Source organism: Pristiophorus japonicus, chromosome 18 (assembly GCF_044704955.1).
Source record: "Pristiophorus japonicus isolate sPriJap1 chromosome 18, sPriJap1.hap1, whole genome shotgun sequence".
Taxonomy (NCBI): Eukaryota; Metazoa; Chordata; class Chondrichthyes; family Pristiophoridae; genus Pristiophorus; species Pristiophorus japonicus.
In genome coordinates this window covers 50034499-50322856 of record NC_091994.1, presented here as the reverse complement: position 1 = coordinate 50322856, position 288358 = coordinate 50034499, and the positions used below count along the sequence as shown (strand labels likewise).

Below are 288358 nucleotides of genomic sequence, written 5' to 3'. Positions count from 1 at the left end.
AGACCAAAAGCAGGAAACTATAGACCAGTTAGCCTGACATCTGTTGTTGGGAAAATGCTGGAGTCCATTATTAAGGAAGCAGTACCAGGACATTTGGAAAATCATAATTCAATCAAACAGTCAGCATGGTTTTATGAAAGGGAAATCATGTTTGACAAATTTACTGCAGTTCTTTAAGGATGTAACGAGCAGGGTGGATAAGGGGAACCAGCGGATGTGGTGTATTTGAATTTCCAGAAGGCATTCGGTAAGGTGCCACATAAAAGGTGACTGCACAAGATAAAAGTTCACTGGGTTAGGGGTAATATATTAGCATGGATAGAGGATTGGCTAACTAACAGAAAACAGAGAGTCAGGATAAATGCGTCATTTTCCGGTTGGCAAACAGTGACTAGTAGGGTGCTGCAGGGATCAGTGCTGGGGCCTCAACTATTTACAATCTATATTAATGACTTGGATGAAGGGACCGAGTGTAATGTAGTCAAGTTTGCTGATGATACAAAGATGGGTGGGAAAGCAAATTGTGAGGAGGACATAAAAAATCTGCAAAGGGATATAGACAGGCTAAGTGAGTGGGCAAAAATTTGGCAGATGGAGTATAATGTGGGAAAATGTGAGGTTATCCACTTTTTGGCAGAAAAAATAGAAAAGCAAATTATAATTTAAATGGAGAAAAATTGCTAAGTGCTGCAGTACAAAGTTAGTATGCAGGTACAGCAAGTAATCAGGAAGGTAAATGGAATGTTGGCCTTTATTGCAAGGGGGATAGAGTATAAAAGCAGAAGTCCTGCTACAACTGTACAATGTATTTGTGAGGCCACACCTGGAGTACTGCGTATCATTTTGGTCTTCACATTTAAGGAAGGATATACTTGCATTGGAGGCTGTTCAGAGAAGGTTCATTAGATTGATTCCAGAGATGAGGGGGTTGACTTATGAAGGTAGGTTGAGTAAGTTCGGCCTATACTCATTGGAGTTCAGAAGAATGAGAGGTGTTCTTATCGAAACATATAAGATAATAAGAGGGCTCGACAAGGTTGGATGCAGAGAGGATATTTCCACTCATGGGGGAAACTAAAACTAGGGGACTGTTATGTATATAATGACTCAAAAGATTTGTTACTGTAAACTTGCTCGGGTGTAAATCTGGTCCACTTTATTCGCGCCCAAAGTGACTCCAAGATATGGTACCAGCACTTCTATACCAGGGCCCACACACACACGCGCGTACAGCCTGATAACCTCTGACAGTGGTGCCCCCTGGTGTCTGGTGCCCCCTGGTGTCTAGTGACCCCAAGCATCAATACATGACATCATCCCCCTTCAAGATCTTAGTATCAATCTCTTTACAAATTGAGATGGTCTAGGGCTTTCCGCTCACGAGTTCAGCAGGGAAGACTCTGGTAAGCGTATGAGGTCTTGTCCTGTAACTAAGCAATATGCGTGACAAACGAGTCTGCACTGAACCCTGAGTTACACGTTTCATGCTCTGCTTGACCATTAATGGGGCTGACCTCACATATTTAATACCATTGAGTTTCATGAACTCTTGAAACTCCAGACTTGTGAAGCAAGATCCGTTGTCGCTCACAACAATGTCAGGCAAACCGTGAGTAGCAAACATGACACGAAGGCTCTCAATGGTAGCTGTGGACGTACTGGATGACATAACAATACACTATCCACTTTGAATATGCATCCACCACAACAAAAAACATCTTTCCCAGGAAAGGGCCCGCAAAATTGATGTGGATCCTCGACCATGATTTAGATGGCCACGACCAAAGACTCAGCAGAGATTCCACTGGTACTTTACTTAGCTGCATGCAAGTATTGCACTGATGCACACATGATTCCAGATCAGCGTCAATTCCAGGCCACCATACATGAGGCCTAGCAATGGCTTTCATCATGACAATACCAGGATGAGTGCTATGTAGTTCACGTACAAATTTTTCTCTGCCTTTCTTGGGCATAACAACACGATTACCCCACAGTAGACAATCTGACTGAATGGACAGTTCATCTTTGCGACGGTTGTAAGGTTTGGTCTCATCCCACATCTCCATGGGTATTGCAGACCAATCACCACTGAGGCGCAACGTTTTACAACTGATAAAATAGGGTCATGGCTGGTCCAGATCCTAACTTTTTGAGCAGTGAAGGAGTACCTTCACTTTCAAAAGCATCCATTAATAACAGTAGATCTGCAGGTTGAGGCATCTCTATATCAGATGTGGGCAAAGGCAGACGACTCAGTGCACCGGCACAATTCTCAGTGCCCAGTCTGTGACAAATAACAATCATAGGCAGACAGCGTCAACGCCCACCTCTGAATGCGGGACGATGCATTGGTATTAATATCTTTGTTTTCGAAAAACAAATGAAATGAGTGACTTGTGATCTGTTTTAAGGTTAAAGCGAAGACCAAACGGGTACTGATGCATTTTCTTTTATCCCATACACACAGGCCAAAGCTTTTTCTACCATGCTGAAAACTCTTTCCGCTTTTGACAAACTTCTCGAAGCATACGCAATAGGTTGTAGTTTATCCGACTCATTTGCTTGTTGGAGTACACAGCCAACGCCATATGATGAAGCATCACAGGCCAATACAAGATGTTTACACAGATCATAGTGAACCAGCAGCTTGTTTGAACAGAGCAGATTCTTGGTTTTCTCAAAAGCTCTATCTTGAGATACACTCCAGACCCAGTTGTCACCTTTTCTGAGCAGCATGTGCAGTGGCTCTAGTAAAATGCTCAATCCGGGTAAAGAAAATTACCGAAATAGTTGAGTAGCCCAAGGACTGAACGCAGCTCCGTCACATTCTGAGGCCTGTGAGCAATTTTGATGGCCTTGGTTTTCGAATCCGTAGGCCTGATGCCATCAGCAGCAATCTTCCTCCCCAGGAATTCAACTTCAGGTGCCATGAAGCCACACTTTTGAACGTTTCAACCTGAGTCCCACTTTGTCCAGTCGATGTAGAACTTCCTCACGGTTGTTCAGATGTTCAGCAGTGTCGCGACTTGTGACAAGAATGTCATCTTGAAACATGACAGTTCTAGGGACGGACTTTAGTAGACTTTCCATATTCCTCTGCAATATGGCTGCAGCTGAACGAATTACAAAAGGACACCTCTTGTGGACAAACAGTCCTTTATGGGTGTTGATGCAGGTAAGTTTCTTCGAAGTATCGACGAGCTCCTGTGTCATATAGGCCGACGTCGGATCCAGTTTAGTGAACAACTTTCCACCAGCTAGCATGGCAAACAGGTCATCAGCTCTTGGTAACAGATACTGATCCTGTTTCGAAAATCGGTTAATCGTAACCTTGTAGTTTCCACAAATCCTGACAGTGCCATCACTCTTCAACACAAGAACGATGGGACTGGCCCACTCGTTAAACTTGACTGGTGATATGACCCCTTCACGTGACCATTTCAATTTCAACCTTCTCCCTCATCATATAGGGAACAGACCGAGCTTTATGATAGACAGGCCTTGCATCAGAATCCAGATGAATCTGCACCTTGGCTCCCGTAAGATTTCCAGTGCCCTGTTCAAACAAAGAAGGAAACTTCAACACTTGAGCACACGAAGTGTCATCCACCGATGACGACGCTTTGATATCGTTCCAATTCCACTTGATTTTCTCGAGCCAATTCCTGCCAAACAACATTGGACCATTTCCTGGGATGATCCATAACGGAAGATCATGAACCACACCATCATATGACCCCTTGACGACTGCACTGCCAATCATCGGTATGCGTTCCTTAGTGTAAGTACGCAACTTGGCATTGGCTGGACTCTGCTTAGGCTTCACAGCCTCAGTGTCCCACAGCTTGTCGAATGTCCTTTGGCTCATTATAGACTGACTCGCACCTGTGTTCAGCTCCCTCGATACTGGCACGCCATTCAGTTTCACATTAACCATTATCGGCTTGCTCTTTCCCAAGAACTAATACAGACCATACAATTCCTCCTCGGGTTGTGCATCCGGACCAGCACTAGACTGGTCATCACCAATGTGATGAGCGGCAGCATGCTTGCTCAGTTGTGGGCCCATTTTCTGAAGCTGCCCCACTTTGGAACAGCTGTTGCATTTGTACTGATGAGGCCGATGATTGCCCCCACAACGGCAACAGGGTGAAATTGGATTCGTACCATTTGGCGGACTTTGAGCAGCTACAGGTTTCACGTAAGCAGTCGAATAGGCCCTGCCATAAGCAGCTCTGCCAGACAATGACACAATCTTGTTTACAGTACTTGCCGTGGAGCTCCGACTTTTCGATATCTGCCTCAAATTATCATCAGTTGTCATGCATGCCTGGGCAGTCGTGATGGCCTTGCTCAAATCCAGCGTCTCTGCAGCCAATAACTTCTGGAGAATCACATCGTGGTTGATGCCTATCACGAAGAAATCTCGCAGCATGTCTTCCAACGCGTTCTCGAACTTACACGGCTCAGCAAGATGTTGCAGGTTGGCAATGAATCCCAACACATCCTTTGGCTTGAGATGGTCACGTACCAAAGCACGCAAATTCTTATATTCTTTGTCCGTTGGGCGTGCAGGCGAGAGCAGATTCTTCATGAGGCCATATATTCTTGAACCACAGACAGTGAGGAAAACCGCCCGGCGCCTAACTGCGTCATCGTCTCCTGCCATGTTAGCCATAAAATACTGATCCACGCGGTTGATAAAATCTGCCCAATCCTCGCCATCCACGAATCTCCAGAATTCCAATAGTGCCCATTGTGCATGCGAAGGTTCTAAGTTACCTCTACGCCAAATGTTATGTATATAATGACTCAAAAGACTTGTTACTGTAAACTCACTCGGGTGTAAACCTGGTCCACTTTATTCGCGCCCAAAGTGACTCCAAGACATGATACCAGCACTTCTATACCAGAGCCCATGCGCACACGTGCGGACAGCCCGATGACTTCTGACAGTGGCGCCCCCTGGTGTCTAGTGACCTCGAGCATCAATACATGACGGGCACATAGTCTCAGAATAAGGGGCTGTCCATTTAAAACAGAGATGAGGAGGAATTTTTTCTGAGGGTTGTAAATCTATGGAATTGTCTGCCCCAGAGAGCTGTGGAGGCTGGGTCATTGAATATATTTAAGGGGGAGATGGACAGATTTTTGAGCGATAAGGGAATAAAGGGTTATGGGGAGCGGGCAGGGAAGTGGAGCCGAGTCCATGATCAGATCAACCATGATTTTATTATATGGTGGAGCAGGCTCAAGGGGCCAAATGGCCTACACCTGCTATTTCTTATGTTCTTATGTTCTCTCTTTTTATTGCCTAGCTTAGCTTAGCTGAGCAGCAGTGAGGGGAACTATTGTGCTTTCATCCCAGATTAAATCCGCTAAATCAGTACAGATCAGCGAGTCTGGAGCCGCCTTACTCTGGCTCAGTGCTCTACTAGGCAGTGCACTTACCAACTGAACCATTCGTTCTTTCTATTGGTCATTTCTAATCGAGTCGCTGTGCTTTGTAAAACAGGTATTGAGCGCTTCTCCAATGAGGATTCAGACCTCTCCATGGCCTCACCCCTCTCTCTATCTCTATAACCTCCTCCAGTCGTACAACCCTCTTCAGCTGCCTAGGCCCTAAGTTTTGGAATTCCCTTCCTAAACCTCTCCACCCCTCTTCTCGTTTAAGACACTCTTTAAAACCTGCCTTTTTGTGTGGTCACCTGTCCTAACATTTCTTATGTGAATCTGTGTCAAATTATGTCTGATTATGCTCCTGTGAAGCACCCGGCGATATTTTAAGGTGCCATTTAAATGTGGTGGTGTTGAGGGTGGTCTTTCCAAATTAGGAGCCTATGGTAAGCTGTGTAAGTGAAAATGGCTTGTGTCGTTGACTTATTTATATCTCTACAGTGTCTTCGAGTGGTTTCTGTGATGGAAAGATTTCCGGCAGGTTCAGTTCAATGAACAGGCCGCTCCAAGGGATCCTTCGAATACAACCATGTTAGATGCCTCTTTAAAGGTTGCGTTACACCCGACCCCTGGATGAACTTGTATAATCTGGTTTCCTGATTCCAGCCCGTAATGATGCAAAAATGTAGCATTTGTTCATGAATATAAAGCTGCTGTCCCTGACTCAACCTGCCCTTGAGCTTCCGATAGCAAACATATCTTGAATATCCCTCAGGGATGTAGCGGTTCAGTAATGGATGAAACGACCAGTGGCCAAGTCCTGACCCTGAGATGGTTTTTTTTCTGAAAGGTTGGGATGTCTGGAGTTTTCTGATTTCTAAATTCTGAGTATACAAGGTTTCGAGTTGTCCACAGATACGGTTGGAGGCTTTGACAACATTGTTGCAAGTTCTTTTATTTAGGAATTGAATTTAATCTCTGGAAGGCCTTTACCAGTCAACAACTGGTACAAGTTGCATTTACAAGTAGAAAAACATCCCAACAGAGAAACTATCACAACACAAAGGTTGTACGTTATTTTTAAGGACGTAATGCCCATTGCAACACTGGAGCACCAGTTTGTGGTGTTGCTGTGCTGGGATGCAGACTTGGATTTCTCCTCCGCCCTAGAATCATACTCTTGCAACACAGGAGGCCGCCATTCGGCCCATCTTGACTCTCTGAAAGAGCTATCCAATTAGTCCCACTCCTCCTGCTCTTTCCCCATAGCTTTGCACATTTTTCCTTTTCCAGTATTTATCCAGTTCCCTTTTGAAAGTTATGATTGGATCTGCTTCCACCGCCCTTTGGGCAGTGCGTTCCAGATCATAACACTCACTGCGTAATTAAATTCTCCTAGTTACCAGATTCCTGCCACTGGAAACAGTTTCTCCTTATTTATTCCATCAAAACACCTCTTAAATCTCCCCTTAATCTTCTCTGCTCTAAGGAGAACAATCTCCACGTCTTTAGTCTCTCCATATAACTGAAGTGCTTGGTATCATTCTGGTTAATCGCTTCTGCACCCTCTAAGGCCTTTACATCCTTCCTAAATTATGGCACCCAGATGAGGCTTAACCAGTGATTTATGAAGGTTTAGCACTGCTTCCTTGCTTTTGTACTCTCTTCCTCTATAATAACGTCAAGGATCCTATGTGCTTTTTTTTTTTAAACCGCCATCTCAACTTGTCGTACCAGGCACTTCACAGATTTGTGTAGTTAGACCATCAGGTCTCTCTGTTCCTGTGCCCCCTTGTCAGCTGTGGCTCAATGATGGCACACTCTCCTCTGAGTCAGAAGGCTGTGGGTTCTAGGCCCAGTCCAGAGACTTGAGCACATAATCCAGGCTGACACTCCAGTGCAGTGCTGAGGGAGTGCTGCACTGTCGGAGGTCCTATCTTTCAGATGAGACGTTAAACCAAGGCCCCTTCGGCCTTCTCTGGTGGATGTAAAAGATCCCATGGCACCAATGTTCCCTTTAATTTTTTGTGGGCCACATGGCCCCTTTAACGGGCCAATCAAAATGCCGCGCATGCGCAGTTTTTCCATTTGTGAGCCGGCTGCGTGGGACCCTCCAGATCGCTACGCGGCTGCACAGCTTAAAGGAAACGTGACATGGCTATTTCAAAGGAGAGCAGGGAAGTTGTTTCTCCACCCCCCAAACCTGGCCAATATTTATCCCTCAACCAACATACAAACCGATTATCTGGTTATTATCTCCGATCTTGCTGTGTGCTAATTGGCTACCGTGTTTCCTACAATACAACAGTGATCACATTTCAAAAGTACTTGATTGACTGTAAAGCGCTTTGGGACGTCCTGAGATCGTAAAGGTGTTGCAGAAAATGCAAGTCCTTTCTTACCTTTGACTTTGTTACCTCTCTTGATTCTTCCTCCCAAACTGCATTGTGAATTCTCTATGTCCATGGTATTGCTGTGGGAAGTCACTGAATCAAGGGCATGCGGATGGGAGTGGGGACATGAGCTGCACTGGGAGGTTCTCGCTGCACCAGGATTGAATGTCTTCCAATGGGCAGTTCCGAGACTTTGCAAAAAATCCGGAAGCAGATCGTTTGGTGCCCTACATCATAGGCGGTCCCACGAACGAGGATAACTTGCTTCCACAATGTTCCAGTCCTGAACTCCAATTGAGGAGGTGGAAGATGCCTGTGGGTGGAGTTTTTTTAACGTGTGATGACTGTTGCTCACCAGCCACCACACGGGCTCGACAGAGCTAGGCCTTTATCCAGCGGCAAGGGTTGAACCAGGATGACTGGAGACCTGCTCTGCTGCATGGGCCTGCTGTGCCCTACCTGGACTAATGAGTAATCAAATTTATTGGGGATGGGCACCAATTCTTTGACCATACAACCTCCCTGCATTCTCTGGAGACTCTCTCACCCACTTGCATTGTGTTAGTGTCACTCCATGATACAGAAGCAGGGAAGACTCCAGCTGCTCCCAATCGATCAGCATTGGTGAACTGCGTCCCGGCATTTACACTAGATCCGGCTCCCTTGCCACAGCGGCAGAACCACAGAATCCATGAAAAACTGGGTCTGCAGAATCCTGTGGGTTGAAAGAAGCCAGATTTAGCAGTGTAAACAGTTGGAACTGATTGCCGCTCGCTGCTCTCTGGGAATCTGAAGTGAAAAGCGGCCAGTATCAAGGCAACTTGTGACTAGTTCTGCAGGAGCTCGAGGTGCTGACAAATGTCTGTAGTTTTTATCTTGGGTTTATTGGGGTTCTTGGTGGGTTAGTAGTCATTCCTTGGTAAAATTACCTAATTCACTGAGGCCAAAGATTGTACTTTTTTAAAAATCAGGATAATTACCTGCTTTTATATTTTAGTGTCAGAGCCTCCTTTACCCATAGATTGTTCGATCTATCCAAACAGTGACTTAGTTAAACCTTATTTCCATGCTAAGAAGGTTTGAGAGGTGTCTACAGACATCACAACCTCTCCACCTCCTCTTTTAAGACCTTCTTTAAAATCCACCTTCTTTAAAATCCACCTTTTTGACTGAGATTTTGGTCACCTGTCGTAAAATATTTCCTCCTTGGCCTGGCATCTGATTTTTATTTATTACTCCCCACTATGGGATTTTTTTTGCATTAAAGATGCTATATAAATGCAATTTGTTGGTGTTGCTACTGTTTTCCCCCTTGCTATTCGTCATATGTAGAGGTTACAGCATGGAAACAGGCCATTCAGCCCAACCAGCATTTACTGCCCACATGAGCAAATAGTTCAAATCGCATTTACCCATCCTGTTCCCATATCCTGCTCTCCCTTTTTCATTCATCCATCCAATCTAATCTTGAATGTTGCCATAGTTGCTGTCAACGCCACTAACCCTGAAAGTGAATTTCACAACCTCACATAACAAAATTTCTCTTGCTGCCGATTCTAAAGCTCTTGCATTCAATCTTCTATCTTATGGCCCCTAGGTCTAAACCCCTTAACTAGTAGAAAAAGTCTGCTTCGATTTACCCTGACCTATCCTTTCATAATTTTAAGCACGCCTATTATATCGCCCCTTAATCTGCGTTATTCAAATGAAAGATGATCCAATTTTTAAAGTCTGTGTCTCATTTGTATTTCCTCAGCTTTGTGAATCTGCATTGTACCCTTTCTAAACCCCCATTATTAATGGCGTGGAGCCAAATACTGCACATAACAGCCGAACTGGGGTCTTATTAAGGTTTTTATACAGGCTCATTGTTTCCTCTTGGATTTTATATTCAATACCTCTTGTGATAAACTCTAGAATGACATTAGTTTTTTTTTTAATGGCCTGATCAGCCTGAACCTTTTAATAAAAACAGAAATTGCTGGACATACTCAGCAAGTCAAACCGAGTTAGCATTTCTTGTCAGTGACCTCCATCTTTCTGCAGACATTCAAACACAATTGATCGGCCATCACTTCTTGAGTCAGGGTGTGGAGCATGCACTGGGCAATCTTTGGTTTACCTACAACCCCAGCATGATCTTTCTGAATCTTCCAGTACCTGTTTTTATTCAGCCTAATTGTGTGGAGGGACTGGAGAAGATGGGATTGTATCAGTCTTTACGGTAGAGGACACTTACAATATTCCAACAGTGGATAGTCAAGGGGCTATGGGGGGAGGAACTTAACACAATCACAATCACTAAGGAGGTAAGATAATGGGACTAAAGACAGATAAATCCCCTGGACCTGATGGCTTGCATCCTAGGGTCTTGAAGTAGCGGCAGGGATTGTGGATGCATTAGTTGTAATTGACCAAAATTCCCTGGATTCTGGGGAGGTCCCAGCAGATTGGAAAACTGCAAATGTAACGCCCCTATTTTAAAAAAGGAGGCAGACAAAAAGCAGGAAACTATAGACCAGTTAGCCTAACATCTGTGGTTGGGAAGATGTTGGAGTCCATTATTAAAGAAGCAGTAGCAGGACATTTGGAAAAGCAAAATTCGGTCAGGCAGAGTCAGCATGGATTTTTGAAGGGGAAGCCATGTATGACACATTTTCTGGAGTTTTTTTGAGGATGTAATGAACAGGGTGGATAAAGGGGAACCAGTGGATGTGGTGTATTTGGACTTCCAGAAGGCGTTTGACAAGATGCCACATAAAAAGTTACTGCACAAGATAAAAGTTCACACGGTTGGGGGTAATATATTAGCATGGATAGAGGATTGGCTAACTAACAGAGAGTCGGGATAAATGGTTAATTCTCTGGTTGGCAATCAGTAACTAGTGGGGTGCCGCAGGGATCAGTGCTGGGACCCCAACTATTTACAATCTATATTAACGACTTAGAAGAAGGGACTGAGTGTGACGTAGCTAAGTTTGCTGACAATACAAAGATGGGAGGAAAAGCAATGTGTGAGAAGGACACACACAATCTGCAAAAGGACATAGACAGGCTAAGTGAGTGGGCAGAAATTTGGCAGATGTCAGAAAGTGTGAGGTCATGCTCTTTGGCAGAAAAAAAATCAAAGAGCAAGTTATTATTTAAATGGAGAAAGATTGCAAAGTGCTGTAGTACAGCAGGACCTGGAGGTACTTGTGCATGAAACACAAGGATGCAGGTACAGCAAGTGATCAGGTAATGGTATCTTGGCCTTTATTGCAAAGGGGATGGAGTATAAAAGCAGGGAAGTCTTGCTACACCTATATAAAGTATTGGTGAGGCCACACCTGGAATACTGCGTGCAGTTTTGGTTTCCATATTTACAAAAGGATATACTTGCTGTGGAGGCAATTCAGAGAAGGTTCACAGGGTTGATTCCGGGGATGAGGGGGTTGACTTATGAGGAAAGGTTGAGTAGGTTTGGCCTCTACTCATTGGAATTCAGAAGAATGAGAGGTGATCTTATCGAAAAGTATAAGATTATGAGGGGGCTTGACAAGGTGGATGCAGAGAGGATGTTTCCATTGATGGGGGAGATTAGAACTAGAGGGAACAATCTTAGAATAAGGGGCCGTCCATTTAAAACTGAGATGAGGAGAAATTTATTTTCAGGGTTGTAAATCTGTGGCATTCGCTGCCTCAGAGAGCTGTGGAAGCTGGAACATTGAATAAATTTAAGACAGAAATAGACAGTTTCTTAAACGCTAAGGGGTTATGGGGAACGGGCAGGGAAGTGGAGATGAGTCCATGATCAGATCAGCCATGATCTTATTGAATGGTGGAGCAGGCTCGAGGGGCCGTATGGCCTACTCCTGCTCCTATTTCTTATGTTATCATCGCCGCTGCCACCGCCACCACCATGAGTCCTTAGGTGGCTGTACAGTCCAATAAGAGAACCACAGTCCCTGCCACAGGTGGGACAGATAGTTGTTGAGGGAAGGGGTGAGTGGGACAGGTTTGCCGCACGCTCTTTCCGCTGCCTGCGCTTGATTTCTGCATGCTCTCCGGCGATAGAGGTGTTCAAAATCATGAATGGTTTTGATAGAGTAAATAAGGAGAAAGTGTTTCCGGTGGCAGAAGGGCCGATAACCAGAGGTCATTGGTTTAAGATGATTGGCAAAAAATAACCAGGAGAAATTAGACTTTATTTTACGCAGCGAGTTGTAAACTGCACTGCATTGCTGAAAGGGTGGTGGAAGCAGATTCAATAGTAACTGATATAAGCAAATGGGATAGATACTTAAAAAGAAAACAAATACAGGGTTATGAGGAAAAAGCAAGGGAGTGGGACCAATTGGTCGCGCTTTGAGAGAACGGGCACTGGTGCAATGGGCCGAATGGCCGCCTGTTCTATAATGGAGAAAAAGAGCACATTTGTATCTGCTGTTTGAAATGAATCTGGTCACTTGGACACTAATTTAAAACTCATGTTTCCAGAGTTGCCGATACTACAGGGACCCAGCAGGTGTGGTATGGTGGGGAGACAACCCAGTGTACAGTGTTGTGGGGACCCAGCAAGTGCGGTGTGGTGCGGTGCGGGAGACAGCCCAGTGTGCGGTGCGGTGGGGGAGGCAGCCCAGTGTGCGGTGCGGTGCGGGAGACAGTCCAGTGTGCGGTGCGGTGGGGGAGACAGCCCAGTGTGTGGTGCGGTGGGGGAGACAGCCCAGTGTGTGGTGCGGTGGGGGAGACAGCCCAGTGTGTGGTGCGGTGGGGGAGACAGCCCAGTGTGTGGTGCGGTGGGGGAGACAGCCAAGTGTGCGGTGCGGTGCGGGAGACAGCCCAGTGTGCGGTGCGGTGGGGGAGACAGCCCAATGTGCGGTGGGGGAGACAGCCCAGTGTGCGGTGCGGTGCGGTGGGGGAGACAGCCCAGTGTGCGGTGCGGTGCGGTGGGGGAGACAGCCCAGTGTGCGGTGCGGTGGGAGAGACAGCCCAGTGTGCGGTGCGGTGGGGGAGACAGCCCAGTGTGTGGTGCATCTGCACGATTCTCACAATTGGCAGTTGTGGGAGTGGAACCTGCTCAAACACTCTCTTGTATTTGGACACCGCCCCTTTAATTCCCCTGAGGCACAGTTTTTAAATGCAAATGGATATTTGTGCTATCAATAGGGTCTGTGTTGCTGTGGTGATGTCTTGCACATTACTTTGCAGTGATCATGTACAGCAGGGTGGGTAATGTAATCGTGGCTGATGCAATGGCCTCACCTAAGCCTGGTTCAACACCCATGATTAGTTTATGAATCGGGGGGAAAAAAATCAAAACACTCATTCAAAAGAAAAAGACTTGCATTTATATAGTGTCTTTCATGACCTCAGGACATCCCAATATTCATCCCTCAACCAATGTCAGTAAAACAGATTATCTGGTCATTGATGTTTGTGCGATCTTGCTGCGTGCAAATTGGCTGCCGCTTTTTCCACATTAAAACCGTGACTTCAAAAGTACTTAATTGATTGTAAAGCACTTTGGGATGTCCTGAGGTCATGAAAGGTGTTTATACATACAAGTGCTTTCTTTCTTTGATCATGAGTGGCCTTAGCAACCTGAGGTGCTGCCAATCAAGTTCTTTATGCTGTCAGTCAAACACAGAACTGATCGGCCATCACTTGTTGAGCCAGGGTTTTGGAACATTCGCTGGGTTTCCCTTGCCCAAATTACAGGCACTGAGGCCAGATGTAGCTCCGCCTACTGCCATCCTGGCTGTGAACCCCAAGTCAACCTTTGAAGCGGGAGCCTCGGTTTCTGTGCACACTGACCTTACAAATATTTTGTGTCGAAACTTTAAATCAAGTGCCCCGGTACAGCTCCACAATTAGTTTTGTGAATCTATAAATCAAGTGCCCCCTTGTTAACTGGCGCGGGGGGGGGGGGGGGCGCGGCGGCACTAAAACCGGCAAATTAAATCAATTAAACTTTAAACTTTAACGATCAAATTAAAATTTTGTTGCCAGGGGTGGTGATGCACTCCAGTCTCTTAGGAGCCCATCTCTCACGGAAGGCCGCAAGCGTACCAGTGGACACCGCGTGCTCCATCTCCAGGGCTACCCTGGCTCGGATGTAACCGCGGAAGAGAGACAGGCAATCGGGCTGAACGACCCACCTGCTGCCTGGACCGGCTGATGGCACCCTTGGCCGTGCCCAGGAGCAGTCCTACGAGGAGGCCTTTGGACCTACCCACTCCCCTCCACACAGGGTGCAACTCTTCTTGTAGAAAACAAAATTGAACAGTTAAATCAAGTGCCCCCTGATCTGGGGGACACTCCAAACACTTTAAGACCCTTTTTTGGGTTTTTTTGTTTTTTGTGGGGTTTTTTGGGCACTAAAACCATAAATTATACAAGTGCCCCCTATAAAAGGGAAGGGGGACACTAAAACCCGGCAATAAAACAAATTAAACTTTAAAACATATAAAATCAAATTAAAATTTGCTTGCCGGGGGTACTGATGCACTCCAGTCCCTCTGGCGCCCATCTCTCGCGAAAGGCCGTGAGCGTACCGGTGGATACCGCTTGCTCCATCTCCAAGGACACCCTGGCTCGGATGTAAGCGCGGAAGAGAGGCAGGCAGTCGGGTTGAACGACCCGCCCGCTGCCTGGACCGGCTGATGGCACCCTTGGCCGTGCCCAGGAGCAGTCCTACGAGGAGGCCTTTGGACCTACCCACTCCCCTCCGCACAGGGTGCCCAAAGATCAGGGGTGTGGGACTGAAGTGTAACCAGAATTTGAGGAGCAGCCCCTTTAAATAATGGAACAGGGGCTGCAACCTCACACATTCGATAAAAGCATGGAACACGGACTCTTCCAGACCACAGAAATTGCAGGCGGCCTGGGAGCCCGTGAACTGACTTAAAAATTTGTTGCACGGAACTGCTCCGTGCACCACCCTCCAGGCCAAGTCCCCAATAAATAGTGGGAGGACTCCCGCGTAGAGCGCACTCGATCGGGGACCCCCGCCGCCTCCGGACGGTAAGATGGTGCGTCCGGACGGCAGACGAGGATGGCAAGGTTGAGAGTGAGTCTTTGGGCAACAGGTGTGGGCTTTATTGTATTTGAGTGCGTGGTCCTCCATAACTCCAGTGAACTCTTGTCACAGGAAAGCAGTAAACCTGCCCCTCTTCTGCACGTCCTGCTCATTGGACTTTGATCCGATTAGATAGAAGATCTCTGGAGTTTTTCCTGCTAACTCCAGACTATTCTGGAGTTGTTGAAAGGGCAGACTTGCTGCAGGTTGGATTTGTGAGTGGTTAAATAATTTTGCCACTGACAATTTGTCAAATTACAGAGTATTTTTTTTTCCCAACTCTTTTTTTCTAAAAATAAAAGCAAAGTAATTCTCCTACAAGTTATCATTCTCAATGTGAGTTGCTGAGGGAGGGGAGGAAGTGTTGGGCAGTCCGGTCTACGTGGATTCACCCTGTGTGCCTATCCGTCCCCATCTCTTCAAGCGGCACATGTACGTTGCCAGCTACAATGGCTTCACTGTCCAAACTTACAGTCTGCAAACCACATCTTTCTTAAAAAAAAAACACTTTCACCTTCTGCAAGAGGCATTGACTGTAAATAGCGCCTTTCATGTCTTCTGAACGTCCCAAAGCGCTTCACAACCAATGAAGTACTTTTACATGTGTCGCCACTATATTTATGTAGGCAAAAGTAGCAACCAATTTGCGCACAGCAAGGTCCCACAAACAGCAATGAGCAGATTATCTGTTTTAGTAGTGATGGTTGAGTGATAAATATTAGCCAGGCCTCCGGGAGAACTCTCCTGCTCTTCAAATAGTGCTGTGGGATCTTTCACATCCAGTTGAGCAAGAACACAGCTCATCCAAAAGATGGCACCTCCGATAGTGCAGCACTCCTTCGGTGCTGGAGTGTCAACCTAGATTATGTGCTCAAGTCTCTGGAGTGGAACCCACAGTGTTGCCAACTGATCCAAAGCTGACACAGCAGTCACTAATGTAAACGCCGGAACCCCACTCAGCCAACATTAGCACAAGTCCACTTTTCATGAGTCTCGTGATATGCTGTTAGATTAGCCCACCTCCCTGTGCTCGTTGAGTGCACAGAAGTACCTATCTCGCTGTACTTGAAGGGTCTTGAATAGGCTCACATGAGATGGGTGGTAATCCGAAATATACAAAATTTGAAAATGCTACAGCGAGGTCATTTTTGGTATTGTCCCAGGACCCAACTGGCATGGCATTATAAGGTTAAAAAGGTCGAGAATGCTATCCCTGGATTGGGTTTTCAGTTCTGGGTATTCAGCCCTTTATCACCTGCTAGAATATAAACGAGGTGAAATATTTTCTGTTGTAGATATTTTTTTATTGTTTCCAATTTATGTCCTTGCTCTCTTTTTAAAAAAAAAAGGATGGTGATGCACTTGGGTACCGCTCTAGTAGCCCTCTGGCTCTTCACCGAGTGGCTGTGACCCCGGATAGTGAGTGTCAACACTTGTATGGGGCATCAGCCACAACTGATTGAATGAATGAATTTTAATTCATCCTCGGGATGTGGGTGTCGCTGGCAACCTTCCCTTATCCATGCCAAGTTGCCCAAACAGTTTGATACAACTGATGGCTTGCTAGGCCACTTCAAAGGGCAGTTAAAAGCCAACCACTTTGGTATGGGGAAGTGCCTTGGGATGTTTTACTGCATTAAAGGTGTTGTACAAATGAAAGTTGTTGGAGTCACAGACTGAGCAAAGAGGGAAGTTTTCCTGGTTTCCTTCCCGAAAGAACATATTTGGAAATTTTACGACAATCCAATGGTCACTTTTACTGACACCAGCTTTTTATATTTTATTTCCAGATTATTATTTTTTTAACTGAATTTAAATCTCGAACTGCCATGATGGTATTTGAACTCCCTTTCTCACAGTAACATAACCACTACGCTACCATACCCTCTTCAACCAGCTCCTGGTACCTGCAGCTGACGGCACTGCTCTGAATCTTGTGTGATGATGGGAGCCTGTGAAGGCAGTTGCCCATAGTCATTGCCACTGAGCTGAGCCAAGACCTGCCCATATGATTTGGCATCTTGGGTATATCTGATCGGGTACACCGGGTAATCACCTGTTCATGAAGTGTCAGTTAAAGCACGACATACTATAATTGGAGTGCTTTAGAAGAAATAGCTAACATTATTGTTAATAATTCACATAACTTTGTCTGGCCTTTGGGTCTGGTGCCCAGATTCCTTTGGAATCGGGCCGTTTCTACACTAATCGTATGAAAGCGTGAGCTCTGGTTTATCTGCCTGTGCACATACTGACCTGATCGTCATTATACTGCTGGGGCCGCCCTCCTCACCTTCCAACGATGGCAGCTAGGTGGGTTCCCATCAGTGCCAATAATGGTGCTGGGGGCAACCACAACATTCAGAGCAATACATTCAAAGATCCAAGAGCCAACAGAGAAAATAAACCATGAAAAGAATTAATTTACTTGCTGTGCTGTATAAGTGAACTACTGCTTGCATCGGATTCCCTAGCAACCCTGAATGCCCATTTCACACAGGCATCGGTTGGAACCTGCGCCCGGTCAGGAAATGGCGTGCAGGATGCCCTCCCCCGCCTCCACTGAACCATATTCCTGTCTCTTTATTTGAGATGGCGCTTCCTTGGATGCTGGAAGAGGGGTGGGAACTTAAGTGGGCCAGGTTCTGGTTGACTCCATCTCCCATTTTCCAATCCAGTGTAAATCCAAACTGATTTGCACTGGTAAAATGGGTGATCTGGTTTGGAAAGTGTAGGCCCTGCTACCCATACAAACTCTCTTTTTCCAATAGGAGGTCACAGTTCCAAGCAGGAGCTGATATTTTTACCAACGTGCCCTTAAGGAAGGGGGGAACATTTACTGAGAATGTAGTGATGATTAATCTGTGCAAATGATCTGCATCTATTATATAGATGGGTGTGGTTCATTGTAAAAATATTATTTTAGAGGGCACTGCTCCAATGAGAGATCCCTTGGAAAGCTGGCTTTCATTTGCTTGCAGAGACACATCATGAAGTAAATCGTGTCAAAAAGCACCAAATACACGCACTCATGTGTAACATTGGAAGATTTCCACTGACAATCCGAAGCGTGTTTGTTTACACTTTCACTACAGGTGGCAAACAGTGACATTGTTTCCCACTGTGACCGAACAACACTGGGGTCCTCCCCCCTCCTCAAAACCCTGTCATGAAGTAAAGGGGCAGAAGCTCATAACTCTGCCATGCCTCTGCCCGTCGAGCCAAGCCCAGTTATTGGCACGGTTTAGTTTACTCATCGACTGAAAACAAAGTGCCAATGATGGCCACTGAGCGCCACGTCCTGCTCAGGGTGGGGGGTGGGGCGGGCACTGCCCTCGCTTTTAATCAGAAAATGAATCAGTGTGTGTTCCAATACATACATCTGTCCATAGCAGTAGAGTCTGTGCAAAAGGACTTGTATGTGTAAAAGAAAATTAAATAAATGATCCATTTTTGATTTTCGTGTTCTAGCCTGGCAGGCTCAAAGTTCATCTTGCCGATGAGAGATAGCAAGGTGTGCCCAGTAAAGTGAAGCACCGAAGGCGATTCTTTGAGCGTTGGTGCTATTATTGAGTTGTGTGGGTCCAGCCACACATTGCACTTCAGCGTGATTAGATACAGCTTTTTGTTCTTCCCTCTTCTCATTCTCCACTACCCCCCCCCCCCCCCCCCCTCCCCAACCAGCCTTTGAATTATGATGAGCGCCTGATTTGCTGGGAATTTCTGAAATTAGGGTTCCCATTAAGGAAGGAGGAAAGTTATTTCATCCAATGCCAGTATTAAAGCAGCTGTAAACCATGTCTTTGGGGAGTGTGGTTCTCTCTCCACTGTCCAGAGATGGTTTAAATCTGCTCTTATACTTCCACACATTTATTTCCGATCCATGGAAAACATGTCTTGGAGCCCGTTCCCAACTTTGATACTTTTTATTCATTGAAGTGGTCGTCGCTGGAAAGGCAAGCATTTATTGCCCATCCCTAGGATACAACGGACTTCCTAGGGCAGTTCAGAAGGCAGTTAAGCATCAAGCACGTTGGTGTGGGACTGGAGTCACGTATAGGCCAGACCGGGTAAAGACAGCAGGTTTCATTCCCTCAAGGGCATTAGTGAACCAAACCGATAGCTTCATGGTCAATTTTGCTGATACCAGCTTTTTATTCCCAGATATATATATATTTTAAAAGCCATTGCTCCCTTAATCTTGGCGATGGGCTTGCACACCCATGAGGGACTGGATTTAGGAGGCAGTTCATGGATGCCGGTCTCCTAGAATCCACACTGAAACAACGGCAGGAAGAGCAAGGTCTGAGAACATGTTGTGCATCAGTCCTCGGCTAGAGACTGTCTCATGGAGAACAGCAAAAGTAAAAGGAAATATTTATACTGTCACAGCCATTACCTAATTTTTTAAAAATCAACTTGATCTTCAATCGCCCTGTGAATAAGTGACTTCAACTTATCAAACTTTAGGGCTGTTACTGATCAGCTTGCAAATTATTTTCTGTACTTGATTCATTAAACATTAAAGCCCCTTGGGAAATAATACAAGTGCTTTCTGTATCTGATTTGGCCAGTCATCTCTCTCAATCATCCTGGTCCCTCCCAGCCTTTGAGGCCCACTCAACTCTTCCATTACCCCTTTAAGTATTGCCAGCTGAGTGTTATTTTCAAAAGTGCAACCTCCCTATTGGTGAGAAGATACTGTGCAGATTTCTACTAGTCATTTTCTTTAGGGAGTGAGGGAGGGAACGAGAGAAGAGGACCACCCGAGTTGCTGTGGCAATAGTTGATGCTGTCCCCTAAGCATCAAAAAAACGTTTCTCCACCACCATCAACCCACATGCTGTATACACCAAAGCCTCTCTGTGTTTGAGTAGAGCTATCGGACCCTCACTGCACCAAGTACAGGTACAGCGTCTGAAATCCGGAATCCTCGGGACCGAATCCATGCCAGATTTTGGGTTGTGCCGGATTTCTGACCTCACCACGGACTTCCGCTCCTCGCCAAAATGTCCAGTTTTCGGACAGTTTTGGTTTTCGGAAGTCCAGATTTGGGACGTTGCACCTGTACTGTCCAAACTTAATAACTGCATTGTAGTAATGCATGGATTCTCAAAGTGGGGACTGTGGATCCTAGAGGCTGCACATGGAAAAGCAGTAGGCTTGTAGGGTCATCGGGTTTCTATCCTGTGCTAGTGTCAGCCTGGCAAATGAGTATCACTCACTCCAGACAATCTACGCTGACACGTCAGTGCCCTACTGAGGGAGTGTGGCATTGTCACACGTGATTGTCTTTCAGCTGAGACCTTAAACCAAGATCCTGTCTGCCTGCTCAGGTGGAGGTAAAATATCTCTTCTCATGGCAGAGCAAGGGGTTCTCCTGTTTCCCTTCATCAGTCAACATCACCAAAAGCAGGTTATCTGGTTATTGATTTATTTGCTGTATGTGGGATCTTACTGTGTGCAAATTGGCTGCTGGATTTCCAGTGATTGCACTTCAAAAATAGTCTCAAATTGCAATGGGACACCCTGAAATTGTGATGAAGTGCTATATAAATGCAAGTTATTTTCCTAATAACTAGCACATTATTGCTTTGTTAATTAAAAAAAACACATTTTCTGCAAGAGCAGAACTATTTTCATTCGGGCAACTGACAGTCTTTCAGAAGTTGAGACAGGAACGTTTTGGACCGGTTGAATACCTCGGTAATGGAAAGTGCTGATGGGAAGATGTGCTTTTGAAGGTGAACCACAACTGGTGCCTTTTCACTCCTGTCAACGGGCTGTAGAGGTTGGTGAAGCGGAGACATTGAATGCGGGGTGAGGAGAATGACCTTTTCATGTTCATAACTTGGAACAGTTTGAGAATGAGATTGCAGCGTGTAGGCTTTAAAAACACAAGTATCTGATTTTAGTGACCTCACCAAACCGCCCACATGGGAATTTTTGGGTTTAGATATTTTTATAACGTAGCCAATTACAAAATAAAGTAAATTCGATGTATCTGCGATACAACCAAACCACTGGCCCACCTGCTAATAATTAATGTGACTAGGCGTCAGTATTAGATTCCAGCGTAGGTGCTACTGGCCAGTGACCAGCCTTGACATTTTCACAGTTTAATGAGGTGAGTCTTGCCATCTTCTTTCATGACGGTTGCACATATTCTGTTGCAAGTTGTGATTGCCACATCTGCACAGACACTTGCTCCCGGTTTTAATGTTTTTACTCTGAATTATGCGCCCAATTTGATGACCCTTTTTGATCTGGGACTAAGGTTTTCTTTTTCTGAAGTACAGTGCGTTAAGCTAGTGAAGATTAATGATATGTACGAGGAAGGAGAATGGTGCACCTGTGTTGTTTTTAGCTCTTGGTGTAGAATTTGTGGAGTTGCAGCATACACATTGGTTTTTACTGTAACTTTTTTGACTCCCTGACTCTCATTTGGGTCTACATCTGTTGCCTCTCAACTATTTGTAAATACATAAGCTATTTCATGAATTTTATGTACTCTTTTCCCCCCCACCCCCAGTAATCAAATAGTTGATTGATACCTGCAACGATTATGTCATGTCGGCAATCCTCCAGTGTGGGTGTAATTGACGCCTCAATGTTCAGCTATTTGTATCCACCGTGACACCTCTGTCGGGTGGGGGAATAACTGAACGAGAAGGGAATAAAACTGCTTTCCCCCGCCCCCCCCCCCCCCCGAACATTACAATTTTTGTAAGAATACATACATTGTAGTGCCTTTGACACTAATCTCTTACGATTCAGCTAATTGTCATAAGCTGTCATTTGAAGTCATCTGAATCTCAACATGAAACAACTTCTTAGGCAGTCCCTCGGAGTCTAAGCTGACTTGCTTCCGCAATAAGAGTTCTCAGGTGACTGAGTCTGATGCAGGATCTACAGTCTCTGTCACAGCTGGGGCAGACGGTGGTTGAGGGGACGTTGGTTGAAGGAGCGGTCAGTTGGAACTGCTTATGTATTTGTTCACCATGTAAATGCGTGTTAATGTTTTGGAATTCTGGCTAGTTCTGCATCTTTAGTTCAACATTCTAGGGGATTGAATGCAAGTGCTTGGCCCCCTTTCAAACATGCCTAATGTTTAATCTTTCACCTCTAATGAGGATGATTTGCTGGTTGCTGTCAGCTTCTGATCACTTTGCTAGGCAAATTGCATTCTAATGAACCATATATCTCTGGTCTCAAATCTCCAATACAGGAATACAATTAAACCGAAGCAGGAACAAACCCAGCAAATTTCATTTAGATTACAGAATTTCAATTGACTCAAGTCCCGGTTTCAAATAACTAACCACCTCCTGGCATATGTCAACAGTGTTACACTTTTACTTTGGACCAATGTCTGTGATGTGAAGTGTAGATGTGTAATTGGATATTCAGAGTATTCCCCGAGTTGTTGTATCTGACTGCCAAAGAGGAATACACTGAATAAATCTTGATACGGAGAAAAGGTTATACCCCTTATACCCCTCTGCTTTGAGTTCCAAACTGGGACAAAGGGTATTATCAAGAGTTACATTGGTCATTATCACATTGCTGTTTGTGGGAGCTTGCTGTGCGCAAATTAGCTGCCGCATTTCCCACATTACAAGAACGACTGTACTTCAAAAGTACTTCATTGGCTGTAAAGCTCTTTGGGAGGTCCTGAGGTCATGAAATATAAATGCAAGTCTGTTTTTCTTTCACAATTAAGCAAAGCTGTTAATTATGAATAGGTTTCAGAGATGCACATAAGTGCCTGACCAGTTTTTTTGGGTATTTACACTTGCAAAGAATCTCCCAGATAGAGAGTAATGGTTTCCCCCTTCGGTAGGCTGGCCAGCCCCACGTTTTCTGATCGTTATCCAGAACTCCTTTGATGGACAGACATGACCAATTAACAGACCTTTGCATATAACACTCATTCAGCAGTCCATCTAGACTGGGGTAACTCCACACATCTTTGAGATAGCATCAGCACAAGATAAGTAAGCATTTGGCAGAATTCCAGTGCATCTTTGCCAGGGTGAGCGATCTGTGCACCCCAGTAGCCCCACCCGGAGCTTGACATCCTGTCCTGCATCTGAGTAATTATGTTAGTTGGACTTCCTGTCAGATTCTCATGTCCCTATTCGAGCCAGCCTTGGGTGGGTTGAGGGCTGAAAGTAAGGAATAACTTGCATTTATATAACGCCTTTCATGACCTCGGGGCATCCGAAAGTACTTTTGAAGTGTAGTCACATATTTCCTACATTACAATAATCAGCTAATTTGAGCACAGCAAGATCCAACACACAGCAATGCCATAACAATCAGATCTGTTTCAGTACTGTTGGTTGAGGGATAAATGGCTGGGACACGAGGAGAACTCCCCTGCTCTTCAAATAGTGCCATGGGATCTTTTACATCCACCCAAGAGGGCAGATGGGGCCTCGATTTAACGCCTCCTCCGAAATGCGGAAAATGGTTTCTGGTGCTTCTGGCTGTGGGACAGCTGAAGAGGATGTTTGAACTTTATTTTTGAAAAATGTAACATTCACGGGTCTGGGGAGCTAAATCGATTTCTCCGCGATAAATTGAGCTCCCTCCGGGCTGCTTAAAATGAAAATGACCAACTCCGCGTGCCATTGCAATGCTGGAATCCAGGAAAGCACAAGAATGCCTCGTGTCCAGGGTTGCAAATACATTCTGGGAAGTGTGCGTCGGATGACTTTCTGTCGTTTCTAGGCCCATGCGTTGAGTCTCTTCAGATTTGGGCAAACAAATTCTACATTGCCCATCATTATTGGAGGGAAATCCCAGAAAGATTGGGAGAGAGCATGAAGTGGTGGAGCGACTCCTAAAGGATATTCTCCACTGAAGTTACACTTGGCAGCTGGTATGCAGCGAACAATCCTACCCATTAATGTATATTTCATGTGCAACAAGCGGTGATTAACTGAAAGTAGCCACAAACTGGCCTGTCCATAATGCTGGACAAAATCGTGTCCTGAAGCAGGGTTGGCACAATCCATCACAGCTCATTTAGGGCCTCGTGGTACTGGACTCTTCCATCTTGGGGTCAGCAGTGATTTGGTTTGAGACCTATTTTGCCCACAGAGGTGTGGTCTTCATCATAGGCAGTCCTTCGAAGTGAGGATGATTTGCTTTCACGCAGAAAAGGAATGAGTTCACAGGTGTTCCAATGAAGGACCTAATATTCCAGATCCCGAACTACATCCTGAAGGGTGGAAGATGCCTGTGCATGGATTTTTTTTAACGTGGTGACCGTTGCACACCAGCCACCACACAGGCTTGACAGAGCTAGGTCTTGGTCCAGTGGCCAGGGTTATCCAGGACGACTGGAGACCTGCTGTGCTGCAAGGACCTAGTGCGCACACATCGCAGTGTGGGCTGGTCCTTGCTGCCCCTGGCCCCAAACTCACGCCTCCCCTGGGCACCACTCACGCCTCCCCCGGGCACCGATCACATCCCTCCACAGTCTCTCGCCGCTCCTGATGTAACTGCCCACGCTCCAGTCACCGACCTGGACCTTGATGACGTCACTCTTCACTGCCGTCGCCCTCCTGCACCAGCTCGCGCTGCTCCCTGAGGTGGCATGCCTCCACGCTGCTCCTGGGGCCTGCACGCCAGAGGCCTCCACGCTGCTCCTTTTATGGCCCCGACCTGCCGCTGGTGATGTCTCGCAGCTCGGTGCCTCCATGTGGTCTTGCAGGAGTGATGTTAACAGGAGCTTGAACTCAGCCAAATAATCATGGTTGGAAGTGAATGGAAATCAGGTGGAGATTAAAAGCGTGTGCCTTGACACTTTAAAAAAAAAAAAGACTATTAAGCAGTCCCAATTCCAAGAATTGCTTCCTCTGCCGAAGGCGGGAGGAAAACTGCACCCTGCTACCACTACAGGTCATTTCAAAATGATGCACTCGCCATTTTATCAAGTCTATAAAGCAAAACATTGTACCTGTCGCTAACATCTTAAACTAATCTTTGAAACATAAACATTGCATCCCTGGTCATTGGTTCTGCCACAGATACCACAATGGCTACAGCACAGCTCTCCCTGGAGTCCAGCAATGGCTGTTTTGTTTAAACTTATCTGTTCCAGGAATTGACCTGTTCCTGCCACAGCAGCTGTTAATGGCTACGTAGTGTCGGCTGGGGATTTGTAGGATCTTGTGGAGGCATCGTTGGTGGTATCTCTCCGCAAGATCCTACAAATCTCCTGGGAAGACAGGTGCACCAACATTAGCGTCCTCGACCAGGCCAACATCCCCAGCATTGAAGCACTGACCACACTTGATCAGCTCCGCTGGGCAGGCCACATTGTTCGGATGCCTGACACGAGACTCCCAAAGCAAGCGCTCTACTTGGAACTCCTTCATGGCAAACGAGCCACAGGTGGGCAGAGGAAACGTTACAGGGACACCCTCAAAGCCTCCCTGATAAAGTGCAACATTCCCACTGACACCTGGGAGTCCCTGACCAAAGACCACCCTATGTGGAGGAAGTGCATCCGGGAGGACGCTGAGCACCTTGAGTCTCATCGCCGAAAACATGCAGAAATCAAGCGCAGGCAGCGGAAAGGGCATGCGGCAAACCAATCTCACCCTCCCTTCCCTCAACGACTATCTGCCCCATCTGTGACAGAGTCTGTGGGCTCTCGTATTGGACTGTTCAGCCATCTAAGAACTCATGTTAAGAGTGGAAACAAGTCTTCCTCAATTCCGCGGGACTGCCTATGATGATGAGTGTCGGCTGGCCATTGGAGGTTTTGGGAGGGAGCACTTTTTTCGGACTCCTGTAAGAACCCCATCTGTGGGGAAAATAATTTGCGTGGCCAAATCACACCACGCCCCTAGAAGGGTGTTCAATACCTTCATGGGCTGTGATGTGATATTTTTTCTTCTTGCATTTATATAACCCCTTCCACGATCTCAGGACGTCCCAAAGCGCTTTACAACCAATGAAGTCTTTCTAAAGTGTAGTCACTGTTGTAATGTAGGAAACGTGGCAGCTAATGGATGCAGAGCAAGGTTCCACAAACATCAATATGATGACCACCAGCTAATCTATTTTTTAATGATGTTGGTTGAGGGATACATGTTAGACAGGACATCAGGGAGACCACCCCAGCTCTTTTTTTGAAATAGTGTCGTGGGATCTTCTACATCCACTTAAGAGGGTAGATGGGGCCTTGGTTCAATTGCTCATTTGAAAAATGGCACCTTTGACAGTGTAGCACTCCCTCAGTTAATGCACTTATGCACAAGTCCCTGGAGTGGGACTTGAAGACACAACATTCCAACTCCGAGGTGAGAGTGCCCAACCTGGTCGGTGATCGGACACCCTTCCACGGGGTCAGGGTTCGCACCTACTTGGGGTTGTGGTCTCTTCTCCAGCATTCCCCGCCCGATTGGAAAACAGCCCGTCAATCAGGTTCCCTGTCTGGAAGTCAGCCTGTCAGTGATGTCACATGCACGCTGTCGAGTTAAAACTTCGCAGCGTGCGAGGAAACCAAGACTTGCTGGTTTCTCGCGCTCTATCCGGGCCTCCCCGCTCTCCACGAGTCAAAACCGTAAAATTCCGTTCCTTATGTAGATTAAACTGTTGACGAGCTTTTGATCTTCTGTCCTAATATCTCCCCATGTGGCTCTGTTTCAGATTTGGTTTGATAAAGCTCCTGTGAAGAGCCTTGGGATATTTTTCTACATTAAAGGCACTATATAAATGCAAGTTCCTGCTGTAACAATCACTAAACATCACGGCAACAGAGACACTGCCTCATCTGCATAGTGTATTTAAGCCACCTATACAATGGTGGAGTTCAGCCCACTGCGGGCACCCTGAGTATAAACAGCTGGATGTACAGCAACAACATCGTGTATCTACAAATCTACCAATGGAATAGGGCCTCCTGTCCCAGCAAAGTCAACAGGGAAAAAAAGACTGAGAGGAGACCTGATTTTGAAATCTTTAAAATTATGAAGGGGTTTGATAGTGTAGATGTAGAGAGAATGTTTCCACGTGGGTGGGGGGGGGGGGGGGTGTCCAAAACTAGGGGCCATTAATACACGATGGTCACTAATAAATCTAACAAGGAATTCAGGAGAAACGTCTTTACCCAGAGAACTCTCTACCACATGGAGTGGTTGAGGTGAATAGCAGAGACGCCTTTAAGGTGAAGTTGATCAATACATGAGGGAGAAAGGAATAGAAGGATATGTTAATGGGTTAAGATGAAGTAAGGTGGGAGGAGGCTCATATGGAGCATAAACACTGGCACAGTTGGGTCTGTTTATATGCTGTAAAATGTTATATCACATTGAGCTGTGTAAAAAAAAATCTGCTCTGTATTAAGAGATTGGTGCCCAATGCAAATAATATAAAGGGAGGGAGGTGGGGGGCGTGGGACAGTACATGGAACTTACTCTTCTGGGATGGAAACTATTTTTTTAAGGAAAATGCATTTGATTATGCAAATTTACCTCTTAGAATACACTGTGAAAGGAAGCGGCTGCGAGAACAGAGTGACCATGTTGCAAGATCAAGGAGTGGCCTGTTTGCAGTAACCGTGCCTGGGCATGTGTGATGTATGGCTCAAGATTAGTCATCATAGGCAGTCCCTTGGAATCGAGGAAGACTTGCTTCCACTCTTAAAATGAGTCCTTAGGTGACTGATCAGTCCAATACGAGAGCCACAGTCTCTGTCACAGGTGGGACAGATCGTTGAGGGAAGGGGTGGGTGGGACAGGTTTGCCGCACGCTCTTTCCGCTGCCTGCGTTTGATTTCTGCATGCTCTCGGCGATGAGACTCGAGGTGCTCAGCGCCCTCCCGGGATGCATTTCCTTCACTTGGGGCGGTCTTTGGCCAGGGATTCCCAGGTGTCAGTGGGGATGTTGCACTTTTTCAGGGAGGCTTTGAGAGTGCCCCTGTAATGTTTCCTCTGCCCACCTTTGGCTCGTTTGCTGTGAAGGAGTTCCAAGTAGAGCGCTTACTTTGGGAGTCTCGTGTCTGGCATGTGAACGATGTGGCCTGCCCAGCGGAGCTGATCAAGTGTTGTCAGCGCTTCAATGCTGGGGATGTTGGCCTGGTCGAGGATGCTAATGTTGGTGCATCTGTCCTCCCAGGGGATTTGTCGGATCTTGCAGTACCCTGGGAGGAGATGGATATATATTATGCTCATGGTCTGTACATAATCTCAGGAACTGTATCACCATGCTCCCCTGTACCTACTAGAGGCGTGTTTAAGGTTTATGGGGTACGGTAGCATAGTGGTTACGTTACTGGACTAGAAATCCAGAGGTCTGGACTAATCCTGAGACATGAGTGCAAATCCCACCACAGCAGCTGGGGAATTTAAATTCAATTAAATAAATTTGGAATAAAAAGCTAATGGTGACCATATGACTACCAGATTGTCGTAAAAACCCACTAATGTCCTTTAGGGAAGAATATTTGCCGTCCTTTCCCAGTCTGGGCCTATATGTGACTCCAGACCCACAGCAATGTGGTTGACTCTTAACTGCCCTCTGAAATGGCGTAGCAAGCTACTCAGTTGTATTCAAGAAGGCGGCTCACCACCACCTAAAGGGCAATAAATGCTGGCCGTACCGGCGAGGTCCACATCCCATCAATGAATTTTTAAAAAGGTTGCGCCCCCACCCCCAGCCAACCAGATATGAGATATCCACAGAGCGAGCACCTTTCTATAAAAGCAAATAAAAACCTCTCTACAGTAGTAGATTAGAGAGAGACTGAGCACAGACACTAACGACCATTAAAGGATACATAACATTAAAAATTTAGTGGGCCCTAATGGACATAATGAGGGGCTTTTTATATTTTATATTTCTATTACAGTAGCTAACACAACTAAATATGCTTCAGAGTATAGACTCAATACTTCTTGTATGGTTTGAAAGTCAGCAACTTTCTGCTGAAATGAAAACGGTGACTTTCCTTCAGCTGAAAAAATGCGCTTGGCATTTTAGACTTTCTTACGAGATTTTTAAAATGTAATCCTCTCAAACCCAGGCTTATTAAGGCTAATGGTAACACCCCTAGACCCCCTACCCTCTGTCCTAGTTAGGATCAGCCATTAATTGTATGACCACCTTGGTTTTCGATTTTTCAGTCCCCACCACAAACTCCGTTCCCTAGCCACTGACTCCATCCCTCTCCCCAACTTCTGTCTGAAGCTGGAACCAGACTGTTCACAACCTTGCTGTCATATTTGATCCTGAAATGAGCTTTTGACCACACATCCGCAGCATAACTAAGACCGCCTATTTCCACCTCTAACGTTGCTTGTCTCTGCCCTTGCCTCAGCTCATCCGCTGCTGAAGCCCTCATCCATGCTTTTGTTACCTCTAGACTTGACTATTCCAATGCACTTCTGGCTGGCCTCCCACATTCCATCCTACGTAAACTAGAGGTGATCCAAAACTCGGCTGCCCGTGTCTTAACTCTCTCCACGTCTCGCTCACCGATCATCCCTGTGCTCGCTGACCTACATTGGCTTCCGGCTAAGCAATGCCTCAAATTCAAAATTCTCTTCCTTATTTTTAAATCCCTCCATGGCCTCGCCCCTCCCTATCTCTGTGTAATCTCCTCCAGCCTCACAAACCCCCTCCCCTCACCCCCCCGGGCGAGATGTCTGCGCTCCTCTAATTCTGCCCTGATAATCGCTCAACCGTCGGTGGCCGTGCCTTCTGTTGCCTAGGCCCCAAGCTCTGGAACTCACTGCCTAAACCTCTCTACTTTTCCTCCTTCAAGACATTCCTTAAAACATACCTCTTTGACCAAGCTTTTGGTCACCTGCGCTAATTTCTACTTATGCGGCTTGGTGTCAAATTTTTTTTCTAGTCATACTCCTGTGAGGCGCCTTGAGACGTTTCACTATGCTAAAGGTGCTATATAAATACAAGTTGTTTTCAGGGCTCAGATTCATACTGGACAACTGGCCGTGGGCTTCTGTTGCCTGTAGTGTTTCTTATAAACAGAAAAGCACGTCAGTCTTGGCGGACAGCTAGATAGCTGTGGGATAACAAGTATTAATGCAAATAAAGAGATGACTAAAGACTGTTGTTTGGTGATCTTCGATGACTTCCATATTTTGATGACTAAAGAAAGAAATACTTGCATTTCTATAGCATCAAAGTACGGTACAGCCACTGTTGTAATGTAGGAAACATGGCAGCCAATTTGCGCACAGCAAACTCCCACAACAGCAATGTGATCAGATAAATTTTTTAGTGATGGTGGTTGATGGATGAATATTGGCCCAGGACACCAGGGAGCACTCCCTTGCTCTTCTTCGAAATAGTGTCATGGGATCTTTTACGTCCACCTGAGGGGGTTTAACATCTTATCCGAAGGATGGCACCTCTGACATCCCTTGAACTTTACTCCGAAGGTTTGAGTGCAGCAGAACCCCTTGACTCCAGATTTTATCCTCTTCATAACATCAGCCCCTCTGATTACAGAATGTCTCTTGCAGTTTAACACATTTTTGTCTCTACCTCTTCTGAACGACTCTTGTAAATATTTTAAATCAGAATGATGTCAGTTTAACGGAGCTCTGGCTGTTTAGAGCAGGATGGCCGATCAGCATTAAATTGTATCTACTCTTGGGTGTACAAGAGGTACGGTTGGACAGGGGGCAGGCTGTGAGCAGCCACTGACTGCTGTATCCTCCATGGGCCACTAAAAGAGCCATCTGACCCAGTGAGCCCTTTGCTTTTTACATCATGGACAACATCATCTGTGTATATAAACTGGGTGTGAATTATGTGACTCCGCAAATAAGCCTTCATTAAAAGAATTTACATTTATAGCAACAACTTGTCGCCTTTAACGTAGTAAAATGACCCAAAGCGCTTCACAGGAGTGTTACAAAACAAAAAAATAAATGTTGACACCAAGCCACATAAGCAGAAATTATGGCAGATGACCAAAAGCTTGGTCAAAGTGTATTGAAGGAGGAAAGAGAGAAATAGAGATTTAGGGAGGGAGTTCCAGAGCTGAAGGCACGGCCACCGATGGGTGAGCAGTTACAATGAAGGATGCTCGAGGGCAGAATTTGAGGAGTGCAGATATCTGGGGGGGGGTGGTGGTTGTGAGGAGATTACAGAGGGGCGAGGCCATGGGGGGGGATTTGTAAACAAGGATGAGAATTTTGAAAACTAGGCGCTGCTTAAACAGTAGCTAATGTAGGTCAGTGAACACAGGGGTAATGGGCGAAGGGGACTTGGTGCGAGTTAGGATACGGGCAGTCGAGTTTTGGATCACCTCCAGTTTATGTATGGTAGAATGTGGGAGGCTGGCCAGGAGTGCACTGGAGTAGTCAAGTCTAGAGGTAATAAAGACTTAGATGAGGGCTTCAGCAGCAGATGAGCTGAGGCAGGGGTGGAGACGGACAATGTTACGGAGGAGGAAATGGGCAGTTTTAATTATGCCACGGATATGTGGCCGGAAGCTCATTTCAGGGTCAAATATGACACCTAGGTTGCGAACAGTCTGGTTCAGCCTTAGACAGATGCTAGGGAGAGGGATGGAGTCGGTGGCTAGGGAACGCAGTTTGTGACCTCCGGATGTTCCAAAGCACTTTACAGCCAATGAAGTACTTTTGAAGTATAGCCACTGTTGTAAAGTAGAAAACAGGGCAATCCGTTTGTGCACAGCAGGCTGCCACAAACAGCAATGATATAAATGACCAGATCATCTGTTATAGGTGGTGGTGGTTGAGGGATAAATGTTGGTCAGAATCCCAGGAAGAGCTCCCCTGCTCTTCCTCGAATAGTTACGAGAGATCCTTTACATCCACTCGAGAGGGCAGACGGGGCCTCGGTTTAACATCTCATTCGAAAGACGGTACTTCAGAGTGCAGTACTCCCTCAGCTTATGTGCTCAAGTTTCTAGAGTGGAGCTTGAACCTTCTGACTTCGATGGGAGTGCTGCCACTGAGCCACAGCAAACACTAATACCTGTAACCTAATACAGCCCATACAGTATTTGGTCCATACAGGTTTGTTTTTTTAAGGGGTATATTGTTCAAGGAACACTTTTTTTTTTAAAGTCCCTTTTGTTACACACACAATAAATGGTCAGACTGAATACTGTATGTAATGAGCAAGTGTGACCTTAGCTCCTTTATTAAGATTTTAGAGTGCAGGTACCGTGTGTGGCCTGCTTATATACTGTGCTCCCAAGGGATGCTGGGATCCCTTGGGACTCCCAACAGGTCGGCCCTCTGGTTAGGTGTGGTGCAGGTTACAAGGGGTTAAATACAAAACAGAGCTGACTATTAAGTGCAGTTCTGTACAAGTGTCTGCTTTTTAATTGTCTATGCTGGGTGATGTCACAGGGTAAAGCCAGGCATCACTGGAAAAGAGGCCGCTTGAGAGCAAAACCTTTGGTTTTCGAAAAATGGACAGAATTGTGTGGCACGCAGAACGCCAGTAAAGATTCCAGAATTCTATGGAATAAACACTGGATTAAACTCATTCTGTTTACTGGCTGTGATTATTGGGAGTATCGGTCACTTTATACATTATAGAGAAGGCCACTGAATTTTGATTTCCCCTGAAACATTGGGTGAAAATTCATGATACATTTTTTTTATCCTGTGGAATATGATATTTGAGTCATTCGGTCCCAGTAAACCAGTGTCCTTGGTCAGCAGTTTGAGTCTGGTGCTTGCTGGGAGCACAGAAAGGCTTGACTGACTGAAGCTGGCTACCCCCAATGGACATCCCATAACCCAGGCCACTGATTTACGAAATGCCAGAATCGGATTCCCAAAGCACCAGTCAATATCCCCGAATCCCATGTAATGATGATGGAATTTGACTAGCTCAGTTGCTGTAAATGAGTGCTCCTGATCATAGCCCTGGTTCAGCATATACTAATTCACGCCATGCTCTCACAAACAGTCAGCAAGCAGGCAGGCAGCAGGATTCGAAGTGACGAGGCTGTCTGGGAGTTTTCCATTTCAAGTGACGTCTTTTTGTGTGGGACGTCACCCTAGTGAATGCTATTCAGTCCCCAGCTTTTTTGCAGATGGATAATGTTATGGCTGAACAAAAGATAGTCGTCGTCATCATAGGCGTTCCCTCGGAATCGAGGAAGACTCGGTTCCACTCTTAAAATGAGTCCTTGGGTGACTGAGCAGTCCAATACAAGAGCCACAGTCCCTGTCACAGATGGCTCAGATAGTTGTTGAGAGAAGAGGTAGGTGGGATAGATTTGCCGCACATTTTTTCCGCTGCCTGTACTTGATTTCTGCATGTTCTCGGCAATTAAACTCGAGATGCTCAGCGCCCTCCCAGATGCACTTCCTCCATTTAGGGCGTACTTTGGCCAGGGACTTCCAGGTGTCGGGAATGTTGAACTTTATCAGGGAGGCTTTGAGGGTGTACTTGTAACTTTTCCTCGAGCGACCTCTGGCTCGCTTGCCGTATATATTACAGTAAATGTGTGATGGTCTTACAAATTCTAATAATCCCAGAATTCGTATAAATGTCTCTTATTTGTTGGTTTATTTTCTCAACATTCTTCCCCTCCCCCCCCCCAATTTGCTGTTTTAATTGGTTATCCTAAATGCTCTTAATTAACTGTTGGTTCTCACACACAAACAGAACTGTAACTGAGTGTACAACTGCCCAGAAATGCTTTGAACTCTCAAATTTCATGTGTATGTGCCATTGTAATGTCATTTTGTGTGTATTGAGATGTCAGCCGTTGCATTCTTGCCTCTGAGTCAGAAGGTTGTGGGTTCAAGTTCCACTCCAGAGCCTTGAGCTTTACAGGAATGAAGTACTTATTGATTATATTTATTCCCACTCATGGCCCAGGGGGAAAAAAACTCAGTCATAATGTAGGAACCATGGCAGCTAATTTACGCACAGCAAGCTCTCACAAACAGCAATGGCATAATGACCAGACAATTAGTTTTACGTATTGGTTGAGGGATAAGTGTTAGCCAGGACAGTGTTGAGAATAATGCCATGGGATCTTTTACGTCCACCTGAGAGGACAGTCGTGTTTCACGCTCATCCGAAAGACAGCAACTCCAACAGTGCAGCACTCCTTCAGTGCTGCACGGGAGCGTCAGCCTAGAATTTTGTGCTCATGCCTCTAACATGGGACTTGAACCCACAACCTACTGACTCCGAGGTGGGAGTGCTACCCACCTAGTCATGGCTGGCACGCTAACAAAATATATATATATTTTTTTAAGTGCTCTTGATGTGGATGATCTCTGAGTGATGTCGGGGAAATGAAGCTCCCTGGAGCTTTATGATTCCAGAATAACTGAGGGTGCATCGATGTTGAAGTTGCACTCCATATTGGATTCTATATTCAGGGCATGAACATGTTATTGAAATTAGCTGATATGTATAAATCATTTAAAAAATCTGCAGCTCAATTATATTTATTAATGCCCAGGGAAAAAACATACTGCAAAGTTTCAGAATAAAATAATTTAAATCTGATTATGCTGCATAGCACAATTTCCTTTTGGTACAACTTTAGTAAACCGGAAGTTGAGAGAGGCTGAATGCCATCTATGAAAAGCTGCCCGTCTGAGTTACTTGCAGCCTGCACTGACTTCCACTTTCGCTTTTCTATAAGCAGTTGTCACTGGACTAGAGCCAGGGCCTCTGTTAGAGTCACGTAACTGGATGTCAGAAAGCCACAGGGAAGTTGTTGTGTGTGCGTTTTTTTTTAAAAGATGTGCTGTGTGTGTAAATGGCAGTTGTCTCCCGGTAAGTGTATATAATGTGAGCCGTTGCTTATGATTCAGTCTGCCTGTCTCCTGATGGAAACCAAAAAGGGCTGACATACACTGAGCATTCCCAGGTGGCAAGGAAGCGTCCAGTGGTTTTTCAGCACAGCAGCTTGTGTTCCTTAATTGCCAGCAATGCAAAAACAAGTTGGTCCCTGAAGCACCATCTCATCAGATGCAGTAACGTGTTGGAACGGAGGGACAGGAAGCTTTAACGCAGTCAAGGCCTCTGGATGACACCATACACTGCGAAAGCAGAGAGTGAGCAGTTCCTCGGTCCCTCCCTGAACCCCACACATGATGCTGGCTGTTGGCTGATTTTCAATGCGTGCAATTTCTATTTTGGGGAAATTACTGGGCAATTGCCAAAATGCACAACACTCCTGAACTTTGGGGGAGACTGATGCTCATGCTCATGTTTGGGGACGAAGAGATTATTGGTGAGTGTTGGATTAAGTGCGGACCTAAGCAAATGTGTTTATTGACCGTTTGATCAGCAGTAAACCATCGGGGTCTGGGAGCCAAGAAGAACCTTGCAATTGTATTACGATGGTTCAAGTGGAGGTGTAAACCAGTCAGTATGTGTTAAATCAGTCCTAGGTACTTGGTACTTTGATGTTTAAATGCAAACATTTTTAAAAAGAAAGTAGTATTTCCTTCTGGGCCTGCTCATTGTTAATGAGGCCTGCTTGATTTATGATGCAGGCTTAGGGTACTGCAGCTGGTTTGTGACGTTTCACCTGAATAGCAGCAGCATCCTGTGACTGATAAAGTAACAGGAGGCTTGTGCTGATGGATCATATGCAAAGTACTGTCAAATTCAGTAAATAAGTCACTCCTGTGAGCCAATTTTCTTATGTTAAGCATTTTATAATATTGGTAGAACTGCCAGGTTAAGTTACATTGTTTAATGAGAAAGGAATAGAAGGATATGCTGACTGGGTTAGATGAAGAGGGGTGGGAGGAGGTTCGTGTGGAGCATAAACATCGGCATAGACAGTTGAGCCGAATGGCCTGTTTCTGTGATGTACATACTATGGTTAGTCCTCAGCTGGAACATTGTGGCCAATTCTGAGCCCCACACTTTAGGAAGGATGTCGCGGCCTTAGCGAGGATCCGGGGGAGGTTTACTAGAATGGTATCGGGGCTGAGGGACCAGTTATGTGGGGACACTAGAGAAACTGGGATTGTTGTCCTTCGGGCAGAGAAGTTTAAGGGAAGATTTAATGGAGGTGTTTAAACTTATGAAGGGTTTTGATGGAGTAGATAAGGATAAGCTGGCGGGAGGATTGGTCACCAGAATACACAGATTTAAGGCAATTGGCAAAAGAGCTAGAGTTAGATGAAGAATTTTTAAAAATTTGGCAAGTTGTTATAATCTGGAATGTGCTGTCTGAAAGGGTGGTGGAAGCAGATTTAGTAACTTTCAAAAGGGAATTGGATAAATACTTGAAAAGAAAAAAAATACATGGCTATGGGGAAACGATAGGGAGAGTGGGATTAATGGAATGGATCTTTCAAAGAGACGGCACAGACATAATGGGCCAAATGGCCTCCTTCTGTGCTGTAAGATTCTAGGGGGCTGAAATTGGCCCGCGCTGAGTTTGGGGCAGTCACTTTGAATCAAGTGACATTTTAATGCCGGGGTGGTAATGGGGCGCGATGCATCAGCCGCGGTGCTGAACGTCACAATGTCCCACCCCTTCCTAAGAACAGAAGAACATAAGAATTAGGAACAGGAGTAGGCCATCAAGCCCCTCGAGCCTGCTCCGCCATTCAACAAGATCATGGCTGATCTGGCCGTGGACTCATCTCCACTTACCCGCCTGCTCCCCATAACCCTTAATTCCCTTATTGGTTAAAAATCTGTGACTTGAATACATTCAATGAGCTAGCCTCAACTGCTTCCTTGGGCAGAGAATTCCACAGATTCACAACCCTCTGGGAGAAGAAATTCCTTCTCAACTCGGTTTTAAATTGGCTCCCCTGTATTTTGAGGCTGTGCCCCCCTAGTTCTAGTCTCCCCGACCAGTGGAAACAACCTCTCTGCCTCAATCTTGTCTTTCCCTTTCATTATTTTAAATGTTTCTCATAAGATCACCCCTCATCCTTCTGAACTCCAACGAGTAAAGACCCAGTCTACTCAATCTATCATCATAAGGTAACCCCCTCATCTCCGGAATCAGCCAAGTGAATCGTCTCTGTACCCCCTCCAAAGCTAGTATATCCTTCCTTAAGTAAGGTGACCAAAACTGCACGCAGTACTCCAGGTGCGGCCTCACTAATACCCTATATAGTTTCGGAAGGACCTCCCTGCTTTTGTACTCCATCCCTCTTGCAATGAAGGCCAACATTCCATTCGCCTTCCTGATTACCTGTTGCATCTGCAAACTAACTTTTTGGGATTCATGCATAAGGACCCCCAGGTCCCTCTGCACCGCAGCATGTTGTAATTTCTCCCCATTCAAATAATATTCCCTTTTACTGTGTTTTTTCCCAAGGTGGATGACCTCGCACTTTCCGACATTGTATTCCATCTGCCAAACCTTAGCCCATTCGCTTAACCTACCTAAATCTCTCTGCAGCCTCTCTCTCTCCTCTACACAACCCGCTTTCCCACTAATCTTTGTGTCATCTGCAAATTTTGTTACACTACACTCTCCGCTCTTCCAGGTCATCGATGTATATTGTAAACAGTTGTGGTCCCAGCACTGATCCCTGTGGCACACCACTAACCACCGATTTCCAACCCGAAAAGGACCCATTTATCCCGACTCTCTGCTTTCTGTTAGCCAGCCAATTCTCTATCCATGCTAATACATTTCCACTGACTCCGCGTACCTTTATCTTCTGCAGTAACCTTTTGTGTGGTACCTTATCGAATGCCTTTTGAAAATCTAAATACACCACATCCATCGGTACACCTCTATCCACCATGCTAGTTATATCCTCAAAGAATTCCAGTAAATTAGTTAAACATGATTTCCCCTTCATGAATCCATGCTGCGTCTGCTTGATTGCACTATTCCTATCTAGATGTCCCGCTATTTCTTCCTTAATAGTTTCAGGCATTTTCCCCACTACAGATGTTGAACTAACCAGCCAATAGTTACCTGCCTTTTGTCTGCCCCCTTTTTTAAACAGAGGCGTTACATTAGCTGCTTTCCAATCCGCTGGTACCTCCCCAGAGTCCAGAGAATTTTGGTAGATTATAATGAATGCATCTGCTATAACTTCCGCTATTTCTTGATACCCTGGGATGCATTTCATCAGGACCAGGGGACTTGTCTACCTTGAGTCCCATTAGCCTGCCCAGCACTACCCCCCTAGTGATAGTGATTATCTCAAGGTCCTCCCTTCCCACATTCCTGTGACCAGCAATGTTTCGCATAGTTTCTGTGTCTTCCACTATGAAGACCGAAGCAAAATAATCGTTTAAGGTCTCAGCCATTTCCACATTTCCCATTATTAAATCCCCCTTCTCATCTTCTCAGGGAGCAACATTTACTTTAGTCTCTCTTTTCCATTTTATATATCTGTAAAAGCTTTTACTATCCGTTTTTATGTTTTGGGCAAGTTTACCTTCGTAATCTATCTTTCCTTTCTTTATTGATTTCTTAGTCATTCTTTGCTGTCGTTTAAAATTTTCCCACTAACCTTGGCCACCTTATACGCATTGGTTTTTAATTGGATACTCTCCTTTATTCCTTTGGTTATCCACGGCTGGTTATCCCTTCTCTTACCGCCCTTCTTTTTCACTGGAATATATTTTTGTTGAGCACTATGAAAGAGCTCCTTAAAAGTCCTCCACTGTTCCTCAATTGTGCCACCGTTTAGTCTGTGTTCCCAGTCTACTTTAGCCACTGCCCTCATCCCACTGTAGTCCCCTTTGTTTAAGCATAGTACGCTCGTTTGAGACACTACTTCCTCACCCTCAATCTGTATTACAAATTCAACCATACTGTGATCACTCATTCCAAAAGGATCTTTTACTAGGAGATCGTTTATTATTCCTGTCTCATTACACAGGACCAGATCTAAGATAGCTTGCTCCCTTGTAGGTTCTGTAACATACTGTTCAAAGAAACAATCCCGTATTCATTCTATGAATTCCTCCTCCAGGCTACCCCGTGCGATTTGATTTGACCAATCGATATGTAGGTTAAAATCCCCCATGATTACTGCCGTTCCTTTTTCACATGCCTCCATTATTCCCTTGATTATTGTCCGCCCCACCATGAAGTTATTATTTGGGGGCCTATAAACTATGCCCACCAGTGACTTTTTCCCCTTACTATCTCTAATCTCCACCCACAATGATTCAACATTTTGTTCATTAGAGCCAATATCGTCTCTCACAACTGCCCTGATATCATCCTTTATTAACTGAGCTACCCCACCTCCTTTCCCTTCTTGTCGATCTTTCCGAATCGTCAGATACCCTTGTATGTTTAATTCCCAGTCTTGGCCACTCTGCGACCACGTTTCTGTAATGGCCACCAAATCATACCCATTTGTAATGATTTGTGCCGTCAACTCATTTACTTTATTTCGAATGCTGCGTGCGTTTTGGTAGAGTGTTTTAATACTAGTTTTTAAACCATGATTTTTAGTTTTGACCCATCCTGCAGCCCCTTTACATTCAGTGGGCCTTTTTGTTTTTTGCCTTGGGTTTCTCTGCCTTCCACTTTTACTCATCTCCTTTCTGTCTTTTGCTTTTGTCTCCTTTTTGTTTCCCTCTGTCTCCCTGCATTGGTTCCCATCCCACTGCCATATTAGTTTAACTCCTCCCCAACAGCACTAGCAAACACTCCCCCTAGGACATTGGTTCCGGTCCTGCCCAGGTGCAGACCGTCCGCTTTGTACTGGTCCCACCTCCCCCAGAACTGGTTCCAATGCCCCAGGAATTTGAATCCCTCCCTGCTGCACCACTGCTCAAGCCACGTATTCATCTGAGCTATCTTGCGATTCCTACTCTGACTAGCACGTGGCACTGGTAGCAATCCTGAGATTACTCATTTTGAGGTCTTGCGTTTTAATTTAGCTCCTAACTCCTTAAATTCGTCTCGTAGGACCTCATCCCTTTTTTTTAACCTATATCGTTGGTACCAATGGGCACCACGACAACTGGCTGTTCACCCTCCCTTTTTCAGAATGTCCTCTACCCGCTCCGCGACATCCTTGACCCTTGCACCAGGGAGGCAACATACCATCCTGGAGTCTCGGTTGCGGCCGCAGAAACGCCTATCTATTCCCCTTCCAATCTAATCCCCTATCACTATCGCTCTCCCACTCTTTTTCCTGCCCTCCTGTGCAGCAGAGCCAGCCACGGTGCCATGAACTTGGCTGCTGCTGCCCTCCCCTGATGAGTCATCTCCCTCAACAGTACTCAAAACGGTGTATCTGTTTTGCAGGGGGATTGACCGCAGGGAACCCCTGCACTACCTTCCTTGCACTGCTCTTCCTGCTGGTCTTCCATTCCCTATCTGGCTGTGGACCCTTCACCTGCGGTAAGACCAACTCACTAAACGAGCTATTCACGTCATTTTCCGCATCGTGAATGCTCCAGAGTGAATCCACCCTCAGCTCCAATTCCGCAACGCGGTCTGTCAGGAGCTGGAGGCGGATACACTTCCCGCACACGTAGTCGTCAGGGACACCGGAAGTGTCCCTGAGTTCCCACATGGTACAGGAGGAGCATAATCACGTGACCGAGCTCTCCTGCCATGACTTAACCCTCAGATACACTTAAATTGGCAACAATAATGTTAAAGTTTACTTACTGATATAGAAGCGAAAAAAGAAAAAGAAAAACTACTCGCCAATCACCAACCAATCACTTACCCCCTTGGCTGTGACGTCACCTTTCTGTTTCTTTCTACTTCTTTTTTCCTTCTCCCTTTTATAGGCCTCTCGCCGACCCCGGACTCGCGCTGTTCCGAGCTCCCGCCTCCTCGACTGACTGCTCGAACTGCCTGACTCCCGCTGGCCTTTATAGGCCTCTCGCCGACCCCGGACTCGCGCTGCTCCGAGCTCCCGCCTCCTCGACTGACTGCTCGGGGAGGGCCTCTGCGAGCTCTGTGGTGTACATTGGGTCACTAGGGAGTGTGTGAGCCAGGCTACATGGCGGCGGCGCCTTTGTCGAGTTGACTGAAAAGTCGGCCGACAGAAAAAAGATGGTGGCCGCTGTGCCACCACCTGCCCTTTAAGGGCGCCCCAGCCGCCACAGCTGAAAAGCTGCTGGTGGCATCTTGCGACCCTCGGGGCAATTTTCCTCTGCGGGGCGCAGAGGGGTTGGAACGGGGCGAGAAGGGATTGGCACACACAGCAATGATGTAATCGCCATGCCAGTGCGCTAACCGCGGGGTGTGGCGCAAACCACTTTTTGCCACCGGAGCTCTGGGGGCAATTGCGGGCAGGAGGTGGGGGCGCTCTGGCTGCTGTGTCCGGGTGAAAACCCTTTAACTCCCCGTTCCTAACAGGCCTTTCTGAGAGGCATTTTCGGCCCCTCTGTCTTAATGCAACAACTTGTGCCATTACAAGGTTTATGCTGATCTGGCAACTCTCTGGTATGGGAATGACTGTTACAGTAGAGGAACTCTCACTATGAATTTTTCTGAGCATTACCTGTGTGCGATATTCACCACCTCTGTAATGGTATGAAAGTGAAGTAGAACACACACAACTCTGGTCAGTCACTGTCAGGATCAGCAAACTGACAGTTGAGCCAGCGCCCTGCAGAATGAGGAGCAAATGGCCACAGTTTCAGCACTGTCCATGTCAGGAGTCGCCTTTAATTGCACATCAGATCGTCACCATATAAACCAGGGAGGGGGCATTATTAGCCTGGAGTTCCACTTCATTTAACCTAGTTGGAGCCAGGTGTGGTTGAAGATGATGAGAGGGAAGGAGAGAGCTGGCCTTATGAAATGTCAGTGCAACCAGGCCAAATGAAATAAAAACTGAAAATGCTGGAAATACTCAGCAGGTCAGGCAGCATTTGTGGAAAGAGAGAAACAGAGTTAACGTTTCAGATCGATGACTCTTCATCAGAACAAAAGCAAATAGCCAGTTTCAGCAATGTCCATGTCACTGGGTCAGAATCCTCCCTACCTAACTAGTGTGGCAGCACCCTCACAATTCAGACTGCAGCGGCTCACCATCTTATCGATGGAGACTAGGGATGGGCTATGAATGCTGGCCTTGCTCACAGTGCCCATATCCCAAGAATGATTTTTTTTTGAAAGTCTACAAGAAACTCTGTGGCGGAGAACTTTGGGAATCATGGGTCCAAACTTTCAATCCAGTGTCTCGTGGGCATAGGCCCTACAGTACAAACTCTCTCTCATTTGGCAGTCTTTCACAGGATGGCTGACGTGACAAATGACACAACTGATGCAGTAGGAGATATCCTAAGGTTGGAACCGAGATATGATTTTGGAGAAGAGAGAGCTTTACTCTGCCTCTGACTCTGCGGAACCTTACCTGGGGAAGTGCTTGATGTTGACATTGGGTGCCTGAATTGGTGTACACAGAAAAAAAATTAAGAGAGGCTACCATAGTCTATCCGGGATAACTGGGCAGTGATCAGGAATGAGAGCTCCAGCTCCATTTTTGTTTCACCTTGTGCCCAGTGACAATAAAGCCAATTATAGCTCCTGGACTGATGTCCAAGCTGGGATCACTTAATCCAACCACAGACCAGAGTTTGAATAGGTGGGAGTTCAGTACCACCCAGGCAAAACCTTTTTACCCACGGGACAGTCATGAGCGTCACCTACCTGTTTCCTGCACAGACAGTCCCTTGGTCACCTTGAGAATCACTGGGCTCTGTTTGATAAAATGCGCACATTAGTGAAACAGGCTGAAATACATTGGACTCTGATGGAGGATGGAAACTGTTTTATTGCCCTAGACTCCTGTCCCCTAGCCTGCACATTCTGGTTACCAAGGTAATGCAGGGCAAAGTCAACAACTGCAATACTATACTATAGAAATAAAGTATGAAAACTAGAATCTGGATTGGGAAATAAATAACTAAGACTTGGGATAGCTGTAAAAATATAATTATCTTTTAGCGGGCATTGCATTTTTTTTTTTAAATCCTCTTGAAGAAGCATTGCTTCAGAGCGATCTCCCAATCTTGTTGGTCCAATGATTTTGAAAGCCGATCTCCTGTAAACTCATTGTTGTTCTTGTAATGACAGTGATTGTATTTAATTCAGAAGCTCCTCCTGGTTGTGGGAGCCACCATTTTGTGTACAATAACAACTTGAATCTTTAACGTAATAATAAGTATCGAGTTGCTTCACAGGAGACTGCAGCTGCCAGGCAGTGATAGAAGAGTTAGGAGTGATGACCAATAGCAGTCAGGAACATAGGTTTTGAGGTGACTTTGGGAACTAGCACGATGGAATAAGGCCAAGATGGCTGAAGGCTCTGCCACAACCAATGGCGAGGGACTGCTGCATGGGAGGCCAGAGGTAGAGGACAACCAGCATGGCCTGAGACCTAGAGAAGTTGCAGAGGTACCATGAGGTGAGGAAGTAGCAACCTTCGGGATATTCCATATCGTGTTGGTACTGCACTATTTGAGAATAGTATTCCAGCTACTTCCAACTTGTCAAAGGTCCACAGTACAAAACTACCTATAATTAGGCCTGCTCGCCAGTGATAACACTTTCGTCTCCAAGTTAGAAGGCTATTGGTTCAAGGTCCACTTTAGAGACTTGATCACATATCTAGGTTGACACTTCAGTGCAGTACTGAGTCTTGCACTGTTGGAGGTACTGTCCTTTGGATGAGCTGTTAAACTGAGGCCCTGTCTACCCTCCTCAGGTGGACGTAAACGATCCAACGGCACTATTCAAAGAAGAGCAGGGAAGTTCTGTGTTCCGACCAACATTTATCCCTCAAAACACCACCAAACGCAGATTATCTGGTTACTTATCTCATTGCAGTTGTGGGGATCTTACCGTAGACAAATTGGCTGCAATGTTCCCCTACATTACAACAGGGACTACACTTCAGAAGTAACTTTTTGGCTGTAAAGCACTTTGGACATCCTTACAGAAGTGCAACTTATTTCTTTACTTCGTTATCAAGTTGCCAGGCATGCAGAGAAGCCAGAAAGCTGATGGGTGTGAGCAATGAAAAGATTGATCGTTTGAGGTTAGGGTTCGGGATACATTGTTGGGACAGACAGAGGTTGGGGTTCAGGGTGCATTGCTGGGGCAGATTACTTTTACAATGTATGTAACAACAAAAGGTTACATCACGTGCCATATTTGACCTGAAGGTCTTTGCTGCTAACACAGGACGCAGGCATTCTGCAAACATCGTCCATTCCCCACTAATGATACCTATCAGTCAACTCCCATGGCATTGAAATATTGCCATTCATTTCTGAATCTGTTGTGAGCCCTTTGATGATGTGATGTGACACCGGACAAAAGGATGAATTTTACGTCTGGAGCCATTGGTATTTAGGGATTAACAAGGTGGTTGAGTTGCGATACGGATGTTCGTCCCAATTCAGCCAAGATAGACATTGCCCCATGAGGACAAAAATGAATCTCAAGAATTAGAAATGAGAAGGAAAAAAACCTTCAGGTGCTGGAAATCTGAAATAAAAGCAGAACATGTTGAAAATCCACAAGGTCTGTCAGTGTCTGAACAGGAAAAATAAAAGTTAATGCTTTGGGCCTAGATCCTCTGTCAGAACTTTGGGACATGCCCAAAACATTAACTTTTATCTTTTCACAGACCTGCTGCATATTTCCAAAATTTTATGGTTTATTGCATTCAAGTAAATTTCACTGGTGCATGTATAACTGCAGTTCTGAACGAAATTGATTTTTTTTCCCTTTTGGGGTCCAAAAGAACTGGTCTCACCCGTGGGGCAGAATGTGCCTGGAGTCGGCCATGATCTCTGACATTGCAGACAATTATTTTCCTGAGACCCGTGCTCCAGTCTCGTGCGAGTAATGGTCATTTTGCCAATATCCTGTTGAACTGTACCCCAGCGAGAGTAAGGGTACGGGGTGGGGAATTTTTTTTTTTAAACACAGAACTGCCAACTCTCTGGGTTTCATCCTGTGATTTTAATCGATCTCTTGTGTGCAGTACAGTAACGCTCAAGTTATTTGCTGGTCCCCTCGCCCCACCTGTACCCAGGCCTGTGGGGTTTTGTGCTTCTGATGTTGACGGGCCCACCCCAGTGCAGAACCTCTCTGGGTACGCTCTACAGCTAAATCTGAAGCAAAACAAACACCTCTCCTATATGTTCGGTTATGCCACTCAACTGACAATCATTTCTTTGCTTGATTTATTGAACCGATAGATAGATACAGCAGTTGACACTTCAATTGGTTAAGCTTTTGTATGTTCCACACCTGGGCATTTCTGATTGTGCAACACTGCCCTTAGGCAATCTCCAAACTTGACTCATCAGAGTATATGATGCAGCTTATATGGTCTTTGATCTTTAAAGTATAAATGGCGTTGGTGAGAAGAGTCCTGAGGTAAATTAAAGGAGTGACAGAAAGGCCTCGGCTTTTTTTTTGATAAGTCTGGTGTGTTTGCTTGACTCAGTGGGTAATTCTCCTGCCTCTATCTGCCTGAATACATGAGGGGTAGGGGAGTAGAAATGACATGGGTTGTGTGTTCAAGCCTCAGTTCATGACTTGAGGGTGTAAGCTATAACTTCAGCTCTGTGACGCATTCTGTATTGTTCATGTGTGTCATTAACTAGAGGCCAACACTGTCTGTTCTGATGATTCACAAAGACTTCAAAGATCCCACGGCACTAATCAACAAGGATCAGCAAATCCATCACTATCTGGGAGGAGGAGTGTGAAATATTAGATGAAATAAACCTAGTGAGAGAGGAGGTATTAAGGGGTTTAGCAGCTTTGAAAGTGGATAAGTCCTCAGACCCAGATGAAATGCATCCCAGGCTGTTAAGCGAAGCAAAAAAGGAAATAGCAGAGGCGCTGACCATCATTTTTCAATCCTCTCTGGGGAGCTTCAGGTGTGGTGCCGGAGGACTGCTAATGTGGTACCTTTGTTTATGAAGGTAGAAAGGGATAGACCAAGTAATTACAGGCCAGTCAGCCTAACCTCGGTGGTGGGAAAATTATTGGAAAAAATTCTGAAGGACAGGATAAATCTTCTTTTAGAAAGACACTGATCAATCAAGGACAGTCAGCACGGATTTGTTAAGGGAAGGTTGTATCTGACTAACTTGATTGAATTTTTTGAGGCGGTAAAAAGGAGGGTCGATGAGGGTAGTGTGTTTTGATGTAGTATGTGGATTTTAGCAAGGCTTTTGATGAGGTCCCACATGGCAGACTGGTCACCAAAGTTAAAACATCAATGATCCAGGGCAAAGTGGCAAGTTGGATCCAAAATTGGCTCAAAGGCAGGAAGCAAAGGGTAATGGTTGATGGGTGTTTGTGTGACTGGAAGGCTGTTCCCAGTGGGGTTCCGCAGGGCTCAGTACTAGGTCCCTTGCTTTTTGTGGTATACATCAATGATCGAGACTTGAATATAGGGGGTATGATTAAGAAATTTGCAGATGATACCAAAATCGGCAGTGAGGTTGATAATGAAGAAAGCTGTGGACTGCAGGAAGATATCAATCAACTGGTCAGGTGGGCAAAACAGTGAAAAATGGAATTCAGTCCGGAGAAGTGTGAGGTAATGCATTTGGGGAGGGCTTACAGGAAAGGGAATACACAATAAATGGTAGGATACTGAGAAATGTGGAGGAACAAACGGACCTGGGAGTGCATGTCCACAGATTCCTGAAGGTAGCAGGTCAGGTAGATAAGGTGGTTAAGAAGACATACGGAATGCTTGCCTTTATTAGCCAAGGCATAGAATACAAGAGCAGGTGGGTTATGCTTGAACTGTGGGGGAAAAAAACACTAGTTAGTCCACAGCTGGAGTACTGCGTGCAGTTTTGGTCACCACATTACAGAAAAGATGTAATTGCACTGGAGAGGGTACAAAGGAGATTTACGAGGATGTTGCCGGGAGTGGAGAATCTTTGTTGTGAGGACAGATTGGATAGGTTGGGTTTGTTTCCCTTGGAACAGAAGAGGCTGAGGGGAGACCTTATTTAGGTATATAAAATTGAGGGGTCCAGATAGAGTGGATAGAAAGGGCCTATTTCCCTTAGCAGAGGGGTCAACAACCAGGGGGCATAATTGGTAGAAGGTTTAGAGGGGATTTGAGGGGAAATTTCTTCACCGAGAGAGTTGTGGGGGTCTGGAGCTCACTGCCAGAAAGGGTGGTAGAGGCAGAAACCCTCACCGCATTTTAAAAAGTACTTGGATGTGCACTTGAAGTGCCGTAATCTGCAGGGTTACAGACCTAGAGCTGGAAAGTGGGATTAGGCTGGATAGCCTCTTGGCCTGCATGGACACGATGGGCCGAAATGGCCTCCTTTCATGCTGTAAAATTCTATGATTCTATGAATAGGGCCTCAAGACCTTTTTGCCCATGTGATCAGGTAGATGGGGCCTAGGTTTAACATTTCATCTGAAAGATGTGTGTCAGCCATTCAGCTGACCAAAATTAGAAGCGACACTCTGTACTGAAAGCAAAAATAAACTTGTTTGCAATTGTTGGGTATCCAAGAATTCCTCGGCTGAAGAAATGTTGGCTGATCTTCTCCATTTGTCGTAGCTCTGAATCATTACTTCTGAAATTCTCGGTTTAATGCCACGATATCGTGGGGAGGGCTGTGCGATGTGGAATTTACAGCTGTAATGTAACTGAACATTGTCAAAAGTACGAATTAGCTAGATTACTTCATGCATCATGGATTGCATCCAGACACCGGTTATTATAAACCTATTGCAACAAAAGAGGCTCAGTGGCCCCTCCCTCCTCACTCCCGTGTCCTTGAATTGATTGGGGAGCTTGCGTTCTAATTGGTTATTTTGCAAGGTGCTGTGGCCTCTATACCAGTGACTGCAGCTTTAAAGCTTGCTTAGGTTCAGTGCTGCAGCTAATGCGTGGCCTACAGTTCCAGCCATGTGAAATTCTAATCCCAATTGCTCAGTAACCAGCATCTGACAGTCATATTCCCAAATCATTGATAACATTGGATGACTTGGCCAGAGTTAGAAATGCTGTTTGATGTTATCTTCTTTTCAAAATGTATAAGCCCTGATTTTAACCTCAACCAGTGCGGAGCGTGGGGCGGGGGTTAGTTAAAATGGCAGCAATGTTTATTCGCTGTCTTTTCACTGACCCCCACGCCATTTTAACAGGCGTGATTTGGACAGCATGTGAGGCCCTCAGCACAAGCTGGCGAGGGTTTCATTGAGATGCCTAAATCATGGTGTGATATCATTCAGACCCTGAAGCTCTTTTTACTTTGTATCGAGTGTTCGATATCTGGTGCTAGCCTAGGCCAGAACACGGGCACCAATGAACAGGACTGGGCCGAGGTGATCAGTGGCTTTTATTTTTTAAATTTTTTTTGTGGCCAGGAGGAGCTGCCGCGACCGCTTCCTCCCTCCTCTCACCCCCCACTTCCCGGACCTGTTCCCACGGGTACCCGGAGGCAGCTCACTGGCACTCCTGCCTCCTCTCCCGACCCTGCCCACTGGCCTCCACATCATTCCTGCTGAGTCCGGGTGGGAACCAGGCCTGAGAGTTAAAATGGCCGAGGCGTGACGTGAGCGAGTTGGAGCAAGCCTGCCCCCACGCTGACCCCTCAACCCGGTTTAATATTGTGGCTATAGAATGATGTTGCTCAGGTCTTAAGCGCTTCTTTCATGTGCTTAAGCTAAAGTAATTATTATGCGTTATGTTTGCCCTTTAATTAGAGAACTTACATTTTTTCATCTCTATTCTGTACTTCAGTTCAAATAACCTAATGCTAAACTTGCCTTGCATTCCTGGGTAAATAAGAGGGAAACATTATCCTGGTTTCCCATTCCCAATTGCTATTCAAAGACCCTTGCGGAAAGAAGCGTGGACTGTGGGCAAGGACAACCCTGAGCTAGGCCATGATGCCCCACTCCCTCCCCTACTCCACGGTTAAATAGGCTGCCAAGACTCGCAGTCTGGGCTAATATACAAAGAATGGGCAAAGTGCCAGAGGGTTAGTGACACCCACGAAACTGTAGAGCAGGTCATTACTTTCAGGAGCAGCGGGAGAGAAAATTGAGGGAAAAGTTATTACTGAAGCAGGTATATTTTGGTAAATGAAGAGATGGGTGAGTGTGTGTGGTTCCCATGTTTGAGTCTGGACCTATGAAAGGACAAGCAAGCTCCTAAGCCAACCCTGAACCGCAATCACTTTGCATGCCCATGCTTTTGAATGAACCCTAATCCATGTCAGCTCTAGACCTAATCTCTCTGACATCTTCCTTCCTTCCCTCCACAACTCCAACATATGCAGAATGCAGCTGTCTATATCCTGTCCCACTCGCTCATCTCTCCCATTCCTGTTGGCTAACAATGTCTCCTTGTCCCTCAAGGTTTAAATTTAAACTCCTGACCCTGGTCTTCAGTTTTGTCTGTAGCCTTGCCCTGCCCTATCACTGCAGTCTCCTCCAGCCTTGTAGCCCCCACACGCTGGCCTTTTGTGCACCGTCCCCTCCACCCCCCTGGTCACCCCACCATTGGTGGCACAGCTTTGAGCTGCCTCGGGGGTCCTACTCCTTGAATTCCCTCCCTAAATCGCTTTGTCTCTCCACTTCTCTCTCTCTTTCTCTCTTAGAAAAACCTTTTTTTTTAAAAAAACCTTCTCTTCAACCGAACCTTCCATCACCTCTTCTCCCATGCATTTGTAAAAGAAAGAGAGACTTGCATTTATATAGCACCTTTCATGACCTTGGGACATCCCAAAGTGCTTTACAGCACTTTTGAAGTGTAGTTACTGTTAGAATGTAAGAAATGTGACAGCCAATTTGCAAATAGCAAGCTCCCAGAAACAGCAATGTAATAATGACCAAATAATCTGTTTTAGTGATGTTGGTTGAGGGATAAATATTGGCCAGAACACCGGGGAGAACTCTCTTGCTTCTCTTCAAATAGCGCCATGGGATTTTTTACTTCCACCCAAGAGGTCAGACGGGGACTCTGTTTAATATCTCATCCGAAAGACAGCACCTCCAACAGTAGCACTCCCTCAGCACTGCACTGCAGTGTTTGTGTAGATTAAATGGTCAAATCCTTGGAGTGGGACTTGACCTCAACATCATCATCATAGGCAGTCCCTCAAAATTGAGGAAGACTTGCTTCCACCCTGAGTTCTAAGGTGACTGTACAGTCCAATATGGGAATTACAGTCTCTGTCACAGATTGGACAGACAGTTGTTGAAGGAAAGGGTGGTTGGGGATTCTGGTTTGCCACATGCTCCTTCCGTTGCCTGCGCTTTGTTTTCTGCATGCTCTTGGCGATGAGACGCGAGGTGCTCAACGCCCTCCCGGATGCTCTTCCTCCACTTAGGGCAGTGTTTGGCCAGGGATTCCCAGGTGTCGATGGGAGGTTGCACTTTATCAAGGAGGCTTTGAGAGTGTTCTTGAAACATTTCCTCTGCCCACCTGGGACTCGCTTGCCGTGTAGGAGTTCCGAGTCATGCGCTTGCTTTGGAAGTCTTGTGTCGGGCATGCGGACAATGTGGCCTGGTTGAGTGTGGTCAGTATTTTGATGCTGGGGATGTTGGCCTGATCGAGAACACTGACTTTGGTGCGTCTATCCTCCCAGGGGTTTTGTAGGATCTTGCGGAGAAGTCGTTGGTGGTATTTCTCCAGCGACTTGAGGTGTCTACTGTACATGGTCCACGTCTATGAGCCATACATAAGGGTGGGTATCACTACTGCCCTGTAGACGATAAGCATGGTGCCAGATTTGAGGGCCTGATCCTCGAATTCTCTTCCTCAAGCGACCGAAGGCTGCGCTGACGCATTGGAGACAGTGTTGGACCTCGTCGTCGATGCAACCTTCTGACTCGGGCAAGAGTGCTACCCACTGAGCCACGGTTGACGTTTGAAGCATTTTTGTATTATTAAGGGTGCTATATAAATATATTAGTTGGCAATGATGCTAATAACTAGAATTTATATAATGCTTCTCATGTAAAAGAAAACATATGAATCGTTAACAAAGCAGAAAGGTGGATACCGAACCGATCAGGAAGAAAATATATGGGGCAAGTCTAAAGGTGCAGCAAAGCAAGATTTTTAGGTGATTTATTTCTTTGAAGTGGTCGAAAGCAAGATAATTTTGCAAGAGAATCCCAGAGGACAAGCGTGGAGCCTCTGACTGGATTGGGAAACGAGTATTAAGGAGGTCAGAGTGGAAGAGTGTGCAATTAGGGATGTCTGGCTGGCAAATAGTCTCAATACTGTACCAAAGATGAGAGACAAATATAATAGCCCATCGCTAGAAATAAAACTTCAAGTATTTTGATCTGGGTTTGCCGTATCGAGATGCCACTAGTGATCAGGTTACTATTGACTCTGCACTTGCAACCCAGAAGTATCATGTTGCAGTCAAGTGTGCCACAATCACTCCTGATGAGGACAGAGTAATAGATTTTAAACTGAAGAAAATGTGGAAGAGTCCAAATGGTACCATCAGAAACATCTTGGGTGGTACAGTCTTCCGTGAGCCAATTATCTGCAACAATATCCCTCGACTTGTTCCTGGTGATCTAAACCTATTACCATTGGCAGATATGCACATGGTGACCAGTACAAAGCTACAGACTTTGTGATGGACAAACCTGGAAAATTCAAGCTAGTCTTCACTCCAAAGGATGCCAGTGCTGTCAAGGAGTGGGAGATGTATGACTTTCCTGGAGGTGGTGTCGGAATGGCATGGTCTCATCAGTGTTGTACATCAATGGCTTTGCACACAGCTGCTTTCAGTATGCCCTGCAGAAGAAGTGGCCACTCTACATGAGCACAAAGAATACTATTCTAAAGGCCTATGTTGGACGTTTCAAAGACATCTTTGAGGAGGTTTTTCAGCAGAAGTACAAAGGGGACTTTGAGAAGGCTGGTATCTGGTATGAGCATCGTGTCATTGATGACATGGTTGCTCAAGTGCCGAAGTCCTCTGGTGGTTTTGTTTGGGCCTGCAAGAACTATGATGGTGACGTGCAATCTGATATTCTGGCTCCAGGATTTGGCTCTCTTGGCTTGATGACTTCTGTTTTGGTTTGTCCCGATGGAAAGACGATTGAAGCAGAGGCGGCCCATGGCACCGTCACGCGCTACTACCGAGAGCACCAGAAGGGCAATCCTACTAGCACTAACCCTATTGCCAGTACTTTTGCTTGGACTTGAGGCCTTGAACACCGTGGAAAGCTGGATGGCAATCAACAACTCATCAGGTTTGCCCAGATACTGGAAAAGATTTGTGTTGAAACGGTTGAGTGGCGTCATGACTAAGGATCTGGCTGGCTGTATCCATGGCCTCAGTCATGTCCGATTTAACGAGCACTATGTGAACACTACTGACTTCCTGGATGCCATAAAGAACAACTTGGAAAAAGCCCTAGGCAAGAAGTAGATGGTTTAAAAGATCCATGTTACCTCATTTTTAACTTAAGACTAAAGGTCACAACAAACAGAAGGAAAAAGCCAGTCATTAACGTATTTTTTTAAGTTTAAATTTATTATGGATAAGATTTCCCAGTGTTGTCTGGGAGGACATTGTACAGAAAATTTGTTGGACCCTTGTGGGTTTTGTATTGTGAAATATTTCATTTTAAAATCTAATATATTTGTCACTAGGAATGAAGTTGGCATTAATTAACAAGAAGCAATAAAAACCTTTTAAATGTGGGGGGGGAAAAAAGCGAGTAGGCCATTTAGGACTGAGATGAGGAGAAACTTCTTCACTCTGAGAGCAGAGAGTTGTTGATGCCAGTTCACTGGATATATTCAAGAGGGAGTTAGATATGGCCCTTACAGTTAAGGGGATCAAGGGGTATGGAGAGAAAGCAGGAAAGGGGTACTGAAGGAATGATCAGCCATGATCTGATTGAATGGCGGTGCAGGCTTGAAGGGCCGAGTGGCTTACTCCTGCACCTATTTTCTATGTTTCTATATTTCTATGCCAGCATCCTTCACATAATGCAAGAGTAAGCCCAGTGACTACTGAAATTGGGGTTTCTCCTGTCATCTAGTTGGAACATGTTTCATTCAAAGACCTTGCAAGGCAGATCTCAAATCATGGCCTAGCCCTTTGTCTGACACCTCCATCAGCCCTACAAGCCTCCGAGATCGCTGCATTCCACCAACTTTGGCCTCTTGTGCAACCCTGACTTCCTTCGCCCCACCATTGGTGGCCGTGTCTTCAGCCGCCTAGGCCCCAAGCTCTGGAATTTGCTGCCTTAGCCTCTCCCCCTCTCCAACTCTATCTTCTCTTTTAAGATGATGCTTAAAACCTACCTCTTTGACCAAGCTTTCGGTCATCTGCCCCAACGTTTCCTGCTTTGGTGTCAATTGCTCTCTCATTACGCTTATGTGAAGCACCTTGAGATGCTTTAGTGTGGTAAAGGTGCTATATAAATGCAATTTGTCATTGATGTAATCTAATTAGCTCAGATGTGCCCTAGTCTATTTGTTCCATTTAGTTATTAGAACTTATGCTTTCTTTTAAAACACCGTGAGGTGCAGTGAAAGTTGCCTGGCAGCCGCATCAGTACAATGCTGGACTCTTGGAGTGTGGAACTTGAAACCTAGGCATTGATTAAGATTCACACGAGATTCTATGAAGGGATCAGTCAGAAGAGCTTTAGCAGTAGCAGAGTCCCTTATCAAATCATTCCAATATGGGAACTATTTCAGATTGTGAAACGGTAATTAATGGTGTTTGGTAATGTTTACATACATATGTGTAAGACTTGCCACCAGGGCGTGCACTTGTGGGAGACCCAGAGGTCACGTGCACACCCTGGGCAAGCAGGTATAAAAGGCAGTCTACCATGCTGCTTCTTCCCTCTGGTGTTACATTAAAGAGACCAAGATCACAACAGTTTGAGCTTACGATATACAGGTTTGTGGAGTTATTCTGAACATAACAAATGGCACGAAACATGGTAGGAATGGCCAAAGTCAGGAATTCACTAGAACAAAATGCCTGCTCTGCAACTAATCAATCAACCGAATAGATCATGTGATAATTGATTTCAGCTAGATGGAACAGTGTAGGAACAGAGAGAATCATTCAGCCCACCCAATATGTTCCGTCGTTGAAGCTGCTGTTTCAGGGCCCAAACTGGACATTTTCTTCCATCTTCTCGCATGAGAACATCGGCTACATTTCCTTAATGCCAATGACCATCATATCTCTCAAATAATAAGCCTGCATATTATCTGCTGCTGAAACTTTCCCGGCCGGCCTCCCACCTTGCACTCTCCGTAAACTTGATCTCATCCAAAACTCCGCCCGTATCCTAACTCACACCAAGTCCCGTTCACCCATCACCCCTGTGCTCGCTGACTACATTGGCTCCCGGTTAGGCAATCCCTCAATTTTTAAAATTCTCATCCTTGTTTTCAAATCTCTGTGGCCTCTCCCCTCCCTATGTCTGTAACCTCTTCCAGCCCTACAACCCTCCGAGATCCTTGCGCTACTCCAATTCTGACCTCTTGCACTTTCCTGATTTTCATCGCTCCACCATTGGCGGCCATTGCCTAGGCCCTAAGTTTTGGAATTCCCTCCCGAAATCTCTGTTCTTTAAGACGCTCCTTAAAACCTACTTCTTTGACCAAGCTCTTTTGGTCAACTGTCCTATAACGTTCCAGTGAAGTGCCTTGGGACATTTTGTTACATTATAGGCGCTAGATAAAGACCAAAGGATGAACTGCTCCTCAAATGTTTGACACTAGTAGGAAAATGGCAAATAAAGTGAAGGTGTATAGCTTTCAAAGGGCTGGTGTCGGCAAGGCAAAAGAGAAGATGAGCAGGCCCATCATTGTGCAGCCTACTCATTAGGCACCACCCTCCAACTCTTGGGGGTAAAAACCAGAGGGGGTGTGGGAACCGTTGGGAAATATCTGCCCACCTCCCAAAAGCAATTAAGCGAACTCCAGGAAATTCCCCATGATGCTTCGCTAGACATACTTAACAAATCACCTGCAGTATGTCCCAATAGCATTCGGAGCATAGGACAGTCCAGGACTGGAAAAGATTGCTCATCGAAGGTGAGTGACCTGATCATCAGTATAATGATGAGAAGTCGTACCTGGCATCATCTAAATATGAAAAATATTGTTGAAGATTTGCACTTCCTGTCCACAAACCTTGCCTCCTATGGTCACTATTTTTGGTCATATTTGGAGAACATGAAAAAATGGCAGACAGGTGGTAGATAAGTGTTTAGTGGTATATTTTGGTCGGAAGAAAGAGGAAAGGCAATATAAACTAAATGATACAATTTTAAAGGGGTGCAGGAACAGACAGACCTGGGGTATATGCACACAAATCTTTCAAAGTGGAAGGACAAATTGAGAAGGTTGTCAAAAAAGCATATGGGACATTTGGCTTTATTAGTGGAAGCATAGAGTACAAAAGCAAGGGAGTTATGCTAAACCTTTAGAAAACACTGGTTAAGCCCCAGCTGGAGTAGTGTTCAATTCTGGGCACCACACTTTAGGAATGATATCCAGGTCTTGGAGAGGGTGTAGAAGGGTAGAATGGTACCAGAAATGAGGGACTTCAGTTATGGGGGGGAAGCTGAGGTGGTTCTCCTCGGGGCAGAGGTTAAGAGGAGATTTGATCGAGTTGTTCAAATTCATGAATGGTTTTGATCGTTAGAAAAAGGAGAAATAGTTTCCAGTGGCAAAAGGGTCAGTAACCCAAGGACACAGATTTAAGGTGATTGGCAAAATAACCAGAGACGACATAAGATTTTATTTTTTGCACAGCCTGAAAGGACGGTGGAAGCAAATTCAATAGTAACTCTCCAAAGCGAATTGGAAGGGAAAACAATTGCAGGGCTATGTGCAATGAGTGGGGGAGTGGGACTAGTTGTGATCTCTACCAAAGGCACGTGACCTCCTGTGCTGCATCATTCTATAATATGTACCTGTCAACACTTCTTGTAAATGGGTACATCGGCATTTCCCATTCAATGTTTCTCTGTCAACAGTCATAAAGAAAAGAAAGGCTTGCAATTATTCGCACCTTTCATGACCACCGGACATGTCAACGCGCTTTACAGCCAATGAAGTACTTTTGGAGTGTCGTCACTGTTGTAATGTGGGAAACGCGGAGCCAATTTTCGCTCAGCAAGCTCCCACAAACAGCAATGTGACAATGACCAGATAATCTGTTTGTTATGTTGGTTGAGGGATAAATATTGGCCAGGACACCGGGGTTAACTCCCCTGCTCTTCTTCGAAATAGTGCCATGGGATCTTTTACGTCCACTTGGGAGAGCAGGCGGGGCCTCGATTTAACGTCCCATCTGAAAGACGGCACCTCCAACAGTGCAGCACTCCCTCAGTACTGCACTGCAAATGTCAGCCTAGATTTACGTGCTCCAGGCCCTGGAGTGAGACTTGATCCCACAACCTTCTGTCTCCGAGGAGTGTGCATAACCACTGAGCCACAGCTGACACTCATGGTGCAGTTGTGTGCTCTGACCGTTAGGTGGCTCTGTGGAGCAAGTTTCTGATGCAACTCTGGCACTATTATGTAACGAAAAAGAATTTGTATACATCAACTCGCAGTAGAAAGTGCCACAAGTCATTTACTACCTCGCTGTGGCAGCTTTGCAACTTGGTGCAACCTGTTCAACTGAGTTTCAAAAATCTCATTTAAAAACTACTTCATACAAAAACATTGTCTGATTTGAGACCAGAGCCAACTAATTGAGATAGTTAAAGTGATACATGTTGCATGTTAAGTAGCAGCAAAGGACAGTACTTCAATTGCTGATCCATTTTAAGGTCATGCAGTAAAAGGTTTAGAGCAGAATTCCAGTTGATCAACAACCTGTAGATGAATCGACTGACTGCAACACAGGTTCTTCTGCATCAGAAAGACTATTTCAGTCAACACAGAACTCGTAAGCATCACAGTCTAACTCTGTGTAACTGAAGTTTATCATTAATTGAAAGGCATTTTTGAGGGACGGGGATGGTTGAGAAGACAACGAATGAATTGTTTCCATCCCCTGCAGAAAGACACCAGAACGAATGGTTCAGGTCAAAGATAGCTTAAAGTTTTGAATTCCTTTAATGACTTGCTTCCTTAAGGTGTGTGTGTTAATTTGTTTTGAGGTATGTGTTACCTTGGTGCTGTTAGCTGCTCTGTTAAAGGGAATTGTTCTGAAACTAGTCACTCCCCAGTATCGAGTACGGTAGCAGTTTGGGAGTCTGTTAAGGTCATTTCAAGGAGACTGGCTCAGAGGACTTAAAGGAGCACTGAAACGTGCAATGCATTGGCAGTCCGAGTTTTTCTAAATCAAGCTCCTCTCTTTGCACTCAAAATCTGGGCAAACAAACTCTGTTTAATTGAGAGAAATTCCTTTTAGATGCTTCCACGTAAGCTATTCAAACACTAGTTATTGAAAACTGTTTCAACCTGCTGCTTTAGCTGGTGTCATTTCTACAAGCTTGGGCTCTTCTAAACCCTTTTGTGAAATTTTGTGACAGCAATGAAATTCCAGGACTGCACATTGAGTTCAGCCATGGCTCAGTTGGTCACACTCCAGCCTTAGTCAGAAGGTTGTTGCGTCGTAATCTAGGCCGACACACCAGTGGAGTTCTGGGTGAGTGCTGCTCTGTCGGAGGTGCTTCCTTTTGTATGAAACGTTAAACTGAGGCCCTGTCTGCCCCTTCGGTGGACCTAAAAGATTGAAGAAGAGCAGGGGAGTTCTCCCTGGTGTCCCTGAATCAACGTCATTTTTTAAAAAAAAACACATTATCTGGTCATGATCTCAATACTTTGTGGGAGCTTGCTATGCTCAAATTGGCTGCCACCTTTCCTACTTTACAATAGTGACTGCACTTCAAAAGTACCTCATTGACTGTAAAGCGCGTTGGGAATTCCTACGGTGGTGTAAGGTGCTATGGAAATGCAAGCCCTTTTTATTACTATGTTATCTGTTGGTGTTTTTAACATTGCATGTGACCACAATTATGCCGCTAAATCCTTATTTTTTTTCCCTTCCAGACTTTTGTCCATGAAAATGGCCAATGGAGTAGATGGCCCTATAGGTATCCCATTCCCAGATCACAGCAGTGAAATTCTCAGTCATCTTAATGAGCAGAGGAACTATGGTTATCTCTGTGATGTTATCATCATAGTGGACGGTCAGGAATTTCGGACCCATCGATCTGTCCTTGCAGCCTGCAGTCAGTACTTCAAAAAGCTCTTCACATTGGGAGCCATCGTGGACCAACAGAATATTTACGAAATAGACTTTGTCACGGCAGAAGCACTCTCGGCACTGTTGGAGTTTGCGTACACAGCAACACTGACTATAAGCACTTCGAATGTAAATGAGATTTTAAATGCGGCAAGACTACTGGAGATCCAATGTGTGAGCAGCGTCTGCCATGATCTCCTTGTATCAAATGCCCTGGCCAGCAAGGAGATGGCAGATTATGTAGATCAAATTGATCAGCAAAATCTCCTTCGAGCAAAAGAATATCTAGAGTACTTCCAAAGCAGTCCGGCCAATGGACACATTGACAGCCAATGGGCAGGTCTTGAACTGAAAGACCATCCAAGAGTGCACTTTAAAAATGGAGTTAGTGAAGAGCTGGCAGAGAAGGCACAAGGGGTCTATCCAGAAATGGCGGCAAATGATCAGCCAACGCAAACCATGGACAGATCCATTCTATGGATCAAGAGGGAGGATGTCCCTGGCCCTCCGTTTTCCCCCTCACAGAATGGAGACTATAGTGACTTCCATCTCCACGAAGGAGAAGGGCTTCTGGAACCCCAAGAGCTGGCAATGCATCCAAACTTCACCCCAACCCAAGAGATAAAACCGGAGCTAAACAAAGACGACGAAGAACCCATTTCCTCCAGGGCCTTCCTCGAGCAGATTATAAACTCAGTTGACGAGACATACGACAAGAACTTGGTGAAAGAGGAGAATGATCTTGATTCATACTTGAATTTTTTCAATCCTTCCCTCGAGGGCGAAGGCTACTCTTCCTGGTCCAAAAAGGGCGAGAAGAAAGTGCGAGCAAAGGCATTCCAGAAGTGTCCAATCTGTGAGAAGGTGATTCAGGGAGCAGGAAAACTGCCTCGTCACATCAGGACTCACACGGGAGAAAAACCATATGAGTGTAACATCTGTAGTGTCCGCTTCACAAGGTAGGTCATCCTATTATTGTAAATATTAAGTATATTAACTCAGTGTTGTGTGTTCTTTCTCCATTTTCTCTCGTTTCCTCGTGACTTTTGGTAATCCAGAGCAGGAACCATGTCATATTTTCCTTCTCCCTGAACCAAACACTGAGACCAATTGCAGTACTTCACTGGCTGAGATTGTATGACTCAGCGCAGACTGAAATTGAGCCTGCACCCTGCCCACTGGCTGGATGAACTCACCGAGCTGTCGGGGAAGGGGCCAAGGCACACACTTCTCCAACACCAGCTGAGGACCTGGGAGTGTTGAAAAGCTACACAGATTGAATGAATGTATTTCAACCGCTGCCACCAGTTGGCACAAGGCTGTGTCTGCATTGGCCTCCAGTGTCTATTGGCAGAGCTCCAGTAAGATTCCGCATTACAGATTGAGACTGGGTGGCTCATGTCATCTCAATGTAAATACTATCACACCATTCTCAAATGCAGCCAAAATTAATATTTTAAACTTCCATGGCCTGTATCAATCACACTACTAGTTACCATTGGTGCAAATTCAGGATGAATTCCTCTCACAAACCAATATGGCAATATACAAAGCACAGCACTGTGAAGGAGAATCTTTGTAATGGCCATTCACTGGTTATCTGATGTGAACTTATTAATTTTTGTTATAAAGATCTGTTGCCTCCACTGACAGGACTCCACAGCAACACTGATAACAAAGTTTAACTACTAAAGCACAGATTAATACATGGTTTAAAACAAATCTACTCGGGGCAGAATGAACAGTGGAAATGATACAGGACTGTGTTGTTGGAGTGGGTATCTAGAGTAGTATGTTGGTTTGGGTGATTGTTCTTGTGTTTCTTGGTGTACTTAGTTTTAAAAAATAAAGTGTGTACGTCACACCTGAGACTAGTATGTTGAAACAATAACTCGCTGTGGTGCAGATGCTATTCCCTCGAGGTTTCAGATCTGCATCGAGGTGCAACTTGTACACTGGATTTTACAGCAGCTGTTTTAATATAAACAGGTCCACTTGATTTTCTACTGATCTCACAGGCGGGGAATGGAACGTTTTAGATCGTTGGCACTCAAATGTCTGGATTGTGACATAAACCCATTGAAATATTACTACTCTCAATTGCCTTGTGTCTTTGAGTGCTAATTAACTCGGTCTGCCTTTAAGTCATAAGTGTGTGAAGCAGGTGGGAGGGGAATAAAAGAACCATTCTCAAGAAAAGTGGGGGTTAGCAGTGATGCTGGCAAGTTTTTATTGACATCTTATTGCTTCAGTCGTTCCTTTATAGCCCAGTTGCCTCCTGTAGTATTTTGAATCATTAATATGCAGTAAAAATTTGTCACCAGCACTGAGGAAACAGGGCAGGCAAGAGAAGAAACCAAGATAATTACCACCTGCGTCTACTCTCCATCTAATGTTACTTTGATATCCGCCACCTCTGTATCACTAGATCAAAAAAAAGGATCAGGAAGGCCTTTTGGCCCATTATAACATTATAACCTAACCAGAAAGACCCTCTACTCCTCTTCAATTTCACCTCCACTGCTCTCTTCCATACATGCTCATTCCATACATGAAGCAAAGCTTCAGACATCAGCCCTAAATTTGCCTTTTACTAGTTTGAACGAATGCCCCATTGATATTCCAGATTTACCTTTTCCACACCATTTATTGTCTTGTATACCTATAAGACCAGCTTTCAGTCTCTTCCTTTAAAAGTTGAATCACTTGACACAACGGTCCAGCCTCGTGACTCTTCGCTGAACTGCCTCATGACTTGAATGCCTCCTTTGTGTCTCGCAACTAAACCAAACACAGTTTTCAGTACCAGGCACAGTAATCCACCCCGACACTCCAGGGCAGTACTGAGGGAGTGGTGTTGCATTGTCGGAGGTTCCCTCTTTTAAACCGAGGCCTTGTCTGCTTTTTTAGGTGGATATAAAAGATCCCATGGCACTATTTGAAGAGAAGCAGGATAGATGATCTGGTATCCTGGCCAAAGTTTATCTCTCAACCAACATTGTTAAAATAGATTGTCTGGTCATTTATTTTATTGCTATTTCTTCCTGAGTGCAAATTGGCTGCTACGTTTTTCTACACTACAACAACAACTTGCATTTATAAAACATTGTAAAACATCCCAAGGAGCTTCACAGGAGCATTATAAAACAAAATATTACACAGAGCCACATGTGAAATTAGGGCAGATGACCAAAAGCTTGGTTTAAAAAAAGGTAGGTTTTAAGGAGCACCTTAAAGGAGGAAAGAGAGGCGAAGAGGTTTAAGGAGGGAATTCCAGAGCTTTGGGCCTCGGCAGCTGTCCGCATGGCCACCAATGGTGGAGTAGTTATAATCAGGGAGGCCAGAATTAGAGGAGCGCAGGTAACTCTGAGGGTTGTGGGGCTGGAGGAGATTACACGGAGGGGGCGAGGCCATGGTGGATTTGAAAGTGATGATGAGCATTTTAAAATCGAGGCGTTGCCAGTTCGGAGCCAATGTAGGTCAGCGAGCACGGGTGATGGGTGAACGGGACTGGGTGCGAGTTAGGACACGGGTCAACGAGCACAGGGGTGATGGGTGAGCGAGATTTGATGCGAGTTAGTACACGGGCAGCAGAGTTTTGGATGAATTTAAATTTATGGAGGGTGGAAGATGGGAGTCCGGCCAGGAGTATGGTGGAATAGTCAAGTCAAAGGCATGGATGAGGGTTTCAGTAGCGGATGAGCTGAGGTAGCCGTAGAGGTGGAAATATGTGGTCAGAAGCTCATTTCATTTCAAAAGTCATTCATTGGCTGTCTGATGGTATAAAAGACGTTATGTAAATGCAAGTTTTTTTTTTAACTCTCGTGTTCTGGCTTGTACATTATACAGTTTGAGCATGACGACTTCTGCCTTGTACGCTACTGTTTTGGCTGTATAGTTTAGAATTCTACCTAATGTGCTGGTGGCTGCTCTACAATTGTTGAACATTGAGTCTGCCAAGACTCCAAGTCTCCTTCAATTTCATTCTAAGCTATTTCAAACCATTCATGGAATTCATATGTTCATGTTTTTTTCTCTGTGCAATACTTGACATTGAGCGATAAGGGGTTATGGGAAGTGGAGCTGAGTCCATGATCAGATCAACCATGATCTTATTAAATGGCGGAACAGGCTCAAGGGGCCAAATGGCTGACTCCTGATCCTAGTTCTTATGTTCTTGTGTTCATTTATCATTGTTCTGTACACAGTCATATTTTGTCCAACTCAATTATATTTCCTAAGCTGTCCCCCACTTTTAACTGCCCTCCAAGGTTGGTATCTTCAAATTTGATGAATTTGCATTGAGTTTCTGAGTCCAAATCATAAATTAGAATCAGTAGTTTTCCCAGTATTGGTCCTGAGGGACTACAATCAGCACTCTTTTTACTCCTCTTTCCCCCCGCCCCCCCCGCCCCGCCCCCTGCCCCCCCCCCCCCCACCACCATCACCTCCACCTCAGACACAACTGCTCTAACCAGTGGCCATTATTTTCTATCCTTCAGCCAATTTGTTAGTTCCAAGTTTTACCCCGAGTCCCTGCAGCTTTGAACTTGGCTACAGGAGCCATTAATGTGGAGCAGTGACAGTCTAAGGAGTCCATCTCGTAGGGCTTTCTACCAGTTAGGATAAATCTTCATTAATCAAGGACAGTCAGCATGGATTTGTTAAGGGAGGTCATGTCTGACTAACTTGAGGAGGGTTGATAAGGGTAGTGCGTTTGATGTAGTGTTTATGGATTTTAGCTAGGCTTTTGATAAAGTCCCATATGGCAAACTGGTCACGCAAGTAAAAGCCCATGGGATTCAGGGCAAAGTGGCAAGTTGGATCCAAAATTGGCTGAGAAGCAGGAAGCAAAGGGTAATGGTTGCTAGGTGTTTTTGTGACTGGAAGGCTGTTTCCAGTGGGGTGCTGCAGAGCTCAGTGCTAGGTCCCTTGCTTTTTGTGGTATATATCAATGATTTAGACTTGAGTATAGTGGGTATGATTAAGAAGTTTGCAGATGATACTAAAATTGGCTGTGTGGTTGATAATGAAGAAGAAAGCTGTAGACTGCAGGAAGATATCAATCAACTGGTCAGGTGGGCAGAAGAGTGGCAAATGGAATTTAATCCAGAGAAGTGTGAGGTAATGCATTTGGGGAGGGCTAACAAGGAAAGGGAATACACATTAAATGGTAGGACACTGAAGTGTAGAGAAACAAAGGGACCTTGGAGTGCATGGCCACAGATCCTTGAAGGTAGCAGGCCAGGTAGATAAGGTGGTTAAAAAGGCATAGATAAAGCCGAGGCATAGAATACAAGAATAGGCAGGTTATGCTTGAACTGTATAAAACACTAGTTCGGCCACAGCTAGAGTACTGCATGCAGTTCTCGTCACCACATTACAGGAAAGATGTGATTCCATTAGAGAGGATACAGAGGAGATTTACAAGAATGTTGCCTGGACTAGAGAATTTACCAATTCACATGGGAGAACATGAGCAACAAGGAAAGATTGGAGAGGCTGGGTTTGTTTTCCTTGGAACAGAGGAGGCTGAGGGGAGACCTCATTGAGTTGTATAAAATTGAGGGCCCTAGTGGATAAGACGGACCTATTTCCCTTAGCAGAGGGGTCAACAACCAGGGGGCATAGATTTGAAATAATTGGCCGTTTTTGAAGGTTTTGAGGGGATTTCTTCACCAAGAGGGTGGTGGGGGTCTGGAACTGACTGCCTGAAAGGGTGGTAGAGGCAGAAACCCTCACCACACTTAAAAAGTACCTGGATGTGCACTTGAAGTGCCGTAACCTGCAGGGCTACGGATCAAGAGCTGGAAAGTGGGATTAGGCTGGATAGCTCTTTGTCGGCCGGCGCGGACTCGAAGGGCCAAAATGGCCTCCTTCCATGCTGTAAATTTCCATGATTCTGTGATCCATTTGGATTGTCACTTGCTCAAAAAATAGAGGACGATGGTCAGAAGAATCTGCCCCTTCTGAATCCATGTTGACTCCTGTTAACTAACGATTATTCACATATAATCCTCAAGTTTACTCCTGGTGATCAATTCCATTATTTTCTATGATATTAAAATAAGCCATAAATCTGTTGAAGTTATTTGCTTCAACGCCAGTTATGAAAATGGGCAGCATATTGGCTTGTTTCTAGTCTGCAATGAGTCACAGTAAAGGTGCAATGAATCATAATGAGGTGTTCATCAAATCTCTTGTCACTAATACTGCCAAACAAATCTCTTTCCTTGTCTCCTTCAGTACCCTGGCATAAATACCATCTATCACTGCCGATTGTTTGCTTTGAATGTTTTTAGCTTCTTTAGGACTTCCACCTTATTTATATCAGCCAATCATTCTGTTTCGATTGTTGATGGAAGGGTATATTGCTCATGTTCTTCCATGTGAATACTCGGAGGGAATAATCACTCAGAATATCCACAACTTCAACTAATGGTTCTCACCTCTTCTCTGCCCTCTTATTTGAAAGTACTGAGCATATTTCTTACTCTTCTGTTGTGTGTCTGCAGCAATGCTTGTTTTTCCAGTTATCTCTCTGTCCTTCTAACCACCCTTTTTTGGCAAGTTCCTATGTTACCCCTGCTCCTCCTCCATTCTGCAGCCTGATTTGTAGAGGTGGTTCTTCATTCGGCTAACTATATATGCTTTAATGACAGTGCCCCAGGGACATAAACTCATTCTTATATGGAGCAACAGGTCCAACTCAAAAAAAACTATTTTTCAGATTTATTGCAGATTGCCCAGAGAACCAAATATGTGGGTTAAATCTGCTCCTGGACAACTGCAGTTTTTTAAAGGTTTTTTTTAAGTCAATGCAGTAGATATTGCCCCAGTTGGAGTTAGGGTGACCCAGCGATGCTCAACTATCAACTTCGAGACAAAAGAATTCAGTTTCAATAAGCTATTCACAATCTGGTTGATGGGGAGATTTTCGAGAGGGTTTCATCAGTCAAGGTCAGGTCATCTGGGAAAGGAAGCAAAATGGCCTATAGGGTGGATCCAATCACTCGAGCATGACCAGGTCAACACGCTGGATATCCTCCCTCTTGATGGATGCATGTTTGGGAGGGCTGATGATGAAGGGGAAAATAGGGAATGATGGAAGGAAAGAATAGAAATGACAGAAAAGGAAAATTACAAAGAAATGTGCTGTGTTTTAGATTTCAAAAAGCCACTTTTGACACTTGCTATTTTCCATGAAGTTTCTGACCTGAGGAAATCCCATTCTGAGGCATTATTACTGCTGTAGTTTCATTATGCCTGACAACAGTGGCAAGACAAGTTAACCTCTACACTTCGATCTGTGGCAGCCCTCGTGGCTCATCAAACCCATTTGGGACCTTCAAGTCCCACCCACATCACAGAAATAACTTGCATCATTCTAAATGCTTCAGGAACAGCCTCATTTCCTGGAGCTCTCACTAGGTCTTGGGTTTGATACATTCTGGGTTTTTAGGGCATTATTCGATTACAACGTTTCCATTCCACTTTGACCGTGGCTGTAACTTGCCAGAAGTTGGCTGAATTTCTTGGTGCTTGAGATTCTGTTCCAAGGTGCCTTTGTAGGCTTTGTTTTGGCCAAGGATAAGCATTTCTCCTCTTTAGCTCAGAGTACAGAAAGACCTGTTGTCTGCCATCCTTAACCAGCCCATTCCTTTGCACCTTCACCAGCATGGCCTTCACCTGGACAGGATGTCAGTGTTGGGGAAGTGGGTGATGTCCCTCATGGTTCTGTTCTGGACCCACTTCTGTTCACTGCATACATCTGGATATAGTGCGAGAAGGAGTGGTGTCCAAATTTGCGGATGATACTAAAATAGGAGGTATCCAATCCATAATTCTGAGGACCAAAGGGATATGGGAACGGGGCGGGGCAACTAGGGTGAAGACTACTGGTCATGTGGAGGATAAACTCCAACATAGACTGGTTGGGCTCAAGGGTCGGTTTCCCTGTTAGAATATTTATTAGCATGTCAGCCATGACTCAGTGTTTACCATTCTCGTCTCTGAATCAGAAGGTTGGGGTTCAAGTCCCACACCAGAGACTTGAGCACATAATCTATGCTGCGATTTTAGTGCAGTACTGAGGGAGTGCAGTACTCAGGTGCCCTCTTTCAGATGAAATGTTAAACCGAGGCCCTATCTGCCCGCTCAGGTGGGGGAAAAGAAGAATCGTGGCACTATTCAAAGAAGATATGGATTTCTCACCCGTGTCCTGATTTATCCCTCAACCACCATGATTATTAACAGATTATCTGGTTATTCTCTCATTGCTTGCTGTGCACAGTTTGGTTGCTGCGTTTCCTACATTGTACTTCAAAAGTACTTTGCCTGTCAAGTGCTTTGTGGCGTCCTGAGGTCGTGAAAGGCGCTATGGAAATGCAAGTTGTTTTCTTTCTTTTTAATTCTCTAATATCAGTGAGAACTAGATCCCAAAGAATTTCTTCCTTGGCCTGGGGCCTTCATAGTTTTCCTTCAGTACAGTACTGGTTATATACCCCTTTCGCTGCTCTTTGGTCCCACCGATGCTCCAGCCCAAGCTCCAAACGGCGACCTGGGTCCTGATGATGTCACCCACCTCAAAGCCATCGCACATTTGTGTCGGCTTGCGCAGTGGCTCCAGCTCTTTTTATAGCCCCGACTTGCAGTGGTGTTCTCTCGCAGGTCGGGGTGGCTCACGATGTCCCAGGGGCCCGGCGCTCCAGCTCAAAAAAAGAGAGAGGCCTAGCTCTGTCAAACCCGTGTGGTGGCTGATGTTCAACGGCCACCACACATTAAAAATATCCACGCACAGACATCTTCCACACCCTCGATTGGAGTTCAGGACTGGAACATCGGGTCCTTCATTGAAACATCATTGAGCACATGTGGAAACGTCATCCTCGATCGAGGGACCGCCTATGATGATGATCCTCTTTGGTGGCCTATCGAACATGGTCACAAAGAAGAAGCCAAGAAGCTGGGATCCAAGGATGCAGTCTTTCTTTTCAATGTTAAAAATAGGGAACAGTTTGGAGATTTCCCCACCACTGCAGTCCGTGTGGTGTATTCCCACAGTGCTGTTGGGTAGGGAGTTCCAGGATGATGTAGAATAGCAATATATGTCCAAGTCAGGATGACGTGTGACTTTAAGGGTAATTTGGAGATGGTGGTGTTCTCGTGCACCTGCTGCCACGGTCCTTCTAGGTGGTATAGGACGCAGCTTTGGGATGGTTGTCGAAGAAAGCGTGGTGAATTGCTGCAGTGCATCTTGTAGATGGTACACACTGCAGCCACGGTACACCGGTGGTGGAGGGAGTGAATATTTAAGGTGGTGAATGGGGTGCCAATCAAGCGGGCTGCTTTGTCCTATATAGTGTCGAGCTTCTTGAGTGGTGTTGGAGCTGCACTCATCCAGGAGAGTATTCCATCACACTCCTGACTTGTGCCTTGTAGATGGAAAGGCTTTGGGGAGTCGGAAGGTGAGACACTCGCCGCAGAATACCCAGCCTCTGACCTACACTTGTAGCCACAGTGTTTATGTGGCTGGTCCAGTTAAGGTTCTCGTCTGTAGTGACTCCTAGGATGTTGATGGTGGGAGATTTGACGATAGTAATACCATTGAATGTCATGGAGAGGTGGTTAGACTCTCTCTCTTGTTGGAGATGGTCATTGCCTGGCACTTGTGTGGCGTGAATGTTACTTGCTACTTATCAGCCAAAGCCTGGATGTTGTCCAGATTTTGCTGCATGCAGACATAGACTGCTTCATTATCTGCGGAATTGCAAATGGAACTGAACACTGTGCAATCATCAGTGAACATCTCCATTTCTGACATGATGGAGGGAAGGTCATCGATGAAGCAGCTGAGGATGGTTAGGACTAGGACACTAGGGCACTGAGTAACTCCTGCAGCGATGCTCTGGGGCTGGGATGCGTGGCATCCAACAACCACAACAATCTAGGGCTCCTTGATGCCACACTCGGTCAAATGTTGCTTTGATGTCAAGGGCAGTCACTGTCCCCTCACCTCTGGAATTCAACTCTTCTGTCCATGTTTGGACCAAGGCTGTAATGAGGTCTGGAGCCGATTGATCCTGGTGGAACCCAAACTGAGCATCGGCGAGCAGGTTATCTGCCCTTAATCGCCTTATGTGGCTCGATGTCCAATTTTGTTTTATAAGGCTCTTGTAAAGTGCCTTCGGATATTTTGGTACATTAAAGGCACTATATAAATGCAAGTTACTATTGGTGAGTAATTGCCGCTGCTGATCGCACTGTCGACAACACCTTCCTTCACATTGCTGATGATTAAGAGTAGACTGATGGGACGCTAATTAGCCAGATTGGATTTGTCCTGCTTTTTGTGAACAGAACATACCTGGGCAATTTTCCACATTGCCGGGTAGATGCCAGTGTTGTTAGCTGTACTGGAACAGTTTGGCTAGAGGCTCAGCTAGTTATGGAGGAGAGGTCTTCAGCTCTACAGCCACGTTGTTGCTGGGGCCTGTAGCCTTTGCAGTATTTTTGCTCAGCCGTTTCTTGGTATCCCGTGGAGTGAGTCGAATTGGCTGAAGACTGGCTTCTGTGATGGGGACCTTCAGAAGGAGGGTAAAATAGATCATCCACTCGGCACTTCTGGCTGAAGATAGTTGCAAACGTTTCAACCTTGTCTTTTGTACTCACGTTTATTCATAAATTATTCAGGGACAGTCAAATTTGTAAAGCAGTTTCCAAAGATTCTTCCATTGCAGCTTTTCAAGGCTTTTGTTATTTTAACAAATGTCTGTACAAGTCCATATTCTGTTCCTTGCATATCTCTTGTATTTGTCTGGCCATATATAACCATGTCACTACTAGTTCGATTGGCAGTCACGTTGAATCTGCGGTAGACTAGTCCAAGACCAAAGCTTTCAGATTGTTGAGCAATATCCTATCCAGTACCACACCGGCAATCTGATTTCTTCCTTGTTTGTTCAATAGATGCAGCCTTGAGATCTTGTACCTTGCCTTCATCTCATACTTATTTTAAGGTCTGCAGCAAACAATTTCACTAACACTGTTTCATCTTGCATGTAAATCTATCCATTCTGTCCTGGGGCCTTGCAATTGTTCACTTATTTGGAAGATGGTTGTTGGGGGTCAGTCATCTCAGCCCCAGGACATCGCTGCAGGAGTTCCTCAGGGCAGTGTCTTATGCCCAATCATTTTCAGCTGCTTCATCAGTGACCTTCCCTTCAACATTAGGTCAGAATTGGGGATGGTCGCTGATGACTGCACAGTGTTCAGTTCCATTCACAATCCCTCAGATAATGAAACAGTCCATGCCCGCATGCAGCAAGACCTGGATGACATTCAGGCTTGGGCTGATAAGTGGCAAATTACATTTGTGCCACACAAGTGCCAGACAATGACAAACTAGAGTCTAACCACCATCCCTTGACATGCAATGGCATTACCATCGCCAAATCTTCCACCTTCACCATTGACCAGAAACTTAACTGGACCAGCCACACACATACTATGGCTACAAGAGCAGGTCAGAGGCTGGCTATTCTGCGGCCAGTGCTTCCCCAAAGCCTTTTCACTGTCTACAAGGCAGCAAGCTCATCCCAGACCAATCCCTCTTCGGTGAGGGGCAGCGTCTATCCATCAGTGCACACAGCTCGCAATGGCAAATAAGGCACAAACTGCACACGCTCGTGGACAGCGGCCAGAAACCCTCCTCTGGTTAATAATCAGTAAAGCACAACTGGGAAGCCCAAGCTACCAGAACAGAATATTACACTTTTCCAAAGGAGTTTCTGCAGAAAGACCCCCGAGGGATAGGAAAATGAATGTGAAAAAATATGTACATCAGCCATTCTCAGTAACAGGGTTACAGTTCACCCTGTCCCTATCACTTGAACAATACTAGGGCTTGTCCTTGCTCCCACCCGCACTGCCCTCTAATTGCCACATTGCAGGGTGTATCCTCAATCGTGTGTTGGTAAACACCGTGTTATGTTGCCGAACTGGTCACACATTCTTAGTAAGATCCTCACTCCTACATCGTCTCCACTGTAATGTTGGTCTGCTGATGTCAAAAAACAAAATATTCTCCATCAGATTTCATTGTTCCATTTCTATCCTCTTCGTCCTGAAAGGCGAACTATTGTTGCCAACTGTCATGTTTATCACGAAATGACATCCAAATCGGCATGCAAAAACATTTTAAGCCACATCATTTTAACATTGGTGAAAATTCTGTTCTTGAAAATTTCCCCCTTTACAGTCGTGTAGAAATGCTAAACCCCCTCCAGCTCGATACACAAAATAGGGATTTTGGTAAAATTTTTCTTGTAAAATATCAACTCTTTTTCGAATAATACTTATGCCGAGGACCAATATCAGCAGTGAGTCCCAACGCAACTCCTTGATAAAAATATAGAGCCAGAAAATGCCACAGAGGAACTGAGAGTCCTAATCCCACCTGGGCTTCAGGTGGTAGTCATAAACCGGTCGGTCTTAAAAGGGCATTGCCATTGCCTCTGAGAGTGCCTTTATCGGTAGTTTTGATATCACTTCGTTGCCCCTTGCACGGAATCTCATACTGACATATTGCCCCAAAACAAACAAACACCAAACAAACACCAAACACACACACACACACACCTGAATGAGGATTGTCTCGAGCTCTGTTAAAGGGCCAGCTAAAACTTGGCAGCCCGAGTCTCGGATCAGGGATAGTCGGGCCGGGTAGCAAGAGGAAAAATACATACAAGCTATCGTGCTTACTATGCCATTGAGGTTGGAGCCTTCACCCTTGAATCATTAGCTTGAGGTGGCAGATGTCAGAAATGTTGAGAGCCTGCCCTCCGATCCCCTCCCCCACCTTGCTGCACAACTGCCCACATGTTCATACCTACACCTTTCCCAGCTCTGACTACGCCCTTGCTGCTTTCAATGTGAAACTGTTGCCTGCAAGAATCATTCTGCAAAATCCTGAATTCCATTCTTAAAAGGGCATTGTTTCCTGGAATCTCTGGTATTTTATCAACCCTGTATTAATGCCCCATTATCCTTCAATGGGACTGATTAAAAGCTTAAAAAAATAGAGATGGATAATTATCTGGTTAGGGATAGAATGAAATATGATAGTAAATGGAAACATAATCCTATGAATGCTCAGTTGAACACACAAGCTCCTGGTGCGGGGAGAGTGACACAGGGTTGTACAAGGGAGGGTTTCTTTTTTTAATGTAGAAATCTAAAGTGCTGAGGCCCACAGTCCAAAGACCACTGTAGGCCATTCAGCCCTTCGAGTCTGCACCGCTATTCAATATGATCATGGCTGATCCTCTATCTCGACACCATATTCCTGCATTTTCCTCATACCCCTTGATGCCATTTGTTTCTAGAAATCTATCTATCTCTCCCTCTTAAATATATTCAGTGACCTTGGTCTCCATAGCCTTCTGTGGTAGAGAATTCCACAGGTTCACCACCCTTTGAGTGAAAACATTTCTCCTCATCTCAGTCCTAAATTTTCTACCCCATATCCTGAGACTGTGAGCCCTTGTTCTAGACTTCCTAACCAGGGGAAACATCCTCCCCGCATCCAGTCTATTCAACCCAGTCAGAATTTTATACGTTTCAATGAGATCGCCTCTCATTCTTCTAAACTCTAGTGAATGCAGGCCTAATCGACCCAATCTCTCCTCATACGACAGTCCTGCCATCCCAGGACTGTAGAGTAGGAAAGAGGAGCAATGAGTCATGACTAGGCCAAGCAAGGCTTTGGTTTAAAACGTTTGTAGATTGGAGGATGAAGAGCAGATTTAGGGTGGTCGGATAAATGTTCTTGAGATTTGCTCAATTCCTTTGAGGGTGGGCAGAAATCTTCCCTTCTCTAACCGTGTCTTTTCTTGTGTTGTGCAGACAGGACAAGTTAAAGGTTCACATGAGGAAGCACACAGGAGAAAAGCCCTACTTGTGTATTGAGTGCGGAGCTGCGTTTGCGCACAACTACGACCTGAAGAATCACATGCGCGTCCACACAGGCCTCCGCCCTTACCAGTGTGACGCCTGCTTCAAGACCTTCGTCCGCTCGGACCACCTGCACAGGCACCTTAAAAAGGAGGGCTGCAACGGCACCCCCTCCACGAGGGGACGCAAGCCTCGGGTGAGGGACACCAGTGGCCTTGTGTCCGAGGGGTCGAATGATCCTGGTTGTGGAGAGGGCATCGGGGAGGAGGCTGCCAACCTGAGCATGGAGTTGGAGGAAAACAGCAACCAACAGCACTTTGAAGATCGATCTGAAGAAGATTGTTCCAAGATTTTGGAGAATGAAGAGCCGGAGAGGCTGAATGTAGACGAGGATATGATTGAGGATAGCAAAAGCCAATTGTGTGAAAGCTAAACCAAATCATGGTAACAGGGAGATGGGCGGGATGGGCAGGGAAAAGGGGCACAAACCTTCTATAAGTAGTTCCTCATCCTTTTTAAACAAACATGGGCAAGAAGGATTTTTTATTTTAATTCAGAAATAGCTTGGTAGTACAGTGCTAGACCTCTTGTTTTACAGTTTAGACAAAGGAAATCACTGCTAGAATCTTAAGTAGGAGTTGACCTATGCTACACTCTGCAGGCTCTGGTATCTGCTGAGTATTCATCCTTGGTACAAAGTGAGATGCTTGCTGACTCTCAGTGCAAATGATGCTAATTGATTAATATATCAGCGGCCAAGGCTAATACAGGTACTCACCCCAATATCGCCACAGGTACCCAGTATTAGCATTGGTCAACTTCTAATTTTAATCAACTAGAAAGTAACGTTAAATTATGATTTTTTTTTTGAATGCATAGTTTGGTGTAAGTAGCTTTTATTTTTTAATGTTCAATCTTATGAATATACAGTACAAACACAGGACAGGAACAGCTGTAATGAGATCGATTATAGTAAAACATGTTTCTTAGAGTTTTTAAAAGAAAATTTAGTTTTTTGTTTCCAAAGTCAGGTTCCAAGTAATTTTTATTTTTAAAAAAAACCCTTTTGCTGTTGTGCAACCGGGTTTAAAATCTCAGAATTTAGTTGTTTTTAAAAGAACGTTTACTGAATGTACAGCGTGTGTGACAATAGTGAATTTGAAAGGATTCGGGAGTGAGATGGTATGGGAAGGGCTTGCACCTTTTCAGGTTAGCAATAAATTTGGAAGGCCTAGCACTTTTATACAGAGGGTTCCATCAGTATATGGATCAGGACCCTTTGTAAAAATGTTTACAAGTGATATCCCTAATCAATCAAATATGGAGAAAGGGAAAGGGTGAGAAAACTACTAATTCTATTTTGTAACATAATAATTATATAGACCCTCTAAGCTCATTGCACTTCTAGCCGAGAGCTCAGTTTGGGCTAGGTCATACAAGGCTCTTGCCCAGTGTTGGTCAGTTTGGTCCATGTGAGGCAGGGGGCAAAGAAAATGAGATTGCTAAGTGATTTTGAAAGAAAATAATCAGGTTTTATTTAATTTTATGGCAGAAATTGTAAATTAATTTTCTAGCAATTCCCGCTTGGAAAGCCTTGAGATGTTAAGAAATCCTAGAGGCCTGATGCGTTGTTGAAGAGAAAAGCCTTCATCCCAATTAATAATGAGTATTTATCGAGCAACTGTAGCCTTTTGTTTTCAGGTAACAAAATTTGGCCACACAATATTCTTGCCTGGTATAAATCCAAGTACAATTTTATCTTTGTTAGAGTGTATCCAGGCAAGAAGATGAAGGTTATTGCCCAATATAGCCTATCTGAGGTAACTTGGCATGCATTGTGTGTGTGCTCGAGACCAACCACAGTCATAATCTTAAAACTACCTTTTTGGTTGCTGCTCTAGCTCACAGGAAAAGTAGGTCTCGAGCCTCTGAGATGAAAGTATTTCTATAATAACTCCTCCAGTTACCATCAGACATTTAACTATCAACTAGAATACCTAAAACAGCCAAACACAACCTTTAAAGACATTCACACTGATCTAATATGGTTGGAACAGGAGAGCTTTACAGTAGAGTTTTAGACATTGGTGGACATTTAGGAGGAGAGTTCTAATGACATTTTTAGAATGTATACTACACTTAAATTCTTATCATGCAACATTGGTGTGGTGCTTATAATTGGTATGGGGAGCTCCCATTCTCTCAACCATTTAATTGAATAGCCAGCTACTCTAATTGCTCATTGATTTTGATTGGTTAACCATGGCAGGCTGGCCACAACGTCCTCTGCAGTTGGTTTTGTTCCCTCCAAACTATATCGCGTCTCATGTGGAGAACTGAAGCAACACTGGGTGTATCGTTCTGGCTAACAAGTCCTAGAGTGGGTGTGTAAATAATATATATTTCACTTAAGATTTTATTTAATGGATTGACCTTTACTTTTTGATAGTGAACTTGTGGGGCAAGATGTGTGTTTCAGCACTGTGAAAAGGAGTAGGTATGGGAGCTTCGAGGGGAATGAATGTTAGACACCACTACAAGCAACATTTACCACATTCCTTATTTTTGCACTAAAAATCTTCAACATACAGGAACAGGCACTGTTAAATGCAGAATACACCTTTAGCATATGGTTGGTGAATAGTCAGCAAGGTCAAGATACCAACAGTTATATTTCATTCTAACACACACCGTAGACTCTCTAAAATGCTATCCTTGGGAGTTGTATGAAAGTGTTTTTGAACAAGGCGTGTGTTATAGAGGGGGAGGGTGTCTCCTTTTTATTTAATTTTTTCTTTTTAAATATGGTTTCTCTATTATAGAGGGAGCAGTAAAAACGATGCATACTATATGCGGGGATGTGGTATATTTGAGTGTGTTCAAATTAAGAGGCTCGTCATGTATTTGTGCAGATTTGTTAACTTCTTGTATCCCAATGATAAATGTGATAAAGTGTTGTATGAATTCTAGACTAACATTGTACTTGGAATTCTCATGAAACACAGCATTAGTTCGTCTAATTTTGAAGTTATGGGCTGGTATGGAAAACGATTGGACCATTTAATTGGACTGACTGAGCAGCTAACCCTACTCGATCAAGTTTAGAGCCATATCCTTTGCAAATGCTTGTGCCTCATGGCAATACTAAGCAATTTATTTTGGATTAGCAGGGGAGCCATATCTTTGTGGGCAATCAAATATGTATATGTATGTCTAATGTATGTATATATAATATATATTCAAAGATCATCTCTTTCTCTTCCCGCCCCTCCCCATCTCTAATTTCTAGTCCCTGTAAAGTTTTGTCTAGTCACTGGATTATTGTACACTGCTTGCCTTGTGTCCCTCCCCGCTCTGGCATCATGTTGCATTTGGTTTTGGTTTAATCAAACTCTCCTACCATAATCATCATCTTGACGCACACGAACTACCGAAGCCATGCAGTAAAAATGTAAACTGTTCAGTGTTTTTTTTTGCTTGGTCGGTGAAGGAAAGTGAACATTGGGTTTCAGATAATGTTGGATCCAAAGTAGTGAGTAACTGATGATTTCCTTCAGTTTCTCTCTAATCACAAGTTACTTGCCATGAGGAAGACCATTTGTCCCACCTTAATTCATCCATCCAGCTCTACATTTTCCCCGTTCCCCAATTGCTGCATCTAGTTTTTTCTTAAATGAATCCAGGGTGTTTGTCTCCGAGTCCATTCCATGTGATAATGGATTCCATGTGTTTGAAGAAAAGCTTCCTGATAACCGTCTTAAAGTTACCTTTCACTAATGAGAATCTGGGTCCCCTTGTCCTACTTGCACAGTTTAATTTAGTGTTCTGAAATTAGTTTGGGAAGGGGAAATACCACAAACTAGTTTTGCAGTTAACAATTTGTGAATGTTAAGTCTTTGCATAAAAAACTTTCTGGAAATAAAGCAACTGTTTAATGACCGAATCATTTAGTTGCAGAGTATATATATCTTCCTGCTCTCTTCCTCTCCCTAACTATATATTACATGATTTAAGTCATCGGTGGCCACTCTGTATAATGTATGGGGTACAGTGGACCAAGAGTAAATTGCTGACTGATATCATCTCCTTAATTCCGGGACTTGTATCTATCCCTTCCATTCAATCATTCTTGCCCACCATCATTCCATTTCACTTGCAGATATATTCCTGGAGGGTTTCTTCAAATGATGACCTGCCTTCAACTGCTCCACCCGGTCAAACAGCTTGTATTTATATAGCGCCTTTAACATAGTAAAATGTCCCAGCCCCTTCATAGGAGCATTACCAGACAAAATTTGACACCGAGCCACATAGAGATAGTGGGACAAGGCTTGGTCACAGTGTAGGTTTTAAGAAGCAGCCTAAAGGAGGAGGAGGGAGGCAATATTTTTTTACAACTAAAACAAAAGTGCTCAAAGAAAGTGAAAAATACACCCTTCTTATTAACAGTCTTTTCACCTGGGTTGCTCATAGCAGTGTCCAGTAAATGAATCTTTCATTCCTGGAGAACCCAGGACAATCCTGGAGAATTGCTGACCTTAATTCAGTGTCATTGAAGACACATTCGGACAGTGCCGATCAGAACTGGTGTCCCTTGCACTCTAATCCACAAATCTGTGACTGGGGAAGTGCGGGTAACGACCAGCCATTCGAAATATGTGGTAATAACAAATGTTTTAACATCCCAAATATGTCCCATTCAGTCAAATGTAGACAGTATTAGGTCGACATGATTTGGACTCTGGTTCTAAACAACCCACTATTTCTACTGTAACGAGAATTTTACCAAACTTAAAAGGAATTATACCACTCAATGATGCATTTTATTTTTACTGGTAAATATCATGTTTTACAGTCTGCATTAAATGTAAAATCTTTAAGTGAGAAGATTTCTTTTGTAAATCAGTACATTTGAACTATTTTTAGTCTTCAGCCCATTTACTTGCACACAGCCAAGTTGTGTCCTGGTCACAAGTCTTTGACCCAACACAGAATGTAGTGTTCGTTCCTCTCTGGTCCTTTAGCCGCTCTCCATCAGCAACGTTTAAAAATACATAGTCTTACTCCAGGGAAGTAGGCAATATTGGGGATTAGTAAACTACCCTTTCATTCCTGGAACTTGGGTACAAGTCCAGTCCAGAATGACACCTGGGATGAACTAATGTGGCCTGGTGCAAAATGAGCTGGGGCAATCTTAACTTAGTTGCTAGTCAGCAAGAATACAGCACCAAACTTTCCATAATCTAATCTAATAGGTGTTAAATTGGTGCAAAATGTCGGTCTGTGGAAAATGGCAGGGAGATGTCTTAAAAGTGTAATGTTAATGGGGCAGAATGGGGGGCGATTTCTATCTGAACTTGGGTGCTAAAAGTACTGACGTCCATGAACACAAAACAATTCCCAAAGAAAACAGCAATGTTATAATAATGAGGCCCCAAATAAACAGCCCGTGTTTCTGAGGACGTAGGATTGAAGTTTTTAAGTTCAGCTGGGATCAGTACAATCACCAACTCTAAATAAAATACAAATACCTTTTTATTTATTTCTTCTGTTCCCAAAATATTTTGAAATTTGAGGGAGGGGAAGGCAGTGTTCACAGCTGCCCATTTGATGGTGAGCAGGTGTGTAAGGGTTTGTGCTAGACATTGGCGAGATCCTTTGCTGCATTGATACTGCAGGTTTCAGTGGGGCAATGCCCTGGTTGGGTCTCCATGTCCTGCCCAGGAGAGAACTATGGTAGTTACATGAACAGGCAGAGCTCCTCACCCAGCAGCTAACATTTAAATATTTAGACAGTACGGGAAGCGGTGTTCACGCCTTTATGCAGAGTTAATTTAATAGTGTTCGGGAGGTTATGGGGACCCATATCGAGCCTTTTTAAACCTGGTTTGATGCCGTACTGTGTCAAATGGTATGTAGTGAGAGACTGCCCCCTCCAGGGAGTCACGCTGCTTCTGCCCAGAATCGGTTTAGGCCCCGACTCCAGAGTTACATTGCAACTTTAGAATTAAGCTGTAATGTAAACATGCCCCATAACTACTAAAGGCTCTGTTTTGGCATCATTTCAGCTGTGGTTCATGAGAAGATGACTAATAATCTCCTTTAGCTGTTGTAAGAAGGTGGAGGTTGTACTCACTGAAGTCCTGCGAACAGTGATTGAGAAAATCATTTCAGTTAAGGAATTTTAATTATTTTTAATGCATTCACAGCCATTACCTGGGTGGATTAATGAAATCATTTTCCTGCACACTTCTGGGCCTGCCTTTGCCCATTGAGGGATGCTAGTTTACAGAAATGTGGGGAGATAATTAAGTATCCAAAATGACTAAAATTTAATGTTTTTGTAAGTTTTAGAATGAAGGGGAGAAACTAAAATGGTGCAAGCTGTTTGCAAATATTTTAAATGAGTGTCTGCAAAACACTTGATGGAAAATGTTATAGGGGTACAATTCCTCCAGTCAGTAATTGGTGGAACAAGTTTTGTACTCACAAAGTTATCAACCAGAGGAATTTCATCCTTAAATTGAGATTGTTTTAATCACAAAATAGTAAATCATCAAATTTATTTCCTTCTGAATTCTGAACATCGACTAAATCTGTGCAGTTTTACCCAATTAATCAATGCCAGTTGAATATCGAAGTTGGCTCTTCTATATTATGTGGTCAGTAATCATACAGAAGCCCGTCAGAAATCCTACCATAGCCCAGCCTTCTACCATACCTGCACTGCATGTTGGTTCATTCAAAATCTTTTCTCCAGCCAGGGGTAATTGCTCAGATGTCCCATGACATAGGTGTTTTTGAGATCACCTTAAATGGTTTTTATACCACACATTAGGATGAATGTTTTTAAGCCACCTTGACTCTCCGTGTTTTACTGAAAAATCAGTGTGTGCAATTTGAGAAAACCAAATAATCATGGAGCATTGAAGAGGGTGCGGAAAAGAGCAACGAGACTGATCCCACGTGTAAAGGGGACAAGCTATGAGGAATGATTCGAGAAGCTTGGTCTTTACAGTCCAAAATGGCTAAGAGGGCATCTCACTGAAGTGTAGAAAATATTAAATGATACAGATCAAGTAAATCACTATTTCCTGAAATAAAGGCTAGAGAGCATTAGAAATTCGTGAAAAGTAAATTTAAGATATATCGGAAAGAAGCTCTTAACGCCGACTGACAAAAAGTTTGGAATGGCCTGGTAGGCAGCATTGTAGAGATGAAAACAGAGGATTTTCGAAGTGCAGCTGTGTTGAGAACATCAGTGTGTTAGAGAGATGGGCTGAATGGCCTCTATGCATCCCAGACTTTTCTTGTGTTTAATGTTCTCCCAGCCCCCCCTTCGTTGTAGTTTATCATCTGGGAAAATGAGGGTTGTTACTCTTATGATGCAGCAACGCAGGCTGAAATTGTATTTAGAAAACTTCCTGTTGTGTTTCATGAGGTTCCGTTCTTTATTCCAAAATGAAATGGTGCATTAGCACAGGAGCCGAGAAGTGGAGAGGCATCTCGTGTATAATTCATTGTTAAAAGCACAGAGGGAACATTCCATACTTTGTGTGCATAGACTCTTAAGCTGGGGAGGGAAAGAGAGAGAGAGAGAATATAAAAATTGCACTTTGGGCTATTGGTAAATTTTATTGTTGTAAATAAAACCACTAATTCAATCAGCGTAGTCCAAAATACTTAGTTTTTATACTGAAAAAATCCAAAGAAATTGAGTACTGTTATGCATATATTGTACACTTTGCATTTTTCTGCCCATTTTAAAAAAAATTTCTAGTTTTTTTTTTTAGTTTCATATCTTTTGAGTGCACTGTTGCACAACCTTCTGAATTTTACAACAACAAAAAATTCCAACGGGCAAGATTTTAAATATATGATAAAATACACATATACACACAAGCAAAATAGGGGGCATGTGAAGATTAAAGGATTTTACTCTACACAACTGGCAGCTTGGGAATGTTTTGGAATCATATTTATAATAATGCGCTTTGGAATACAGGCAGGGCTTTGGGAATCTGTGGGAACCTTTTCTGCCAGTTCTTGAAGTTCATAATTTTCCTTGATTCATTCTGAGGAGCGAGATTCTTAATTAAATGTAATATATTTTTGATTTTCAGTATTTTTAAATTGTAATAGTTCAGTGTGACCAATGTAATGTTATTTATCACTTAGTCATTAACGTAGCATTTGATCCTTTAAAAGGGTCTTGTTGCAGAACTTTGTGTTTGTATTATATTTTCTCCCTGCCCTTCCTTTGTGGGACTTGTCGCTCCCCCCCCCCGCCCTCCCCATAACAGGCGCAGCAGAACTGGACACACAAGTTGTGCAGAAACCCAGTGATCTGTCCACAGTGTGTCATGGTGTCCTGCAGCTCGCACTTACTAACCACCACATAGCCTGCTCAGAGCATCTCGCGGGACCATACATGAAACAGCAAAACAAACTTCAGAGCTGTTTTAGGTCTGGAAAAATGACACATGCCAAACAAAACTTTGAAGGAAATTGTGTTTCAAAACCAGGCAGGTAATTCGCAAGGTCGCCTGGTTAGTGCTGACCTGGCTCTTGTAATGGCAGCACTATGGACTTTAAAAAAATCTCTTTAAATGCTTTTCAGATATAAGACCAATACTTAGGGGAGTGTACGGTGTCTGTTCAGAGATTACAAACAGACCTGTGTGACCCTGGCAATACTGCTGACAGCTTGCTACTTTTTAATAGATTCGTGCAGGGAAGGGGCCGATTTCGGTCTTCTGAGTTACAGGAGCCTGCCAGTCCTCCTTGTTCGAGAATGCCAATGGAAACTCACCCATTCCTGTCTACTATCTAACACATACCCTAAACTCTATTAGAAAGCACCTTTTATTAGCATTTTATAAGCTCTGTGATGTCAATATTAGTGGATAAACACTGAACATGTTTGACATTCCTTTCCATTCTCATTTGCTTTAAATGGGGTAACACCTTTGCTAAGATACAGTATCATGTGAATGCATTAACGTTTGTCCCCCAAGTCACACTTTCTCTCTCTGGCCTTCCTACCTGCCACTCTACCTTTATATGTTCCTCTTATCCAATTATGCCTGTCAAATATATCACAATGAAGTTTTAATTTGAAATTAAATAACCATGCATTTTTTTTAAATCTCCAACATGTTAGTGGATTTCCAGAAACAGTACCTGACCTTTCTGTTGGGTTTCTCCAATGTCCATTGGGCCTCAAGAACTGGAAAGAAAGCCAGGTCTGGTAGATACCAAAGCCTTGTATTTGCTTGCTGTGGCTGAATGATGTAATGCCTTACTGTTATCATTGTGTAATGACATGCTGTACTGTAATGGATGATGGGTATTTTCTCAGGTTCTATCATAGGGTGGGATCCAAGGTTTGAAATTTGCTCGAGAAAATTTGACAAATGTCTCATTATCACCCTCTCCTTCCCTCGTTTCTCTTACTCCCACCCCCCACCCCACCCCAAAAAAATCCTGTATGACAGGAATTGTCTGCGACTATATTTATTTTATTAATTTGGTTATTCCAATTACCAAACCTGCATCTCGTCTTTTTTTGTGATTTTAAAAAGAAAACTCTGTCGTAGACCTTCAAGAAATATTCATTGGGTGTAAGCCCAAAAATGTAATGTGTTTTTATTTAAATACCTTGAATGTTTTTTTTAAGTTTCTCCAAAATTAGTATGGAAAATAAAAGCTGTATTCTGTATATTGTGATATGAGTATGAACCGTGTAATTACTTTATCTGTGAGCGATTGGATTTGGGATGTTACTGCAGGCCATTCTCACTGTCCCACCATAACTCGTTTCATGTTTTGCCCAGTCCCTAGAATCTCAGCAAAGGTTGCTGGGGCTGGATTGAGTTCAAAGGTGAGCATGCCATGATAAAAACTCTTTTTATACTTCTGCCTGTGCTGTAAAAGTGCTTGATATAACATGGCCAGATACTTCCTTCACACCCCCAGCCCAGGGATATCAGTACCTGAAGATTGGAAACATAGCTTCAAATCTGCTGGTTACTCTTGATCCTGCTTGCCCTCTGCTGCCAGTGTGTGTTGGCTGGGAACAAGCCAACCACCTGGCACTAAAATCTTCACACAAACTGCAGATATTAAGTCCCAGTCTAATCCCATTGGTAAGAAAGGAACTTCCTATTGTAAACCTAATCACCGCTCCGCCTCCTGTCAGCACATCGTGGTTGGGAATGTGTCACGCAGGGAATCACAGACACGAACTTGTGTCCTACCACTGTTGGCCTATTCCACTGATTTTTTTTTTTGCTGAATATTGGGGTCAAATTAGCAGTGGGATTCCTGTCTGGTTCAGGCAGCCTAATACAAATCTCCAGTTTCGTCCTGATGTAAGCCAAGAGAAATGGAGTTCAGGTGCCAGGTTGGTAACTCGGACTGAATCAGGAAGACAATGGTAGAATAACTGCGAGACCGTGTTTAACTAGGGACATCAAGGTGCAAACTGGTTTTGGGTCTGCTGGTAGGATGGTTTAACTGGGCACCAAGACAGGGCAGCAGCTGCGTGTTCATTAATGGGTTTAAACACCCTGGAGAATATTGAGGAAAAGATCAAGCAGAGCACTGACCCCAATCTGTTTGTGTAAATACAGCTTTTGAGTTGACTACAAACCATTGGATTGTTCCTGTTTTCTTTTGATCAAGTTCATTCATCTGTTGCTATCTGTTTCTTCCCCCCCCCCCCCCCCCCCCCCCTTCTCATGTTTCCTGCCCTTGTCTCCTGAAGGCTGCAGTTACACTGACCACTCTGGTACCCACTTGTGGCTATTTTTCACATTAAAGCCTAGACAGCAAGTGCTGACCAACTATTTTTCCATGAAAAGGAATCACAATCAAACCTACTCCTGTCCTTATCTGACATCCTTATTACATATATACACACACACGCACTTGTTCTTATTACATATATACCATCATCATAGGCAGTCCCTCAAATCGAGGATGACTTGCTTCCACGCCAAAAAGGGATGAGTTCACAGATGTTTCAATGAAGGACCTAATATTCCAGATCCTGAACTACATCTTGGAGGGTGGAAGATGCCTGTGTGTGGATTTTTTTAATGTGGGATGGCCGTTGCACACCAGCCACCACACGGGCTTGACAGAGCTAGGTCTTGATCCAGCGGCAAGGGTTAACCAGGACGACTGGAGACCAGCTCTGCTGCAGCTGGGCCCTGGTCACTTCCTTCTACAAACTCTTGCCGCTCCTTTGGCTCTCCTGCTGTGCCTGCCTGCAATGGTATGCTGCCGCACGCTGCTCCCTCTGATGGCCCCGGCCTGTTGATGATCTTGCAGGCCGGGATCGCGCCACCACACGCTGCTCCCACTCATGCAGCCTTTATTTATATATATATATATATATATATACACACACATACACACACACACTTGTCCCTGTTTTTTATATATATATATATATACACACACACACACACACACACACACACACACACGTCCCTGTTATATAACACACACTTGTTTGAGCACAACTCACTGGCTGTGCTTTCTTTTGCGAGCCCATGGGTGCTGAGGCCAATCTTAACTATTGCCCTGTTTGAGCCAAGTAAACATCACAAACTTGGCATTGAACTGGGCCCTTCATGGTCTGTATGTTTAAATTCCAACGTAGCTTAGGAGGTTATAAATCTACTCAATTTGACAGTAGAAAAAATAATTAAAAAATAGTTTAGATTTATTGTAGATTTTACAAAGTTTCTTGGCCATTTAAATACACTTTTACCCCTTTGCCAATTTTCCTCTCTTTTCCCCCCCCCCCCCATTTCACTAAATGCATCTAGCTGGGTAATTCACCAGGTGGTAATTCTTCACATATGCAGGTGGGGTATTTTAACACGGGCCAGTGTCGACACATGCACATTTGCCAGCAGTGGGTGTTGAGAGTGAGAGGCTGGCTAGTTTTCTCCCCACTAACCCCAAGAGTACTGATGTCAGTTGTGACCCCCTCCCCAAGCTGAGATCAGCGAATCAAGTATTGGGTGGGTGGTGCGGAGGGACTTCCCTATCTTAGCTAGTCCGAAGCCCACGAGCAACTTCTTTCTAATCCCGAGGAGTAATCTAATTCAGGTTTTGAAGGCAGTAAGAATGTAGTTTGGCGCCTTTTAATACTCTGTCACTGGCTACCAAATGTATTTTTTTTAATTTCTTCATTCCTCCCTAAAGCTTTTAATTCCCACTAAATAAAATCACTTTTACAGGGATTGAGAGCATTCAGTACTTCCCCGTTCTAATGGTTCTTGACCGTCTTACTCGGAGCTAGCAGGGTGCTGGTTTAGTGTAACGGAGGTAATTTCTGCAGACGGAATCGAAGACTAGTCGCGGTCACCGAGCAGATTTCAAACCCGTTGTTAAACGTAAAAATAAAAACATGTTTTCACTCCTCCTTCAGGGTTAGTTTTGCAAAGCAATCAAAGCTGTACGTTACTTTTTGAAGATTGTACTGTAACTTGTTAAATGAAATGTTTTTTTTTGCACTAATAGATGACTTTTGAGTTTCCCCAAGATGTGTTTGTGTGACTTATTTTTTTTTTAAATGAACTTTGTCCTCATGTGCCTCCATAGTTCACAAACTTAAATTTTCCTGATTGTGCTGACCTGATGTCGAGATAATATTCCCAGGGTAGGTTAATTTGTCTTTCCAATCATCCTCACACTATCTTCTTAGTTATATTTACAATCTAATCATAATGGATATTTGTTCACCCAGCATTTACCATGAAACCAAAGGAATCAGCAAACTTTTTGTCCATGATTTGCACGAGATTATAGATGAATACAGACTAATACAAACTATGCAGATTGAAGGGAAAAAAAGACTTTCATTTATATAGCACTTTTAATGACCACCAGACATCAAAAAGCACTTTACAGCCAATGAAGTACTTTTGGAATGCAGTCCCTGTTGTAATGTAGGAAATGCAGCAGCCAACTCGCACACAGCAAACTCCCACAAACAGCAATGTGATAATGACCAGCTAATCTGTTTTTGTTATGTTAATTGAGGGATAAATATTGGCCCAGGACACCAGGGATAACTCCCCTGCTCCTCTTCGAAATAGTGCCATGGGATCTTTTGCGTCCATCTGAGAAGGCAGACGTTTAACGTCTCACCCGAAAGACAGCACCTCAGCACTGCACTGGAGTGTCAGCCTAGATTTTTTTTTTTGTGTTCAAGTTCCTGGAGTGGGACTTGAACCCACAACCTTCTGACACAGAGGCGAGAGTGCTACCCACTGAGCCACAGCTGACACTTGTTAAGAGTAAGGAGTCCTGGTTTTGCTTGCAGGGTTGAACTGTGTTACCTCTTGCCTCTGGCAGGAAGAAGTGATGCACCCTTTAAGGGGGAAATGCTAGTGATGTGAGTGAGGAGATGAAGAGTGGGGGAGGGAGGACAATTCAACTTGTCTGAGACATGACCAGTCTAGGACTTGCAAAAGGTGGGAAGCCTGGCCAGTGGGGTATGTATATCCCTCTGATCCGCTATCAGTAAATTTTAAAGGAAATTCTAAAATCCATCCCTCTTTTCCTTTGCAGAGTGGATTGACCTGCTTTTGCCCCATAGGAAACTGTTCAGGTTCTCCAAGACTCCTCACTTCTACATGCTGCTGGGAGATCAGAGAAAAGTGGTGTCAGAAACCTATGGATACTAAATCAGACTACTGCCTCAGCAAACTTTGGTAGTCTGTCCAAAAAAAACCTCTGAGTCACATCAGTCATTCGGCTGCTGCTTTGCTGCAGCGAGTTGCCCGATTGTTCACTAATCCATCCAGTTGCTGTGTTGGCAAAATGTTTGTGCTGATTACAACAAAGAAAGCTGCACCACCTATTTAGCAGAGTGCAGAGCACCTTTACAAAAGCAAAATACTGCGGATGCTGGAATCGGAAATAAAAACAGAAAATGCTGGAAATCTCAGGTCAGGTAGTATCTGTGGAGAGAGAAACGGAGTTAATGTTTCAGGTCGACGATCCTTCGTCAGAGCACCTTTGTTGTTTGACAATATAAATTAAGAAATAATGGGGGCTTGTAAGCGAGGTACTGCAATAATTGTGGGTGACTTTAATCTTCTTATAGATTGGACAAATCAATTTAGACAAATTTGAGGACGAGTTCATAATGTATTTGGGATGGTTTCTTAAAACAAAACGTTGTGGAACCAACCAGGGAGCAGATTATTTTAGATCTGGTAATGTGCAATGAGACTGGATTAATTAATGATCTCATAGCAAAGGATCCTTTTGGAAAGAATGATCATAGCATAATAGAATTTCAAATTCAGTTTGAGCGTGAGAAAGTTAGGTCTCAAACTAGTGTCCTGAACATAAATAAAGGCATTTACAAACATATGAAGACAGAGTTAGCTAAAGTGAACTGGCAAAATAGATTAAAAGATAAGAGGGTAGATAAGCAGTGGCAGACATTTAAGGAGATATTTCATAATTCTCAACAAAGATGTATTCCATTGAGAAAGAACGACTCTACGAGAAGGATGAACCATCTGTGGCTAACTAAGGAAGTTAAGGATGGAATCAAATTGAAAGAAAAGCAATACAATGTTGCGAAGACTAGTGGTAGGCCAGAAGATTGGGGAAAATTTTAGAAACCAGCAAAGTATAACACAAAAAAAAATAGAGGGAGAAAATAGATTTTGAGCGTAAACTAGCAAGAAATATAAAAGCAGACAGAGCTACATGTATATAAAAAGGAAGAGAGTAGCTAAAGTAAATGTTCTGTTCTTATGTTCTTAAATGTTGGTCCCTTAGAGGATAAGTCTGGGGAATTAATAATGGGAAACAAGGAAATGGCAGAGACTTTGAACAAATATTTTGTATCAGTCTTCATGGTGGAAGACACTAAAAGCATCCCAATAATAGTAGAAAATCGGGGGCAAAAGGGAGGGAGGAAATTAAAACAATCACTATCACCAGAAAAAAAGTTCTAGACAAACTAATGGAACTAAAGGCTGACAACTCCCCTGGACCTGATGGTCTTCATCCTAGGGGCTTAAAAGAAGTGGCTGCAGAGATAGTGGATGCATTGGTTGTAATCTTCCAAAATTCCCTAGATTCTGGAAAGGTCCCAGCGGATTGGAAAACCGCAAATGTAATGACCCTATTCAAGAAAGGAGAGAGACAGAAAGCGGGAAACTATAGACCAGTTAACCTAACATCGGTCATTGGGACAATGCTGGGATCCATTATTAAGGAAGTAATAGCAGGATATTTAGAAAATCATAATACAATCAAGCAGAGTCAACATGATTTTATGAAAGGGAAATAGTATTCAAATTTATTAGAGTTCTTTGAAGATGTAACGAGCAGGGTGGATAAAGGGGAACCAGTAGCTGTAGTGTATTTGGATTTCCAAAAAGCATTCGATAAGGTGCCATATGTGGTTACTGCACAAGATAAGAGCTCATGGTGTTGGAGGTAATATATTAGCATGGATAGAGGATTGGCTAACTAACAGAAAACAGAGAGTCGGGATAAATGGGTCATTTTCTGGTTGGCAACTGTAACTAGTGGGGTGCCACAGGGATCAATGCTGGGGCCGCAACTATTTACAATCTATTAATGACTTGGATGAAGGGACCGAGTGTATTGTAACCAAATTTGCTGACGATGCAAAGATAGGTGGGAAGCAAATTGTGAGGAGGACACAGAGATATGGATAGGTTGAGTGGGCAAAAATTTGGCAGATGGAATATAATGTGGGAGAGAGACTACAGAATGCTGCAGTACAGAGGGATCTGGGTGTCCTCGTACATGAAACACAAAGTTAGCATGCAGGTACAACAAGCAATTAGGAAGGCAAATGGAATGTTAGCCTTTATTGCAAGGAGGAAAGAGTATAAAAGTAGCTAAGTCTTGTTACAACTGTACAGGGTATTGTTGAGGACACACCTAGAGCACTACGTACAGTTTTGGTCTTATTTTAAAAAGGGATATACTTGCATTGGAGTCGGTTCAGAGAAGGTTCGCTAGGTTGATTCCTGGGATGAAGGGGTTGTCTTATGAGGATAGGTTAGGTCTGTACTCATTGGAGTTTAGAAGAATAAGAGGTGATATTGAAACTTATAAATTTCTGAGGGGCTTGACAGAGTAGATGCAGCGAGGATGTTTCCCTCATGGGGGAATCTAGAACGAGGAGGCATAGTTTCAGAATAAGGGGTCGCTCATTTAAGACGGAGTTAAGGAAAAATTTCTTCTCTCAAGGATTGTGAATCTTTGGAATTCTCTACCCCAGAGAGCTGTGGAGGCTTAATCATTGAATATATTTAAGGCTGCGATAGGTTCTTGAACTATAGGGGAGTCATGGGTTATGGGGAGCGGGCAAGGAAATGGAGTTGAGGCCGAGATCAGATCAGCCATGATATTGAATGACTGAGCAGGCTTGAGGGGCTGTATGGACTATCCTGCTATTATGATGTTCTTATGACCACCTCTTGAGTGTGGAGTTTTAGCATGCATATATATTGCAGTATTGCATCGATGTGAAGCTGTTTTGGGTGCACAGCAACATGAGAAGTAACAGTATAACTCAGCCATCAGATCCCAAAATGATACCGAAATGTACCCAAGAGAAGCAGTGTGAGGCAGTTCACACCGGATGCAGAATACCTCCAGTTCAGTGATCAGCCGCTTTTTAAAAGTAGCTAAGAGGCCAATGGATTTGTGCCTATTTTTCTCTGCTACTGTTGAAAATTAGTGACAGAAAGCATATGTTCACAGAGCTTGGTGCCTATCAATCTGCAGCATAAATGTAAGTTCGATATATTTCAGAAAATAATATTTTGGATACAGTATATGAATAATTTTAGACTTGACATCTAAGTGAAGCATATTTGGGAGGAACAGCTGACGGTCCTATGGTTTCCAAAGCTCTCCACCACTGGGATTTTCTCACCTCACTAGGTCTATTGTAGACTTATTGATTGCTGTGATTAGTCAACAACTTCTTTATTGTTGCATCATGAGAATACCAGGGTGGTAGAAGGCAAACTAGATGGACCGTGGATTTTTAAATCTAGAACTTCCTGTGTCAGCTGCATGTGCCTCATGGATAAGTGGCGCTGGTTGCATCTGTAGCTGCAGTATAATCAAGCATCCTTGATAAAGTGTAACGTACCCACCGACACCTGGGAGTCCCTGGCCGAAGACTGCCCTAAGTGAAGGAAGTGCTTCGGGGAGGGCGCTGGGCACCTCGAGTCTCATCGCCGAAAGCATATAGAAATCGGCATGCAGGCAACGGAAGGAGCGTGCTGCAAACCTGTCCCACCCACCCTTTCCTTCAACGACTGTCTGTCCCACCTGCGACAGAGACTGTAATTCCCGTATTGGACTGTTCAGTCACCTAAGAACTCATGTTAAGAGTGGAAGCAAGTCTCCCTCGATTCCGAGGGACTGCCTATGATGATGATGATAATGGCATTCTAAACGTTCATGTGGGCATTCCCACAGATCCATCACTCTAATGAGGACAGTCAGATTAATTTTCTGACGTGGATATATTTGCTTTGGAGCTCCACATACATGTGGGGGAAGTTGAAGGAGTCCAATACTTTGGACCTGCCTAGTGTGTCTCCTACCTGCTGGCAAAGGTTTAAGCGAGAGAACTTTGCCCTCTTGGCTAGGGCTGGTGCATCTCATTTATGTAACACCTTGAAGATATAGAGGACAGCCCAGCCAGTGAATTACTGATCAATTGTAGCTATATCGGCAAGCCCAGCAAGGATCCACAAACAGCAAATTAAATGACTGACCAGTTAACCCTTGTGTTGGTTGAATGTTGGGCAGGACACAGAGCTCCCTGCTCCTTCAATAATGCTGTCGGATTGTACATCTACCTGAACAGGTGGACACAACTTTGTTTTAATAGCTCATCTGGAAGACAGCAGGATAGATGTATTTCCCAAACCTTCAAGTACAATGTTTTACCTTTACTTCAGTCAGTTTAATTGTCCAGAAGTATAAGGCTAGCTAAGGATGGACCAATGAATTTCTCAGTTGATTCACTCAGTAACTGAAACTTAGACTCTCAGCGCTGGCTGAGTTCCCATCTTAACACATCTCAAATGATCCCATATTCTTTTGAATACCAACAGTGCTCAGTCCCCCACAGCTCTACTGGTATTGGGATGACACTTGTGATTTAATGAAAAATGCCACCAAAAGATGACCGCATCATGTGAAAGAACAAAGAAAAATGTCATCTATCAGAATCCTGAAACAAAAATCTTCTCTATTGTCTGGGTATAAGTAAAAAGAGCATGAATTTATATAGCCCTTTCACAATCTAAGAACATCGCTAACCTGAGAGGACAGACTGGTTTAACATCTCATCTGGAAGCCGATATGCAGCACTTCCTCATCCTGCACTGAAGCGTCAGCATAGACTATGTACTCTGGAGTGGGGCTTTATTCCAAGATCTTCTGAGTCAGAGGCGAGTGCGCTACCACTGAGCCTTGGGATGCCATTCCTTAAGCGATGCTCCAATACACACCATGTAATGACCAAGTTTGCCTTGACTGACCTAAAGAAAATCAGAGTGTCATCTTGGTGCTCCATGAGCAGAGCCAAACGCCATTAAAGGGCTGAAGACATATTGCCTAAATTATCCTTGAATTCCCTAAAGAGAGAAACGGGCCAATCTTTTTTAAAATCCTTTTGGGGTCTTTATAAATCCAGGACAGGATGAACATTCTGCTGGCGCCGGGAAACCGTAATGGGTGGAATTCTTGGGGTAGCCTGGAAACTTCCTAGACATTCGCCCAAAACAGCCTCTAAACAAACGGGCCGCGATTTCCCCTACCACGGCAGGTCTGGTGCAGCCAGGGTCGATAGTGTGTCCCAACCTCGTTGCTCGCTCCAGCCCATTCTGTGAAATGATTTTACGCTGATTAGGCTTGTTAAGCCCACCCAGTGCGTTTGCCAGCCAATTGAAGGAAGCGGGTCTGGTGATATTTGATGTCATGTCATCAGCCGGTTTCCTTAAAGGGACCATGCGCAAATTTAATTTGACAGTTGTGCTGTCAGTGTTCTATAGCAGTGAGGTGCTGCAAACACTGCACCCAGGCACTACCATGACTCCCTCCAGATGCTTGTGGAGGGAGTTACAGCACATAGGGAGGTTCTCTTTCCTTCCAATGTGTGGAGGAGACCTCCCCAGGAGACCAAAGCAGCCTGGTTGCACATTGCACAGGAGGACACAAGCAGGGATGTGGTCAGGACAACATGGCTGCAGTGGCGCAAACCTTTCAATAATCTCAAACACAAATACAAAAGCAAAATACTGCGGATGCTGGAATCTGAAATAAAAACAAAAATGCTGGAAATCTCAGCGGGTCAGGCAACATCTGAGGAGAGAAACCGAGTTAACGTTTCAGGTCTGCAAAGGGTCACGGACCCGAAACAGTAACTCCGTTTTTCTCCATTCTGCCGAGATTTCCAGCATTTTCTTTCAATGATCTCAGTGGATCATGAAACGTTACTGTAAAGCCACACTCGACCTCATCCTGCTTTGTCACTCGCCACATCTCCATCACTCTGCCTTCCATACCCTACTGCTACACATCCTTACACCAACTTACCTTGTACCTCCACCCATCCCTCTCCATCTACATTATCACATCCCCATCACAATAGCCGCCCCTCACACACACCCTCATCCTAGTCCAATCATGCCATCTAACAACACACAAGGGTAGGCAGTTGAGTCTTTTAGCCAATGTTCATGTAAAGTTTATGTTAATGTGTTGTCAAACATTGAAATCTTTATTTTCAACACTTTGCCTTTTTGGACAGATTTGTGTGCATCTTTGGAAGTGGCTTAGTGAGTTGCAGTGAATGGCGAGCCATTCGGCCCATCGATCCTGTGCAGGGGCTCTGCAAGAGCACCTCAGCTAGTCCCACTCCACCACCCTATCCCCATAGCCCTACAAATGTTTCTCTTTCAGGTACATATCCAACTCCCTTTTGAAAGCTGTGATTGAGTCTGCCTCCACCACCCTTTCAGGCAGTGCATTCCAGATCCTAACTACTCGCTGCGTAAAAAAGTTTTTTTTTTATGCCGTCTTTGGTTCTTGCCAATCACCTTAAATCTGTGTCCTCTGGTTCTCGACCCTTCTGCCAATTGCAATCGTTTCTCTCTATCTACTCTGTCCAGATCCCTCATGATTTTGAACACCTCTATCAAATCTCCTCTCGATCTTCTCTGCTCTAAGGAGAACAACCCCAGCTCCTCCAGTCTACCCACGTAACTGATGTCCCTCATCCCTGGAATCATTCTCGGAAATCTTTTCTGCACTCTCTCTAAGGCCTTCACATCCTTCCTAAAGTGTGGTGCCCAGAATTGGACACAATACTCCAGTTGAGGCCGAATCAGTGTTTTATAAAGGCACATCATAATACCCCCAGGTCTCTGTTCATGCATCCCCTTTAGGATTATACTCTTTATATTTTCTCTCCTCATTCTTTCTACCACAATGCATCACTTCATACTTTTCTGTTAAATTTCAGCTACCACTTATAAACCCATTCCACCAGCCTGTCTATGTCCACTTGAAGTCTATCACTATTCTCCTCCCTGTTCACTCTACTTCCAAGTTTCATGTCATCTGCAAATTCTGAAATTGTGCCCTGTACACCCACATCCAAGTCATTAATATATATCAAGAAAAGCAGTGGTCCTAGTACTGACCCCTGGCAAACACCACTGTAGACCTTCCTCCAGTCCGAAAAACAACCTTTCACCACTGCTCTCTGTTTCCTGTCACTTAGTCAATTTCATATCCATATTGCCACTGTCTCTTTTATTCCATGGGTTCCAACTTTGCTGGCAAGCCTATTATGTGGCACCTTTTCGAACGCCTTTTAGAAGTCAATGTACACTACATCAACTGCATTGCCCTCATCAAAAAAACTCGATCAAGGTGGTTAAACACGATTTGTCTTTAACAAATCCATGCTGGCTTTCCTTAATAAATCCACACTCGTGCAAGTGACTGTTTGTTTATTTTGTCCCTGATTATTGGGGGCGAGATTTGTTAGCATCCCATTTGGGGCGCTAACTTTTAACTTTTTGAAAAGTTAGCGTCTAGCGAAATGGCTTGCTAAATTGTAGGAAATTTGGCGGTAAATGAGGCACTAATTGCCTCAGTGGGGTTCTGCAAGGATGCTATTACCAGAGAGTTACCCAATTTCAGCTGACTTGCTTTCAGCAATCGGCCTTCAATCCTTGCTTCCCCAGGTGTCCCTGGCACGTTTGAGGCCTTCTGCAACCGGTGGGAACCGGAGGGACTTGAGTGCTTCATGACCACCGGAAATAGCATTTTAATTTAATTTATTACAGTTCATTTAAACTTTTTTGTTAATTTACAGATTTTATTGGTTGTAACCCTTTAATAAGGGGGCACAGGGTTGACTTTTAAGCAATGGAAGAGACAGCACTTTCAACTTAGATGTGGCTGGAGCAAGTTGTGTTTCTGCTGCTTCTGCAGAGGAGAGAGTCTGAGAGAGGAAGAAAAGATCTCTACTACTACCACTGCTGCTGTTGATGTGCCTAGAAAAAGGAGAGAGGAGAGCTCAATCCTTGCCTCGAGCTCATTCTAGCTCTTAAAGGGGAGGTAATTTCAAACTGCTGCTGCTCATTTTCAGCATTGCTGCACTTGAGTCAGACCTCTCGGCAACTGATGGCTGATGCGAACCCTATTGCAAGGGAGAGGGCCACCCGCTTTAATATTGTGGTGTTGGAGACATTGGTGCGGGCAGTGGATAGAAGAGTGGAGAGGGAGTCGCTGTTCTCTGCATCTGGAAGGAGGCCATCGCCACAGGTATTCAGGGCCATGTGGCAAGAAGTGGCCGAGGAGGTGTCGGCCAGCACTGTGGTAGACAGCATCCTGACACAGTGCCGTAAGGAGTTCAACGACCTCAGTCGGGTGGTAAAGGTGAGAATAAGCTTCCACACCTCCTACATATCAGCCTCTGAACCTCTGTGCACACTGAGCAAACCAGCACGCACTCACCACTCACCCACCAAACATGTGCAGCTATTCAGACTGACATCCTCATCTCACGCCTTGCCTACATTCACAGCTATTCAACAACGGCAGGCATATCTCCCACATACATAGCTGGACTCTTACTCACACGTTCTTCTCTTGCAGGCCAAGATGGCACATAACAGAAGGGAGCAGCAGCGGGGCGGGGGGGGACATCAACTGTGTGAACTCACTGACCTTGAGGAACGAATGCTGCGGCTCATTGGCCCGCAGATGGTGGGTACCGTGACTGGCGGAGACGCGACCCCACTGGGGACAATAAGGGTATCTTTATCACCTCTCCTCTCATCCCACTTCCCTGTCAAACCAGAAGGCTTTATCACTTTCCAGCTCCTGATACTGTCTGCCTTCCTTACTCCATTCCTGCCCCCCTGCCTTCACCTTTATGTAAGTCTTGTGCCATTTATGCTTTCAGATAATCAGCCAGCAGATGTGCAGCCTGTACCTGAGCCCCCCCGGGACAGTCAGGAGGGAGAGGAGGAGTAGCCAAGCACTGTATCATTGCTTCTCTCACCCGCCGGCACCAGCTCAGATACTGGCACTACGCGTTCGTTAGAGGATAGGCTAGTAGAGGGGTCTGCACTGGGTCTAGGGGAAAGGGAATCTCAAAAGTCATTTCCCCGGAGGGTGAGTTCTGCTGCACAGAACTCGGATGAGGACCTTGATAGGGAGGCATTCACGCAAAGGGTGATGGCCATTGCCCTTGCAATGGCAGGGGTGCCCCGGTAATTGGCATCGTGGAGACATGGCTCCAGGGTGACCAAGGCTGGGAACTCAACATTCAGGGGTATTCAACATTTAGGAAGGATAGGCAGAGAGGAAAAGGAGGCGGGGTGGCGTTGCTGGTTAAAGAGGAAATTAATGCAATAGTAAGGAGGGACATTAGCCTGGATGATGTAGAATCGGTATGGGTGGAGCTGCAGAATACCAAAGGGCAGAAAACGTGAGTGGGAGTTGTGAACAGACCACCAAACAGTAGTAGTGAGGTTGGGGACAGCACCAAACAAGAAATAAGGGATGTGTACAATAAAGGTACAGCAGTTATCATGGGCGACTAATCTACATATTGATTGGGCTAACCAAACTGGTAGCAATGCGTTGGGGGAGGATTTCCTGGAGTGTATTAGGGATGGTTTTCTAGACCAATAGGTCGAGGAACCAACTAGAGAGCTGGCCACCCTAGACTGGGTGATGTGTAATGAGAAGGGACTAATTAGCAGTCGTGTTGTGCGAGGCCCCTTGGGACAGAGTGACCATAACATGGTAGAATTCTTTATTAGGATGGAGAGTGACACAGTTAATTCGGAAACTAGGGTCCTGAACTTAAGGAAAGGTAACTTCGACGGTATGAGGCGTGAATTGGCTAGAATAGACTGGCAAAGAATACTTAAAGGGTTGACAGTGGATAAGCAATGGCAGACACTTAAAGATCACATGGATGAACTTCAGCAATTGTACATCCCTATCTGGAGTAAAAATAAAACGGGGAAGGTAGCTCAACCATGGTTAACAAGGGAAATTAAGGATAGTGTTAAAGCCAAGGAAAAGGCATATAAACTGGCTAGAAAAAGCAACAAACCTGAGGACTGGGAGAAATTTAGAATTCAACAGAGGAGGACTCGGGGTTTAATTAAGAGGGGGAAAATAGAGTACGAGAGGAAGCTTGCAAGGAACATGAAAACTGACTGCAAAAGCTTCTATAAATATGTGAAGAGAAAAAGATTAGTGAAGACAAACGTAGGTCCCTTGCAGTCGGATTCAGGTGAATTTATAATGGGGAACAAAGAAATGGCAGACCAATTGAACAAATACTTCGGTTCTGTCTTCACGAAGGAAGACACAAATAACCTTTCGAATGTACTAGGGGACAGTGGGTCTAGTGAGAAAGAGGAACTGAAGGATATCCTTATTAGGTGGGAAATTGTGTTAGGGAAATTGATGGGATTGAAGGCCAATAAATCCCTGGGGCCTGATGGTCTGCATCCCAGAGTACTTAAGGAAACATAGAAAATAGGTGCAGGAATAAACCATTCAGCCCTTCGAGCCTGTACCACCATTCAATATGATCATTCACCTCAGTACCCCTTTCCTGCTTTCTCTCCATACCCCTTGATCCCTTTAGCCGTAAAGAACATAAGAATTAGGAACAGGAGTTGGCCATCCAACCCCTCGAGCCTGCTCCGCCATTCAACAAGATCATGGCTGATCTGGCCGTGGACTCAACTCCACTTACCCGCCCGCTCCCCATATCCCTTAATTCCCTTATTGGTTAAAAATCTATCTATCTGTGATTTGAATACATTCAATGAGCTAGCCTCAATTGCTTCCTTGGGCAGAGAATTACACAGATTCACAACCCTCTGGGAGAAGAAATTCCTTCTCAACTCGGTTTTAAATTGGCTCCCCCATATTTTGAGGCTGTGCCCCCTAGTTCTAGTCTCCCCGACCAGTGGAAACAACCTCTCTGCCTCTATCTTGTCTATCCCTTTCATTATTTTAAATGTTTCTATAAGATCACCCTCATCCTTCTGAACTTCAACAAGTAAAGACCCAGTCCACTCAATCTATCATCATACGGTAACTCCCTCATCTCCGGAATCAGCCTCCAGTGAATCGTCTCTGTACCCCCTCCAAAGCTAGTATATCCTTCCTTAAGTAAGGTGATCAAAACTGCACGCAGTACTCCAGGTGCGGCCTCACCAATACCCTGTACAGTTGCAGCAGGACCTCCCTGCTTTTGTACTCCATCCCTCTCGCAATGAAGGCCAACATTCCATTCGCCTTCCTGATTACCTGCTGCACCTGCAAACTAACTTTTTGGGAATCATGCACAAGGACCCCCAGGTCCCTCTGCACCGCAGCATGTTGTAATTTCTCCCCATTCAAATAATATTCCCTTTTACTGTTTTTTTTTTCCAAGGTGGATGACCTCACATTTTCCAACATTGTATTCCATCTGCCAAACCTTAGCCCATTCGCTTAACCGATCTAAATCTCTTTTAGTAGCCCTAGAAATAGTGGATGCATTGGTGATCATTTTCCAACGGTCTATCGACTCTGGATCAGTTCCTATGTACTGGAGGGTAGCTAATGTAACACCACTTTTTAAAAAAGGAGGGATAGAGAAAATGGGTAATTATAGACCAGTTAGCTTGACATCAGTAGTGGGGAAAATGTTGGAATCAATCATAAAGGATGAAATAGCAGTGCATTTGGAAAGCAGTGACAGGATCGGACCGAGTCAGCATGGATTTATGAAAGGGAAATCATGCTTTACGAATCTTCTGGAATTTTTTGAGAATGTAACTAGCAGAGTGGACAGGGAAGAACCAGTGGATGTGGTGTATTTGGACTTTCAAAAGGCTTTTGACAAGGACCCGCACAAGAGATTGGTGTGCAAAATCAAAGCGCATGGTACGAGGGGTAATGTACTGATGTGGATAGAGAACTGGTTGGCAGACAGGAAGCAGAGAGTCGGGATAAACTGGTCCTTTTCAGAATGGCAGGCAGTGACTAGTGGAGCGCCGCAGGGCTCAGTGCTGGGACCCCAGCTCTATACATTAATATACATTAACGATTCAGATGAAGCAATTGAGTGTAATATCTCCAAGTTTGCAGATGACACTAAACTGGATGGCGGTGTGAGCTGTGAGGAGGATGCTAAGAGGCTGCAGGGTGACTTGGACAGGTTAGGTGAATGGGCAAATGCATGGTAGATGCAGTATAATGTGGATAAATGTGAGGTTATCCATTTTGGGGGCAAAAACACAAAAGCAGAATATTATCTGAATGGCAGCAGATTAGGAAAAGGGGAGGTGCAACGAGACCTGGGTGTCATGGTTCATCAGTCACTGAAAGTGGGCATGTAGGTACAGCAGGCGGTGAAGAAGGCAAATGGTATGTTAGCCTTCATAGCTAGGGGATTTGAATATAGGAGCAGGGAGGTCTTACTACAGTTGTACAGAGCCTTAGTGAGGTCTCACCTGAAATAGTGTGTTCAGTTTTGGTCTCCTAATCTGAGGAAGGACATTCTTGCTATTGAGGGAGTGCAGCGAAGGTTCACCAGACTGATTCCAGGGATGGCTGGACTGTCATTTGAGGAGAGACTGGATCAACTGGGCCTTTATTCACTGGAGCTTTAGAAGGATGAGAGGGGATCTCATAGAAACGTATAAGATTCTGACGGGACTGGACAAGTTAGATGCGGGAAGAATGTTCCCGATGTTGGGGAAGTCCAGAATCAGGGGACATAGTCTTAGGATAAGGGGTAATCCATTTAGGACTGAGGGGGGAGAAACTTCTTTACTCAGAGTTGTTAACCTATGGAATTCCCTGCCGCAGAGAGTTGTTGATGCCAGTTCATTGGATATATTCAAGAGGGAGTTAGATATGGCCCTTACGGCTAAGGGGGTCAAGGGGTATGGAGGGAAAGCAGGAAAGGGGTACTGAGGGAATGATCAGCCATGATCTTATTGAATGGTGGTGCAGACTCGAAGGGCCAAATGGCCCACTCCTGCACCTATTTCCTATTTTTCTATGGTACGGACCGTGGAGGAGTCCACCTCCAGCATTGCACAGAGCTCTGCACACATCATGGAGCCCATCATTGCCAGTCTGCAGACGATGGTGGACTCCCAGAGAGACCGTGCGGATCCAGACCTCATGACACGTGTCATAGACGATGTGGCAGCTTCCATTGCAGCACAGGTGGAAGCAATGCAATGTTTTGGTGCTGTAATGTAGGCAATGGTTGGCGGCATGGAAGCTCAGACTGCTCTCATGCAGTCTCAGCTGGATGTCAAGCAACGTCTTGGCGCTGTTCTCACGTGCCTGGGTGAAAACCCATTTGCTAACCCATTTGCATAGGAGCCCAATTTCTCCCCCATTATTTCTAAAAGCTTCCCCACTAACAAGGTTAAACTAATCGGCTGGGATTATCTTTACACCCTTTTTTGAACAAAGGTGTAACATTTGCAATTTTCCAGTCCTCTGGCACCACCCCCGTTTCTAAAGAAGATTGGAAGATTATGGCCAGTACCTCCGCGATTTCTTCCTTCACTTCTCTCAGCGTCCTAGGATGCATTCCATGCGGTCCTGGTGACTTATCTACTTTCAATACAGTCTGCCTTTCTAGCACCTCTATCAATTCTTATCCCATCCAGTATCTCCACTATCTCCTCCTTTACTATGTCTATGGCAGCTCTTCTTCCTTGGTGAAGACCTCATTTAGTACCTCTGCCATACCCTCTGTCTCCATGTGTAGGTCTCCTTTTTGGTCCCTAATCGAGCCCATCCCTACTCTTGCTACTAGTTTACTATGTACATGCCGATAGAAAACTTTTGGATTACATTTTATGTTAGCATTTTTTTTTTCTGTGGAACAAAAACTCTCTGGATACTGGAATTCCACCACCCCCCCCCCCAATGCTGTTACCGGAGTGATTTTGTGGGCTGAATAGGGGAAGTGATAATTATGGGACAAGCTGTTGCTGATTGCTATGTGGACACTATATGCCTAAATGCTCACCTATCTACTGCTCTTCATTTCTCTCCCATGCCTCACAACTCGGAATCTAGATTCTATTTAAGGGCACAGATTCTCGCAGCTTTGATGGACCAGTCATTCCCCTACGTGCACAGATTCTCATTTCCCCCCACAGACAAAATATTTCACACCTCTTAATAAAAATTGATCAGGGTTAATTGCAACCTACAGAAAGTTTTGGTAACTGAGTGAGAGTACATGGTAAAATGTACGTAGTGTCAGCTGTGGCTCAGTGATAGGTAGCACTCTCGTCTCTCAGCCAGAAGTTTATGGGTTCAAGTCTCTCTCCAGAGACTGAGTAGATAATCTAGGCTGTGCTGAGGGAGTGCTGCACAGTCAGAGGTGCTGTCTTTCAGAAGAAACGACTGCCCTCTCAGGTGGATGTAAAAGATTGCATGGCACTATTTTAAAGAAGAGCAAGGGAGTTCTCCCTGCTGCCTTGGCAAATATATATCTTTCAACCAACTTCACTAAAACAGATTATCTGGTCAATATCTCATTGCTGCTTGTGGGACTTTGCTGTGCACAAATTGGCTGTTACGTTTCCTACATTACAATAGTGAATACACTTCAAAAAGTACTTAATTGGCAGTAAAGCATTTTGGGATGTCGTGAAAGGTGCTTTATAAGTGGAGAAATATATTCCATTTAAAAAAAACAAGATCAAACTAGCCAATATTGAAACTAAAGAAAAAGACATACACTAAGTACATGGAAAATAAAGGAGAGGATGACAAAAGGGAATTCAAAAAGGTTAGGAAAGAAGTCAAAAAAACTAGGAAAGCAAAGAGTGAGTCCGAGAGGCTGTGACCCGAGCGCTGAGCGGCCCCGACCTCGGTGAGGCCAGAGAGTTTGGTGAGTCCGAGAGGCCAGGAGTCCGAGGAACAGAAGAAGGAGTTCACTACTGGCAAGAAGCTCACAGCCCTCGTCCGGGCAGGTAAGTGGTTGGCTATTTGATTGGTAAGTATCTCTCCTTTTCTTTTTAATTAGCTAAGTCTAATTAGAGGGATGGCAAGGCAGCTCAGTCCTGTGGAGTGCATGTCCTGTGGCATGTGGGAAGTCCTGGACGCTTTGCACGGCCTAGACAACCATGTATGCAGGAGGTGTCTCCAGCTTCAACTACTCGAGCTCCACGTTTTGAAGCTTGAGCGGCGGCTGGAGGCAATACGGTGCATCTGCGAGGCTGAGAGCTACGTGGATAGCATGTTTCAGGAGGTGATCACCCCACAGCTTAAAAGCATGCAGGTAGAGGGAAAGTGGGTGACCACCAGACGGAGCAAGAACGCTGGGCAAGTAGTGCAGGAGTCCCCCCATGAGTCCACCTGCCCGAACGAGGGCTGAGAGCTTCTTGCCAGTAGTGACTCCTTCTTCTGTTCCTCGGACTCCTGGCCTCTCGGACTCACCAAACTCTCTGGCCTCACCGAGGTCGGGGCCGCTCAGTGCTCGGGTCACAGCCTCTCGGACTCACTCTTTGCTTTCCTAGTTTTTTTTACTTCTTTCCTAACCTTTTTGAATTCCCTTTTGTCATCCTCTCCTTTATTTTCCATGTACTTAGTGTATGTCTTTTTCTTTAGTTTCAATATTGGCTAGTTTGATCTTGTTTTTTAATGGAATATATTTCTCCACTTATAAAGCACCTTTCACGACATCCCAAAATGCCTTGCTGCCAATTAAGTACTTTAAGTCCAATATTTTCCTCTCAGCACCGGTGAGGGCAATGGTGCCTCTGGGGAGTATAGCCAGAGCCAATTCCAAGGCACCACGGGTGGCTCAGCTGCATAGGGGGAGGGGGAGGAGGAAGGGGGAAGGGGGATGAAGAATAAGAGAGCTGTAGTGGTAGGGAATTCAATAGTTAGGGGAACAGAGAGATGTTTCTGCAGCCGTAGACATGACTGCAGGATGGTATGGTGCCAAGGTCAAGGATGTCACAGAGCGGACGCAGCGCACTCTGGGGGGAGGGAGAAAAAGGGTAAACAGCTAGAGGTCATAGTCCATATCGGGACCAACAACATAGGGAGAAAGAGGGATGAGGTACTGCAAGCAGACAGGGAGCTAGGAGAAAAATTAAAGGGTATGACCTCAAAGATAGTAATCTCCAGGTTACTACCAGTGCCACGTGCTAACGAGTATAAGGATAGAGATGATGAACGTGTGGCTGGAGAGTTGGTGTAGGAAGGAGGGCTTTAAATTCCTGAGGCATTGGGACTGCTTCTGGGGGAGATGGGACCTGTACAAACCAGACGGTTTGCACCTCAACAGCGCCGGGACCAATATCCTCGAGGGGAATTTTGCCAGTGCTGTTGGGGAGAGTTTAAACTAGCTTGGCACCGGGATGGGAACCCGAGAACAAATTCAATAGGGAAGGAAGTAAAGCTGAAATTGGAAAGCAAGAATGTAGAAAGTGAATCTGTAAGACAGAGGAAACAAGAGTTAGTAAGTAGTAATCAAGGAGATCTTCCTGTGCTGAATGGTATATACTTCAATGCAAGGAGTTTGCGAACAAAGCGGATGAGCTGAGAGTACAGATAGATATTTGGGAGTATGACATTATAGCCATTACAGAAACATGGCTGAAAGAGGGGCTGGTTTGGCAGCTCAATATTCCTGGTTACAGGATTTTTAGACAGGACAGAGAGGGGGATAAAAAGGCGGGGGAGTTGCGGTATTGATTAAAGAAACTATTACAGCTGTGAGGAAGGATGATACGTTAGAGGGATCATCAAATGAGGCCATATGGGTCAAATTGAAAAATAAAAAAAGGGCAATCACACTGCTGGGTGTGTATTATAGACCTCCAAACAGTAGGAGGGAGATAGAAGAGCAAATATGTAGGCAAATTTCTGTGAAGTCAAAAAACCATAGGGCAGTAATAGTAGGGAATTTTAACTATCCTAATATTGATTGGGACAAATATAGTGTGAAGGCTATAGAGGGTGCGGAATTCTTAAAATGTATTCGAGAACATTTTTAGTCAGTATGTAACAAGCCCAACATGAGAGGGGTCGGTTTTGGATTTAGTTTTGTGGAATGAAGCTGGGCAAGTGGAAGGGGTATTAGTGGGAGAGCACTTGGGTGCCAGTGACTATAATTCAGTCAGATTCAAGTTAGTTATGGATAAGGACACGGATAGATCAGGAATAAAAGTCCCAAATTGGAGAAAAGATAACTTTGCTAAGTTGAGGAGTGATTTGGCCATAGTGGACTGGAAACAGCTATTTGGAGGTAAATCAGTGTCGGAACAGTGGGAGGCATTCAAGGAGGAGATCCAGAGGGCTCAGGCCAAATGTGCCCTTAAAGAAAAAGGGTGGGAATAACAATTTTAGAGTCCCCTGGATGTCTAGGGACTTACAGGGGAAGGTAAAGAAAAAAGGGAAGCTTATGCCATATACCGACGGCTAAGTACTGTAGAATCTTTGGAGGAATATAGAAAGTTCAGAGGAAAAATTAAAAAGGATATTAGGACTGCTGAGAGAGCATGAAAAATTCTTGGCAAGTAAAATTAAGGAAAACTCAAAGATGTTCTATAAATATATTAAGACAAGAGGAGAACTGAAGAAAGGGTGGGGCATGTTCGAGATCATGAGGGTAATCTCTGTGTGGAGGCGGAAGATGTTGGTATGGTTCTTAATGAATATTTTGCGTCTGTTTTCACAAAGGAAAGGGGCAATGCAGATACTGCTATTGAGGAGGAGTGTAAAATTCTGGATGAAATAAACATAGTGAGAGTGGAGGTATTAAGGGGTTTGGCAGCTTTGAATGTAGACAAGTTCCCAGGCCCGGATGAAATGAATCCCAGGCTGTTGAGTGAAGTGAAAGAGGAAATAGCAGAGGCCTTGATCATCATTTTCTTTGGATCCTCTTTGGATTTGGGCATTGTGCCGGAGGACTGGAGGACTGCTAATGTGGTACCCTTGTTTAAGAAGGGAGAAAGGGATATACCGAGTAATTGTAGGCCTGTCAGCCTAAACTCAGTGGTGGGACAATTATTGGAAAAAATTCTGAAGGACAGGATAAATCTACATTTAGAAAGGCACAGATTAATCAAGGACAGTTAGCATGGATTTGTTACGGGAAGATCGTGTTTGACTAACCTGATTGAATTTTTTGAGGATGTAACCAGGAAGGTGGATGAGGGTAGTGTGTACAATGTAGTGTATATGGACTTTTGCAAAGCTTTTGATAAGGTCCCACATGGTAGAAATCGATCAGTTGCTTGTAAGTGAGAAGAGATTGTGGAATGAGGGGGAAATGGACTGTGAGAAGGATTGCGTATGAGCATACCGTCATTGTCAGCAATGCTTTCAACTTACCCGCTCGCCATGGACTCTGTCTACTCCTCCAATTATGTCGAAAACTGCTTCCTCCAGCTCTGTCAAGTTCTAAAGTCTGACTTGCCTTCCACCTGTCTGTTGCTGCTCATGGCCTGCAAGAGAAAGGAATGTGTGTCAGTGAGTGTGGTGCAATGTGTTTGAGTGATGTACCCGCCATGGTTGAATATCTGGCAGTGTGTGCAAGGTGTGACATGTGGGTGTGAGTCTTGCAAACATGGTAAGCGTGAGGTGGTAAAATAAAGCTATGATTGTGAGGTATGTGTGGTGATTGATAGAGATTGTTGGTAGGCGAGTGATGAGTGTGGTGCATTGAGCAGTGTGTGAGACTTGTGGTGCAGATGGTGGAATATGGCATTTGATGATGCATTCACTCCCCTTGACCACTCATGTGAGGGCATTAAACTTTTTGCGGCACTGGATCTAGGTCCTGATCCAAAACCATATTTCTTGACCAACCAGTTGTGTATTACTGAGATGTAAACACCGTGTCAGCTGTGGCTCAGTGGGTAGCACTCTCGCCTCAGAGTCGGAAGATTGTGCGTTTCAAGTCCCATTTAAGAGAATTTAGCATAAAAATCTAGGCCAATACTCCAGTGCACTGCTGAGGGAGTGCTTCACTGTTGGAGATGCTGTCTTTCGGATGAGTAATCGAGGCCCCGTCTGCTCTCTTGCGTGGATGTAAAAAAATCCCATGGCACTATTTCAAAGAAGAGTAAGAGTGTTATCCCCGAAGTCCTAGCCAATATTTATCTCTCAATCAACACAACAAAAACAGATTAACTGGTCACTATCACATTGCTGTTTGTGGGAACTTGTGCACAAATTGGCTGCCGTGTTTCCTACATTACAACAGTGACTACACTTCAAAAGTACTTCATTGGCTGTAAAGTGTATTGGGACGTCCAGTGGTCGTGAAAGGCGCTATATAGATGCAAGTCTTTCTTTCTTTCTATGTGCTGCAGTACCACCTGGTGACTTTCACTTGGAACTGCAAGTTTGCTTTCTTTTCAAAGAATTAAGAGAACAAGGTCCAGAATCAAGCAAAACCCCAATGAGTTAAGTGCAAACCAGCAACTGCCCGCTCTGTGGCCGGAATTTTAATCTGGAGGCAGAGCGGGGGTGAGAGGGCTAGACAGTGGCGGGAAACCCGGGAAAAGGGGAGGCAGGGGCGTATCTGATCACGGAAGGTGGGTGAGGCAGGACCCTAGAATGGTAAGGAAGTCATCGCCTTACTTTAGCTGGCGGATTCCCTGAGGCCTGAGAAACCCAACCAGCCAGAGTTAAACTTGAAATGGTGGTTAAATCGGAGGCATGCCAGCATAATTATAATATTAAAATGGACAGCCTGCCTCCTGGGAGTGGGTTGGCTGCCCGCCCCCTTCCATTACTGGAAGTGGGAGTAGAAGATGGGTTGGGGGTCGGGATTCAGATTTGTAACACTCAACCTACGTGTTTTTGGGAGTGAAAATTCCCCCCAAGATGCCAGAGTCCAGATAAGCCCCAGTGAGCCAGGTGCAAACCAGTAATTCCTCATTCTATGGCCGCGATTTCACCTATCGGGTCGGGAGGCGGGCGACTTTCGTAGCGAGGTTCCGGCCCGCAGCCAGTTCCATCCCGGCCTGTTGAAGTGATTTTACCTTGATGGGGCTTATTAAACACACTCGACAAGGTTCCCGGTCAACTAAATGGAAGCGAGTCTGATGACGTTAGTTGCTCAGCCGGTTTCCTTAAAGGGACCATGTCCAAATTGATTTTGATAGTTGTGCTGCAAACACTGACGAGCACTACACAAACGTGCATGGCTGTACCCAGGCTCTCCCATGTCTCCCTCCAGATGCTTATGCCCGGGCAGCAAAGTAGTCAGGTGCTGATGCTGTGTCCTGTGTAGCAGCTGGTGATTGCAGAGAAAGTTGGTGGTGTTGGTGCTGCTGGTGTGGCTGGAGTTGGGACTGATCGTGGTGGGATTCTGAGGACCAAGGTGAGATTTTTTTCAAGGACCGATGCTGATGGAATAAATGGCAGCTGAAGTTGAGATGACAGAAGCAATCTGTCAATGGTGAGAGAGGTTGCTCCAAGGAGGTGACAGTGGATAGAAACTTTACTCCAAGCACTTCCAACCTCCATGAATCTCAAAAGTGTCTTCCAAATCTTGAAGGGTCCAGTTTCTGAGATTGGAAAGCGAACAGCTGTGCAATAGTAGCTTTTATACCACTTTTGCAGCTGTCATCTATTCAGAAAAATGTATACTCATTGAAAACCCGATCTACTTACCTGACGTAATGCCCGCGCGCCATGAACCTCTTCAAGAAAAATGTTAAGTACATGGTAAAATGCTGTTCAAGTACCTTTTAACAAGCTGCTAATGATGTCAATTGCCTCCCCTGGCTTGAGCTGTCGCGTTGCAGTCGGGAACCAGATGCGCCAGCTCTATTTAAAGGCGCCATCTTGGAAAGGAATTTTTGTCGGCCATTACATATTTCTGCTTTCCAACTGTTAGGCAGAGTGGCTGGTGGACCGAGAGCAGTGATTGTTAGCTCAAAAAATCTACTTTTTCCCCTGTATCACTCACGTGCACTTTCGACATTCAACCATTTGTCGCTTCATGGGGGCTATGCTGGCCCTCGACTGCCTGCTCCAATTTCACCGTCAGGATGCTTCACCGAAAACAAAGGCGTGCCAATTACAGATGGAAAGGCTACAACAAAGAGAGGGAGCACCACCAGGATAGGTCCATGGAGCATGCCACAGGGAGAGGGAAAGGGATAGGCACAGACAACCAAATGCAGCAGCACAGGGACAAGCACATCAACATGTTGCCAGAGGAAGAAGGATGACAACAGGAGGCCTTACTCTCCCAGAGTGTTCCTGCAGCAATTCCCCGACATGAGGAGCAGTGTGTGCGAAGGCTCCGTTTCAGCAAGGATGTGGTCACAGAGCTTTGCCATCTGCTGCAGCCAGACCTCAAGCTTCATACCAAGGTGAGGATGGCTCTCTCAGTGGCAGTCAAGGTCATCATCGCGCTCAATTTCTACGCCCATGGATCTCTCCAGGGAGCAACAGGAGACATTTTCAACATCTTAGTTTGGCGTCCATTGCTCCATGCGCGAGGTCACAGATGCTCTGTTTAGGAGGAGGGACAACATCTCTCTCCGTATGAGCAGAGAGAAGCAGCACAAGCGTGCATGTGGCTTTGCTAGGATAGTGGGCTTCGCTATGGTGCACGGTGCCATTGACTGCACCCACTTCACTGAGGGCACCGCATCACAATCCAGAGATCTTCCGTAACTACAAAGGCTACCGCTTACTGAATGTCCAATTGGTAAGCAAGCACACACGCAGAACAATGACCATGAATGCCCACTATCCTGGCAACAGCCACAATGCCTTCATCCCTGCGCCAGACCGGTGTGCCAGCTGTAAGATTTCTAAATCTCTGGCTTTGAATTGATAGCAAAACTGATTCTTTTAAAACAATTTGGAATAGTTTATTAAACACACACACACATCTATCAGCAGTCATCAGCTATCCTACAGATCGACTTCGTTACAACAGATACAATGATGTTACAATAAAAATGGCATACTTTACTTCTCTCTGGCAAAGCACACGGCCTGCTTTGTCTATAGAGGGAGGTCCTGCTTTTGCCATGTGCTAAGGAGAAGAGAGAGAACAATCTTTGGCTTGAGTTTTTATACCTCTTAAAGCCATTGTTTCTCAGGAAGCCTCAGGATTGGATCTTGGTTCCAGGGCCGTTCCTGATTGGCTTCTCCTCTTACACGTGTCTGGAGGGCCGGTGCCACTCCTTGACTAGGTTAATGGCTTTCCAATTAGCACCTTTGTTACTTTAACCTCTGTCCAGCCAGAAGATAATATACAAACAATATGCTGGAAGTCTGTGAGCTTCCATTTTGTCTCTTTCAGAACTGTCTCTTTGTATAATCTCATTTTTTAACATTTTTATATAAATATATATAAATACGGAATTAATTTTGTCATTATTAAACACTTTTATTCTTACAAACTCCCCACCTTGAGGGGGAAATATCCTTATTGACTCCTCATATCGTTTATCTCCTCAGTGCTCACATATCACAAACATTGAGGGGGTTCTGATAGCTTGGCTATTTATGTTTCTGTGAGGTGGATGACCGCAGTATAATGGGTTTTAAACTTAGAGAGAGAGAGAAAAGTGCATGGCCTTGGTCCCCACCTCGTAAGGTGTATGCCACACGTAGGGGATTTACTATAATACAATCTTCAGTGCACTGTTGCTTCTCAAAGCACATTGATGATTGATGATGTCCGTGAATCATGCTGCAGCTCCCACTTCTCCATCTTCCCTCGGCTTCGGTCGTGGCCGGTATTGTCCTGACAATCGTGAGGATCCGTAACATGGTCTGTGGGAAACAAGATCAGTGCAGTGTTTACTCTTCGGCAGTTTTTAACTGATTAATGTGAAACCACTTCTTGTACTTAATGCCCTTTTCCCCGGTAACTGAATCAAATAAACTGCGGGGTTCAATCGGTCTATAATCTTATGCAGCACCCACCACCTGGGCTCAAAGGCAGCTTCTTTTTCCCATAATTTAGAATCATTACTGAGTCTCCCACCTGGTATTCACAGAGATGTACTTTCTTCTCAAAGTACCTTTTTAATTTTTCTTTTTGACTTCCCCAATTTGGTGGCTACAAAATCAATTGATCTGATTGGTGTGATCTACCACTTGTTCCAGCCACTTGGAACTACATGGTTTTATTGTCAGGGGACTCATCCCTGTTAGTGTTAGCTGTCTTGGTGATCTCATGAGCCTTCCCGTCATGGCCTGATATGGGGAGACCCCTGTTGTTCTATGAGATGTGGACCTCATTGCCATTAAGCACATTGGCAACATGTTAGCCCATTGAGTGGGGTGGCCCGCTCACAATTTATTTAACATTCACTTGAGGGTCCTGTTCCCCATTTCGACTCCTCCGGATGACTGGGGGTGGTGAGCAATATGTAATTTGTGTTTTATTCCCAACATTTCCTGCAGCTGGGTAAAAATTTTACCAGTAAAGCGTGAACCTTGATCGTTGTCCACTTGTACTGGTACTCCCCACCTACAAAACACATGATTCAATAGTGTTTTGGCTGCTGTGATTACAGTGCTGGAGCGGCAGGGGAATGCTTCGATCCATTTAGTGAATTGATTCACCACCACTAGGGCATGCTGAAAATTGCCTTGCACCTGTGGAAGTGGCCCAATGAAGTCTATCTGGAGGTGAGTCCATGGCCCTTGAAACATAGAAACATAGAAATTAGGTGCAGGAGCAGGCCATTCGGCCCCTCGAGCCTGCACAGCCATTCAATAAGATCATGGCTGATCATTCAACCTCAGTACCCCTTTCCTGCTTTCTCTCCATACCCCTTGATCCCTTTGGCTGTCAGGGCCATATCTAACCCCCTTTTGAATATATCTAACGAACTGGCCTCAACAACTTTCTGCGGTACAGAATTCTACAGGTTAACCACTCTCTGAGTGAAGAAGTTTCTCCTCATATCAGTCCTAAATGGTTTATCCCTTATTCTTAGACTGTGACCCCTGGTTCTGGAACTCCCCAGCAACGGAAACATTCTTCCTGCCACTAACTTGTCCAATCTCATCAGAATTTTATATGTTTCTATGAGATCCCCTCGCATTCTTCTAAACTCCAGTGGATACAAGCCCAGTTGATCCAGTCTCTCCTTCATATGTCAGTCCAGCCATCCCAGGAATCAATCTGGTGAACCTTTGCTGTACTCCCTCAAAAGCGAGAACATCCTTCCTCAGATTAGGGGACCAAAACGGAATACAATATTCTAGGTGTGGCCTCACCAAGGCTCTGTACAACTGCAGTAAGACCTCCCTGCTCCTATACTCAAATCCTCTAGCTATGAAGGCCAACATGCCATTTACCACCTTCACCGTCTGCTGCACCTGCATGCCAACCTTCAATGACTGATGTACCATGGCACACAGGTCTCGTTGCACCTCCCCTTTTCCTAATCTGTCACCATTCAGATAATCTGTCTTCCTGTTTTTTTGCCACCAAAGTGGATAACCTCACATTTATCCACATTATACTGCATCTGCCATGCATTTTCCCAATCACCTACCTGTCCAAGTCATCCTGCAGTCTCTTAGCATCCTCCTCATAGCTCACACTGCCACCCAGCTTAGTGTCATCTGCAAACTTGAGGATATTACATTCAATTCCTTTGTCTAAATCATTGATGTATATTGTAAATAGCTGGGGTCTCAGCACTGAACCCTGCGGCACCCCACTGGTCACTGCCTGCCATTCTGAAAAGGACCCGTTTATTCCGACTCTCTGCTTCCTGTCTGCCAACCAGTTCTCTATCCACGTCAATACATTACCCCCAATACCATGTGCTTTAATTTTGCACACTGATCTCTTGTGTGGGACCTTGTCAAAAGCCTTTTGAAAGTCCAAATACACTACACCCACTGGTTCTCCCTTGTCCACTCTACTAGTTACATCCTCAAAAAATTCTAGAAGATTTGTCAAGCATGATTTCCCTTTCATAAATCCATGCTGACTTGGACTGATCCTGTCACTGCTTTCCAAATGCGCTGCTATTTCGTCTTTAATAATTGATTCCAACATTTTCCCCACCATCAATGTCAGGCTAACGGGTCAATAATTCCCTGTTTTCTCTCTCCCTCCTTTTTTAAAATGTGGGGTTACATCAGCTACCCTCCAGTCCATAGGAACTGATCCAGAGTCTATAGAATGTTGGAAAATGATCAACAATGCATCCACTATTCCTAGGGCCACTTCCTTAAGTACTCTGGGATGCAGACTATCAGGCCCTGGGGATTTATCAGCCTTCAATCCCATCAATTTCCCTAACAAAATTTCCTGACTAATAAGGATTTCCTTCAGTTCCTCCTTTTCGCTAGACCCTCGAACCCCTAGTATTTCCGGAAGGTTATTTGGATCTGTCTTCACTAAAGTATTTGTTTAATTGGTCTGCCATTTCTTTGTTCCCCATTATAAATTCACCTGATTCTGACTGCAAGGGACCTACATTGGTTTTCACTAATCTTTTTCTCTTCACATATCTATAGAAGCTTTTGCAGTCAGTTTTTATGTTCCTGTAGGCTTCCTCTCATACTCTATTTCCCCCCTCCTAATGAGACCTTTTGTCCTCCTCTGCTGCATTCTAAATTTCTCCCAGTCCTCAGGTTTGCTGCTTTTTCTGGCCAATTGATATGCCTCTTCATTGGATTCAACACTATCCCTAATTTCCCTTGTTAGCCACGGTTCAGCTACCTTCCCAGTTTTATTTTTACTCCAGACAGGGATGTACAATTGTTGAAGTTCATCCATGTAATCTATAAATGTCTGCCATTGCCTATCCATTGTCAACCCTTGAAGTATCATTTGCCAGTCTATCCTAGCCAATTCGCATCTCATACCACCGAAGTTACTTTTCCTTAAGTTCAGGATCCTAGTCTCTGAATTAACACTGTCACTCTCCATCTTAATAAAAAATTCTACCATATTATGGTCACTCTTCCCCAGGGGGCCATGCACAACAGATTGCTAATTAGTCCTCTCTCATGACACAACACCCAGCTCTCTAGTTGGTTCCTCGACATATTGGTCTAGAAAGCCATCCCTAATACACTCCAGGAAATCCTCCTCCACCGCATTGCTACCAGCTTGGTTAGCCCAATCTATATGTAATTAAAGTCGCCCATGATAACTGCTGTACCTTTATTGCACGTATCCCTAATTTCTTGTTTGATGCCATCCCCAACCTCACTACTACTGTTTGGTGGTCTGTACACAACTCCCACTAGCATTTTCTGCAGTTTGGTATTCCGCTGCTCTACCCATACAGATTCCACATCATCCATGCGAATGTCCTTTCTTACTATTGCGATAATTTCCTCTTTAACCAGCAACACTACCCCATCTCCTTTTCCTTTCTGTCTATCCTTCCTGAATGTTGAATATTCCTGGATGTTGAGTTCCCAGCCTTGGTCACCCTGGAGCCATGTCTCCGTAATCCCAATTATATCATAATCGTTAATAGCTGCCTGCGCAGTTAATTCATCCACCTTATTATGAATACTCCTCGCATTGAGGCACAGCGCCTTCAGGCTTGTCTTTAACACTCTTTGTCCCTTTAGAATTTTGCTTTTTGATTATTGCCTTGGATTTCTCTGCCTACCACTTTTACTATTCTCCTTTCTATCTTTTGCTTCTGCCCCCATTTTATTTTCCTCTGTCTCCCTGCATAGGTTCCCATCTCCCTGCCATATTAGTTTAACCCCTCCCCAACACTCCCCCTAGGACATTGGTTCCGGTTCTGCCCAGGTGCAGACAGTCTGGTTTGTACTGGTCTCACCTCCCCCAGAACCGGTCCCAGTGTCCCAGGAATTTGAATCCCTTCCTCTTGCACCACTCCTCAAGCCACGTATTTATCTTAGCTATCCTGCTATTTCTACACTGACTAGTACGTGGCACTTGTAGCAATCCTGAGATTACTACCTTTAAGGTCCTACTTTTTAATTTAACTCCTAGCTCCCTAAATTTAGCTTGTAGGATCTCATCCCACTTTTTACCTATATCGCTGGTACCTATATGCACCATGACAACTGGCTATTCACCCTCCACCTCCAGAATGCCCTGCAGCCGCTCCGCGATATCCTTGACCCTTGCACCAGGGAGGCAACATACCATCCTGGAGTCTCAGTTGCGACTGCAGAGACGCCTATTTATCCCCCTTACAATAGAATCCCCTACCACTATAGCTCTCCCACTCTTTTTCCTGCCCTCCTGTGCAGCAGAGTCTCCCACGGTGCCATGAACTTGGCTGCTGCTGCGTTCCCCTGGTGAGCCATCTCTCCCAACAATATCCAAAGTGGTATATCTGTTTTGGAGGGAGATGATCGCAGGGGAGTCCTGCACTGCCTTCCTACTCCTGCTCTGCCTGATGGTCATCCTTTCCCTATGTGCCTTTGTAACCTTTACCTGCAGTGTGACCAACTCACTGAACATGCTATCCACGACATCCTCAGCATTGCGCATGTTCCAGAGTGAATCCATCCGCAGCTCCAGTGCCGTCAAGCGGTCTAACAGGAGCTGCAGCTGGATACACTTCCTACACACAGTCGTCAGGGACACTGGAAGCATCCCTGATTTTCCCACATGGCACAGAAGGAGCATGACACAGGTCTGGGCTCTCCTGCCATGACTTAACCCTTAAAATAACCTAATGTGGCAACAATGCCAAAGGTTTCTTACTGACAAGATAAGGAAAAAAGAAAAACTACTCACCAATCACTTACCCTCTTGGCTGTGACATCATACTTCATTTTCTTTTCCTCCCAGGTTGGGGAGTCAGCACTGGTGGGGAAAACAAGACAAAGCAACACCTCCTGCTCCCACTTGCCTGAAATCTCCCACTTTCCAAACTCTTACCTTTGCACTCTGAGCTGCTGCTGCACAAAGCCCTCTCTCTTTATACTGTTTCTGGCTGACTCACCACTGGCCTGATTAGGGAACCAGTTTTTACTAGCTGGCCAATTAACTAAGCTAGCTTGCTTGTTCGTCTCTGCTTAAACCTACAAGAATGCTATCTTTAATATTTCAGTTTTACTTAAACTTGTACTCTTATTTTACCTTTAGAAGCTTCTAGAAATTGTCAGTAGTTATTTACACCAACCTTGAAATGGTTTAAAAGGGATTAACCCTTAAATCTCTCCCACTTACCAAATTCTTACCTTTGCACTCTGAGCTGCAGGTGTGGGTGCGCTTTGAAGCAAGGCTTGGTTAGTGGATGCGGAAGGATTGTGTTGCAGGCACGGTAGGCATCGTGCCACATATTGATTGATTGTTTCCCTCATGGAAGGCCACCAAGCTGTGGATGCTACCTTATAGAAAGTTACCAGGGCCAAATAGTGCCCTGCTGTGGGGTGGGAGTGAAAGAGAGAGCAGTTTCTGACCCACCTCTGGTGGAACACACATCACCGGGCAGGCGTTTGGCTTTCTTTTGAACATCAGCAACTGCTCATCTGAGTCAGGGGCAGTGGCTAGTATGGTATCATCTTTTGAAAGTCCAAATACACCACATCCACTGGTTCTCCCTTGTCCACTCTACTAGTTACATCCTCAAAAAATTCTAGATTTGTCAAGCATGATTTCCCTTTCATAATCCATGCTGACTTGGACCAATCCTGTCACTGCTTTCCAAATGCGTTGTTATTACATCTTTAATAATTGATTCCAAGTTCGTGGAAAAGGGACAGATGCTCCTCCATGCTGTTGGTTGCCAGCAGTAGGTCGTCTATGTACTGCAGCAAGCAGGTAGGGCGGGAAAAGTCTTTTAAAATTGCAGCCATTCTTTTGTGGAATATCGTGGGGGCATTGTGGAACTCCTGAGACAGGCTTAAATGTGAATGCAAATTTGTACTGGTCTTCCCTCTTAACAGGGATACTCCAGAATCCATTGGCGATGTCGAGGGTCGAGAAGTACTTGGAACCAGCAGAAATTTGAGATAATATGGTGGGAGTTTCTCTTACTACCGGTGAGCAAGCTAGTGTTACAGAATTTAACTTTCTGTAATCAATAGTCAGTCGCCAGCTGCCATCAGGCTTTTTAACCGGCCATGTGGATGAATTGGTCATGAAAGTGCCTGTCCTAAGAACACCCTGCTCGACTAGGGATTTTATGTTGTCTCGGATGTACGGGTGACTCTCCCTTGGGATGAGGTACTGTTTAGTGAATGAGTGGGGGGTCCCTCAATAGATTCTTCGCCTGCCATTTTTCCACAGTCATGTTGGTGTTCCTGAATTAGTTTTGCCACAGATTCATTTTCGCTCCCCGGAGGGTCATACTCAGATGGCTTTTTAATTGCAAAACCGAGTGAGCATCTGAAATTTCTATCACTCCTGCCTTATCTCTCAATCCCATCCAAACACAGCCTGATTATAATCTATCACAGAGCCATACTGATCCAACACATCAGTCCCTACAATTCCCCTTCTGTCAGGGTTGGTCATCAGCATCGGCGCTGGAACCTTACAGGTGAGGCCTCCCAACTGAAGTTCATTGGTCTTCCCTGCATACATGGTGTTGTATCACCGTTAAACCCTGCCGCCACATGGTGTTCAGGGTATGGGTGTGGATGATGGTGACGGCTGAGCCAGTATCGATAAGCATAATCTGCTGCTTTCCCCCTTTTAAGACAACACGGACTACTGGTCTCCTGCTACCATCACGTCGGAAACCCACTTCTGACCAATCTTTGGGGGCCGAACCCTGTCATAGGGTGGATCCTGGAATGGGTCTCTAACGAGTGTGCATCGGCGATTGCGTGCACCGGTAAATGATTTTGCATCCTCCCCATGGCAATTTGGGTTTGTATGAGGGTTATCAACTGGTCCAATCGTTGATCTGTCCCAGAGGACTTGGATTTGTCCTCCTTTAGAAGGGTTACTAACTGAGCCAATTACTGTTCCATCCCAGAGGGCTTGGATTCGTTCCTTGGGAGGTATCTATGCGTTGCATCATGGTTCGGTGCCAGTCTGGGTCTGATGCAATCTTTTGCTAGTTGGCCTACCTTCTTACAATTAAAGCACTGTCCCTTAAAGGGGTGGTTTCGAGATCCCTCCACCATTGACATTGGTTTATTTGCAGAGGGTGGTGACTTCATTTTTAACTGGTGTTTTACCATCTCCCAGGCTATTGGAGCGTTGGTCTCTATATCTGTCCACTGATTGGTGGGCCTCATAGCTATGCCCAGGGTGGTTTTAACTAAAGAGTGGAGTTGGGTCAGGAACATCGATTTAAATTGTTCCTAATTCTTTCTTACTGTAGCATTTGCAGGTGCCTGGTTCTGGGTACGTTGATAGATATCGTACAGGCGATTACTGAAGGCATTAGGGGTCTCTTCTGGGCGCTGCTTGGTCTGATTAAGCAGAGCCACTAAGTTCAAGTTTTGGATCCCTAAATGGTTTAGGATCTCTGTCATGAGTGCCTCGGCTGCTGTACCAAGCTGGAGGATTGCGTCTGGCACATAATCTTTTTTAGGGAAGTGGAACGGGCCAAGAGGAGGACTCGTGTTAAGTCTCTCTCTCTTTCAACTCTGGGTGACCCCTCCTGAAATTGGCCCACCTCCTATTAACTTCCAGTGGATCATCCCCATCATTAATGGTCCCCAACTTGTGGCTACACATCGTGGTGTCAGCACCAGATATGGGCCATGAGTCGGTATGGTTACTGGTGATGTGACCATGCGTATTACGTCGTAAAGAAGTGGTTACAATGGCTACGATTGGCTCTTGTGTCTCCACGGTATCCCATTTTACATCACTCCCTGGGGATTATACTGTGCCTTCCTCCTCCCAATCTGTCTTCCCCTTGTCCCCTTCTGCTGTCTCTCTTATGGCTCCCCATGTTATTGGGAATACCAGGGCCTGCTGCTCCCCTAACTTACTTTTTAGCCTCGCTATTTCTAGTTGGCACTGGGAATGATCTGCCTCCCTATGTGGCTTCTTAATTACTTCCCTTAATGACCCCCTAGCATCTTCTATCTCTTGCTGGAGCCACAAGTTTTCCAATTTATATTTTTTTAACTCTAATTTGTTTTAATTTGCGTCAACGACTGCTGCTGTGGCATTTAAATTTGAGAGACTTCGTTGTTGTCGCAACGAAGCTGCCTGTTCGGCCCCTCTTTCTAATTGCCTAATACTGTGGTTTAATTGACCAATTTCTTGTCTTAAATGCTGTATTCCTCCCTCTTTTAACTGCTTCATAAGTTGGAGGTTGCCTTCCTTTTGTTGTTTTATACCTTGCATCTCTCTTTATTTTAGTTGAATCTCTTTTACTTGCAATTCTTTAAAATTCTGTATCTCTTTTGCCCTTTGTTCTTTCACATTTTGAATCTCTTTTACATGTAGTTCTTTTAAATCTTGGATCACTTTGGCGTCCAGCCTCATTAACTCCTCATCTCTCTGGGCATAACAAAATGCGCTGAATGCCAAGAGACCGTTTGCCCGTTTTGGCCTTAGCTCTCCTTGATCTACTTTCTCTTGGATAAATGCCACGAGCTCCCCAAAGGACGCATGTAGGCCCTTACAGAAGTACGGTGCCTGTGCCTGTAACTCTTCCATGTCCGTTATGGATACCGTTTTGGACAACTTCTGCTGATAAAACTATCTTAACATTTCTTTTTGTTGACTTTCTGTTCATGGCCGATCCCCCTCATCCTGTGTCTTTTGAATTTAACCACTGGTGGGTCCCCATTTAAACAGCTCCAACTATCGAGACGACTGCACTGTAAGACGCAACTCTCCCAATCCGTTTAACTGTTTACAGTTTATACTTTGCACCATACCTTAGAATCGCAACTCCCAAAATTTCCAATTGTTCAAAAGAATCATCAAAAGCTGTCTCAGCAGATCCCAGATGAGCCCCCAATTTGTAAGATTTCTAAATCTCTAGCATTAAATTGACAGCAAGACAGATTCTTTTAAAATAATTTGGAATAGTTTATTAAACACACACTCACCTATCAGCAGTCATCAGCTATCCTACGGATCGACAGTTACAACAGATACAATGATGTTACAATAAAAATGGTATACTTTACTTCCCTCTGGCAAAACACTTGGCCTGCTTTGTCTGTAGAGGGAGGTCCTGCTTTTGCCATGTGCTAAGGAGAAGAGAGAGATCAATCTTTGGCTTGAGTTTTTATACCTCTTAAAGCCATTGTTTCTCAGGAAGCCTCAGGATTGGATCTTGGTTCCAGGGCTGTTCCTGATTGGCTTCTCCTCATACATGTGTCTGTCTGGAGGGCCAGCGCCACTCTTGACTAGGTTAATGGTTTTCCAATTAACACCTTTGTTTTGTTCCTTTAAGCTCTGTCCAGCCAGAAGACAATAAACAAACAATATGCTGGAAGTCTGTGAGCTTCCATTTTGTCTCTTTCAGAACTGTCTCTTTGTATGATCTCATTTGTTAACACATTTTATATATATATCGATATATATCTATATATCTATGTCTATATTCAATTTTGTCAATACTAAACACTTTTATTCTTACACAGCTCTGTTCCAGCCCCCAAATGAAGCTCACGGCTGGCTGCTCAGAGACGAGGGCTATCCGCTATTCACCTGGCTCATGACTCCCCTCCGCAACCCCATCACTCCTGCCCAGCACTCGCACAATGAGAGCTATGCTGCCACCAGGAACATCATTGAGCAGACCATCGGATTGCTGAAGCAACCATTCCACTGCCTTGAGCACTCAGGAGGAAACCTAGAAAATAGGTGCAGGAGTAGGCCATTCGGCCCTTCGAGCCTGCACCACCATTCAATATGATCATGGCTGATCATGCACTTCAGTACCCCAGTCCTGCTTTCTCTCCATACCCCTTGATCCCTTTAGCCGTAACTCCCTTTTGAATATATCTAACGAACTGGCCTCAAACTTTGTGGTAGAGAATTCCACATGCTCACAACTCTCTGAGTGAAGAAGTTTCTCCTCATCTCGGTCCTAAATGGCTTACCCCTTATCCTTAGACTGTGATCCCTGGTTCTGGACTTCCCCAACATCGAGAACATTATTCCTACATCCAATCCCGTTAGAATTTTATATGTTTCTATGAGTTTGCCTCTCATTCTTCTAAATTCCATTGAATATAAACCTGGTCGATCCAGTCTTTCTTCATATGTCAGTCCTGTCATCCTGGGAATCAGTCTGGTGAACCTTCGCTGCACTCCTTCAATAGTAAGAATGTCTTTCCTCAGATTAGGAGACCAAAACTGTGTCACCAAGGCCCTGTACAACTGTAGTAAGACTTCCCTGCTCCCATACTCAAATCCTCTAGTTATGAAGGCCAACATGCCATTTGCCGCCTTCACCGCCTGCTGTACCTGTATGCCACCTTTCAATGACTGATGTACCATGACACCCAGGTCTCGTTGCACCTCCCGTTTTATTAATTTGTCACCATTCAGATAATCTGACTTCCTGTTTTTACCACCAAAGTGGATAACCTCACATATATTTACATTATACCACATCTGACATGTATTTGCCCACTCACCTAACCTGTCCAAATCACCCTGCAGCCTCTTAGCATCCTCCTCACCGCTCACACTGCCACCCAGCTTAGCGTCATCTGCAAACTTGGAGATATTACATTCAATTCCTTCGTCTAAATCATTCATGTATATTGTAAATAGCTCGGATCCCAGCACTGAACCTTGCGGTATCCCACTAGTCACTGCCTGCCATTCTGAAAAGGACCCGTTTATTCCTACTCTTTGCTTCCTGTCTGCCAACCAGTTCTCTATCCACATCAGTATATTACCCCCAATACCATGTGCTTTAATCTTGCACACTAATCTCTTGTGTGGGACCTTGTCAAAAGCCTTTTGAAAGTCTAAATACACCACATCCACTGGCTCCCCTTGTCCACTCTACTAGTTACATCCTCAAAAAATTCTAGAAGATTTGTCAAGCATGATTTCCCTTTCATAAATCCATGCTGACTTGGACCGATCCTGTCACTGATTTCCAAATGCGCTGCTATGACATCTTTAATAATTGATTCCAACATTTTCCCCATCACCGATGTCAGGCTGACCGGTCTATAATTCCCTGTTTTCTCTCTCCCTCCTTTTTTAAAAAGTGGGGTTACATTAGCTACCCTCCAGTCCATAGGAACTGATCCAGAGTCTATAGAATGTTGGAAACTGACCAACAATGCATCCACAATTTCTAGGGCCACTTCCTTAAGTACTCTGGGATGCAGCCTATCAGGCCCTCGGAATTTTTCGGCCTTCAATCCCATCAATTTCCCTAACACAATTTGCTGACTAATAAGGATTTCCTTTAGTTCCTCCTTCTCGCTATACCCTCGGTCCCCTAGTATTTCCTGAAGGTTATTTATGTCTTAGTGAAGACAGAACCAAAGTATTTGTTCAATTGGTCTGCCATTTCTTTGTTCCCCATTATAAATTCACCTGACCTCATTTTACTTCCCTCGGTCTCCCTGCATAGGTTCCCATCCCACTGCCCTATTAGTTTAAATCCTCCCCAACAGCACTAGCAAACACTCCCCCTAGAACATCGGTTCGAGTCCTGCCCAGATGCAGACCATCCAGGTTGTACTGGTCCCACCTCCCCCAGAACCGGTTCCAATGTCCCAGGAATTTGAATCCCTCCCTCTTGCACCATTCCTCAAGCCACGTATTCATCTTCACTATCCTGCTATTTCTACTCTGACTAGCAAGTGGCACTGGTAGCAATCCTGAGATTAGTACCTTTTGAGGTCCTACCTTTTAATTTAACTCCTAGCTCCCTAAATTCAGCTTGTAGGACCTCATCCCACTTTTTACCTATATCGTTGGTACCTATATGCACCTCAACAACCGGCTGTTCACCCTCCCCCTCCAGAATGCCCTTCAGCCGCTCCGAGACATCCTTGACCCTTGCACCAGGGAGGCAACATACCATCCTGGAGTCTCGTTTGTAGCTGCAGAAATGCCTATCTATTCTCCTTACAATAAAATCCCCCACCACTATAGCTCTCCCACTCTTTTTCCTGCCCTCCTGCACAGCAGAGCCACTCATGGCGCCATGAACTTGGCTGCTGCTGCCTTCCCCTGATGAGCCATCTCCCCCAACAGTACCCAAAACGGTATATCTGTTTTGGAGGGAGATGACCGCAGGGGATCCCTGCACTACCTTCCTTCCACTGCCCTTCCTGATGGTCACCCATTCCCTATCTGCCTGTGTAACCTTTACCTGCGGTGTGACCAACTCACTAAATGTGCTATTCACGACATCCTCAGCATCACGGATGCTCCAGAGTGAATCCATGCACAGCTCCAGTGCCGCAATGCGGTCTGGCAGGAGCTGCAGCTGGATACACTTCCCGCACACACAGTAGTCAGGGACACTGGAAGCGTCCCTGATTTCCCACATAGCACAGGAGGAGCATGACATGGGTCTGGGCTCTCCTGCCATGACTTAACCCTTAAATTACTTAATTTGGCAACAATGACTAGGTTTCTTACTGTTAAGAAAAAGAAAAAGGAAAAGAAAGCTACTCACCAATCAACCAGCCAATCACTTACCCTCTTGGCTGTGATGTCACACTTCGATTACTTTTTACTTCTTTCTTACTTTTGACCCCGCTGCAGCTGCAGATAACTGCTCCTCCCAGACTGCCTGCAGTACTCACCTGAGCGGGTGTCCCTCTTTGTTGTCGTCTGCTGCATGCTGCACAATCTGGCCAACATGAGGGCACAGCCATTGCCACCAGGCATAGACGCACCAGCTTAGGACGAGCAACAGCAGGAGGACAAGGAGCAGGAGCAGCAACAGTCATGATGGAGGAGACAGCAATCCTGTCAAGGAGGTCCCTGACCCTCTCAGAGCTAGTTTCCACTGATTTCCATCCCACTTCCCGGTCCCTGTGGACGTCCCCATCACCACATCAATTTGCCCTTTGTAAGATTAGGATCACAGGTCACACACAAGGGTATTAGGAGTTGTAAGGCATTTTATTAAGGAACGGTAGTTCAAATATAGTCAAACATAACACACAATCAGGATGGACATATGACCGTGACAAGTAGCTGATATTAGTCCCGATTGGACAGACGGCTGGTGACACAAACAGTTCTTCTCTGCACCGTCTGCCCTGAAAAGCACTTTTGATATCTCTTTTATTGTATTTTTTAGGGGTGGGCCTGGGGTAAAGTGATGGACAGGAACATTTAACCTATAAGGGCTCTTCCCAAACCAGGATGCCCAATGGCTTGTCGAGTTCTTTGTCTCAACTCTTAGGTGAAATCCTCCTCTTCACATGTCTTTCCTGTTTATACTTTCTGAAGGCCCATCCTCCTCCCAAGGTTGAAGTCAGACATGCCATTCTTCACGTTCAGATGTTTAGAGCTGTCTGTTGTCCGTTATTTATGTTCACGCTGTTCAAGTAGCTTTAGCTCATCATCATCATCATAGGCAGTCCCTCGGAATTGAGCTTTAGCTATCGTACCATGGAATTAATCCTTCAATTCTAACACCAGTCTGAAGCGACTTTTTGGTCTCAAGTTATTTCTTCCAATTCACAATTTCTTACGCCCTTCCATACCAAAGCCCCAAGACTGAAATGAGAGACAACAGCAAACATTAAACATTGCAATCACCATTTATTAAAGAACAATAACATATATAACTGTGAATTTATTCATCACGCTTGTACATTTCCTTATAGCCCCTTTTTTGTTCACCTATTCTACTACAAATCTGCAGTGTCTCCCCTGTGGCTGCAGCATGGCTGGTGGAAGGTTGTTGTGTGTCAGGGCCAGAGACTACAGATGGCCTTGTAGGATGCCCTTGACCAGCCCTGGGCCTAAAAGGCCCGGCTGCAGATTGCACCACCTCAGGCTGGATGGTGGCAGTCTGGGCTTGCTGGGTGACAAGCTGCCACTCCCCCAGGGCATCACCTCCGCTTCCCCTTCAATCTGCTGGAGCACATATTGCTGGGCTGCTGCGACACCGTGTGATCCCCAGTGGACCCAGCGGCGATGATAACAGAGCTTACGTGGCATGCAGCTGAGACTGCATGACATCACCAAGACGTTTTGTGGCATCAAGCTGAGACAGCATGAGAGCAGTCTGAGCAGCACTATTGCAGCACCAAGACGTTGCGCTACTTCTGCCTGTGCCGCAATGGAAGCTTCCGCATCGCCGTCATGAGGTCTGAATCCGCACGGTCTCTCTGGGAGTCCACCATCGTCTGCTCACTGGCAATGATGGGCTCCATGGTGTGTGCAGAGTTGTGTAGAATGCGGGAGGCGGACTCCTTCACGCACCTTATCACTTCTGACAGGCTCTTGGGCAGCCTTGCATTGCACCTATCATGTTGGAGTGCATGGCCATCATCCTTTGTGTGACGCCTCCCCATCGAGGTCCTCATCTGAGTCTTCTGCAGCCGAACTCGCCCTCTGGGGAGATGGCTCACGAGCTTCCCTTTCCCCTTGACCGTGCTGCAGCACACTACGCCCCGGTGCATCACCCGGTGCAGACCCCTGCCCTAAGCTAGCCTCTAAGGCGTAGTGCCAGTATCTGAGCTGGTGCCCGCGGGTGAGAAAAGCAGTGGCGCAGTGCTTGGCTGCTCCTCCTCGTCCCCCTCTACTTCTCCCTCGTGACTGGGTTGGGGGTGGCTCAGTCACTGGCTGTTTATTTGCTGGCTGATTATCTGAAAGCATAAATGGCTCAAGAGTCGCTTTAAGGTGAGGGCAAGGGTGCAGGAATGGTGCAAGGAAGGCAGACAATGAGGAGCTAGAAAGTGATAAGGCCTTCTGGTTTAACGGGCAAGTGGAATTAAAAGAGGGGATAAAGATACCATTGTTGCCTATAAGGGACCCACATTTACTTTCGCTAATCTTTTCCTTTTTACATACTTATAGAAGCTTTAAGAGTCCATTTTTATGTCACTCGCTAGTTTACTCTCATTCTATTTTCCCTTTTCTTGGTCCTTCTTTGCTGAATTCTAAAGTCCTCCCAACCCTCAGGCTTACTACTCTTTTTGGAAACATTATAAACCTCTTCCTTTGATTTAATACTGTTTTTTAACTTCTCGTTGGCCATGGTTGGACTTTTCCTGTGGAGTTTTTGTGCCTTAAAGGAATGTATATTTGTTGTAAATTATGTATTAATTCTTTAAATGCTATCTATTTCTTGTCTACCGTCATACCTTTTAATGTGGTTTCCCAACCTATGCAGTTTGCTTTGTTTAGATTTAAGACCCTAGTTTCAGATTTAACAAAATCACTTTCAAACTCAATATAAAATTTTACCATATTATGGTCACTCTTCCCTAAAGGCCACATTATTACAAGCTTATTAATTAACCTTTTCTCATTGCACAATACTAGATCTAAACTAGCCTGTTCCATAGAAACATAGAAAATAGGTGCAGGAGTAGGCCATTCGGCCCTTCGAGCCTGCACCACCATTCAATACGATCATGGCTGATCATGCAACTTCGGTACCCCATTCCTGCTTTCTCTCCATACCCCTTGCTCCCTTTAGCCGTAAGGGCCACATCTAACTCCCTTTTGAATATATCTAACGAACTGGCCTCAACAACTTTCTATGGTAGAGAATTCCACAGGTTCACAACTCTTGAGTGAAGAAGTTTCTCCTCATCTCGATCCTAAATGGCTTACCCCTTATCCTTAGACTGTGACCCCTGGTTCTGGACTTCTCCAATATTGGGAACATTCTTTCCTCATTGGTTCCTCAACATACTGATCTAGAAAACTATCTTGTATACATTCCATGAATTTGTCCTCTACACCATTACTGAAAATTTGGTTTGCCCAGTCTATATGTTGATTAAAGTCCCCCATGATTACTGTATTACCCTTATTACATGTATTTCTAATTTCCTGATTTATACTCTGTCCTACATTACAACTACTGTTTGGGGGCCTATAAACAACTTTCTACTTCATGATTTTCGAAGCTAAGATCCTTTCTCTCTACTGCCTTTATCCCATCCTTTATTATCAGGGCTACCCCTCCTCCTGTTCCATTTTGCCTATCTCTTCGAAAAGTTAAGTATCCTGGAATATTTAGTTCCCAACCTTGGCCACTTTGCAACCATGTCTCCATAATGGTTATTAGTTCAAATCTATTAATTTCTATCTCCGCTATTAATTCATCTATTTTGTTGCAAAAGCTTTGCACATTCAGATATAGTGCCTTTAGCTTTGACTTGTGTCTATTCTTCCCTGATGTCACCTTAGTCACTGATGCTCTATTACCTTTGTTACTTCTCTGCTGTAGTTATTTGGTTTGCCAGGACACTGGTCCAGCTTGGTTTAAGTGGCGCCTGTCCCAACAGAACAATTCCCTCTTTCCCCGTACTGGTGCCAATGCCCCATGAACTGAAGCCCCTTCCTCCGACACCACGCTTTGAGCCACGCATTTAGACCTCTATTCTGTTTGTTACTATGCCAATTTGCGCATGGTTCAGGTAATAATCCAGAGGTTTTACCTTTGAGGTTCTGCTTTTTAATTTAGATCCTACTCCTCAAACTCCCTCAGCTGAACCTCATTCCTGGTTCTACCTATGTCATTGGTTCCTACGTGGACCACAACAACTCTGCAAGTTCTTCTCCAGCCACGAGGTGATATCCTTAACCCTGGCACCAGGTAGGCAACACAACCTCCGGAACTCCCTGTCACGACTGCAGAGAACAGAATCTATCCCTCTGACGATACTGTCGCCTACCACCACATTCTTCTTTATTCCCCTCACTTGAATGGCCTCCTGTACCATGGTCAGTTTGCACATCCTCCCTGCTGTCTTTTTCTTCATCCATACAGGCAGCAAGTACCTCATACCTGTTGGACAACGTCAAGGGCTGAGGCTCCTCCATCACTACATCCTGGGTCCCCAAACCTGCATCACTCGCAGTCACACCCTCCTGTCCCTGACCATTTATAAACTCTAAAGTACTACTTAAACTAAGGAATGTGACTGCCTCCTGGAACCAAGTGTCCAGGTAACTCTCCCCCTCCCTGATGCCCTGCAATGTCTGCACTTCGTACTCCAGCTCAACAACTCCGATCCGAAATTCCTCGAGCTGCAGACACTTACCACAGATGTGGTTGCTCGGGATCGCAATGCTCTCCACAAACTCCCACATGCTGCAGTTATGGCACACCACCTGCCCTGCAAATATATGCAAATCTTGAAGTCAATGATCATAAATGAATAATTCTGTTGAACAGGTAGAAAGTTTGTAAGCAAAATTACCATTTTTATTTTGTATTGTTTAGAGTGAGATTTCCTGCTCTTGGGAGAATTCCTGCTGGAAACTCTTTAGTGTTAGGGGTGTGTTAAGAGGAGCAGGGACTGGTCTGGTGTATTCATGGCAGGAATTGGGTAGGAGCACCATAAGAGAGAGGTGCGTAATGATCTTGGGTGGCTGAGCCCCACAAGGTCCCGAGCATCAGTGTGAAACGATTGGCACATATGGATAGAAAGGGTAAACCTGGAAAACTACATCAAGCTAAATACAGAGTAGGAAAAAGGGACACAGGTTTAAACTAATGATAGGCAAATTTAAGATTGATGGTGGGAGGTTCTTCTTCATATAAATAGCAATCAACACATGGAATGAATTCTCAGGTAGAATACTGGAGGTATTTAAGAAATGGCCAGATGCTGTGTTGGGATGACTGCAGGATAAGTAATTGAAGATGGGCCAAATGGCCTTCCTCATCTGTTGTCATGTGATCTTGTGAAACAGCCACATCTGTTTGGAAATCTCCTTTGGTGTGGCATGTGCACAGCTTACACAACCCACAGTCTATGTATAGTATCACCTATGAGCTGAGAGTAAACTGTCACTCTGAACTTCAGTGAAACAGAATTTTAAAAGAACAATAGACACTTTGACAGTTGTCCATGTAAGGAACACAAAGCGAGTTTTGTATGCATTTTTACCTTTTTCTCAAATTAAAAATAAATCACTGATGGTTTACATTTCCTTAATTTACCAATCCTGCTCTAAGTTTTTCTATACCATTTCGATTTGTCAAATTCTGTAAATTCTTTCAGAGGAGATGTTAATCAGAGGGCCTGGTTGCCTGCTCAGGTGGATATGAAAGATCTCACGGGATTATTCGAAGAAGAGCAGAGGAGTTCTCCCAGTGTCATGACCAATAATTATCTCTCAACCAAAACCACCAAAAAGGTTATCTGGTCTTATTGATCTTTTTGTGTGATGTTGCAGTTCATAAATGATCTGCCACGTTTGTCTACAAAACATAAGAACATAAGAAATAGGAGCAGGAGTAGGCCATACGGCCCCTTGAGCCATCTCCGCCATTTAATAAGATCATGGCTGATCTGATCATGGACTCAGCTCCACTTCCCTGCCCGCTCCCCATAACCTCTTATTGCTCAAAAAACTGTCTATTTCTGTCTTAAATTTATTCAATGTCCCAGCTTCCACAGCTCTCCAAGGCAGCAAATTCCACAAATTTACAACCCTCAGCGAAGAAATTCCTCCTCATCTCTGTTTTTAAATGGACGGCCCCTTATTCTAAGATCATGCCTTCTAGTTCTAGTCTTCCCCATCAGTGGAAACATCCTCTCTGCATCCACCTTGTCAAGCCCCCTCATAATCTTATACGTTTCGATAAGATCACCACTCATTCTTCTGAACTCCAATGAGGCCCAATCTACTCAACCTTTCCTCATAAGTCAACTCATCCCCGGAATCAACCTAGTGAACTTTCTCTGAACTGCCTCCAAAGCAAGTATATCCTTTCGTAAATATGGAAAACCAAAACTGTACGCAGTATTCCAGGTGTGGCCTCACCAATACCTTATATAGCTGTAGTAAGACTTCCCTGCTTTTATACTCCATCCTCTTTGCAATAAAGGCCAAGATACCATTGGCCTTCCTGATCACTTGCTGTACCTGCATACCATCCTTTTGTGTTTCATGCACAAGTACCCCCAGGTCCCGCTGTATTGCGGCACTTTGCAATCTTTCTCCATTTAAATAAAACCTTGCTCTTTGATTTTTTCTGCCGAAGTGCCTGATCTCACTTTCCAACATTATACTCCATCTGCCAAATTTTTGCCCACTCACTTAGTCTGTCTATGTCTTTTTGCAGACTTTTTGTGTCCTCCTCACACATTGCTTTTCCTCCCATCTTTGTATCATCAGCAAACTTGGCTACGTTATACTCAGTCCCTTCTTCCAAGTCGTTAATATAGATTGTAAATAGTTGGGGTCCCAGCACTGATCCCTGCGGCACCCCACTAGTTACTGGTTGCCAACCAGAGAATGAACCATTTATCCCGACTCTGTTTTCTGTTAGTTAGCCAATCCTCTATCATTGCTAATATATTACCCCCAACCCTGTGAACTTTTATCTTGTGCAGTAACCTTTTATGTGGCACCTTATCGAATGCTTTCTGGAAATCTAAATACACTTTATATACCCTTTTCGTTACATCCTCAAAGAACTCAGCAAATTTGTCAAACATGACATCCCCTTCATAAATCCATGCTGACTCTGCCTGACCAAATTTTGCTTATCCAAATGTCCTGCTACTGCTTCTTTAATAATGGACTCCAACATTTTCCCAACCACAGATGTTAGGCTAACTGGTCTATAGTGTCCTGCTTTTTGTCTGCCTCCTTTTTTAAATAGGGGCGTTACATTTGCAGTTTTCCAATCTGCTGGGACCGCCCCAGAATCCAGGGAATTTTGGTAAATTACAATCAATGCATCCACAATCCCTGCCGCTACTTCCCTCAAGACACTAACATAGAAACATAGAAAATAGGTGCAGTAGGAGGCCCTTTGGCCCTTCGAGCCTGCACCACCATTCAATAAGATCATCACCTCAGTACCCCTTTCCTGCTTTCTCTCCATACCCCTTGATCCCTTTAGCCGTAAGGGCCATATCTAACTCCCTTTTGAATATATCCAATGAACTGGCATCAACAACTCTGCGGTAGGGAATTCTACAGGTTAACAACACTCTGAATGAAGAAGTTTCTCCTCATCTCAGTCCTAAATGGCTTACCCCTTATCCTTAGACTGTGTCCCCTGGTTCTGGACTTTCCCAACATCAGGAACATTCTTCTTGCATCTAATCTGTCCAGTACCATCAGAATTTTATGTTTCTTTGAGATACCCTCTCATCCTTCTAAACTACAGTGAATATAGACCCAGTCGATCCAGTCTCTCCTCATATGTCAGTCCTGCCATCCCGGGAATCAGTCTGGTGAACCTTCACTGCACTCCCTCAATAGCAAGAACGTCCTTCCTCAGATTAGGAGACCAAAACTGAACACAGTATTCCAGATGAGGCCTTACCAAGGCCCTGTTCAACTGCAGTAAGACCTCCCTGCTCCTATACTCAAATCCGCTAGCTATGAAGGCCAACATACCATTTGCCTTCTGCACTGCCTGCTGTATCTGCATGCCAACTTTCAATGACTGATGTACCATGACACCTAGGTCTCGTTGCACCTCCCTTTTTCCTAATCTGCCGCCATTCAGATAATATTCTGCCTTCGTGTTTTTGCCCTCAAAGTGGATAACCTCACATTTATCCACATTATACTGCATCTGCCATGCATTTGCCCACTCACCTAACCTGTCCAAGTCACCCTGCAGCATCTTGGCGTCCTCCTCACAGCTCACACCATCACCCAGCTTAGTGTCATCTGCAAACTTGGAGATATTACACTTAATTCCGTCATCTAAATCATTAATGTATATTGTAAATAGCTGGGGTCCCAGCACTGAGCCCTGCAGCACCCCACTAGTCACTGCCTGCCATTCTGAGAAGGACCTGTTTATCCCAATTCTTTGCTTCCTGTCTGCCAACCAGTTCTCTATCCACGTCAGTACATTACCCCAATACCATGTGCTTTAATTTTGCACACCAATCGCTTGTGTGGGACCTTGTCAAAAGCCTTTTGAAAGTCCAAATACACCACATCCACTGGTTCTCCCTTGTCCACTCTACTAGTTGCAAGCCATCAGGTCCAGGAGATTTATCTGCCTTTAGTCCTATTATCTTACTGAGTACCACCTCCTTAGTGATTGTGATTGTGTTAAGTTCCTCCCCTGCCCCCTATAGCCCCTTGACTATCCACTGTTGGAATATTATTAGTGTCCTCTACCGTAAAGACTGATACAAAATATTTGTTCAGAGTTTCTGCCATCTCCATGTTCTCCATCACTAATTCCCTAGTCTCATCTTCTAAGGGACCAACATTTACTTTAGCCATTCTTTTCCTTTTTATATATCTATAGAAACTCTTGCTATCTGCTTTTATATTTTGTGCTAGTTTACTTTCATAGTTTATCTTCCCTTTCTTAATCATTTTTTTAGTCGTTCTTTGCTGGCTTTTAAAAGCTTCCCAGTCTTCTGTCCTCCAACTAGTTTTGGCCACTTTGTTTGCCCTTGTTTTTAATTGGACACCGTCCTTTATTTCTTTAGTTAGCCACGGATGGTTTATCTTTTCTCTTACACCCTTTCCTCCTCACTGGAATATATTTTTCTTGAGAGTTGTGAAATACCTCCTTAAATGTAAACTTTAATCTATTTTCCTTGTCCACTTTACCCAACTCTGCCCTCATACCTTCATAGTCTCCTTTATTTAAGCTTAGAACGCTGGTTAGAGATCCAACTTTCTCACCCTCCATCTGAATTTGAAATTCAATCATGCTATGATCACTCATTCTGAGGGGATCCTTTACTAGGAGATTGTTTATTAGTCCTGTCTCATTACACAGGACCAGATCTAAAATAGCCTGCCCCTTGGTTGGTTCCGTACCACAACGGTGACTACGCTACAAAAATTCACTGGCTGTATTGTACTTTGGGACATCCTGAGGACATGAAACAGACACAAATGCAAATTCCTTTTTTCCTTAAAACTGCATAAATTGCCCGTTGAGTGAAATTGCTGTTGCAATAGCCTGATGACTTTTTGAAATTCACAGTTCCAGTGCAGTGGTGCTGTTATGTAGAGGGTTAGGATCTTAGTCTCAATGCTGTTTTCATTTACCGAAATGAGAGGGAAAGTAGTTAAATATTAGAGGATTTACAGCACAGAACAGGCCATTCGGCCCAACCGGTCAATGCCAGTGTTTATGCTCCACACGAGCTTCCTCCCACCCCTCTTCATCTATCCATAGCAACATAATCCTTCTATTCCTTTCCCCCTCGTGCTTAAATAACCCATTAAAATGCATCTATGTTATTCACCTCAACCGCTCCTTGTGGTAGTTAATTTTAGTTGTTGAGTAAAATTATACCAGTCTCTTTACTTGCTGTACTGAGCAAGTTCAAAAATTGAGAAAGGTGGTGAATGGGGAACACTGTAAATTTTAAACCTGATTCTTTGGCTGTCAGTCAGCCTGTCCAATGGTTGTCTGCTGTGAGTTGAGAACATCTCAATTTTTAAATGCAGTCCTCAGCTGGCCTGCTGTCAGGTTCCAGGCCAAGTCAAGGAAGATTTGACATTTTAACTTATATCAAATACATCATCCAGCCTGTTTCCAAGTTCGAAGCCTTGCAGGAAACCATAGCTGCATATGACACAGCTTCTATCTCGTGCAACTCCTTTCTCACACTTTATATTTCAATATAAATCCAGCTCCCAATTTCCTCAGTATTTTATTTGATTTCCTCCAACTGCACGTCCTTCCTGTGTAACATTTTTTGGCACACGTTGGGATCGTGACATTTGGTAACACTTAAAAGTAACAGAATTTACCTCCTTTAATATACTTACCATATTTCCCCTGCTTCAATTTTGTCAGGTGGTATGTGGAATGTTCTTTGTTCTCTCCTGTATACAAATCTTTCATATAACTTGCACTTCCTAAAAAGGTCACACATACATCTTACATCTTCTCACATCAGATGTCACACTTTAGAATATCTACTCACTAATTATGAGAAATGCAACAGGTTGTCAGTTATAAATTAGAATTGTTAGAACTTTGTGCCTGTCCATATTATACTTACACCATGCGACATGATTTTTGAATCATCTTGTATACGTCAATAGCAATACCCTATGCCAACATTTGCCTGTCACACTGTCATTGCATGCCTCCCTCCACTTGGCCAGTGACAGCCAGATCCATCCACCACGTTTTTTTTCCCCACCCAAAAGAAAATAACTTATATAGCACCTTTCAAGACCTCAAGCCATCCCAAAGCATTGCTGGTTAAAGAGGAGATTAACGCAATCGTAAGGAAGGACATTAGCTTGGATGATTAGCTCAGAGCACCAATTCAAACTGTCACAGGACGGGAGAGTGGAGAGCACCAGTTCAAACTGTCACAGGAGCATCCAGTCATGCCCCGGTAACTGCCCCCAAAGGAAGTGGAGTGTGGGAAATTGCACTCCGCTTCCATTGAGGGGTGGTAAGGCCAATTCTGCGGCGGGAGCAGGACTTCCACACTGGGGGCTAAAATTCCCGGCCCCAGAAGTTTACCGCCCCCAAGATGGGAGCCTGTGCGGGGAGGCAGAGGGAAGTGGAGGGGAGATGGGGGCAGGGGATGGAGGGGAGAGTGGTGGAGGGCGGAGAAACCCAGGACGGGGGAGGGCCACATTGCAGCTGAGGTCTGGGGGGGTGCAAAGTGTGTTGGAGGGGCAGGCATGGGGGCTCTGTGCCTCGGGACGGGGAGTGTTCAGAGTGGGGGTGGACGGGTTGACTGCGCAGATGGTGGTTGGTGGATGTGGTGTGGCTGGTGTCGCGGGGGTGTGGCTCCAGGGTGGCCGGGGCTGGGGGCTCGACATCCGGGGGTGTTCGGCATTTGGGAAGGATTCTGACGGGACGGGGCGGGTTGGGTGCGGGGGGAGTGTTCCCGGTGTTGGGTGGGTCCGGAGCTGGGGGGTGCACGCTCTTGGGATGGGGGGTGGGCTGTTTGGGGCTGGGATTGGGAGAGACTTCTTCACTCGGGGAGTTGTTGACCTGTGGGGATCCCTGCTGCGGAGAGTTGTTGATGCCTGTTCATTGGATGTGTTCGGGAGGGAGTTGGATGTGGTCCTTGCGGTCGGGGTGTGTGGAGGGGGAGTAGGGGGGAGGTGCTGGGGTGGGTGATCAGCCATGATCTTGTTGACTGGCGGTGCAGGCTCGAAGGGCCGAATGGCCTACTCCTGCACCTATTTTCTATGTTTCTATGTGGAATCTGTATGAGTTGAGCTGCGGAACACCAAAGGGCAGAAAACGCTAGTGGGAGTTGTGCACAGACCACCAAACAGTAGTAATGAGGTTGGGAATGCCATCAAACTAGGGACGCGTGCAATAAAGGTACAGCAGTTATCATGGGTGACTTTAATCTACATATAGATTGGGCTAACCAAACTGGTAGCAATACAGTGGAGGAGGATTTCCTGGAGTGTATAAGGGATGGTTTTCTAGACCAGTATGTCGAGGAACCAACTAGAGAACTGGCCTTCCTAGACTGGGTGTTGTTTAATGAGAGAGGATTAATTAGCAAACTTGTTGTGCGAGGCCCCTTGGGGAAGGGTGACCATAATATGATAGAATTCTTCATTTAAGATGGAGATGGACACAGTTAATTCAGAGACTAGGATCTTGAACTTAAAGAAAGGTAACTTCAATGCTATGAGATGTGAATTGGCTAGGATAAACTGGCGAATGATACTTAAAGAGTTGACAGTGGATAGGCAACGGCAGACATTTAAAGATCACATGGATGAACTTCAACAATTGTACATCCCTGTCTGGCATAAAAATAAAACGGGGAAGGTGGTTCAACCGTGGCTAACAAGGGAAATTAGGGATAGTGTTAAATCCAAGGAAGAGGCATATAAATTGGCCAGAAAAAGCAGCAAATCTGAGGACTGGGAGACATTTAGAATTCAGCAGAGGAGGACAAAGAGTTTAATTAGGAGGGGGAAAATAGAGTATGTGAATAAGCTTGTAGGGAACATAAAAACTGACTGCAAAAGCTTCGATAGATATGTGAAGAGAAAAAATATTAGTGAAGACAGAATCAGAATCAGGTGAATTTATAATGGGGAACAAAGAAATGGCAGACCAATTGAACAAATACTTTGGTTCTGTCTTCACTAAGAAGACACAAATAACCTTCCGGAAATACTAGGGGACCGAGGGTCTAGAGAGAAGGAGGAACTGAAGGAAATCCTTATTAGTCAGGAAATTGTGTTAGGGAAATTAATGGAATTGGAGGTCGATAAATCCCCAGGGCCTGATAGTCTGCATCCCAGAGTACTTAAGGAAGTGGCCCTAGAAATAGTGGATGCATTGGTTGTCATTTTCCAACATTCTATAGGTTCTGGATCAGTTCCTTTGGATTGGAGGGTAGCTAATGTAACCCCACTTTTTAAAAAAGGAGGGAGAGAAAACAGGGAATTATAGACCGATTAGCCTAACATCAGTAGTGGGGAAAATGTTGGAATCAATTATTAAAGATGTAAAGATGCATTTGGAAATCAGTGACAGGATCGGTCCAAGTCAGCATGGATTTATGAAAGGGAAATCATGCTTGACAAATCTTCTAGAATTTTTTGAGGATGTAACTAGTAGAGTGGACAAGGGAGAACCAGTGGATGTGGTGTATTTGGACTTTCAAAAGGCTTTTGACAAGGACCCACATAAGAGATTAGTGTGCAAAATTAAAGCACATGGTATTGGGGGTAATGTACTGACGTGGGTAGAGAACTGGTTGGCCGACAGGAAGCAAAGAGTGGGAATAAACGGGTCCTTTTCAGAATGGCAGGCAGCGACTCGTGGGGTACCGCAAGGTTCAGTGCTGGGACCCCAGCTATTTACAATATATATTAATGATTTAGACAAAGGAATTGAATGTACTATCTTCAAGTTCACAGATGACACTAAGCTGGGTGGCAGTATGAGCTGTGAAGAGGATGCTAAGAGGCTACAGGGTGACTTGGACGGGTTAGGTGAGTGGGCAAATGCATGGCAGATGCAGTATAATGTAAATAAATGTGAGGTTATCCACTTTGGTGGCAAAAACAGGAAGGCAGAATATTATCTGAATGGTGACAGATTAGGAAAAGGGGAGGTGCAACGAGACCTGGGTGTCATTGAAAGTTGGCATGCAGGTACTGCAGGCGGTGAAGAAGGCAAATGGCATGTTGGCCTTCATAGCAAGAGGATTTGAGTATAATAGCTTGAAGGTCTTACTGCAGTTGTACAGGCCTTGGTGAGGCCACACCTTGAATATTATGTTCAGTTTTGGTCTCCTTATCTGAGGAAGGTCATTCTTGCTATGGAGGGAGTGCAGCGAAGGTTCACCAGACTGATTCCTGCGATGGCAGGACTGACATATGAAGAAAGACTGGATCGATTAGGCTTATATTCACTGGAATTTAGAAGAATGAGAGGGGATCTCATAGAAACATATAAAATTCTGACGGGATTGGACAGGTTAGATGCAGGAAGAATGTGCCCAATGTTGGGGGAAGTCCAGAACCAGGGGTCACAGTCTAAGAATAAGGGGTAAGCCATTTAGGACCGAGCTGAGGAGAAACTTCTTCACTCAGAGAATTGTGAACCTGTGGAATTCTCTACCACAGAAAGTTGTTGAGGTCAGTTCGTTAGATATATTCAAAAGGGAGTTAGATGTGGCCCTTACGGCTAATGGGATCAAGGGGCATGGAGAGAAAGCAGGAATGGGGTACTGAAGTTGCATGATCAGCCATGATCATATTGAATGGTGGTGCAGGCTCGAAGGGCCGAATGGCCTATTCCTACACCTATTTTCTATTTTTCTATGTTTACAGGCAATTAAGTACGTTTAAAGTGCAGTCACTGTCATAATGTCGGAAACACGACAGGTAATTTGCATGCAACAAAATTCCACAAAGAGCAATGCGATAAGATAATGTGAAGTAGCTGTTGGTTGTGGGATAAATATTGGCTTGGACACCTGGGAGAACTCCCCTGCTCTTTTTCAAAATAGTGCCATGGGATATTTTACATCCACCCGAGAGAGCAGACTTGGTTTTGGTTTAACGTCTCATCTGAAAGAAGGCAACTCTGACAGTGCAGCGTTCCCTCAGTACTGCACCAGAGTGTCACCCTAGATTATGAGCTCTGGGACGTGAACCCACAACATTGTGACTCGGAGGCAAGCGTGCTACCATTGAGCCACAGCCGACACCAAGTCAAGAATGATTTCATTTTCTGCATTTCCCCAAATTCTATCTTTTAATATTTTTAATTCAGAAGTGCTCGTCTTCCTCTGGCTTCAACTGTCCACCTGTGCCTGGCCATGCTTGCCCTCAGATTCTGGCACCCCACACAGCATAAGTCACCTGCTCCCTTATGTACTTATTTTCACTGAATTCCAAGCAGTAGGAAACGGGCATTTTATTTTTGAAAGTGTTTATAATTCTGGCCACTCAACTCTCCAGTTATTATCATAGGCAGTCCCTTGGAATCGAGGAAGACTTGCTTCCACTCTTAGCATGAGTTGTTAGGTGGCTGTACAGTCCAATACGAGAACCACAGTCTCTGTCACAGGTGGGACAGATAGTCATTGAGGGAAAGGGTGGGCAGGGAGTCTGGTTTGCCGCACGCTCCTTCTGTTGCTTGCAATTGATTTCTGCGTGCTCTCGGCGATGAGACTCGAGATACTCAGCGCCCTACCGAATGCACTTCCTCCACTTAGGGCGGTCTATGGCCAGGGATTCCCAGGTTTCAGTGGGGATGTCGCACTTTATCAGGGAGGCTTTGAGGGTGTCCTTGCAACGTTTCCTCTGCCCGCCTTTGGCTCGTTTGCCGTGGACGAGTTCCGAGTAGAGCGCCTGCTTTGGGAGTCTCGTGTCTGGCATGCGAACTATGTGACCTGCGCAGCGGAGCTGATCAAGTGTGGTCAGTGCTTCAATGCTGGGGATGTTGGCCTGGATGAGGGCGCTAATGTTTGTGCGTCTGACCTCCCAGGGAATTTGCAGGATCTTGCGGAGACATCGCTGGTGGTATTTCTCCACGACTTGAGGTGTCTACTGTACATGGTCCATGTCTCTAAGCCATACAGGAAGGCGGGTATTACTACAGCGCTGTAGCCCATGAGGTTGGTGACAGTTTTGAGGGACTGGTCTTCAAACACTCTTTTGCTCAGGCGGCTGAAGGCTGCACTGGAGGCGGCATTGGATCTCGTCGTCATTTCCTGCTCTTGGTGATAGGAGGCTCCTGAGATAATTATTGTAGGCCTCTGATCGCCAACCCTGTTCCTGTGTTTCCCATAATACGCACTGTTCCCAATGTTCTCTAGCCATGTACTATCTTCACCTACATCAGGGCTGCTGTTCCCATCCACTATCACCCCTGCCATGTGTTGATTGTTGCATTTCACAGCTACTGCATCAGGGCTCCCCACTCTCCTCCAATTATTTGCTGACGGGAAGAGCCACAGCCCCTGGGGCCTGCAGACTGTTCGCACGCCGTTCCCCTCTTGCTCCATGTGAGAATCCTTGGCTGGGATCATCCCATTCTGCGCTGGCCAGTCGGCACGCCTGCAAATCCTCAGCGCCTATGTCAACAGCAGCCTGGCACGCTGTAGTTGCAGCCTCCGGGCTGTGGCGGCGCTGTGACGGCAGACCCCGGTGACTGGGCGGCGCTGTTGAGCTCTGCCGTCTGCGGAAACGCTCCAAACCTCCTCCCCGGGCACAGCGGCGGCCTGCAAACCGACTCAGCAAAAACCGTAAGAAACCCATTTCAATTTTAAATCCGCTTCCTGCTCTCGGTCACACGCAAAGTCCGAAAGATCAAAGCGCCGCCGCCCAGACAGCGTTAGGCCGCGGCTTCCCGCCTCCGGTCCACAGCTTTCCCTGCCGCCGCTCCTCACATTGCAGGTCCCGGACCTCTGACCCCCGCTTACTTTGGCCGCTCCTCCGAGTGAAAAGGAACAGTGTAGCCCGGCTCCAGTGCGGAGAATAAACCACCTCCGGGGGACTATCACCCCACCGCCCCCCGGTACCGCGGCCTACCCAACCCGAAAATAACAAAAGGTCACCTGCCCGACCCGCTCCCAGCACCAACTAAACAAAAGGTCACCCGCCCGACCCGCTCCCAGCACCAACTAAACAAAAGGTCACCCGCCCGACCCGCTCCCAGCACCAACTAAACAAAAGGGCACCCGCCCGACCGGCTCCCAGCACCAACTAAACAAAAGGTCACCCGCCCGACCCGCTCCCAGCACCAACTAAACAAAAGGTCACCCGCCCGACCCGCTCCCAGCACCAACTAAACAAAAGGTCACCCGCCCGACCCGCTCCCAGCACCAACTAAACAAAAGGGCACCCGCCCGACCGGCTCCCAGCACCAACTAAACAAAAGGTCACCCGCCCGACCCGCTCCCAGCACCAACTAAACAAAAGGTCACCCGCCCGACCGGCTCCCAGCACCAACTAAACAAAAGGTCACCCGCCCGACCCGCTCCCAGCACCAACTAAACAAAAGGTCACCCGCCCGACCGGCTCCCAGCACCAACTAAACAAAAGGTCACCCGCCCGACCCGCTCCCAGCACCAACTAAACAAAAGGTCACCCGCCCGACCGGCTCCCAGCACCAACTAAACAAAAGGTCACCCGCCCGACCCGCTCCCAGCACCAACTAAACAAACGGTCACCCGCCCGACCCGCTCCCAGCACCAACTAAACAAACGGTCACCCGCCCGACCCGTTCCCAGCACCAACTAAACAAACGGTCACCCGCCCGACCCGTTCCCAGCACCAACCAAACAAAAGGTCATCCGCCCGACCCGTTCCCAGCACCAACCAAACAAAAGGTCATCCGCCCGACCCGTTCCCAGCACCAACCAAACAAAAGGTCACACAACAATACAAATGCAAAATACTGCAGATGCTGGAAATCTGAAATACAACAGAAAATGGTGGAAATACTCAGCAGGATAGGAGAGAGAAACAGAGTTAATGTTTCAGGTCAACGACTCTTGGTCAGAACTCAACTCAACTAAAGGTCACTAATACAAAAGCAAAATACTGCGGATGCTGGAATCTGGAATAAAATCAGAAAATGCTGGAAATCTCAGCAGGTCAGGCAGCATCTGTGGAGAGAAAATAGAGTTAACGTTTCAGGTCAACGACCCTTCGTCAGAACTGGAGAGTGTTCAGAAAGAACATCCATCATCAGAGGCAGTCCCTCGAAATCAAGGAAAACTTGCTTCCACTCTAAAAGTGAGTTCTCAGGTGACTGTACACTCCAATGCAGGAATTACAGTCTCTGTCACAGGTGGGACAGACAGTGGTTGAAGGAAAGGGTGGGTGCTGTTTATGGTTTGCTGGAGCACTTCCTCCATTTTGGGTGGTCTTGGGCCAGGGATTCCCAGGTGCCGGTGGGGTTGTTGCACTTTATCAGGGAGGCTTTGAGGGTGTCCTTGAAACATTTCCTCTACCCACCTGGGGCTCGCTTGCTGTGTAGGAGTTCCGATTAGAGCGCTTGCTTAGTGAGTCTTGTGTTGGGCATGCGGACGATGTGGCCCACCCAATGGAGATGGTTGAGCATGGTCAGTGCTTCGATGCTGGGGATGTTGGCCTGATCGAGAACACTGACGTTGGTGCGCCTATCCTCCCAGTGGATCTGCAGGATCTTGCGGAGGCAGCATCGGTGGTACTTCTCCAGCGCTTTGAGATGTCTGTTGTATGTGGTCCACGTCTCTGAGCCATATAGAGGGTGGGTATCACTACTGCCCTGTAGACTATAAGCTTGGTGCTAGATTTGAGGTGCTGGTCTTCAAACACTGTCTTCCTCAGGCGACCGAAGGCTGCGCTGGCACACTGGAGGCGGTGTTGGGCTTCGTCATTGATGTCTGCACTTGTTGATAGTAGACTCCCGAGGTATGGAAAATGGTCCACGTTGTCCAAGGCCGTGCCATAGATTTTGATGACCGGGGGGCAGTGCTGTGTGGCAGGGTCAGGGTTGGTGGAGGATCTTTGTCTTACAGCTGTTTAGTGTAAGTCCTATGCTTTCGTTGCCTGGACTGGAGAATTTTAGCTATGAGGAAAGATTGGACAGGCTGGGTTTGTTTTTGTTGGAACAGAGGAGGCTGAGGGGAGACCTTATTGAGGTGTATAAAATTATGAGGGGCCTAGATAGAATGGATAGGAAGGACTTATTTCCCTTAGCAGAGCGATCAACAACTAGTGGGGATAGATTTAAAGTAATTGGTAGGAGGTTTAGAGGAGATATGAGGGGACATTTCTTCATCCAGAGGGTGGTGGGGGTCTGGAACTCACTACCTGAAGGGGTGGTAGAGGCAGAACCCCTCACCACATTTAAAAAGTACTTGGATGTGCACTTGAAGTGCCGTACCTACAGGGCGAGCTGGAAAGTGGGATTAGGTTGGATAGCTCTTTGTCGGCTGGCGCGGACATGATGGGCCGAAATGGCCTCCTTCCGTGCTGTAAGTTTGTACGCTTCAGTGATGGCTTTGAGTTCGGCCTCTGAGTGTGCGCAGACGCAGGCGTCATCCGCGTACTGGAATTCAATGACAGAGGATGGGACGACCTTGGATCAAGCCTGGAGATGGCGAAGATTGAACAGGTTCCCGTTGGTTCTTTAGTTTATCTCCACACATTCTTAACAAGCACTGAAAGGAGGAGGGGAAGAAGGAACAAAAGGAAAGGTCTGTGATAGGGTGGAAGGCAGGAGAGATTAGAGAGACAAAAGGGATGATGGGTCGAATTGAAATGGTAATGCCAAGAGTTTAAAAAAAAACATTCGTCAAGATAGGGTGAGAAAAAAAGAAACAGGCTTGTGGGGGGGGGGGGGGGGGGGGGGGGGGGGGGGGGGGGGAGCCAAAGATAGGCAGAGGTTACGCTCTGAAATTGTTGAACTCGATGTTGAGTCCAGAAGGCTGTAAAGTGCCTAAACGAAAGATGAGACGCTGTTCCTTGAGCTTGCGTTGAGTTTCGTTGGAACAGTGTGGGAGACCGAGGATGGAGAGGTCAGAGTGGGAGTGGAATGGAGAATTAAAGTGACAGGCGACCGGAAGCTCAGGGTCACACTTACGGACTGAACGGAGGTGTGCGGCAAAACGGTCACCCAATCTACCATGGTCTCCCCAATGTAGAGACCACATCGTGAGCAGCGAATACAGTATACTAAATTGAAAGAAGTACAAGTAAATCCCTGTTTCACCTGGGAGGAGTATTTGGGGCCCTGGACAGTGGGAAGGGAGGAGGTAAAAGGGCAGGTGTTGCATCTCCTGCACTTGCACGGAAGTGTGCCATGGGAAGGGGAGGGGGTGCTGAGGATGACTGCAGAATGGACCAGGGTGTCGCGGAGGGAGCGGTCCCTTCGGAATGCTGAGAGGGAGGGGAAGATGTGATTGGTGGTGGGATCATGCTAGAGGTGGTGGAAATGGCGGAGGATGATCCATTGAAGATAGAGGCTGGTGGGGGTGAAAGATGAGGACAAGTGGAACCCTGTCATGGTTCTGAGAGGGAGGGGAAGGGGTGAGAACAGAGGTGCGGGTAATAGAGCGGACACGGTCGAGGGCCATGTTAACCGCAGTGGAGGGGAATCCTCTGTTGAGCAAAAAGGAAGACATGTCAGAGGCAATAGTGTGAAAGGTGGCGTCGTCAGAGCAAATGCGACAGAGAAACTGGGAGAATGGAATGGTGTCCATACAAGATGCGGGGTGAGGGGAAGTGTAGTCCAGGTAGCTGTGGGAGTCAGTGGGCTTATAGTGGATACTGGTCGAAAGCCTATCCCCAGAAACTAATGTTTTTCTAACTCCTGCCATTACCATTTCAATTCAACCCATCATCCCTTTTGCCTCTCTAATCTCTCCTACCTTCCACCCTATCACAGACCTTCCCTTTTGTTCTTTCTTCCCTCCTCATTTCAGTGCTTGTTAAGAATGTGCTCTTTCCGAACACTCTCCAGTTCCGAACATACTCCTGAAGCGATAACTCTGCTTTCTCTCCACAGATACTGCCTGACCCGCTGAGATTTCCAGCATTTTCTATTTTTAAACCAAAGGTCGCCAGCCCAAACAGCTTCTGGGTGTGAAAGAAAACTGTTGCTCAATCCTCTCCCCTCCCCCCCCCCCCCTTGTTATTTTATATGCCTGACATTTTTATTAAACCACTCTGCACTGTTCTTTTCATGTTTCCTCTCCTACTGTCACATTTTTTGAGGATTTCAAGAAAGATATTTACTTGCATACATGCCAACCGTCAGTGGTTTATGATGACATTGGCATTTTGGGGTCCCGTCAATCAATCAGTACAATCCCCAAACCCCCTCCAGCGAGTCTGATGGCTGTTCATGGACAGGTTGCACTTACATGCCAACCTGCTGAACTAGTAAAAGCTGATGAACAGCTTTAAAAAATGCTGACAATTCCGAAACATTGTACAACTGAAAAACAATGCTGAATAAATGATTATGTTCAAGGCAACTGCATAAATTTATAATAAAAACAAAAAATGCTGGAACAGTCAGACAGCATCTGTGGAGAGAAACTGTTAATGGTTCATGTCGATGACCTATAATCTAAATAGGCATGTTTATTTTTTAAAACTGGATTTCAGAATTTTTCTTAATGTTTTGGGATCCATTATGCAATTCAGTTTGGTTTTCTGTGAAAACTTGAAATTCTGTTGTTTCCTGTATAACATGAAAAGAAGTGGGACATGAACCTATGAATACAGCTGCAGCAATGCCCAATTTTCTATCAATTGTATTATATAGGAGGGAAAATTGAAGTGCAGCAACTGCAATTTTTTCAGCTGTGGAATTAGACATTACTGACGGGCGAAATGAGTTCTGAAATATAACACATTTCACATCCTCAGAATGTCTCAAAGAGCTTTACAGCCAATTAATTACTTTTGAAATGTAGTCGCCGTTGGTGGTAGTCAATTCACGCACAGCAGAATCTTTCAGACCCACCTGAGACAGCAGCAGGACCTCGATTTAACGTCTCATCCATGCATCTCTAACAATGCAGTACTCCATTAAAGTGTCAGCCTTGACTCAAGGATAGCACTCACCTGAGTCGGAAGGTCATGGGTTCAACACCTACTCCAGGACTTGAACACATAATCTAGTCTGATGCTTCAGTGCAGTACTGAGGGACAATGTTTCCTCTTAAGTTGCGTGGCCGTGCAGCTTTCAGCCAGTCATGCGCAACCCAGGACTGGCTTTTCTACTGTTAAATTGCGCGCATGTGTGCACCCAATAAAAACATTAGGGAGAACAGTGCTGAGGGAGTGTTGCTTTGTCAGAAATGCGGTCTTTCACATGAGAGATTAAACAGTTGGACATAAAAGATCCCATGGTACTATTTGAAGAAAAGTAGGGAAGTTTTCCCTACGTCATGGCCAATATTTATCTCTCAGCCAACCTTACCAAAAACAGATTAACTAGTCATTCATCGGATTGCTGTTTTGTGGGACCTTTGTGTTCAAATTAACTGCTATGTTTGCCTACAAAACAAATGACAACACTTAAAAAGTAATTAATTACAGTAAAATAATTGTGCAAAGTTTGTTCCGGGAGGTGGGGAGGGGTTCTGAGGCTATACTCTCCCAGGAAATTTTGATTTTTGACATCTGTTTGATGCATTTTCCTATCTTTGTTCATCTAATGTATGAGGTAGGCACAGCGCACTGCAAAGCCCCTCAAAGAGCAAATACGGTGAATGACCAGCTAATCTGTTTTTGGTGGGGATAGTTGAGGGAGGAATATTTGTTGGCCAGCGCACTGAGAGAACTCACTGCTCTTCCAATGGTGCCATGGGATCTTCACCATCCATCTGCACAGGCAATCAGGGTTTCAGTTTGATGTCCCATTTGAAAGATAGCACCTCTGACAATGCAATCCTCCAAAAATACAAGTGTTAATTTACCTACATAACATCATACAAATAATTTGATTATGTGAAGCACAGACATTTCATTGCAATAAAGTGCTGTAATAACAGGTGTTTTTTTCAGTCAATGACCAATTAACTGCCAGTGCTAGAGAGTTAAATACAACAGGCTTGAGTGAGATATACTTTGGTATATAAGTAACAGAAAGAGGATAAAGTTCAATGACTCCCAGACTGGATGTTGTTGCTGCCAATACATTCTCAGCCAATGATTTATACCCACTGGAACAATGTACAGAACCAACAGAGCAAGCTCTGCTTTAAAAATGTCTGCATATTACTTCACCAGTCGGGTCTTATTTAGGGATTAAATGGTACTATTAAAAAACAATCAACCTGAACGTGAGATATGATTAGATTCCTCTCTCAATCAGCAATGTACAGTCAATGAGGAACCGCTCCCAAATTGAGCTGTTGGCTTTGCTTCTGATTGGTGGGCTGGCCAAAGGTGCAAATATGCCAGCATTTCCAGTCCAATCCCAAACCAGAAACCGGGGACTATCTAAAATTTTAGAATTACTTCCTAACAGATGAAATTTCAGATTAACAATTAATGGGTTAAGTGCTGATTCACCCTCACTGTAAAGGGGTTAGGCAGAAATGAGTAATTTCCATACATTGGCATACAAATTGTTACATTGCATTACAGAGGATGTACAGCACAGAAACAGGCCATTCAGCCCAACCAGTCCATGCTGCCATTTATGCTCCATTCGAGCTTCCTTCTGTCTTTCCTCATCTAAATCTATCAGAATAACCACATGGGTCGAATTGAAAAATAAAAAAGGGGCAATCACACTGCTGGGCGTGTATTATAGATCCCCAAACAGTGGGAGGGAGATAGAGGAGCAAAATTGTAGGCAAATTGCTGTGAAGTCCAAAAACCATAGGGTAGTAATAGTAGGGGATTTTAAACTATCCAAATATTGATTGGGACAAATTTAGTGTGAAGGGTATAGAGGGTGCGGAATTCTTGAAATGCATTCAGGAGAACTTTTTTAGTCGGTATGTAGCAAGCCCAACACGAGAGGGGGCGGTTTTGGGGGAATGAAGCTGGGAAGGTTGAAGGGGTATTAGTTGGAGAGCACTTGGGTGCCAGTGACCATAATTTAGTCAGATTCAAGTTGGTTATGCATAAGGACAAGAATAGGACATGAATAAAAGTTCCGAATTGGGGAAAAGCTAATTTTGCTAAGTTAAGGAATGATTTGGCCATGGTGGACTTGAAACAACTACTTTGTGGGTAAATCAGTGTCGGAACAATGGGAGGCATTTAAGGAGGAGATCCGGAAGGCTCAGGACAAATGTGCCCTTAAAGAAAAAGGTTGTGAAAAATAGTTCTAGAGCCCCCCGGATGTCTAGGGACTATTCGGGGAGGATTTTAAAAAATGGACGCTTATGTCTTATATCAATAGCTAAATACTATAGAATCTTTAGAGGAATATAGAAAGTTAAGAGGCAAAATTAAAAAGGATATTAGAAATGCTAAGAGAGAGCATGAGAAATTCTTGGCTGGTAAAATTAAGGAAACCCCTAAGATGTTCTATAAATATATTAAGAGTAAGAGGGTAACTAAAGAAAGAGACTATGAGGGTAATCTTTGTGTGGCGGCGGAAGATGTTGGGAGGGTTCTTAACAAATACTTTGCATCTGTTTTCACAAAGGAAAGGGGCAATGCAGATATTCTATCGAGGAGGAGTGTAATGCTCTGGATGAAATAAATATAATGAGAGAGGAAGTATTAAGGGGTTTAGCAGCTTTGAAAGTAGATAAGTCCCCAGGCCTGGATGAAATGTATGAAAGGCTGTTGAGCGAAGTAAAAGAGGAAATAGCAGAGGCCTTGACCATTTTCCAGTCCTCTTTGGATCTGGGCATGGTGCCGGAGGATTGGAGGACTGCTAATGTAGTACCCTTATTTAAGAAGGGAGAAAGGAACAGGCCGAGTAATTACAGGCCTGTCAGCCTAACCTCAGTGGTGGGAAAATTATTGGAAAAAATCCTGAAAGACAGGACAAATCTGCATTTGGAAAGGCAAGGATTAATTAGGGACAGTCAGCACGGATTTGTTAAGGGAAGATCGTGTCTGACTAACCTGATTGAATTTTTTGAGGAGGTAACCAAGAGGGTCGATGAGGGTAGTGCGTACGATGTAGTTTATATAGACTTTAGCAAAACTTTTGATAAGGTCCCACATGGTAGACTGGTCATGAAGGTTAAAGCCCATGGGATACAGGGCTAAGTGTCAAGTTAGATCCAAAATTGGCTTGGAGGAAGGAAGCAAAGGGTAATGATTGATGGATGTTTTTGTGACTGGAAGGATGTTTCCAGTGGGGTTCCGCAGGGCTTAGTACAGGGACCCTTGCTTTTTGTGGTATATATCAATGATTTAGATTTACATATAGGGAGTATGATTAAGAAGTTTACAGACAACACTAAAATTGGCTGTGTGGTTGATAATGAAGAGGAAAGTCATGGGTTGCAGGAGGATATCAATCTACTGGTCAGGTGAGCAGAGCAGTGGCAAATGAAATTTAATTCAGAAAAGTGTGAGGTGATGCACTTTGGGAGGGTTAATAAGGAAAGGCCACTTAATAGTGTAGATGAACAAAGGGACCTTGGAGTGCTTATCTACAGATCCTTGAAAGTAGCAGGCCAGATGGATAAGGTGGTTAAGACGGCATAGTGAATGCCTGCCTTTATTGGCCGAGGCATAGAATGTAAGAGCAGGGAGGTTATGCTTAAATTGTATAAAACTTTGGTTAGGCCACAGCTGGAGTATTGCGTGCAGTTCTGGTCGCCCTATTATAGGAAGGACGTGATTGCACTAGAGAGGGTGCAGAGGAGATTTACTAGGATGCTGCCTGGAATGGAGAATCTTAGTTATGTGGATAGGCTGGGTTTGTTCTCATTGGAACAGAGGAGGTTGAGAGGAGACCTCATTGAGGTGTACAAAATATTGGACATAGTGGATAGTAAGGGTCTATTTCCATTGGTGGAGGGGTCTATTACGAGGGGGCATAGTTTTAAGGAGGTTGGTGGAAGGTTAGAGGGGTTTTGAGGGAGGGGCTTCTCTACGCAGAGAGTTATGGGGATCTGGAACTCGTTGCCTGGAAGAGTGTTGGATGCAGAAACCCTCTATGGTTGGATGGGCAATTAAAGTGCAGTAACCTGTAGGGTTATGGACCTGGAGCTCGTAATTGGGATTAGACTGGATGACCTTTAGTTGGACGGAGCAGTTATAATGTTAAGTACTGCAGGGAATAGAATACGGCCAGGGTGATCTCCGCAACTAGTTTCGAGCGCCTGGATGGGTCGGAGAGGAATTTTCCCAGATTTTTTCTCCCTAAATTGGCCTGGGTTTTTATCTGGGTTTTGTCTCTCCCAGGAGATCACATGGCTCCGGTTGGGGTGGAGTGTAGAATGTTTTCGTATAAGTGGTGTCGCAGTTGTGGTGAGGCGGATTGGTTGGTCTGGGTGCTCTTTGCCTTTCCGTCATTGTTTATAGGTTTATATGTGTGGCTCTGTCGGCTGGTGCGGACATGATGGGCTGGAATAGTCTCTTTCTGCGCTGTAAATTTCTATGTTAACCCGCTATTTCCTTCTCATATACTTGTCTAGCCTCCCCTTAAATGCATCTATCCTATTCGCTTCAACCACTCCCCATGGTAGCAAGTTCCACATTCAGCCATGAACTCATTGAATGGCGGTGCAGGCTCGAAGGGCCGAATGGCCTACTCCTGCACCTATTTTCTATGTTTCTATGAAACAATAGACACGCTACCAGTACCAGTTGTTGTGTACTATTGGATTAATGAATGGCAACCCAACCATCAGATGAGTACTCTTTGCTACAAGGATCATGGAAAGCAAGCCATAGCACAAGCAATTTACTGTCTGGCCCATTGGCTCTAGGCATTTCTGGGTAAATGAATGTATCAGCCTTCTGGAACCAGTGATAAATCATTTCCTGAATGTAGGTGGACATGTTGTTTTGAGTAACATAAGATGTGGCCCTTACGGCTAAAGGGATCAAGGGGTATGGAGAGAAAGCAGGAAAGGGGTACTGAGGTGAATGATCAGCCATGATCATATTGAATGGTGGTGCAGGCTAAAAGGGCCGAATGGCCTACTCTGGCACCTAGTTTCTATGTTTCTATTCTCACCACTCTTTGGGTAAAAAAAGTTTCTTCTGAATTCCCTGTTGGATTTTTTGGTGACTATCTTGTATTGATGGCCTCTAGTTGTGCTCTTCCCCACAAGTGGAAACATTCTCTCTGTATCCACTCTATCAAAACCTTTCATAATTTTAAAGACCTCTATTAGGTCACCCTTTTTTTTCCAAGAGAAAAGAGACCCAGCCTGTTCATCCTTTCCTGATAAGTATACCCTCGCATTTCTGGTATCATCCTTGTAAATCTTCTCTGCTCTCTGCAGTGCCTCTATATCCTTTTTATAATATGGCGACCAGAACTGTACGCAGTGTGGTCTAACCAAGGTTCGATACAGGTTGAGCATAACTTCTCTACTTTTCAATTCTACACCTCTGGAAATAAACCCTAGTGCTTGGTTTGCTTTTTGTTACGGCCTTGATAACCTGTGTCGCAACGTTTAGCGATTTGTGTATTTGTACTCCGAGATCCCTTTGTTCTTCTACCCCACCTAGACTCGCACCCTCCAAGTAATAACTGACTTCCCTATTCTTCCTACCAAAATATAATACCTCACATTAATCTATGTTGAACTTCATTTACCAATTAGATGTCCATTCTGCAAGTTTATTAATGTCCTGCTGTGATTTGTTGCAGTTCTCCTCAGTATTGACTATGATTAGATTCCTCTATTGTGGATTTGGTGTCACAATTTGGTAGTGTCCGCAAATTTAGAAATTGTGTTTTTGATTCCAAAGTCTAAATCGTTAATATAAATTGTGAACAACAGTGGTCCCAGTTCTGATTCTTGTGGAGCACCTTTCTGTCATTGTGAATTACTACCCGTTACACCTACTCTCTGCTTTCTGTCCTGAAGCCAGCTAGCTATCCATTCTGCTCCATGTCCCCTGACTACGTACTCTCTGACCTTGTTCATCAGTCTATTATGGGGTACCTTATCGAAGGACTTTTGAAAGTCTAGATAAATTACATCGACTGCATTACCATTGACTACTCTCTCTATTACATAAGAACATAAGAAATAGGAGCAGGAGTAGGCCATTCGGCCCCTCGAGCCTGCTCCACCATTCAATAAGATCATGGCTGATCTGATCATGGACTCCGCTCCACTTCCTCGCCTGCTCCCCATAACTCCTTATCCCCTTATCGTTTAAGAAACTGTATATTTCTGCCTTAAATTGATTCAGTGTCTTGGCTTCCACAGCTCTCTGAGGCAGCGAATTCCTCAGATCCACAACCCTCTGAGAAGAAATTTCTCCTCATCTCAGTTTTAAATGGACAGCCCCTTATTCTAAGATCATGCCCTCTAGTTCTAGTCTCCCCCATCAGTGGAAACATCCTCTCTGCATCCACCTTGTCAAGCCCCCTCATAACCTTATACGTTTCGATAAGATCACCTCTCATTCTTCTGAATTCCAATGAGTAGAGGCCCAACCTACTCAACTTTTCCTCATTAGTCAACCCCCTCATCCCCAGAATCAACCTAGTGAACCTTCTCTGAACTGCCTTCAAAGCAAGTATATCCTTTCGTAAATATGGAAACCAAAACTGCATGCAGTATTCCAGGTGTGGCCTCACTAATACCTTCTATAGGTGTAGCAAGACTTCCCTGCTTTTATACTCTATCCCCTTTGCAAATAAAGGCCAAGATACCACTGACCTTCCTGATCACTTGCTGTACCTGCATACTATCCTTTTGTATTTCATGCACAAGTATCCCCAGATCCCGCTGTACTGCAGCACTTTGCAATCTTTCTCCATTTAAATAATAACTTGCTCTTTGATTTTTTTTTCTGCCAAAGTGCATGACCTCACACTTTCCAACATTATACTCCATCTGCCAAATTTTTGTCCACTCACTTAGCTTGTCTATGTCCTTTTGCAGATTTTTTGTGTCCTCCTCACACATTGCTTTTCCTCCCATCTTTGTATTGTCAGCAAACTTGGCTACGTTACACTCAGTCCCTTCTTCTAAGTTGTTAATATAGATTGTAAATAGTTGGGGTCCCAGCACTGATCCCTACAGCACCCCACTAGTTACTGGTTACCTCTTCAAAAAATTCAATGAGGTTGGTCAAGCAAGACTTTCCCTTTTGAAATCTATTGCTGACTATTCGTTATTATATTTTTTAGTTTCTCGATGTTCTATTTTCTCCTTTAGTAGGGATTCCATTCTTTTTCCTGGTGTTTTATCCTCTTAATTTCCAATGAAGTACGAACTCCGATTGTAGTTTTAATTGATTTATTTTTGGCAGACAGCAGTAACAAGTTCTTGGCTTTAAGCCAGGTCTTTGTCTTTCTGGGACCACATGGTCAAAATGGCTGTACTTATACCTGGATCAATTTACCGAAAAGAACTCGCCTTCTTTGACCTTATTGGCTCAATTAATAGTCTTTTAACCTTTTAATTGGCCTGCTACCCAAGAGTCCTAAAATGTCAAGTTGATTGATGACTTAATGCAACATGCTGAACTGCATGTAGCAGCCTTGACTTGGGGGTCTGTGAATTTTCACAGTCTGTCTAAATGCAGCCTGTTTGAATTCTCTATCATTTATCCTCTTTGGGTTTGCTGAATTTATTTAATATATCCCCTCTTTTTATTTTAAATGCACTTAGCTCATTACTAATCTTGTCAGCCAATGTCATGTCCACCTATTCTAACTCCCTGGTAAATACTAAAGCAAAATAATTATTTAATATTTCTGCCATCTCTCTATCGTTACCTATGGCATTATCCTGTCTATCCCTTAATGGCTCTATTCCTATCTGAACCTTCCTTTTTTTTAAATTGATGTGCCTGTAAAATATTTTACTATATGTTCCTTGATAATTTTATTTCATAGTTCCTCCTTGCCTTCCTAATTGTTTTTTTGGCTTCTCCCTAAATCTTTTCGTATCCTCCCTTATCATGCATTCCCCTGCTGTCTATGTACGCCTCTTTCCTTACCCTCAATTGTTCCCTTATGGCTTTATTCATTCATGGAGTCTCATTAGTGTAGTTTGTTCTTTCCTTTTAGCAGAATATATTGTTCCTGCACTCTGTTGAACACCATTTTAAATGTTTCCCATTGCTGTTGTACATCGTTCTTTTGCCAATATTGTTGCTCATTTTATTTTCCCAAGTTATATTCTCAGCCCCTCAAAATCAGCTTTTCTCCAATCTATTACCCTGGTTTTCGTCATACTTATGTCCTTCTCAATTATCGTCTTAACATGTATTATGTTATGGTCACTATTGCCTAGATGTTCCCCTACTTGTTCCTAGAGTTAGTGGTTGAGGCAGAAACTATGTCAACATTCAAGATTAGATTGGACAGGTGGATGAAGGAAAATGGATTGAAGGCATATGGGAACTGTAGGAATGTGATTAGAACTATTTTCTTGTGTGGCAGGTAAACACTGGCACATAATTTTTGAAGAGTACTGACCTTGATACGTTTTCTTTATTTTCTTCCTCCCTCCAGTCCTTCCTCTCCCTCCAGTCCTTCCTCCCTCCAGTCCTTTCTCCCTCCAGTCCTTTCTCCCCCCTTTCCTTTCTCCCCCACCCCCCCCTTTCTTTTCACTCTCCCCCTTTCCCCCCCAGTTTTTTTCTTGTGGGCCAATTATGTGCATTCCATGGAACTTCATGGGCCACATATAGAAACATAGAAACTTAGAAAATAGGTGCAGGAGTAGGCCATTTGGCCCTTCGAGCCTGCACTACCATTCAATAAGATCATGGCTGATCATTCACCTCAGTACCCCTTCCCTGCTTTCTCTCCATACCCCTTGATCCCTTTAGCCGTAAGGGCCATATCTAACTCACTCTTGAATATATCTAACGATATATGATATTCAGTGTTCCCGTTAATTTGTGTGTATCTCAATCAGCAGACACTGAGATCTTGTGTGTTCTGATGTATCCACCAACGAGGCAACAGTCCTTTCTTAATCTCCAGGCTCACTGAGCTAGTGAGTAAGAAACAGTGAATAAGAAACAGAAATTATAACTTGGAAACAGGCTCAGACACTCTGCATGATTTTTATCCTCCACAGGTGCATAGTCTTAATCCCACATGCCTGCCCTGTTCCAATATCGCTTTATCACCCTTTCCTTCAATACCCCATCAAATTTATTCTAAATGTTGACATGGTCTCTGGTTTAATCATGAACTCTGAGTGCATTTTACAATTTCAATCCTCCGTGTAAAAATGTTCTCCTGCTCTCTATCCTAAATCTTTTGCATTTAATCTCTGGCACTAACAACCCTGAGTGGTGTCTGTGTGTACTGTAGGTGGAAACTTATGCCAGAACATGAGTCCCCACCAACAGAATACAGAAGTGGCAGAACACCTATTTGCCTTGGGAATTGATTGTATACTCAAAGAAAAAGAAAACTTGCATTTATATAGTGCCTTTCATAACCTCAAGATGTCTCAAAGCTATTTACAGCCAATGAAGTACTTCTGAAGTGTAGTCACTGTCATAATGTAGAAAACTAGCCATGAGACTTGGGGGGGGGGGGGGGGTGTAAGGGATGGGATATAGATGCCATATTGAGCACAGAGATTTCACGATGAGACGAACATGCAAGGGGAATAGATGGGGCACAGAATACATGATGAGGAAAGGGAAGGGGGTAGAGTGCATTCCAAGTGGGGGGGAAATGGACAGTAATAAAAGAGGGCGTGGATGGCAGTGAGGAAATGAGAAGAAAATAGGAATGGAAAAAAATAAAGGAAAAAGTAAGCTATGGTGACAAATGGGATAAATAGATGGAAAGGGAAATTGATAGTAATGAAGGGAAGAGGGACAGGGGCAGAAGCTGCGAGTAGGACAGGATAGAGAGTGTCAGCATTAACTGAAAGGGAATGGGAGGGGGAATTCCAGCATGAAGAGGACAGGATGTGTAGGAAACTGACTGGTGATTAGTGCTCCAATCCAGGACTTTTCTCCCACATTCTGCTGCTCAAGCTGATGTTTTTTCCTCTTCCCAGTCATTCTGGCACTGTTCTTACCCCATCCCAAAGCACCGCTCTAATGCTCCACAGTGCTATTCCCAGATTCCCTCCTCTTCGCCCCACTGCTCCAAGCTTTTGCATCTTTCCCTCTCCCCTTCATTAGCATTCATTTTCCTCCTTCAATGCCATCAATTCCTTTAATTTCCTCTTTCATTTTCTGCTCCCTCTCTCCTTCACTGCATTCGCAATGCCCCCCTTTCACTGCCATCCACTTCCTGCTCACCTCTAATTCGTCTCCCTATTTATTTTTTCCTTGCCAATTTTTCTATCCCCTTACCTCCCAATAGATTCTGCAACCTCCCTATTTCATACATTCTGTTCTCTTCTTGTGCCATGCATTATGTTACTTCCCTTACATTCTCTCCCTCAACTTTTACCCTTGAATTGTCTCTTCCTTCCTCTCCTTGCATTCTCTTTTCCCTCTTCATCATTACATTCTCTCCCCTGGCCTTTCTATGTCCTCCCTTCCCTTATCTCTGTCCATCTTCCTGCATTCACTCCCGACTTGCCATTCCCTTGCATTCTTACACCTCTTGCTCTTCTCCTACATACTCTCTTCCGTTGCATTCTCTCCTTATTCCAATCCTTGCATTCTTTCCACCCTCCATTCCCACTGCATTCTTTCCACTTGCACGCATCTTTCATTCTCACCCCCTTACCCTTGCCTTGCAATTTCCCTACCACCATGACTTTTTGCATTCACTCTCCTTCCCACTTCTACTCAACACCATTGGCTAATGCACCAGACAGGTCCTACTCTTCTTCATCGTGCGCTGCCATCGCTACTCGCCCTGGTTATCACCTCTATACCAATGGTGGGAATTCGCATTCTCACAAGAGTTCCAGCCTTCAGTTTAGAGGTGGCAGTTGGGGCCATTGATGATGGGAGTGTGTGAAGAAGCAAAGCGGGACTTGTCTGGTGCATTAGCCACCAGTGTTGGGAAGAGACAAATGGGCGTGCAGAATTTTGCTTATTTGTGTCAATAAAATACTGACACTCATCTGGCCTTCAAAACACTGACTGTCAGAGTGAAATAGTAATTATTGACATGCTTGCCGACCATTCCCATATATGGACCTCGCAGCCCCATTATTAGGAGCATGCATTCACCTACCCAATATATAGGTAAACTGCAGCAAAACCCAGGGATTGAACAGAGAACAGCGTTGACTAAAGTGGACTGGGAAAATAGACTAAAGTATGAGACGGTTGATGAGCAGTGGTAGACATATAAGGAGCTATTTCATAACTCGCTATAAAAATATATCCTGATGAGAAGGAAAGACTGTAAGAGAAGGGATAACTATCCGTGGCTAACTAAGGAAATAAGGGAAGGTATCAAATTGAAAACAAAGGCATACAATGTGGCCAAGACTAGTGGGAGGCCAGATGATTGGGAAATTTTTAAAAGCCAGAAGAGAACGACTAAAAAAATGATTGAGAGGGAAGATAGATTATGAAAGTAAACTAGCACAAAATATAAGAACAGATAGTAAGACTTTCTACAGGTACAGGAACAGGAAAAGAGTGGCTAAAGTAAATGTTGGTTCTCTGGAGGATGAGACTGGGGAATAGAGAACAGGGAAATGGCAGAGATGTTGAACAAATATTTTGTATCAGTCTTCACGGTAGAAGACACTAAAAATATCCCAATAGTGGATAATCAAGGGGCTATAGGTAGGGAGGAACTTAATACAATCACTATCACTAAAGAAGTAGTACTAGGTAAAATAACGAGACTAAAGGTGGACAAGTCCCCTGGATCTGATGGGTTACATCCTAGGGTCTTAAGAGAAGTGGATGCATTGGTTGTAATCTACCAAAATTCCCTAGATTCTGGGGCAGTCCCAGCAGATTGGAAAACCGCAAATGTAACGCCCCTATTTAAAAAAAGAGGCAGACAAAAAAGAGGAAACTATAGACCAGTTAGCCTAACATCGGTCATTGGGAAAATGCTGGAGTCCATTATTAAGGAAGCAGTAGCGGTACATTTGGATTCAATCAAGCAGAGTCAGCCTGGTTTTATGAAAGCGAAATCATGTTTGATAAATTTGCTGGAGTTCTTTGAGGATGTAACGAGCAGGGTGGATAAGGGGGAACCAGTGGATGTGGTGTATTTGGATTTCCAGAAGGCATTCGATATGGTGCCACATAAGAGTTTACTGCACAAGATAAAAGCTCACGGGGTTGGGGATAATATATTAGCATGGATAGAGGATTAGCTAACTAACAGAAAACAGAGAGTCAGGATAAATGGGTAATTTTCCGGTTGGCAAACAGTGACTAGTGGGGTGCTGCAGGGATCGGTACTGGGTCCTCAAATATTTACAATCTATATTAATGACTTGGATGAAGGAATCGAGTGTAATGTAGCCAAGTTTGCTGATGATACAAAGATGGGTGGGAAAGCAAATTGTGAGGAGGACTCAAACAATCTACAAAGGGACATGGACAGGCTAAGTGAGTGGGCAAAAAATTGGCAGATGGAGTATAATGTGGGAAAATGTGAGGTTATCCACTTTGGCAGAAATAATAGAAAAGTAAATTATAATTTAAATGGAGAAAAATTGCAAAGTGCTGCAGTACAGAAAGACCTGGGGGTCCTTGTGCATGACAAACAAAAAGTTGGTATGCAGGTACAGCAAGTAATCAGGAAGGCACATGGAATGTTGGCCTTTATTGCAAGGGGATACAGTATAAAAGGAGAAAAGTTCTGCTACAACTGTACTGGGTATTGGTGAGGCCAAACCTGGAGTACTGCGTAGTTTTGGTCTCAGTATTTAAGGAAGGGGATACTTGCATTGGAAGCTGTTCAGAGAAGGTTCACTAGGTTGATTCTGGAGATGAGGGGGTTGACTTATGAAGATAGGCTGAGTAAGTTGGGCTTATACTTACTGGAGTTCATAAAATTCTGAGATCTTAGTGAAATTTATAAGATAATGTGGGGGCTCGACAAGGTGGATGCAGAGAGGATATTTCCACTCATAGGGGAAACTAAAATTAAGGGACATATAGTTTTAGAATACGGGGCCTCCCATTTAAAACTGAGATGAGGAGAAATTTCTTCTCTGAGGGTTGTAAATCTATAGAATTCTCTGCCCCAAAGAGCTGTGAAGGCTGGGTCATTGAATATATTTAAGGCGGAGATAGACTAGATTTTTGAGTGATAAGGGAGTAAAGGGTTATGGGGAGCGGGCAGGGAAGTGGAGCTGAGTCCATGATCAGATCAGCCATGATCTTATTGAATGGCGGAGCAGGCTCGAGGGGCCAAATGGCCTACTCCTCCTATTTCTTATGATCTTATGAACCATTATCTATCACTTAGAGTGGCTCAGCAGTATCACTACTGAGCAAGCTGCCAGAGTCCTCAGGGATATAGTTGGCAGACTTGGCTTACGGAAGGTGATGAGAGAACCATCAGGAAGACATAATTTACTTGACCTCGTCCTTACCAATCGCAGATGTGTCTGTCCATTACAACATTGGTAGGTGTGATCGACACACAGTCCTTGTGAAGACCAAGTCCAATCTTCACATTAAGGACACCCTCCATCATGTGTGGCACCATCACTATGCTAAGTGGGATAGATTAAGAACCGATCTATCAGCTCAAAACCAGACATCCATGAGGAACTGTGGGCCAACATCAGCAGCAGAATTATGTACCAGCACAATCTGTAACCTCGTGGCTTGGCATATCTCCAGCAACTCCATCACCATAAAGCCAGGTGACCAACCCTGGTTCAATGAGGAATGTAAAACAGCATGCTGGAAGTAACACCAGGCTTACCTGAAAATGAGGTGCCAACCTTGTGAAGCTATATAACCGGTTTGCATGCATGCTACACAGTGAGTAACATTCCATAGCCAGCTAAGTGATCTAGCAACCAACGAATAACGTCATAGCTCTGCAACCCTGCCAAATCAAGGAATGAATTGAGGTGGACAATTAAGCAACTAATGGGAGGGGGAGGCACCATCAACATCCCCATCCTCAATGATGGAGGAACCCGGTGTACACAGGAGTGCAAAACACAAGGCTGAAGCGTTTGCAACTAACTTCAGGTAGAAGTGCCGAGTGGATGATCCTTCTTGGTCTCCACCTTCGCAGATGCAAGCGTTCAGCCAATTTGATTCACTCCATGTGACATTGAAAAACAGCTGAATGCACTGAACACAATGCATCTCCTACTCCAACGAGAGGGAGCCTGATCACCTGCCCTTGACATTCAATGGCATTACCATTGCCAAATGCATCACCATCAACATCCTGAGGGTCACCATTAACTAGAAACTCAACTGAACTGGCAACATAAAAGTTATTGTGACTTAATGGTAGGATACGTTTCAGCGAGTGGCTCACCTCTTGACTCCCTAAATCCTCTCCACTATCTATAAGGCACAAGTCAGGTGTGTAATGGAACGCTCTCCACTTGCAGCTACAACAACACGCAAGAAGCTCAGCACCATCCAGGATAAAGCAGTCCGCTTGATTAGCTCTTCATCTACCAGACTTTAACACCAACCACCTGTGTACCGTGGCTGTAGTGTGTACTATCTAAAGGATGCACTGCAGCAACTTGCGAAGGCTTCTTCGGCAGCACTCCCAAACCCATGACCATCACCTAGAAGGACAAAGGACCACCGTCACCTTCAAGTTCCCCTTCAAGTCACACACCATCGTGACTTGGACATCACTATTCCTTCGTCGCTGGGTCAAAATCTTGGAACTCCCGACCGAACAGTATTGTGGGAACATCTACACCACACAGATTGCAGCAGTTCAAGAAGGCGGCCCACTGCCTGCTCAACAGCAACTAGAAGTAGGCAATAAATGCCAGCCTTGGCAGCGATGCCTACACTCCCGAGAATGAATTTAAAAATGCCACCACATGATTCCTCTCCATGCAGTAGGTGGATTGAACATCCACTATATCAAACAGAGACCCAGCCGCAAACCAACAGACAATTTATTTAAATAAAACGGTAGAAATTCAGTGCAAAGCTGTATATCTTACAGTAATTATGCACTTTATAACAACACGATACCATCATGCACTGCCTTTAATATACAAAATGTTCCACGACATTTTACAGCAAGAGGAAGAGAAACCCCTAAGTCATAAGGGAGTGCCTAGAAAGGACAATTGAAGGCTTGGAAGAATAAATGAGATTTGAGAAGGTTTATAAAGGAAGAGAGAGAATTAGAGGCGGAGGAATTTCAGGAGGGAGTTCCAAAGAGCAGGGCCTAGGTACCTGAAAACTCAGTCACCAGTAGTGGGGTGAACAGGTGAGACGCACGGAAGGTCAGAGCTAGAAGATAAAACTGCGTGGTTGGGATGGGAAGTGTGGAGGAGGTTGCAGAGGTAGGATAGACCAATGCCTTGGAGGGTTTTGAAGATAAGGACAAGATTTTAAATTGAATACGTTGGGGATAAGAAGATCAGTGTAGATCTAAGAGATTGGGAACGATGGATGAATGAGACTTACATGTAGATCAAGATACAGGCAGCTGCAATTTGAATAAGTTAGAGTTTATGGAGTTTTGACAAACCAAGGATGTGAACATTTGCTTGTGCTCCTGTATGATTTCCCCCCCCGCCCCCTTTATTTTCCCTCAGAATTTGAGTTTCATCTGTAGAGGGTGTTCTGTATGATAGATACTAAGCTCTGTTCAGTGCTCTTAATCTCTCTTCTACTAAATAGTTATTTTCCAGAATGGATGCATCAACGTCTTCTGATCAAGAAGTCCAGTCTAGTCCAGACGAACACGTGGAAGTTGAAGTATCTGTTTTCCAGATAGAAAGGGAGGAACCTGAAGATGCAATTATACGAATTAGACTGGGTAATCGTCTGCGGCAACGAAGGAGACGGCAACGTCTTCGCGTTGCTCGAGTTGACGCTGAGAGGGTGGAACCACAACAACATGAATGTCCACTACAGGCTGTTGGGAATGAAACTGTGCAACCTGAAATTCAGACGGAGATTTTGCAATTGAGCCAAGAAGTGCAACAGGAAAGTCTTCCTAATGGTCACACTGCTGAGTCTTCCACTGTCGAGGATTCTACTGATCAACTGGAAACAAATAGCGAGGCTGTCGATTTAAGTGATTTTGAGCGAATTCTAAGACGTAGGGAGACTATACGATTGAGCCAACAAAGGCGGCGAGAACGTCTTCGTAACATGAGTCGTAGTCTTGAGGAATCTCCTGATCCACTTGCAAGATGTCGAGTGAGTGTAAGGTTGTGTGAACAGCAATGTGAAAATCTTAAAATTGTAAATGTTCTTCATTATCTACGTGCACTGCCATGGGAGATTGACTCTGTGTGTGTGTGTGTGTGTGTGTGTGTGCGCCAAATTTGTAATATTAAAAATCTTACCTCAGTGTGCACTTACTGTCTGCACAGCTTGGTTGTAATTTTGACTTTGGCCGATAGTGTGAAACAGACAATATCGATTCAGCCACCCAGTATGCATCTCTCACAATTTTCAAAATCAGGTGGCTGAATCGCTATCATCCATTACTATCACCCAAAGTCGAAACTACCCCGCTTGAATAACTATGGTCAAGTTTTTGTCTCACATTTTTTGACAACTTTTTCCCCAGTATAAATTTTTCTGCCCACATTTATAATGGGCTTTGCCTATGTAATGTCATCACTCAAACTGCACAATCTGGACATCAGGTTGTGCAATCCGGCCACAGATTCATAGTTCCCTCCAAACGCTTTCTGAACTATTTTTCCCAACTTACATTATCTAAAATAAGAGTTTAATCAAAATGTTAAAAAAAGTCAGAGTTACATGTTCACAATAACATGATTAAATTTATCCATTGAATTGTCTTGTGTGTCTTTCAATGCCTTCATTACAGTTTTTACCTGAAGGCCTCAGCCTCTCCCAAAAAAGCATGGACTTAGACTTGATACCTTTGCCCATGACACACAGCTGAATTTGGATTGTGCAATCTGAACATGTGCAGTGTTCCCAGAGTGTGTCAGTACTGTTCAGTCAGCTATACTGCAGAATATTTTTTCTTTAGCTTCTAAGAATTTCTGCTCAAAAGTTTCTCAGGTTTTTTTGAAGAACAGCAAGAGGACAAATTTCAAAATCTTTATTAAAAAAAACACAATACAAATGGTACCTTAATAAAGGGAGTGTGTGTAATATGTGAGAAAGAAAAAAGTGACTGCTCTGATTACACTCTGTATAGCCTTTGTTACTGTTCTATAACTCCCACATTCTACACTATGTAAACTAGAGGTGATGCAAAACTCGGCTGCCCATGTCCTAACTCACACCAAGCCCCGCTCACCCATTACCCCTGTGCTCGCTGACCTACATTGGCCTCCAGTTAAGCAACGCCTCAATTTCAAAATTCTCATCCTTATTTTCACATCCCTCCATGGCCTCGCCCCCTCCCCCTCTCTGTAATCTCCTCCAGCCCCACAATCCCCCCCCCCCCCCCCCGAGATGTCTGCGCTCCTCTAATTCTGTCCTCCTGAGCATCCCTGATTATATTTGCTCAGCCATTGGTGGCCGTGCCTTCTGTTGCCTAGGCCCCAAGCTCTGGAACTCACTGCTTAAACCTATCTGCGCCTCTACCTCTTTTTTCTCCTTCAAGACGCTCCTTGAAACATACCTCTTGCACTAATGTCTACTTATGCGGCTCGGTGTCAAATTTTTATTGCATAATAGTCCTGTGAAGCGCTTTGGGACGTTTCACTATGCTAAAGGCGCCATATAAATACAAGTTGTTATTGTTTAGAGAGAAAGAGTGACTGAGGTCAGGGGGCGAAGGAGTGAGGGAGAGAAAGAGAATCCATCTTAATGTAATGTTACTCTATTTAAAGATGGCTAATTAACTTACCCGTGTTTGGCTGAGTTAAAAAAGGTAATTCTAGTACACAAGAACATAAGAATAGGAGCAGGAGTAGGCCATGCGGCGCTTCGAGCCTGCTCCGCCATTCAATAAGATCATGGCTGATCCACCTCAACTCTGCCATTCAATAAGATCATGGCTGATCTAACTCAAATCCAACTTCCCGCACTATTCCCATATCCTTGGATTCCCTTAATATCCAAAAATCTATCAATCTTTGCCTTGAATAAACTCAACGACTGAGCATTCACAGCCCTCTGGGGTTGAGAATTCCAAAGATGCACAGCCCTTTGAGTGAAGAAATTTCTTCTCATCTTGGTCCTAAATGGCAGACCCCTTATTCGGAGATTGTTACCTCTAGTTCTAGACTCCCCAGCCAGAGAAAACATCCTCCTATCATCTACCCTGTCAAACCTCTTAAGAATGTTATAATTTTCAATGAGATCACGTCTCATTCTTCTAAAATCTAGGGAATATAGTCCTAGTCTCCTCAATCTCACCTCACAGGTCAATCCCCCCATCCCAGGAATCAGTCTGATGAACCTTTGTTGCACTCCCTTTAAGCCAAGTATATCCTTCCTTAGGTAAGGAGACCAAAACTGTACAGTGCTCAAGGTATGGTCTCACCAAGGTCCTACACATTGCAGTAAGACTTCTTTACTCTTATACTTCAATCCTTTTGTAATAAAGGCTAACATACCATTTGCTTTCCTAATTGCTTGCACTACCTTCATGTTAACTTTCAGTGATTCTCGCGTACAAGGACACCCAGGTCCCTCTGACTACCAACATTTTCCAATCTCTCAAGATTTAAAAATTATTCTGCTTTTCTATTTTTCCTACCAAGGTGAATAACTTCAAATTTCTCCACGTTATATTCCATCTTCCATGTTTTTGCCCACTCACTTAACCTGTTACAGCCTCTTTGCATCCTCCTCACAACTTATTATCCTACCTAGCTTTGTATCAGCAAACTTGGGATACATTACACTCGGTTCCCTCATCTAAGTCATTGATATAGATTGTAAATACCTGAATGTCATTTATTTGTAAATAGTGGCTTACTGAGACAGAAATTTTAATTTCTAATACCAGTGAGAAGGCGAACAAAGTCTGTGAGCGAAACAGACAGGAAGTTAGGATAGGAAAGGAGGGAAACTGGCTGAAGGTGAGGCAGCCTCTGGCCTCTCACCACCCATCCACGGGGGAAGAATAGAGAGGTGAGCAACAACAGAGCATGATAAAGGGTCTCAGCAGGTAGTTAAAAGAGGAAGAGATAGGGTAATAATTGGGATAGGAAGGGGAATTAGTAGTGGAAAAGTGATGGGGCAAGGCACACAATTAGCACAAGGAGGTGGGGTAGCGCGAGTAATTGTAGGAAGGAATGGGAGCCACATTTTCCCCACAAGCTCCACCTGAAATGCAGCCCGGAGCCATTGGTGGCTTCTTTCCCCAATATACTGCCCAGCACCTTCCACCTAAAAAGGAAAGAAGCAAAAATAAGAGTTAAGAGAGAAAGATAGAGGCAGAACCAGAGGAGCGGCAGAGAGAAGAGCAACACCAAGACAGCATAGAGAGAGGTATATTCTGACATATCACGTGCAACATCTTGGGAGATCAGCTGTACTGTTTGTACTAACTATTTGTACTGTACTTTTTCTATCGCATCCCCGCCCCCGATGCCTCCCGCCAGAACCGGAAATGCGGCCTCGAATCAGAAGTAGGGCTCTGCAATCAGTCCGACCACATTCTGTGAACCTCCAAGCGCTGACCGGGCCTTCTAATTCTCCACGAGCCTCCCAGCGACAGGGGGAGAGAGAGATATCCTGGGGGGGAGGGAGGCAGGTGGGTGGGGAGAGAGAGGGAGACTAGGTGAGTGAGAGAGCTTGGCTGGGGGGTGGGGGAGAGAGAGAGAGAGAGAGAGAGAACATGGGGATGGGGGCAGGGTGTGTGGAGAGAGCTTGAGGGGTTGAGAGAGCTTGTGGGGGGGGGGGTGGAAGAGAGAGAAACCTTGGGGGGGGAAGAGAGAGAGAGAGAGCTTGTGGGGGGGGTGAAGAGAGAGAAAGCTTGTGGGGGGGGAAGAGAGAGAGAGCTTGTGGGGGGGGGGGGAAAAAGAGAGAGAGAGCTTGTGGGGGGGGGAAAGAGAGAGAGCGTTTTGGGGGTGGAAGGGGGGAAGGGAGGAGAGAGAGACGGCGTGGGGGATCGGAGGGAGAGAGGTTCTTCCAATCCAGTTGTCATGACACGGTCACTATTCATTTCATACCCAATAAACCTGTTAACAATCCGCACACAATGCCCCATATATGGCGGGGGGAGGTAGAGAGAGAGCCTGGAGGAGAGAGAGACTGGGGGAGCGAGAGAGCTTGGAGGGGGTGGGGCGGAATTAGGTGAAGAACTTGGTGGCTTCTGGGAAGATCAGCTGTGGCTTCTGGAAGTCAAAGTGGATCGAGTTACAATTTGCAAAGTCAGTGGGAACTTGGGCTGGGCGGGCCCAGTTACACATTCCAGAGAAACTTCAGGATGTGGCTTATCCTCCAAGGGGACGAATCAGAGACAAGTGGTGGCCATTTTTACAGTACAAATAAAGGCGTCCAATATATTAAATATCTTGCATTTGTGTGCACTTTCTGTCAACTCCTTCCATTATAAATTCCCATGTCTACATTTATATTGGAGTCATGCTATAATTATATTTTCCTGACAGTGAAGGTGCTACAATGCCACCACTGGCAGAAGGTTCTAATTACAACATGACAACTTTACATAGGCAGTTCTAATAAAAAAAAAGGAATATATAAAAATAAGGACAGAATGTATGAGTTTAAATTGGGAACTGGACTAAGCCTGGTCTCCTTATATGCCAGCCACTAACTCTGCTTCACCTGAAGATCACACTTGGTCTTGACACCAGTATGAAATGCCATAGAAGATTGACTAATACTAGATTAAAAATCTTGCATCTATGCACATTTCCTTTCAATGTTTTTGATCATAAACTTATCATGCTAATTACACCCTATATACACCACCACTGGCAGGAGGGTGCAATACAGTGTGATAATACAGAGGCGGTTCCAATATAAATGTGGACATAGAAATTTGAAATGGAAATATGTAAAAAAATAAGGACTGAATGCGTGACTTTAAAATGGGAACTAAATTATATGTGTACGCTTAGGTCCAATTATTTCCTGTCCTCGAATCCCACTTGACCAGAGTCTTGACTTCCTGCCTGCAAAGCCATGGGGACGCCTAATAATATATTAGAATCAGCAAGTGTGTTGCACACTCCATTTTAGAGATAGGTAAACATCTCTGTTACAAATCTTGAGGTTCCACTAGATATTCTCAGGTGGCCCATTATATTCAAGGAGCCTCATTATGGAAAGGATTAAAGGACGATGCTAGGGATGGGAACTATAGTTATGGGGAGAGACTTGAGATATTCAGACTATTTCCACTGAAGCAGAGAATGTTAAGAGGAAATGTCAGTGTTTTTTTTCATTATAATAGATCTTGATAGTGAATGGGGAACGATTATTTCTTCTGGTTGGGGTGTCACCAATAGTGAGTAGATATGTTAGGTGAAATTTCTTTATGCAGAAAGTTGTTGGAATGTCAAATGCTTTGCCACAGGAAGTAGTTGAGGGAGAGCGAACTGCACCTTTTAAGAGAAAATTGGATAAATATTTGAAACAGAGGAAGATTCTGGGCTATGGGGGTCATGGGGACGAGTAGTTATTTTTGGATTGTCCTTGCAAAGGCGTAGATATGAAAAAGAAAAAGACTTGCATTTGTATAGCGCCTTTCATGTCCTCAGGATGTCCCAAAGCGCTTTATAGCCAAAGTACTTAAAAAAAAATGTAATCACTGTTGTAATGTAGGAAACGTAGCAGCCAATTTGTGCACAGCAAGCTCCCACAAGAGCAATGTGACAATGACCAAATAATCTGTTTTCTTAGTGATGTTGATTGAGGGATAAATATTGACCAGACCGTCTGGGAGAACTCCCCTGCTCTTCTTTGAATAGAGCCATGGAATCTTTTACGTCCACCTGAGAGAGCCACCTGGTTTAATGTCTCATTCAAAAGATGGCATCTCCAACAGTGCAGCACTCCCTCAGTACTGCACTGGAGTGTAGGCCTAGATTTTTGGGCTCAAGTCTCTGGAATGGGACTTGAACCCACAACCTTCTGACTCAGAGGCGAGAGTGCTACCCACTGAGCTATGGCTGAAATATGATGGGCTGAATGGTCTCCTTATGTGCTGCAAGCTTCTATGGCTCTATAGCAATTTGCTATCACAGTCACTTTCAGTTAGCAGGTACCACCAGATGGGGCTGCAAAGTCTCCATATCTCCACTGCAGCCACCCTGCCTGGGTAAAGGTAGGTTCAGAACAATTACTGTACATTAACTGTTTCATTTATTATACTGTGTTGGTGTAAAATAGAAATCCTGCTTCCTTCATTTTCTTCTATATGTTTTTGAAGTCTTTCACACTACATTGGATTGATTTTCTCCTGCCCAATTCAACATCCATTGTGGTCTCCCTGCCTTTTAAACTCTTCCAGGTTTATGCATAAGATCCCCTTTGCTGGCTTTCTACAAATTCAGAAGAAGAGGGTGGAGAAGAGAGGGAAAATAAAGGGGCAGGATGGAGAGAGGGTGGAGAAGAGCTACGACAGGAGAGGAAACGGAAATGAGAGGAGGGTGAACAGGGCACAGGAGTGGCTGCTTTCTCAGCAAGAAATCTCAGTTAAAGGAATGAGGCTGGCTGCCAACAATCGGAAATTCAGGGAGGGGTGGTAATTGAATCTTGCACATCTCTGCCTCGCTCTGCGTCTGTCAGCTGTCTGTCTATGACTCAGTTCTCACAAATTAGAATTTTACATCTAAAATATATTACAAATCTTGTATATGTACACACTTCCCATCAACTTCATGCACTATAAATTACTATATCTGCCTATGTAAATGTGTCATGATGCAATTAGAACTTCCCACAGTGGAGGCACTGCAGTACCACCACTGGCTGGTATACTACAATATAGTAGGTTTACATTTGTAGTTTTCATTATAAATGTGGACATAGAAATTTATAATGGAACTATGTAAAAATACAGGCAGAATATACAACTTAAAAATGGGAACTGAATTATTCCTGGTCCAGTTATCCCCTGCCTCTCACCCTACCTCATTCACATATGCAATGCTACAGAGATTGATTAGTTGTCTCACAATCCACAAAGCACAAATGATGCTGTTTGATTGAGAAGCATTTAAAATGTAACTAATTTGTTTAAAAAGAACTTAAATTAGGATGAGGAAATACACTATCTCTCAGCTTGATAGATTTTCTGAAGTTTAAAAAAAATTATTTTTATTTAAAAGTGGGATTGAAAACCTACTCCAGTTCATTGTTCAGTTTGCATTCAGATTCCTTTCAAAAATACATGATCTGTTCTGGACAGAAAAACAATTTGATTTCTGTACTAAGAAAAATAAATAATCGAATGTGTATAAATTTGAACACAAACGCCACAACAGCTATATAATCAGCAAGGGATCATGTGTGAAATAGGGTTTTCCATCCCTCATACACAAGATACATATATGAACTTTACCTGAATTAAAGTTTTAAAATTTGTCCTCTAGTTTTTCTTCAAATTATTCTGAAAAACAACTGAGCAGATATGGTTGGAACCTGAACAACACTTTTCCAACAATTACTCTGACTAAATGTTAATGATGTATACTAGGAAATTGTGCATGTGGCACCTACTGCAACTGCAGCAACTGTCTTCAACTTTAAAAGTATAAAGAAAAGAGAAGATAATTCAGTGGATAAATTTAGTAATGTTATTGTTAAATATGTAATTTTGAGTTTTTTTATTTTGTTGATCTTGTATTAGATATTAGAAATTTCAGTTACTGACAAAAAAATGGTGGACCGCTTTTTTTCCCACCAAGCATCGAGTGACTTGATTGGCTCATTTTTTTTTACCATCTTTTTATTGGTAGCTTCTTTTTACTGCACATTCAATTTGGTTGTTTTCAGAGATCGTTAGTAATTTTTCATTGGGAGTTTGAGCATTTTTCCTCAGTTTGGATTTGTACATGCCTCTTAAAATTCTGATTTGCTGTTTTACTTTGAGTCATCAACAAAGTCTGATGGCATTGACAAATTTATAAATATTGACATACAAAGTACTACTCAAAAGTCATGACACATGAAGTATGGTTAATATATAGAGGAAGTGCATGCAATACATAAGCCTTTTAATATATTAGATATATACGGTACAATTTTACAATCCCAGCAACAATGGGGTGGTGCTGAACTACAGAATGGGCACACCTGTAGCTGAATAGCACATTTTGAAATCAACCAATTTTGAAATCTAAGCTCCACCATCTATTTTGAATAGTCTATAGATAATATAAGAGCTTGCTTAGAGAGTTTGGCTTACAGAACATTAGGCTGGGGATCACAAAATCTGACACAGCAGCAGTTTTTAAAAGAGGAAGTTGTGGTGGTGACAGAAAGATTATCTAATTGGTCACAATCACAGTGAAGATATGTAGTCTATACTTAAGAATTGGAGGTTCTATTGCAGAAGGTGCATCAAAGGACAGTGGTCCATTTTTGAGGCTAATAACTGAGTAAAAGTGCAATCGCCAGCTGAAGTGAGTCACCCAGCTCCCTTGTATGTGCAAAATAAGAAAAAGGTTACTGGTATCAGGAAGAAGGTAAACTAATTCTATTGCTCAATTTGTCTCTTATTTCTTTTGCGGGTTATTGGCTATGGTACAAATTTAAATTGAGAACTACTACTCCTCAGGTACCATTTAAGCATTGTGTACAACTGTTCCCCTTTGGCACACACACTTTCAATTTGCCCAAGTTAGGTGGTACACTTTTACTAAAGCAGAAAGTAACGGATGTAGAACTGCAGAGATAAATGCTCAGGCTTCCAGCCAAAGGCCTTCACTGCTCTTAGTGCAGTCAGCAGTCATAAATGCAGAGTAAAGGTGGCTGCTTCTACCAACCATTCTTTAGTTGATCTCCCATTACTTTGTTCAAGGAGAGCCAAGGCCAAGTCTAGTCTTTAGGTGGAAGTAGAGGGTGGGAGAATAACTGAATCAGATGTACAGACGCAAGTAATTTAAGCCTTATTTAAAAATACGTTATCATTCACATAATGAAAATCACCCATTTTCAATAAAATAGCAAAACTTAGGGCAACTTGGAAAAACTCCCCCAAAAAGTTGTACAATCCTACCAGATATTTTTACAGATAGTAACCCAAGGTAGAGTAGGTTAGAACCAGGGATTTCTCTGCAGTACATACTGATGAGCTGAGTGATGCAAAACTGAAGCACTACAATGCCATAGTAGCAGGAGGGTGTAGAGCATGAAAAGTTTACCTAGGCCATTTCCATTGTAAATACGGATATAGGATTTTATAATGCAATGCATACAAATGTAAGATTTTTGATATATCTGTATAACAAATCAGCCTCCCACTTAAGAGTCAAGACCAAATGTAGATTTCTGGTGAAGTGGGGTTAGAGGGCTGGGGATAATGGAATCAGATTGGCAAATGTAATTCAGTCTCCATTTTAAAGCCATAGATTCTGTCCTTACTTTTATATTTCTACCAGCTGATCTCCTGTGGCGTTGCACACAGGAGTTAAGACCATGTGTAGTCTTTAGGTGAAGCCGGATTAGAAGGCTTAGAATAATTGGATCAGGGCAGCAGAAGTAATTCAGTCCCCATTTTAAAGTTATATATTCTGTCCTTATTTTTTTATTTCCATTATAAATTCTTTAGTCCACATTTAGAATAAAAACTGCCGATGTAAACTTGTACACTGTAATTATACCCTCCCACCAGTGGTGATGCTGCAAATCGAGTGTGTCCAACCGACTGCCTCTGAGCTCTACCAATATTGTCTTCGACACCCAAGCCACAGTCCAATTTGCGCTTTTATTCATTAACTCCCAGTATGGAGTACTTATTTTCTGGCATTTTTCTACCCACTTAGCTATTTTGTCCAACTCATTTTGTAGTTCCCGAGTTGTCTCCTCAGAATCAACTGCCCTTCCTTCTTTGTTACCATCTACAAATTTGATCAATTTACATTTAATTTCGGAATCCAAGTTTCTAGATGTAAGTTAAAACAGAGTGACTGCACAGAAGCATACTGTGCATTAATGTGGAATCGGAAATTTCTTTTTTTCCCCCCCACAGAGCATTTGTGAAGCAACCCGCTCTCTCCCGGCATTTTTCCTCACAGCCCCCTGCTCTCTCCTGGCATTTTTAGAATCATACAAACTTACAGCATGGAAGGAGGCCATTTCGGCCCATCGTGTCCGCGCCAGCCGACAAAGAGCTATCCAACCTAATCCCACTTTCCAGCTCGCCCTGTAGGTTACGGCACTTCAAGTGCACATCCAAGTACTTTTTAAATGTGGTGAAGATTTCTGCCTCTACCACCCCTTCAGGTAGTGAGTTCCAGACCCCCACCACCCTCTGGATGAAGAAATGTCCCCTCATATCTCCTCTAAACCTCCTACCAATTACTTTAAATCTATCCCCACTAGTTGTTGATCGCTCTGCTAAGGGAAATAAGTCCTTCCTATCCATTCTATCTAGGCCCCTCATAATTTTATACACCTCAATAAGGTCTCCCCTCAGCCTCCTCTGTTCCAACAAAAACAAACCCAGCCTGTCCAATCTTTCCTCATAGCTAAAATTCTCCAGTCCAGGCAACATCCTCGTAAATCTCCTCTGTACCCTCTCTCGTGCAATTACATCTTTCCTGTAATGTGGTGACCAGAACTGCACGCAGTACTCTAGCTGTGGCCTAACTAGTGTTTTATAGAGTTCAAGCATAATCTCCCTGCTCTTGTATTCTATGCCTCAGCTAATAAAGGCAAGTATTCTGTATGCCTTCTTAACCACCTTATCTACCTGGCCTGCTACCTTCAGTGATCTGTGGACCTGCGCGCCAAGATCCGTTTGTTCCTCTACACTTCTCGGTCATTTTTGAAGCAGCCCGCTCTCTCCCGGCATTTAATTTTGCGCAGATCACTTCCAATTGGCAGCAGTCGTGTCCAAATTAAAAAGAGTAGGGGTCCACACCACTCAGCATCTTCCCCATTCTGATATAACTCCTAATAAGTGCACCAGTTTTGTAATCCAGTCCCAAGTTTTACTCGGAATCTCTAATACTTTTAGTTTATTTAGTAGCCTTGCACATGAAACCATACCAGATGCATTTTGAAAGTCCAGAAAGACCATAATGTAGGGCTTTCCACAATGCACTTCGGATGTCACTTCCTGAAAAAAAATTGGGGAGGTTAGTTTATGGGATATTTCACTTCTGAATCCATATTGACTGCTGTTTACTAGATTATCGTAAAGGTAAGCTCCAGATTTAATCCTTAGCATCAATCCCGTTATTTTAGCCATTACTGAAATAAGAATAATGTTAGTTATCTGTGTAATAATAGCATAAAGTGATAGGCGAAGCTGATATTTTAATTCATTATTTTAAGGATCAGAGGATTATATTAATTGTTTTTCACTCACCAGATTATTTAGTAAACAGATCTTTTAAAATAAGAGATAGTAGCCTAAAGTCATGAGTGGTTGGGCCAGCATTTTAATTATTTTCAGCATCAAAGAATTAAATTAGTATTTTTTCCTCAGATGATCAGTTGAAGATAACAAAAAAATTGCAGAGAAATAAAATGTATTACAATGCAACACAGCAAACATTCCAAAGTAAAAGAAACATGACCAAGATAGTAGCCTAAAGCCACAGGTAATCTGCATATTTTAATTATTTTATTTACCAGAGGATTAATTATTTGGTTCTTGATATTTAATTATTAATATTGCAGACACACAAATGTAGATAATTCATTGGGGGGTAGTAATGTAGAAGAAAATTATTTATTTAAAATCAGAAGAGCAGTAACTGTCGTGAAAGGAATCAAAACAGGCGTGATTAAACTTTGAGGTGAAATCGCAGTGAGTGGAGAGGTCCATGATTTAATTACTTATTTTCATAGGTATAGTGCTTATTTCTTTCATATTGTAGCACCAATAAAACAATGAAAAAATAAAAGGAGGATGTAACAAAAATGAAAGTGTAGTTTTAATTGGTGGCAGTTCCTTTTATTCACTTACAAGAAACAAGTTTAAAAATTAGCTGCATTCAAAATCATGTCCCCAGCCTAACTTAATATAATGTGAAGATTAGTTCGGATGTTTCAGACACTGGAAGAAGGAGCCAAGCCACGTACGAACAAAAATATACTGTGATTTGCATGGTTACGTGCATTACTGACTTGAAATTAGCAGACAGATATTCAAATCCATAATTGTTGGGGGGTGTTTACAAGTGTGGAATGTTTAAATAATTGAGTTGGTCAGAAACTTTCAATTGATCAGCCTGTGACTTTTTGTATATTAATTTTAATGAATATAAAATCACCAGCTGGAGATTCACAATTTCCTGATATGTATTCTCAGTGTGCACCAGGACCACAGAAACAGAAAATGTACTGCAACAGCTTTAAGGCATTAGTGTAAAGTAATTGCAGACAATAGAGAAAGCAGTAGGGTGTGTCTGAAAGTACAAAAGGGGCTTATGAGTAGGAACACAGTAGGAGGTTGGTGCCAAAAATGAGTTTGGATCCCACTCTCCTCAGCTTTAGCAGTTCCCAGCTATACTAGATTCTGTCCTCGAACTCTGAAACCTCATCCCCCAAGCCCTGGGACCCCTTCAAAGTACTACTAAATTCTGACCCTAATCCAGTACTGTAGATGCCAGGATTCATTTCCCAGTGCTCCCAAGTCTACAACTTATGCAGGTAAGTCAGTTACTCATAATAGTATTGGGTATAACACCCCAGCTCTTGAGAGATCCATTACACATTATTTTATTTTATTTACCATCAGAAATATATTTAAAGCATGGTATAATAAATACTTCACCACAAAAGCAGCTATTTACTGGAGAGTACCTATTATTATCCATGCATTTACTGAACTTAGTCCCAGTAGCATATGGCTAAATACCATTATTATTGCAAATGATATAGAAAGTATATTATACAGAAACTATATTAATTGTAACACCTCTAAATTAACCCATAATGAATTCAATAAAATGACTTTAAACAGAGAGCAAATCAAGGTCAAAGACTTAGAATTCTGTACATAGTTTTGCATAATCCAAAATGAATGGAAATGTGGTTTGCATTGCTGTATTTTTTGGCTGCTATTTTTAAAAAAAAACATAAATTAACAACTCAACATCATAAGATACCAAAATATGTGGCAAAATAGACCTATTTAAAAACTTTACAGTTTAGAAATTTCCAGACACCCCGTTCAAAAACGGAGTAACACTTCAAAGCTATGCTAGTAAACTGTTCCCAGTTAAATTATGCTACAGTACTTCACAAAACATTTAAACACTGGATAGGTTCTTATTCAGTTTGTCAAGCTGCACTCAGCCTGTTGAACAGATTCCACCTTTTGACAGGCCAGGAGGGGAGGTTAGGATCATGGTGGCTTGAATTCGGAGATTTGTTTTCTTATGAAAATTCATCAAAATCCTACATGATTTAAATAGTTAGTGTACCCGTATAGTGAGGAACGGGAGTACGTGAGAAATATATATATGGTGGTCCTTTTATCCCCTAGAAACCTCTGGACAGCCTACACAATATATGAATTACCTGCTGCGGAACTAGCTCAACTCGACGCTTCTGATTTATAGAGAACCCACCATTCACCGATTAGTGCAAAAAGGGGGAAGCGAAAAGATCGAATGAACTTGTAGGTTGTGGAAACAGAAGGGCTGCTTTTTCTTAATTTCAGTCCTGAGAGCATAAATGGCGCGGCGCGGACTGGCAGACAGCGCAGGCTGTCTCGGCATTCGGCCTTTCCCGCCGGCCGGGCACGAGCGCGGCGGTCTCCCTTTAAACGGCGGCGACCGTTGGAGCCGCTGATAAATTGCTGCGACCTGATTGGCCTCTTGATCCGGGGCTGAGTGATTCTGCGCGGGGCTGACTGGGAGAGCGGGGCTCCGAGAAGAGACAGGAAGAAAGATGGCGGAACAAAGCGCGGCCAAGGTAACCGTGTGACGGCTCAGTCCGGGACCCCCGGGAGCTCGGATGTTGCGGGGGGGAAGCTGGCGGTCATAGCCCGACGGCGGAAGGGTTTGGGATAAATTGCGGTCTTGTTTTTACATTCCTGTTTTGCCTGAAGGTGCTTGGGGGTGAGGGGCCGGTCCCCCCCACACCCCCACTTACTGAGCGTGCTCAGTGCCTTTTTTTTGTTCTTAAATTTCCCGCCAAAGACTTTTATGTTTCTCGGGTTGGGGGAGGAAAACGACTGACTACGTCCTGAGGGTCAGAGTGACCTTTGTGACAATAAACGGAGAGTGTCGTGCTTTAATGTTCAGAGGTCGCAAGCAATTGCAAATCTTTTGCTGAAAATATATTTCAGTATATATTGAGAGAGACTTGCAGCACAAGATTATAGTTAAGGGATAAATGTTGGGCAGGAATTTCCCTGCTCATTTTAATAGTGCCATGGGATATTTTACATCTACCTGAGCAGCCTTGGTTTAATGTCTCATCCAAAAGAGAGCAGCCCCCAACAATGCAGCAACTCCCACAGTGCTGCACTGAAGTGTCGACCGAGATTCAGCGCTGACGTCCTGGGGCTTTAGCCCATGACCTTCTGACTCGGAGGCAAGAGGGCTGTCACAGCATACTTCCATATACTTCTCTCTCCATTTGATTTGAAACTAATGTTTCAAATTCACTGGTCTGCTATAGTGAAAGAACCCTTTCAGGTGACAGTTGTACAGAAATTGGCCAACTGTGTAGAAGTACTGTAGCTTCCCATCTATTGTCACATTGGAATATGTTTGGTGCAAATCTCAAAAGCTTAGCAGGTACTAGTTCTGTGACTCGCAAATTAATTATGATATACTGGGATTGTATTAAATACATTAATGTTTATTATTATTGAGGTGACAACTCTGCAATCTTAGAGGGGAAACATGACCTATTGAGGACTATTAAAGCCTTCTCTACCTGTGGTAATCATTTCAAAACATTTTTAGAAACACTTTCACATATGTGACCTGCAAATAACTAGATTACCTGTGCAATAAGAGACATTGGTTATTCATTTATCTCCTAATTTAAATATCTTTCACTGAACAAAACTGGATGTTTCTGTTAGCCAGAGATCCATTTCTACTTTATAATATGACTATCAAGTACTGGTGCAACTACGGTTGCCTACTGAAACTTCTAAAGTTTTAGATAAAAGTGAGAACAGGCTTAGCAGTACTAGCTACTCCAACTTGTGTCACATAAATGGGGGTTGTCTGTCTAATTCAGTATTGTCACTAGAATTTCAGTAAAACTTAATGGTGGGTATGTGAAATGTCTGTCTACTTAAACTGTACACTGAGTATTATATAGATTTTGTCTTTTCACATTTGTCTGAAAAGAACATTGTCAGTTGCACAACACTTGAGTAAGAGTACTAGTACGAGCAATTTGACATTAAGAACTACTGTATGTCCCAATTTTAAAAAAAACTCCCAAAATCACAAGCCTCTTGGCTGGTTTCAGATACCTTTTACATACCATCAGATGTTTTGGGAGTTTTTAATTTCATCTGAGCCCTTGATCAGTTTACTGACTTGTAATTCACCATAGCGCCATTATCTATCGTGTGCCTTGTTTGTATATTTGTGTATAACTTCATTGTGCTAATAACTGAAATGCCTTAACTACTTGTGTTAATGGTCTTGTTTATTCTTTTCCCCCTCCTTCCTCCCTCCCCCCCCCCCCCCCCCCACAAAACAAAAGAATATGATCTTGGGCTTTAGGGTATCTGAGCTTCAGGTACTCTTGGCGTTTGCAGGACGCAACAAGAGTGGGCTGAAACATGAATTGGTCACCCGGGCATTACAGCTGGTAAGGAGCAACTGCTCATCGGAGATTTTGAAGAAGATCCAAGACTTGCATGCTCAACGCTACAGTACAAGGTCCACAAATGCGCAGTGTCAGCAGCTTCTGCCTGCACCAACATTTCCTTTACATTCATCAGAAGCAGCTCTAAATGCCAGAACGTCAGTTCCAATTTGTCACACGGGAAAAGAGGATACAAAATCCAAAGTGAGATTAACAAAATTGCCTTTCTACGAAATACTAGATGATCTGATGAAACCTACGGATCTAGGTAGGATTAATATCTTATTAGTTTGTGAAACAGGGCTATGCAAAAGCACTCACTATCCTTTAAGTGCTCGGGTTAAATGGAAGATGAAATAATGACTACCATGCCTACCAATCATCTTCACCGCACATGTGACTACTATATACTTTATCATGTTAATGAGCACTACAGTTTGAATTTGCATTTCAAACCCCTTTCATTTTTCAGGTTACGTCCCAGTATGTTCATTAAAACAGTGGTTTAAGTGAAGGTTCTTCTCTAATCAAAATAGTATGCAATTGTACATTTTCTCTGCGTTTTTCCTCTTTTTTGAAGACAGTGACTCCTACCAGAATTCTCCGGCCGCGAGCATTGTAGCCAGACCCAAGTGTAGTAGAGGAGTTCATTTGACACCCTGCTCTCCCCCCGCCCCCTTCAGACCAGTCTCCTGCAGGTTACTGTCTCTTTGGTGTCTGAATAAAATAAAAAACTTCTACAAGTATGTAAAAAGGAAGAAAGTAGCACAAGTAAGCCTTGATCCCTTAGAGGCTGAGGCAAGTGAAAATTATAATGGGGAATAAGGAAATGGCAGAGACTTTAAACAAATATTTTGTATCTGTCTTCACAGTAGAAGACACAAAAAGCATACCAAAAATAATGGGGAACCAGATAAGAGTGAGGAACTTAAGTAATTAATATCAGTAGAGAAAAAGTACTTGAGAAACTAATGGGACTAAAAGCTGATAAGTGGAGTTGAAGTTGAAGATCAGCCATGGTCTTATTGAATGGAGGAGTAAGCTCGAAGAGCTGTATGGCCTACTCCTAATTCTTGTGTTCTTGCAGTAAATAGTAATGTAGAAAGAAGATGCTGTACCTGTTGTTATTTGAAGACCTAAAACGCACGTGAAGGCATGCATGTTTTATAAAATTTTACTGTACTTTATAATAGACTGAAGTATTGCATATGCTATTCGGTTGTATTGATTCTAGGTAGGAACCAATATGACATCAGGAGTAAGGCTTTCTAGGTTTGATGTGGTCATGCCTTCAGTTAAATAATGAACAGTGAGCAGATTCAGATTTCCCCTGATTTTATTTATCTTCATCTGATCGAGAATAGAGCCACTAATGTTTTTTTTAGTACTGAAAGAGCTTTTCTGTTTTTAGCATTTACATTGGCAGGGCCAAGGAAGTCTATGTCTCCCAGAGTTGGCCCATTTTTCAATTCACGGACTATGATCCTACAACAAACAGTGGCACTGAACTAGTGTAAAAACCCATAAACATGACTACTATCAATGAGGCAATGGATGTTACTCCCTGGATTTTAGGGGGGGGCATGTGACAAAATTGATATATTTTTATCTAACGTTATTTTGTTAGATACCAGTTTAAAACTTCATCCTTTGGGGAACTGGGTGTTATAGTGGGTTAAACATCAGCCTTTCACATTCTGCCCAAGCTGATTTTAGATCCAGATACGTTCATCCTAGGTGAAATGATTGGACTGTCTCTCTGCAAGGGCCCATAGGACAAAACTATCCTTAATTTGGTACGAATTCGCAACCTCGCTCAGAGGCCACAGGATGGCTGTTGTGGGAAATGGAAAACTGCTACAGTAGCAATGTGTGTTATGGCACATCATTGGGTATAACCGAGGAAACTACCTGCATTTAGCTGTGCTAAACTGACTTGGGTATGTTTGTTGTTGACACTGGTTGTCTGATATGGAAAGAATTGCAAATTCCAGCACCAACATCCCTCACCTTAATGAGCTCAAAAATGTTCGGACATTTACAATAAAAGCTCAAATCGTTGAGCAAATGGAGTTTAGCAGCAGGTCGGTCCTGATACAATGCTGTTGCCTCCCTGATAACAGGCTTGAGAGGGATTCCATCACACAGTTTTCAAAGATATACAGACTTTCTATTGAATGTATTTAAGGGGAAGCTGGATAAACACGAGAGAGAAAGGAATAGACGGTTATGTTGATAGTTGTATGAAGAGGAGTGGGAGGAGGCTCGTGTGGAGAATAAACAACAGCATGGACCAGTTGAGTCGAAGGGCCTGTTTCTGTGTTATACATTCTATGTAATTCTATTTGATCATTCCCTTTGAATTTACTAAGTCAGATAGTCAGAATCCACAATGTCCTAGGAACACTTTTCAGGAATACAAAAGAATTGCTTTTGTTTGAATCGAAATTTCAAAGAAGCAATTGAGATAATATAAACGGACCTTCTTGAAATTACTGGAAGAGAGGAGAAACTATTTAAAAGTCTTCTAGAACAGATTAGATTGGCTCTTAGAGTTGTGATCTTTTATCTTGTCTACTTGAGGGGCTAAGTAAAATACTTAATCTTGTTAGATCATTTAGATTATTCACTTGTTTAATTCATTAATTTCACATTTAAATTTTAAATTAGGTCTTGTGATGTTCTGTCTCCTTTGAAGGCTGAATTGAAGTTTTATGGAGATATAGTACCCAACAACAATTACCAAACTGGGTTAATTGACCCAGTCCTATTGGAATTTCATGGGCTTGAAGATTTGGAAAAGGCTATTTTTAGTACTGTTCAGATTTAGTATGCATATACCAGAAAACAAGATTTGTTCGTATCTGCAGGTTGAGACGTATGATAATAGTGATCTAACATTTATATGTGGCCTGTGAGGCTCCATGATATGCACCTAAGCCACCCACAAAGAGTTTGGACTGACTGCACTTGCACACATTTTAGCAGCAGATATGTATTTTGTATGGTGTAGTATAATACTGCTATCCTTTGTAAAGCTACTGACTACATGCATGCCATAGGAGGTCCACTAGCATAAATAAATCTAGCAGTGACTCCCCAAAGCCTTTCCACCACCTATAAGGCACAAGTCAGGAGTGTAATGGATTACTCTCCACTGGCCCTGATGATTGCAGCTCCAAGAAAACTGGAATTTCGACACCATCCAAGACAAAGCTTGATTGGCATCCTATCTTCCACCTTAAACATTCACTTCCTCCACCACCAGCTCAACATTGTGTGTACCATCTACAAGATGCACTGCTGCATCTCCCAAACCCGTGACCTCTACTACCTAGAAAGACCAGGACAGTAGGCACATGGGAACACCTCCAAATTCCCCTCCAAGTCGCAAACCATCCTGACTTGGAAATGTATCTCTGTTCTTCTTCTTTGGGTCAAAATCCTGGATCTCCCTCCCTAACAGCATTATGGGAGTACCTTATGAGTGATCTTATCGAAACATATAGTGGCAGATTAGGAAAGGGGGAGATGCAACGAAACCCTGGGTGTCATGGTAATTGAAAGTTGGCATGCAGGTACAGCAGGCAGTGAAGAAGGCAAATGGTATGTTGGCCTTCATAGCCAGGGGATTTGAGTATAGGAGCAGGGAGGTCTTACTGCAGTTGTACAGGGCCTTGGTGAGGCCTCACCTGGAATATTGTGTTCAGTTTTGGTCTCCTAATCTGAGGAAGCATAGAAAATAGGTGCAGGAGTAGGCCATTCGGCCCTTCGAGCCTGCACCACCATTCAATAAGATCATGGCTGATCATTCCCTCAGTACCCCTTTCCTGCTTTCTCTCCATACCCCTTGATCCCCTTAGCCGTAAGGGCCATATCTAACTCCCTCTTTGAATATATCCAATGAACTGGAATCAACAACTCTCTGCGGCAGGGAATTCCACAGGTTAACAACTGAGTGAAGAAGTTTCTCCTCATCTCAGTCCTAAATGGCCTACCCCTTATCCCAAGACTGTGTCCCCTGGTTCTGGACTTCTCCAGTATCGTTCTTGCTATTGAGGGAGTGCAGCGAAGGTTCACCAGACTGATTCCTGGGATGGCTGGACTGACATATGAGGAGAGACTGGATCAACTGGGCCTTTATACACTGGAGTTTAGAAGGATGAGAGGGGATCTCATAGAAACTTATAAGATTCTGACGGGACTGGACAGGTTAGGTGCGGCAAGAATGTTCCCGATGATGGGGAAGTCCAGAACCAGGGGACACAGTCTTGGGATAAGGGGTAGGCCATTTAGGACTGAGATGAGGAGAAACTTCTTCACTCAGAGTTGTTAACCTGTGGAATTCCCTACCGCAGAGAGTTGTTGATGCCAGTTCATTGGATATATTCAAGAGGGAGTTAGATATGGCCCTTACGGCTAAAGGGATCAAGGGGTATGGAGAGAAAGCAGGAAAGGGGTACTGAAGGGATGATCAGCCATGAACTTATTGAATGGTATTGCAGGCTCAAAGGGCCGAATGGCCTACTCCTGCACCTATTTTCTATGATTCTATATAAGGTAATGAGGGGGCTCGACAAGGTGGACTCATAAGGGAAACTAAAACTAGGGTACATAGTCTCAGAATAAGGGGCCGCCCATTTAAAACTGAAATGAGGATGAATTTCTTCTCAGAGTTGTAAACCTATGGAATTCTCTGCCCCAGAGAGCTGTGGAGGCTGGGTCATTGAATATTTAAGGCAGAAATAGACAGATTTTTGAGTGATAAGGGAGTAAAGGGTTATGGGGAGCGGGCAGGGAAGTGGAGCTGACTCCATGATCAGATCAGCCATGATCTTATTAAATGGAGGAGCAGGCTCAAGGGGCCAAATGGCCTACTCCTGTTCCTGTTTTTTATGTTCTTCACCATGCTGACTACAGCGGTTCAAGAAGGCAACTTGCCATCACCTTCTCGAGGGTAATTAAGGATGGACAATAATTGCCGGCCTTGCCAGTGACGCCTCACATCCTGTGAATAATAAATAAAATATTTTAAATGATGGCCAAAGACCCTAAAAATGGCTTCTCAGTTGCACTGCTATATAAAAAGCGCCAACTGTGCACAACCAGCAGGTCCAAACTCAGTGATTTGCCTTTTCTCTTTGCAAATGCTGACTGACTAGCTGCATTTCCAGCATTTGCTGTTTCTGTTTCTGATTACCAGCACTTGTAGGTTTTCCCTTCATTTTACTCTTTCCTAGTTTATTCTCAATTGCAATTCTGGTAGCAGCCCTAAGTAGATTGAATATCTCGTGAATTCAGGTTTTCCCAGGTTCCACTCTAACCTCGCTTAGAAATCGGAGTGCCTCCCCTTTACACCACCCTTGCTAGTTCTATCGGGCTTCATGTTTCTTTTTCACATCACAAAAGATTCTAAGAGGGAAGTACGAGCAACATATTAACTGCTTGAATAACTAATATTGGCTTTGTGCCAGTTAGGCTGACTCTTGGGTTTTTATTTCCATTTGACTGAAAAATAATTTTCATTTCAATTTATATGTATACTTAAATTAATGTTGAAATCAATGCAAGACCTTAAAATTGCCTCAATACCAATTTAATGTTAGGGAATACAGAAAAGAAAAGCTTTGAACTCTAGTTTGGCTATTTTAAGAATACAATTTTAATTCTTTGTGTAATTTGCAGAACCTCTAAAAAGGGGCTCACATCTTCACATACGAACATCCAGCACTTCCTGCCTTGCAACAGGAATGCACGCAGCATTGCAGAACTAAATAACTTCTAAAACTACCATGATGGTGCACTTGGGTCACCTTTTATGAATGTGAAAGAGTCAAGTCAATGCATCTCTGAAATTTTATCAGTTGTCATGAAACCTAAATGCTTCAAATTAAATATTCTCTATATAATGTCACATGGGGGGAAATTGCAACTGTGGAGTGGCAATTCAGCCATTGATGAATGAATGGAATACCGAATCATATACAAAGGATATACAAGGAATGGGGTCATTAATAAATCAAAGGCTGCTGTGTTTAGAAATTAAAAATAATTAGTTCATATTTGACACATTAAATAATAGGGTTTTTAAATTAAATTTAATTGGGCTTTCCAAGGAATTTCAGTTTACATAAAACCGTAAAATATTGTGGAAAAAAGTAATAGCAAACTGCTCCTGTCCAAATGGTGTTTCTTTTAGTTTCTGTCACTCTGCTTTATTTCTTCTTCCTAATTATGCGTTATTTTATCATGCTTTGATTTAACAGTGTTCTGACTGAGATTATTTGCTTCCTGTATTTATATTTGCCAGTATTTTCTACTTGTAAAGGGTGGGAGGAGGCTCATGTGGAGTATTAACATCAGCATTGACCAGTTGGCCTGCATAGCCTGTTTCCGTGCTGTAAGTTCTATGTAGTCTATATAATAAAAACAGAAAAGGCTGGAAACATTCAGCAGGTCAGGCAGCTTCTTTTGGCGAAAGAAACAGTTAACGTTTCAGGTCAAGGATATTTCATAAGAATAGATATTCTCTATGTTCAGCATCAAGCTGAAATACTTCAGGTAGCTATTTGTCAAACACTTGTGTGGATTTCAACAGCTTCTAGGTAGCACAAGCCGCCTTCTGCAAAAGGTAATCAGTCTGATCAATTCAATACTGCACCATTACACGTGCATTTAAAAAAAAAAAAGAAAAAAAAGAGAGACTTGCATTTCTGTAGCGCCTTTCACAACCTCGGGGCGTCCCAAAGCACTTTACTGTCAATGAAGTGTAGACGTGTTATAATGTAGGAAATGAGGCAGCAAATTTGCACACAGCAAGCTCCCACAAACAGCAATGTGATAATGACCAGATAATCTATTTTTAATGTTGATTGAGGGATACATATTAGCCAGGACACTGGGAATAATTCCCTTGCTCTTTGAAATAGTGCCATGGGATCTTTTACACTCCCCTGAGAGAGCAGGCGGGGTCTCACTTTAATGTCTCATCCCAAAGACCACACCTCTGACAGTGCAGCACTCCCTTAGTACTGTCCTGGTGTGTCAGCCTAGATTGTTGTACTCGAGCCTCTGGAGTGGGACATTACATAGGATTACATAGGATATAAGGTACAGAAACAGGCCATTTGGCCCAACCAGTCCATGCCGGTGTTTATCCTCCACTCGAGCTTCCTCCAGTCTTTCCTCATCTAAATCTATCAGCATAATTCTCTATTCCCTTCTCCCTCGTACACTTGTCTAGCCTTCCCTTAAATACATCTATTTGCTTCAACCACTCCCTGTGATGGCGAGTTCCACATTCTCACCACTCTTTGGGTAAAGAATTTTCTTCTGAATTCCCTATTGGATTTCTTGGTGACTATCTTATATTGATGGCCTCTCATTATGCTGTTCCCCACAAGTGGAAACGTTTTCTCTCTCCACTCGTTCATCATTTTAAAGACCTCTATCAGGTTACCCCTCAGCCTTTTTTCAAGCGAAAAGAGAACCCAGCCTGTTCATCCTTTCCTGCTATGTATACCCTCGCATTTCTGGTATCATCCTTGTAAATCTCTGCACTCTCTCCGGTGCCTCTATATCCTTTTTATAATATGATGACCATAACTGTACGCAGAACTCTTAAGTGTGGTCTAACCAAAGTTCAATACAGGTTTAGCATAACTTCCCTACTTTTCAATTCTATACCTCCTAGAAATAAACCTTCATGCTTGGTTTGCTTTTTTTATGGCCTTGCTAACCTGTGTCGCAACTTTTAGTGATTTGTGTATTTGTACTCAGATCCATTACAGGAAAGATGTGATTGCACTAGAGACGGTACAGAGGAAATTTCAGCTATGAGGAAAAATTGGATATACTAGGTTTGTTTTCTTTGGGATAGGGGAGGCTGAGGGTAGACCTTATTGAGGTCTATAAAATTATGACGGGTCTAGATAGTGGATAGGAAGGACCTATTTTCCTTAGCAGAAAGGTCAACAACCATGGGGCATAGATTTAAAGTAATTGGTAGGAGGTTTAGACGAGATATGAGGGGAAATGTCTTCACCCAGAGGGTGGTGGGGATCTGGAACTCACTACCTGAAGGGGTGGTAGAGGCAGAAACCCTCACCACATTTAAAAAGTACTTGGATGCGCACTTGAAGTGTCGTAACCTACAAGGCTACGGACCAAGAGCAGGGAAGTGGGATTCGGCTTGATAGTTCTTTTTCGGCCGGCGCGGACGCAATGGGCCAAAATGGCCTCCTTCCGTGATATAAATTTCTATGATTGATCCCTTTGTTCCTCTACCCCCACCTAGACTTGCACCCTCAAGTAATAAGTGACCTCCCTAATCTTCCTACAAAAATCTAATACCTCACATGAATCTGTGTTGAACTTCATTTGTCAATTATATGCCCATTCTGAAAGTGTATTAATGTCCTGTAATTTGTTGCAGTCCTCCTCAGTATTGATTCTCCCCTCCCCCCTCCAAATTTGGTGTCATCCACAAATTTAGAAATTGTGTTTTTGATTCCAATGTCTAAATAGTTAATATAAATTATGAACATCAGTGCTCCCAGCACTGATCTTTGTGGAACACCACTACCCACCTTCTGCTGCTGTGAGTAGCTACCTTTTACCTCTGCACTCTTTTTTTTTTTCTGTCTTGAAGCCAACTTGCTATCCATTCTGCGACTTGTCCCCTGACCTTGTTCATCAGTCTATTATGGGGTACCTTGTCGAAAGTCTTTTGAAAATCTAGATAAATTGCATCTGCTGCATTACCACGTCTACTCTCTTTGTTACATCTTTAAAACAATGAGGTTGGTCAAGCAAGACTTTCCCTTTTGAAATCCATGCTGATTATTCATTATTATATTTTTGGTTTCTAGATATTCTATTTTCTCAAGCTGACTGGTCTATAATTCCCTGGACATGTTCTATCCCCCTTCTTAAATATAGGTATTACGTTAGCTATCCGCCAGTCCTCGGGCACTACAACTTTTTCTTAGGAATTATTAAATATGTATAGTAATGCCTCTATCTCTCCCCTAGATTCATTTAAAATGTGTGGATGCAATCCATCCGGACCAGGGCTTTTTTTATCCTCTTTTAGTTTGCTTAGTTTCTTTAATATATCCCCTTTTTTATTTTATGCGCACTTATCTCATCATCCACTGTCATGTCCACCTATTCTATCTCCCTAGTAAATATTGAAGCAAAATAATTATTTAGTATTTCTGCCATCTCTCTATCGTTACCTGTGGTATTGTCCTGTCTTATCCATTAATGGCCCTATTCCCATCCCGACGTTCCTATTTTTATTGATGTGCCTGTAAAATGTTTTACTATTTCATTTTATGTTCTTTGATAACTTAATTCCATAGTTTCTCTTTGCTTTCCTTTTTTTTTTACTTCTAATCTTTTTGTATTCTCTCATCATTCCCCTACTTGTCCATGTACTTAATGTAAGCTTCTTTCCTTATCCTTAATTGTTCACCTTAGGGCTTTATTTATCCATGGTGTCCTGTTAGTGCTTAGTTTGTTCTTTCCTTTTAGCAGAATTTATTGTTCCTGCACTCTGTTGAACACCATTTTAAATGTTTCCCAATATTGTTGCCCATTTTATTTTCCCAAGTTGTATTCTCAGCCCCTCAAAATCAGCTTTTCTCCAATCTATTACCTTGCTTTTCGTCATACTTATGTCCTTCTCAATTATCATCTTAAAGCATATTACATTATGGACACTATTGTCTAGATGTTGCCCTATTTTTACTTCTCTTATCTACTCTGGTTCATTCCCGATTACTAGATCCAATAGGGAATCCTCCCTTGTTGGGCTTTTTACATATTGGCTTAGAAAGAAGTCCTGTGCACATTGTAGCAACTCCATTCCCTTATCCCCTTTATCTACCTCTCCTGTACAATTAATCTCGGGGTAGTTGAAATCCCCCATGATTATTATTCTATGTTTTTACTCAGTTCCCTAATTTGTCTGCATATTTCTTCCTCCACCTCCCTTCCACTACTAGGTGGTCTGTTAACTACAACTATTAGTGTGATTGATACTTTATTATCTTTTATTTCTATCCATATGAATTCTATTTTTTTGTCTTGCTGATAGCGGAGTCACTTTTTCCCTACTGCCATTATGTTATCCCTAATAAGTACAGCTACTCCACCTTCTCTTTTTTCCCCCTCTATCTTTTCTAAATATGTTATACCCTGCAATGTTTAATTCCCAGTCCTGGGATTTTTCTGTAGCCATGTCTCCGTAATCCCTACAATGTCTGGTTCCTCGCAATGCATGGTTTCCTCCAGCTCCCATGTTTTATTACAGACACTGTACATTGCTGTATGGACAGTTGAACTCATTTTGTAATAGGATTTCCTCATATTTTGTTTAACCGTCTTTTTAGACTCCTGTTCTATATTTATCCCTTGTTATCAATGTCCTCCCTTTCTTTATTCTTTCCTATGCGCGCTCTCCCTGTTTTTTGTTTATATTTGGGCTGGTTAAGTTTCTTGTAGATTTCCCTCCACCCCCCTTCTTACTAGTTTAAAGCCTTTGCCATCTCCCTATTTATCCTTTCCGCTTGGACATGGGTCCCATCCGGGTTCAGGTGGAGCTCATCCTGTTGGTACAGCTCCTTCCTGTCCCAGTACTGGTGCCAGTATCCCATGAAAAGGAACCCCTCTTTCCCACACCAGCCCTTTAGCCACGTGTTAATTCTCCTGATAAGTCTGCTTCTATGCCAATTTGCACATGGTTTGGACAATAATCCAGAGAATATTACACTCCAGCTCCTGCTTTTTAATTTCGAGCCCAACTCCTGATTCTCTTTCAGCAGGATCTTTTCCCTGTTCCTACCAATGTCATTTAGTCCAACATGGACCACGACAACTGGATTTACCCCCTCCCTTTCCAAGTTCCTCTCCAGCTGCCATGAGATATCTCTTGCCCTGGGTAGGCAACGCACCCTTTTCTTCTTGGCTGCAGAGGATGCTATCTATCACCCTAATTATAGAGTCCCCTCTCACTACCAAATTTCTATTGTGTCCCCACCCCCCACCCCTTGGACAGTCTTCTGAGCCACGGTGCCTTGGTCTACAATGTGGCTGTCCTCGCTGCAGTCTTTCTCCTTGTCCTCACAGGTAGCAAGTACACCATACCTGTTGGACAGGACCAGTGTCTGTGAGACCTCCTTCTCAACCTCTCCTAAATCCCTGCTACCCGGCTCCCTAACAGTCACACCCTCCCTTTCCTGAGCCTGTGCTTCTGCTGGGATGTAACTGTATTCATGAGTAAAACTGTCCAGAAATTCCTCTCCCTTCCTGATGTGTCTTGATGAACCAACAACTTTCTGACTTGGGCGAGAGTGCTACCACGGCTGACACTAAAATATTCAAGAGGAACAGCATTCTTCTCCTTTTGAATCTAGTACTTCACAAAAGGACATCTGGCTTGGACCACTCTCATTTTTACTTGCTGGGTTATTTTGTGCCATTGTCGAGATATGCAAGTTGGAATGTCAAACAGTGTTGCATAGAATTACACAATGTACAGCACAGAAACAGACCATTTGGTTCAATTGGTTTGTGCCGGTGTTTATGCTCCACACGAACCTCCTCCCACCCCTCTTCATCTAACTCTTATCAGCTATACGTCAATACTTGCAAATTCATACTCGTGTTTTCATATCCCTTACGGTAAATCTCAATAGTTCTGAGCAAATTCTTCTGCAGGTTTAGATTTATGCAGCATTTCAGTACAGACATTGAGACCTTGCAGTGCTTTAAGTCTTTCATTGCGTCACCAGTGAGTGAAAGCAGTAGACACACTGTTAACCTTGAAAGGAAGTATGAGAATGAATCTCAGTTGCGAGTTTACATTTTCTGTCAGACTGATGGGCCTATGAAGAGCTACTGTCAATACGTTGTGTCTAATCTATCTTAGTGGGGTTTCAAAGTTTTCTGTACAAGAGACCCCCCCCCCAAATAAATATTGACACATACTTGGGAACCCTTGCAGCTACTGAAATTCCTGGTCCTAACTTCCAAAAGACAGTGTCAGCTACCCAAAGGTAGATGGTACCAAACACATTCCCTTGGCTTAAAGCATTAGAAATTACTTGCTAGTAAGTCAACAAATAAAGAAATCTGTTGCAACAGACAGAAATTAGACCTTGTTTACCCCCAGGATTTACAGACCCCAGTTTGACCGATAACTATCTATTAACAAAATGATAAATGTTGTTTGTGACCGAGACCTTGTGCAAAATCTTTCTGATTGAATCAGTGTAGGCTCATGTCCCAGTTTTCTGCTTTGATTGGTAGAATCAATCAGATATACGAGAATTTTTTTGAGCTTTCTTTCCGCCATCGTAGTTTGCCACTGAACTCAACAGCTACCCGCGAACATGGAATAAAATGAGCACATTATAACAACAGTAATAACTTGTATTTATATAGCACCTTTAATGATGTGAAACGTCCCACGGTGCTTCACGGGAGTATTGAGTAAACAATTTGGCACTGAGCCGCATAAGTAGAAATTAGTGCAGGTGACCAAAAGCTTGGTGAAAGAGAGAGATTTTAAGGAGCGTCTTGAAGGAGGCTAGAGAGGCAGATTTAGGCAGGGAATTCCAGAGCTTGGGGCCGAGGCAACAGAAGGCACGGCCACCAATGGTTGAGCGATTATAATCAGGGATGCTCGAGGGCAGAATTAGAGGAGCATAGACGTCTTTGGGGGAGCGGGGGTGGTGTTGTGGGGCTGGAGGAGATTACAGAGATAGGGAGGGGCAAGGCCATGGAGGGATTTGAAAATAAGGATAAGAATTTTGAAATCGAAGCGTTGCTTAACCGGGAGTCAATGTAGGTCAGCGAGCACTGGGGTGATGGGTGAGCGGGACTTGGTGCGAGTTAGGACATAGGCAGCTGAGTTTTGGATCACCTCTAGTTTACATAGGGTAGAGTGTGGGGAGGCCAGCCAGGAGTGCGTTGGAATAGTCAAGTCTAGAGGTAACAAATGCATGGATCAGGGCTTCAGCGGATGAGCTGAGGCAAGGGCAAGGGCGAGTGCAGTCCCACCCAGCTGGACGATGGTGGAGCGGCATTGGAGAAAGATAGTGGTCAACAGTGTCAAAGGCAGCAGACAAATCAAGAAGGACGAGGAGGGATAGTTTGCCTTTGTCACAGTTAAAGGATGTCATTTGTGACTTTCAGAGCCGTTTTGGTACTGTGGCAGGCGTGGAATCCGGATTGAATAACTTCTGAAATCCGCCCAACACCACTTTGTGACCAACAGCAGAACCTTGAGGCCTTTTGCAAGAGCCAGGTTTCTTGTCTGTTTACCCTTGCCAGCTGCTGCTTCACCTTGCCTCAATCCCTGCTGTCCTGCTTGCCCCTGGACCTCTGCTCTTTGTCTATTTCCCACCCCTCCCCAAACAGTGTCCTAGGAGAATGTATACAAGTGACAATCATATAAAAGTACCAGACAATGCTGTTTAATACACTGGCATTACGGCATTGAGCGACAGATCTGTGCTCCTGCCAACTCCAAATATTTATATTCTGAAGCCATTTCAGAAGCTGGTAGCTAGGGAAAAAAATGACTGCTGATGCATTTCTCCTAGTTTCCCTTGGTGTGTTTTATTGCTTTTCTTCTTTTCTTCCTATCTTCCCCCACCCTCGGCTCAGACATTTTCCCCAGTCTATCATCTCAGCTATTGTGGGACCAACAGAAGAAATGGCAATTAAGACAAGTGGTAAAATACTGCAAATTCAGGTTTCATGCGGGGCAGAATAGATCTGGTTTTGTAAAGGTTCAATGGTTATAGATAATCTGATTGTAAGAATTTACGTAGAAAAATGATGCCCTTGTTGGGAATTAATTATAATGTGTTTTCCTGGTGCAGTTCTTTCTCCATATAAAACTTACTTTGTTCTATTTCTTGGGTTTTGCTCATGGAAGTTATATATAATTTAAAGACCTAATTACTCATTGACTTTAAGGGTTTGGACGATTTAATATGTTTTTCCGAAAACACTAAGTATAAAATTCCTTTGGCACTACAAGCTTTGAATACCCTTGGTGTTCCCTGGATAAACGGGAATTTTGGCATTTCAGTGGTGCATTTGTGAACTAATACAATTCACTCTATCTCTGCCCTGGCCAAGTGTGTATATATTGATACTAAAGAAGGATGCACAATTCTGTCTACATTTGTTAGATTCGGTTGTACAGTAGTATGAAATAATTTAATTATTGTTGATGTTTTTCTCTCTAGTCCCAACCAACAGTGAGAGGATTCAAGAGAATCAGTTCAGTTTTACATTAACTGATAAGCAGCGAGAGCAGATTATATCTGGGTAAGTAGAATAGAATTTCTGTTTTATTTTTTTAAATGATACTGTATGATAGTTTTCATTACAGCGTACTAGCAGATTTTTTTTTTTAAATGTTCTGGTAAAATAGCAATTCGTATTTGTAAAGTTTGCCTTTTGATTGCATAGAGGGGCTTATAGAAATGTTCTTTCCATTTTTACCTCTGCTATCCTCAGACTCCTAGCTGAAATGTAAATCTGAACACTTGAAAGCAGCAGCATATCCTCTAGCAAAATCACTATCTATGGTGTGAGGTGACTTCATTATTTAGATGAAGGAGGGAATCTGCTTGCATAGAACAGGCCATTTAGCCCTCGAACCTGTTCCACCATTCACTGAGATCATGGCTGGTCTGTGACCTAACCCCACCTTTGTCTCATATCCCTTAAAACTTTTGGTTGACAGAAATCTATCAATCTCAAATTTAAAATGAACAATTGACCCAGCATCCACCCTTTACATGGAGAAGTGTTTCCTTACTTCATTCCTGAAAGTCGTGGCTGTAATTTTTTTCAGCTATGTCTCCTCATCCTAGATTCCCCAAGCAGCAGAAACAGTTTCTCTCTATCTACCCCATCAGTTCCCCTTGATAACATTCCAGGGAATACAACCCTAGTTTGTGGAATTGCTTCTTTTAATTTAACACTTGGAATCGAGCTATCATTCTAGTAAATCTACGATGCACTCCCTCCAAGGCCAACATATCGTTCCGACGGTGTGCTGCCCAGAACTGAACATAGTACTCCAGGTGTGGTCTAACCAGGGCTTTATAAAGCTGTAGCATGACTCATAGGAAAAGGAGTAGGCCATTCAGCCCCTCGAGCCTGTTCCGCCATTCTGAGATCATGGCTGATCTGTGACCTAACTCTATATATCCATCTTTGACCCATATCCTTTAATATCTTTGGTTAACAAAAAGCTATCAAACTGCGATTTAAGTTAACAATTGATCTAGCATCAATTTGCAGAGGAGAGTTCCAAACTTACGCCACCTTTTGTGTGCAGAAGTGTTTCCTAATTTCACTCCTAAACGGCCTGGCTCCAATTTTTAGATTATGCCTCTTAGTTCTAGACTCCCCAACCAGCGGGAATTGTTTCTCTCTATCTACCCTATCTGTTCCCTGTAATATCTTGAAAACTTCGATCAAATCACCCTTTAACCTTCTAAATTCTTGGGAATACACCCCTAATTTGTATAATCTCTCCTCATAATTTAACCCCTGGAGTCCGGTATCATTCTGGTAAATCTACGTTGCACTCCCTCCAAGGCCAATATATCCTTCCTAAGGTGTGGTGCCCAGGACTGCTCACAGTGCTCCAGGTGTTGTCTAACCAGGGCTTTGAATAGCTGCAGAACACTGTCTTACCCCCTGGTATTCTAGTGTTTCACATATAAAGGCTAGCATTCCATTAGCCTTTTTGATCGATGCCTAGAGATAGAAAGTAGCACATCTGCTGATTACCACAGGTTGAGGGGAAGGTGGGCTGTAAACAGTGTAAACAAGCTCACTGACCAAGCACCAGTCCATGCTGTGTGTCTTTTGCTTCCGTGGAATGAAACATAGAAAATAGGTGCAGGAATAGGCCGTTCGGCCCTTCGAGCCTGCACCGCCATTCAATGAGTTCATGGCTGAACATGCAACTTCAGTACCCCATTCCTGCTTTCTCGCCATACCCCTTGATTCCCCCTAGTAGTAAGGACTACATCTAACTCCTTTTTGAATAGATTTAGTGAATTGGCCTCAACAACTTTCTGTGGTAGAGAATTCCACAGGTTCACCACTCTCTGGGTGAAGAAGTTTCTCCTCATCTCGGTCCTAAATGGCTTACCCCTTATCCTTAGACTGTGACCCCTGGTTCTGGATTTCCCCAACATTGGGAACATTCTTCCTGCATCTAACCTGTCTAAACCCGTCAGAATTTTAAACGTTTCTATGAGATCCCCTCTCATTCTTCTGAATTCCAGTGAATACAAGCCCAGTTGATCCAGTCTTTCTTGATATGTCAGTCCCGTCATCCCGGGAATCAGTCTGGTAAACCTTCGCTGCGCTCCCTCAATAGCAAGAATGTCCTTCCTCAAGTTAGGAGACCAAAACTGTACACAATACTCCAGGTGTGGTCTCACCAAGGCCCTGTACAACTGTAGTAACACCTCCCTGCCCCTGTACTCAAATCCACTCGCTATGAAGGCCAACATGCCATTTGCTTTCTTAACCGCCTGCCGTACCTGCATGCCAACCTTCAATGACTGATGTACCATGACACCCAGGTCTCGTTGCACCTCCCCTTTTCCTAATCTGTCACTGTTCAGATAATAGTCTGTCTCTCTTTATCACCAAAGTGGATAACCTCTCATTTATCCACATTATACTTCATCTGTCATGCATTTGCCCACTCACCTAACCTATCCAAGTCACTCTGCAGCCTCATAGCATCCTCCTCGCAGCTCACACTGCCACCCAACTTAGTGTCATCCGCAAATTTGGAGATACTACATTTAATCCCCTCGTCTAAATCATTAATGTACAGTGTAAACAGCTGGGGCCCCAGCACAGAACCTTGTGGTACCCCACTAGTCACTGCCTGCCATTCTGAAAAGTACCCATTTACTCCTACTCTTTGCTTCCTGTCTGCCAACCAGTTCTCAATCCACGTCAGCACATGACCCCCAATCCCATGTGCGTTAACTTTGCACATTAACCTCTTGTGTGGGACCTTGTCGAAAGCCTTCTGAAAGTCCAAATACACCACATCAACTGGTTCTCCCTTGTCCACTCTACTGGAAACGTCCTCAAAAAATTCCAGAAGATTTGTCAAGCATGATTTCCCTTTCACAAATCCATGCTGACTTGGACCTATCATGTCACCTCTTTCCAAATGCGCTGCTATGACATCCTTAATAATTGATTCCATCATTTTACCCACTACCGATGTCAGGCTGACCGGTCTATAATTCCCTGTTTTCTCTCTCCCTCCTTTTTTAAAAAGTGGGGTTACATTGGCTACCCTCCACTCCATAGGAACTGATCCAGAGTCAATGGAATGTTGGAAAATGACTGTCAATGCATCCGCTATTTCCAAGGGCACCTCCTTAAGTACTCTGAGATGCAGACTTTCAGGCCCTGGGGATTTATCGGCCTTCAATCCCATCAATTTCCCCCACACAATTTCCCGACTAATGAGGATTTCCCTCAGTTCCTCCTTCTTACTAGACCCTCTGACCCCTTTTATATCCGGAAGGTTGTTTGTGTCCTCCTCAGTGAATGCCTTACCAAAGTACTTGTTCAATTGGTCTGCCATTTCTTTGTTCCCCGTTATGACTTCCCCTGATTCTGACTGCAGGGGACCTATGTTTGTCTTTACTAACCTTTTTCTCTTTACATATCTGTAGAAGCTTTTGCAGTCCGTTTTAATGTTCCCTGCAAGCTTCCTCTTGTACTCTATTTTCCCTGCCCTAATCAAACCCTTTGTCCTCCTCTGCTGAGTTCTAAATTTCTCCCAGTCCCTGGGTTCGCTGCTCTTTCTGGCCAATTTGTATGCCACTTCCTTGGCTTTAATACTATCCCTGATTTCCCTTGATAGTCACAGTTGAGCCACCTTCCCTTTTTTTTTTATTTTTACGCCAGACAGGGATGTACAATTGTTGTAGTTCATCCATGCGGTCTCTAAATGTCTGCCATTGCCCATCCACTGTCAACCCCTTAAGTATCATTCGCCAATCTATCCTAGCCAATTCACGCCTCATACCTTCAAAGTTACCCTTCTTTAAGTTCTGGACCATGGTCTCTGAATTAACTGTTTCATTCTCCATCCTAATGTAGAATTCCACCATATTATGGTCACTCTTCCCCCAAGGGGCCTTGCACAACAAGATTACTAATTAATCCTCTCTCATTACACAACACCCAGTCTAAAATGGCCTCCCCCCTAGTTGGTTCCTCGATATATTGGTCTAGAAAACCATCCCTTATGCACTCCAGGAAATCCTCCTCCACTGTATTGTTTCCAGTTTGGTTAGCCCATATGCATATTGTGCATATTAAAGTCACCCATGATAACTGCTGCACCTTTATTGCATGCACCCCTAATTTCCTGTTTGCCCTCCCCAACATCACTACTACTACTGTTTGGAGGTCTGTACACAACTCCCACTAGCGTTTTCTGCCCTTTGGTATTCCGTAGCTCCACCCATACCGATTCCACATCATCCAAGCTAATGTCTTTCCTTACAATTGCATTAATTTCCTCTTTAACCAGCAACGCCACTCCGCCTCCTTTTCCTTTCTGTCTATCCTTCCTAAATGTTGAATACCCTTGGATGTTGAGTTCCCAACCTTGGTCACCCTGGAGCCATGTCTCCGTGATGCCAACCACATCGTATCCGTTAACTGCTATCTGCACAGTTAATTCGTCCACCTTATTCCGAATATTCCTCGCATTGAGGCACAGAGCCTTCAGGCTTGCCTTTTTAACACACTTTGACCCTTCAGAATTTTGCTGTAAAGTGGCCCTTTTTGTTTTTTGCCTTTGGTTTCTCTACTCTCCACTTTTACTCTTTCTGTCTTTTGCTTCTGTCTCCATTTTGTTTCCCTCTGTCTCCCTGCATTGGTTCCCATCCCCCTGCCATATTAGTTTAACTCTTCCCCAACTGCACTAGCAAACACTCCCCCTAGGACATTGGTTCCGGTCCTGCCCAGGTGCAGACCGTCCGGTTTGTACTGGTCCCACCTCCCCCAGAACCGGTTCCAATGCCCCAGGAATTTGAATCCCTCCCTGCTGCACCATTGCTCAAGCAACGTATTCATCTGAGCTGTCCTGCGATTCCTACTCTGACTAGCACGTGGCACTAGTAGCAAATCTGAGATTACTATTTTTGAGGTCCTACTTTTTAATTTAACTCCTCGCTCCCTAAATTCGTCTCGTAGGACCTCATCCCGTTTTTTACCTATGTCGTTGGTACCTATTTGCACCACGACAACTGGCTGTTCACCCTCCCTTTTCAGAATGTCGTGCACCCGCTCCGAGACATTCTTGACCCTTGCACCAGGGAGGCAACATACCATCCTGGAGTCTCGGTTGCGGCCGCAGAAACGCCTATCTATTCCCCTTACAATCGAATCCCCTATCACTATTGCTCTCCCACTCTTTTTCCTGCCCTCCTGTGCAGCAGAGCCCGGCACAGTGCCATGAACCTGGCTGCTGCTGCTCTCTCCTGATGAGTCATCCCCCTCAATAGTACCCAAAGCGGTGTATCTGTTTTGCAGGGGGATGACCGCAGGGGACCCCTGCACTACCTTCCTTGCATTGCTCTTCCTGTTGGTCTTCCATTCCCTATCTGGCTGTGTACCCTTTACCTGTGGTAAGACCAACTCACTAAATGTGCTATTCACATCATTCTCAGCATCGTGCATGCTCCAGAGTGAATCCACCCGCAGCTCCAGTTCCGCAACGCGGTTCGTCAGGAGCTGGAGGCGGATGCACTTCCCGCACACGTAGTCGTCAGGGACACCGGAGGCGTCCCTGATTTCCCACAGGAGGAACATAACACGTGTCCGAGCTCTCCTGCCATGACTTAACCCCTAGATTAACTTAATTTGGCAACCACAATGGTAAAGGTTACTTACTGAAATAGAAATGAGTTGTACATTTGCAGACATGCATAATATTTGGATTTTTTACACAGCAACAGATGCCCAATTATGTTTTTGCTTTTACTATAAAACGTTGAAATCTAGTTTTATTTCTTTCCTTCAAGATTTTCGAAGAATGGTGTGCAGTCAGTTCAAGTGCAGTTAAGGTAAGCAGTACGATAAGTTATAGAAGCACATCCGCTTGGAGTTATGAAACTTGGAAATATTTCAAAAATAATCCTAGCCACAGTAATCGATGAAATTCCTGCTTTGTAGATACTGGTGGCATCTTAATGCTCTAAAGATATCTCAACACTGGAAATAATGAGAGATTTCAGGCATGTATTTTAATTTACTGAATGTAATATTTAAATATTACTCTACTCTCTCCCTTTTCATTTCATTTGTTTTAGAATTATTATTTATACTACCGTTTCCACCTGACTTTCCTCTTTCTCCCCCCCACCCCCCCGCATTTACTAGTTTATGTCCTTCTGATTGCCCTATTTATCCTTTCTGCTAGGACCCTGGTCCTAGCCCAGTTGAAGTAGAGCCCATCCCAATGGTACAGTTGCTTCCTGTCCCAGTACTGGTGCCAGTGTTCCGTGAAATGGAACCCTTCTTTCCCACACCACTCCTTCAGCCATGTGTTCACCTCCCTAATCTGCTTATTCCTATGCCAATTTGCACGTAGCTCGGGTAATAAAATCCAGAGATTATCTAACATCTAAGACAATTTGATTTTGTAGCAACATAGAATTTTTGATGTCACGTTAAGTAACTTGAAATATATGTTATTCCTTAACCAAAAAATATAGCTAAATATCAAACTTTAAAGAAATGTAACTACACAATTGATCAGGTCTGAGTGATCTGGAAGTTACTGAAATATATTTTACGAATAAATATGAACTAGTCCATACAATATGTGCCAGAGGGGAGGGAGGGATTGGATTAAGAGGCGCAATTGTGTAAATTGCGATGTACTCACTGGAAAAGAGATGGTTGAGTGGTGATATGATTGCTGTTTTTAGGATTCTATGGGGACTACATAATGTAGACCATGACAATTGGTTTCACCTTGTCCAGAACAGTACATCCAGAGCAATTTGAAGGGTAGCAAATTCAAAACTAATCTGCAGAAACATTTCAGTGAGCGAGTGGTCAGTCTATGGAAGGAGTTCCCAAGGAAGACAGTGAAAGCAGTTAGTAATAATTCAGTTGCAAATGAGAGATTTCTTTCAGAAAACAACATTTGGGGATACAGTGGGGCTGAAATTTAGGGTCTCAGAGACCCGTTAATTCCCGTTTACGGTGGCCATTCCTAAAAATCGAATGGCCGCCGCTTTGGGGTCAACAGGCCGACCCGACCTAAATTCAGGTTGGGGATTTTTCAACCTGGACCCCATCCTGCCAGAGTGGTTGCACTGCCAATGAAAACAATAAAAAAGCAATAAAAATATTTACACACCGATAGTTAGCTCCATTCTGTCGATCCCCTGGCCCCTCTGATACCCTCGCTGGTGGCCCAGTGGCCAGAGGTTTTTTAAACGATAGAATTTTTTATTCAGGGAGGAGAGAGAGCATGGTGACACATACGCACTTTGACGTCGCTACGACTCCACCACTGATTGACAGCGACGGACTGGCTGAAAATTGATCAGTCAGCCTGGCTTTGAATCTAAGGCCCGCCCCCATTATAATCCATTTCCTGTAGGACTTTGGAAAAATTTCAAAGTCCTGAAAATGGATCTACTTACCATACCAGGAGTTCCAGCGGTAAGTACCACTCCAAAACTCAGGTGCGCCAGCTTTCTGGTGCACCTGAATTTCGGCCCCAGTATATTAGTAATTTGAGACATGACGTGTGGTGGGTGGAGTAGGTGACTCTGGATCTATGGTTTCCAAAGCTCTGCGCCACTGGGACTTTCCTCGCCTCATGTCTGGGTCTGCTGTAGACTAATTAATGGAGATTGATTGCAATGATTAGTCAACAATTCCATTATTATTGTATCATGCGACTGCCAGGATGGTTGAAGGCGAACTAGATAGAGCGTTGTCTTTTGTCTAGCAATTCCTATTGGTCTAATGTCATGCTGCCACTTTTGGCCTGATGTGAAGCAGTATCAGATCTCCCAACTGAACTAAAGATAAAGCTGAGACTAACTTTGAGGTGTTTCATTTCATATGTGCAATATAATTGTACTTTAGTGTAATGCCAAGTTTTTTTTTAAAAGGATAGTCCAACGAACCACTTAGAATTTAAACTTACAAACTCTTTACTTTTTGAGAGCCTATGCTCTCGGTGGCAGTCTCTCAACATTAAAAATTGGCTGGAGATTGGAGTCCTTTGGTTACGTGTGATTTGAGACCAATCCCTGCAATATAATTATACAGGTTCTCTAAACTGAGGAATAAGGGCTGGAGCAACATGCTGTGGATTCCTGCAATACACCATCTTTTGATTTTTTTTAAAGTTGATAAATTCTCACCTTGTAACTTGTCAATCCTATAAAATGAAAGGACAGTATCGTAACCCACTGTATCATCTATATTCTTCCTCCTCTTACCGCCCTCACCTCTCCATTTAAAAAATAAATCAGATTCTAAGTGTGTAGTTAAGTTTCTCATTGAAGACTTGTCAAAGAGAAAGTTCTTCATGTCCACCTAGGCTAGATCTGAACCCAAAGGTGAGGAAGATGGTACCACTCCACAATCAGTAAATCATTTCCACCCCACTCCACATAGCAGCTACATATAGACCAATATACAGGCTGTTACATTAAAACACTGAGACAACATAAGCCTTGAAATGTTGTCTGAACTCAAATTGCCCTGCAACTTGAATAGACATTCCAACCTGTGTAGTTCTATATGTACAGTTGAAATTTGAAGAAGGGAGCAATGTTTTCTTTGTGTTTTGGCAAGTAGTTTTGGGTGGGATGTGTGTAATTTTTGCTGCTGTCAGATATTCTAGTTTTCTATGTGTTTCCATTGCAATGCCTATGGAGGGTGGGGGAAAGTAGTCAAAGCAAAGCTGTATGGCTAAGATTTTGTTTTCCTGCCTGGTGATCGTTACTCTGGCTAATTCTGAGTAAAATTCTAGTTTTATATAATGACAAGTGATATATTTCTGTGTCTAAAATTCCAGGACCTGGTCATTCTGTATTGTTTTAATAATGCATGCTTTGCAAACCCTTGACCATGTAGGCTGTTTGGGGGTGATGTTGGGAAATACTTATTCACACAAAGGTTAGTGGAAATCTGGAACCCCCTTCCCCCAAAAAGCTGTTGAGACTAGGTCAATTGACAATTTCAAAACCTGAGATTGATAGATTTTTGTTAGGTAAGGGTCTATTTACCTGCCTTGGTTCCATATCCATTGATGGAATCGATGTAATTCTATTAATGGATATGAAACCAAGGCAGGTACAATAGAGTTAAGATACAGATCAGCCATCAGCTAATTGAATGGTTGAACGGGCTCGAGGGGTTGAATGGCCTCCTCTTGTTCCTATGTAGAAGTCGGAAAGCTGCTCACTGAGCAAAGCAATCCCAAGTATCATTGGTTTCATGACACTGAATTGACAGGCTGGAATTCGCTTGCTCACCACTCTGCCACCACCAGAGCCATTCCTCGTTCAGTTGGTTGCACGTGGAATGGCATTGGTGGTCGCAGAATAGGTCTGATCAGAAAACGATGCTGTTGTCCATATGTACATTTTCAAAGAGACGGGCCCCTACTGTACTGTGGTTGAATGGGTGGGTATGTGTGCGTGCACATGTGCACAGAGTACTTTGGAAAAATCCAATTACCTTCAACATGGTCAATTTAAATTTTAGAACAAATGTGCCCTGCCTTTTTAAAAACTTAAATCATTAAATGATGCATAATGTTGTTTGGTTATTAGTGTTAGTTGCCGTGTGGTCAGTACCTGCAGCTCCCCCTTTAAGACCCTCTTTAAAAACCTACCACGTTTTTAGTCACCCATCCTAATAACTCAATCGGTGTTGATGTTTGTCTGATTGTGCTCCTGTGAAGCGCCTGGGAACGTTCTCCTAATGAAAATCACTATATAAATGCATGTTGTTGTTGTGGAACTTTGTGGAAAGGTTGCAGGTGATTTTTAATTTAATATACTAGCAGATCTCCTGTGATGTTGATCACTTGAGGCTGCAGATGCACTGTTTTATAACTGGGGTTTTATCAAGAAAGTGTGACGGGGAAGTATTACAGGATGTGTGGCACAGGAAGTGTGCATGATATGCAAGACTTTTAATGTAGCTAGATATATGCTACCTGTTACCTGGCTAGTTCAATTTTATTAATGTAATGAGAAACCACAGACCTTCTGGACTATGAGCAGCTGAAGCTTGCATTGCTTGTGCTGTTGCAAGAGTGCCCCAGACTTATGATGGGGAGCGGTCGCTGTGCAGAGTATAATTCAATGCATTTTTCTGTGTTCATAGGTACTCCTGTTATTTGGGAACCTTGTATTGCAAGCAGAGTGGGGTTAGCTATGTAGCAGTTTTGATCAAGCATACTGACCCAGCATAGTCTCAGGACAGGAATGACTAAGACTAGTAGAGACGGAAGATGGTCTATTCACAATAAGCAGGGCCAATGTTGAATTGGATCCTGGTCGATTCTCACATTGTAAATGGGGGGACTAGGATAATTATTTGATTATCGAGTGATATGTTGAGCGTTAGCGTAGGAATACAAAACACCAAATGTGGTGATGGTCAGACTTCCACATTTTTCCAGACTCTCTACTTGTTTTTTCTCTCTCTTTACCTCGCTTGTACCTCAAATAAATGGGCATACTGTGCTCAAATAGTTTATTACAATATAAACATGAGCAGATAAGCTGCTTTTTCTTGTTAACTGGTGACAGAGCTTTGGCCTCTCGAGCAAAATTTTGGAATCCTTACAATCAACTGTGGCCTAAGGGGCAAATTCCCCTCGTTCTTGGCCACACTGCTGGAGTCAGCATGCTAAGGTCTCAGACTCCTAGCAAAGATAGTGTTGGAACAGCACCTCTTGTCATCCGATCAGAGCAGCATTGAGAAGCACTGCAGTCTGTAGTTTGGTCTCTGTTAAAGAAGAGGTGTGATGGTGGAAGCAGTGGGAGGAAATTCTTTGTTCAGACACACAGGATTAATGTATATTATTTTATTTTTAAGGATTTGCCACACAGATACAGAATTTATTCAAGAAGACCAGTATCCTCCCTACCTGTCAATAAAAGTAAATTCAAGAGTGTGTCCTTTTACGGTAAGCTGTCGCCATCTTATTGCATGTGAGGACTAGATAAGAGGATTTTACAACTTGGTACTGAATTTCGGGCATACCGAAGAAAACTTTTTATATTCAAAATCTATTTACTTTCTATTTACTGATATTGAAGCATTTGATAGAAGCAGTAGCTTGGAAACAATCTGCTAGTAATAGTGGAAAAAAGTTACAGATTCTCTTGTAAAGTAATGGCCTGTTTATAGCAGGTTTCTTATGCTGTTACCATGCCATCCACTTTTTTAAAAAAATTTGTATTTATTCTCCAAATCTCCCCTCTACTAAACTTGTCTCCGTCTCTTTCTTGCTGTCGGTCCCTTTATTTTGGATCGCGATGAACAAGAGCGCCCCGGAACAGAATCAGATCACGTAGCTTGTTCATCGAGCAAGCTGCAAATTGTAAACCACAGCAAGTGTTGTAATGAATTAGTTGTGTGGTTGTTACTGAGTGCTGTCCAGTGCTAGGGATGTTGTAATTCGAGATTGTTTCTGTATCTTGTAGCATCAGAATCACTGTGGTTAATGAATTGGAATGAAAGGGGACTGGTTGGTATGGTGGGTTTGCGACTTCTTTTACCTCTGGGACCAGGGTTTGAATTCAGCTGAGATGATTATTCAGCTGTAAGGATCCTATGTGAAGTGATGATGGGCAGCCTCTGTCTAAGTTCTACTCCTAAATTGAGAACTTATTCAGGAAATCTACAAGCATATCCTGTATGTGACTTGGGAGAAATCCATACCTGGGGCTGTACCTTTGGCTGTTTTATACCTGATCTGAGAGTGCTTGATGCTGACGTGGGTGTCACAGTGAATCTGTCAGCTCAGACTACTGTTTTCTCTGTCAGAATGGATGAATTTAAATATCCTTGTTTGCTGTGATAATTTCAGCAAGGTACTCAAAGCTGTACATGTTGCACCAATTCTAAACCTATCAAAGACAAATTGTCAGTCTTCAGAGTTTAAAGAAAATTGTATTTTTTGTATGAGTTAATGATTTATGCACAATACAACCCTCAGACGTTTCATCCATTTCAGAAAGTATCTTCACATTGATTATGGTTATTCAGGGCTTCGCACTTTGTGTCCCTGAACAAAAATTTGTGGAGGGGTTCCACTCAGTAAGCAACAAATTGATTGCTCCTGAATATCACTGGCATTTTTATAATAGGAACGACTTGGATTCACTATAGCAAACTGCAGTGTCTTTGTTTCAGCTTGTGTATATACTTAAACAAGGCACATAGTGAATGATAAAGTGAAGAATAGTTATGAACACAATAACAAGCTTAAAACTGACTTGACACCATTGAGTGAATGGCATGAGTCACAGATTGGAAAGGCTTTGAACTCTTCAGCCTTTTTAAGTCTCTGCACAATTATTTTAGATAATTGCTAGGGATGTAGCTATTGGTCCTGAAATTCCGGTTGAGCTCTTCCCGCGGGCAAACGAAAGAAAAAGAGAAAAAAGATGCGGACTTACCTGTTGCTGCTGCGCTCGTTGGAACTTCCGAGCCTGAGGCCTCTTGTGACTGTGCGTCGCAGTGCGTGCACGTGGGGACGTGCGCAGGCCGGGAGCTGGAGACAGCAGCCAATTGGGTATCGTATAGATTCTCATTTATAGTAATAGGGAGTTCCGTAAGTCCGGAATTCCTATTACTATGAATGAGAAACCGCACCCCCATCCCCCCCTCCACCCCCTCGGCCCCAAACACCCAAAACACAATAAAAAGAAAATAAACTACATATTTAACATTCATTTAAATTAAAGTTGTTATAAAAAATATATATTTTCCCGGCTTTTTAAAGTTTTTTTTTAATTAAGCCTTAAAATAAATTTACCTTAGTGGGGAGGGTTTTTAAACAATAAAATGTGTTTTTATAACTTTATTTTACAAATGTTTCTGTGTATTTTTAAACAATTGCGCCTGTAAAAATAGGCTTATACGCTTGCTTTTTCAGGCGCAAGATTTTAAATGACATTTGCTGGGCAAGATATTCGTAAATTTTGGAAATCTTGCCCTGCAAGTGTTCTCGCTTCCGATATGCGTTGTTTCTATCAAGCCAGAAACTTGCGCGCTGAAAACCGGTTTTTCCGATGCCTTCCCGGGTCCGTAGAAACTTCTTACTGACCCGGGACATTGGAATTTCAGGGCCATTATATCTCATTGGTTTTTGTATTTATTAAGCAGATTTTAGAATCACAACAAAGGATTCCCCATTTTTAGGCTAACCATGATGGTGATAGTACAGTGGCTTTCCTTATTGTCTGCAAATGTGATGGGGACAGCAGTTGTGAGGCCCTCATGCTATTCATCAAATGTCATTGGCAATTTGAATTAACCATGATATATTTGCCATCAGTCTGAAATAATTCAAACAGATACTTCATACATTTGGCTGGATTTTGAGAACAATGGAACCCCTTTGCTGAAAAAGTCACCAGTGAAACTACAGTTTGATTTTAAACCAACTCCAGGTTGCACAATGGAATTTGAAAACTCATTACCAGCAATTTTTTTCTTCCATGTGTGTCCTTTTGAATTGAAATGATTGTCTCAGCAAGGGTCATCTAGGGTTGACTACTAATGTCTTTCATCAGTGTGGCATGCATTTGCATTTGCATGCATTCTGATACAGGTAGCAGGCTTTCCATTGATGAGTGATATATTATGAATGTTCCAGGGCATAATTATCCATAGGCTTCGATTTCTGTGGACTTTGGGTTTTATAGTTATAACCAGTATTGCTGGTTCAGTAGTACAGTATAGTAATACAGTAATAATACAGTTATAAGTAAGAGCAATGCTTGTGTGATTAACCTGGAAGGGAAATGTGCAGGTGGACAAGTTTGATGTCATTTTAAATCCACTGGCAGGTTGGAAGAAATTGCAATGGTAGGATAGAGTGAGCAGAGGATTTTGAAACGATGGTGTTCATGGACACTGGGTCAGTGGAAGAACTTGGGGTGATGGCTGAACAGGTGGTGGATTTCTGGATGAATTGGTGTTTGTTGGATGGGGCTCGGGGGCTTTGGAAAAGTTGAATCTCGCAGTGATCAAGGCAGTGATGAGGATTTCATCGGTGGTGAGATAGGTACTGAAAAGGTGTATTTTCAGAGGTGGGAATAAGTTGTGCTGTTGGGTGCACTTTAAACATTAGCTTGAGGTCAAGCAAGTCACCCAAATGGTGCGCTGTTGATCTCTGCCTGAGCATGCAGCTGGGTAGTGGAATGGAATTGAGGTACAAGTATAGATAAATATTTTGGTGGGAACAGCATAAAGAAAGATTGTCTTTTATTTATATAGTGCCTTTCACGATACCCGGATGTCCCAAATTACCGCACAAAAACAGTTCATTCAGCCCAACTGGTCCATGCTGGTGTTTATGCTTCACAGAAGCCTCCTCCTAACCCTTTTTATCGAATCCTATCAGCATAACCACCTAGTCTTTTCTCTCTCGTGTCTTTATCCAGCTTCCCCTTTAATACATCCAATAGAAAGTGAATCAATCACAAAGTCTGTATATCTTTGAAAACTGTGTGATAGAATCCCCCTCAAGCCTGTTATCAGGAAGGCAACAACACTGTATCAGGACCGACCTGCTGCTAAACTCCATTTGCATAATAACTTGAGCTTTTATTGTAAATGTCCAAACATTTTTGAGCTCATTAAGGTGAGGGATGTTGGTGCTGGAATTTGCAATTCTTTCCCGATCAGACAACCAGTGTCAACAACAAACATGCCCAAATCAGTTTAGCACAGCTATAAATGCAGGTAAAGTTTTCTCGATTATACCCAACAATGTGCCATCCCTATTGTAGCAGTTTTCCATTTCCCACACTAGCCATCCTGTGGCCTCTGAGTGAGGTTGAGAATTCGTACCAAATTAGTTTTGTCCTATGGGCCCTTGCAGAGAGACATTCCAGTTATTTCACCTAGGATCCTTAGAGGAAGATGCATTAATTCCATCAGCTTGGAAAGGATTTGAAAGGTTGCTATTTAATCTACTTGACCACCCAGTTTCCTAAAATATGACGTTTTGAAATATGAAAAGATAAAAGTACATCAATTTTGCCACATGTCTTCCTAAAATCCAGGAAGTGGGAGTAACATCCACCTCCTCGTTGATAGTGGTCATATTTTGGGGGTTTTACACTAGTTCGGCGTCCCGTGTTCAGTACCACTGTAATGGGTTTGTTGCAGGATCGCGGTGAATGAACTGAAAATCTTAAAAACTGGCCATTGAAAAGAGTTAGTGGCTCTATTCCTGATCAGATGGAGATAAATGAAATTGGGAAATCAGAATCTGCTCACTGTTCATTAATTAACTGAAGGCATGACCACACCAAACCTAGAACCAATGCAGCAGCAGCAGCATAATCATAGGCAGTCCCTTGGAATCGAGGAAGACTTGCTTCCGAAGTGAGTTCTTAGGTGGCTGAACAGTCCAATACAAGAGCCACAGACTCTGTCACAGGTGGGACAAATAGTCATTGAGGGAAGGAGTGGGTGAGACTGGGTTGCCACACGCTCTTTCCGCTGTCTGCGCTTGATCTCTGCATGCTCTCGGCGATAAGCAAGCTTATGGTGAATGCCGTACTTCAGTTCACTTTAAAATATTTTAGAATTCTATAAAAACAGGTGCATTTTAGGTCTTCAAATAACAGGGACAGCAACTTCTGCACCATTCTAATATGCAAGTGTTTTGCTATCAGGGAAACCAAAAACTAGACCTCAATTAAGGCTTTGCAGCTATTAACTAAAAAAAAATGATTCAACAAAAACATTTTTTTAACTTTTTTTATTTAGTCACCAATGAAATACTTTTGAAGTGTTATCACTGTTGTAATACAGGATCAGCTGAAATCACATGAGTCACCGCTTAGTGCAAGGGCTAATTGAGATTAGGGAAGAGATTTCAACGAGGAAGTCACGACCAGGTTTGGGAGGTTGGTAGACAATGAAAGCATCGAAAGTAGAGGAGAAGGGATGGTACAAATGAGCTGCTCAAAGGAAGAAACATTACTGGAGTGGTAAAGAGGCAGGTTGGGATGAGAGCCATGGTGTCACCATTGCAGTTTGGGTGGGGAACATGGTTGAAGGAGGGGTGGCCTATGTGAGGCAGGAGCTACCAGCATTAAGCCGGGTTTCAGTCAGGCCTAACGTGTTGATCGGATTTATCCAGGTTAAATGTCAATTTCAAAGTTGGAAACAGCACTTGGTAAATTGGATGGCTATTTTGCATACTCTTTTTCATCATTTGAAGCACTTTTAATCTCTTCACTGGCTGGGAAGGAGGGGAAAAAAATCAGTCTTGTTTTCAAACGATCGAGGCTTGTGCATGAAGAATGGACGCGTAGACAAGGTATTAAGGGGATACCCGATCTGTGGCACTGTATCCCAGCAAGAACCAGTGTCTTCAGGAGAGATGGGGAGGAAAGATGATAAATTGGAAGAAGAAAATAAACTTGCAAGAGCATGTTATTCAAAACAAGAATTTGCAATTACATGTAGTACATGACGAGTTTAATTTTGGACAAGTATTATATCATGTATATTATTAGCACTGGGCTAATGCTTTGAAGTTGGATCACCCACCTTGAAACAGATTTTTAGCATTATTATCCCTCTTTCCGCCCCCCCAAACCTACACACACACACGAATGTTGACAGGCCAATTGCCAGGATTTTTTTATCATCCACCTGAAAAGACCCCAGTTTTGCATGTCACCAGAGGGCCAGCACCTCTAAATCCATCAGTACTTCACTGGAGTGACCTCTTGGATTATGTGCTCAAGTCTTGTGTGGAGCTCAAATCCACAACATTCTGACCCATAGATGAGTGCTAGCAACTGAGCTGAGCAGACACATGCAATTTATCAGAAAGTTTGAACACTCCGTGGCTATTTTCAGTAATATGCTGTAAATGTGTAACTTATTTTGCTAGTTCAAAAGACTTTTCCCAAATAACTAAATTGCTTTTTTGGGGGGGGGGGGGGGGAGGAAGTAGATACAATCATGATTACAGAAAATGAAACTAGCAGACAAAACCTTTGTGGAGTGAGAGTTATTATTTGGCTACAGGTGGTTATGACCTGTGTATTACAGTGGAATCCATCATAGTGCCTTTGCAGATAGATGCTGCTCAACATCCTGTGATTATTAAACTACTTGTGGAGATGAGCAAGAAAATCTTTTCCCCTGTGACAGATAACATACACATGATACTCCAGAGAAGAATTGCCACTCCGCAAGTGCTGGATTCCCCACCTATTGGAGGTTCTGGTATTCATTTGTCTTACAAGTATCTGGAGGGGGTGGATTGGAAGAGCGGACAGGATGTTGACTTTCACCTTTGGGCTGAAATTGGCCCAGACTGATCAGATGAAAGTCTACAACCACCTTTTTTTATTTTTGAAGAATAAACAGTGTTTGGCCAAGTTATTCATTTTATTGTTGTTCCCCTCCCATTTCATTGCTGTCAAGGTCTCTTGGGTCATTCATTGACCTCTGGTTAGAAGGATATGTTGGATGAAGAGAGATAGGAGGAGGCTCATGTGGAGCATAAACTCCAGCAAAAACCAGTTGAGCCAAATGGCCTGTTTCTGAACTTTAGACAAGATTTCTATTCCTGGAGTGTTTTTTTTTTACTACTCCTGAATCAGAACTGACCAGAGAGTCCATTCCTGCTTTTGATATTCTCCCTTCCCCCTCGCCTCCCTCCATATGAGTGAAGAATCTCTTCCCCGAGGAAACTTTGAATACTTGGTGTCTCAGCAGCTTGAGATGGTATTGAGAGAATGTTGTGCGAAAGACTCTTTGGCTTTAGGTTCAGCTCTTTGAAGGTTAGAAGTACCTTAAACATCAATGGCTTTAATTTATCACTGAATTCTATTACCAAAAGTTTTTAACCTTCTGTATTTTTTTTTATCTAAGAGTTACTTTTCATCAAATAAACCTGGAGTAGAACCAAAAAGGCCGTGTCGACCCATTGATATCACACCCCTGCTCAATTTGACATCTCGTGGAGCTAACTACTTAAATATATTTTGGGGACATTTTTCCAAGGTAAAACCTTGCATTTGTTTATAATACAACTAGCATCTTAGTATTGCAAGTTTGAATTTGTGTTATCTAGGTATGCACTTGATTTGAAGGATTGTATCTGTTTGTTGAATGTAACTGTTCCTCAGGTTATTTCTTTTCTTTTAGCGGTATTCCGTGGTATTGTATCTGGTAAGGCAGCACATAGTAGCAGAATTATTGCACAAACTTCAAGCAAATGAAACCAGAGCTTCTGAAATTTCCAGGGAATTAAGTAAGTAGCTATTCTGAGAGTACCAATATTGTGGCTTTTCACACAAAATAGCTTAATTATAATATAGTCAAACTTGCGACCGTGTAATCTTTAAACTGTTATCATTAAACCAGGAGCACCACTAGTAAACTATTACTTGACCGGGGAGAAACACTTAATATAAGTAATTGCTCACTATCCTTTGCCCCTGGAGCACAGGAAGCTTGTTTGTACTTTTGCAAACCACCTCATTTTGTCAGGAGTGGAGTATATATTTTAAAGCTTTGCTTACTGATTAATGGCTTGTATAATCTAATGTGTGTTAGTCACTGGTTCTGTAGCCTTATGACGAGTGTTATAAAGCATTTATTTGACTGATTTCCATGACTTCTAAAATTTGAAATTGAAGCTTAGAAATCTTAATGCACCTTTAACATGTTGGATCTTTCTAATTACAAGATGCGCAATAGTAGCTCAAGGTGACTCCCTCAGTGTGTATGTATATTTTCCCCCTCTTCCAGTGGGGAATGTTCAGTCTCCCAAGCTGAGATGTTGTGCTCGAATCCAAACCTGCAGTTAACTTAGAAATTGAATTGGATGGCTGGAGTTGGTGTCCAGTCCAGGTACCAGATAAATGCCAGTTGTTTAACATAATAAACATCAACAAATGATTTGAGTGGGTCATTTTTGTCCGGAGACCTTGTGTGCCTGGAATGCACAGTCTGAAAAGATGGTAGAAGCAAATTCAGTAGTAACTTTCAAACGGGAATTGGATATATACTTGTAGGAAAGATTTGCAGGGCTATGCGGAAAGAGCCGGGGAGTGGGACTGATTAGATCGCTCTTTCAAAGAGCTGATACAGACACGATGGGCTGATTGGCCTTCAGTGCTGTATGAATCTGTTAAATTTCCAGGTGGGTTTACAGTTTCAAAAAGTTGCAAATTCTTGCTTCCTTCTCCAAGCAGAGTCTCAACTCAAGATAACGGTTATTGTCAATATTGTTTTAAGCCAGTATACTTACAGTTCTGCTTCTGTGTGTGTAGTTTTGGTAATAGAAGTTGTATCCTTTTCTCATTAAAGTTCGAAAAAAGCTTCGACTGGAACCTGACAATGACATTACCACTACTGGCCTCCGTGTTTCTCTTATGTGTAGTGTAAGTATTCCTGTACTGTCACACAATCTTTGCGCCAACCTAGTAAAAGAATTCTCCTTTTTAAAAAAAAATCTAATTCTTCCAATATTAAACATTGGGGAAAATATATCTCACACATTTAGTATAAAAAAAATTACAATTCTGAATGTTAACTTTTTTTAAATAAAAAAGAAAATTTCATTTTGTCATAGCTTTGTTTGATTAGATAGGGAGCAATTCTTTTAAATCCCTCCTTTGTAAAGAAAGAAGGTACTCTAGTTTTAAATATTTTAAAGCGCTTCATGTATAGGGAATGGCTATTTAGGTAACTGCAACAGCCAATTTGCACGCAACAAGATGCCACAAACAATATTTGGATAATTGACTATTTAATCTAATTTTGATGGTAATTGAGGCTGGAAAATAACAGGGATACTGGACGAATTCCCTACCCTCCAAACAGCGTCTTGTCACCTAACCACAGGAACGGTTTATGTGCTCAATTCCTAGGGTGGGGCTTGAATCCATGACCATGACTGAAGAGAGAGTGTTCTCAGCTAAGCTAAACTGGCACCATAAAATTTGATTACATAGGATATAAGACACACAAACGGGCCATCTGTCCAACCAGTCCATGCCGTATTTATGCTCCATTTTAAACCCCTCTCATCCTTCCTCATCTAAATCTATTGGCATAATCCTCTATTCCCTTCTCCCTCATGCTTGTCTAGTCTCCCCTTAAATGCATCTATACTATTCGCTTCAACCACTTCCTGTGGTAGCGAGTTCCACATTCTCAGCACTGGGTAAAGAATTTTCTTCTGAATTCACTATTGGATTTTTTGGTGATTATCTTATATTGATGGCCTCTAGTTGTGCTCCTCCCCTCAAGTGGAAACATTTTCTCTGTATCCACTCTATCAAAACCTTTAAAAAAAATTTAAGACTTCTATTAGGTCACCACTCAGCCTTCCTTTTTCAAGAGAAAAGGGGCCCAGTCTGTTCATCCTTTCCTGATATGTATACCCTTGCATTTCTGGTATCGTCCTTGTAAATCTTCTCTGCACTCTCTCCAATGCCTCTATATTCTTTTTATAATATGATGACCAGAACTGTACGCGGTGTGGTCTAACCAAGATTCGATACAGGTTTAGCATAACCTTCCCTACTTTTGAGTTCTATACCTCCTAGAAATAAACCCTAGTGCTTGGTTTGCTTTTTCTATGGCCTTGCTAAGCTGTGTCGCAACTTTGTGATTTGTGTATTTGTACTCCAAGATCCCTTTGTTCCTCTGCCCCACCTAGACTCGCATCCTCCAAGTAATTGACCCTTTCTATTCCTACCTAATTGTAATACCTCACATTTATCTGTGTTGAACTTCATTTGCTAATTATATGCCCATTCTGAAAGTTTATTAATGTCCTGTAATTTGTTGAGGTCCTCCTCAGTATTTGGTGTCAACTGCAAATTTAGAAATTGTGTTTCTGATTCCAATGTCTAAATCGTTAATATAAATTGTGAACAACAGTGGTCCCAGCACTGATCCTTGCGGAACACCACTGCCCACCTTCTGCTACTGTGAATAGCTACTTTTCACTTCTATTCTCTGCTTTGAAGCCAGCTAGCTATCCATTCCGCAACTTGTCCCCTGACTCCACATTCTCTGACCTTGTTAATCAGTCTCTTATGGGGTACCTTATCGAAGGTTTTTGAAAATCTAGATAAATTACATCTACTGCATTACCATTGAATTTGTTGGAAGAGGTAACAGAGAGAGTAGACAAATGAGGTTGGTCAAGCAAGACTTTCCCTTTTGAAATCCATGCTGACTAATCATTATTATAGTTTTGGTTTCTAGATGTTCTTCTATTTTCTCCTTTTAGACAGGATTCCATTATTTTTACTCCCACCGATGTTAAGCTGATGGGTCTATAATTTCCTGGACATGTTCTATCCCCCTTCTTAAATATAGGTATTACATTAGCTGGCACTATAACTTTTTCTAACAAATTATTAAATGTGTAGTAATGCCTCTGCTATCTCTTCTAATTCTTTTAAAATGTGTGGATGCAATCCATCCAGACCAGGGGTTTTATCCTCTTGAGTTTGATTAGTTTATTTAATATATTCCACTTAAAAAAATTTTTTAAATGTACTTATCTCATTGCTAAATACTTACAAATGTAATATATTTTGGTTTTGTCAAAAGTTAGATGTTATACATTCGTCTGCTTATCTCAAAGCCACATCACTGGGAGTGGGAGATACTGGGTGGAAGCTCGAGGCCTCCCTAAGAGAACTGAAAATACTGAATGGAAAATTGCTGTTGGGACCTTCCTTACAGTTAGTGTGTAGTGTATGGTATGTAGTTGTTTCATGCCATCGGAAAAATTGAAACAAACTATATATACTCAACTTTAAAACTGTCGTAAAAAGCAAGTGTTTTATGTGCCCTTCATTTTTATGTCTTGATTATGATGGTTCTTGGATTATATTGTCCCTTTTTAATTTTATAAGCAGCATGATGCTTAACATATTATTAGTATTGACAAAAGCAGAAGCAGTCAAAAGGGGTAATTCTGAACAATGAATTCTCTTGTATCCTCAAGAGCAAATGGAAATCTAGAATGCGAGAATATTATATTAAACATTCAGATGCAAAAAGAGCATTTGCAAGATTTGATTCATTGCTAGCTCTTACAGTTGGGTTTTCCACTTTGCTTTAATGTAACGGACTCTGCAGTAAACTAAAAGTGCATGCTGCAGACATTTGTGACTTCTATTGGATTAGCTTGTGAATTCTTTAATAGCACTTTTCAGAATAAATAACCTGTCTTCTAGCATCAACAACCCAAATGTTCCTGGGTCTTGTAAGTTGTCATCACAGTCTGCAACCCCTTCTTCTTGGCTTCTGAATGTATGGAGCTGGTTTTCAGTGCACAAGGTGTGATATGAATATTCCCAAACTCTTCTGTAATGGAACTCAGGCTGCAGCAACATGCATAAATATATTGCCATATTATATTGTATGTAGCAATATGCATAAATGATTACCCATATCCTGTTGTTACACACTCGGTTACTAGAAGTGTATCATAGAATTATACAGTGCGGAAGGAGGCCATTCAGCCCATTGTGCCTCTGCCAGCTCTCTGAAAGAGCGACCAATGTTTCAGGTCTGAGAACCTTCATCAGAACTGGAAAGGTTAGAGATGTAACAGATTTTAAGCACGTGCAGAGGCTGGGAAAGGGCATTGATCTAATGGGGGCTGTCTGTCAGAGAGAGCAGAATTAGGGAAGGGTGGGAAGCGAAGGCTCAGCTGGGCTAGCTTTGGCTTAGTTGGTGAGGCTTCTCCTGGGTACGACCCTCCATTTTTCGTGAGCTATTTCACTGCAGCGTCATCAATACCCCACGGAGAAATGCTAGGAAAAGAGAAAGGGAGAGATTCATTAATTTCCCTACCCCCTTTCCCTGCCTCTGCACCTGCTTAAAATCTGTTACGTCTCTAACTTTTCCAGTTCTGACAAAGGGCCTCAGACCTGAAACGTTAACTGTTTCTCTCTCCACGGATGCTGCCTGGCTGCTGAGTGTTTCCAGCATTTTCTGTTTTTTGTTTGGGATTCCAACATCCGCAGTATTTTGCTATTGTACCAATTAGTCCCATTACCTTGGACTTTCCCTGGAGCCCTATTCATTTTTCCTTTTTAAGTAGAAATCTAATTCCCTTTGGAGCTATTGAATCTGCCTCCACCACTCTTGTCAGGCAGTGCATTCCAAATCATAATAGCTTGCTGAGAGACACAAAATTTCCATCCTGGCTCTTTTAAGATTCAAATTATTTTACATCTGTGGCCTCTGGTTACAACCTTCCAGCCAGTGCAAACAGTTTCTCTCTATCTACTCTATTATTTAAAAAAAAAACCTCAATTTTGTAATGGAAAATAGTGAACATTATCAAAATGCAGGTCTCCATTTTCCAAATAACTTGCAACAGGCTTACATTTAAGAGAATTAGCATAACCTAAGGTAAATTGGGGAGTGCAATTCTCTTGAGGTCAAGGGTCTCGCTTTGAGCTACACTCTCAGCACCATTATAAAGTGCCTTAAGGTGGATGAGTTTTACAGCATCCAAAATCCAGTGTTCCGGGACGATCCGTGGCAAGGTCGTCCAGAATCCGCAAAATGTTCCGGAATCCGGACACCCTGCCAAACCGTTACTGCCGCCAGCCGGGCACAGTGAAAAGTCAAAAAATGAAATCCAATTACTGTACAGTGACAAAAATTGCAAGAATGATAATACCAATCCTACTTGTTCCAGGCTAGGTCTTCGCAGTCACTGCACCGCTGCTCCTGGGTCCGCAGCAACTTGGCACAGCACACAGTTCCCTTCGACCAGAATCAACCAAGTTCCTGCGCGCAAGTCCCCTCCCGCGCGCAAGTCCCTGGCCAGAATCAAACTCTGCACAGCACACTGCAGCTCCCCAAAGCAGCAACTGCGTGATCAGATCACCACGCCTCATGACTCCGAGCAGAGCTGACCCGACCTCGCCCCAGCTGACCCAACCAGATTGGGATTTTATGTTTGCACGCCTGTACCTATAATAAAAATTACTACCTGTACTGTACATGCACTTTTAAATTCAGCATTTAAAAAAATAAAGTTAGTGGCATTAAACATTATAGGGCTACCCCAGCTGACCCACCTACATCCCATGATCAGACCCCACCCAACCTGACTCCATTGCTGTGGTGTTTTTTCCGATTTAAAGATCTGCACAAGTAAAGATTGTGAATTTATGTTGTCATTGCAAACATGTCAAAAAGGCCAACAGATACCCCAATGGGTTCAGATAAAGGAAATAGGAAGCATAGTTCACTTTCAATTGCCAAGAAAGTGGAGTTACTCCAGAGGTTAGCTAGAGGTGCTTCAGTGAGAAAATTAAGTGAGGAGTATGGTGTTGGACTCTCCACCATCTATGATATCAGAAAACAGAAAGTAACAGCTCATGAAGTTTTATGCGGAAAGTGATGTTCATAAGGACATGAGTAAAAGAAAAAGTATACATAAGCCGAAATGTGATGGAGATGTGATGGAGCAGTGATGCGAGTGGTGGCGACAGAGGCGAAGTGAATAGGTTATTTTGTCTAGCCCAATGGTGGTATAACAAGCTAAAATATTCCATGCACAACTGGGGATTGAAACTCCATGCGAGTACTCTTCTGGTTGGCTAGCCAAATTTAAAAGGCGTCATGGAACCAGGCAACTGAAAGTATGTGGTGAGAAAGCCTCCGCAGATCATGAGGCAGCTGAAAATTATATTAATGAGTTCATCAAACTAATTGCTGACGAAAACCTTTCACCTGAGCAAATGTACAATGCTGACGAGACAGCAGTGTTTTGGCAATACATACCGCGAAAGACATTAGCAGCAGCAGAAGACACGCAGCCAGCAGGTGTAAAAGACGCCAAGGATGGGTTGATTGTGCTTGCTGCTGCAAATGTGGCTGGGACACGTGTAAACTTATGGCCATTGGGAGAAGCCAGTGTCCAAGATGTTTCAAGGGTTTGAGAGTATTGCCAGTGCATTATTATGCCAATAAGAAAGTATGGGTAACCAGGGAAACCTTTCTGAACTGGTTTGGGAAGAGTTTTGTCCCTCGGGTGCATGCTCATTGCACGGAAGCTGGTCTTGAGGAAAACTGCAAAATATACTTGCTGCCAGACAATTGCTCAGCACATCCCAATGCTGAGCTTTTGGTAAAGGATAATGTCCATGGAATCTACTTGCCTCCAAATGGTTCATCACTGATACAGCCAATGGACCAAGGAATTTTGTGATCAATGAAGTGTCTCTACAAAAACAAGTTTGAGGTGTTTGCTTCATGCTGTGAACACAGGCATGGGAATAAAAGGTTTCTCTATCAAGGACGCCACATGGACAGCTGCGAATGCATGGAACTTGGTAACTGCAGACAACCTTGGTCAATGCTTGGCATAACATCTGGCCACCAGCTATGTTTGCTGAAGATGATGCTCCTCATGACTTTCAAGGCTATCGTGTGTCCAGGGAGAAAGCAATGATTGCTCAACTTTTAGATTATGCAAGAGTGCTGACTTGCGAAGCTGCGCAGGAATTGAATGAGGACGATGTCGTCGAAGTCATGGACATAGACAACAATGCTCCCATTGTGCATGCAGTGACAGATGAAGAAATCATGCAGAGGGTTTTGTATCCAGAAGAAAAGGATGAAAGCAGTGAGGTTGATGATGCCTGTTATCTCGTCGAAAAAATGCCGATTGACAAAGCAATCACTCTTTGTCAAGAGTTAATTCACACCTTAGAGCAACGAAGCTTCATAAGTGAAGAAGAAATACTGCAAGTCTACAGAATTTGAGAAAGATTAGTAAAAGAAAAGCCCAAATTATTTAAACAAACAACAATATTAAATAGCTTTCAAAAGATGTTGCATCAGAAGGCCCAAGACCTACAGCGTGCAACTACACCAGTAATTTCCACATTTGATAATCCTATTGCTAGCCCAGCATCAGCCCCAGACATCAGAGCTGAGCCCTCTACCTTAAGCACAACCTCCAGCCAATTGTAACTGTACCTGTTTATTTTTACTGTAACATACAAAAGCCTTCATTTACTGTTTTATATTTCATAACTTAACTGTTTTACAAAAAAAACCTTTCATGCTTTTAGTACTGTACATTCCTTTTCAAATTTGAAGATGGTAGCAAAAGTTACAGGCCGGGAAGCTCACCTTAAGTACATTTAGAGTACTGCGTTGCAAAAACGAGAGGGAGGCTTACCATGCGTTGTGAAGAAGAGAGGACTACAAGGCCTGCGAAGAGAAGAACTACAAGATGTCCAAATACCGGAAATATCACAACCTGGGCCCAAGTATTTCCGGACTCTGGACGTGCTTCTGGCATTCCAAAATCCAGAAATACCCGAACCTGGGCTCGGGCGTTTCCAGACATCGGACATCAGAAACAAGTTCCGAAGTCTGGAAAAACACGAAAACCGGCACGGCCTCGGTCCCGAGGTTGCCGGATTCGGGAGGTTGTACCTGTACCATCTATATTTGTGTAAAGCCACTTCCAAATGGACATCAATTAAAGTTTCAGTTGGAAAATGACGCTGCTGTACAATAAAAATGTCTGATTATCATTGCAATTTGTTGCTCTTGTTCATAATTTCAGAATGCTTTTATTGTACATTACTGGTGTGTATAAAATGAAACCCGTTTTCTAATCTAACTTTTCAATTTCGTTGCTCAACAGCTTGGCAAGATGCGCCTTTCGGTGCCCTGTCGCGGTATTACCTGCACGCATTTACAGTGTTTTGATGCAGCCCTTTATATTCAGATGAATGAGAAGAAGCCGACATGGATGTGTCCTGTGTGTGACAAGCCAGCTCCTTATGAACTGTTATTTGTAGACCAGTGAGTAATATTTTGCAGATTTACAGTCCTGTTTACATTGCAGTTCTCAGAGGCTATGGAGTTACACTGGGTATTTGTCCGAACATTTGGGTGAAATGGACAAACCAAGTCCCGCCCCCAAAAAAACATGTTAACACTTGTATATGCATCTTCTCATTGTCCAAACAGACTGTACCTCTTGCGTGACCAGCTTCAGGTCGGGAGGCAGTTGGACAAAGCATCTCTAATCCAGCAGCATCAGGTGGGACTTTTGTGGCTTTATTTTCCACAGGCATTGATCTAGTGGGGGCTGTCTGTCCAAGAGAGCAGAATTGGGAAAGGCTGGGAAGCGAAGGTTCAGCTGGGTTAGCTTCGGCTCAGTTGGTGAGGCTTCCCCTAGGTACGACCCTCCATCTTTCGTGAGCTACTTCACTGCAGCCTCATCAATACCCCCACGGAGAAATGCTAAGAAAGGAGACAGGGAACGATTCATTAATTGTGGAAAATAGTGCAGGTTTCTTTATGGGCATGCTCTGTAACGTGCCAATTTTTTAATGTTTGCTGCGCCCAGGCATCCACCTCCCCATGGCCCAGGATAAATATTCCCAACATTTTTAATTCAGCATTGGTTGCTCCTGCATCTTATGGAGCGCTTTGTGATCTAGGTTGCATGTGGTTTGTGGAGTATGGTGAATGAAGAAAGGTCGATTGATTTAAAAGTATCATTGTTCATTTGAATGAAGGAAAAAGTCTGTCCTCCTTTCTTCATTTGTGATTTATATGTCTCTTAGGATTAGTCTATTTGCTGTGTGTTGCTGTTTCATAAATAGTCACGTGTTAAGTTTGTGATTTTGTAAATCTTCCCGTGTTCCCCCTCTCCGGATTATTAAAAGCTTCATCGTGCCCCCATCAATCTGCTGTTGATTATTTTTGATGGTTGAAAGGAATGGAGATGGTATCTCACAGGGGTCAGATTTTTTTTAATTGGTTCACGGGATGTGGGCATGGCTGGCAAAGTCAGCATTTATTGCCCATGCCAAGTTGTCCTTGAGAAGGTGGTGGTGAGCCGCTGCCTTGAACCACTACGGTCTGTGTGGTGAAGGTGCTCCCACAGTGGGGAGTTCCAAGATTTTGATCCAGTGAAGAAGAAGAAGAAACGGTAATATATGTCCAAGTCAGGATGGTATGTGACTTGGAAGGGAACTCTGGCAGCCTGTTCCCGAGGTCCACCATTCTCTGGGTAAAAAGCACCTCCAGACATCTAACCTAGTCTAGCCTTGTATGTCTTGAGATTGTATCCCCTGCTTCTCCCTAACCTATTTAGTTGGAATAAACTGTCTATTCAAACAATATTCCTGTGTTTTCTCCACTTTCTTCCCGACATTCTAGCTGGATAAGGAAATGACTCATGTTGTGCATATACCTTCATCAAAGAATGATTACTACCCAGAAAATGGTGACTGCCACACCTTATCTGTAGTTAGTTATCTGCCTCTTGGTGGCCTATTGCTTTTTAAAAACTTCAAAGTGATGTGAGATTGAACCCTGTAAACCGGAAGGACCAAGATTAGTGAAAATCTCTATAGATATTTGACTAAATCTGCTGTAGTCTTTCTAATCTGAGCTTTCTCATTTTGAAATCAAAAAACATTAAAATAAATAGACTAGCATTATGCTGAACCATTTACTTCCAGTCCAGAAATTGGGATATCCCAAGTGAAGCTTTTGGTGTTCCTCTTGTACAGACAGAAAAAGACCCTCTGCTCCATCCAGCCTGTCCCACACAACTGCGATGCCTTGTGCTTCACAATATAAACTCTATATCCCATCTGAAAGTCATGCGATCTCCTGGGAGAGGCGAAAAAAATGATTAAAAACAAAAAGGCCAATCACATTACTGTGGAAGATGATGTGCTGATCAGCTAGCTGGAAGGAGGGAGCAAAGCTGGTATATTCCTCTCCGACCTTCTTAGGGATTCAAAACCAGTCCAGGAAATATCTCTGGTCCTGATAATGTCTTGCAGTACCTATCTTTTGTACAAGGTGATCTCCTCACTAACCAGAAACTAGTTTAGCGCTCGCTTGAAGGAATTCAGCAAATCAGCATCCACCGCAGGAGCCAGCAGCCTGTTGGAAGTCCACCAATCTCTTTGGGGGGGGGGGGGGGGAAACCCACCTCCAGACATCTAATTTAATTTTGGCCTCGCATAACTTGAGATTGTGACCCCTCGTTCTCCCTAACCTATTTAATTAGAACAAACTGTCTACTTGAACACCATCTATTCCTTTCATCATTTATAAACCTCAATTAAATCCTCTCTCTCTCTACCCTCCTCTAAAGTAGAGTACCAGCTCTTCTATCCTAAATTGATAGCTAAGCTGCTTCAAACTGGAAATTAATTTTGTGGCCCTTCTCTGCACACTTTCCAAAGCCTCTATCACCCACCAGGTGAGGAGGCCAAAATTGGACACCATATTCTAACCGAGGCCTAACCAAGGTCTTATACAAGGGCAAAATAGTATGCGTTGTCTTGTAGTCAATTGTTTTATAAATACACCCCAACACCCTATTCGTTCTAGCTATCGCTTCACGGCATTGCTCATCAACCTTTAGAAATCTATGCAATGGACCACCCAGATCTCTCTCTCCTTTCCCTGTAGGGTGTATGTATGTTCATTATTCTCCCTGCCCACATGCACAACACTACACTTCTAAGTTAAACATCATTTGCCAGGCTCAAGCCCAATCCCCCAACACATCAAGATCCGCCTGTAGGAGTCGAACATCGTCGACAAGTCCTGGCGCTCGCACAAATCTTAGTATTGTCTACAAATTTGCAGATCATGCCCCCAACTCCTACATCCACATCATTAATAACAAATAGTAAAGCGCAATGGTCCCGAAACCGATCTCTGCAGGACACCGCTGATCTTCAACAGATCCAAAATCCATCTACAGCTACCTTTCTGCCAATGGCCTTCCAGCTAGTTCTCAGTCCAACTCGATTTATTAGCGCTAATATCAGGGGCTTCAATCTTGTACAGAAGCCTAAATGAATAACGCATCCCTATGATGTGACTGTTATGCTGGCCTAAACAAATCCAATTTATGCCGTGTCTTTTATTGTAATTGCTGACCTTGATGATGACCGTTTCATCTGGCTTCAGTAACAAATTTAACTGACCATTTTTGAGAGGTAGAAATCAATATAGTATTACGCAACTCGGTAATAGTCAGTTTGATACTGTGGCAGAGACAATTGGAGTACACAATGTAAAACCAAGTAATTGTTTGAAGCAGAAATTTGATTTGAAAGCTTACAATTTGCAGATTTTAGTGGAATGTATGGAAATCTCGTGCAGGAATTCCTAGCATATTGATTTCTGTTAATCTTCCCATTATGTAGAATTACCTCCATGGTAAACAGATGAGTTTGTGTCTGTTTTTTTTACCTCTATATAATTAAAGCCCTGACTGTGGAAGCATCCCTACGTGGGAGAACTCTGCACATTCATGCACCTTGCCTATATCCCGCTCATGGTGAGAAAACTACAAAGCTTTGCTATCTCTTCAAAGTAGCGCTGACATGATGGTGATAACCAAGAAAGGATGGACAGATGAGGAATAAACACACTTGTTTTTATTTTTCTAGGCTGTTTTTAGATATTCTGGAGGAGTGTGAAGATGCCACTGAGGTTCAGTTTAAGGATGATGGCAACTGGTCTCCAATAAATCCAGACAAGCAGCCTCAGAAGAACTCCGGTCTCAAATATTCAATAGTGGAGTTAGAAGGTTTGTTTCTTTAACTTCAGTGCCATTGACATGATTAGCCATTTACAGATGAGCACAAACTATGAGCATGTTTGGGGAATCTACTTGTTTTTGTAGGGGGAGCGAAGAGAAGGAATGTTTTTGTGCTTGCAAAGATAATGTTAGAAAGTGGTACCCAGTGTGTGCATCTAACCCTTAGTGTACTGTACTGAGACTGCTTGATGCTGAATAAAGCCCATTCTACAATGCCCCAATCTGTATCTTGGCCTCAACCTCAAAGCACCATTAACTGCATGGGTGTGATCTTTTTCCCAGAGCTACCACACTCGTAGTGCCTGAGTGAAGTTGCGGGAACTTTTGTGCTGTAGTCCCATACCCACAAGGAATTGGGTTGAGTGCACTCAAACTCAATTTGACGGCATTTCAGCTGGTGCAGAGTGAGGAACTTTTATTCCATCATTACAGGTTGCATTTAAACCCAGATGCCATAAATAAAAGACACAAAAAATGAAATCCATTTTGTTGCTCATTTACAATCTTTTCCTGATTTTACACTTGTCTGTTAGTAAACAGTCAGGTCGTAGAAGGACTTTTAAACAGAAAGCAAATGGAGTGACTACTTTGGATTCATGGAACAATCTTTAGTCGGTGCTTGCACTCGCTGACCTACATTGGCTCCTGGTCCAGCAACGCCTCGATTTTAAAATTCTTATCCTTGTTTTCAAATTCCCCATGGCCTTGCCCCCCCTCCCTATCTCTGTAACCTCCTCCTGCCCTATTCCGAGATCTCTGCGCTCCTCAAATTCTGGCCTCTTGTGCATCCCTGATTTTTAACCGTTCCACCATTGGCCATTGTACCTTAAGCTGCCTTAGGCCCTAAGCTCTGGATGCATAAACCTCTCTACCCCTCTCCTCCTTTAAGACAGTCCTTAAAACTTACCTGTTTGACCAAGTTTTTGGTCACCTGTCCTAATATCTCCTTATGTGGTTTGATGTCAAATTTTGTTAACACTCCTGTAAAACTGCCTTGGATGTTTTACTACATTACAGGGGCTATATAAATGCAAGTTGTTGTTTAACCTCATGACTATAGTTTCATATTGACTGGATACTTCGCATGAAGGCCTATATTTACAGCCAAATGCTTTACTACTGTAGTTAATGGGCACCCACTCTGTGTACAGTGTGCATTACACAAGAGATACATATGTACGTCCCATCTACCATCTGTTGACCCATCTACTTAATTTTAGATTTATTTAAATGCTGTCAATCAGTATTAAATAAGTCAACTGGCTGCACAACTTGGTATCATTAGTTAGCTTTATATTACTATTTATGATCTTATAAAGTGTGAATAGGGAACCCAGAACAGATGCTGCTAAAAGCATGCATTGCTGTCTTCCACCAACCCTAGCTGTTCAATTATCCTCTCTTGTCCATTGCCTGGGTAGTTTCAATCTGACTAACTGCTTTTCCATTAATTCTAAAAGTCTCCTGTGGAACTTTGTTAAATGCTTCTTGAAAATTCGCTATTCTCCAGTGCCTTGAAGATGGTATAATTCCTGTATTTGATATTGGTCTTGATATTTCTCTCCTTTCCTCCATTTCCGCCCCCCCCCCTATTTTTGCATAGCAATCTGTTTCCTTTTACAGTTGATAAAATGAACTAGGTTGTTGACCAAACCTCTGAGGCATCCAAGATCCTACCGTTTAATTATATGGGAATCCTAGGTCTGATGGCCAGAGAGCTATCTCAAAGCTCTTTGGGGGGGCCTTTTTGCAACTGCCCGATTGTTACCATTGCTGTCCAGTTTTACTTGAGAAGATACCACTGACTAGCTAGATTAAGGCATATAATCTCATCTGCCATAGTAACCAATGCTTTCCTCCTGGAATAAACTATTGCTTTGTAACTTAGCCTTTGTAGAAAGGTGAGAAGCAGCATTGATTCTAGTAGTTCCAACTGTGCATTTCAAAGCACTTGAACAGGCTGCAGCTTCAAGAAATCTGTCTCACTGTGCTATATTTTAAGGACTTGCGTCCACCTCAGTTCCACAAGTGTCTGATCAGACAATATGACGGGTACATAAAGAGGGGCAGAAATAAATGTGTAAATGCACTGCCTGATGTGCCAATGAGCCATAGATTTTGAAGGTCACAGGTTCAGTCCCTGGTCTGGCCTCATTTGAGTTGCTATAGTTCGCTACATTGTCTTGCCTTAAGCCGGTTCCAACATTCAGTTAGATCGTGGCTGATTTGTACCTCAATTCCATTTACCCATCTTTGATCCATATCCTTTGATATCCTTACCAAATAAAAAAAATTATTGATTTCAGACTTAAAATGTTCAATTGCCCCAGCATCCACAGATGTCCAGTACTCTTCCTGATTTCACTCCCGAATGGCCGTACTCTTAATTTTACCTCACCAGAGGAAATTGTTTCTCTGTATCTACTGCATCAAATCTTTTTAACATTTTAAACGCCTCAATTAGATCACCCCTCAACCTTCTAAACTCAAGGGAGCACAACCCAAGTTTTTGCAATCTGTCCTCATAATTTAAGCCCTGGTATCTTTCTAGTGAATCTGTGCTGTACCCCAGCCAAGGCCAATATATCCTTTCTGAGGTGTGATGCCCAAAACTAGGGTCTGACCAAGGCTCTGTACAACTGAAGCATAACTTGTATTGTAACCCACCCACCCACAGTCAGCCAGCCTCTCCATCTGGCTGGCTGTGGGCAGGAAACAGACGTTCAAGTCCTGCGATTAAGTTCTCCCGGGTTTCCTGACCACTTTCTAGACCCCCCTCTACCGACCAAGGTTCCCCGTAACTTTTTTTGGGTGCGTGGCCCCTTTAAGGGGCTGCACGGCCCATTCACAGGATCGCAAATTTAACATAGCAAAAGCCAGTCCCGGACTGTGTGGGACCGGCAGTGTGCTGCATGGCCTCGCAGCTTACAGGGAACGGTGCTCCCAACCTGCCTCCAGATTAAATTTCCAGCTAGTGCCTGAGGTTACTCCTGAACCCTTCTGTCCTCAAGGGTGATCTTAATCTCTCAATTACCATTTCAGCTGCTTCTCTCCCTCCACCCCTCTCCGTGCTGGGCCCATAACGCAGAGGTCGATGGATCGAAACCATCCTCTGCTAGCTGCAATCTTTAATGTGGGTGCAACCAACACTTGCACTGCAACTACTTCCAGCCTTGACAAGGATACATCTCTAAAATCATTCTCCCATTCTCACTCTGACAACCTCTTCCAAGCTCAACACAAACTTCAGAAACAGTACCTTCTCTTTCTCCTGGGTGCTCCACAGTTCCTCTGGTCTGAACAATATCTAGCCATTTTCAAAAGTTGGGTATCTTCACTTATTTGCTTCCCTATTTCTTCCACCTACCTGTGTTTTTGATGTTCCCCATCTTTCACTGCACCATGCTTAGCTATTTTCATGTCTTTTTGTTTTTAATGCTTCCTCATTGCTTCGCTGAGATGGTTTTTTATATCATCCACCTATTTTCACCTTCCAGCTTGTGTTTTTAAAAAAAAAAACTGTTTGCAGGTCATTAAACACATTATTCCTCTCTGATCTAAGCCAGCATTCTTGACTTCTGGCACTTTAACCACCCCCCACCAAAAAAAATTTAAGCTGACACTCCAGTGCAGTGCTGAGGGAGTGCTGCACTGTTGGAGGTGCCGTCTTTCGGATGAGACATTAAACCAAGGCCCTGTCTGCCCCCTCAACTGGACGTAAAAGATCTCATAGCACTATTTCAAAGAGGAGTTATCCCCGGTGTCCTGGCCAATATTTATCCCTCAATCAACATAACAAAAACAGATTATCTGGTCGTTATCACATTGCTGTTTGTGGGAGCTTGCTTGTGCGCAAATTAGCTGCTGCGTTTCCTACATTACAACAGTGACTACGCTCCAAAAGTACTTCATTGGCTGTAAAGCACTTTGAGACATCCGGTGGTTGTGAAAGGCGCTATATAAATCCAAGTCTTTCTTTCTTTACTTCTTTGTCTATAAAGCGCTCTGGGATGTCCTGTGGTCGAGAAAGGCTAAATATAACAATCTTTTTTCTTTTTACACACATTTCATTTTGTTTCTGGCTGACTCATTTCAATTTTGAATTTTACAGACTCTGGCAACAATCAGTTCAGTAATCCTGCCAACGGCAAGAGTGACATGGACATTATTGACCTGACTATAGACTGTTGATCGCGAGGATCGACTTCTCAAAAACAAATATTACTGTGAATGCTGGAGAAAGTTCACTACCAAGCGTGCAGGACACATTGTGGAAAGACCTGTTGAAAGAAGTCTACCTCTAGCATTGCAGGCTTTAGTTCCTCCAGCCACGTCTACCTCCTGAAAGAATTGGTACAATAGAGGATAACTAATAATCTGTTCGGCGAAGTGACACTCCTGAGGAGTGTGTTCTTATGGATGTGAAGGACCAATGAATAGTTCATGAACTATCTGGAGAAATAAAGACAGCACTTCGTAGCAGAGGATTGCTTATACATTCTGCTGTGTTGAATGCTGAGTAGGCATTGATCCCTGGTCAAGTCCCATGTTCTCAGAATGAAATATGAAAAAACACCATGGCCAGTTTAACTGGCCTCTTTGTTTTTCCCTTTTACTTTTTGTTTCAAAAACAAATGTCCATGTCAAAGAAGCCTGAGAGTTTGTAAACTGATTTAGGAGCTTTAACAATGCGGGCTTGATTGCATATGCTAGCCCAGCTCCAATTCACTGTTTGATTCTTAACTCCTATCAATTATATTGTTCGTACTCATTGAAGCAATTGAAGTAGATGTAGGGAAGCAGTGTTGATCACAATTCTCTCTGTGCTTTTTGTTAAAACGGGTAGCTTGGAGCACTACGTTGGTTTATAGGTGCAGAATGGCTCAACTACTTAGTTTCTTCATCTCTCCCAAATATGGTGGGGCTCCAGAGAAGTATGGAGCAGAGGGAAGACTCCTCCTCAGCAGGAGAATCTTGAAGAATAGGCACTTTGCATTTGTAAACCTCTTAAGTGGCCAGCTCAACAGACAGACTTTGGAATGTGTCCGCTCCCTCTGTCAGTCTGTACCAGGAGGAGATTAATAAAAAGCAAAAGCTACAAAGAATACCCATATCCAAAGAATAGCCATTCAATCCATTTAGCTTTTTTCTGAAACTGTGTGGATGTTGAAGCTCAGTTGGTTACAACTCTTTGGGAACTGTACCGTGGCCATATTTATTTTGGGTTTTTATTTCCTCCTGTTTCTAGTGTCCACTTTAACCTTTGTTGGGATCAAACAAGTCGGCAGTTAGATTCTGCCAGTGCTGTTCCTTTACCTTTCAACCGAGAGGCACTCCGAGCTACGTAGGAAAGGTATCCAGTTTTGGAAGCCAAATGCAAATTCTAGTCAAGACTGGGATTCAACCTAGTTGAGCCCAGTGCTCTGGTGCTGTAGCTACTGAGACACCACGTGGTTGATTGTTATTTCTTTGCTTTCTATTAAAGTTATTGCTGTACAAAGTTGTACATAACTGCATAGTTTATTTCGTTTAGTTCTTTTAACACCTAATTTAGTCATGATGGTGCAATTCAGGATCTCAAATTATGAAAACCAAATAGGTTAAAGCACTGAGCAGATATGTGGAATCTTTTATATTTCAGTCCCACCACCAATTCGAACAGTTTTTAATTACTGTGATGTGAAAGGGCTGTGCATTGTTAACAATTACAAATTTCCCCTAACTGATGCCGCATACTGCTTCTGGCATTAAATTCAGATCTGTTGTGTAAAGATGCTGAAGGAGAATAACGTGGATAAATATCAATTTTTGTCCCCTCCAGTTCCTTCATATTGACGCATTCTGATATCCCTGATTCTAACATCATTTTTTCTGTGTTGAAGGCACAAATCACTTTAGATGTGTTTATCGCTTTCACAAAAAATCATTTTCCCTGTCATCTGATTCTTGAAATGAAAATATTGTCAAGCAAATTTGTTTTGCAAATGCAATGTTTTTACACCATGATTTCAACGTCGATATCAGTGTTTATGCTGTGGTGTCTGATATTAAAGCAGGATTTGAATCAGTAACATTGATGGCTGTAGTTTATTAATTTTTTTAAACACTCGCTGGTGGAAAGTAACCTGAATTAAATAAAGTCTTGTGAAGGTTTGCGAGTGTTGAAATAAAACAGTATTACTCTGTTTTCTAAGCAGTCATTTATACTTGGTCATTTTTTTAAATTGAAATCTTCATGGTTTACAAAAGCTACCTTTTTGAGCATTTTATTTAAAGCAAATACAAAACACAGCATTGAAACTTTAAAACCAAGCTTCATAGCCAATATGTATAGGAAATTCCACATAACTGTTGAAGCTTTGGGAGTTGTTGTGGAATGGAATAAGTAAGGTTTTAGGAAGGTTTTTATTTATCTGTTAACTGTGCAATTTTATTCTATTTAAAAATACAATGAGGCTAAATAATGCAAAACCTGAAGATCTTTTACCCAATTCTTTAGGCTAGTGTTTGCAAATTTTTGGTGAACAGTTTAACATGCTGCTGAAGCATGTGGTTAGAAAAGCTACTAGATTGATTTAATTGATATATTTATATAATATATATTATATATATTATATGGATTGCAGCTTCCACACATCAACCAGATGCAGTTTTGATTTCCAAATTGAATTTTCTTTTATAAGTACTTCTGCTTATACAGATGTCTGTTTAGATACTTCAAGCAAAATCAAGAAGAGTAGAATAGATACTGGCTTCTACCTTAAAATTGCCCCTTTATTCATGCTATACTCAATTGGGTTTAAAGTTGAGCACAAGGCCATCATTAGCATAAATAGAGTACTATTTGTCTAAAATAAAATGGCACTTTGTAAAGCATGTTTCCTATTCCTGTTTGGTATTGGTTAAGGATTTTTGAAAGATGTTCTGTTTGATGTAGACAAATATCAGGTTATATTAATATTTAATAAACATTTAAGTTTTCATCTCTCTGTTCCTTGAAAGGAAGTGAAACTGTTGTTTTCATCTTTCCTCCAAACCTGAACCTGACGACGTAGTCAAGCACCTGACTTTTCTTCACTCCCTCTCTGTGCTTCAATTCTCCTCCTGCCCACACGTGCAGGGGTGCAGTTCTCTGGGTACCACCTGTTTTTATCACTTTGCCTGATTCTAGGCCGTGGGTTTCAGTAGCGATGTGGCATCATGTTTTGTTAGTCGATCCTGAACTTGCTCTTGCCTAATGTCCAGATAGGTGAGCCTTCAGCAAGGCTCGCTGGGTAAGTGATCAGGGATGGGAATGCTATTTTCCCCTCCTACCCTAGTTGCAGGACACTGCCAATTGTAGTCTCTCTGCCTCCCCACCCCCCCCCTCCCCTCCCCACTACTCTGGTTGAGAGTAGCTAACTTAGCCCAAACCAGGAGTCAAATCTGGGACCTCCCTGATCTGTGAAACAAATGCATTTACTCACAAGGGATACTATTTTTGTGGGGTGAGTAGCAACCAATACTTCAACTTTTCCTCTCTCTTGGAAGATGGATTTTACCTTTCACTGTGTCACGATTGTAGATGGCTTTACATAAAATTATCCTTGTTCATTATTTTAATTCTCCTTGTTCCATTAAGTTAAATTTTAAATCTTAACCCTAATTGCTACTGTACTAGTTTCCTCACACACTCAACAGCCACATTTTAATAGTGATTACTGTCATGCCACTGGACATGAGATAGACAGGGGAAGCACTAAGAAAATGTGTGCCCTGTTTAATTGGATGAACCCCCATCCCCCTGCCTTTTTCTCCTTCCCCATCATCCCACAAAGTTTCCTCTGTTTTCACTTTTAAATGCTTGGTTCTTGAGCAGTGAAATTTTGATCACTATCTCTTTTTGTGCTTTTTTTGGGCTAAGTAGTTTATAATGCTGTAGTCCCTTGAGGTGACGGATTTTGTTGACTATAAAATAACATTTTGACATTTCTCATGTGGTTCGCAAATTGTTGATGACCTTCTATCAATCTGACTCTGGCTTAGCAGCCACTGATCCACAGAAGCCTTTGGTTTCAACACTGAGTGCTACAGTTTCTTGGGTATGGACACTGCCACCTGCCTTCTCTAATTACACTACTTCACCACTTGCAAACCACATTCCACCCTGACCTCCGAGCCTCAGTCAATGCACTGAAATCCTCCAGCATATCTAAACTCTACTTTTGGTACAGGAAGATCTCAAGATCAGGTATAGTATAACTGCCCTTGCCATCAAGGCAGCATTTGATCGAGTTTGGTATTAAGGAGCCCAAATAAAATTGAAATCAGTGGGAATCGGAGGGGGGGGGACGTTCCACCTCAATCATCTCAGCCCAGGACATCGCTGCAGGAGTTCCTCAGGGCAGTGTCCCAGGCCCTACCATCTTCAACTGCTTCATCAATGATCTTCCCTCCATCATAAGTGGGGATGTTTGCTGATAACTGCATAGTGTTTGCATCTCCCCAGATAATATAGTCCATGCCCGCATGCAGTGAGACCTGGATAACATTTGGGCTTGGGACAATAAGTGGCAAGTAACATTCATAACTATCTCCAACAAGCGAGTCGAATCAGCGCCCCTTGACATTCAACTGCATTACCATTACTGTATTCCCCCATCATCAACATCCTGGGGTGGGGGGGGGGGTACATAAATATTAAGAGCAGGTCAGAAGCTGAGTATTCTGTGGTAAGTGTCTCATCTCCTGACTCCCCAAAGCCTTCCCACCTACTTGCCTGGATGAGTGCAATGAGAGCTCAACACCATTCAGGACAAAGCAGCCCGCTTGATTGGCACCCCATCCACCACCTTAAACATCCACTCCCTCCACCACCGGTGCACCATGGCTGAAGTGTGCCACTATTACTTTGACTTCTCACTGTGTTAAAGTGCCCATGAGGTAGTGCAATGTCCGAACTCTCCGTCACCCCCCACCCCTGCAAACCTGCCAGTGTTGCATTAACCTACATTAAACCCATTATAGGTTACTTCCCGATACCTGAATTTACTGCATGTCATTACAACAAAAATATATTCTCAAAACTGCCATTAATGGCTGAGCGATTGGAAGCAGGTGGTCAGACCCCTCGCTGCCTTGGAAAAAAGACTTTCATTTATATAGCGCCTGTGACATAGACCATGTGAGTTTGGGTGACATAGAGCATGAATGAGTAAGAGCCACTGGTGGGCATGTGAGGATGATGTTGCTGGCTGGAGGATCAGGCTTTTGGCAGAAGATCCTGGCGATATGTAACTCAGCAGGCTCAGCTCTTAAAACAATTTAACACCACTACAGTCTACAGTAGATTCTGGAAATTCCAAGACATCTGCAGTGGAAGCACTATGTCTGAGGCCTTGAGAGCAGTCTGTAGGACTGTGCTGTGCAGCATCTGTGCTGTAGGAAAAGTGTCCCATAAATTGACCGAAAGGTGCCTTCAGGCTAAGGCCTGAAATGTGCTTAATATGCAGCTCAAGCTGTTCAACTGAATGCTGGGAAATGTCTGGAAAGCAACAGGTTAATTAAACCACAGGTTTTTAAGCTAATTAAGCCATAAAGCTTCTGTTAATTATACCATGAAGGCTTGTGAATACAAGTAGAATATTCCTTACTAGTGTTAGACCATTATCCCTGGGTTCAGAGCTTGATTAAAGCTCAGTGAGACATAAATGTCACACCACTTTATTCTCTGTCCTGAATAGACAGTGATGTCAGGATGGTGTGTGACTTGGAGGTGGTGGTATTCCCATGCACCTGCTACTTTTGTCCTTCTTGATGATAGAGAGATTGTGGTTTTGGGAGGTATTTGAAGGCATTCTTCTTTCTTATGATAGTAGCAAAGCAAATCAAATGCCAATATCTAAGTCAGATATCCAGGCCAAAGCTTCCGGTGTAATAGCGTAGATATCTTGCAGGTTGCCTGCGAATTTCCTCTGCGGGCAGTGCTCAATGATGTGCTCCAGGGTCTGATTAGGAGCTCCACAGTCGCATGATGGGGATGCTTTAATCTTCCATCTGTGGAGAATGTGGCAGCATCAACCATGACTGGTTCTGAGGCGGTTGATGGTTGTCCACTGTTTGCAAGGAAGGTTTGATCCTTCAGGTTGTACTGTGGGGTCCTCTATAAGGAATCCAGTCTGTACGTCACAATTCTTCCAAGCATTTTGACATCGGTCATCAAGGCTGAGGGGAGATCGCTGAAGGGCTTTGGCCATGGTCCAAAATAGCCTTCTAGATTTGAGATGGGTTGGTGGAAGGTTGTTCAAGTCAGCCCAGATCAGTGTATCTTTGCTGGTTGTATTCTCTGGAGACTGCATATTTGCGGCGTAGGTGTGGTGGGGTGGATGACCGCTTTCTCGCGGCCCACCCTGTTACATGATCTTAGATCACAACTAATGTCGTCTCAAAGGACACCGAACTCGTCATTAAATCGACTGCCCAGTGACAGCAGCAAATCGAACGGTCCTCTCCAGGACAAAAGGAAATATCTCAAAGGTTACTCAAGAAACACAGAGTTGATATCCTAGTTCTTGAAGAAACACACATCAAACACACCCACCAATTCGACACATGAGGACCGATCACAGGATTTGACCGAATTGCTTGATGGTATTGAAGATTAAAGGAGGATGAAAGATCTGGAACTAGATAGTCATCCTCATTTTTGATGTACGCTGGGTATCAGCTAGATTACTGACACATTGGATATTATTCAGGTTATATGTAAGGAAGTATATGTGATAGTAACAAAATGCTAGAAAAGTAAAATTAAATAACCTATTTTATTTAGCATTCAATCAGCATAGTCAGGTCTGTTTAAGGTTGGTCTTCATATAAATCTCTAATATCATCATAGGCAGACCCTTGGAATCTAGGAAGACTTGCTTCCACTCTTAGCATGAGTTCTTAGGTGGCTTTATAGTCCAATACGAGAACCACAGTCTCTGTCACAGGTGGGACAGACAGTGGTTGAAGGGAAGGGTGCATGGGGAGCCTGGTTTGCCGCACACTCCTTCCGCTGCCTACACTTGATTTCTGCATGCTCTCGGCGACGATACTCGAGGAGCTCAGCGCCCTCCCGGATGCACTTCCTCCACTTAAGCCAGTCTTTGGCTAGGGATTCCCAGGTGTCAGTGGGGATGTCGCACTTTATTAGGGAGGCTTTGAGGGTGTCCTTGTAACGTTTCCGCTGCCCATCTTTGGCTCGTTTGCCGTGGACGAGTTCCGATTAGAGCGCTTGTTTTGGGAGTCTTGTATCTGGCATGCGAACTATGTGGCCTGCCCAGCGGAGCTGATCAAATGTGGTCAGTGCTTCAATGCTGGGGATATTAGCCTGGGCAAGGACGCTAATGTTGGTGCGCCTGTCCTCCCAGGGGATTTGTAGGATCTTGCGGAGACATCGTTGGTGGTATTTCTCCAGCAACTTGAGGTGTCTACTGTACATAGTCCACGTCTCTGAGCCATACAGGAGGGCGGGTATTACTACGGCCCTGTAGACCATGAGCTTGGTGACAGTTTTGAGGGCCTAGTCCTCAAACACTCTTCCTCAGGCGGCCGAAGGCTACACTGGAGGCGGTGTTGGATCTCGTTGTCAATGCCTGCCCTTGTTGATAGGAGACTCCTGAGAAGTGGTCCACGTTGTCCAGGGCCGCGCCGTGGATCTTGATTTCTGGGGGGCAGTGCTATGCGGCGAGGACAGGTTGGTGGAAGACCTTTGTCTTACTGATGTTTAGCGTAAGGTCCATGCTTTCGTACGCCTCGGTAAATATGTCAACTATGTCCTGGAGTTCAGCCTCTGTGTGTGCACAGACGCAGGCATCACCCACATACTGTAGCTCGACGACAGAGGTTGGACTGGTCTTGGACCTGGCCTGGAGATGGCGAAGGTTGAACAGCTTCCCACTAGTTCTGTAGTTTAGTTCCACTCCAGCGGGGATCTTGCCAACTGTCAGGTGGAGCATGGCAGCAAGGAAGATTGAGAAGAGGGTTGGGGCGATGACGCAACCCTGCTTGACCCTGGTCCGGACGTGGATTGGGTCAGTGATGGATCCGTTGGTAAGGATCACGGTCTGCGTGTCGTCGTGGAGCAGGCGGAAGATGGTGACATACTTTTGGGGGCATCCGAAACGTCGGAGGACGCTCCATAGACTCTCGTGGTTGACGGTGTCAAAGGTCTTTATGAGGTCGAAGAAGGCCATGTATAAGGGCTGGTGCTGTTCCCTGCATTTTTCCTGCAGCTGTCGCGCTATAAAAATCATGTCTGTTGTGCCCCAGAGGGGACGAAATCCGCACTACGACTCCGGGAGGAGCTCCTCAGCCACAGGGAGAAGATGGTTGAGGAGGACTCGAGCGACGACTTTCCCAGTGGCTGATAGCAGGGAGATTCCTCTGTAGTTGCCATAGTCAGACTTGTCCCCTTTTTTAAAGATGGTCACGATCACTGTATTTCTAAGATCTCCCGGCATGCTCTCCTCCCTCCAGATGAGATAGATGAGCTCATGTATTCGCACCAGCAGTGCCTCTCCGCCATACTTCAGTGCCTCAACAGGGATTTCATCCGCTCCCGTAGCCTTCTTGTTTTTTAGCTGTCTTATGGCTTTTTCTACCTCATGCAATGTTGGAGTTTCACTGAAGTGGTGGTGGGTTGCATGCTGCGGAATGGAGTTGAGAACACTCGAGTCAAAGGCAGAGTCTCGATTGAGGAGATCTTCGAAGTGCTCCTTCCAGCGGGCCCTGACTGCCTCGGTGTACTACATGAGTGTTTCCCCGTTCTTGGCCAGCAGCGGGATGGGGCCTTGGGTGTTTGGACCGTAGGTGGCCTTGACTGCGGTGAAGAATGTCGGCCAGCTGCTGTATCTCCTGCACTTTCTCCATCCACCAACTGTTCTTTAGGTCCCGGGTTTTTTGTTGGACCTTAGCCTTTAGCCATCTGTAATGCTGCTTTGCTGCTCCTGAGTTGGTTTGTTGTCTAAGGCTCAGAAATGCCCTGCGCTTGCAATCTATTAGCTCTTGAATCTCCTGATCATTCTCATCAAACCAGTCCTGGTGTTTCCTGGTTGAGTAACCAAGTGTCTCTTTGCATGCACTGGTAATGGAGACCTGGAGGGCAGACCAAGCGCTGTGGGCATTCTGCGTCTCAGGGTCATCAAGGCACGCCAGGTTAGCTGTGAGGCACTGACAGTAAAGGACTCTCTTAGCTGGGTACTTAAAAAGTAAAATTAAATAACCTATTTTATTTGGCATTCAATCAAAATAGTCAGACCTGTTTAAGGATGGACTTCATATAACTCTCTCATATAAATGTGTAGCTCACTCACCTGCTTCATTGTTTCTGTCTTCTGCATAGTCCTAGACTGCACAGGTCAGTCATCAGAAACATCAATGGCCGGAATCTTACCAGCCTTGCGAGTGCAGGCCCGCTGTCAAAACGGCCCTGATTGACAACGGTGTGGAAGTCCGCTCTGAACCCGCCTCGTCAGTTTCCAAAGTGTCGGGTCTGGCTGCGGTTCACCGACCCAACATCAAGCGGCGGGCCAGCCAATTAACATCATTAAGAAGTACTTTAAAGGTATTTAAAAATAATTTTACCAGGTACTTACCATTTTTCCCAACTTTTTCAGGAGCTTCCCATCTCTCGGGCTTCACATTAGGTAAGTGTGTCGGGTTCTCAATAACTCTTCATTGCTTTGGCTAGTTGGCAGAAGTGATATAAAAGCTACCATTTCACAGCTGTTGACTTTACAATCTCAGAAGCTGAAGGCTTCAGGATTTGGAAAACAGTTTTGAGCTGAATGCAGTTTGGAAGTGTTTGCAGTGAACTCTCCATCCACTGTCACCTCCTTCTCACTATTGACTGATCACTTCTGTCATCTCAACTTCAGCTGCCATATATTCCATCAGCATCGGTGCCCTTGAGAAAATCTCACCTTGGTCCTCAGAACCCCACACACCCATTAGTCCTGTCCTTGCCTACCTCCACTGATTTCCTGCCTCCAGGGAATCCATTTTAAAATCCTTGCTGTCAAATCCCTCCATACCCTCAACAATAGCAAAATACTGTGGATGCTGGCAATCTCAGCGGGTCAGGCAGCATCTGTGGGGAGAGAAACTGAGTTAACGTTTCGGGTCGATGACCCTTCATCAGAACTGTCGAATGTTCAAAATGAACAGATTCTTAAGGAGCACTGAAAGGGGGAGGGGAGGAAAGAACAAAAGGGAAGGTCTCGGGAGAGATTCGAGAGACAAAAGGGATGATGGGCCGACATGAGATGGTAATGGCAGGTTAGGAAAAGATTATTCTAGATAGGGTGTGAATGGCAGAATAATTACCAGCTGCCATGGGAAACAGAGAAAAAAATTACATAAGATCGAGGGAGGGTATAAGAAAATGAGGAGAGGGAACAAAATATGGGCAGAGGTTATGGTCTGAAATTGTTGAACTCGATGTTGAGTCCAGAAGGCTGTAAAGTGCCAAAGGTGAGGTGCTGTTCCTCGAGCTTGCGTTGAGCTTCATTGGAACAATGTAGGAGGCCGAGGACGGAGATGTCGGAGTGGGAGTGGAGCGGGCAATTAAAGTGACAGGCGACCAGAAGCTCGGGGTCACGCTTACAGACTGAATGGAGGTGTTCCGCAAACCGATCACCCAATCTGCATTTGGTCTCCCCAATGTAGAGGAGACCATATCGTGAGCAGCGAATGCAGTATACTAAATTGAAAGAAGTACAAGTAAATCGCTGTTTCACCTGGAAGGAGTATTTGAGACCCTGGCAGTGGGAAGGGAGGAGGTAAAAGGGCAGGTGTTGCATCTCCTGTGCTTGCACGGGAAGGTGCCATGGGAAGGGGAGGGGGTGCTGGGGGTGACTGCGGAATGGACCAGGGCATTGCAAAGGGAGCGATCCCTTCAGAATGCTGAGAGGGGAGGGGAAGATGTGATTGGTGGTGGGATCATGCTGGAGGTGCCGGAAATGGCGGAGGATGATCCGTTGAACATGGAGGTTGGTGGGGTGAAAGATGAGGACAAGGGGAACCCTATCGTGGTTCTGAGAGGAAGGGACGAGAGCAGAGGTGCGTGAAATAGAACAGACAAGGTCGAGGGCCATGTTAACCACGGTGGAAGGGAATCCTCGATTGAGGAAAAAGACATGTCAGAGGCACTAGTGTGGAAGGTGGCATCGTCAGAGCAGATGCGACAGAGAAACTGGGAGAATGGAATGGAGTCCTTACAGGATGTGGGGTGAGAGTAAGTGAAGTTCAGGTAGCTGTGGGAGTCAGTGAGCTTATAGTGAATGTTTGTCAATAGTCTAAATCCAGAAATGGAGACAGAGAAATCAAGGAAGGGAAGGGAAAAGTCGGAGATGGACCACCTGAAGGCGAGGGAAGGGTGGAAATTGGATGCAAAGTGAATGAAATTTTCTAGTTCAGGTCCAGGAGTCTAGTGAGTATACCCTCACTGCACTGTACCTCTGCAATCCTATGTGCACCCTCCCCTCTTCAGACTCTGGTGTACTCTGTAGTCCCCTTTTCTCTGTCCCACTCACGGTGACATAGCCTTCTGCCATCCCACCTTTGAACTCTGGAATTCTGCCCCTAACATGTATATAAATGAATTGGCAATGGCAATTGATGGTTACCTTCTGCTGAGAAAACAGGGCAATAATTTTTCAAACCATCTAAGTATCAGAAAAGGCAGGTAATGGCTCAAACCCCAGTGTAAAACTGCACTGTAGTGAGGACCCAATCTGCCTAATCTAAAACTTCTGGTGCAGTGTAGGGATTTCTCTATTGTACAAGATACAAGGAAAATTAATTAGGGATGAAGAGAGCTGTGCTTTCTTTTAATGAGACTTAGCTCTATAATTCTGAGTTATGGACATAGAAACAGAATCCGCGGCGCCCTGTTATCATCTGAATGTTGTAGGTGAATAGAGTTGCAACATTTTGTGTTTTTATTTAGGAGTTCCAGCATTCATGATTGTTATATAATTTCTCCACCTTGGTCTTGCAGGCTGCAGTTTCCCGTCGCTGCCTGTAGTTGGCGGTATGCCCGGGAGGACTGTGCCTACGGCGGATCACGTGACGCAGATGCGGCTGGTAAAAGGGCGGAAGTTGCTGTAACCGGTCCTTTCCTCATCCGCCCGTCCTGTAAGGCGGATAGAAGCCGGAGTCTGAGCGTGAAACAATCCACCGCAATCCGGCAAAATGGTGAGTGGGCCGTCGCCGCACGGACTCGGAGCGGGTGCTGGGCACCTTCGGCCAATTTTCTACCGGGATATTGGGCGGCGGATAGGTTCGCCCGGGCACGATATGCGCGGTTGACGGATGAGGGCCGCCGGCGCGACGGACAATGGCGGGATGTCGGCGGCCTCGGAGATCATCCGCCGACGGCTTTGAGTGGGAAGTTTGGGGGCGGGGAGTGGATGATGCTGTTTTGCCGCTGATACTGCGGCGGGCCTCCCGGCTTAGCAGCTTCAGCGAAGCCGGGTGTGTCTCCTGAGTTGGCGGCGGGCCGGGCGGCTGTGAGCCGGCGGGGTAGGTGGGTGCGGCTGTGCGTCACCCAGAGCCCCCCCCTCCCCGACCCGGGATGGAATGTTCCAGCTGGCCGAGTCTATTTGTCCGCCGGGGGTGGGGGGGGGGTTGCAGCTTCCGCTCGCCGGGGGTTCCGGCCTCCGGGAATGGCCGGGCCATTGGCGGCAGCTTTGCCACGTGGAGCGGCGCATTGCCCGGCTGCCGCATTCAGAGGGGAGGAGGGGGGGTCCAAGTCTCGCAGCGTTTTGTTTTGGGGCTTGTGATGCCCCGGCGAGTGTCCCCGCCCGCACCACGCCACCACTGCGGGCCGCGGGAGGGGATTGCGGACAGCCGGTGGGAGGGGGGGGATTGCGGGACGTGGCCCCCCCGGGAGGGGGCGGGGGGGGGGGAGAATTGCGGGACGTGTCTCCCGGACTGCGGGAGGGGTAGGGGCGGGGTATTGCGGGACGTATCCCCCGGGCTGTGGGAGGGGCGGGGGGGATTGCGGGACCTGGGTCCAGGAGTCGATCCTCCGCACTGCTGGGCTTGCGGAAAGCCGGAGTCATCTCTCCGTCTTGGAATATACAGGATGGATTGCGGCACACGGTCCACTTAATGTGATCGGGTTTACAAGAACTTCCGTTTTTTCTGACGCCTCTCATCGACCCCAAACGCAGCACATTGATCCGCAACGCCAGATTTAATCCCGAGGGTCAGTTATGGTGGGTTTCGGCTTGAAGTTGTCATGGTGATATTTTTTTTAGTTGGAGTGACCTTGCCCCAGAGTGTGCTGAACACTAGGCTTTTTTGCAATGTGGTATTCTTTAGCAATTCTGCACAAATATTAAATAGGGTTTAATGCAATCGGTGCCCTATTGTAAATGCTCAGTATTTGAAGTGGATGCAGGGGGAGAGCTGGTAGGGGAATGAAGGTAGAAGTTTAAAAAAACCATTCAGTATATTGGACAGGTAGCCAAGTCCCTTTTTTATAGGACTAAATAGAACAGAGAAGTGCCACATTGCAAATGTCATTGTTGGCTTGGAGGAGAGTATGATGCAATCATCATGCCAAATTTATTTATGTATGCTACTTTGATTTGCTGATCTATTTCTGACTGACTAGTGTTTCTGGCAATGCAATTAGTATGGTTTCTAATACTCATTTTCTCATTAGGTGAACTTCACAGTAGACCAGATCCGTGCCATCATGGACAAGAAGTCCAACATCCGTAACATGTCTGTGATTGCGCATGTTGACCACGGCAAGTCCACCCTCACCGACTCTCTTGTGTCGAAGGCTGGAATTATTGCCTCTTCGCGTGCTGGTGAAACCAGGTTCACGGACACTCGCAAGGATGAACAAGAAAGATGCATCACCATTAAGTCTACGTGAGTGATTTTAGCTGTTGTTTTCTTCCATTTTGTTTAGTGTAGGAAGCTGCACTTTACATTAGCAGAGGTTTCCAGGTTCAGGTGATTTACATTTTTCCAGTTGTTTTCCCCATTACTGCGAGTGGTTCTACAGCTGCCTATTGGGAAAGCCTGGACTCTAGGAGCATTTCAGTCTAACCTGACCATGATCCCTCAACCTCCACATGTACTTTTTATTTCCCCCTCGCTTTCCCCATATCACTTATCTTGCAAGACTAAGGTGCGGATTCTACCGGAGAGTTGCTGCTCTCATTGTAAAACAACTTGGTGTTGCGTTAAGAAATAATATAGCAATTTGACTTTTGTTTTTGTGCAGTGCCATCTCCTTGTTTTATGAGCTCCAGGAGCAAGATTTGGCTTTCATCAAGCAGTGCAAAGATGGCGCTGGCTTTCTCATCAACCTGATCGACTCACCCGGGCATGTTGACTTCTCCTCTGAAGTGACAGCCGCTCTGCGTGTAACCGATGGAGCCCTGGTTGTGGTGGACTGTGTCTCTGGTAAGTGCCACAGGTGTGCCATTAGCCACCATTTTGCACAATGGCTTGGTTAGACTTCAATTCTTCCATACCAAAAGGTGACTCGCAAAGGAAACTGGTTTTACCGTGCACTTTTGAATTTTTTTCAGTTTTACTGTGGCCAGTTTTCTCATTGGAGAGCATGTTTATATGTGCCTGACATGTTGGGCATTGATCTCTCTGGCTTCTGCTCAAGTTTCTTGAGGTGAGATGCTGCATCCTCGTGTGTGGCTTCTGTTTAGAAACTCCCATATAGTGGCTGGAATCAGCAATTGTATTTTAAGGGTTGTAACTGCAACCTCATGTAATACTGGCCCCAGCTTTTCATCTCTAATAGAATCATTTCACATCTGTTAACGCTGTGTGTGTGTGTGAGGAGGGGGAAGAGAAGAGAAACACTGCCTAGGCCTAGATTGCTTTCGTTCCAAATTGAACCTGTGACTAAAGTGGAGTTGCTTCTTGTGTTTCCAGGGGTATGTGTGCAGACTGAAACCGTGCTGCGTCAGGCCATTGCTGAACGTATCAGGCCTGTGCTGATGATGAACAAAATGGACCGTGCCTTGCTGGAGCTGCAGCTTGTCCCCGAGGAGCTCTACCAGACCTTCCAGCGCATTGTGGAAAATGTCAATGTCATCATCTCTACCTATGGTGAAGATGAGAGCGGTCCCATGGGTAACATCATGGTAAGAGTGGGGTTGGTTAAAAGGATTGAATATTGAGATGTTGTTTTTGCTGTAGTCTGTAATGATTTGAGCATGCCCAGTGCAAAGGAGCATTGGACCAATCTTTTTAAATGTCAAATGTAATCTAGCACTATGGCCCACTCCTGCTGTAGTCCCCATTTCCCCCCTTTCACACTGCAAATCAGTGTTTGAAAGCACTGTTTCCATTCATTTGTATAACCTCCAATTTGATATGCTTTTGGGTTTCTGATAACCCTGTATCCTTTGACTATTGCGGAATCATACTTCAGTCTCAGTGCTGTGACTGCCTTTGTTCTCGGCTGATGTCCACTGATGAAATTGGGATTAAATTCAACACCAATACCATTACTTGTGCTTGATTGTGAGCTCTCTTGTTCTATCTTTGTAACGAACTGTCTCCAGAGAACATTTTATTTCCCAATGTTGCTTTGTACTTCATTGGATTTTAGTTCTTTGGTAGAGAAACAGCCTTGATTCCACTGTGGATTATGGTTTTCCTGTGACTTGTCATTTTTCACAACTATCTTAAGGTGACAAAAGTTTACAAGACTAGCTGTACCAACCGAGCTGGGAATATGGGCAGCTCAGCATGATTAGTGCTGAAACCCAGGGCCTTTCCTGGTCTGTGTTGTGATGCATTATGCTGACTGCCGTCAGGCCCACTCTGCCACTTCTGATGTCTTTTTTTGTATTTTCAGGTGGACCCAATTTATGGAACAGTTGGTTTTGGTTCTGGACTTCATGGGTGGGCCTTCACCCTGAAGCAGTTTGCAGAAATGTATGTTGCCAAATTTTCTGCCAAGGGTGAGGCTGCCCTTTCTGCAGACGAGCGTGCCAAGAAAGTAGAAGATATGATGAAGAAACTGTGGGGTGAAAGGTGAGCTGCTGCAACCTAGGATATACTTGGTTCTAAAATCAGCACTTCAGCTCAGGTCACATCTGTTTTATTTCAGGTCAACAGAACCTGAAATGTATCTTTTTCCACAGATACTGCCTGACCGAATGAGTGTTTCCATTATAGAAACATAGAAAATAGGTGCAGGAGTAGGCCATTCGGCCCTTTGAGCCTGCACCGCCATTCAATGAGTTCATGGCTGAACATGCAACTTCAGTACCCCATTCCTGCTTTCTCGCCATACCCCTTGATTCCCCCTAGTAGTAAGGACTACATCTAACTCCTTTTTTTAAATATATTTCGTGAATTGGCCTCAACAACTTTTTGTGGTAGAGAATTCCACAGATTCACCACTCTCTGGGTGATGAAGTTTCTCCTCATTTCAGTCCTAAATGGCTTACCCCTTACCCTTAGACTGTGACCCCTGGTTCTGGACTTCCCCCAACATTGGGAACATTCTTCCTGCATCTAACCTGTCTAAACCCGTCAGAATTTTAATTGTTTCTGAGATCCCACATCATTCTCCTGAACTCCAGTGAATACAAGCCCAGTTGATCCAGTCTTTCTTGATATGTCAGTCCCGCCATCCCAGGAATCAGTCTGGTGAACCTTCGCTGCACTCCCTTAATAGCACGAATGTCCTTCCTCAGATTAGGAGACCAAAACTGTACACAATACTCCAGGTGTGGCCTCACCAAGGCCCTGTACAACTGTAGTAACACCTCCCTGCCCCTGTACTCAAATCCCCTCGTTATGAAGGCCAACATGCCATTTGCTTTCTTAACCACCTGCTGTACCTGCATGCCAACCTTCAATGACCGATTTACTATGGCACCCAGGTCTCGTTGCACCTCCCCTTTTCCTAATCTGTCACCATTCAGATAATAGTCTGTCTCTCTGTTTTTACCACCAAAGTGGATGACCTCACATTTATCCACATTATACTTCATCTGCCATGCATTTGCCCACTCACCTAACCTATCCAAGTCACTGCAGCCTCATAGCATCCTCCTCGCAGCTCACACTGCCACCCAACTTAGTGTCATCCGCAAATTTGGAGATACTACATTTAATTCCCTTATCTAAATCATTAATGTACAATGTAAACAGCTGGGGCCCCAGCACAGAACCTTGTCGTACCCCACTAGTCACTGCCTGCCATTCTGAAAAGTACCCATTTACTCCTACTCTTTGCTTCCTGTCTGCCAACCAGTTCTCAATCCATGTCAGCACACTACCCCCAGTCCCATGTGCTTTAACTTTGCACATTAATCTCTTGTGTGGGACCTTGTCGAAAGCCTTCTGAAAGTCCAAATACACCACATCAACTGGTTCTCCCTTGTCCACTCTACTGGAAACATCCTCAAAAAATTCCAGAAGATTTGTCAAGCATGATTTCCCTTTCACAAATCCATGCTGACTTGGACCTAGCATGTCCTGGTTTTATTTCAATTTTTTCTGCTTGTGTGCTTCTACGAGCATTTACAGCAGGGATGCATTTTGTCTGTATTCTCCGAGTATAGTTCAGCATCACTCGAAGGTGGGCTCAAGCCTTACTCGAGAATGTGAATGCATAATCTAAGCTGAAGTGCTGCATTGTCAGAGGATGCTATCTTTTTTTTGGGTGAGAAGTTAAACGTAAGGGATCTTTTACATCCACCGTATACTATTTGAAGTCCTGGCCACCATCTAGCTGTTGTGAAATTTTGCTATGTGCAAATGACTGCCACCTTTTCCCACAACAATGGCCATGCTTCAAAAGTAATTCAGTGGCTGGAAAGCCTTTTGTCTTTTGTCTTTCCCTCACACTACTTTGTCAGTATGTAACTGCTGCATAGTCAGTTTATGATGAGCCTCAAAAGTGTTGAGTTTGGCTAGCTGACTGCATTGTCAGCGCATTAGAATGGACACATTGGCAGAAATGAGCAGTATGCTCACCAGTTAAGTTTTACAACTTTGAATGTGCTCCTTGTGTAGAGGACTGAGAGGCTGCAAGGAGATTTGGATAGGTTAAGTGAATGGGCTATGGTTTGGCAGATGGAATACAATGTTGGAAAGTGTGAGGTCATCCACCTTGGGGTGGGGGGGGGGGGGAGAAAACAGTAAAAGGGAATATTATTTGAATGGAGAAATTACAACATGCTGTGATGCAGAGGGACCTGGGGGTCCTTGTGCATGAATCCCAAAAAGTTAGTTTGCAGGTGCAGCAGGTAATCAAGAAGGCAAATGGAATGTTGGCCTTCATTGCGAAAGGGATGGAGTACAAAAGCAGGGAGGTGTTGCTGCAACTGTATAAGGTATTGGTAAGGCCGCACCTGGAGTACTGCGTGCAGTTTTGGTCACCTTATTTAAGGAAGGATATACTAGCTTTGGAAGGGGTACAGAGACGATTCACTGGGCTGATTCGAGAAATGAGGGGGTTAACTTATGATAGATTGAGTAGACTGGGTCTTTACTCCTTGGAGTTTAGAAGGATGAAGGGTGATCTTATAGAAACATTTAAAATCATGAAGGGGATAGACAAGATAGAGGCAGAGAGGTTGTTTCCATTGGTGGGGGAGACTAGAACTAGGGGGCACAGCCTCAAAATACGGAGGAGCCAATTTAAAACAGAGTTGAGAAATAATTTCTTCTCCCAGAGGGTTGTGAATCTGTGGAATTCTCTGCCCAAGGATGCAGTTGAGGCTGGCTCATTGAATGTTTTCAAGTCAAAGATAGATAGATTTTTAAGCAATAAGGGAATTAAGGGTTACGGGGAGAGGGCGGGTAAGTGGAGCTGAGCCCACAACCAGATCAGCCATGATCTTATTGAATGGCGGAGCAGGCTCGAGGGGCTAGATGGCCGCCTACTGTTCCTAATTCTTATGTTCCTTCTGCTTGCCATGTGGTTGGTGTGGGAATTCTTTATGGAAATCAGATCGAGATTAGGCTACTGGTTTCTGGCAACTATCCTAGATAGGCTACAGGAAACTGGACATGGATTCTTCATTTTCTTTCCATTCCAGGTATTTCGATCCTGCTGCTGGTAAATTCAGCAAATCTGCTACCAATGCTGATGGCAAGAAGTTGCCCAGAACGTTCTGTCAACTTATCTTGGATCCCATCTTCAAGGTAAGATTGCAAACTAGCACATGAGAACAAGTGGGATTTATACTGAGCTCTGTGTGATGACCTGTCTATTTTCTTCACTTTGACCTGACTGTTGGTGATGAAAAATGCAAAGTCTGAAGCTCCCAAATGTTGGTGTTAAACTGGAGTTGGGTTAGTTTGAGATTGGTGCAAAGGAAGCTATTGGCTATCTCAATGTGAATGTTGCCACATAAGCCAGTGCGTGGACTGATGGCGCCAATCACAAGTCTCTTTCTGTAGAGTAATGTTGATTAGTGTTTTCTTCACAGGTCTTTGATGCAATTATGAATTTCAATAAAGAGGAGACTGAAAAATTGATTCAGAAGCTCGACATTAAGCTGGACCATGAAGATAAGTCCAAAGAGGGCAAACCTCTGCTAAAGGTGAGTGAAGGCAAGACCTCAACTTGGATAAGATCAGCTGAAGTATCTTGGTGCTATTGTCCATTTCCATTTTAATGCTGTTCACAAGTACTCCCCTCAATTCACTACTTTATGTCTCTTTCTCGGGAGGTAGTAGGACCAGTGCATTACTAGCTTTTCTGGTCAGCATATTGGATTGTTTTAAACACTTGTTTAAAATTGACATCTCCTTATGAACACCACTGGCTGTAACTTTACTGCGCACATTTCTTGGCTGCTATCTGAATATTGAAATGTGATACTTTGTGTGCAGGCTGTGATGCGTCGCTGGTTGCCTGCAGGAGATGCTTTGCTGCAGATGATCACCATACACCTCCCTTCTCCTGTCACGGCTCAAAGATATCGTTGTGACCTTCTATATGAGGGACCCCCTGATGATGAGGCTGCCATGGGTAGGTTAAAAATGCAGTTGCTAAATGAAACTGTCTCGGAGTTGTCAACCAAGTTGAGTTTGTAAGCTCATTCCTGCTGGAGCTGCAGGATAAATGTTGTGCGTGCCTTCAGCAGGTGGGTACACCGCTTCATAATGCGTGTAACCTGCGTTTACTGCAAGGAAATCTGATGCTCCCACATTATTCCTGGACAGTGGTGGCCAGCATCTCTACCCTTGGAGTGGGGCTTGGTTTCTCTGGCATCCCTTCTCTCTGTCTGCTCTGCTTGCTTTTGGTCTCCTGGAGGTAGTATTGCTAATACAGATGTCTGCTGTGAAGAAACTCTGCTTGCCTCCACAAGCCATATTTGGTATTTTCGCACCAACTTCCTTGATTATGGGAATCCTGTGACGGAAGTCCATTGTTTTCATCGTCTCCCAAATCCACCCCAGTGTGAGCATCTGGCAGTTCTGAAAAAATCCTTAAAGATCCAACTCTCCTTACATCTCCAACCTCAACTCCTTGGACTCTGAAGGGATTCAAACATAAATCAGTTTCCACCCCTGCCACAGTATCAAAACAGTTCTTATCTAAATCACAAATGACATCCTGTGTGACTGACTTGTCTGCAGCCTTTGATATAGTTGACGACACCAATCTCCTCCACCGCCCTCCTATTTCTCATCTACATGCTGCCCCTCAGTGACATCATCTGAAAAAGTCAGTTTCCACATATGTACATAACGACACCCAGTTCTACCTCACCACCACCTTTTTCTGCCCCCTCCACTATCTCTGAATTGTCAGACTGCTTGTCTGACATTCAGTATGAGCAGAAATTTCCTCCGCAACTAAATGGGAAGACCAAAGTCTTTAGCCACCCCCACAAACTGCGTTCCGTAGCTACAGACTCCATCCCTCTCTGGCAACTGTCTTGAGGCTGAATCAGACTGTTTGCAACCTTTGTGTCTTTGACCTGGAGATGAGCTTCCGATCATATAACCGTTCCATCACTAAGACTACCTATTTCCACCTCTTAACATCTCTCACACTCCTGGCTGGCCTTCCATCCTCTGTTAACTTGGCATCATTCAAAACTCTGCAGCATGGCTCCACAATATAAATGTTTGACCTGTAATAAATGTCCAAATCAAGACTGTCTAGGTGAAAGGACTTGTACACTGCTCTCTTTTTTTTTTTATAGAGCTACTAGAAAAAGCTTGTGTATAGTAAAAAGTGTGAACTTGAACCCTTTTTTTAATGTTTTTTTTAAAGGCATCAAGAACTGTGATTCAAAGGGCCCCTTGATGATGTACATCTCTAAGATGGTGCCCACAACTGACAAGGGCAGATTTTATGCCTTTGGCCGTGTCTTCTCCGGTGTTGTTTCTACTGGTCTTAAGGTCCGAATCATGGGTCCAAACTACACTCCAGGCAAGAAGGAAGACCTTTACCTGAAGCCTATCCAAAGGTTGGTATTGTGTGGTGAGTGTAGGTTGCTGTCTGCCCCCCCCCCCCCCCCCCCCATGCTGTTGTAACTTACCAAAACATAATTTGACTCATTGTTTTGTATCAAAGATGGCTCCCCCAAGTCTTTCATAACTTAACCAGATGTAGTAATTGTAGCCATTTTAGAACTTGAGTCTGCCTAATAGTACTTTATTTTGAGTTAAATATAGCAAAATAGTGCAGTATTAAATAGGTGTTTATTTCCAACTCCAGATCTCTGGTCACCTTGAAGGCAACACCTGATTTCTGATTGGTCCCCTTAAAGGACAACACACACCTGGCTGTTTCCCAGGAAAGTGTAATAAGATCCTGCCTGCTGAAGTAATCCAATCTCTTGCAAAGTGTAATTCAAGCCATTTTCACTGCCTTGCTCCAGACAGCAGAGCTCACCTAGGACAGACTGGTGGGTGAAAACCATATTCCACCCCCCAAACCAGGTTCCTGATATTCTCCCCTGCCAGAGTTCCTCCCCTCCCCCTCCCCCCACAAAATAGATGGAGTATTGTGTGGGTCGTGATTGTGGGTTTATTGGATATGAAGTGAATAGTGACTTCCAGATTTCAACCAGTCCAATAATGCCACGTGCCATACATGTGATGAGCTTTGAGAAATCAGTTGGGTATAGGGGGAGGAGAGGGACATGTGGGTGTAAAGGGATTGTGTTGGAAGAATCCAAGTCTGGATCACAATCTTCCTTCCCTCCCCCATTTCGTTTCTTCCCCCCCCCCCCCCCCGGCCAAGTTTCTGATTCCTGGACCAATTTTCTCCCACGGAGCTGAGGGAAGCATGGCCCATTACAGGTCGCAATTGTGTGGCTGTGGTAAACAGCCTATTAATTATCAGCAGGCGGAGGTCATTCGAGGAAGCAGCGTGCGGCGGCATGCTACTTCAGGGAGCAGCGTGTGCTGCTGAAGGAGGAAGACGGATGATTGCAGTGCGGCAGGTACAGCAGGAGTGGTGAGGTCGGGGTGAAAGAGCGGCAAGAGTTCGTAGAAGGATGTGATCGGGGCCCAGAAGAGGCGAGGGCCCGAGCCAGCCCACACTGAGTCCGTGCAGCAGAGCCTGTCTCCAGTCGTCTTGGTTAATCCTTGCCACTGGACCAAGACCTAGCTCTGTCAAGCCCGTGTGGTGGCTGGTGTGCAACGGCCACCACACGTTAAAAATCCCCGCACAGGCATCTTCCACCCTTCAAGATGTAGTTTGGGATCTGGAATATTAGGTCCTTCATTGAAACACCTGTGAACTCATCCCTTTTTGGTGTGGAAGCAAGTCGTCCTTGTATTGATGGAATTAAGTTTCCCTCTCTTGGAAGAGAAACAATACATTGAGCACAGGAGTCAAAAATGGTGGATACATGTTGAAATCATTGGTAATGGCTATGATTTTGCAATAGTGTGTTCTTTGACAAATGAATACTTGCTTGAGTCCTTTCTAGATATCGCTAACACTTTTCTAACCTACAGAACTATTCTGATGATGGGTCGTTATGTGGAGCCTATTGAAGATGTGCCTTGTGGAAACATTGTGGGGCTTGTTGGTGTTGATCAGTACCTGGTGAAGACTGGCACCATTACCACTTATGACCAAGCTCACAACTTGAGAGTGATGAAATTCAGTGTCAGCCCTGTAGTGCGTGTTGCTGTTGAAGCCAAGAACCCAGCTGATTTGCCAAAATTGGTTGAAGGTCTGAAGCGCCTTGCTAAGTCTGACCCAATGGTGCAGGTAGGTCCTTCACATGGTTGCTTTGTGTTAAACTGTCTTGATATGGGGGGGTGTGGGGGAAAGAGAAAGATGAGCATGTGCCAAGCCTTTTTGTCTCATTTTAGTGCATCATTGAGGAGTCTGGTGAACACATCATTGCTGGTGCTGGTGAGCTGCATTTGGAAATCTGCCTGAAAGATCTTGAAGAGGACCATGCTTGCATCCCCATTAAGGTAAGGTCAGTGGGTCTACATTGTACTATGGTGGGCTGCATCTGTTGACTCAAACCTGTGTATAATAATCACTTTTTTGTCCAGAAATCTGATCCGGTTGTATCTTACCGTGAGACTGTTGATGCCGAATCCAGCGTCACATGCTTGTCCAAGTCTCCCAACAAGCACAACCGACTGTACATGAGATGTCGTCCAATGCCCGATGGCCTGGCAGAAGACATCGATAAGGGTGACGTTGCCTCCCGCCAAGAGCTCAAGCAGCGTGCCAGGTATCTCGTCGAGAAGCACGAGTGGGATGTCACCGAAGCTCGCAAGATCTGGTGCTTCGGACCCGATGGCACCGGTCCAAATTTGCTGGTTGATGTGACTAAGGGAGTCCAGTATCTGAATGAAATCAAGGACAGTGTTGTTGCTGGATTTCAGTGGGCATCCAAAGAGGTGAGCTTATTTCCTCCAGTTTTGTACAAAATTGACCATATTGCACTTGTATTTTTGGCTCTTCATCGCCACCAGCAGAGTCTTAAAGGTCACTGGCTACCTGATCTGGGGTTGCCTGAAGTGGCTAATAGTGAGCTGGGAATGAGCTGATGTAATTGCTTTGAAGGTGCTTTTATTAAAAGTAGATCTTTATGATTTGGTATTAGTGTTAATAGTGTCAGAAAACTGCTTGAAATGAGAGCTATCCCTGTTGCATGATAGACTTGTAGACTTATTTTGGTTTGGTGCAAACAAGCTAGCATGTAATGCTTTCCGCACTTTTTTTTTCCTCCAGGGTGCCCTGTGTGATGAGAACATGCGTGGTGTGCGGTTTGATATTCATGATGTAACCCTGCATGCTGATGCTATCCACCGTGGTGGTGGTCAGATCATCCCCACTGCCCGAAGGTGTCTGTATGCCTGTGTGCTGACTGCTCAGCCTCGGCTCATGGAACCCGTCTATCTGGTTGAGATCCAGGTATTGTGACAGTTTCTTTTTTTTTTAAACCTGTATTTTGGGTGGGATCAATCTCGTGAAGTGTGATAAACACCATTGTTCTAACTTGCTTATATAGCAGTTGCCAAGGTGAGCATCTGTGTTCAACGAGGAGAAATGTATGTTTAATCATATGCTGTTAAATGCATTCACCATTAGTAATGTCTCAAATTTAGTTCACCTGAAATTCCGTGTGTGTGACCAGCCCAATTTTCAGAAACCACCTATTGGAGCTATTGGCATTTCACTGCACGGGGGTAGGATTTGAAATACTAAGTGGAGACTTGACTATTAACATTCTGCTTTAGATTTCTCGTGGGTCCCTTCATTGCATACTAATCAGCCTTCTGTGTTAGCAAAACAGTCAGATTTCCTTATTTTGCAGAAAAATGGCCTAGATTACATGTGATTCTCCAAGACCAGTGTTAGTCTTCAGTATTAATCCATTGTTGGCTGTGAACATAAGTAATGTGGGACCTTGCTGATGATGATGATTCCTTTACAGTGCCCCGAGCAGGTGGTTGGTGGTATCTATGGCGTACTGAATAGGAAACGTGGCCATGTGTTCGAGGAATCCCATGTTGCTGGCACACCCATGTTTGTTGTCAAGGCCTACCTACCTGTAAATGAATCGTTTGGTAAGTGCCCATCTTCTTGCAGACACAATGAACTGAATTATTATAGTGCAAAGCCATGCTCTACTGGTGAATCTCCAGCACAGCAGCTGGTGGGGCCCCCACAGTTGGACTGTAATACCCCCTGCCACCTTGCTATACTGTGAACTCTGCCCCTCTCTACAATACTGGCTAGAGACAGTTCAGGTTTGCTCTGATCAGCTCTTGGGACTGGCAGTTTAACACTTGCAGTAAAAGAATGGCTGCTTGCATAATGTGCTGAGCTTTTAAGCAGGAGATAAGTTGGTAAAAATGAAGTGTTCAATCCTCTTGGATGGGGTTCAGCTGTGTGGCCCTTGAGCTCTGACTCCAACCTGGATATCCAGTTCCTGCTATACAAGATATAGTCATTTTCATTATTCTAATGGTGTGAATTAAACCAAGGAACAAACTGTCATGTGTTGTACTTTGTTTTCTGACCAGGTTTCACAGCTGACCTGAGATCCAATACAGGTGGACAAGCTTTCCCACAATGTGTCTTTGACCACTGGCAGATCCTACCTGGCGATCCCTTTGATTCTAACAGCCGCCCATGCCAGGTTGTGGCTGAAACCCGCAAGCGCAAGGGCCTGAAGGAGGGTATCCCAGCTTTGGACAACTTCTTGGACAAGTTATAATGTTCAACCGCACATCATTGGAAATCTGACAAACACACTGTTGGGCGGCTCTTTGAACTAATTAGTGAATTTAACATTGCCAGATTAGACACGGTGGTGTATTGTATTGTACCCTTGCAATGAGATTCGCTACAAAAAGAATGGACATCCTAGTGACATTAAATTAAAAGAATGTTTACCTCGTATTTGGGTTCTTCTTTATTGCATTGCTGCGTCAGGAACCATCTTGTGCCATGCTAGCTATATACACTTTCATTCATTTACTTTTCATTTCATTTGGTAACTTCCTGTTGCCTGGTCTGATATTTATTGCCAGTACTTGAATATTAAGCATACTGTGCTTCGAGATGGGCTATTCCAATTCTGGGTTTGCATTCTGGATGAGAAACACTATGCCAGTATGGTATGCAGAACAAGTTTGTACAGCAGTGAACTTTGCAGAAAGTTGGTGAACAGCCTCCAGTCTGATGACTGGAGGCTAATGGGAGTTTGTAGCACCTTGGAAGTGAGTGACTCATTAACATTGTCAAAGATGAAAATGCAATCGATTGTAATGGTGGTATGTAAACAATAAACTTTGATATCATTGCAGTTGTCTACTTTTAGTCAGTTTTGCCTACACTTTCTCATCTGCTTTGGCTGTCTTCTCTGGTTAGCTCCAGATTTAATAACTGCTGTTTGAGGTGATAGGACAGCTTAAAACCAAAATGTTTGAATAAGGAAGGAAATGCATCTCTCTTCTCCCCAGCCACTAAATGGCATTTGTTAGAATGTTAATCTCGACTGGTGGCTAGCTGCCAATCAACATTTTTCATGCTATATTCTCAAGCGTTTTTTTGGATTACATTTTCTGGTATATGCTGTACTCTAGTGTTAACATCTGCAGATCATTGGTTAGCATTAGGTCTTAACTCACTCTTTTTCATCTCTGTCTTATTTAAACTTGGCACTGGAAGACTAACTTCTCTATCACCTATACTGATTTTTCTCCTTGCCTAACTTTCCCCTGAAGTGTTTTGGTTTTATGACCTGGACCCATGCACTCACCCTGCAAATGCATTGTTATTTTAAGCTGCATTCTGCCTTAAATCCTCTTGTCAAGTTAGAAAATGTTTCAAATCACAGAAGGAAATTAAGTTTAGTTTTGCAAAATTGGGTCTTTAAAGGCATTTGGGTAAACGGTTTCTATTTTTAAAAAGGATGTGGTTTGGAGTGGTGTGAAAAAGACAAATTGCTTCCAGAGTGAAAATTATGCATTACTTCATGTCGTCCTAATTTTTCTGGACTAGTAAACTTTACCATTATATGGACAGGTAAAGACCATCTGGTGCATTGAGCCTAACCCCCACAATTGCGATACCTTGTATATCACGACATATACACTCCCCTTTCCCCCACCCACCCCAAATCATGTTATTGAATACCTTGGGCTGGATTTCCCTCTGATCTGGGTTCGATGTCGGATGTTTGTTTTTACTGGGTGGGCTAACAATTGCTGTTGTGACATCACAAGCAATCCCTCGAAATCGAGGAAAACTTGCTTCAACTCTTGAGTTCTCTGGTGGCTGTACAGTCCAATGTGGGAACTACAGTCTCAGGTGGGGCAGACAGTGGTTGAAGGAAAGGGGTAGTCTGGTTTGTCGCAAGCTCCTGCTGTTTGCGCTTGGTTTCTGCATGCTTTCGGGAGCAAGACTCTGGCACCTTTCCCGATGCTCTTTCTACACTTTGGGCTGTCTTTGTAACATACAAAGAGGGGGGGGCCATGTTGCTTCACATTTGTGGAAGTATGGTGCAGAGGGAGAAAAATTCAGGAACTACTAGAGCGAAGGGTGGAGGAACAACTGATTAGGGAAATCCAGGTGAATGCCATTCAATAGGTTTGCACCAACTAAATGATTTATGCTTAAAACACACCTGCAAATTTGTTTGTGCTGTAATTAGGTTCTGCTTATTTCTAAATGTATGCAGTATATTTTTTCCATCTAGTGACAGAATAGCAGGTATGAAGATAATTAAGAGTCCCAACTACAGCTAAATCAACACTCAGGAGACCAAACCTGTGACCTTAGTGGTCTGTATCGCTTAGCTACTACATACGTCTGCTCTCAAGTGCACGTAAAAGATCCCATGGCACTATTTTGAAGAAGAGCAGGGGTTATCTGGTTATTATCACATTGCAGTTTGGGAGCTTGCTTGTGCGTAAATTGGCTGCTGCGTTTCCTACATTACAACAATGACCACTCCAAAAGCGCTTTGAGACGTCTGGTGATTGTGAAAGGAACAGTAAAGAGTTGAGGGCTGTTTCTCAGAGTGGTGGATAGCATGTCTGGCAGGATTATGTTCAGGGATCACTTCTGTTCACTATATCAATAATTTGGATATAGAACCAGAGGGAGTGTTTTTTAAAAATCAAATTCCTTATAGGAGCAGGAGTAGGCCATTTAATAAGATCATGGCTGATCTGATCCTGGCCTCAACTCCACTTCCCCGCCTGCTCCCCATAACCCTTGACTCCCTTATCTTTCAGAAATCTGTCTATCGCCACCTTAAATACATCAAATGACCCAGCCACCACAGCTCTCTGAGGTAGAGAATGCCAAATATTCACGACCCTCTAAGAAATCCCTCCTCACTTCTGTTTTAAATGGGCGACCCCTTATTCTGAAACTATGCCCCCTAGGTGATACTAAATTAGGAATAGTCAATAATTGCTGAGAACCAAAGGACAATGGCGATACTGATGAGATAAGGGAATGGGCAAAAATTCAAAGTTAGTAAATGTGAGGTAGTACATTTTGGTTAAGAAATTGTAAAGGAATAATTATACTTTGGAAAGCTGGGTGATGTGGCAAAGCAAAGGGACTTTGTGTGTGTTGAATGCAACAGATTTAGGATAAAACAGGAGAAACTTTTTTCACACAGGGCTGTGAGTGTTACCAGAGTTGGTAATTGAAGCAGAGAGCATGCCAACATTTAAGAATAGGTCAGATAGGTGGTTGAAGGAAAAGGGAATACATGGGTATGGAACCAGGGTAGGCAATAGTGTACGTGTGGAGTATAAACAACATGAACTGGCTGGGGTGAACAACTCGTTTCTGTGCGTAATTTCTATTTAATGCTGGATGTGCACTAGATCCCAGACACACGACTTCTAATTATGTGGAAGCTTGATGTTTTGATTTCAGTTCCTGTAATTCTGATACCTGTAATTTAAAGTTAACTTGTCATTTGAAGGTGATTGTTTTTAATGGTTCCTCTCTATAAGCACAGGCCATTATATTGGCGCTATGCACATCTGTGCACAAATGCTCTGACCTCTCCAAATAAAGGGAGGCAGTCCACTCAGATAGACGGTTAAGTGCCATGGCTTGCAGTTGTAAAGTAAGAAAATTATGTTAAATTTCAGGTTGATAATGACACGCTATCTACTATTTACCACTTTTACCAACTTCCCGTTGCCAGTCTGTTTAGCAAGCCACTCTGTTGAGTAGCTTTCCCAGCTCTGCACATAGCTGGACTGGAAACCAAGATTGTCCAGGAAAACAGTAAATAAGCAATGGCCGGCCCTCAAGGCAGAGACAGTTCAGGTACAACCAAGTATTTTCCCATTAGGAGGAAAGATGGGTCATCCAATGCTATAGCTCCATGAATGGCAAAGGAAATAGAGGTTAAAATAAAACTATAAAAGGAGGTTTATGACAAATGTCAGGTACAGAATACAGACTAGCGGAAAATTGAAAAGCGATACAAGAAGGGTAAAGAGAATATAAGAAAAGATTCTCAGGTAACAAAAGGGAACCCAAAAATCTTTTATGAACATATAAAAAGAAAAAGGATAGTTAAAGGAATAGTGGGGCTGATTAGAGACAACAAAAGGAAATCTGGAGGCAGAGGGTATGACTGAGGTACTGAATGAGGACTTTGCATCTATCTTCACAAAAGGGGATGAAATTAATGGACTAGAGGAGTAAGGAATAGAGATACTAGATAGGATATAAATAGAAAGGAGGTGCTAAATAGGATAGCATCATTCAAAGTTAACAAGTCACCTGGTCCTGATGGGATGCATCCTAGATTGTTAAGGGAAACTAGGATGGAGCTAGCAGAAGCTCTGACCACAATCTTTCAAGCCTTCTTGGATATCGGAGCAGTGCTAGTCCGACTGCGGCAACTACAGAGGAATCTCCCTGTTATCAACCATTGGGAAAGTCGTCGCTAGAATTCTCCTCAACCGTCTTTTCACTGTGGCTGAGGAGCTCCTCCCGGAGTCACAAGTGCGGATTTCATCCTCTTCGGGGTACAACGGACATGATTTTTACAGCGTGACAGCTGCAAGAGTAATGCAGGGAACAGCACCAACCTTTGTACATGGCCTTTGACCTTACAAAGACCTTTGACACTGTCAACCGCGAGGGGCAATGAAGTGTCCTCCGTTTCAGCTGCCCCCAAAAGTTCGTCATCATCCTCCACCTGCTCCACGATGACATGCAAACCATGATCCTCATCAATGGATCCATTACAGACCCAATCCATGTTCGCACTGGGGTCAAGCAGGGCTGTGTCATCGTGCCAACCCTCTTCTCAGTCTTCCTCGCTGCAATGTTCCACCTCGCACTCAACAAGCTCCTCGCTGGAGTGGAACTAAATTACAGAACCAGTGGGAACCCGTTCAACCTTCATCGTCTCCAGGCTAGATCCAAGACCGTCCCAACCTCTGTCGTCGAACTACAGTACGCGGACAACGCATGCGTCTACGTACATTCAGAGACTGAACTCCAAGTCATAGTCAACATCTTCACTGAGGCGACGAAAGCATAGGCCTTACACTAAACATCTGTAAGACAAAAGTCCTCCACCAGCCTGTCCCACCACACAGCACTATCCCCCAGTCATCAAGATCCACGGCGCAGCCCTGGACAACATGGACCACTTTCCGTACCTTGGGAACCTATTATCAACAAGGGCAAACATTGACAACGAGATTCAACACTGCCTCTAGTGCGTCAGCGCAGCCTTCGACCGCCTGAGGAAAAGAGTGTTCGAAGATCAGGCCCTCAAATCTGCCACCAAGTTCAAGGTCTGCAGTGCTGTAGTGATACCTGCCCTCCTGTATGGCTCAGAGATGTGGACCATATACAGTAGACACCTCAAGTTGCTGGTGAAATACCATCAACGATGTCGCCACAAGATCCTGCTAATCCCCTGGGAGGACAGACGCACCAACGTTGGTGTCCTCGACCAGGCCAGCATCGAAGCACTGACCACACTCGACCAGCTCTGCTGGGCGGGCCACATTGTTCACATGCCTGACACAAGACTCCCAAAGCAAGCGGAACTCCTACATGGCAAGCGAGCCCAAGGTTGTCAGAGGAATCATTTCAAGGACACCCTCAAAGCCTCCTTGATAAAATGCAACATCCCCACCGACACCTGGGAGTCCCTGACCAAAGACTGCCCTAAGTGGAGGAAGTGCATCTGGGAGGGTGCTGAGTACCTAGAGTCTCATCACCGAGAGCATGCAGAAATCATGCGCATGCAGCGGAAGGAGCGTGCAGCAAACCAGTCCCACCCACCCCTTCCTTCAACCACTGTCTGGCCCACCTGTGACAGAGACTAATTCCTGTATTGGACTGTACAGTCACCTGAGAACTCATTTTTAGAGTGGAAGCAAGCCTTCATCGATTTTGAGGGACTGCCTATGATGATGAAAGGACAGGAGAATTGCAAATGTTACACCCCTGTTCAAAAAAGGGGCGAGGGATAAACCTGGTATCTACAGGCCAATCAGTCTAACGTCATTGGTGAGAAAACTACTAGAGACTATCGTCAAGGACAAAATTAATTCTCACTTGGAGAACCATAGGTTAAAAAAAGACAGCCACCATGGAATTGTTAAAGACAAATCGCGTCTGACGAATCTGATTGGATTATTTGATGAAGTAACACAGAGGGTTGATGATGGTAGTGCAGTAGATACTGCATATATGGACTTTCAAAAGGAATTTGATAAAGTACCTCATAACAGACTTATTTGGAAACTAGAAACACATGGTATTAAAGGGAGGGTGGTAATCTGGGTATGAAATTGGCTAAGGGATAAGAGGCAGAGAGTAGTGGAGATTGAATGTTTTTCTGACTGGACAGAAGTACGCAGTGGGGTCACCCAGGGGTCGGTATTCGGACTATTGCTTTTATTATATATAAATGACTTAGACGGGTATAGGACGTACAATTTTGAAGTTTGCAGATGATACAAAATTTGGCAACGTAGTAAGTAGTGAGCATGGTAGCAGCAGACTGATGAAATAGGCAGACACATGGCAGATGCAATTTAATGCGAATAAGTGTGAAGTGATGCACTTTGGCAGAAACAACATGGAGAGGCAGTGTAATCTAAATGGTACTATTTTGAAGTGGGTGCAAGAGCAGAGGGACCTGGGGGTGCACATTCACATATCTTTGAAGGTGGCGGGGCAAGTAGATAAGGCGGTTAAGAAAGTGATGGGATAGTTCGTTTGGTAAATAAGGGCATTGAATAAAAAAACAAGGAAGTCGTGCTAAACCTTTACAAATTTCTGGTTAGGCCTCAATTGGAGTATTGTGTAAATTCCTAGCACCACATTTTAGGAAGGACATCAAGTCCTTGGAGGGAGGGTACAGAGGAGGTTTACCAGAATGATACCAAGGATGAGGGAGTTTAGTTATGTGGAGAGATTGGAGAAGCTGGGATTGTTCTCTTTAGAGCAGAGAAAGTTAAGTGGAGACCTAATAGAGGTGTTCAAAATTATGAGGGGTTTTGATCGAGCAAGTAGGGGGGAGCTGTTTCCTCTGGCAAGTAGATCGGTAACAGAGGTCACAGAGTTTAAATAATCGGCAAAAGAGCTGGAGGGGAAATTAGGATAAATTTCTTCATACAGAGGGTTGTTAAGATCTGGAATGCACTGCCTGAAAGAGCGGTAGAAGCAGATTCCATAGTAACTTTCAAAAGGCAATTGGACATGTACTTGAAGAGGACGAGTTTTCAGGTTTATGAGAACAGAGCTGGGGTTTGGGAATAAATAGGGCAGCTGTTTCATAGAGCTGGCACAGGCACGACAGGCCGAATGGCCTTCTGCGCTGTAAGATTCTATGATGATCTGGACATGCCATTCAAGATGTGCCGGGACCAACAGGACCGCATTCACGGGTGAAGGTCTGCTGTCTGGCCAATTGTACGGCCACGTTCTCAGTCGGGGGTGTTGGCGGTACAGCAGATGAGAGACTATTTGTATCAGGAGGCAAAATGCTCGCGTGGAGTGCTGTTCAAGCATTCCAACTACCATGGGGCAGGAACCTCATTTAAATAGTATTCAAAGGCCCAATGAGCTTAGTGCGCAACTTGTGCATTCACTACTGAGTCCCCTTTCCACTCACTGCTGTATGGGGACACAGTGAGCACCTCTGGTATGTTGCAGGTCCTAGGCCTCTGCATCATGGGGGTGGGCTTCATGCGTTGGGGGCCCACCACCATATTCACCCCACATGGTTAAATGTTCCCATTAAGTTACATTACTGTGAAGCCGTGGAAATAGATGGATCTTGGTGCTCTGATTTTGGATGTATTCGTCAATGAGCCTTTTCCAAACAGGACATACTACTAAGTAAGAATTAAAGCAGAAATAGAGTTGAGCTGCTTGGGCTTGTGTGAGTAGGAATGTCAGGGCTCCTGCGCCACATTTGGCCCATGGACCATACTTTTACCCCTGCTCGAACTAATTATTCCCCTCCATGACAATGATTAATTATAGAATCCCAACTGCAGGCCCCTGCGGAGATCAGCTAAGTCAACACAGGCCAGAGACCAGACCTGCGGCCTTCCTCGGCTATATGGGCCAGGTACACATGGGATAAGGCAATCAGATCCTGGGCAGACTTTTAAATGGCTGAGAGCAAAGCTGTATACTCAAAATATCTCATGGTGGTAAAGTACGGCTGGAATAAGGTTTTTGCAACCTACACAATAAAGAACTTGCATTTAATTATGGTAGTAACTATTTGTACTGCACTTCCTTTGACAGACATGCATCTGTCCAGCCCCCCCTCCCCCCCATGCCCGTAATGCACTTTTTTTGACAGATATGCAACAAGTCCTTGTCAAACTCTGCCCACCGTCCCCGAATCATTCCCTCCAGGAAGTCCCAAAGTGCTTCGCAGCCAATGAAGTACTTTAACATGTAGTCACTGTTGTAAAGTAGGAAAGCACAGCGGGCAATTTATGCACAGCAAGCTCCCACAAACAGCAATGGAATAAAGAACCAGATCATCTGTTTTAGGTGTTTATTGAGGGATAAATAATCACTATGACACCGGAAAGAATTCCCCTGCTTTTCTTCAAGTGGTTGCATGGGATCTTTCATATTGACCTGGTGTCTCATCCGAAAAACCGCACCTTCAACAATGCAGCACTCCCTCACTACTGCGCTGGAGTGTCAGCCTCAAGTCTCTGGAGAGGAGCTCGAACCCATGATCTTCTAACTCACAAAGAGCGTGCTCACTGAGCCAAGGCTGACAATAGTGATGGTAAATTAACAGCAAGAGTCAAATCATAGTTGCTTTGTTCACATTTTATTACTGTAGGACCAAATATGCAGCATCTTATGTTACTTTTACAATTTAAATAAATGACTGTGGTTTGCTGGCTGGCTGAGCTGATGGTACTGGGTCAGACGGTTGTGGGCTCAAACCCCTCTTGAGCACCTAATGGAGTCTGAGGGATTGCAGTAGTGTTGTTTTTCAAAGGAAATATTGATCCGAGACCCAGTCTGCCTGCTCTGGTCGGCCCGAACTCTGCCATGGTACTATTCAGAGAACAGCAGGAAATTCTCCTGGTGCCTTGGTAAACATCCTCTCTCAACCAACTCCAGCAAAAACAGATGATCTGGTCATTCACTCATTTGCTGATTTGTGGGACCTTGCTGTGCACAAACTAGCTGCTGTGCTTGCCTACATAGTAACAGCACTTCAAAAGTAATTCATTGGTTTGTAAAGCATGGTTAAACTGCATTTAGAGTACTGTGCACAGTCTGGTTTCCATATTATAAAATGGATATGGAGGCATTAGAGAAAGTGCAAAAATGATTTACAAGAACTTGAGAAGTTATACCAATCAGGAAAGATTGAACAAGCTGGGCCCTAGAAAAGAGAAGGCTCAGGAGTGACCGGATAGATCTTTAAGATTATAAACGGGTTTGATAGGGTGGGGAAGATCAAAGCTTGGGGCCATAATATTGGTGGTCACTAATGAATCCAACAAAGAAGCTTCTTTACCCAGAGCCAGCTGTGGCTCAGTGGGTAGCACTCTCACCTCTGACTCAGAAGATTGTGGGTTCATAGTCCCACTCCAGGGACTTGAGCACAGAAATCTAGGCTGACTCTCCAGGGCAGTACTGAGGGAGTGCTGCAATGTCAGAGGTGTCGTCTTTCAGATGAGATGTTAAACTGAGGCTCTGAATGCTCTCTCAGGTGGACGTAAAAGATCCCATGGTAATATTTTGAAGAAGAGCAGGGGGAGTTATCACCGATGTCCTATCGCCAATATTTATCCCGCTGTCAACATCACTAATAACAGATTATCTGGTCATTGTCACATTGCTGTTTCTGAGAGCTTGCTGTGTGCAAATTGGCTGCTGTGTTTCCTATATTATAACAGTGACTACACTTCCAAACATTCCTTCATTGGCTGTAAAGTGCTTTGGGACTTCCTGAGGTCATGAAAGGTGCTGTATAAATATTTATTTTTTTTCTTTTAGAGAGTGATTAGCCTGTAGAACTTGCTACCACAAGGAATGGTTGAGTGGTTTTCGACAGCACCTCCCAAACTCAGCACCTGTACCATCTAGAAGGGCAGCAGGCACATGGGAACAACATCACCTCCAAGTTCCCTTCCAAGTTACACACCATCCTGACTTGGGAATATATTGCTGTTCCTTCATCGTCACTAGAGCAAAATCTTGGAACTCCCTCCCTAACAGCACTGTGGGAGCACCTTCACCACACAGGACTGCAGCAGCTCACCACCACCTTCTCAAGAGCAATTAGGGATGAGCAATAGATGCTGGCCTTGCCAGTGATGCCCACATCCCATGAACAAATTTAAAAAGTGAATAGCATAGATGCCTTTAAGGGGGAGCTAGATAAGAACATGAGAGAGAAAGAAATAGAGGTTTGGGACAAGGCTCATCTGGAGCATAAACACTGGCATGGACCAGTTGGGTGAATGACCTGTTTATGTGCTGTAAATTATTTGTAATTCTATGTAATTGTAGAACTTTAGGACGTAGTGAAGATGTGCAGTTTATTCCTGCTGTGTATTTTCATCATCATCATAGGCGATCCCTCAAACGAGGACGACTTGCTTCCGCATGAGTTCACAGACGTTTCAATGAAGGACCCGATGTTCCAGTCCTGAACTCCAATTGAAGGGGTGGAAGATGCCTGTGCGTGGATTTTTTAAACGTGTGGTGACCGATGCACATCAGCCACTACATGGGCTTGACAGAGCTAGGTCTTTATCCAGTGGCAAGAGTTAACCAGGACTGGAGAGCTGCTCTGCTGCACAGACCTAGTGCGTGCACATATCGCAGTGTGGGCTGGCCCGTGCTGCCCCTGGGCCCTCTGCTCTTCTGGGCCCCGTACCCTCATTTGCCGCACCTCGGCCACGATCTCTCTCTGCTCCTCTGCCACAAACATTGGCCGCACCTCCACCACGATCTCCCACCCCACCTCCACACCAAACATTCGCCGAGCCTCCGCCACGATCACCCACCGAATCTCCACCTTGATCACTCGCCGCACCTCCGCCACAACCTTCCTGCTCCTCTGCTGTACCTGGCCCCACCGATGTTCCTGCCCACGCTCCAAACAGCAACTTGGGTCCTGATGAGGTCACCCAGTCACCCACCTTGAAACTGTCGCATACCTGGACCATCTCGCATTGGAAGTTGTAGTGGCCACTCCAGCTCTTTTTGTAGCCCTGACCTACGGAGCTGTTCTCACGCAGGTCAGGGTGGCCCACGATGTAATATTATTATCCCGACTGGATAACCTCTTGTTGGCTGGTGCAGATATGATAGTAAGTACTTCAGGGAATCTAATGCGGCCAGGGTGATCTCCTGGAGTAGTTTCGATCGCCTGGATGGGTCGGAGAGGAATTTTCCCAGATTTTTTCCCCCAATTGGCCTGGATTTTTATCTTTTTTTGCCTGTCCCAGGAGATCGCATGGCTCCGTGTGATGGAGTATAGAATGTTTTAGTGCAAGGAGTGTCTCAGTTGTGTGAGGCGGAGTGGTTGGGCCAGATGCTCTTTGCCTTTCCGCCATTGTTCATAGGTTTATATGTAACCTTTAGGGCTGCTGACTGAGGGCCGTGCGGCTCTTTGTCAGCTGGCGCGGACATGATGGGCCGAAATGACTTTCTTCTGTGCTGTAGAAACATAGAAACATAGAAAATAGGTGCAGGAGTGGGCCATTCGGCCCTTAAAGCCTGCACCGCCATTCAATAAGATCATGGCTGATCATTCCTTCAGTACCCCTTTCCTGCTTTCTCTCCATACCCCTTGATCCCCTTAACCGTAAGAGCCCTATCTAACTCCCTCTTGAATATATCCAGTGAACTGACATCAACAACTCTCTGCGGCAGGGAATTCCACAGGTTAACAACTCTCTGAGTGAAGAAGTTTCTCCTCATCTCAGTCCTAAATGGTCTACCCCTTATCCTAAGACTATGTCCCCTGGTTCTGGACTTCCCCAACATCGGGAACATTCTTCCTGCATCTAACCTGTCCAGTCCCGTCAGAATCTTATATGTTTTTATGAGATCTCCTCTCATCCTTCTAAACTCCAGTGAATAAAGGCCCAGTTGATCCAGTCTCTCCTCATATGACAGCCCAGCCATCCCAGGAATCAGTCTGGTGAACCTTCGCTGCACTCCCTCAATAGCAAGAACGTCCTTCCTCAGACTAGGAGACCAAAACTGAACACAATATTCCAGGTGAGGCCTCACTAAGGCCCTGTACAACTGCATTAAGACCTCCCTGCTTCTATATTCAAATCCCCTAGCTATGAAGGCCAACATATTTGAAGGGAATATTATTTGAATGGGGAGAAATTAAAACATGCTGCGGTGCAGAGGGACCTGGGGGTCCTTGTGCATGAATCCCAAAAAGTTAGTTTGCAGGTGCAGCAGGTAATCAGGAAGGCGAATGGAATGTTGGCCTTCATTGCGAGAGGGATGGAGTACAAAAGCAGGGAGGTCCTGCTGCAACTGTATAGGGTATTGGTGAGGCCGCACCTGGAGTACTGCATGCAGTTTTGGTCACCTTACTTAAGGAAGGATATACTAGCTTTGGAGGGGGTACAGAGACGATTCACTAGGCTGATTCCGGAGATGAGGGGGTTACCTTATGATGATAGATTGAGTAGACTGGGTCTTTACTCGTTGGAGTTCAGAAGGATGAAGGGTGATCTTATAGAAACATTTAAGATAATGAAAGGGATAGACAAGATAGAGGCAGAGAGGTTGTTTCCACCGGTCGGGGAAACTAGAACTAGGGGGCACAGCCTCAAAATACGGGGGAGCCAATTTAAAACCAAGTTGAGAAGGAATTTCTTCTCCCAGAGGGTTGTGAATCTGTGGAATTCTCTGCCCAAGGAAGCAGTTGAGGCTAACTCATTGAATGTATTCAAATCACAGATAGATGGATTTTTAACCAATAAGGGAATTAAGGGTTATGGGGAGCGGGCGGGTAAGTGGAGCTGAGTCCACGGCCAGATCAGCCATGATCTTGTTGAATGGCGGAGCCGGCTCGAGGGGCTAGATGGCCTACTCCTGTTCCTAATTCTTATGTTCTTATGTTCTAACATACCATTTGCCTTCTTTACCGCCTGCTGTACCTGCGTGCCCACTTTCAGTGACTGATGAACCGTGACACCCAGGTCTCGTTGCACCTCCCCTTTTCCTAGTCTGCCGCCATTCAGATAATATTCTGCCTTCGTGTTTTTGCCCCCAAAATGGATAACCTCACATTTATCCACATTATACTGCATCTGCCATGCATTTGCCCACTCACCTAACCTGTCCAAGTCACCCTGCAGCTTCTTAGTGTCCTCCTCACAGCTCACACAGCCACCCAGTTTAGTGTCATCTGCAAACTTGGAGATATTACACTATATTCCTTCATCCAAATCGTTAATGTATATTGTAAAGAGCTGAGGTCCCAGCACTGAGCCCTGCGGCACTCCACTAGTCACTGCCTGCCATTTTGAAAAGGACCTGTTTATCCCGACTCTCTGCTCCCTGTCTGCCAACCAGTTCCCTATCCACGTCAGTATAATACACCCAATACCATGTGCTTTGATTTTGCACAACAATCTCTTGTGCGGGACCTTGTCAAAAGCCTTTTGAAAGTCCAAATAGACCACATCCACTGGTTCTACCTTGTCCACTCTGCTAGTTACATCCTCAAAAAATTCCTGAAGATTCATCAAGCATGATTTCCCTTTCATAAATCCATGCTGACTTGGTCCGATCCTGTCACTGCTTTCCAAATGCGCTGCTATTTCATCCTTAATAATTGATTCCAACATTTTCCCCACTACTGATGTCAAGCTAACCGGTCTATAATTACCCATTTTCTCTCTCCCTCCTTTTTAAAAAAGTGGTGTTACATTAGCTACCCTCCAGTCCATAGGAACTGATTCAGGGTCGATAGACTGTTGGAAAATGATCACCAATGCATCCACTATTTCTAGGGCCACTTCCTTGAGCACTCTGGGATGCAGACTATCAGGCCCCGGGGATTTATCGGCCTTCAATCCCATCAATTTCCCTAATACAATTTCCCGCCTAATAAGGATATCCTTCAGTTCCTCCTTCTCACTAGACCCACTGTCCCCTAGTACCTTCGGAAGGTTATTTGTATCTTCCTTCGTGTAAATTTCTATGTTTCTAATAATGTGGCTCACCACCACCTTCTCAAGGACAATTAAGGATGGGCAATAAATGCCGGCCTTGCCAGTGACGCCCACATACCGTGAACGAATACATTTTTAAAAAGGTGACCAAAAGTTTGTCCGAAAAGGTAGGTCTTAAGGAGCGTCTTAAAGAAGGAGAGGTAGCGAGGCGGAGAGGTTTAGGGAGGAAATTCCAGCACTTAGGCAGCTGAAGGCGTAACATAAGAGATGTTATAAAGTGTTTTAAATAAACGCTACAGGACAGATTCCACTCTCCCAGTGAGGAGCAATGCTCTCAAGGAAGGTATAGCGGAAAATCAAGAGTTCACAGTGCGTGGTTCTACGTTGTTCCTTTTAGTGCGCAAAATGCCGACAGAAGGCGGCCATTCGGTCCATCGTGCTTGTCCCGGCTCTTTGAACGAGCTGGCCACTTCGTCCCACTCCATTGACCTTTCCCCCTAGCCCTGCAAATTTTCCCTTGCTTAAAATCTTAAAAGAAAAACGTAAGCAACAATACATAATGTGACTCATGGTACAGAAATGTTCTACATAATACTCACCGCACTCCAAAGGTAATTCATTATGTGAAGTGCTATGAGACATTCTAACACGATAAGGTGCTACATAAACACATATTTCTTTATTTTTTAGATATTATCACAGGTGGCTTGAAATAATGGCATAAGCTAAAGGGATAATGGTAAAGCCGTTTAGCATCATTAGAACCCTGAGAAGCATCAAATTCAGGGTCACATATGCAAAAGCTGAATGCCTGAGGAAAGGTGAGGGCAACTGTCCTTAACGTCAAGGTAGCACTCAACCAAATATGGCACCAAGGCACCGAGCAAAGCTGAGGTCAATGCGGGTCAAGGGGCAAACCCTCTAGTGGCCGGAGCCATACTTGACATACAGGAAGAGAGTTGAGGTTGCCAGAGGCCGATCTTTGTTGCCCCAGGACATCGATACAGGAGTTTGTCATCAGCTCAAACATCTCCAGATGCCTCATCAATGATCTTCCCACCGTCATCAGGCTCGAAGTGGGGCTGTGTGCTGACAAACCCACAGTATCCAGCTCCATTCATAACTTCTCTTGATATTAAACAGCTCATGTCAGCCTCCAGTCGGAATCTGGACAACATCCTGGACTGACGACTGGCAGGCAACATTCATTCCATAAAAATTATTCGAACCTGTGATACAATTCATAACATACATCAGGAGTTCCTGCAACCAGCATTCTAATTTTGTTGCCTATTTTTTAAAAATCTGCTGGTAAACGTCATGGCAGCTCCATGCCCTGGTTCGAAATGTTGTGGTACAGAAAATGTGAAATAGAATTAAAAGCACTGTGTCCAGTGCGGCTGTAAACTTTCTGGGCTGAGTTGACAGAACTTACAGCGTTTGGCTCAACTGGTGTCGGTGTTTATTCTCCACGTGAGATTTTGAAACTCTAAATATTACTCAGCGCAAGACATAATCAATAAATCATTGTTTATTTTAAAAACTCTGCTTTTACAGTAGTAATGGTACTACTTGGCTCTGTTGCCAACGAATTAGTCCCGTGACTTCAGTGGGGCTGACAGCTTCTGCCTTCTAGTCCTTCCACATGAAGGGCAGCATTTTCTGAGATTGGGCAGTGCACTCACAATTGCCCGGTAAGTTGCCCGCGGGGGAGTCTCAGAGAATCCTGTCCATATTCCCTATGTATTTAACTGCTCGTTGGTGCTGACTGTTTTAAGTTGACAGAGTATATTCATGGTCAAGATGCTATACTCTAAACAATGCAACACATTGCAAATGGTCAGTTCTTTGGGTTTCAGACTTGCAGTTTAATTTAGAAGACTTGATTTAATGGCTCCTGCCATATTTGCATTGACGTGTCGGTATTCTGGTTGCAAATTGCCAGACAAATGGTAACACAAATCCAGATGCAAGTCCTGATGAGGTTTCAGAACACGCGAAAGTTCATCTCGGGGGGTTGAGCTTTACATTGTGTGCGACAGGTGGACACGTTCACCAGCCCTTTGTACATTTACTTCAGGACAACAAAGCGGGCCCTCCCCATCGGTACCCGCAAACCATGAAATATTTACCCGGAGGGAGCTTTCCTCCACAGCTGGAGAGTTCTGAGCACAACACACATGAGCAAAGCTCTGTCCTAAGTGACAACACAACTTGGGCGTTGGCAACTGACTGCTTCGTGCAGTGTAAGCACAGAGTAAGATTTGTGCCACTATTGGTATGCATTGAATACTCTTTAAAACAGTATAACTTGTTTTCCCCTACTTCCTTATGATATATAAATATTTCAGCGAATGCTGATTACATTGTCAGAAAGCTTAATCACCCTTAACTCTGTCCGAGAAACATATACATGCATCATGCTCCGTTTCTCCATTAAGGCACAGTTTAACAACTAAAGCAGCAGGCTCGAGTGCCTTTTCCTGAGATTGCGAAATATCATCTGCATCCTGCACTCCTGCGCATTATTTTCTTTCATGAACCAATTGCCGGGCCAAATTCCAAAAACACTCAGGAGTTGCAACGAGCGGAAGAGATCATGTTTATACAATCTCTGCAGGAATTCAAGCCAAATTCTTTGGTCCCGGCCTTTGCAAAGCCTGCTGCCGCTCTACAGGTTCGGATCGGTTGTTAAAAGATCAAAGCAGGTTATTGCCCCTTGGTCACGGCGGGGTTACAAGCACAGAATCGGTGCGAGAATTTGGTGATCAGAGTCTCCAGGTACTCGCCGCGCTCTTCAGGAGCGTGGATGTGCCGCAAGAACTCTCAGTGCATTAGGTAGGAACTGGCTGCTGAAATTGTGCAGCTTCACAAGCCCATCCAACACTCCCTCCTGTCATCTGAGCTGCTGTACCGTCACATTCTTGCCACCAGTAGGGACCTTGTACCCTACAGCTGTTCATAACAATAACTGCAACTTGCATGTTGAATATTTCTATTGAATCTGCTTCCACCACACTGTCAGATAGTGCATTCCAGATCACAGCACCTCCTCACCTCTCTCCCCGGGTCTTTTGTCAATTATCTTAAATGATTTATTTTGTTTCAGGAACAATGTTACATTATTGTGAATTATCCATTGCATTTCTTTTACTCTGTGCAATTATTAATCTTGTAAATAAATGTTATTATCTGTTCAACTGAATGATACAGTTTTCTGCCTTTTGGAGATGGTAGTCAGTCTGTGTAACCTCTGATACAACATATGTTGGTAAAAGGGAGTTCCTAATCATATGTCACGAAACTGCCAATACTGGCACGCATATGTCATAGGGAATATAGGTCCTTCTAAGGAAACTGCATTTTGTAATAAACATGTATAAAGAGAGCTGATTGAAACCCAAATTATAAGAGTCACATTTTAAGGTGTCACACTTCCAGTATCACACAGTTGTAAGGCAAAACAATTCTAACTGTGTAACCTTCTCCAGCCCTACATTACAACCCTAACTAGTACTTTATTGACTGTAAAGTGCTTTGGGGTGTCCTGAGGTTATGAAATGCGTTGTATAAAGGCAAGTATTTCTTTCTACAACCCTCCCCGCAACACTCTGCTCCTCTGACTGACCACTTGTGCATTCCCCTTCCCTTTGCTACTGTTATTGATATCCGTGCCTTTCAGACGCCTGGATCTCATGCTTTACAATTCCCCCCCAAACCCTTTCCCCATCCCTCTCCTCCTTCAAGACCCTCCTTAAAACCCACCTGTTTAACCAAGCTTTTGGTCACCGCTCCTTCTTTAGCTAGCATTCAGTTTTACTCCTTATGCCTCTATGAAGCATCTTGGAACTTATTTTTCCTACATTTTTCTAGGTCCCTAACTTTTTGTGGTAGATATAGAACAATGATTTAGACTTCAATGTAGAGGGTATTGTGTTCCTAACACAGATGAGACTGCACACAGGGAGGTTAAAGTAACAGTGACCTCAGTCTTTAATAAGACACTCCAGAGTGAGGAACAGGCCTTAGGGGCTGGCTTATATACAGTGCTCCCAAGGGATGCTGGGATCCCTTGGGACTTCAGGGGATGAGCTCCCTGGTGGCGGAACATGGGAGTGCATGCTTTACAGATACACAACATCACTCCCCCTCAAAGTCAAAGTGAAAACTATTTACAAGGTGAGGTGGTCGGGAGCCTTTCTTTCCCTGGTGGACCGCCTTGGTACAAATGTCTGTTCTGGTGTGTTGGCTGTGCCCTTGCTGGGCTGGCGTGTTATTGGCCCTGCAGGGCTGCTAGGTGAGCCTGGCTTGCTGGGCTGTTGGGCATGATGGGTTTGATTTCCTGGTCCGGCGTGGTGTCGTTGATCCTTTGGGTGTGTGTTGTGGGCTCGAAAAAGGTGGTGTCTGCTGTGGATTGTTCTGTGAACCGCAGCCTCGTTTGGTCCAGGTGCTTTCTGCAAATTTGTCCATTGTCTAGTTTGACTACAAACACCCTATTCCCTTCTTTAGCTATCACCATGCCCGTGGTCCACTTGGGACCATGTCCATAGTTTAGCACATACACAGGGTCATTCAGATCAATTTCCCACGACACAGTGGCACGACCATTGTTTACATTTTGTTGCTGCCGCCTGCTCTCTACCTGATCATGCAGGTTGGGGTGAACCAGCGAGAGTCTGGTTTTAAGTGTCTTTTCATGAGTAGCTCAGCCGGGGGCACCCCTGTGAGCGAGTGGGGTCTCGTGCGGTAGCTGAGCAGTACTCGGGACAGGCGGGTTTGGAGTGAGCCTTCTGTGACTCGTTTGAGGCTCTATTTGATTGTTTGTACTGCCCGCTCTGCCTGCCCATTGGAAGCTGGTTTAAACGGGGCCGAGGTGACATGTTTGATCCCATTGCGGGTCATGAATTCTTTAAATTCGGTACTGGTGAAACATGGCCCGTTGTCACTGACCAGTATGTCAGGCAGGCCGTGGGTGGCAAACATGGCCCTCAGGCTTTCAGTGGTGGCGGTGGAGGTGCTTCCCGACATTATTTCACATTCAATCCATTTTGAAAAAGCATCCACCACCACCAGGAACATTTTACTGAAAATCGGGCCCGCATAGTCAACATGGATCCTCGACCATGGTCTGGAGGGCCAGGACCACAAACTTAGTGGTGCCTCTCTGGGCGCGTTGCTCAACTGAGCACACATGCTGCATTGCCGTACACAGGACTCTAAGTTAGAGTCGATACCAGGCCACCACACGTGGGATCTGGCTATCGCTTTCATCATTACTATACCCGGGTGTGTGCTGTGGAGATCCGAGATGAACATCTCCCTGCCTGTAGTGTATGTAGGCACCTTTAATAATGATTCCATGAGGCAGGGTATGATACTTAAACTGTGTAGACCTGTAGTCCTTTATTTGCAGCTCCTGAGTGACGACAACAAGCTGTGAGTTCCCTTTTATACTGGGTTACCTGCCGTGTGCAAGCAACCCTTAGGTCTCCAGCAGCAGCATCCTCTGGTGTACAGGCAAGATGTGTACAGTGTAAGGGTACATTCAGTGTTGCATAACAGTGTTACAGACATCACACAGTAAACAGGCATGCATACACAACACTGCCCTTTTTTGGTAGCACTACGCGGTTGCCCCACAACAGGCAGTCTGCCTGAATGGACAGCTCATCCTTTCGCCGCTGGAATAGCTTGATTAGCTCTTGCATTTCAACGGGGATGCTGGCCCAGCTCCCATGCAGTACACAGTTTTTTTTACTAGGGACAGCAGAGGATCTTGGCTGGTCCAAGTCCTAATCTGGCTTGCCACGACAGGTGATTTATCATTTTCAAATGCTTCCATGACCTTCAACAACAATGCAGGCTGCGCCACCATCAACAAGTTTGCAGGCTGCGCCATTTCCACCCCCGTGGTGGGCAATGGGAGCCGACTGACAGCATCCACACAGTTCTCGGTGCCTGGCCTGTGGCGGATGGTATAGTTATACGCTGATAGCGCGAGTGCCCATCTTTGTATGCGGGCTGAGGCATTAGTATTTATCCCATTGTTTTCAGCGAACAGGGATATGAGGGGCTTGTGATCGGTTTCCAGCTCAAATTTGAGGCCAAACAGGTACTGATGCATTTTCTTTACCCCGAACACACACGCTAATGCGCCTTTCTCAATCATGCTGTAGGCTCTATCGGCCTTAGACAAGCTCTTGGAAGCATAGGTGACAGGTTGCAACTTCCCCTCAACGTTAGCTTGTTGTAATACACACCTGACTCTGTACGACGCCGCGTCTCATGCTAGCACAAGTCTTTTACACGGGTTATACAATACAAGCAGCTTGTTGGAGCATAAAATGTTTCTGGCTTTCTCAAAAGCAATTACTTGTTTTTTTCCCCATACCCAGTTCTCACCTTTAGGCAATAACACATGTAGGGGTTCTGAGAGGATGCTTAACCCTGGTAGGAAGCTACCAAAATAGTTGAGAAGTCGCAGGAATGACCGCAGCTCCGTGACGTTCTGTGGCCTGGGCGCGTTCCTGATAGCCTCTGTCTTGCCGTCTGTGGGCCAAATGCCTTCCACCGAGATCTTTCTCCCCAAAAACTCCACTTCTGTTGCCATGAAGACGCATTTCGACCTCTTCAGCTGCAGCCCTACGCGATCCAGTCGCTGAACAACCTCCTCCAGGTTTTGTAGGTACTCGACGGTGTCCCGAACCGTGACCAATATGTTGTCCTAAAAGACCACCATGTGTGTTACCGACTTGAGTAGGCTCTCCATGTTTCTCTGGAAGATTGCTGCAGCCGACCGAATTCCAAATGGGCAACTGTTGTAGATGAACAGTCCCTTGTGCATGTTGATGCAGGTGAGGCCCTTCGAAGACTCCTCCAGCTCCTGCGTCATGTAGGCCGAAGTCAGGTCGAGCATGGTGAACATCTTGCCTCCTACCAGTGTCGCAAATAGGTCGTCTGCCTTAGGTAGCGGGTATTGGTCCTGTAGCGAGAAACAATTAATAGTTACTTTGTAATCGCCGCAAATCCTGACCGTGCCATCACTTTTGAGTACTGGAACAATCGGGCTGGCCCACTCGCTGAATTCCACTGGGGAGATGATGCCCTCATGTTGCAGCCTGTCCAGCTCGATTTCCACTCTCTCCCTCATCATGTTAGATACCGCTCGCGCCTTGTGGTGAATGGGTTGTGCCTCTGGGACCAAGTGGATCCGCACCTTCGCCCCGGAAAAGTTTCCAATGCCTGGCTCAAAAAGGGAAGGAAATTTGTTAAGAACCTGGATACATGAGGCCTCATCGACATGTAATAGCGCTCGGATGTCATCCCAGTTCCAGCGGATTTTGCCCAGCCAGCTCCTTCCAAGCAGTGTGGGACCATCGCCCGGGACAATCCACAGTGGCAGTTCATGCACTGTGCCCTCGTAGATGACCTTGACCATGGCACTGCCCAGGACAGTGATAAGCTCTTTGGTGTACGTTCTCAGTTTCGTGTGGATGGGGCTCAGGGCTGGTCTGAATGCCTTGTTGCACCACAGTCTCTCAAACATCTTTTTACTCATGAAGGATTGGTTTGCGCCAGTGTCCAGTTCCATGGCTACAGGTAAGCCATTCAATTTTATGTTTAGTATTATAGGTGGACATTTCGTCGAAAATGTGTGCACCCAGTGTACTTCAGCATCTGCCTCCTCTCTCTGAGGCTCGAAATTGCTTTGATACACCATGGACTGATCTTCCTCTGTCACGTGGTGATTAGCAGATTTTGCAGACCTTGCAGCTTGTTTGCAAGCTTGTTGGAGGTGCCCCATTGTTCCACAGCTCTTGCAAACATACCCTTTGAAGCGGCATGAATAGGCTGAATGGAAGCCTCCACAATGCCAACAAGGTGTGAATTGCCTTGCATTCATCCTTTGTTGTGGACTCTGAGTCATCTGGGTCACCTGAGGCCTGCTGGCAGTTGCAGACTCGTGGTTTCTGCCCTGTACATTTCTGCTCGTAAACACAGTTCCAGTTAATTTATGAACATTGCTAGCACTTGTGTGCTGAGAGATTTGTTTGGTGTTATCACAGGTGGACATAAACACCTGTGCTATTGCAATGGCCTTACTGAGGCTCAGTGTCAAAAGTTTTCGTAGGATGGTCTCGTGGCCAATGCCAGTACAAAAAAGTCTCTGAGCATTTGCTCCAGGTAGCCATCAAACTCACATTGTCCTGCAAGTTGCCTTAGCTCGGCGACGTAGCTTGCCACTTCGTGATCTTCAGATCGCTGCCACGTGTAGAACCAATACCTCGCCATCAGCACGCTCTCCCTTGGGTTAAGATGCTCCCGAACCAGTGTACACAGCTCCTCATATGACTTATCTGTGGGTTTCACCGGAGCCAGAAGATTCTTCATGAGGTTGTAGGTCAGCGCCCCGCAGACCGTGAGGAGGACCGCTCTCCTTTTTGCAGCGCTTCCTTCTCCTTCCAGCTCGTTGGCTACAATGTACTGGTCTCGCCATTCGACATAGGCTTCCCAGTCATCACCCTCCGAGAACTTCTCCAGGATGCCCACAGTTTGCTGCATCTTTGCGTTGGATTCGTATACTCGTCGCCAGTTATTGTGTTCCTAACACAGATGACACTGCACACAGGGAGGTTAAAGTAACAGTGACCTCAATCTTTGATAAGACACTCCAGAGTGAGGAACAGGCATTAGGGGCCAGATTATATACAGTGCTCCCAAGGGATGCTAGGATCCCTTGGGACTTCAGGGGATGAGCTGCCTGGTGGCGGAACATGGGAGTGCATACTTTACAGATACACAACATCGGGCATGATTAAGAAGTTTGCTGATGATACAAAAATTGGGTGTGTGGTTGATTGTGAGGACGGACATTGTAAGATATCGATGGACTGGTCAGGTGGGCAGAAAAGTGGCAAATGGAATTTAATCCGGAGAAGTGTGAGGTGATGCATTTGGGGAGGGTTAACAAGGTAAGGGAATACACAATAAATGGTAGGATACTGTACTAAGCAGTGCAGAGGAACAGAGGGACCTTGGAGTGCATGTCCACAGATCCCTGAATGTAGCAGGACAGGTAGATAAGGTGGTTAAGAAGGCATACGGGATACGTGTCTTTATTAGCCGAGGCATAGAATACAAGAACTGGGAGGTTATGCTTGAACTGTACAAAACACTAGTTAGGCCACAGCTAGAGTACTGCATACAGTTCAGGTCACCACATTACAGGAAAGATGTGATTGCACTAGAGAGGGTACAGATGAGATTTACAAGGATGTTGCCAGGACTGGAGAGTTTTAGCTAAGAGGAAAGATTGGATAGGCTGGGGTTGTTTTCTTTGGAACACAGGAGGCTGAAGGGAGAGTTAATTGAGGTGCATAAAATTATGAGGGGCCTAGATAGAGTGGATAGAAGGACCTATTTCCCTTAGCAGAGTGATCAATAACCAAGGGACACAGATGTAAAGTAATTGGTAAAAGGATTACAGGGGATTGAGCAGAAATCTTTTCACCTGGAGGACTGTAGGGGTTTGGAACTCACCGCCTGAAAGGGTGATAGAGACAGAAACTCTCATTGCATTTAAAATGTACTTGGATATGCACTTGCAGTGCCGTAACCTATACAGCTATGGACCAAGAGTTGGAAAGTGGGATTAGACTGGATAGCTCTTTTTCAGCTGGCAAAGACATGATGGGCTGAATGCCCTCCTTCTGTGCTGCAAATGTCCATGATTTGATGATTAAAGACACTGTATAATTGCAAACTGTTGTCATATAATTTAAGCTATTAAGTGAAAATAGTGAGCTCCTGCATTTGGAATTTTTTTGTTACTGAGAGGGACAAATTTTTGGGTCAGTCCAAGGAGGAGGAAGATATATTTATGAAATGCTTGAATATTGTAGTCAGTCAGCCACGGCAAATGGCCACCTGTCCAGAATGGTAGCAAATGAGCAGCAAGGTGTTGGTCATTGGAAACTCAACAGTGGAAAAAGGCTCCCGAGGATCCTCCAAGGTAAGTAAGTGGAACAAAATATGTATTTTATAATTATGTAACTCGTAGAAAAAGGACATTTTTAGGAAGGGAGAAGAATAAATAAACAAAGAAATATGTACATCTTAAGTAAATACTACAAATCCATTGTAGGAGACAGAATTTTAGAATGTATATGATTGGGCACATGAAGTTTTAGGGAGGAAGGAATAAATAGTTATTGACATCTCCAGCAAGCTTTACAGAAAGAAAAGGCTTGCATTTACATAGCGCCTTTCACGACCAACGGACGTCCCAAAGCACTTTATAGCCAATAAGTACTTTTTAAAAATGTGTGGTCACTGTTGTAATTTAGGAAACGTGGCAGCCAATATGTGCACAGCAAGCTCCCACAAACAGCAATGTGATAATGACCAGATAATCTGTTTTAATGATGTTGATTGAGGGATAAATATTGGCCCCAGGGCACCGGGGATAACTCCCCTGCTCTTCTTCGAAATAGTGCCCTGGGATCTTTTACGTGCACCTGAGAGAGCAGACGGGGCCTCGGTTTAACGTCTCATCCGAAAGACGGATCTCCGACAGTGCAGCACTCTCTCAGCACTGCACCGGAGCGTCAGCCTAGATTTTTGTGCCCAAGTCTCTGGAGTGGGGCTTGAACCCACAATTGTCTGACTCAGAGACGAGTGTGCGACATCACAATTGTAAAATAGTGGGTAAATGGTCTTAAAAGATATCACTGTTTTTGGTGTCAGTGAGGTATGTAATACTTTTACCTCCAATGTGATATGTTGTTTCAGTATCACTACACTAAATAAAAAGCAAAAAAGAACTGAAAATGCTAGGAATCTAGAACAAAAACAGGGAATATTGCAGATACATTTCCCCTCCCCTCCACTGTGTTCTGATCCTATCTGAAAGCTTGTCTATAAGAACATAAGAAATAGGAGCACGGGTAGGCCATTTGGCCGTTAATGCCTGCTCCACCATTCAACAAGATCATGGCTGATCTACCTCAACTCCACCTTCCCGCACTATCCCCATATCCCTTAATTCCCAAAAATGTATTAATCCACCTCTCTACCTCTCTTTCCTCCTTCAAAATGCTCCTTAAAACCTACCTCTTTGACCAAGCTATTGGGGGCCATTCAAGAGAGGGGAGTAAAACAAAATGTTGTAGTGGTAGGGGACAGCATATTTAGGGGGATAGATACTGTTCTCTGCAGCCGAGAGCGTGAGTCCCGAAGGCTGTGTTGCCTGCCCGGTGCCAGGGTGAAAGATATCTCCTCTGGGCTGGGGAGGAACTTGGAGTGGGAGGGGGAAGGTCCAGTTGTCGTGGTCCATGTAGGTATCAATGACATACATAGAACAAAGAAAGAGGTCCTGCTGAGGGAATATGAGCAGCTAGGGGCTAAATTAAAAAGCAGAGCCACAAAGGTAATTGTTATGTATGTTAACTGGTTTTTACCTGCCACCGGAGGGCGCGATTGTCAGAGTCCTAATGGCCACTGGCAGACACGTGCAAACCGTGTATATAATGTTGGCAGCCATGTTGAATCCTCACTTTGAGAATAAATAAACTGGAGTAAAGTCATGCCTGAACTAGCTCACCGTACTTAGCCTCATGGAGTTATTCGATACTTAACAATTGGCGATGAGTTAAAAATATAAACTTTCACGCAACCATGTCTGTTGGAACTTTGTAGAGATTCATGGAAGGAGAAGACTGGGAGGATTTCACTGATAGCCTCGACCAGTACTTCGTAACCAACGGATTGGAAGGAACCAATAACGCAATTAAGCTCAGGGTGGTTCTCGTCACCGTTTGTGGGTCAAAAATGTATGGCCTTATCAAGAATCTACTCTCACCAAATCAACCAATGGATACAACTTACGATGAATTGTGTACACTGGTTCGGAACCACTTTAAACCGAAGGAAAGCATCATCATGTCGAGGTATCGTTTCTATACACACAATCGCTCCGAGGGCCAGGACGTGGCGGAATTTGTCACCGACCTGAGACATCTCGCTGGGCCGTGCAACTATGGAGCTGCGTTGGAGGAAATGCTACAGGACTTTTTCGTGCTTGACATTGGCCACGAGGTCATCCTTCGAAAGCTGCTGGCTGCTGAATTTCTAGACCTGAGCAAGGCCATCATGATCGCCCAGGCATGCATGTCCATGAACAAAAACGCGAAACAGATATCTTGCCAGCATCGAAACTCACTGGCAAGTACTATGCATAAAATAATATCGTCGGCAGGCAGAGCTGCACATGGCAGGGCCTACCCGTCTGCGTTCATATGACCGGTAACCGCTCAAAGTCCGCCATCGGGGGTGAATCAAATCTCGCCTTGTTGGCATTGCGGGGGCTATCATTGGGCCCATCAAAGCCAATTCAAGCAATATGTGTGCAAAGACTGTGCAACAATGGGGCACCTTCAGCGAATGTGTTCGCAACCGAGCAAGCGTGCTGCGACACATCACGTGGCTGAGGATGATCGATCCAGTGTGGATCAAGTGACGCAGGCAACTCAACCCGAGGTACAGGACGAAGAAGTGTATGGGGTACATTCTTTTACCAAAAGTCCTCCGACAATGCTGGAAGTTAAATTAAATGGGGTTCCAGTATCCATGGAATTGGACATGAGTGCGAGTCAGTCAATAATGAGCCAGAGGGCTTTCGAAAAGCTGTGGGACACTAAGTCAAAAAGACCCAAACTGCGCCCAATCAATGCAAAGCTGCGTACGTACACCAAAGAGCTCATAACAGTCATTGGCAGCGCGGCAGTAAAGGTATCGTACGATGGACTGTGCATGATTTATTGTTGTGGATTGTTCCAGGCAATGGCCCAAAGCTGTTTGGCAGGAGTTGGCTTGAGAAAATTAAATGAAACTGGAATGATATTAAAGCCTTATCATCAGTGGATGACGCCTCGTGTGCTCAAGTTCTGAGAAAGTTTATCTCGTTGTTCGAACCAGGCATCAGCAACTTCACGGGAGCCAATGTACAGATCCACCTAGGCCCGGATGCAAGACCCATCCATCACAAGGCTCAGGCGGTTCCGTACATGATGAGGGAGAAGGTCGAGATCGAACTGGACAGACTTCAACGGGAAGGAATCATATCACCAGTCGAGTTCAGCGAATGGGCCAGTCCAATTGTCCCGATGTTGAAAAGTGATGGTACGGTTAGGATCTGCGGCGACTACAAAGTAACGATCAACAGAGTCTTGATACAGGATCAGTACCAGTTACCCAAGGCTGACGACCTGTTTGCTATGCTAGCGGGGGGGAAGTCGTTCACTAAATTGGACCTGACCTCCACTTACATGACACAGGAGCTGGTTGAATTGTCGAAAAAACTGACATGCATCAACACCCACAAAGGACTGTTTATGTACCACAGATGCCCTTTCAGAATTCGCTCGGCGGCAGCCATATTTCAGAGAAACATGGAGAGTTTGCTGAAGTCCATCCGGATAACTGTCGTGTTCCAAGATGACATCCTGATCACTGGTCGCGATGGCACTGAACACCTGCACAACCTGGAAGAGGTTCTACGTTGTTTGGACAGAATGGGACTCAGGCTAAAACACTCCAAGTGCATTTTCATGGCACCAGAAGGCGAATTCCTGGGGTGAAAGATTGCAGCAGATGGCATCAGGCCTACGGACTCAAAGACAGATACCATTAAGAATGCACCCAGGCCCCAGAGTGTGGCGGAGCTGTGTTCGTTCCTGGGTCTTTCAACTATTTCAGTAACTTTCTACCTAGTTTGAGCACATTGCTAGAGCCCTTGCACATGTTGCTGAGAAATGACTGGGTTTGGGCAAAATCTTAAGATAGAGCCTTTAAGAAGGCCAGGAACCTGCTATTTTCCAATAAATTACTGATACACTATGACCCATGCAAGCGGTTAGTGCTGGTCTGTGTTGCCTCATCATACGGGGTTGGTTGTGTGCTCCAGCAAGCCAATGTATCAGGCAAACTCCAACCAGTTGCATATGCGTCCAGAAGTCTGTCTAAGGCTGAAAGAGCCTATAGTATGGTAGAGAAAGAGGCTTTAGCATGCGTATATGGGGTTAGGAAAGTGCACCAATACCTGTTTGGGCTTCGGTTTTGAGCTTGAAACAGACCACAAGTTGCTCATTTCATTGTTTTCTGAGAGCAAAGGTATAAACACCAATGCCTCGTCCCGCATCCAAAGATGGGCACTGACATTATCCGCTTATGATTATGTCATCCGCCACAGACCAGGCACTGAAAACTGTGCTGATGCGCTTAACCGACTACCATTGCCCACAACCGGTGTTAGATCTCTTAATTTTCAATGAAATGCGAACTCCGGTTGTAGTTTTAACATAACTTTTATTCTGGCAGCTGCAACAAGCTCTTGGCTTTAAGCCAGGCCTTTGTCCTTCTGAGACACATGGCAAAACATGGCTGTTTTTATAAATGGCTCAATTTACAGAAAAGAACTCGCCTTCTTTGACCTTATTGGCTCAATTGATATACTGTTAACCTTTAATTGGCTCGCTGCCAAAGGTCTTGAAATGTCAAGTTAATTGATGACTTAATGCAACATGCTCCCACTCACATTGCAGCTCTGACTGGGGGGTCAGTGCTTTCTCATAGCCTGCTTGTTTGAATTCTCTATCAATCCCCCCTCTGATACTTTCAAAACTGAATCATAAACCATCAGGTATCACTGGTTAAACATTCTACAAAATAATTTCATACACGTTAATAGAGTTTCTTTCTAAAATTTGTTGATGTGTTCGGCCACATATCCGGACTAGTAGCTTCCACACAAATTTACACCAACTGAATTCCATCATAGCCACAATGGAAGTCTAGTTTTAATAGGTTAATTAACCTTATTCCAATTTAATCCAAATCAATATCTTAATTCAACCAGTAAACAACCTTCCCTTAAGCATAACATACCCCTATGCCACGTACAGACAGTCTGCTGGGACCTGCAAGGTGTCTCACCTGCGGGACAGCAGCTACAGCCGCCTGGTCGCAACAACATTTAATCAACATAAACAAACAATATAAAAGTAAAATAATTACAATGAATAGAATTAAACCTTCCACCAATGAAGTTCCCATTGAACCTAGCCATTCAGTGGCTCCGCTCCACAAAGTGAATGATGGGGGTTGCTTAAGTTTTTCTACCTCCGTTTGGATATGCTCCGCTAAGTGGGTAATTTCTTCGGAGCTATCTGAGATATACATGATAAAAAGGTATTTACATGTAATTCCCTGGCTACCCTACTATTTCCCTTTGGTGCAGCGGGTCGGCTAGTAAGAAGTAGGCAAATGTCTAGAATACCTACAGTTAATAATACAGTAAATTTATACATTTTGGCAAAAAGTAATTGTCCTTATCAGATTTCAGCTTCAGTTACGGGTGCTCATTTAACGTGTGAGGCGTGGATCCAGGCTTTCTTTCCTTGGACTTTATCAGCTGCCTGGGTGGTCAATAACACTTGGTTAGGTCCCTCCCACTTGGCACCCAAAGGTTCTTTATGTAACTTTTTCACATAGACCCAGACTCCCGGGATGATGTTGTGTCCTCCTTCGGGTGGATTACCCCAAGCTGCCGATAACTGTCGGGAAACAGAACTAATAGCATTGGTTAGGTCTGACAGTATGATAACAAAGTGTCACTCATTAAGTGAACATCAGCTTTCCGTAAATCAATAGTTCCTGGCAGCGACATAGGTCTTCCTGTTATAATTTCAAACGGGCTTAGACCTGTAGTTCTGTTTGGGGTTGCCCTAATGCTACATAGCACTATTGGTAGTGCCTGGGGCCGTGGTGTTCCTTCTTGGTGATATTTGGCAAGCCGTTGTTTCAGAGTTCAATTCATTCGCTCTACTTGTCCTGATGATTGTGGATGATAAGGACAGTGTAAATCCCACGTAATGTTCAGTAACCTACAGACTTCTTGGCAGACAGCACCTGTGAAGTGTGTTCCCTGATCTGAGTCAATGCTATTCGGGACTCCCCATCGGGGAATGTAATCCTTACACAAGACCTTTGCAGTGTGATTGGCTGTGGCTCTTTTAGTTGGGACAGCTTCTACCCATCTAGAGAATTTGTCGACCATGACAAGAATGTTAGTATATCCTTGGCATGAAGGAAGAGATATATAATCAACCTGCAGATACTGGAATGGTCCGACAGGGGCAGGGGGCCTCAGTTGGAGCATTACCGTGATGAGTCCAGAATTATTTTTCTGGCAGACCACACAGCGGTCTGCTACCAGCTGGGCATGTTTTTTAAATCCCCGACACCACCAGCTTTTCTGGAACCGTGCCGTCATCTGTTGTGAGGCCAAGTGTCCCCACGAGTGGATCTTTTGGGCTAAAAAAGGCATAAGCGCTTGTGGCGCGACTGGCTTGTCGGTAACTCTTTGTCTCCAGACACCATCTTTGCATAGCTTAATTTCTGCCTCAATCCATGTCCATTTTTCCTCTCGGGAGCACTCGCCTTGCATTGTTTAAAGGTCTCGTGTCAGAGTCCCGAGTGCTTTCAATCTGCACATCTGTGTTGGTTCTTCTGGGGGAGCGCCCTGTGAGGCGGCATCTTTAGCTGTCGGCTAGGGCATTTCCCTGTGCTTCCATGGTATTTTCCTTGGTATGGGCCTTCAGGACGGACACTTCCTGAGGTAATTGTATGGCCTCTAGTAAGTCTTGGACTTCTTTTCCATTTTGGATAGGTGTACCAGCAGCAGTGAGGAATCCTCTTTTCCGCCATAACATACCAAAGTCGTGAGCGACTCCAAAAGCATAACGCGAATCTGTGTAGACATTAGCTGTTTGTCCTTCTGCTATTCGACATGCTTCTGACAGGGCCCGTAACTCGGCCTGTTGTGCTGACGTTCCTGAGGGTAAACATCCTTTTGCCACTACCTCATATAAGGTTGTAACTGCCCATCCTGCTTTTCTGGTACCATTGTAACAAAGGAGGAACCATCTGTAAACAGGATGAGGTCTGGGTTGTGCAGAGGCTCCTCTGCTGCTAAGGCTGCTTCTTCTGTTTCTTTTAAAATCTCCACGCAGTCATGCTCTTCACATTCTCCCCCCTCTTGCTCCTTCGATTCTGACATCGGGAGCATAGTTGCGGGTTAACCGGGCTGGCCCGGACGATATGGAGATTAGGAGCTTCCAAACTGCTGTCCAGCGGGTCCATCTAGCTGCTGTCACCTGAGACATTCTATTCATAGACAGCAAAGCATGTACGGTGTGGGGACACTTGACAATCAGCTTTTGGTCGAGGACTAGACCCGCAGTGATCATTACTGTTCGACATGTAGCTTCCATGGCCCTTCGGCAACTTCCCCATCCGAGGGCTACCGCATCCAGTTTTGCCGAATAATAGCCAATCGGTCTTTGTCGATCCCCATGTTCTTGTGTCAGTAATAGCTGTCATATATCCTTCTTTCTCATGGACAAACAGGGTAAATGGCTTACCACTGTCGGGGATTCCCAGAGCCGGTGCCGAACACAAAGCCTTTTTCAAACTCAGGAAGGCCTCTTGCTGTTCTTTTGTGAGGATGATGGCTTCTTTAGAGGCATGTTTCCCTTTTAAGGTATCATTCCGTGCTGAGCAAGCTGTGTGAAGGAGTCAATCCAATTTCTGTTAAAGTTACACAATCCCAAAAAAGACCTTAGTTCCTGAATAGTGGTGGGTTTTTTAGCAGCCCGAATGGCTGCAGTTCTATCCTGGGTAAGTTCTCGCTTTCCTTGTGAAATCTTTTGTCCCAGGTATACAACCTCTTCTTGGGATATTTGTGCTTTGTCGATGCTGGCTTTATGTCCTTTCAGCCAAAGGTGGTCCAGCAAAGCTCGTAAATCTTGTTCATGCTGTTCTTCCGTGTTTGAAGCTAGCAGGATATCGTCTACATATTGGATGACTGTGGATGACAGGGGAGATAATTCACGCAATTGGCTTTGTAAAGCCATGTGGAATATCATAGGGCTGTTGTAGAAACCCTGCGGTAACCGGGTCCAAGTATACTGTTGTCCTTGGACCATGAAAGCAAACCACTGTCGAACCTCCGGTGCCAGAGGCACCGACCAAATTCCGTTGGCCATATCTATAACCGAGAAATATTTACGTTCCGGTTTGAGGGCATTAAAAATGGTGGAGGGATCTGCGACCAAAGGAGCTTTTTGATCAATACACTGGTTAGCTTTCCTATAATCAACAGTCAAACGTCAAGTCTCATTAGATTTCTGTACCGGCCACACGGGGCTATTGGAGGAGCTATGCGTTTTAATAAGCACCCCTTGTTTCTCCAATTGCTGAATAACCGGTAAGATTCCCACGATGGCAGTTGGACTGATGGGATACTGTTTAGTGCATGGAGGCTTGGTCCCGGTAAATGCCGCAGGCTCCATCTGGAGTAGGCCACAATCGTTCTTATCTTTAGCCCATATCGGGTGTTCCTTCAATTCTTCTTTCTTCAAAGTGCTAATTGACCATGTCACCGGACCATTCTCAAAATGCAACGATGAATCTACTTGGATTAGAACGTCCATTCCCAAAAGGGGTTGATCTACTGGTCCTATCCAGACCGGCGTGGTTTGTTCATGTGGACCCAACCCTATAAGTACCGGTGTTGTCCTTTTAGTTTCCGTTTTATGGCCCCCAACTCCATAGGCTGTACGTGCCCTACCATCCAACGGCAAAAATTCTCCATATTGTAGGGGTAAGCATGTTAATTCCGCCCCTGTGTCTAAAAGACAGTCCACATCCTTATCGCCCACCCTCACAGTTAATAATAGCCAATCTCCCCTTTGTTGTATTAGTGTGAGGAGGGGGGCCAGGGCGGGCTCTAATCGTTTTTTGCTATCCCAAGTAACACCTTCTGTTGTATTGTCAGTCGCTTAAATGCTTCTATGAGGTCGTTATCTTGTGACAAGCCTGGTTTGTTGGCTGAATTGTATCCCTGGCTGCGTCCTCTTCCCCGGCCGCGACCTTGCTGTTTTGCCCTGCACGTCTTGGCCCAGTGACCTTCTTTCCCACAATAATGACATTTTCCGGGTAATTTTCCTAATAACTGTTTATCGGAATCCTGGGATTTCCATCCCACAGCCTGCAGGGCTCGGACTTTAGCTCCCATATCCCGATCTAATTGGTTACATCGATCCACCAATGCTGCAAAGGTAGTTCCCCTACCTTCCCAGTCCGGTAACACTACCTTAAGCATTTTGGAAAGTTCTGGCTTTCGACCTGCCACGAAAGCTGCTTTCAGGGGTCCAAACGCTTGTTCATCCATTTCCTCATCCGTATTATCCATACCCGAATGTTCTAGCCACGTGCATCTAAACCGCTCGTCATACTCCAGGACCTCCTCTGTTCCTTTCTGTTGGCAGGCTGCAATTTTTCCCCACTCTGTCTTGGCGAGACTGCAGGCTTGCAGCCAGTGTTTAATCGCCTCCCACCCTGCGTTTAATTTTTGCTCATCCTGACCCAAAGCTCCTTCTACCTTGTTGTGCAATTTTCTTCCCTGTGTTTTTGGCACCATTATGGTCAAAATTTGCACTCCGTCCCAGGGAAGAAGTTGATATATATTTCTTAAGCGGTCCAATTGGTCCCACGTTTTCACTCCCTCTTTCTTTGGATTGGGCAATTCCTTGGACCATTTATCAATTTTCTCTGGGTCTGCCGGATCATGAACTAAATATTTTGCATTCACCCTATTCTTCGTTGTTTTGGTTCTGTCTTCATCTGCAATCTCTTCTGATCTGACTACAACTCGTCTTTTTTAAAAAGGGGCAAAGCGCACCCCTAATTCTTCATCCTCCGACCCTGTATCGTCGGAGGATTCAGAATCCGTATCTATTCCTCGGTCGTGTCTTCGAGTTTGCACTTTTAATTTATCCAAACATGGGTACCCTGGGAATTGACCAATACATTTTCCTTTTTCTATTACTGTCTCTTGACCTAATGATTTTTTCCATTCTTTAATTTCACCTTTAAGATCTTTAACTTCCGCTTCCAGCTTTTCAAGTTCAAGCTTTTTCTGTCGCAGCTGTGCAAAAACAGCTTGCAATTGGTCCTTTGTACTGGTCAGGTCCCTATCATATTGGGAACACGTTATAATTTCATTCCGCTGTCGGATCTGTCCCATAACGGCTAGGGACCATCTGATTCGCTCTTTATTTTTCATACGGGTCGTTTTTCCCCAGACCCTTTTGATTTCGTCCAAGGACCATTGTCCTTTGGAGGTACCGTATTTTCGTTCAATCTTGATACAGGTTTTAGATAAGTCGAATTGTTGCTCTATGTATTCTTTCAACTGTTCGAGGATTTCATCTGTCGAAATCTCTGGTGGGGCCCGCCCACTTTTAACAGTTGTCGGCAATTCTTTGCTCTTATCTCCTGCTGCCATAGTACTGATTTCTTTACTGGGGTCTCGAGTCGTAGGCTTTCCAGCCGATCAGTGGGTCGGTGATGAATTAACTAACACACCGCCGAAGTTTAGACATCTATGGGAGCACGAGCCGACTACCAACCGGAAGGTTCGCAAACCGGAGGCTTTCGGAATCGCGTAGAAGGAGAGGCGAATTTAGACTATTGACTGAGGAAGTTTATAAAGAGGAGTCCTTACCTCAGTATATAGGTCCAATGTCCAAAATTCAGTTTCTTCCCTCAGCGATCCTGTTCGCGACGCCAAAATTGTTAGATCTCTTAATTTTCAATGAAATGCGAACTGCAGTTGTAGTTTTAACATGACTTTTATTCTGGCAGCTGCAACAAGCTCTTGGCTTTAAGCCAGGCCTTTGTCCTTCTGAGACACATGGCAAAACATGGCTGTTTTTATACCTGGCTCAATTTACAGAAAAGAACTCGCCTTCTTTGACCTTATTGGCTCAATTGATATACTGTTAACCATTACTTGGCTCGCTGCCAAAGGTCCTGAAATGTCAAGTTGATTGATGACTTAATGCAACATGCTCCCATTCACGTAGCAGCTCTGACTGGGGGTCTGTGCTTTCTCACAGCCTGCTTGTTTGGATTCTCTATCAACCGGGATGGAAATGCCACAGCCCGCAGACTTGCTGCTGGTCATGGACACCTTCGAGAGCGAGGGGTCACCCGTCATAGCTCACCAAATTAGGACCTGGACCAGCCAGGATCCTGTACTGTCAAGCGTAAAAAGGTGTTTCCTAAATGGAAATTGGTCTGCCATTCCCAGGGAAATGCAGGATGAAATTATGCCTTGCGCCACCGCAAGGATGAATTGTCTATTCAGTCTGATTGTCTGTTATGGGGTGATCATGCTGTTATGCGAAAAAAAGGCAGGGAAACTTTTGTGCGAGATTTATACAGTACCCACCCAAGCATTGTCATGATGAAGGCCATTGCCAGGTCTCACGTTTAGTGGCCCGGCATTGACTCGGACTTGGAGTCATGCGTGCATCAGTGCAACACTTGTATGCAACTGAGTAACACACCTGTGGAGGCTCCACTGAGTCTGTGGTCATGGCCATCCAAATTGTGGTCAAGGATCCACATAGACTTTGCTGGCCTCTTTCTTGGCAAAATTTTTTTAGTGGTAGTGGATGCTTACTCCAAATGGATTGAATGTGTAATCATGTCATCCAGCACGTCCACAGCCACTATTGCAAGCCTCCGGGCCATGTTCGCCACCCATGGCTTGCCCGACGTCCTTGTCAGCAACAACGAACCGCGTTTCATCAGTTTGGAGTTCCACGAGTTTATGACCTGTAATGGCATCAAGCATGTCAGGTCTGCCCCTTTCAAACCCGCATCTAACGGTCAAGTGGAGCGGGCTGTCCAAACAATTAAGCAGAGCCTAAAACGCGTGACTCACAGCTCCCTACAGACCTGTTTGTCCCGCATTCTGCTCAGTTGCCGGACGAGACCCCACTCGCTCACCGGGGTCCCTCCTGCTGAGCTGTTAATGAAGAGAGGCCTCAAAACCAGGCTCTCCCTTTTACACCCAGATCTCAATGATCATGTCGAAACCAGAAGGCAACGGCAGCGATGGTACCACGATCACGTGGCCGTATCACGTGACATTGCTGTTCATGACCCTGTGTTTGTCCTGAATTATGGTCATGGTCCAAAGTGGATTGCTGGCACGGTTTTGGCAAAGGAGGGGAACAGGGTGTTTGTAGTCAAAATGTTAAATGGCCAAACGTGCAAGAGACACATCGACTAAACCAAACTGCGGTTCACAGACAACCCAGAACAAATTGAAGATGACGTCATCATCGACCAACCAGCACACATCCAACCATCAGTTGACCGTTGTGTCATTCACAAAGATGAACCTACCATCCCCGACAGTCCTGTCAGACCGACTGCTCCGCAATGCAGCAATGGTCCTACTAACTCACCCAAGCTTGGGTTTGAACTGAGAAGATCAACCAGGGAGTGGAAGGCCCCGGACCGTCTCAACTTGTAAATACAACCTGTACCAAGGAATTTGGGGGGAATGTTATTTATGTTAACTGGGTTTTACCTGCTACCGGAGGGCGCGACTGTCGGAGTCCTAATGGTCACGTGCAAGCTGTGTATATAATGTTGACAGCTATGTTGAATCCTCACTTTGAGAATAAACTGGAATAAGGTCATGCCTGAACTAGCTCACTGTACCTAGCCTCGTGGAGTTATTCGATACTTAACAGTAATAATCTCTGGATTACTACCTGAGCCACAAGCAAATTGGCATAGGGTAAATAAGATCAGAAAGATGAACATGGCTCAAGGACTGGTGTGGGGGAAATGGGTTTCGAATCATGGGGCACTGGCACAAGTACTGGGGTTAGGACAGGCTTCACTTGAACTGTGCTGGTACTAGTGTCCTGGCGAATCGAATAACTAGGGCTGTAGATATGGCTTTAAACTAAATAGGAAGGGAGGGGGGTGCGGTGGGAGTATTCAGGTGAACTGAAATGTAAAAAGTCAAAGAGCTAGGAGCAGGCAATAGAGCAGGGTTGCACTGGGTGAAATGATTACCAGAGTGTGACAGGAAGGGACAGAATGTATAAAAATAAGAGTGTATCAGAAAATGGAGTCAAAGCAGCGAAAAATGGTAAAAAGCCAAAATTAAAAGCTCTTTATCTGAATGCACGCAGCATTCATAACAAGATAGATGAGTTGATGACACAAATAGATATAAATGGGTATGATCTGATAGCCATTACAGAGATGTGGTTGCAAGGTGACCAAGGCTGAGAGCTGAATATTCAGGGGTATTTGACAATTCGGAAGGACAGACAGAAAGGAAAAGGAGGTGGGGTAGCTCTGTTAATAAAGGATGAGATCAGGGCAGCAGTGAGAAATGATATTGGCTCAGAAGATCAAGATATAGAATCAGTCTTCATGGAGATAAGAAATAATAAGGGGAAGAAGCCACTGGTGGCCCCCTAACAGTAGCTACACTGTTGGACGGAGTATAAATCAAGAAATAATGGAGGCTTGTAAGAAAGGTATGGCAATACTCATGGGCGATTTTAATCTTCATATTGATTGGACAAATCAAATTGGTTAAGGTAGCCTTGAGGAAGTGTTCATATAGTGTATCTGGGATGGTTTCCTTGAACAGTACATTGTGGAACCAACCAGGGAGCAGGCTATCTTAGATCTGGTACTGTGTAATAAGATAGGATTAATAAATGATCTCATAGTAAAGGATCCTCTAGAAAAGAGTGATCATATCATGGTTGAGTTTCAAATTCAATTGGAAGGTGAGAATGTTGGGTCTCAAACCAGTATCCTGATCTTAAATAAAGGCGATTACAAAGATATGAAGGCAGAGTTGGTTAAAGTGGATTGGGAAAATAGATTAAAGTACAAGACAGTTTATTAGCAGTGGCAGACATTTAAGGAAATATTTAATAACTCTCAACAAAAATATATTCCAGTGAGACGGAAAGACTTTAAGAGAAGGGAGAACTAACCGTGGCTAACTAAGGAAATAAAGGATGGGATCACATTGAAAACAAAAGCGTTGTACAGCTTTCTTGCTGTTTTTGCTTTGTTGCTTTAAATGTCGAATTACGCACACACTCAGTTGCAGTAATGGCAGGATCAGGTCTTTTATTCAGACATTCATACTAAACAAACCCAATATGAATGCTACTGAGACACAAACACTTCACAAGCCAACTTTCTGCTTGCTCCGATTTCCAATGGCTACTTGTGAGGCACACACCTTTTGAATGTCCAGTGTCTAGTGTCTAGTGTCTAAAGTGTGCGGGTCAAACTCTCATCTTTATACCAAAAAAGCCTTTGAACTTTGTATAGTACATTTAGACAATTAACATGCAGACGATGTAGAATCAAAATGGCATTGTCCTGAAATCACGACTAACTGCTTTCTGAACTACTATACACAAACCAGATCATACTTAACATACAGACGATGTCATCAGATTATTATTCGCATAGTAAAAAAGGTACACTCAAATACTTAACATACAGACAATGTCATGAATTACTATACACAAATCAGATTATTATTTGCATAATAACAAGGTACACTCAAATACTTAAATGACCAGCTACTCATTTCAATGGCTAAGTGGCTCCATATCATCAAGCAGCCTGTTTTGATCCAATCATCCTGTTTTAATCCGACTTCAATCTTCCAACTTTTAACCCTTTCGATATCTCCAGATTGCGCCGAAGCAAAGCGTTTCAGAAATGCGGGCTTGAGCTCCCACAAAAGGCATACAATGTAGCCAAGATTAGTGGGAGGCCAGAGGATTGGGAATTTTTAAAAACCAGCAAAGGAAGACTAGAAAAGTAATAAAGAGAGAGAAGATGGATTATGAGAGTAAACTAGCAAGAAATATAAAAATAAATAGTAAGAGCTTATACAGGTATATAAAAAGGAAGAGGATAGCTAAAGTAAATGTTCGTCCCCTAGAGGATGAGACTGGGGAATTACTAATGGGGAACAGGGAAATGGCAGAGACTTTGAACAAATATTTTGTATCACTCTTCAAGGTAGAATACACTAAAAACATCCCAACAAAGATAATCAAGGGGCTATAGGGAGGGGGGAAACTTAATATAATCACTATCACTAAAGAAAAGGTACTTGGTAAAATAATGGAACTAAAGGTAGGCAAGTCTTCTGGACCTGATGGCTTACATTCTAGGGTCTTAAAAGAAGTGGCTGCAGAGATAGTGGATGTATTGGTTGCAATCTACCA

General features: G+C 44.2%; 3 protein-coding genes, 1 long non-coding RNA gene and 1 pseudogene across 10 annotated transcripts in view; 4 read left to right on the top strand and 1 right to left on the bottom strand.

Moving 5' to 3' along the window:
• Positions 1 to 72459, top strand: part of LOC139228715 (zinc finger and BTB domain-containing protein 7A-like) — a 177443-nt gene extending 104984 nt beyond the window's left edge. For all 7 annotated transcript variants that reach the window (XM_070859992.1, XM_070859990.1, XM_070859986.1 and 4 more), the window contains 2 exons: positions 57816 to 58970; positions 71917 to 72459. In XM_070859992.1, the coding sequence (XP_070716093.1) occupies positions 57826 to 58970; positions 71917 to 72397 (1626 nt within the window). In that variant the 5' untranslated portion in view covers positions 57816 to 57825 and the 3' untranslated portion in view covers positions 72398 to 72459. The remainder of the gene's footprint in view (positions 1 to 57815; positions 58971 to 71916) is intronic.
• LOC139229233 (isocitrate dehydrogenase [NADP], mitochondrial pseudogene) lies at positions 51086 to 52365 on the top strand (annotated as a pseudogene).
• Positions 72460 to 121474: 49015 nt separating the features above from the next.
• On the bottom strand, positions 121475 to 172490 carry LOC139228714 (uncharacterized). Its single transcript, XR_011587605.1, has 3 exons — positions 172283 to 172490; positions 131330 to 131419; positions 121475 to 122137 (listed from the first exon to the last, which is right to left on the bottom strand). It is a non-coding gene; the product is annotated as an uncharacterized lncRNA (long non-coding RNA).
• LOC139228712 (E3 SUMO-protein ligase PIAS4-like) lies at positions 137161 to 226490 on the top strand. Its single transcript, XM_070859985.1, has 12 exons — positions 137161 to 137265; positions 158345 to 158869; positions 174440 to 174812; positions 188812 to 188893; positions 194665 to 194706; positions 199727 to 199817; positions 206771 to 206902; positions 207047 to 207152; positions 208214 to 208287; positions 215559 to 215719; positions 219352 to 219491; positions 223615 to 226490. The coding sequence occupies exons 2-12, from the start codon at positions 158357 to 158359 to the stop codon at positions 223692 to 223694; spliced, it is 1794 nt and encodes a 597-aa protein (XP_070716086.1). The 5' UTR covers positions 137161 to 137265; positions 158345 to 158356; the 3' UTR covers positions 223695 to 226490.
• Positions 226491 to 235619: 9129 nt separating this feature from the next.
• Positions 235620 to 249387, top strand: LOC139228711 (elongation factor 2). Its single transcript, XM_070859984.1, has 15 exons — positions 235620 to 235724; positions 237202 to 237416; positions 237775 to 237956; positions 238446 to 238657; positions 239377 to 239555; positions 242579 to 242684; positions 242972 to 243085; positions 243378 to 243516; positions 244771 to 244966; positions 246468 to 246726; positions 246831 to 246938; positions 247023 to 247376; positions 247711 to 247893; positions 248417 to 248549; positions 249009 to 249387. Exons 1-15 carry the CDS (start codon positions 235722 to 235724, stop codon positions 249200 to 249202), a joined length of 2577 nt encoding a protein of 858 aa, XP_070716085.1. The 5' UTR covers positions 235620 to 235721; the 3' UTR covers positions 249203 to 249387.
• The last annotated feature ends 38971 nt before the right edge of the window (positions 249388 to 288358 follow it).

What these genes read in the sequence shown, in the direction of transcription:
- LOC139228712 (XM_070859985.1), top strand. Translation starts at nt 158,357, where the DNA reads ATGGATGCATCAACGTCTTCTGATCAAGAAGTCCAGTCTAGTCCAGAC. An exon ending in GAACTGTTATTTGTAGACCA is followed by an intron (nt 215,720 to 219,351) that starts GTGAGTAATATT and finishes TTATTTTTCTAG; the next exon opens with GCTGTTTTTAGATATTCTGG. An exon ending in TTCAATAGTGGAGTTAGAAG is followed by an intron (nt 219,492 to 223,614) that starts GTTTGTTTCTTT and finishes TGAATTTTACAG; the next exon opens with ACTCTGGCAACAATCAGTTC.
- LOC139228711 (XM_070859984.1), top strand. An exon ending in TGCATCACCATTAAGTCTAC is followed by an intron (nt 237,417 to 237,774) that starts GTGAGTGATTTT and finishes GTTTTTGTGCAG; the next exon opens with TGCCATCTCCTTGTTTTATG. An exon ending in TCTTGGATCCCATCTTCAAG is followed by an intron (nt 242,685 to 242,971) that starts GTAAGATTGCAA and finishes TTTTCTTCACAG; the next exon opens with GTCTTTGATGCAATTATGAA.